At 41.9% G+C, this 288,358-nt stretch overlaps 1 protein-coding gene across 2 annotated transcripts; it reads left to right on the forward strand.

Moving 5' to 3' along the window:
- The first annotated feature begins 15,777 nt into the window (after nt 1-15,777).
- wdr11 (WD repeat domain 11) lies at nt 15,778-242,717 on the forward strand. 2 transcript variants are annotated; one of them, XM_014154429.2, is made up of 29 exons: nt 15,778-16,001; nt 33,989-34,100; nt 38,497-38,650; nt 41,231-41,404; nt 63,676-63,877; nt 95,386-95,554; nt 108,432-108,531; nt 108,897-109,107; nt 110,763-110,863; nt 125,871-126,047; nt 151,220-151,304; nt 163,167-163,273; nt 166,135-166,210; nt 168,578-168,686; nt 170,420-170,544; nt 172,188-172,338; nt 182,561-182,667; nt 182,750-182,864; nt 183,873-184,044; nt 184,454-184,562; nt 194,171-194,233; nt 194,700-194,765; nt 209,206-209,395; nt 216,235-216,330; nt 238,765-238,930; nt 239,536-239,633; nt 239,875-240,020; nt 240,452-240,531; nt 241,241-242,717. In XM_014154429.2, the coding sequence occupies exons 1-29, from the start codon at nt 15,916-15,918 to the stop codon at nt 241,420-241,422; spliced, it is 3,729 nt and encodes a 1,242-aa protein (XP_014009904.1). In that variant the 5' UTR covers nt 15,778-15,915; the 3' UTR covers nt 241,423-242,717. The 2 variants fall into 2 exon arrangements, with proteins under 2 accessions (XP_014009904.1, XP_014009905.1); XM_014154430.2 differs by having other exon boundaries at nt 108,900-109,107.
- The last annotated feature ends 45,641 nt before the right edge of the window (nt 242,718-288,358 follow it).

The following is a 288,358-nucleotide window of genomic DNA, read 5'->3' on the forward strand; positions in this document are numbered from 1 at the left end:
ATATGTTTAACCCTTCATTTTCAAATGACCGCCTCCTTCAAACGCTGAGGGAAGTTAACATATCACATATTCTCAAAAAGGGAAAATGAACAGTCTTATTCCTCATACATACCTGTTGCTCTTCTGAACGTGGATAGAAAATAACTTTCTAAAATCCTAGCCACACGAATAGAGGACTTATTGCCACTAATTGTGAAAGGGAACCAAACTGGCTTCGTTATGTGCCGTAACTCATGTAATAATGTCAGGCGGCTTCTTAATATCATTCAAGCCTACCAACGTAGTGCAGTGGATGGTCTTGCGCTCTCCCTAGATGCTGAAAAACATTTGACCGTGTGAAGTGGTCCTACCTATTCTTTGCTCAAACTACATTTGGTCTAGGTGACAACTTTATAAAATGGGTTAAGGTTTTATATGATGATCCTCAGGCTGCTGTCCTTACTAATGGGCTGAAGTCAAATAGCTTCTCCACACACAGAGGTACCAGACAGGGCTGTCCTTTGTCCCCTCTCCTATTTGCGCTCGCTGTGGAACCACTGGCCGATGCCATCAGAATAACGCCTGCCATACAGGGTCTGTTCATTGATGACATTCATCATAAAATAAGCTTGTATGCTGATGATGTTTTGATATGCATCTCTACCCCAAGACTTCAATAACATCTCTTGTTAAAAGTATTGAATTATTCTGTGAATTCTCAGGCTACAAGATGAATTTAACTAAATCAGAGGCTATGCCACTTGGTAGTCTTCACTCTGTACCTACTACCTCTTCCCCCTTTCCTTTTAAATGGTCTCCCTCAGGTTTTACATGTCAGGGTATATTCGTAACTCCTAAATTCCAGCAAATGTACAAAACTAAATTTGTTCCCTTATTTGATACATTAAGACAGGATCTGGAGTGCGGGAACTCTCTTCCGATTTTCTGGTTGAGTAGAATATCCCTCTTAAAAATGAACATTTTACCTAGACTACTTTACTCAATCCAAATGATCCCAGTCTTACTTTCCAATAAGGTAATAACATATTTAAATGGCTGGTTAAGTTCCTTCATATGGAGTAAACGCAAGCCGAGACTTTAGATGGCAATATTGCAGCTGCCAGGTTCTATGGAGGGCTTGGATCTGCCCAATATCAGGTTTTATCAGTGGTGTGCTCACTTATGTTATATTTTTGACTGGATCACAAATGAAGACTCCTCTATTTTGTTAGACATCAAGACTTCTTTTTTAAAATACCCCTTGCAGGATCTTTTATTTTTCAGAAGCTTTAAGTCTGTAAAGATCACTGCAATAATCCCATTAGACTTAACACACTTAAAGCATGTTTTTTGAGAAAGTCCAAACTAACCTCTGCTCTTTCCCCGATTCTTAACAACACAGATGTTGTACCAGGATTGCTGAATGCTGGCTTTAGCATTTGGCTTAATAAGGGCATAGACAGACTAAATGATTTGCTCGCTGACCAAGATTTAACTGTCATTTGAGTAGATGGTTGAGAAATATTGACTCCCAAAGCAGGACTTTTTCCACTTTCTACAAGTAAGACATTATGTTTTGAAGAGCACCACCTTGATTGGCAACCCTGATGTGTCTGTCATTGAAATGATGCTTTTTTTCTCACAAAGGAAAATGTCTGTACGTTTATCTTATGATTCTTTGAGGTCCTTTTCTACTGTTGACACACAGAGGGTCAAGTGAGTGTGGGAGAAAGAATTGTCTGTTACTGTTGACAAGGAGATGTGGGAGGACATTTGGAGATATGCGAAAACAACATATCTATCTGTAATCGTACTAGAGCAATCCAATGAAGAAAAATACACAGTGTGACCCGTTTCAGGAAACTAGGCGTATGTCGCGTTTTTTTGTCAGAAATGCCTTCTTCAACATGTGAACTTACACGTTTGTTATTAAGGCACGTGTATGACATCTAAATACAAATACTTTTGTTAAATTACGAACCTAGTTGGTGAAGCCACAGAAAGAGACAGCAAGCCATGTTTTGAGGTAATGAGTGGGCTGGACATGTCGAGAGATGAGTTTGGGATTGGTCTGCCATATACAGTGAGGGAAAAAGGTATTTGGTCCCCTGCTGATTTTGTACGTTTGCCCACTGACAAAGAAATTATCAGTCTATAATTTTAATGGTAGGTTTATTTGAACAGTGAGAGACAGAATAACAACAAAAAATCCAGAAAAACGCATGTCAAAAATGTTATAAATTGATTTGCATTTTAATGAGGGAAATAAGTATTTGACCCCTCTGCAAAACATGACTTACTACTTGGTGGCAAAACCCTTGTTGGCAATCCCAGAGGTCAGACACAAATCTAAAATAAAGGAATGGAATTAAGAATATATAATATTTGGGCGAGCAGTGTTAGAATAGGACTAGGAAACAGTAGAATAGGATAGAATACAGTATATAGAGTTGAAGTCGGAAGTTTACATACACTTAGATTGGAGTCATTAAAACTATTTTTCCAACCACTCCACAAATCTATTGTTAACAAACTATAGTTTTGGCAAGTCGGTTAGGATTTATACAAGTAATTTTTACAACAATTGTTTACAGACAGATTATTTCACTTATAATTCACTGTATCACAATTACAGTGGGTCAGAAGTTTCCATACACTAAGTTGACTGTGCCTTTAAACAGCTTGGAAAATTCCAGAAAATGATGTCATGGGCTTAGAAGCTTCTGAAAGGCTAATTGACATCATTTGAGTCAATTGGAGGTGTACCTGTGGATGTATTTCACGGCCTACATTCAAACTCAGTGCCTCTTTGCTTGACATCATGGGAAAATCAAAAGAAAACAACTAAGACCTCAGAAAAAATATTGTAGACCTCCACAAGTCTGGTTCATCCTTGGGAGCAATTTCCAAATGTCTGAAGTTACCATGTTAATCTGTACAAACAATAGTACGCAAGTATAAACACCATGGGACCACACAGCCGTCATACCGCTCAGGAAGGAGACGCGTTCTGTCTCCTAGAGATGAACGTGCTTTGGTGCGAAAAGTGCATATCAATCCCAGAACAACAGCAAAGGACCTTGTGAAGATGCTGGAGGAAACAGGTACAAAAGTATCGATATCCACAGTAAAATGAGTCTTCTATCGACATAACCATTCAAAGGCCGCTCAGCAAGGAAGAATCCACTGCTCCAAAACCGCCAATAAAAATCCAGACTTCGGTTTGCAACTGCACATGGGGACAAAGATCATACTTTTTGGAGAAATGTCCTCTGGTCTGATGAAACAAAAATTGAACTGTTTGGCCATAATGACCATCATTATGTTTGGAGGAAAAAGGGGGAGGCTTGCAAGCCGAAGAACACCATCACAACCGTGAAGCACGGGGGTGGCAGCAACATGTTGTGGGGGTGATTTGCTGCAGGAGGGACTGGTGCACTTCACAAAATAGATGGCATCATGAGGAATGAAAATTATGTGGATATATTGAAGCAACATCTCAAGACGTCAGTCAGGAAGTTAAAGCTTGGTCGCAAATGGGTCTTCCAAATGGACAATAAACCCAAGCATACTTCCACAGTTGTGGCAAAATAGCTTAAGGACACAAAGTCAAGGTTTTGGAGTGGCCATCAAAAAGCCCTGACCTCAATCCTATAGAACATTTGTGGGCAGAACTGAAAAAGCGTGTGCGAGCAAGGATGCCTACAAACCTGACTCAGTTACACCAGCTCTGTCAGGAAGAATGGGCCAACATTCACCCAACTTATTGTGGGAAGCTTTTGGAAAGATCCCAGAAATGTTTGACCCAAGTAAAAAATGTAAGGCATTGCTACCAAATACGAATTGAGTGTTTGTAAACTTCTGACCCACTGGGAATGTGATGAAAGAAATAAAAGCTGAAATAAATAATTCTCTCTTCTATTATTCTGACATTTCACAATCTTAAAATAAAGTTGTGATCCTAACTGACCTAAAACAGGGAATTTTTACTGGGATTAAATGTCAGGGATTGTGAAAAACTGAGTTTAAATGTGTTTGGCCAAGGTGTCTGTAAACTTCCGACTTCAACTGTACATATATGAGATGAGTAATGCAAAATATGTAAACATTATTAAAATGACTAAAGTTCCATTTTTAAAGTGGCCAGTGATTTCAAGTCTATGTATATAGGCATCAGACTCTAATGTGCTAGTGATGACTTTTTAACAGTCTGATGGCCTTGAGATAGAAGTTGTTTTTCAGTCTCTCAATCCCAGCTTTGATGCACCTGTACAGACCTTGCCTACTGGATTTTAGCGGGGTGAACCGGCAGTGGCTTGGGTGGTTGCTGTCCTTGATGATATTTTTGGCCTTCCTGTGACATCGGGTGCTGTAGCTGTCCTGGAGGGCAGGTAGTTTGCCCCCGGTGATGCGTTGGGCAGACTGCACCACCTTCTGGCGATCCCTGCGGTTGCGGCTGGTGCTGTTCCAGTACCAGGCAGTGATATAGCCCGACAGGAAGGTCTCAATTGTGCATCTGTAAAAGATTATGAGGTTTTTAGGTGCCAAGCCAAATTTCATCAGCTTCCTGATGATGAAGAGGTAATGTTGCACCTACTTCACCATACACACCACACTTCACCACACACCACGTCTGTGTGAGTGGACCATTTCAGTTTGTCAGTGAAGTGTATGCCAAGGAACAGGAAGCTTTCCACCTTCTCCTCTGCGGTCCCGTCGATGTGGACAGGGGGTCCCTCTGCTGTTTCCTGAAGTCCACGATCAGCTCCTTTGTTTTGTTGACGTTGGGTGAAAGGTTATTTTCCTGGCACCACACTCCCAGGGCCCCCACCTCCTCCCTGTAGGCTCTCTCATCATTGTTGGTAATCAAGCCTACTATTGTTGTGTCGTATGCAACCTGATGATTGATGGCATGCGTGGCCACGCAGTCATCGGTGAACAGGGAGTACAGGAGGGGGCTGAGCACGCATCCTTGTGGGGCCCCAGTGTTGACGATCAGTGAAGTGGAGGTGTTGTTTCCTACCTTCACCACCCGAGGGAGGCCCGTCAGGAAGTCCAGGACCCAGTTGCACAGGGCGGGGTTCAACCCCAGGGCCTCAAGCTTAATGATGAGCTTGGAGGGTACTATGGTGTTGAATGTTGAGCTATGGTCAATGAACAGCATTCTTTCATAGGTATTCCTCTTGTCCAGATGGAATAGGGCAGTGTCAGGTAAGGTAGAAGTGATATGATCCTTGACTAGTCTCTCAAAGCACTTCATGATGACAGAAGTGAGTGCTACGGGTAATAGTCATTTAGTTCAGTTACCTTTGCTTTCCTGGGTAAAGGAACAATGGTGGACATCTTGAAGCATATGGGGACAGCAGACTGGGACAGGGAGAAATTGAATATGTCTGTAAACACTCCAGCCAGCTGGTGTGCGCATGCTCTGAGGAAGCAGCTGTGGATGCCATCTGGACTGGCAGCCTTGTGAAGGTTAACACGTTTAAATGTCTTTCTCATGTCGGCCACGTAGAAGGAGAGCCTACAGTCCTTGTTAGCGGGCCATGTCGGTGGCACTGTGTTATCGATAAAGCAGGCAAAGAAGGTGTTTAGCTTGTCTGGAAGCAAGGTGTCGGTGTCTGCAATGTGGCTGGTTTTCCCTTTGTTGTCCGTGAATGTCTGTAGACCCTGCCACATACGCCTCGTGTCTGAGTTGTTGAATTGTGACTCCACTTTGTCTCTATACTGTCGTTTTGCCTGTTTTATCGCCCTATGAAGGGAATAACTACACTGTTTGTATTCTGCCATAATTCCCAGTCATCTTGCCATGGTTAAATACGATGGTTTGTGCTTTCAGTTATGTGCGAATGCTGTCATCTACAGTATCCGCGGTTTCTGGTTTGGGTAGGTTTTAATAGTCAAAGTGGGTACAACATCTCCAATACACTTCCTGATAAACTCAGTCACCGTATCAGTGTATTTGTCTATATTATTCTTGGAGGATACTCAGAACATGTCCCAGTCCGCGTGATCAAAACAATCTTCAAGCGTGGATTCCGATTGGTCAGACCAGCATTGAATTGTCCTTAGCATGGGTATTTCCTGTTTGAGTTTCTGCCTATAGGAAGGGAGGAGCAAAATTAAGTCCTGATCAGATTTGCAAAAGGGCGAGGGAGGGCCTTGTAGGTTTCCCGGAAGTTGGAGTAGCAGTGGTCAAGTGTTTTAGCAGCGTGAGTACTACCGTTCCATTTTAGTCATTTAGCAGATGCTCTTATCCAGAGCAACTTACAGTAGTGATTGCATACATTTCATTTCATGCATTTTTTTTTGCACTGGCCCCCCGTGGGAATTGAACCCACAACCCTGGCATTGCACACACCATGCTGGCGTTGCAAACATCAATGCTCTACCAACTGAGCCACAGGGAAGCAGTTGATAGAAGCTCTGGAGCGTTTTTCTCAAATCTGCTTGGTTAAAATCCCCAGCTACAATAAATGCAGCCTCAGGATATTTGGTTTCCAGTTTGCATAAAGTCCAGAGATGTTCTTTGAGGGCCATCGTGGTATTGGCTTGAGGGGGAATATACATGGCTGTGACTATAACCGAATAGAATTCTCTTGGGAGGTAATACATTGGATTGTGAGGCATTCTAGGTCGGGTGAACAAAAGTTATCACAATCATACCATGAGTAGTTAATCATAAAACGTACACCCCTGCCCTTCTTCTCATAGCTAAATGTATTCCTGTCTGTGCAATGAACTGAGAACCCAACTGGCTGTATGGACTCAGACAGTATATCCCCAGAGAGCCATGTTTCTGTGAAACAGAGTATGTTACAATCCCTGATGTCTCTCTGGAAGGAAATCCTCGCCCTGAGCTTGTCAACTGTATTATACAGAGTCTGAACATTAGCAAGTAATATACTCGGAAGCGGTGGGTGGTGTGCACTTCTCCTGAGTCGGACTAGATGTCCACTCCGAGTACCTCTCCTCCGCCGACAATGTTTTGGGTCAGCCTCTGGAATCAATTCAATTGCCCTGGGGCGTACAAACAAAGGATCTGATTAGGGAAAGTCGTATTCCTGGTTGTAATGCTGGTAATGCTGGTGAGTTACCGCTGCTCTGATGTCACGTCCTGACCAGTATAGGGGTTATTTGTTATTGTAGTTTGGTCAGGACGTGGCAGGGGGTATTTGTTTTATATGGTTCGGGTTGTATGTGTATGTAGAGGGGTGTTTGGGTTATGTATTCCGGGGTTTTTTGTATTGTTCTATGTTAGTATATTTCTACATTCTGTCTAGTCTATTGTAGTTCTATGTTTAGTTTATTGGGGTTTGACCTTCAATTGGAAGCAGCTGGTTATCGTTGCTTCTGATTGAAGGTCCTAAAATTAGGAGTTTGTTTTCATGGGGTTTTGTGGGAGGTTGTTCTTGTATTGCTGTATGTTGCCTTCAAGACTGTTTTTCGTCGTTCTTTGTTTTCTTGTTTATAAGTGTTCACATTAAAAGTCTAATTATGAGCACTCAACCCGCTGCGCCTTGGTCCCTTCCTCACAACGAACGTTACAGAACCTCCCACCAAACCCGGACCAAGCAGCGGGCCCAGGAGGAGGAAGGATCCTGGACCAGGGAGAAAAGTGAGTGGAGGACATCGTGGACATGGGAGGAGATAATGGCAGGGGACAAGACCCTGCCATGGAAACAGGTTGAGAAGGCAAGAGGAACGGAGGAAGTGGAATAAAGACCAGGACATTTACTTGGGTACACGGTTGGCATTTAAGCCGGAGAGGCAGCCCCAATAAAAAAAAATTGGGGGGGGGCACATGGGTAGTTTGGCGGGGCCTGGATTGAGCTGCAAGCCAACTCCCCGTGCTTATTGGGGCCAGACTATTACTGGTCAGGTCCCGTGCGTTGGAGTGATGCACACGGCGTCGAGGCCAAGCATTTATAGGCCGGTGTGCGCAGTGCCAGCGCCCCGCATTTGTCAGGGGGAAGTGGTCATCCAGCCAGTAAGGGTGGAGCCAGTACTGCGCTTGAGACCACCAGTGCACCTTCACGGTCCAGTATGTCCTGTTCCCACTCCTCGCACTAGACTTGAAGTGCGTGTCTCCAGTCTGATACCTCCAGTACCAGCCCCACGCACTAGGTTTCCAGTGCATCGGCCCAGTCCAACTCGTCCTGTTCCTGCTCCCCGCACTAGTCCTGAGGTGCGTGTCTCCAGTCTGGTACCTCCACTACCAGCACCACGCACCAGGCTTCCAGTGCATCAGCCCAGTCCAACTCGTCCTGTTCCTGCTCCTCGCACTAGCCTTGGGGTGCGTGTCTCCAGTCTGATACCTCCAGTACCAGCACCACACACCAGGCTCCAGTGTGTCAGCCCAGTCCAGCTCGTCATGTCCCTACTCCTCGTACTAGCCCTGTGGTGCGTATCATTAGTCTGGCGCGTCCTAAGCCAGCCCCACGCACCAGGCCTTCCGGCAACAGTGCCTCGTCCAGAATTTCCAGCAACACTGCCTCGTCCAGAGTGTCCGACGACAGTGCTCCGTCAAGAGTATCCGGCAACAGTACCCCGTCCAGAGTATCCGGCAACAGCCTACAGTCCGGAAGCGAGTGAGATGGCCTACAGTCCAGAACCGAGTGAGACGGCCTACAGTCTGGAACTGAGTGAGACGGCCCACAGTCCGGAACCGAGTGAGTCTGCCTACAGTCCGGAACCGAGTGAGTTGCCCTACAGTCCAGAGCTCCTAGAGTTGCCCTTCAGTCCAGAGCTCCTAGAGTCGCTCTACAGTCCGGGGTCGACAGAGAGGGACATCGCTGTAGAGACATTGTGTGAGTGGAGTGAGCCAGGGGTGGAGCAGGGTCTGCGTCCAGCTCCTGAGCCACCTCCTGAGGGGGGAGTATTGGGGAAAGGGGGGGTGTTGTAGGAGCACCGTCGGTGACGGTGGCCACCCTCCTTTCCCTCCCATGTATTTTGGGATTTATTTTGTGTTGGGGGGTTATTTGGGGTTTTTGTGTGAGGTGCATCCGAGGTCTGCACCTTTTGGGGGGGGTACTGTCACGTCCTGACCAGTATAGGAGTTATTTGTTATTGTAGTTTGGTCAGGACGTGGCAGGGGGTATTTGTTTTATATGGTTCGGGTTATAGAGGGGTGTTTGGTTTAGAGGGGTGTTTGGTTTATGTATTCCGGGGTTTTTGTATTGTTTTATGTTAGTATATTTCTATGTTCTGTCTAGTTTATTGCAGTTCTATGTTTAGTTTATTGGGGTTGGACCTTCAATTGGAAGCAGCTGGTTATCGTTGCTTCTGATTGAAGGTCCTATAATTAGGAGTTTGTTTTCATGGGGTTTTGTGGGAGGTTGTTCTTGTATTGCTGTATGTTGCCTTCAAGACTGTTTTTCGTCATTCTTCGTTTTGTTGTTTTGTTGTTTATAAGTGTTCACATTAAAAGTCTAATTATGAGCACTCAACCCGCTGCGCCTTGGTCCCTTCCTCACGACGAATGTTACATCTGATATCCAAAAGTTTTTCCGAGCTGTATGTAATTAACACCAAAACATGTCTGGGCTTATCATGTAAGAAATAACATATTAAAAAAAATACTGCAAAGTTTCCTATCCTAAGAGCTCGAAGCACGGCAGCCCTATCTGTCGGCGCCATTTTCAATGTGTGGTAACTGTACGTTCCATGTGTTGGACCTAATTCCTTTATCTAAACTGAGCTTTTGGGTATAATTTCTGTCAGTTTTTTTTTGTTTATTTGTTATTCTTATTTTATCTTTGTTACTAAATCTCTTAATATGGGTGAAAATTGTGAAATTACAATAAAAATACTTTTACATTGTGTTCTTGGGGACCTCCAATGCTGCAGAAATGTTTTGGTACCCTTCCCCAGATCTGTGCCTCGACACAATCCTGTCTCGGAGCTGTAAGGACAACTCCTTCTACCTCATGGCTTGGTTTTTGCTCTGACATGCACTGTCAACTGTGGGACATTATATAGACAGGTGTGTGTCTTTCCAAATCATGTCCAATCAATTGAATTTGCCACAGGTAGAAACATCTCAAGGATGATCAGTGGAAACAGGATGCACCTGAGCTCAATTTCGAAGTCACATAGCAAATGGTCTGAATACTTACGTAAATACGTATATATATATACATTTGCAAAAATGTCTAAAAACCTGTTTTTGCTTCATCATTTTGGGGTATTGTGCATAGATTAATGAGGAAAATGTTTTATTTAATCAATTTTAGAATAAGGCTGTATCGTAACAACATGTGGTAAAAGGGAAAGGGTCTGCATATGCACTGTATATCTCGCCTCTGCACATGTTGAGGGCCTTGAGGAGCATGCCGTGTCGGGAAAACTGCTATCTCAAGGCCCTCCTCATCTACTTTGGCAGATTACTTTCCTGACGTCTCTTTGGCCGCTGCCCACTCTGACGTGCCACACACTCCTTTGCCTGGCGTCTACAACATGAAAATCATAGTGAAGTACGGAGATTAATTTAAAAGAAACAAGTTCTAAACTGGGTGACATTAAAGCTATATTATAGAAACTTTGAGAATAATTACATGATTGGTCTTTGTATGGACATGTTTGACAAAGGATGACACACCATCATCTTTCACAAGGAAGACACCGTCGTAGAATCCCTTCTCAACACTAAATAGAGATTCAGACTGCAAGATTACATCACAAAATGATAGATCAAACCAAACCACTAAGAGTGGCAAGTAGCCTAGAGGTTAGAAAGGTCTGTTGCTGGTTCAAATCCCAGACATCTGACTGTGTTGCTCCAACTTTTCTGTGTAGGTGTGTCTGTGTCTGTGTGTGTCTCGGAGGGTTTTGGATAAAGCAAAAAGTCAAATCAATGTTCCACAATTTTTCTTCATGGAAAACAACCTTTTCAGGTTGACAATTAATATTCTTCTAAAAAGAATACCAACTGCAATATAACATCTCCAAAATATACTTCATAACAAAAAGATCAGCATGCACTTTAAGAAGGTATAAATATAGCCTGAATAAAACATCAACACATAAGAAGGTAGTACAAACCCTGAGGCTTTATGAAAGCGGCATTGCTTGCGATTCCCATCCACTGATATAGCATGCATCTCCTGTGAGCAGGCAGGAGAATGGAGGAGATCGCTTCCACAAAGCTTGTCTATTTCAAACCGCCCATACGTCCACTCGAGGAATGGCTTCTGGAATGTGTTGCCACATCTTTCCACTCTAATAAAATGCTAAACATACAGAGGTATAATTAAGGGTCAATTTTTATATTAGGGACAAATATTAACCACTAATTCATAAAAATTATCATTTGATGAGTATATACACACTTAACCTTCCAAAGTGTTTTTTTCTTCCGTCAAGCATTCTCACAAAGGCTTGACGGGAGCATCCTGGGGCCAACACCTTCATGTCTTCAAAGGACTTGAAGAGGTCCACTGTGAAGATGGTGTGGTGCGTCATGGTGGCTGGCCTGTAGCCACTCTTTTGAAGTTCAACCAGTCCCACTGTACAATGTCTCAGACACCCGGAGAAGTTCAGAGCAGGAAGGGACAGGTTGTAGCGCCCTGAGTCAATAGTAATTATTAGGAAGTAATTAATGACATTCTTTAAAAACATGTAAATATAAGTAAAGTCCTTAAAAACCACATACTTACCATTTATTCCAATCAGGATGACCTGCCTGCCACTAGTCAATGTTAGGGCACTGAGGGGGGCAACCACACAGCTGTGGTACAGCCATGGGGAAAAGACAAACTAGAATCCAAAATGTGACACCAAAAAATCCCAGATAAATTGTTTTATATATTTGGACTGTAAATACTGATGCATTGAAAATTGTGCAGCATGTCTAAAAAGTTGGTATTGCAGGAGGTGCTATCAGATTTAATTTGAAACACCTAAACAATAAACACACATGTAATACAGGAATCTTCTCTGCCGCATGTGACATAGCCACCCATAGCACCAAGGTTTTACACAACAGGTAGTCTCTGTTTGAAGGGTTTTATCGCTCCTTGTCTCCAACCACCGTAATTCATCAGGATGATGAGGGGTCCCTTACCTTCCAGGAGCAACCTCTGTCTTGCAGGCATGATCTTTTAGGTTGCATGTATTGCAAATAGATACCATTTTTTATATTACTCCCAAAATAAGAGGAATCACAGCTAATGTACATTAAAACCACATAGTTAGGCACATGTCATTTAATGGCATATTTAAAAATGACATACACTAATATCATAATTTTATGACATAATGTGTCATAGTGGATTCTCATCTCTTCACCCAAAAACATATAATGCCTTTAATTTGTGTTGATGAAGAAATATAACACAATTTGTATTTAACAGTTTCCAGTACCAGTACCCATGCTCCTGCATCTATCCTCACAAGATACAGGTACAGTATGCTAGAATGCCAAACAAATGCCATGCAGACCTTAAAAAAATTATGTTTTTGTATTTTTTTTATCTCCACAAGTCTCCCTGATGCAGGAGCCGATGGGGAGTTTCACGCGGCCAGATTGTCATGTAACCCTAAGGTGACTTGGGCAGGCCTTGTGTGCACAAAAGTGGGGGGAAAAGAGAGAGTCAATGGTGGAGAGCATGCTCTCTACTGAAGATACTGTGTTGGGCCAGTGTCAGTATTGCAACAGTGAGGATATCTGAGGCTTAGGTTACAGTCAATCAGTTTGAGGAGTTAAATGTTTTATAACACTACTTTGTATTTAATCCTACATTGAAATGAACGCCAGTGACACAGCTACACTTGATCAGTATATTGCAACTGCATTTATTACTAGTTAGACATTTCCTAACAAGGTAGTCATGCTGCCTGACAAGTTGAAAGACACTAGCCTTGATGAGGCCCTTACTCTCTTGAGGTTGTTGTCTGTAGCGGGATTTCCTTATGGTCAAGCGACCTGACTTCAAGCCTACCTCAGGTCACTACCCCTCCTACCATTTGCTACTCTGATGAGCAGAAGCAGGATAGTGTATGAGTCTCAAAAGCATGTCGTGTTAAGGCGTGAGGCATTTGTGATAGAGAAGCACAGGTTGTGTTTTCTGAACCGAGGGAGTAGTGTAACGATCTTAGCTTTGATAAATCTGTTAAGAAATCCCCCAAGGGGGATCTCGCTCTTGGCATCTCCCTTGGGGTTCCTTTAGGAAAAGGTTTCCCAAACCTCTCCTAGGCCCCCTCCAGACGTTTCACATTTTTGTTTTAACCCTTAACTGACACACATGGTTCAATTAGTCAACTAAGCATCAAGCCTTTGACTAATTCAATCAGGTGTGGCAGTATAGGGTTAAAACAAAAATGTGAAACTTCTGTGGGGGAATCCCTGTTTTAGGGGCAAGGCTAGTGTCAGGAGCAGGTTACTGTCGCTTTGCAGTTCGCTCCTTCTGATCCTAAAGTATTTATTAAAATCAAACATACAATGGGAATCTGTCTGTGATTAAAATTACAACATAACAAACATTGTGGTATGTACCCACAATTCAACTGCCCTAAAAAATATACTGGGGAAATGGGAAGAAATATCACTTCCATCTACATTTTGAAATTATAATGTAGATGGAAGTGCCTCCTCAAATGCCACCAGTGCCACATCCCGCTGTTTGCTCAAGCTCATTTCTCTATTTGGTAGAACATAAACATTATTGTATGTTAATAACATAGAAAAACAAGTACCAAAATGTATGATCATATACTGTGAGACACAATCAAATAATATATAGTAGTTTCACACATAAATTGGTAAACATTGTGGATGGTTAATTTTCATTATCGTGGGTTATTGTGGAAAATCAAAAGACAAAGCCTCCACAGTTAACACTCAAATGTTTTTGTTATTTACCTGCTTGAATTCATTAACATTTCAGGTGCAAACAACGCTGGTATTATTATTTCTGAACTAGATTGGTATATTCACATTTACACAATTGGTATACAGACAGCAAAATTAGAATGACAGTTTACAGTTTAAAATGTGCAGACACCAGCACAGCTATGGAATCATATTTATATGGGACACATACAGGCCATAAATAAACTAGCTATGCCATCAAAGATCTTATTAAAAGGCAAAATAGTTTAATCTGTTTATTATATGTTATGTATTATATGCAGAGTAGTTGCTTATTTTAAGTTGAGTGCGGTATTCAACACAACCACAGGTATAATAAGAACGAACACAACGGTCAGTTCCAGTACAAATGATAAAATGCCAGTTCTGGTACTACGGAATCATGGGAGATTGAGTTTCACAGTCCGTCACTCACAGCCAGACATTTAAGTCATGAAATAAATAGATCAATACTTCCCTAAAAGGTATTTCCATGTGCTTACATAATTGATATTATTGATTGTTTTTACATAATTAATAACAGCGAGCAGCTAGCTAAAAAGGCCCAATATTCACTGGGCTTGCAACCAGCTCGAACCAAAAAGCTAACGTTAGCATACAAGATACTGTTGGCCAGAGCGAATAAATATCACTTCCTGTCTACAAGATGTAACTGATTGAAATAAAATAAGAGTTTAGAATTATGCAGGACGAAATAAAAGGGAGCACTTCTAGTCTCTATATCTACAGAATTTACATCCAGAGAAACGTCGCTGATCATTTGGCGGCCCTTATAAAATGGCCCTTCAACTTAAATCCAGTAGTTCTTTTTCATATCGGACATACATATTGCACCTTACAAAATTATCTGTACATTGTGTCACATCTAAAGGGGGATCCATTCAAATCAGGAGCACTTCTAGTTTCCAAATCCACAGAGTTTACAACCAGAGGAGTGTCACTGCTCAATTGGTGGTCCTTGAGTTATATAGCAAATGTGCCCACTCTGGTCTTGGCATGTGCACTCTAGCCAAATAAAATAAAATAAAATGTTATTGGTTGCATATAAATATTTAGCAGATGCTACTGCGGGTGTAGCAAAACAGCTTGCAGATACAGTGTGGGTAGGCTACCTCCAAGTCAAGCATATTTGTATATATCTTATGTAAACTGCACTGCAATTCAGTTTTATTGTAATCTGCCAAAGTGTTCCACTGTGGCACATGTATTTGTGTTAATTAAATTAACTATCTAACATGCAAATAGCTGGATGTAAGCTGATTTCCACTCTTAAAGGGCCACAATAACAGCAATGACGACCTTGGGGGTCGCGGATTTGGAAACTACAGCTGCTCCTGTGTTAAAGGGACCCCCCCCCCCCCTTTTCCTGCAACACAATGACCAGAAAATGTTGTATGGTGTAATATGTATGTCCGATATGAAATATGGTTGTAAAATTAGAAGCAACACTGATGTGGATTTGGAAACTGTGGATTTGGAAAGTTAAAATGCTCCTGAGTAGAATGGACTGTTCTTTCACAGCGACACAACGTACAGATCATTTTGTACGATGCAATATGTATGTCCAGTATGAAAAAACTATTGGGTTTAAGTTGATGGGCCACTCTATAAGGGCTGGCAAATGAGCAGCAACACTGAAGGGGGTGTAAACTGACCCCCTTTTACTGCACAACGTACAGATAGTATTGTATGGTGCAATAAGTGATAGGTGTACACACAAAAAACATTGTTGACCATTTAGGCTTGAAAGAAAAGAAGATAAAGACAAAATCTTATAGAAATACTTTAAATTATGTTTTTATTCATAACTAGTATAAAATCTATTGATACTTGTGCACATTTCTATTATTTTCGTTCTAATTTTTTATTTACAAAGTACACAGAACAGGACTTTTAACCGGAAGTACTTCGTTATTATTGCCGACTTCATGGTTATATTATAACGCATCCTGGAATTGACACTTCCTGATTATTTTTTGCCCCTGTCAACAAACCAAAATACATGTTCTCTGCGAGATTTTGTCCATTTATTTGGATGTAGCTAGTTAATACAATTCATAGTAACAATGATTCCTTACTCTGTCAATATTAAACTCGCGGCGCGGACATTGACTGGCACGCTCAATTTGCAGAACAAAACTGCTGTTGACTGGTGAGTTCTGGAGCCCTGCGCATTGGCCTAGCTAGCTAAAATGTATGTTAGATATTTACGTTAACTCACTCAGTTGAGATGGTTTATTCTACAGAAAATGAAGATGAGCAGATATGTATTAGATTACAATATTATATTGTTTAGTCTTTGGATAAAATCAAGAATTTGAATGCTTCGCTTCACAGTTGACAAGTGGTGTTCTGCTACAAGTTTCAGCAAGCTAGCTTAGCTAACGTAAAATAGCTTCGTCCCGCAATTTGCTTAGCCATTTATGTTAGTTAGGAGTAACCATGTTGACTTTACCTTGCCATCTGTAGACATTAAAAGTAAAGTTTTTAAATTGTTAATATAAATGTTAGCTAACATAAATGGCCAGTTGTGGGACGAAGCTAACGTTAGCTTGCTCGCTAATTAGCAAATTGTCTAACGTAACGTTAACGTTAGCTAGTTAGTGATTTGACATTGCTGTTGTGTTTTTGTGTTAAAGCTGACAACCAATAACGATACCACTGTTTAGTGTCATTGGTTGAGGATAAATGTATGTGACTGATGGATGACAAATTGCTAGTAGTTAGCTATAGTTTAACAAAGCAAATAAAGTGTGCTTGTAAGATTAGATAATGGGCTAGACCCCCACATTTGGGCCATAGTGATTTTCTTGATGGTCTATGTCCCTAGAGTTGGAAAATGTGTGATAGTGCAGCAATAGCAGCATTCTCTGTGTTATCAGTCTCTTTCATCCCTCAATCCCATATGAAATTGTATTTCTCACATGTTTCGTAAACAACAGGTGTAAAGTAGTCTAAGAGTGAAACGCTTACTTATGGTTCCTTCCCAACAATGCAGAGAGGAAATAATAGAAAAATAATAACACAAGGATAAATATACAATGAGAATTATGTTGGCTACATACACAAGGTACCACTACCGAGTTCATGTTTAGCGTTACGAGGTAATTTAAGAAGATGTATACAGGTAGGGATAAAATGACTAGGCAACAGGATAGATGAACTGTAGCGACGGCGTATGTGATGAGTAAAAATTGTAAATGCAGATAGTCTGGGTAGCTAATGGTTAATTATTCTTATGGCTTGGGGGAGAAGCTGGTCAGGGCCATTTATTTATTTTCATGCTTGGTACATCAGTACTGCTTGCCATGCGATTTCAGAGTCTATGACTTGGGTGGTTGGAGTCTTTGGCAGTTTTTAGGGCCTTCCTCTGACGCTGCCTGTTATAGAGGTCCTGGATTGGCCCCAGTGATGTACTGGGCCATACTCACTACTAGAGGTTGACCGATTAATCGGAATGGCCGATTTCAAGTTTTCATAACAATCGGTAATCAGCATTTTTGGACACCGATTATGGCCGATTACATTGCACTCCACGAGGAGACTGCGTGGCATGCTGACTAACTGTTATGTGAGTGCAGCAAGGAGCCACGGTAAGGTGCTAGCTAGCATTAAACAATCTTAACATAATCACTAGTTAACTACACATGGTTGATGATTTTACTAGTCTATCTAGCTTGTCCTGTGTTGCATATAATCGATGTGGTGCCTGTTAATTTATCATTGAATCACAGCCTACTAAGCCAAACGGGTGATTTAACAAGCGCATTTGTGAAAAAAGCACTGTCGTTGCACGAATGTACCTAACCATAAACATCAACGCCTTTCTTAAAATCTATACACAATTATATATTTTTAAACCTGCATATTTAGTTAATATTGCCTGCTAACATGAATTTCTTTTAACTAGGGAAAAATTGTGTCACTTCTCTTGCGTTTTGTGCAACGGAGTCAGGGTAAATGCAGCAGTTTCGGCTGCCTGGCTCGTTGCGAACTGTGTGAAGACCATTTCTTCCTAACAAAGACAGCCAACTAAGCCAAACGGGGGATTATTTAACAAAAGCGCATTTGCGAAAAAAGCACAATCGTTGCACGAATGTACCTAACCATAAACATCAATGCCTTTCTTAAAATCAATACACAGAAGTATATATATTTTTTAAACCTGCATATTTAGTTAACTTCTCTAGGGCCAGTGGGACGTAACAGCCAGTGGAATCCCGTGGCGCGTTATTCAAATACCTTAGAAATGCTATTACTTCAATTTCTCAAACATATGACTATTTTACACCATTTTAAAGACAAGACTCTCGTTAATCTAACCACACTGTCCGATTTCAAAAAGGCTTTACAACGAAAGCAAAACATTAGATTATGTCAGCAGAGTACCCAGCCAGAAATAATCAGACACCCATTTTTCAAGCTAGCATATAATGTCACATAAACCCAGAAGACAGCTAAATGCAGCACTAACCTTTGATGATCTTCATCAGATGACAATCCTAGGACATTATGTTACACAATACATGCATGTTTTGTTCAATCAAGTTCATATTTATATCAAAAACCAGCTTTTTACATTAGCATGTGACGTTCAGAACTAGCATACCCCCCCGCAAACTTCCGGTGAATTTACTAAATTACTCACGATAAACGTTCACAAAACACAACAATTATTTTAAGAATTATAGATACAGAACTCCTCTATGCACTCGCTATGTCCGATTTTAAAATAGCTTTTCGGTGAAAGCACATTTTGCAATATTCTAAGTAGATAGCCCGGCATCACAGGGCTAGCTATTTAGACACCCACCAAGTTTAGCACTCACCAAAGTCAGATTTACTATAAGAAAAATGTTATTACCTTTGCTGTTCGTCAGAATGCACTCCCAGGACTTCTACTGCAATAACAAATGTTGGTTTGGTTCAAAATAATCCATAGTTATGTTCAAATATCCTCTGTTTTGTTCGTGTGTTCAAGACACTATCCGAATGGTAAATAAGGGTGACGCGCACGACGCATTTCGTGTCAAAAATGTCTAAATATTCCATTACCGTACTTCGAAGCATGTCAACCGCGGTTTAAAATCAATTTTTATGCCATTTTTCTCGTAAAAAAGCGATAATATTCTGACCGGGAAAGCGTGTTTAGGTTCAAAGAGAGAGAAAATAAAAACATGGGGTCGACTCGTGCACGCGCCTACGTCCCATTGTCCTCTGATAGAGCACTTACCAAAAGCGTTAATGTTTTTCAGCCAGTGGCTGGAATTACATCATTCAGCTTTTTCCCGCCTTCTGAGAGCCTATGGGAGCCGTAGGAAGTGTCACGTTACAGCAAAGATCCTCAGTTTTCATTAAAGAGAGCCAAGAAGAACAAGAACTTGTCAGACAGGTCACTTCCTGTAAGGAATCTTCTCAGGTTTTTGCCTGCCATATGAGTTCTGTTATACTCGCAGAAACCATTCAAACTGTTTTAGAAACTTTAGGGTGTTTTCTATCCAAAGCCCATAATTATATGCATATTCTAGTTTCTGGGCAGTAGTAATAACCAGATTAAATCGGGTACGTTTTTTTATCCGGCCGTGTAAATACTGCCCCCTAGCCCTAACAGGTTAAAATAAATTCATGTTTGCAGGCAATGTTAACTAGGCAAATTGTGTTACTTCTCTTGCGTTCATTGCACGCAGAGTCAGGGTATATGCAACAGTTTGGCCCGCTTGGCTCGTTGCGAACTAATTTGCCAGAATTGTACATAGTTATGACATAACATTGAAGGTTGTGCAATGTAACAGGAATATTTAGACTGATGGATGCCACCCGTTAGATAAAATATGGAACGGTTCCGTATTTCACTGAAAGAATAAACGTGTTGTTTTCGAAATGATAGCTTCCGGATTTGACCATATTAATGACCTAAGGCTCGTATTTCTGTGTGTTATTATAATTAAGTCTATGATTTGATAGCGCAGTCTGACTGAGCGGTGGTAGGCAGCAAGCAGGCTAGTGGTGCAACCAGTGCAGCTGTAGAACTTTTTGAGGATCTAAGGGCCCATACCAAAACTTTTCAGCCTCCTGAGGGGGAAGAGACAATGTCGTGCCTTCTTCACGACTGTGTTGGTGTGTGTGGACTAGAGGTCGACCGATTAATGGGAATGGCCGATTAATTAGGGCCGATTTGAAGTTTTCGTCACAATCGGTAATCGGTATTTTTGGGCACCGATTTGGCGATTTAATTTTTTAAATTTTTTAAAAACTATATTTAACTAGGCAAGTCAGTTAAAACCTCTTGGAACGCTCGTCCCGTATGCGGGATCAACATCCAGCGTAAAATCATTTTGCCATATTCATAACCGAACAATAGAAACATTTCATTTTTTTTTTTTTCAAATATAGAACTATTGTATATCGTTTTATAGATACACCTCTCCTGAATCGAACCACGTTGTCCGATTTCAAAAAGGCTTTACAGCAAAAGCAAAACATTAGATTATGTTATAGGAGTATATCGTGAAAGTATTCACGTAGCCATTTTCCGACCAACCACATGCATCACAAATAACCAAAAAACAGCTAAATGCAGCACTAACCTTTGACAATCTTCATCAGATGACACTCCTAGGACATCATGTTACACAATAAATGCATTCTTTTGTTCGATAAAGTTCATATTTATATATAAAAACAGCATTTTACATCGGTGCGTGACGTTGAGAAACTATTTTCCCTCAAATGCATCCGGTGAATCAGCGCTACAATTGACTAAATTACTATTCGAAAACATTTTTAAAATGTAATATTGTCATTCAAAGAGTTATAGATGAACATCTCGTGAAAGCACCTGCATTGCCAGATTTAAAAATAACTTTACTGGGAAATCACACTTTGCAATAAAAGGGGATGCTATACTCAGAAAAATAGGCTAGCAATACAGGTCAGCGCCATCTTGGAACAATCGAATATCAAATCTACTCTTGTATACTATTGTAAATATTCCCTTACCTTTGATTATCTTCATCAGAAGGCACTTCCAGGAGTTCCCAGGTCCCCAACAAATGTAGTTTTGTTCGAAAAAGTTCATAATTTATGTCCCATTAGCTTCTTCTTGTCAGCGCGTTCCGAAGGCACCTCAAAATGTTCCGTCGTGCGCGGGACTTCTCCTCACGAAAGCCCCCCCCAAAAAATATTTAAGTTCGTTCAAACATGTCAAACATTGTATAACATAAATTCATTCATCCACCTCTGGCCTGCTGGCCCCCCTACCTCTGAGGAAGCACAGTTCCCGCTCAGCCCAGTCAAAACTGTTCGCTGCTCTGGCACCCCAATGGTGGAACAAGCTCCCTCACGACGCCAAGACAGCGGAGTCAATCACCACCTTCCGGAGACACCTGAAACCCCACCTCTTTATTAAGGAATACCTAGGATAGGATAAAGTAATCCTTCTAACCCCCCCCCCCCCCCTTAAAATATTTAGATGCACTATTGTAAAGTGGTTGTTCCACTGGATATCATAAGGTGAATGCACCATTTTGTACGTCGCTCTGGATAAGAGCGTCTGCTAAATGACTTAAATGTAAATGTAAATAAATCTTTAGGGCCTTTTTCAACCAGAGCTTCAATAATATTCCATGGGGACGGTTGCATTGTCTTTCAAAACGTTTCGAAAGGGGAGGGTAGCCAGGGGGGCCCGCGTCATAATGCTGATGGGCCTCCCCATGTGACCAAGATCAACAGCCTCTCATTCGGTCAGTTTTCACAGTAGAAGACTCAAACCACTTTGTAAAGACTGGGGACATCTAGTGGAAGCCATAGGAAGTGCTCAATGAATCCTAACTCACGGTGTGATTTATAGGCAAAGTGCTGAAGTTGAGTCCGCAAATCAGATTTCCACATCCTGTTAGAAACTGTCTCGGGGTTTTGACTGCCATATGAGTTCTGTTATACTCACAGACACCATTCAAACAGTTTTAGAAACTTTAGGGTGTTTTCTATCCACATCTATTAATTCTATGCATATCCTAGCTTCTGAGTTTGAGTAGGAGGCATTTTAAAATGGATACGTATTTTTTTCAAAAATCGCTGTAGCGCCCCCTATCCTGGGCGTGCGTCAAGAGGTTAAAGAACACATTCTTATTTTCAATGACGGCCTAGGAACGGTGGGTTAACTGCCTTGTTCAGGGGCAGAACGACAGATTTTTACGTTGTCAGCTTAGGGATGCAACCTTACGTTAACTAGCCCAACGCTCTAACCACCTGCTTTACGTTGCCACGGTAAGTCAGCTTGGGGATCCGTTTTTGCAACCTTCCGGTTACTAGTTCAACGCTCTAACCACTTGCCTTATATTGCACTCCACGAGGAGCCTGTGTGGCAGGCTGACTACCTGTTACGCGAGGGCAGCAAGAAGCCAAGGTAAGTTGCTAGCTAGCATTAAACTTATCTTATAAAAAAACAATCACTCTTAACAATCACTAGTTCACTACACATGGTTGATGATATTGCTAGTTTATCTAGCGTGTCCTGTGTTGCATATATTCGATGCAGCACCTGTTAATTTCTCATTGAATCACAGCCTACTTCGACAAACGGGTGACGATTTAACAAGCGCATTTGCGAATAAAGCACTGTCGTTGCACCAATGTGTACCTAAACATCAACACCTTTCTTAAAATCAATACACAAGTATATATTTTTAAACCTGCATATTTAGTTAATATTGCCAGCTAACATGAATTTCTTATTTCTAGGGAAATTGTGTCACTTTTCTTGCGTTCCGTTCAAGCAGTCAGGGCATATGCAGCAGTTTGGGCCACCTGGCTCATTGCGAACTGTGTGAAGTCCATTTATTCCGAACAAAGGCCGTAATTAATTTGCCAGAATTGTACATAATTATGACAACATTGAAGGTTGTACTATGTAACAGCAATATTTAGACTTAGAGATGCCATCCTTTAGATAAAATACGGAACGGTTCCGTATTTCACTGAAAGAATAAACGTTTTGTTTTCGAAATGATAGTTTCCGGATTCGACCATTTTAATGACCAAAGGCTCGTATTTCTGTGTTATGTTATAATTAAGTCTATGATTTGATAGAGCAGTCTGACTGAGCGGTGGTAGGCAGCAGCAGGCTCGTAAGCATTCATTCAAACAGCACTTTCGTGCGTTTGCCAGCAGCTCTTCGCAATGCTTCAAGCACTGTGTTGTTTATGACTTCAAGCCTATCAACTCCCAATGTGAAATGGCTAGCTAGTTAGCGGGGTGGGCGCTAATAGCGTTTCAAACGTCACTCGCTCTGAGACTTGGAGTAGTTGTTCCCCTTGCTCTGCATGGGTATCACTGCTTCGAGGGTGGCTGTTGTCGTTGTGTTCCTGGTTTGAGCCCAGGTAGGAGCGAGGAGAGGGACGGAAGCTATACTGTTACACTGGCAATACTAAAGTGCCTATAAGAACATCCAATAGTCAAAGGTATATGAAATACAAATCGTATAGAGGGAAATAGTCCTATAATAACTACAACCTAAAACTTCTTACCTGGGAATATTGAAGACTCATGTTAAAAGGAACCACCAGCTTTCATATGTTCTCATGTTCTGATCAAGGAACTTAAATGTTCGTTTTTTTTTTACATGGCACGTATTGCACTTTTACTTTCTTCTCCAACACTTTGTTTTTGCATTATTTAAACCAAATTGAACATGTTTCATTATTTATGAGGCTAAATAGATTTTATTGATGTATTATATTAAGTTAAAATAAGTGTTCATTCAGTATTGTGGTAATTGTCATTATTAAAAAGAAATTTAAAAAATCAGCTGATTAATCGACAGCGGCGTGGGTTTTTTGGGGCCCTCCAATAATCGGTATCGGCGTTGAAAAAAAAAATCATAATCGGTTGACCTCTAGTCAGGAGGATATAATTATGGTCAGATTAGCCAAATGGAGGGAGAGCTTTGTATGCTTCTCTGTGTTAAGTAAAAGTGGTCCAGATTTGTATTTTTTCCTCTCTGGTTGCATATTTAACATGCTGATAGCAATTTGGTAAAGCAGATTTAAGTTTCCCTGCATGAAAGTCCCCGGCTACTAGAAGCTCCACCTCTGGGTGAGCATTTTCTTGTTTGCTTATTTGGTGGAATACAGCTCATTCAATGATGTCTTAGTGCCAGCCTCTCATAGTCCGCCACCCTTTGTATTACCAGACGCCGCTGTTCTATCCTGCCAGTACAGCGTATAACCAGCCAGCTGTATGTTGATAGTGTTGTCGTTCAGCCACGACTCCATGAAGCATAAGATTTTACAGTTTTGAATGTCCCGTTGGTACTTTAATCTTCCGCGTAGGTCATCGATTTTATTCCCCAAAGATTGCACGTTTGCAATCTAGCGTCAACATTATGTTAAAATAAGTCACAAACAACGCAAATGAACAAACACAAGCCTAATGCTTTGCAATGCCAAGTGTCGCTTGGAGTGGTGTAAAGTTTGCTACCATTGGACTCTGGAGCAATGGAAAAGCGTTCTCTGGAGTGATGAATCATGCTTCACCATCTGTTGGTCCCATGGACAAATCTGGGTTTGGCAGATGCCAGGAGAATGCTACCTTCCCCAATGCATAGTGCCAACTGTAAAGTTTGGTGGTGAAGTAATAATGGTCTGGGGCTGTTTTTCATTTTTCGGGCTAGGCCCCTTAGCTCCAGTCAATGCTTCAGTAAACAATGACATTCCAGATGATTCTGTGCTTCCAACTTTGTGGCAACAGTTTGGGGTAGGCCCTTTCCTGTTTCAGCATGACAATGCTTGAAGCGAGGTCCATACAGAAATGGTTTGTTGAGATCGGTGTGGAAGAACTTGACTGGCCTGCACAGAGCCCTGACCTCAACCCCATCATACGCCTTTGGGATGAATTAGAAAGCCGACTGCGAGCCAGGCCTAATCGCCTAACATCAGTGCCCAACCTGACTAAAGCTCTTGTGGCTGAATGCAAGCAAGTCTCCGCAGAAATGTTCCAACATCTAGTGGAAAGCCTTCCTAGAATAGTGGAGGCTGTTATAGTAGGAAAGGGGGACTAATTCCATATTAATGCCCATGATTTTGGAATGAGCTGTTCGATGAGCAGGTGTCCACATACTGTTGGTCATGTAGTGTATGTAAAATCCATTCTGAGTAGGCATCATCGAATGTCCCCTATTCTCATTTATCAGCTGTTGTCAAACACGTGGGTGTAAAGAGACGGTTCTCTTGCTCAATATTATGCAGCGAATTCTACTACGTGAAAATCCGAAATGAGTATGATATCCGGGCATTTTAAGTATACTCGAAATTACACACTGTATAAAAAAATTCCATACTCAACTTCTTACTATAGGACGCTTGGAGATAACTATGGTTTATTGTCAGAGGCATGTTTGTTCTACATAACAATGGCATATTTCTATCTGTCCTGCTGAACACGCTAGGCTTGGGTGGTATACCGTATATACCGGGGTATTTGGAAATGGCAACAGGATGAATTTTTCAATTCCGTGCCAACTATTTCTTAACTTTTTCAATACATTTTAGTATTTGTAGTTACTTAAGTAAATATCTGCAGTCAACTTCTGCTGTACTTTAGGAGATAAAACTGATTTGTGTTCTTCATTTCACCTGTCACATTTAAATTCTAAAGCTTACAAAAGTTCCCTAGAACAGTTTAGCCAGTCAGTTGTGTCTGTAAATCGCACAACAGGAGAAAGCGGTTTGCAGGTGAGTCCAGCTGTGTATTGACAGGGATCGTGTTTTGTAATGAAAGTTTTTTTTTTTTGTATTTTTTTTTTGTACATTTTTTTTTGCTTCAATATAGTGATCAGGGACGTGCAACTATAGTTTTCCTTCACAGAAAATACATTAGTACAACACATTCAGCAGAAAATACCTTCATTTTCATCAATGACAAAGTGCAATGCTATTTTACTGGCAGCCGCACAAGTAAATGAGCTTACAATGAAAAAGCATGGTCTTTATTGCAAAAACGATGCATGGCCATCATATTTCTAATGCTTATCATAGAAAGAATGTAGCCAGACTACATTTCCTGTTGGAGAAAAGTTGGCTGGTTACACCGGAGAAAAGTAGCTGCACATCAGTCAGAGCTCTGTCTGCTGATAGAATGTATTTTTTTTAATTCTCATCTGAGTGGAGAAGTGCGCAACTGAAGCACAAAATGAGTCTAATGCTGAGTAGAAATTTCAATAAGAAGCGTTTTACATCTGCATTTACAAAACATAGAAAGATACTGTATTTCTAATGCGTTTTTATATTTTTTTCCTGTGTGAAAAAGACAGCATTTTGCGTTAACCCCTAAATTGAACATGCTAGTTAATCTAACTAAGTGGCTGAATTAATAGGACTGGTCTGCCGACGTAACAGCACAAGGGGGCTACAACAGACTTCTTCCATCGCGCACGTCCCTCTAAGGCCCTTCTGCTAGCTTGCTAGCCCCGGCCCACTAGCCGTCTGAATCGCCGTGTCTCCAGCCCACCGAGCTACTCACTGGACCCCTATGATAACTCGGCTACGCATGCCTCTCCACAATGTCAATATGCCTTGTCCATTGCTGTTTTGGTTAGTGATTATATCCTTATTTCACTGTAGAGCCTCTAGCCCTGCTCAATACGCCTTAGCTAACCCTTCAGTTCTACCTCCCACACATACGGTGACCTCACCTGATTTAAATTATGTTTCTAGAGACAATATCTCTCATCGTCACTCAATGCATAGATTTACCTCCACTGTATTCACATCCTACCATACCTTTGCCTGTACATTATGCCTTGAATCTATTCTACCGTGCCCAGAAACCTGCTCCTTTTACTCTCAGTTCCCTACGTACTAGACAACCAGTTCTTATAGCCTTTAGCCGTACCCTTAACCTACTCCTCCTCTGTCCCTCTGGTGATGTAGAGGTTAATCTAGGAACTGTAGTGCCTAGCTCCACTTCCATTCCCCAGGCGCTCTCATTTGTTGACTTCTGTAACCGTAAAAGCCTTGGTTTCATGCATGTTAACATTAGAAGCCTCCTCCCTAAGTTTGTTTTATTCGCTGCTTTAGCACACTCTGCCAACCCGGATGTCCTAGCCGTGTCTGAATCCTGGTTTAGGAAGACCACCAAAAACCCTGAAATTTCCATCCCTAACTATAACATTTTCCGACAAGATAGAACTGCCAAAGGTGGCGGTGTTAGCCTGCAGAGTTCTGTCATACTATCCAGGTCTGTGCCCAAACCATATGTGAATTGATTGCCCCCCATCTATCGTCAGAGCTCGTGCTGTTAGGTGACCTAAACTGGGACATGCTTAATACCCCGGCCATCCGACAATCTAAGCTTGATGCCCTCAATCTCACACAAATTATCAATGAACCTACCAGATACAACCCCAAATCCGTAAACACGGGCACCCTCATAGATATCATCCTAACCAACCTGCCCTCCAAATGCACCTCTGCTGTCTTCAACCAGGATCTCAGCAATTACTGCCTCATTGCCTGCGTCCGTAATGGGCCTGCAGTCAAACAACCATCCCTCATCACTGTCAAACGCTCCCTAAAACACTAAAACGAGCAGGCCTTTGTAATCAACCTGGCCCGGGTTTCTTGGAAGGATACTGACCTCATCCCGTCAGTAGAGGATGCCTGGTTATTCTTTAAAAGTGCCTTCCTCACCATCTTAAATAAGCATGCCCCATAATTTTTTAACCAGGAACAGATATAGCCCTTGTTCTCTCCAGACTTGACTGCCCTTGAAAGCACAAAAACATCCTGTGGCGTACTGCATTAGCATAGAATAGCCCCACGATATGCTACTTTTCAGGGAAGTTAGGAACCAATATACACAGGCAGTTAGGAAAGCAAAGGCTAGCTTTTTCAAACAGAAATTTGCATCCTGTAGCACAAACTCTAAAAAGTTCTGGGACACTGTAAAGTCCATGGAGAATAAGAGCACTTCCTCCCAGCTGCCCCTGCACTGAGGCTAGGAAATACTGTCACCACTGATAAATCCACGATAATTGAGAATTTTAAGAAGCATTTTTCTACGGCTGGCCATGCTTTCCACCTGGCTACCCCTACCCCGGTTAACAGCCCTGAACCCCCCCACAGCAACTTGCCCAAGCCTCCCCCATTTCTCCTTCACCCAAATCCAGATAGCCGATGTTCTGAAAGAGCTGCAAAATCTGGACCCCTACAAATTAGCCGGGCTAGACAATCTGGACCCTCTTTCTAAAATTATCAGCCGGAATTGTTGGAACCCCTATTTACTAGCCTGTTCAATCTCTCTTTCGTGTTGTCTGAGATCCCCAAAGATTAGAAAGCTGCCGCGGTCATCCCCCTCTTCAAAGGGGGAGACACTCTAGACCCACACTGCTACAGACCTATATCTATCCTTCCCTGCCTTTCTAAGGTCTTCGGAAGCCAAGTTGACCTCTATGGGCTAGGTGGGACGCTTGCGTCCCACCTAATAAACAGCCAGTTGAATCCCGTGGCGCATTATTCAAATCCTTGATATGCTATTACTTCAATTTTTCAAACATATGACTATTTTACACCATTTTAAAGATAAGACTCTCGTTAATCTAACCACACTGTCCGATTTCAAAAAGGCTTTACAACGAAAGCAAAACATTAGATTATGTCAGCAGAGTACCGAGCCAGAAATAATCAGACACCCATTTTTCAAGCTAGCATATAATGTCACACAAACCCAAACCACAGCTAAATGTAGCACTAACCTTTGATCTTCATCAGATGACAACCCTAGGACATTATGTTATACAATACATGCATGTTTTGTTCAATCAAGTTCATATTTATATCAAAAACCAGCTTTTTACATTAGCATGTGACTAGCATGTGACTAGCATTCCCACCGAACGCTGCCGGTGAATTTACTAAATTACTCACGATAAACGTTCACAAAAAGCATAACAATTGTTTTAAGAATTATAGATACAGAACTCCTCTATGCACTCGATATGTCCGATTTTAAAATAGCTTTTCGGTGAAAGCACATTTTGCAATATTCTCAGTAGATAGCCCGGCATCACAGGGCTAGCTATTTAGACACCCAGCAGGTTTAGCACTCATCAAAGTCAGATTTACTATAAGAAAAATTTTCTTACCTTTGTTGTCTTCGTCAGAATGCACTCCCAGGACTTCTACTTCAATAACAAATGTTGGTTTGGTCCAAAATAATCCATCGTTATATCCAAACAGCTGCGTTTTGTTCGTGCGTTCTAGACACTATCCTAAAGGCTAAATAAGGGTGACGAGCATGGCGCAATTCGTGACAAAAGAATTCTAAATATTCCATTACCGTACTTCGAAGCATGTCAACCGCTGTTTAAAATCATTTTTTATGCCATTTTTCTCATAAAAAAGAGATAATATTCCGACCGGGAATCTGCGTTTAGATAAACAGACAAAGGAAAAGAAAGCATTCGGTCGAAGCGGGCACGCGCCTAAGCCCATAGTACTCTGAGTGGCCACTTGCCAAAAGCGATAAAGTGTTTCAGCCAGAGCCTGCCTCGATATCGTTCAACGTTTTCCCGGGCTCTGAGACCCTATGGAAGACGTAGGAAGTGTCACGTTATTGCACAGATCCTGAGTCTTCAATAAAAAGAGCCAAGATGAAACACTACTTCTCAGACAGGCCACTTCCTGCTTGAAATCTTCTCAGGTTTTGGCCTGCCATAGGAGTTCTGTTATACTCACAGACACCATTCAAACAGTTTTAGAAACTTTAGGGTGTTTTCTATCCAAAGCCAATAATTATATGCATATTCTAGTTACTGGGCAGGAGTAGTAACCAGATTAAATTGGGTACGTTTTTTATCCAGCCGTGCAAATACTGCCCCCTATCCCCAACAGGTTAACAGAACACCAACCATTTCAAATCCCACCTTACCTTCTCCGCTATGCAATCTGGTTTCCGAGCTGGTCTTGGGTGCACCTCAGCCACGCTCAGGGTCCTAAACGATATCATAACCGCCATCTATTAAAAAAAACAGTACTGTGCAGCTGTATTCATTGACCTAGCCAAGGCTTTCAACTCTGTCAATCACCACATTTCTTATCGGTAGACTCAACAGCCTTGGTTTCTCAGATGACTGCCTCGCCTGGTTCACCAACTACTTCTCCAACTACACTTCAGTGTGTCAAATTGGAGGGCCTGTTGTGCGGACCTCTGGCAGTCTCTATGGGGGTGCCACAGGGTTCAATTCGTGGGCCGACTCTACTCTGTATACATCAATGATGTCGCTCTTGCTGCTGGAGATTCTCTGATCCACCTCTATGCAGACGATACCATTCTGTATACTTCTGGCACTTCTTTGGACACTGTGTTAACTAACCTCCACACGAGCTTCAGTGCCATACAACTCTCCTTCCGTGGCCTCCAACTGCTCTTAAATACAAGTAAAACGAAGTGCATGCTCTTCAACCGATCGCTGCCCGCACCTGTCTGCCTGTCCAGCATCACTATTCTGGACGGTTCTGACTTAGAATACGTGGACAACTACAAATACCTAGGTGGCTGGTTAGACTGTAAACTCTCCTTCCAGACTCACATTAAGCATCTACAATCCAAAATTAAATCTATAATCGGCTTCCTATTTCAAAACAAAGCATCCTTCACTCATGCTGCCAAACATACCCTCGTAAAACCGACCATCCTACCGATCCTCGACTTCGGCGACGTCATCTACAAAATAGCCTCCAACACTCTACTCAGAAAATTGGATGCAGTCTATCACAGTGCATCCGTTTTCTCACCAAAGCCCCATATACTACCCACCTCTGCTACCTGTATGCTTTCCTTGGCTGGCCCTCGCTTCATATTTGTCGCCAAACCCACTGGCTCCAGGTCATCTATAAGTCTTTGCTAGGTAAAGCCCCTTCTTATCTCAGCTCACTGGTCACCATAGCAGCACCCTCGCGTAGCACGCGCTCCAGCAGGTATATTTCACTGGTCATCCCCAAAGCCAATTCCCCCTTTGGCCGCCTTTCCTTCTAGTTCTCTGCTGCCAATGACTGGGACAAACTGCAAAACTTACTGAAGCTGGAGGCTCATATCTCCCTCACTAACTTTAAGCACCAGCTGTCAGAGCAGCTCACAGATCACTGCACCTGTTCATAGCCCATCTGTAAATAGACCATCCAGCTACCTCATCCCCATACTGTTATTTTATTTTGCTCCTTTGCACCCCAGTATCTCTACTTGCACACTAATCTTCTGCACATCTATCACTCCACTGTTTAATTGCTATATTGTAATTATTTCGCCACTATAGCCTATTTATTGCCTTACCTCCCTTATCCTACCTCATCTGCACACACTGTATGTAGACTCTCTTTTCTATTGTATTATTGACTTCACGTTTGTTTATTTATTCCATGTGTAACTCTGTCGTACTGCTTTGCTTTATCTTGGGCAGGTCGCAGTTGTAAATGACAACTTGTTCTAAACTACCCTACCTACTTAAATAAAGGTGATAGTGGCAGCTATTTTTTATTTTATCTATCTTGATGTCCTTGTTTTTTTTCTCCCCTCCGTTCTCACCTGTTTTCTCCTCCTGACTCTTCTCTGAGCAGGCAGGCCCATTGCCATAGCAATCTTCACAACGACATAGCGTGTAGCCTACACATGCTGCTCCATATAAACGTCCCTTTTTCAGCACCCTGTCTTTCAAAGATAATTTGTATAATCCAAATAACTTCACAGATCTTCATTGTAAAGGGTTTAAACACTGTTTCCCATGCTTGTTCAATGAACCATAAACAATTAATGAATTTGCACCTGTGGAACTGTCGTTAAGACACTAACAGCTTACAGACGGTATGCAATTCAAACTTAAGACACTAAAGAGGCCTTTCTACTGACTCTGGAAAAAGACCAAACAAAAGATGCCCAGGGTCCCTGCTCATCTCATTGCTGCAAGGAGGCATGAGGACTGCAGATGTGGCCAGTGCAATAAATTGCAATGTCCGTAGTGTGAGACGCTTAAGACTAGAGGTCGACCGACTATGATTTTTCCATACCGATGCCAATTATTGGAGGACCAAAAAAAGTATTGAGATTAATCGTCCGGTTATTTATATATATTTATAATTACAACAATACTGAATGAACAATGAACACTTATTTTAACTTAATATAATACATCAATAAAATCAGTTTACCCTCAAATAAATAATGAAAAATGTTCAATTTTGTTTAAATAATGCAAAAACAAAGTGTTGGAGAAGAAAGTAAAAGTGCAATACGTGCCATGTAAAAAAAAAAACTAACATTTAAGTTCCTTGATCAGAACATGAGAACATATAAAAGCTGGTGGTTCCTTTTAACATGAGTCTTCAATATTCCCAGGTAAGAAGTTTTAGGTTGTAGTTATTATAGGACTATTTCCCTCTATACGATTTGTATTTCATATACCTTTGACTATTGGATGTTCTTATAGGCACTTTAGTATTGCCAGTGTAACAGTATAGCTTCCGTCCCTCTCCTCGCCCCTACCTGGGCTCGAACCAGGGACACATCAACAACAGCCACCTTCGAAGCATCGTTACCCATCGCTCCACAAAAGCCGCAGCCTTTGCAGAGCAAGGGGAACAACTACTTCAAGGTCTCAGAGCGAGTGACGTCACCGATTGAAACGCAATTAGCGCGCACCCCGTTAACTAGCTAGCCATTTCACATCGGTTACACCAGCGTAATCTCGGGAGCTGATAGGCTTGAAGTCATAAACAGCTCAATGCTTGAAGCACAGCGACGAGCTGCTGGCAAATGCAGGAAAGTGCTGTTTGAATGAATGCTTATGAGCCTGCTGCTGCCGCCTATCACCGCTCAGTCAGACTGCTACATAATTTCGAAAACAAAAGGTTTGTTCTTTCGGTGAGATACGGAAAATTAATTACGGTCTTTGTTAGGAAGAGAAATGGTCTTCACACAGTTCGCAACGAGCCAGGCGGCCCAAACTGCTGCATATACCTTGATTCTGCTTGTACGGAACGCAAGAGAAGTGACACAATTTCCCTAGTTAAAAGAAATTCATGTTAGCAGTCAATATTAACTAAATTTGCAGGTTTAAAAATATAAATGTGTGTTGATTTTAAAGAAAGGCATTGATGTTTATGGTTAGGTACACATTGGTGGAACGACTGCTTTTTTTGCGAATGCGCTTGTTAAATCATCACCCGTTTGGCAAAGTAGGCTGTGATTCGATGAGAAATTAATAGGCACCGCATCGATTATATGCAACGCAGGACAAGCTAGATAAACTAGTAATATCATCAACCATGTGTAGCTAATTAGTGATTATGTTAAGATTGATTGTTTTTTATAAGATACGTTTAATGCTAGCTAGCAACTTACCTTGGCTCCTTGCTGCACTTGCATAACAGGTAGTCAGCATGCCACGCAGTCTCCTCGTGGAGTGCAATGTAATCGGTTACAATCGGTGTCCAAAAATGCTGATTACCGATTGTTATGAAAACTTGAAATCGGCCATTCCGATTAATCGGTCAACCTCTAGTAGTGAGTACGGCCCCCCCCCCCCCTTGATCATGGACACATTTTTCCATTTCTGTTAGTCACATGTCTGTGGAACTTGTTCAGTTTTTCTCAATTGTTGAATCTTATGTTCATACAAATATTTACACATGTTAAGTTTGCTGAAAATAAACGCAGCTGACAGTGAGAGGGTGTTTCTTTTTTTGCTGAGTTTATGTATGTTCATGAGCTGGATTGCCTGCCTTTGCAAAAAAAAGAAAAAAATAATTGGTTTGCGCTTGTTAAGTTTAGCTAGCGGACTCACTGCACATTTTCTTAGCATTCTTTTAATAGACGCCCAATGGGTTTTTTTTTTTTGCATTTCATTGGCGCCACCTTGTGTACTAAGCCGGTAATACATTTATCCTGGTATATGACGATATGAAAATCTGGATACCGTCTCACCCTAGAACATGCCGCTGCTGTAATGACCCCACTTTTCAAGCAGCTGTGTGCTGCCCTGTTGATAGGTTAAAATATACATTTTATCTTTGATGGATACGGTATACCCTGCTGCTGTGCGAGATAGGTTAGTTATATCTCCTATATTTTAAATCTCTTCTCTTCTAGGGGTTGGCAGGGGCTGATAGCCCAGGGATGTCACTCCAGCATCCTCATCATCGACCCAAAGACTTCCCAGACCATCCAGGTTCTGGAGAGACACAAAGCCAATGTGGTCAAGGTAAGTTCCAGTCAGGGTTTTTCAATATCATAATGGGAAAATCCCAGGAAGTAGCCTCTGCCTTTTTTTGAATATGTTGTTTGAGTGAATTCATAGCATGTAGCCTAGATTACATTTGCAAAAGTGAATGTAACCTATCGCAGGAGTAAACTATATTCATGTCTGGTTCTAAGTAAAAAGTCGGTTTTCAAGCGAAGTGGTATTTATCATCCAAAGTAAGAAAGTGGGTTCTCTCTGACCTTGGTGAGAGTAAGCTTTTTCTCTTTGTCAGCAAGATTCGGCCACGTTTCACTGTGTTTGGGCCAAAAAGCCACTGATAAAGTTTGCTTCAGCTCCCGAGTGGCGCAGCGGTCTCAGTGCAAGTCTTCACTACAGTCCCCGGTTCGAATCCAGGCTGTGTTACATCCGGCTGTGATTTGGAGTCCCGTAGGGCGGTGCACAATTGACCCAGCGTCGTCCGGGTTTGGCCGGGGTAGGCTGTCATTGTAAATAAGAATTTGTTCTTAACTGACTTGTCTAGTTAAATAAAGGTTATTTTTATTTCGATACTGTATTTAGAAGTTTTAATAGGGCCTACATTTTATTTTAGGTGGTATGGTCTTGATTTATGGACAACATTATTTTTATACATTTGATTTATCAACGTATAATTTAGTTGTAATGAGTCTTTTTGTTGAACATTTTTACTCCTTTTTAGCAACCATAGCAGATTTAAACTTGACTAAATCAAATAATGGTTCCGCTGATAACTTCTGACTCCTCTGTGAATTGCATGCGTACAAGTAACGGCTGTTTTCATTAAGAGCTTCATTAAAATGAAGCAGCCAAATGTAAAACCTTTCATTTCCCAAATGTAAAAATATCTTATTGTACAATGTATGCTACATTGTACAACATATTCTTGCAAATTAACAACAAAACAGTAACAAAAAACGCTATTTTGCTTTTCCATTTCATTTTCAAAACATTAACATTTTCTTTCAGTTAACAGTAGGCCCATTGTGGACTATTGTCAGCAAATTGTAGCGTCTCGCTAAAGTGGCGATCCTTGGGAATCTTGCACTGTTGACTTTCCACCAGTGACGTGGATTCACATTGAGTGATGGGGGGGAATGTCTCTCAAGTAGTTGTCCACCTTGTTTTCTGCCTCTCTCTCTCAAGTGCGGGGTTGTAGTCACACCAAGGAGTAACAGCATGGCGTTGTTGGCGCTCCCAAATAGGCTCTGAAGACCCAAGGCTTCCTGGCTCGATCAGTCACCCTCTGTCAGCAGCAGCGGGGCACACTCTCTCGGCTGCTGCGGCCTCTCCATTTGACCCAGTCGCATCTGTGTCAGTGGATGCCAAGTCCGCCAACTTGAGCAGCTTTGTTTTTGCGGTCACTCTCAGCTGGCAAAAGAAATCGCAGATGCTTGTGGCGATGGTCCAACATCAATGTGACGAGAGGTGCCATTTAAGGTCAGATGTTTTGCATCCACCTGTGAAGAATAAAATAAGTATTATATGATTTTGCATATCCTATCCTTCAAAAATATATTTTTTCATAAATGTGCAATTTATGGTTTTGCTTCTCCTAATACTTTCAATAAGACAATGACAATAACAATTGGCTGCTAATAGCCTATATACAATATAGCCTAATTTTATAGATTCATTCCTGCATGCGTTTTTCAGAGGGACTTCTGAACTCTAACACTCTCCTGCTTTTATCCACTCCACGGAAAAGATGTTTGCAGTAGGCTGAATGTGATGAGGTATATGTTGGTGATGGACATCTTTTGTATGACATGATGGTGGTTGCACATGTCAGGGTTGGCAAGACGGGCTTGATCTCCATCATTATTTGCCAGTGATCATCTGGGAGCTCGAGAGTTCTGCCTCTTGCAGCTTGGTGACGGTCCGGTTGAACAGCACGGCTGTCTCTGCTCCACCAACCTCTCAAACATGCCACACGCTGGAACTCGGTCTGTCTTTACAAGACTGGATCAGGTGGTGCTGCGGCAGCTGCATTTGGACTTGCTTGGCTCCTAGTGCCTTGGTGGCTGAGTTGGCTATGGTTAAAGTGCCTAACCAGTCTCTCAGCAGCAACAATAATACGACACATACATATTGAAGTCATCGTTGATGCGGAGTTGAAGTCTGCGTGCATAGCATGGCACCGAGTCCCAGGGGACGCAAGCAGGGGAATTGGCAGCCACAATGTTGCGTGCGTTGTCGTGGATGCATGCCAACACAGTCATTATGTCCCACGTCTCAACATCACTGGTCAGCTTCTCCCCGAGGTTGTCAGCTGTGTGTCTGACAGATAGACTCTGTGTCAGGAGGACCGTTGATTCCATTACCCAGTCAACGTCGCTGAAGTGGCAAGTCGTGGTAATTTAGATCTCGGTGGTCAGCACAGTACAACAGTCAGTTGTGAGAGCGAACTTGACGGCTGTGGCTAGCTTCACTTTCAGCACTTATATTTTTTCTCCTGGTAGTGCTTTTTGATTTCTATTTGTTATTGTACCTCGTGATGGCATGCAGTACTCTGGCTCAAGGTAACGAATTAACTCCCCTAAAGCCCTCGACCACACTGATTGGCATCATCACACTCAATCATTCTACACAACTGTGTGATCACCTCAGACGGCACGCATCAGTCTCCCCGCTAGCATCAATGTGATGGCACCCGGGTGTTTGTTCTTGATGTGATACATCATCGTGCTGGTACTGCTGCTGAATTTTATATATATATATATATAGCTCAAAAAAATAAAGGGAACACTAAAATAACACATCCTAGATCTGAATGAAATAATCTTATTAAATACTTTTTTCTTTACATAGTTGAATGTGCTGACAACAAAATCACACAAAAATAATCAATGGAAATCCAATTTATCAACCCATAGAGGTCTGGATTTGGAGTCGCACTCAAAATGAAAGTGGAAAACCACACTACAGGCTGATCCGACTTTGATGTAATGTCCTTAAAACAAGTCAAAATGAGGCTCAATAGTGTGTGTGGCCTCCACGTGCCTGTATGACCTCCCTACAACGCCTGGGCATGCTCCTGATGAGGTGGCGGATGGTCTCCTGAGGGATCTCCTCCCAGACCTGGACTAAAGCATCCGCCAACTCCTGGACAGTCTGTGGTGCAACGTGGCGTTGGTGGATGGAGCGAGACATGATGTCCCAGATGTGATCAATTGGATTCAGGTCTGGGGAACGGGCGGGCCAGTCCATAGCATCAATGCCTTCCTCTTGCAGGAACTGCTGACACACTCCAGCCACATGAGGTCTAGCATTGTCTTGCATTAGGAGGAACCCAGGGCCAACCGCACCAGCATATGGTCTCACAAGGGGTCTGAGGATCTCATCTCGGTACCTAATGGCAGTCAGGCTACCTCTGGCGAGCACATGGAGGGCTGTGCGGCCCTCCATGCTGGAGGATGTTGCAGGCAGCAGAACATGTTTCATTATTTATTTGAGGCTAAATATATTTTATTGATGTATTATATTAAGTTAAAATAAGTGTTCATTCAGTATTGTTAAAAAATCTGCCGATTTTTAATTGGTATCGGCTTTTTTTGGGTCCTCCAATAATCGGTATCGGCGTTGAAAAAAATCATAATCGGTCGACCTCTAGTATATACATATGAGATGAGTACTGCAAGATATGTAAACGTTATTAAAGTGACGAGTTCCATTTATTAAACTGGCCAGTGTTTAAGACTTTGTATATGGGCAGCAAACCCCCACCCCTGTGCCAAATTCTCTTTTATTGTTTAATTTTAATAATGTGTGTTTGAGTAAATTGATTTTATGATGTCGCCTACTTTGCCCCCAAAACCTCTTATTTTTTTTGGACAGGTTTACAGTATAATCTATCATGCCATATGGAATCAAAAGCATTCTTTATAATCAACAAAACATGCAAGTACTTTTCCTCTGCGTTTCTGATGAACATGCAGGTGTGTGTGGTCTGTTCTGCGTTTGGGTAGAAGGCCTTTTATGCTGACTGAGGAAGGTCTGTATTCAGCTATTGAGAATACAGCAGAACAGTTTCCCCATGTTACGGGTGATGCATATAGTTATTAGGCTCTAATTTGTCACTTTTTTAAACTTTTTTATATATGGGGGTTATATAGGATATCAGGGATGCAGCCACTCTCCAAAACCAGGTTTTAATAAGGCACCCTGCAGCACAGGAGTACTGTGTTTTAGCATTTAATTCCTCTAGCTGTCAGGGCCATATGCCTTTCCATGTAAAATTTTATTTGAAAGTTCAGCATGTGTAATTTGGTAGTCAATTGGGTTCTGGTTGTTTTTAATTGTGTGTTCTAGAGAGCTATGTTCAAATAGGCTAAACCATCTCACCTGCTCCCACTCTCTCCTTTTCTCTCTCTGCCTGCAGGTGAAATGGTCCAGGGAGAACTACCACCACAGCCTGAGCTCGCCCTACTCTCTGAGGCTGGCCTCTGCCGATTCAGCAGGGAAGATTATCGTGTGGGATGTGGTGAGTGGCACGGCCCACTGTGAGATCCAGGAGCACTCCAAACCTATCCAGGGTGAGAGCCAAACCTTGGAAAAGGACCACTGCTGCATTTATTACATCAACTTTGAGAAAGCGAGAGACCAAGAAATTACAACCTGTATCAATGATTTCCTTTCAAGTACATTAAGCCAAACCTCCCTGACATACATTTTGAATAATGAATAAATTAAAATTAGATATATCATAAACCCTGGGATAGTTTTTTTTCTTTTTCAGCAAGGTTATTATCCTCTTGAGCTGACAAATATCCTAGTCCCTGAAACCAAGCCATGAGGTAGAAGAAATTGTCCGTAGAGTTCCGAGACAGGATCGTGTTGAGGCACAGCTCTGGGTAAGAGTATCAAAAAATGTCTACAGCATTAAAGGTTCCCAAGAACAGTGGTGTCCATCATTCTTAAATGGAAGCCGTTTTGAACCACTAACACTTCCTAGAACTCTCACCAAGACAGTCGTGAAGAGGGCATGACAAAACCTTTTCCCCCTTAGGAGACTGAAAAGATTTGGCATGGGTCCCCAGATCCTCAAAAGGTTCTACAGCTGCACCATCGAGAGCATCCTGACCGGTTGCATCACCGCCTGGTGTGGCAACTGCTCGGCATATGACCGTAAGGCGCTGCAGAGGGTAGTGCTTACGGCCCAGTACATCACTGGGGCCAAGCTTCCTGCAATCCAGGACCAATATAATAGGTGGTGTCAGACGAAAGCCCATAAAACTGTCAGACTCCACTCACCCAAGTCATAGACTGTTTTTTTTCAGCTACGGCACGGCAGGCGATACCGGAGCGCCAAGTCTAGGACCAAAAGGCTCCTTAACAGCTTTTACCAAAGCGTAAGACTGCTGAAAAATTAATCGAATGGCCACAAATTATCTCTAACCTGTACCCCCGCACACTGACTCAATACCGGTACCCCCTAATATAGCCTCGTTATTATGTTACTTTTTATAATTTTTTACTTCAGTTTATTTGGTAAATATTTTCTTAACTCTTCTTGAACTGCACTGTTGGTTAAGGGCTTGTAAGTATTTCATGGTAAGGTCTACACTTGTATTCGGCTCGTGACAAATAGTTTGATTTGAACTGGCTGCCCGACCAGCTTGATATATCGTGGGGAGAAGTGCATTGGTCATGGAGGTGACAAAGAACCTGATTTTCACTTTGACAGAGCTCCAGAGTTTCTCAGTGGAGATGAGAGAACCTTCCAAAAGGACAACCATCTCTGTAGCACTCCACCAATCAGGCCAGACAGAAGCCACTCCTCAGTAAAAGGCACATGACAGCCTGCTTGGAGTTTGCCAAAAGGCACCTAAAGACTCTGACCATGAGAAACAAGATTCTCTGGTCTGATGAAACAAAGATTGAACTCTTTGGCCTGAATGCCAAGTGTCACATCTGGAGGAAACCTGGCACCACCCCTACAGTGAAGCATGGAGGTGGCAGCATCATGCTGTGGGGATGTTTGGCAGTGGCAGGGACTAGGAGCAAGTCAGGATTGAGGGAAAGATAAATGTAGCAAAGTACAAAGAGATACTGCTCCAGAGCACTCCGCACCAGTCTGAGGTCTAAGGGTCACCTTCCAACAGGACAACGACCCTAAGCAGACAGCCAAGACAACGCAGGAGTGGCTGCAGGACAAGTCTCTGAATGTCTTTTAGTGGTCCAGCCAGAGCCCGGACTTGAATACAATCGAACATCTCTGGAGAGACCTGAAAATAGCTGTGCAGCGACACTCCCCATCCAACCTGATAGAGCTTGAGAGGATCTGCAGAGAAGAATGAGAGAAACTCCCCAAATACTGCTGTGTGTGGTGTATACATTAGCAGTCAAAAGTTTGGACCCATACTCATTTGAAGGGTTTTTCTTTATTTTTACAATGTTCTACGTCGCCGGAGATGTTTGATCGGATTCAAGTCCGGGCTCTGGCTGGGCCACTCAAGGACAATTAATACATTTGCAAACATTTCTGAACATGTTTGCGTATTGTCATCATGGGCTGTTGTGTGTAGATTGAGAAATGTTTTGCTTAATCCATTTTAGAATAAGGCTGTGTGTAACGTAACAAAGTGGGGAAAAGTCAAGGAGTCTGATTACTTTCTGAATGCGCTGTATATATAAAACACAGGAAAATCACATTTTTGACTATCTGGCAGAAGTAAATTCATCCACAAACATTATTTCAAATATATCTTATATGCTCTTTTTCCTCTCGCTCTCTTTTTTTTCTCTCTCTGTCTCTCTCTGTCTCTCTCTGTCTCTCTCTGTCTCTCTCTGTCTCTCTCTGTCTCTCTCTGTCTCTCTCTGTCTCTCTCTGTCTCTCTCTGTCTCTCTCTGTCTCTCTCTGTCTCTCTCTGTCTCTCTCTGTCTCTCTCTGTCTCTCTCTGTCTCTCTCTCTGTCTCTCTCTGTCTCTGTCTCTGTCTCTCTCTCTGTCTCTGTCTCTCTCTGTCTCTGTCTCTGTCTCTCTCTCTGTCTCTCTCTCTGTCTCTCTCTCTGTCTCGCGCGCTCGCAATCTTTTTTTCCCTCTGTCTCTCTCTCTCTCTCTCTCTCTCGCAATCTTTTTTTCCCTCTCTCTCGCTCTTTTCCCTCTTGCTCTCAGATATGGACTGGTTGTGGACTCAGGACGCTTCACGTGATCTTCTCCTGGCCATCCATCCACCTAACTACATAGTCCTGTGGAACGGCGACACAGGGACCAAGCTGTGGAAGAAGAGCTATGCAGAGAACATCCTCTCCTTCTCTTTTGACCCCTTCGATCCATCCAACCTAGCATGTAAGCAGCAATCACCCACCTACTGTGCCGTGTTCTATAGATCTCTTTATCTAGTCTTGCTTTCTCTCACTCTTTCATACTATGTCAATCTCTGTTTTTTCAATCACTCCAACTCCTTAATCTCACAGGTTAAATGTTATTTGTAGCAGATTCCCTGCCTGCTTGTAGAAAGCTTCTCTTTCAGTTGGAAGTTAATCTTTGTTAATCATGTGGTAGATATTTACAGTCCATTTAATAATGTAAAAAAACAGGCATAAGGGCACAGTGGCATGTGCCGTCTCAGATTTGTATGTTTGCATGTATTTTTCTCTAATACTATGCATGTATGTATTGTGCAAGTTCTCCCACTTAAAAAGATGAGAGGCCTGTAATTTTCATCATAGGTACATGTCAACTATGACAGACAAAATGAGAAAACAAAATCCAGAAAATCACATTTTAGGATTTTTAATGAATTTATTTGCAAATTATGGTGGAAAATAAGTATTTGGTCACCTACAAGCAAGATTTCTGGCTCTCACAGACCTGTAACTTCTTCTTTAAGAGGCTCCTCTGTCCTCCACTCGTTACCTGTATTAATGGCACCTGTTTGAACTTGTTATCAGTATAAAAGACACCTGTCCACAACCTCAAACAGTCACACTCCAAACTCCACTATGGCCAAGACCAAAGAGCTGTCAAAGGACACCAGAAACAAAATTGTAGACCTGCACCAGGCTGGGAAGACTGAATCTGCAATAGGTAAGCAGCTTGGTTTGAAGAAATCAACTGTGGGAGCAATTATTAGGAAATGGAAGACATACAAGACCACTGATAATCTCCCTCGATCTGGGGCTCCACGCAAGATCTCACCCCGTGGGGTCAAAATGATCACAAGAACATTACATTACATTACATTTAAGTCATTTAGCAGACGCTCTTATCCAGAGCGACTCACAAATTGGTGCATTCACCTTATGATATCCAGTGGAACAACCACTTTACAATAGTGCATCTAAATCTTTTAAGGGGAGGGGGGGTTAGAAGGATTACTTTATCCTATCCTAGGTATTCCTTAAAGAGGTGGGGTTTCAGGTGTCTCCGGAAGGTGGTGATTGACTCCGCTGTCCTGGCGTCGTGAGGGAGCTTGTTCCACCATTGGGGTGCCAGGGCAGCGAACAGTTTTGACTGGGCTGAGCGGGAACTGTGCTTCCTCAGAGGTAGGGGGGCCAGCAGGCCAGTGGTGGATGAACGCAGTGCCCTTGTTTGGGTGTAGGGCCTGATCAGAGCCTGAAGGTATGGAGGTGCCGTTCCCTTCACAGCTCCGTAGGCAATCACCATGGTCTTGTAGCGGATGCGAGCTTCAACTGGAAGCCAGTGGAGAGAGCGGAGGAGCGGGGTGACGTGAGAGAACTTGGGAAGGTTGAACACCAGACGGGCTGCGGCGTTCTGGATGAGTTGTAGGGGTTTAATGGCACAGGCAGGGAGCCCAGCCAACAGCGAGTTGCAGTAATCCAGACGGGGAGATGACAAGTGCCTGGATTAGGACCTGCGCCGCTTCCTGTGTGAGGCAGGGTCGTACTCTGCGAATGTTGTAGAGCATGAACCTACAGGATCGGGTCACCGCCTTGATGTTAGTGGAGAACGACAGGGTGTTGTCCAGGATCACGCCAAGGTTCTTAGCACTCTGGGAGGAGGACACAAGGGAGTTGTCAACCGTGATGGCAAGATCATGGAACGGGCAGTCCTTCCCCGGGAGGAAGAGCAGCTCCGTCTTGCCGAGGTTCAGCTTGAGCTGGTGATCCGTCATCCACACTGATATGTCTGACAGACATGCAGAGATGCGATTCGCCGCCTGGTTATCAGAAGGGGGAAAGGAGAAGATTAATTGTGTGTCGTCTGCATAGCAATGATAGGAGAGACCATGTGAGGATATGACAGAGCCAAGTGACTTGGTGTATAGCGAGAATAGGAGAGGGCCTAGAACAGAGCCCTGGGGGACACCAGTGGTGAGAGCGCATGGTGCGGAGACAGATTCTCGCCACGCCACCTGGTAGAGCGACCTGTCAGGTAGGACGCAATCCAAGCGTGGGCCGCGCCGGAGATGCCAACTCGGAGAGGGTGGAGAGGAGGATCTGATGGTTCACAGTATCAAAGGCAGCAGATAGGTCTAGAAGGATGAGAGCAGAGGAGAGAGAGTTAGCTTTAGCAGTGCGGAGAGCCTCCGTGACACAGAGAAGAGCAGTCTCAGTTGAATGCCCAGTCTTGAAACCTGACTGATTAGGATCAAGAAGGTCATTCTGAGAGAGATAGCAGGAGAGCTGGCCAAGGACGGCACGTTCAAGAGTTTTGGAGAGAAAAGAAAGAAGGGATACTGGTCTGTAGTTGTTGACATCGGAGGGATCGAGTGTAGGTTTTTTCAGAAGGGGTGCAACTCTCGCTCTCTTGAAGACGGAAGGGACGTAGCCAGCGGTCAAGGATGAGTTGATGAGCGAGGTGAGGAAGGGGAGAAGGTCTCCGGAAATGGTCTGGAGAAGAGAGGAGGGGATAGGGTCAAGTGGGCAGGTTGTTGGGCGGCCGGCAGTCACAAGACGCGAGATTTCATCTGGAGAGAGAGGGGAGAAAGAGGTCAAAGCACAGGGTAGGGCAGTGTGAGCAGGACCAGCTGTGTCGTTTGACTTAGCAAACGAGGATCGGATATCGTCAACCTTCTTTTCAAAATGGTTGACGATGTCATCCGCAGAGAGGGAGGAGGGGGGAGGGGGAGGAGGATTCAGGAGGGAGGAGAAGGTAGCAAAGAGCTTCCTAGGGTTAGAGGCAGATGCTTGGAATTTAGAGTGGTAGAAAGTGGCTTTAGCAGCAGAGACAGAAGAGGAGAATGTAGAGAGGAGTGAGTGAAAGGATGCCAGGTCCGCAGGGAGGGGAGTTTTCCTCCATTTCCGCTCGGCTGCCCGGAGCCTTGTTCTGTGAGCTCGTAGTGAGTCGTCGAGCCACGGAGCAGGAGGGGAGGACCGAGCCGGCCTGGAGGATAGGGGACAGAGAAAATCAAAGGATGCAGAAAGGGAGGAGAGGAGGGTTGAGGAGGCAGAATCAGGAGATAGGTTGGAGAAGGTTTGAGCAGAGGGAAGAGATGATAGGATGGAAGAGGAGAGAGTAGCGGGAGAGAGAGAGCGAAGGTTGGGACGGCGCAATACCATCCGAGTAGGGGCAGAGTGAGAAGTGTTGGATGAGAGCAAGCGGGAAAAGGATACAAGGTAGTGGTCGGAGATTTGGAGGGGAGTTGCAATGAGATTAGTGGAAGAACAGCATCTAGTAAAGATGAGGTCAAGCGTATTGCCTGCCTTGTGAGTAGGGGGGGAAGGTGAGAGGGTGAGGTCAAAAGAGGAGAGGAGTGGAAAGAAGGAGGCAGAGAGGAATGAGTCAAAGGTAGACGTGGGGAGGTTAAAGTCACCCAGAACTGTGAGAGGTGAGCCATCCTCAGGAAAGGAACTTATCAAGGCGTCAAGCTCATTGATGAACTCTCCAAGGGAACCTGGAGGGCGATAAATGATAAGGATGTTAAGCTTGAAAGGGCTGGTAACTGTGACAGCATGGAATTCAAATGAGGAGATAGACAGATGGGTCAGGGGAGAAAGAGAGAATGTCCACTTGGGAGAGATGAGGATTCCAGTGCCACCACCCCGCTGGCTCGATGCTCTAGGGGTATGCGAGAACACGTGGGCAGACGAAGAGAGAGCAGTAGGAGTAGCAGTGTTATCTGTGGTAATCCATGTTTCGGAACGGTGAGCAAAAATCCCAGAACCACACGGGGGCACCTAGTGAATGAATGACCTGCAGAGAGCTGGGACCAAAGCAACAAAGCCTACCATCAGTAACACACTACGCCGCCAGGGACTCAAATCCTGCAGTACCAGACGTGTCCCCCTGCTTAAGCCAGTACATGTCCAGGCCCGTCTGAAGTTTGCAAGAGAGCATTTGGATGATCCAGAAGAGGATTGGGAGAATGTCATATGGTCAGATGAAACCAAAATAGAACTTTTTGGTAAAAACTCAACTCGTCGTGTTTGGAGGACAAAGAATGCTGAGTTGCATCTAAAGAACACCATACCTACTGTGAAGCATGGGGGTGGAAACATCATGCTTTGTGGCTGTTTTTCTGCAAAGGGACCAGGACGACTGATCCGTGTAAAGGAAAGAATGAATGGGGCCATGTATCGTGAGATTTTGAGTGAAAACCTCCTCCCATCAGCAAGGGCATTGAGGATGAAACTTGGCTGGGTCTTTCAGCATGACAATGATCCCAAACACACTGCCCGGGCAATGAAGGAGTGGCTTCGTAAGAAGCATTTCAAGGTCCTGGAGTGGCCTAGCCAATCTCCAGATCTCAACCCCATAGAAAATCTTTGGAGGGAGTTGAAAGTCCGTGTTGCCCAGCGACAGCCCCAAAACATCACTGCTCTAGAGGAGATCTGCATGGGGGAATGGGCCAAAATACCAGCAACAGTGTGTGAAAACCTTGTGAAGACTTACAGAAAACGTTTGACCTTTGTCATTGCCAACAAAGGGTATATAACAAAGTATTGAGAAACTTTTGTTATTGACCAAATACTTATTTTCCACCATAATTTGCAAATAAATTCATAAAAAATCCTACAATGTGATTTTCTGGATTTTTTTTCTTCTCATTTTGTCTGTCATAATTGAAGTGTACCTATGATGAAAATTACAGGCCTCTCTCATCTTTTTAAGTGGGAGAACTTGCACAATTGGTGGCTGACTAAATACTTTTTTGCCCCACTGTATGTATGTATGTATGTAATGTAATGTATGTATGTATGTATGTATGTATGTATGTATGTATGTATGTATGTATGTATGTATGTATGTATGTATTTTTGTCTAATACTACCAGGCACATAGATATTTTATGACGTTGGCTTTAGCTAGCCCAGATAGGTTCCCAATGTCATAATTAGCTACCAAGAAGCAACTTCAGGCTATCAATCAAGTAAGAGTAGCTAGCTTGGCTAACTGTCTTAGCTGGCATGCCTGCTGGCAAGGTTGGTAGACTTTTGAAAAGCAAGCAATAACTTAATGTACTGAATAAGACTCACATTCCTTTCAATCTTTTACCCAGATTTTAGCAGAGAAGCATATTTTGTGTCTTTCAAAAAATAACCACCAGTCAGGAGGATAAACAGAAGATGCTTAGATATGCAGAAAAATATACATTTTTACGTTATAGAGGCGGCGATATGTCTGTATTGGATTTTGATTGGCCAACACGTGTTAAAGTGATTTTTTTTTTTTTTTTTTTTTCCCCCTCTTCTGTTCTCCGTCAATAATCTGTATTCCTGAACGAAATTTGCCACCTCAGTTGAGAACTCCATTACCTAAATGGTCACTAGGTGACACTGCGATCGATTCACTAGTTGTCTTCCTAAAACAATTTTTTGGTTATTAGCATTATCACAAAGGCGCTTTTTGAAGTGACCGCTAAGAAATTCCACAAAGTTGTGAAGTGACAGTCGAGCCACAGAGAAAGATTAATTATGACCACTTTAGAATATTCAATAAAGGTGATTTAATCAAAACAAATATTTTCTTAGCTTTCCATCATTGTTTGCTATAAAAGATAGCAAACTAATTACATGGTAGCTAAGAGGCTAATATTTCATTTTTGTTGAAGGAGAAACAGAAGAAGATGGACAGAATTACGATTACAGATCCAACAGTCTCATTAAAAGTTAGAAATGCAGCATGTCCTCATTGAGTACCGAGCTGTGACACAACTTAAACCTAGCCACTCTCGTGTCTTAGCAACAGTTTTTACCTAGCTAGCTAACGTTACATTCCGACAACATTGACGCTCCAATATATTTGGGTTCTCAGCCACTTCTAAGCCAAATTCAAAATTTAATTCAAGCCAGATAGCCTTTATTGGAATTGTATCCGTTTCGTTAGTTGACTTTGTACCGTTACACAGAACCCAAACCGGCTTGCGCACGTGCGCTATCGTGCATACATTTATTTTGTCACCCTACACCAAACGCAATCACGACACGCAAGTTAAAATATCAAAACAAACTCTGAACCAATGACATACATTTTGGGACAGGTCGAAAAGCATTGAACATGTATGGCAATTTAGCTAGTTAGATTGCACTTGCTAGCTAATTTGTCCTATTTAGCTAGCTTGCTGTTGCAAGCTAATTTGTCCTGGGATATAAACATTGAGTTGTTATTTTACCTGAAATGCACAAGGTCCTCTAATCCGACAATTAATCCACACATAAAACGGCCAACCGAATCGTTTCTAGTCATCTCTCCTCTTTCCAGGCTTTTTCATCTTTGAACTTATATGGTGATTGGCATCTACACTTTCATAGTATTACCACGACAACCGGCAAAACATTTCGTCTTTCAATCACCCATGTGGGTATAACCAATCTGGAGATGGCACATGGGTTCCTGCTTCTATAAACCAATGAGATGGGAGAGGCAGGACTTGCAGCTCGATCTGTGTCAGAAATAGGAATGACTTCTATTTTAGGCCTTGGCAATGCAGACACTCGTTGGTGTGCGTGAGCAGTGTGGGTGCAATAATTGAATAACATGGTTTCCTAAATTTGTTGTGATGCTTGTGCACGTGACGTGTCTGGTCAGCATGTTAGTTGCTACCTCACGGGTTTGCAGCATCGCATTAGTGGAAACCAAGACTGTTCTCCGGGCAGGCCTGGTTGTAGCTAGATATGTTCGAGTCGCGTTGGAGACAATTGTAGCATTTTAGCTACCACTTTTCCTAACCTGCTGCTTAAGTTCTCCTAACCCAGGCCTGGGCAAAGGCCGGCCCAGGTGCCATATGCGGCCCGCAACCTGATTCAATACTGCCTGCGGAATCATGCTCAGATCACAAATCATTTTTGAGAAGTTTTGAAAAATGTATTTGTTATTCAAATGAAGAGCCCAATGAATACTCGCCTTTGTGTAATGATTTAACTCCCACCGCTTGTGGGACATTTATTTTGAAGGCACGTATAAATAACAACTGCACGAGGACTGACAGGCCGACGACACACGTCACTGTTAGAGATAGTAGCTAGCTAGAAATTGCGCAAAAATGTGTTTTTCTAAGAAAAGGTAGATAATGAATGTAGAGTGTTCCAGCAAGAGTGGACATCGAAAAATGTCTTTACTGAGGTGGCATGGAAAGCTGTGTGCTTAGTCTGCGAAGAGGACTTCGCTGTCTTGAAAGACTACAACTTGTCCCGACACAGAAATATAGGAATATGTCTTCTGAGCAGTAGGCAAGTGCATCGAAAGAGTTGCTTTCTCAGTTGCAAAAGCAGCAAGGTCTTTTCACAAAACTGATTTCAGCAAACGACAGAATTGCGAGAGCTAGCCACAAAATTGCTAAACATAGCAAGCCATTCGCTGAGGGCGATTTCATTAAAGAAAGTTTAATTGACTCTGCAGCAATACTTTGCCCCGACAAGAAAGATCTGTTTGAAATGTTTCCCTGTCAAGATGAACAGTGACACGGCGTGTTGAGGACATCACTGAGAATATGAAACAACAGTTGAAAGACAAGGTGAAGGATTTCTCCTTGGTCCTGGATGAGAGCAGTGATGCACGTGACACTGCGCTGTTGTTCTTACGAGGCAAAACCCCAGACTTTGAAATTACAGAGGAGCGTGCTTCAGTGCAGTCAATGAAGAGCACAACCACAGGGAAATATTTATTGGTGGAGGTTAATAAGTGTGTGGCAAAGCTGTGACTGAGTTTTGAAAAGGTATCCAGTGTGACCAGTGATGGGTGCCCAAACTTGACAGGAAAAAAGGATACAAGATCAAGTAGCTGAGTTGAACCCAAATCGGATATTACTTTTCTCAATTCCATTATTCATCAGGAGGTGCTCTGTAAATGTGTTCTGAAAATGAGCCATGTTGTGTAAACAGTCACTAAAGTGGTTAACTTCATAGGAGCAAAATCTTTAAACCACAGGCAGTTTGTCTCACTGTTGGAAGAGACAGAGTCGGGTCGTGCAGATCTCCCCTATCACACAAACGTGAGATGGCTGATTTTGGGGAAGGTGCTTAAAAGGTTATGGGACCTGAAGTCGGAGATTGCGGAGTTTTTGCAAATGAAAGGAAAATATGTGGATTTCCCTCAACTGCAAGATAAAGAATGGTTGGCTGATTTTTGCCTTCACCGTGAACATTATGTCCCTCATAAAGAACTGAATTCCGAACTACATGTGCCTTTTTGCACGTCAGTTGTACAGCCTTGTCAAAGCCTTCAAGGGAAAATGACTCCTCCTGAACCGCCAAGTAGAAGCCATTAATCTCACCCACCTTCCGACACTACTAGTCTGTTCCCTATCAGATGACCAGTGGGAGAAGTATACATCGCTTCTGCGTGCTTTGAACAGTGAGTTTTCTCGTCGTTTTGAGGATTTCAAAGTGTTGGAAAATGACATGCTATTGGTTTCCTCTCCTTTCAACTTCAATGTGGATAACGCTCCCACTGACCTGCAACTTGACGCCAGAAACTATACCTGACTTCACTACTGTATTCAATGCCCGTCAGACTTCACTCCTCACACTGATTGAGTAGTTTAAATGTAATGTTGAGCTCTCTCTCTCTCTTTCTTGTGTTTTTGTGCATACCCGTTAACAAGAGTTCTGTCCGTGGTGCTGAATGCACAGTGTACTTTCCCTCCATGTAGTTCAATGCATGTTTAATAATAAAAATACCTACCGAAAGGAGAACATGGATGTGGTTTATTTCTATGCATGTTAAAGTAAAATAAGTAGCATATCTGGACGTGATTTACAATAGATATATCTGTGAACAGTCATACACATGATGTATAATCCTGTAATACGATTCTGGCCCCCGATGGCAAAAATATATTCTAATGTGGCCCTCCATGGAAAATAATTGCCCAGGCCTGTGTGACGAAAAGTAACTTCAGCTAGTCAAAACTTGCAAACCTGCCCTGAGAACAGTCTTGGTTTCCACTAATGTGTTACAGTTCACGTCTCGTCGGAGCAGGCCAGCTATAGCACTAGCTGGCTAGCTATCTCGTTGTACCTTGACAACATTGACACTCAACTGAAGAAAAGAAGAATGTTATCTGAGCCATATTCAGAATTAAATTCAAGGAAGATTAACTATCTAATAGCCATACGCTCAGATCAGCTACAAACGTTTTAATTTTGTTGCATCAAATCAACCTCTTCACCGTAGCTAGCTAGTTAGCTACGTTCGCTAATCAAACCAATGCTCAAATTACATACAATAGCGTAATGCCATGACAGTTTCATCAAACCGAAGTAGAATGTTATAGTTATGTCTATTCTTACCTTGATCGTCGGTATTTGCTATTCTTTGCCCATATCAGCAATATTATTTTGATTCTCACCCCAAATAATACATACTGTATTTGTCCAGGTAATGTTGTCTTGCACTAAGATGGCTGTTGACTGATTTTGCAACCACTTTGCCTGATTTTTATCCTGACTTTGACAATTGTGTAATTCATTGAAACTTTGGCTATTGAAATGCAAGCAGCATGTGATGAGACCAGTTACAGAAATATTGCAATATAAACACATCATTTCACTTATGTCAACCTTACCAACATGATTGTAGTAATCAGTACTTAAAAAAAAAATGTAATGGTGAATGATTCACACATTGTTAATGTGGTAGCTGCAAGCGGTCTTTGTTTACATCCCTCTCAGTCCAAAAGACTGCTATTGTAGAGAGGTTATAAAAGAATAGGGTAGGGGGACACGATGGAGGTTCAGGTCTCCTGGAGATTTCCCTCCTGTAGCTTATCAACCACCTAGTTATTAGAATCATGTGCACTAGATTAGGGGGTTGGAGAACACTTACAAGACTGAAACTCTCTAGGAGAGCCCTGTATCAGATCATGCTGGATCTTGCATCAAGTCTGTTGATTCCATCTTGATCTGGTCATCCTCATCGTAGTACTCCAGCCCTCGGGGACCTGAATTTGTCACACTTTTTCCCCAGCCCCAGCTAACTTAACTGATTTTATACTAATTGCATTCCGGAGAGTTGCCCATCTCTATGATGACTGTCACCATGATCACCTGAAAAACACAGTGTCACAATTACTTTGTTTGCAAACTTCTTTAAAACGAAGCAATGCTCTCATATCTAACCTACATGCTTGTGGTCGGTAAAGAAAGAAAACAGGTACACGTAACAAACATTTGTGTGTATGTGTATATATATATATTTATTTATTTATTTATTTATTTGAGGTCGACTGATTTAATCGCAATGGCCGATTTTTAATTAGGGCCGATTTCAAGTTTTTGTAACAATCGTCATTTTTTGACGCCGATTACATTGCACTCCATTGCACTTAACATAATCACTAGTTAACTACACATGGTTGATGATATTACTAGTTTATCTAGCTTCTCCTGCGTTGCATATAATCGATGCGGTGCCTGTTAATTTAGCATTGAATCATAGCCTATTTCGCCAAACGGGTGATTTAACAAGCGCATTCGCGAATAAAGCACTGTCGTTTCACCAATGTGCACCTAAACATCAACGCCTTTCTTAAAATCAATACACAAGTATATATTTTTAAACCTGCATATTTAGTTAATATTGCCTGCTAACATGAATTTCTTTTAACTAGGGAAATTGTGTCACTTCTCTTGCGTTCTGTGCAACAGAGTCAAGGTATATGCAGCAGTTTGGGCCGCCTGGCTCGTTGCGAACTGTATTAAGACTATTTCTTTCTAACAAAGACAGCCAACTTCGCCAAACGGGTGATGATTTAACAAAAGCGCATTTGTGAAAAAAGCACAATCGTTGCACGAATGTACCTAACCATAAACATCAATGCCTTTCTTAAAATCAATACACAGAAGTATATATTTTTAAACCTGCATATTTAGCTAAAAGAAATCCAGGTTAGCAGGCAAGATAAAATATGGAACGGTTCCGTATTTCACTGAAAGAATAAACGTTTTGTTTTCGAAATGATAGTTTCCGGATTTGACCATATTTATGACCTAAGGCTCATATTTCTTTGTGTTATTATATTATAAGTAAGTCTATGATTTGATAGAGCAGTCTGACTGAGCGGTGGTAGGCAGCAGCAGGCTCGTAAGCATTCATTCAAACAGCACTTTCCTGCGTTTGCCATCAGCTCTTTGCAATGCTTCAAGCATTGCGCTGTTTATGACTTCAAGCCTATCAACTCCCGAGATTAGGCTGGCAATCCTAAAGTTACTATTAGAACATCCAATAGTCACTTGTATATGAAATACAAATGGTATAGAGAGAAATAGTCCTATAATAACTACAACCTAAAACTTCTTACCTGGGAATATTAAAGACTCATGTTAAAAGGAGCCACCAGCTTTCAGATTTGTCATATTCTGAGCAAGGAACTTAAACGCTGTGGGACAAAATCCCGAGTGGGACAAAATCCCTCCTGAGATGTGTGCAAACCTGGTGGCCAACTACAACAAACGTCTCTGGTTGCCAACAAGGGTTTTGCCACCAAGTACTAAGTCATGTTTTGCAGAGGGGGTCAAAAACGTATTTCCCTCATTAAAATGCAAATCAATTTATATTTTTTTTTGCGTTTTTCTGGATTTTGTTGTTATTCTGTCTCTCACTGTTCAAATAAACCTGCCATTAAAATTATAGACTGATCATTTCTTTGTCAGTGGGCAAATGTACAAAATCAGCAGGGGATCAAATCCTTTTTTCCCTCACTGTATTTAAGTTTTATTAAAACCCGGAAAATCTGGAGTCTCCCCTGCTGATTTATAGACCCATAAGTTAAATACATTGTGACAAATAAGAACGCTTATAAGCAATAGAATGGTAAGTCTTACCAGACCTGATACATGTCAGTCAAATAAGGTTTATTAAATATAGACACTTTCAAATCAATACATTTTTCAGCTTAATACAATACCCAAAAAAACAAGGAGTTATCAACAATGACGGTTGATGCCGAACAGGCTTTCGATCCTCTTGAGTGGCCTTTATTATGCAAAACTTTGGAAGCTTATGTCTTTTCAGCTACAATAATAAATGTAATAAAATATACACTGGCAAGTTTAACCATTTGCAGAAAGAATGAGACTGAACTCAAACGTAGCAGTATTGGTAAAAATGTATATAAACTAAACTTAGTTGAAGTCGGAAGTTTACATACACTTAGGTTGGAGTCATTTAAAACTCATTTTTCAACCACTCCACACATTTCTTGTTAACAAACTATAGTTTTGGCAAGTCGGTTAGGACATCTACTTTGTGCATGACACAAGTCATTTTTCCAACAATTGTTTACAGACAGATTATTTCACTTATATTTCACTGTATCACAATTCCAGTGGGTCAGAAGTTTACATACACTAAGTTGACTGTGCCTTTAAACAGCTTGGAAAATTCCAGAAAATGATGGCATGGCGTTAGGGTCAATTGGAGGTGTACCTGTGGATGTATTTTAAGGCCTACCTTCAAACTCAGTGCCTCTTTGCTTGACATCATGGGGAAATCAGAAGACCTCAGAAAACAATTTGAGTCCTCCACAAGTCTGGTTCCTCCTTGGGAGAAATTTCCAAATGCCTGAAGGTACCCCGTTCATCTGTACAAACAATAGTACGCAAGTATAAACACCATGGGACCACGCAGCCGTCCTACCGCTCAGGAAGCAGACGCGTTCTGTCTCCTAGAGATGAACCTTCTTAGGTGCGAGAAGTACAAATCAATCCCAGAACAACAGCAAAGGACCTTGTGAAGATGCTGGAGGAAACGGGTACAAAAGTATCTATATCCACAGTAAAACGTGTCCTATGTCGACATAACCTGAAAGGCCGCTCAGCAAGGAAAAAGCCACTGCTCCAAAACCGCATTAAAAATGCCAGACTACGCTTTGCAATTGCACATGGGGACAAAGATCGTACTTTTTGGAGTAATGTCCTCTGGTCTGATGAAACAGAAATAGAACTGTTTGGCCATAATGACCATCGTCTTGTTTGGAGGAAAAAGGGGGAGGCTTGCAAGCCGAAGAACACCATCCCAACCTTGAAGCACGGGGGTGGCAGCATCATGTTGTGGGGGTACATTGCTACAGGAGGGACTGGTGCACTTCACAAAATAGATGGCATCATGAGGAAGGAACTTTACGTGGATATATTGAAGCAACATCTCAAGACATCAGTCAGGAAGTTAAAGCTAGATCGCAAATGGGTCTTCCAAATGAACAATGACCCCAAGCATACTTCCAAAGTTGTGGCAAAATGTCTTAAGGGCAACAAAGTCAAGGTATTGGAGTGGCCATCGCAAAGCCCTGACCTCAATCCTATAGAAAATGTGTGGGCAGAACTGAAAAAGCGTGTGCGAGCTAGGAGGCCTACACACCTGACTCAGTTACACCAGCTCTGTCAGGAGGAATGGGCCAAAATTCACCCAACTTATTGTGGGAAGCTTGTGGAAGGCTACCCAAACCGTTTGACCCAAGTTAAACAATTTAAAGGCAATGCTACCAGATACTAATTGAGTGTATGTGAACTTCTGACCCACTGGGAATGTGATGAAAGAATTAAAAGTTGAAATAGAATGATTTATCTACTATTATTCTGACATTTCACATTCTTAAAATAAAGTGGTGATCCTAACTGACCTAAGACAGGGAATTTTTTTCTAGGATTAAATGTCAGGAATTGTATTAAAAATAACTAATTTCCCCTTTTGCAAAAACCTAAACAAATCTGAATATTCAAATCTCAAGTTATAAAATTAACGTGGAAGGAACCTTAATGGCAATACTAAAAAGTTTAGAATAACTTATGATATACAGCAGTCCTTTAAGTGTACCACCAAATAATATTAAATACTTAGGATGCTTAACTGACATAACAAATATATAAAGAACTTTATTACTCAGCAATTGGAAATCGGATCTAATTAAATTGAATTATCTTCCCATAAATCTTACAGGTAGAATAAATCTCTTTTAGAATGGCATGGCTGCTAAAGTTTTTATATTTATTTTCAGTAATACCAATTACCCTGCAGAATACTTTCTTTAAAATACTTTATATGGGCAAATAAAATTCATAGAATAAAAATGTTATTTTAATTTTGTTTTTGTTTTTTTGTTTTACATCTTCCTAAGTCTGTGGGTGATCTTTACCTTCTGGACTTGGAATTGTATCCACTTTCTACTCAAGGCTTCTATTTAAAGAGGAACAATGGCTACATATTGAAGATGCACATGCTCATCCCCAGAATTTTTCTACGTTTCTGTTTTCAAAGGATAAAGCTAAGAATATTAACAAATTCATAGTTAAGAACACTATAACAATATGGAAGATAATGAAACTTATTTAGCAAGAACCAATATCACTCCCTATAAACACAACCTTATGGAACAATCCTTTGATATCTTTTCAGAATTCATAGATTAATTGGCCCACATGTAAAACTAAAGGCATAGAAAACCGTAATTGACATGGTAATAAGAAATACATTTATTTCCATGTCCGCTTTAATTTTTGAGGCTAGTGGAACGCTAGATAAACATCTCCTTAATCCAACCAAGTTGTCCGATTTCAAAAAGGCTTTACGGCGAAAGCATAAAGTTAGATTATGTTAGGACAGTACATAGACAAAACATTACACACAGCCATTTTCAATGCAAGGACAAGCGTCACCAAAAGCAGAAAACCAGCTAAAATTATGCACTAACCTTTGACATTCTTCATCAGATGACACTCCTAGGACATTGTTAGACAATACATGCATTTTTTGTTCTATCAAGTTCATATTTATATCCAAAAATCCCATTTTACATTGGCGCATGACGTTCAGAAAATGTATTTCCCCCAAAACTACCGGTGAATCAGCACAACAATCTACAAAAATACTCGTCATAAACGTTGATAAAATATTAAACTGTTATTCAGAGAATTATAGATTAACATCTCCTGAATGCAGCCGCGTTGACAGATTTCAAAATAACTTTACTGCGAAAGCACACTTTGCAATAATCTGAGTGCTGCGCTCAGAAAAATGCGTCAGGCAATTACAGATACCCGCCGTTTTGGAGTCATCTAAATGCATAAATAGCATTATAAATATTCACTACCTTTAATAATCTTAATCAGAAGGCACTTCCAGGTATCCCAGGTCCACAATAAATGTTGTTTTGTTCGATAAAGTTCATAATTTATGTCCAAATAACTCCATGTTGTTTGCGCGTTCAGTAAGCTACTCAAAATGTAGGACTCGAGGAAAATGTAATGACGAAAAGTCAACAAAAAGTTATATTTACGTTCGTTCAAACATGTCAAACGTTGTATAGCATCAATCTTTAGGGCCTTTTTCAATCAGAACTTCAATAATATTCCAACCGCACGATTCCAGTGTCTTGAAAAAGGTTTTGGAACACAGCTAACTCTCGCGTGAATGCGCGCCAATGAACTGATGCCCTTCCCTGGGTCACCAACTTCCTTTGTTGGCTCTCTGTTCACCATTGAAGCCTCAAACAACTTGCCATATGCCAGAAATTGATAAGGGCGCTGGAGATGTGGGTTTTGGCAGGTGTTATGTAGTTCGTATGTTTTCTATTGTTTATAAAAGATAAAATACTATCTTATTAAAAAAAAAAAGAACCCTGGGGGTGTCGCATTGGCGAGAGATGTACACATTATTACACACACCCACGCACATAGATAAAGGAAGGTTTCCACTAGAACATCATGTTATTACAATATTGAGGAAAGTGGAAAAAATATATATATTCAGTACTTTGATTGGGGTTGTACTGTATTTTCAAATGTGTAGGCAGATTACAGGTCAATATCCTTGATCTCTATCTCTGATAGAGATACTTTTTTTTATTATTCTGCCACTTCAGGTATGGTATGACTGCCAGAAACAAATAAAACTTTGTAAATGATAGATATTTAATCATAGGACAGGATGGTTTTAAATACTAACATTAAAAAACTTCTACTCATCAAGGCCTTTTAAAATAGGAATTCAACTTAGCTGTTTACAGCGTTAGACAACTAGCTAGGAATCGTAGCTAGGTAAGACCTGAATGTCTCTGGTTGATAAATCAAACTTTATTTGTCACATGCGCCGAATACAAATGTAGACCTTACCGTGAAATGCTTACTTACAAGCCCTTAACCAACAGATAATGTTAACTAGCTAGGTCAAAGTGCATTCGGGAAGTATTCAGACCCCTTGACTTTTTCCACATTTTGTTACGTTACAGCCTTATTCAAAAATGGATTAAATTGATGAGGGGGAAAATTTTTTATCTACACACAATACCCCATAATGACAAGTCCAAAACTGGTTTTAAGACATTTTTGTGAATTTTTCATTTTTTTTACTGAAGAAATTTACATTTTACATTCAGACCATTTACTTAGTACTTTGTTGAAGCACCTTTGGCAGCGATTACAGCCTTGAGTATTCTTGGGTATGTCTCTACAAGCTTGACACGTATTTGGGGAGTGTCTCCCATTCTTCTCTGCATATCAGGTTGAATGGGGAGCGTTGCTGCACAGCTATTTTCAGGTCTCTCCAGAGATGTTCGATCGTTCTGGCTGGGCCACTCAAGGACATTCAGAGACTTGTCCTGAACCCAGTCCTTCGTTGTCTTGGCTGTGTGCTTAGGGTCTTTGTCCTGTTGGAAGGTGACCCTTTGCCCCAGTCTGAGGTCCTGAGCGCTCTGGAGCAGGTTTTCATCAAGGATCTCTCTGTACTTTACTCTAGTCAGCATCGAAGGAAAGATTAACCATCTCTCTGCCACTGACAATTATCCCCACAGCATGACTCTGCCACCACCATGCTTCACCGTAGGGATTGTTCCAGGTTTCCTCCAGATGTGAAACTTGGCATTCAGGCCAAAGCATTCAATCCTGGTTTCATCAGACCAGAGAATCTTTTTGTCAGTCTAAGGTGCTTTTTGGCAAACTCCAAGCGGGCTGTCGTGTGCCTTTTTACTGAGGAGTGGCTTCTGTCTGGCCACTCTTCTATAAAGGCCTGAATGGTGGAGTGCTGCAGAGATGGTTGTCCTTCTGGAAGGTTCTCCCATCTCCACAGAGGAACTCTGGAGCTCTGTCAGTGACCAATCTCAATAACCCTACACATTAATCTTTCCTTCTCTTCCAAATACCGGTACTTAACAACATGCTTCATTGTTTCATCAACCATACACTCCGCACACAAACCATTCACATGCTTGCTAACCAGATGTAGTGATGAGTTCAATGTATTATTTCCTAGGCGCAACTGAGCAAACACCACCTCTTCGTTCTTTTTTAATTTTATTTAATATTTATTTAACTAGGCAAGCCAGTTAAGAACAAATTATTATATACAATGACGGCCTACCAGGGAACAGTGGGTTAACTGCCTTGTTCAGGGGCAGAGCGACATTTTTACCTTTGTCAGCTCGGGGATTCGATCCAGCAACCTTTTGGTTACTGGCCCAACGCTCTAACCACTAGGCTTCCTGCCGTTCCTAATCTGACCTTTTTGAGTTCCTTCAGAAAGTATCCACACCACTCGACTTTTTCCACATTTTGTTATTTTACAGCCTAAATTTTAAATGGAGTAAATTGAGATTTTGTCTCTACACACGCTACCCCATAATGTCAAAGTGGAATTATGTTTTTAGAATGAATGTTTTACAAATTAATAAAAAATTAAAAGCTGAAATGTTAAGTGTTCAACCTCTTTGTTATGGCAAGCCTAAATACGTTTGGGAGTGAACATTTACTTAAGTCATGGACTCACTCTATATACCATAATAACATTTAACATGGTTTTTGAATGACTACCTCATCTCTGTAGTCCACACATACAATTATCTGTAAGGTCCTTTAGTCGAACAGTGAATTTCAAACACATTCATTGGAATACCAGGGAGGTATTCCATTGCATTACAAAGAAGGGCACTTATTGGTAGATGGGTAAAAATACAACATACGCTGAATATCCCTTTGAGCATGGTGAAGTTATTAATTACATTTTGGCTGGTGTATCAATACACCCAGTTCCTACAAAGATACAGGCGACATTCCTAACTCAGTTGCCAGGGAGAGGATGGAAATCGCCAATGGTGACTTTAACACGGTACACCGTTTAATGCTTGTGATAGGAGAACTGAGGATGGATCAACAACATTGTAGTTACTCCACAATACTAACCTAATTGACAGAGTGAAAAGGAAGCCTGTACAGAATACAAATATTCCAAAACATGCATCTTGTTTGCAACAAGGCACTTAATACCGCAAAAAATGTGGCAAAGAAATGAACTTTTTGTCCTGAATACAAAGTGTTATGGTCGTAGCTAATCCAACACATCACTGAGTACCACTCTTCATATTTTCAATGCATGGTGGTGGCTGCATCATGTTATGGGTATGCTTGTCATCGGCAAGAACTAGGGAATTTTTTGTTGTTGTGTAAAACGGAACGGAATAGGTCCTGCTGAGTGGCGCAGTGGTTTAAGGCACATCACAGTGTTGCGGCGTCACTACACAACTGGCCGTGACCGGGAGTCCCATAAGGCCGTGCACAATTTGCCCAGCGTCGTCCAGGTTAGGGTAGGGTTTGGCCGGGGAGTCTTTACTTGGCTCATCGTGCTCTAGCAACTCCTTGTGCCGTGGCTGGCACCTGCAGGCTGACTTTGGTCGTCAGTTGAACGGTGTTTCCTCCGACACATTGGTGCAGCTGGCTTCTGGGTTAAACGAGCACGTGTTAAGAAGTGTGGCTTGGCGGGTCATGTTTCGGAGGACATGACTCGACCTTCGCCTCTCCAGAGCCCGTTGTGGAGTTTCAGCGACTAAACAAGATCATAATCACGAGATTGCGGAGAGAAAAAAAATAAGGAAAAATTAGACAACACGAATATGGAATAAATCACAGGCAAAAACCTAGAGGAAATCTCGTACAGTTTGCTTTCCAACAGACACTGGGACATGAATTCAGCTTTCAGCAGGACAAAAACCTACAACACAAGGCCAAATCTACACTGGAGGTGCTTACCAAGACGGCGTTGAATGTTCCTGTGTGGCCTAGTTACAGTTTGACTTAAATTGGCTTGAAAATCTATGGCAAGACGAGCAATGATCAGCAAACAACTTGACAGAGTTTGAAGAATTTGGAAAAGTGTAATGGGCAAATATTGTATAATCCAGGTATGCAAAGATCTTATACTTTCCCAAATGACTCACAGCTGTAATCGCCGCCAAAGGTTCTTCTACAAAATATTGACTCGGCTGTGAATACTTCTGTATATTTCTGTATTTCATGTTCAATACATTTTCTAAATGTCTAAAACATGTTTTTAGGGGTATTGTGTGTAGATGGGGGAGACAAATCTATTTAATAAATTTAGAATTCAGGCTGTAACACATGTCAAATATGGAAAGGGGTATGAATGCTTTCTGAAGGCACTGTAGCTAACCAACAACCTAACAATATTTTTATGTTTTCAATAAACATTTGGAGACTAAATATAGTTTGTTATCAACAGTCTAAGCCAAACCCGTCTGTTTTGCCCCATAAGTTGCGCACACCGGTTTTTGTTGCTAAAAAAAACTGTCCGTCTAGCAACATGACCAAAAGTACTAACAACCATATTTTTGTCTGGACTGGTGGAAGAATTAACTTGTAGGAATTTGCTTATAAAATTAAACGTACTTATCAAAATAATGTTTTGTTGAAAATGTTGGTTACCGTTTTATAAAAGCAAGGCAGACATATTTAACGGTGACTGTATTCAGAACATCCATCGTGGTGGCAGTTGGGTACTGTGGTAAATGTGTTCCTCTTATGCAAATGTATGCACATTTTAAATCATTATATAAATTAGTTAAGTAATTAAGATATTTTTACAGTTGGTGTTTTAAGTTAAGTATTAGCTTTTGTCTGATGTTGAAAAAGACAGGAAATTCAAAAGCTAATTTGACCTATGCACTAACAGGACTTTTCAGCATAAGCAGCTTGACTGCTACTAGAGTACTGTAGCTTTATTGATCTACTTAAACAACATGGGTACATTGGATGGATTGATTAGGGTTTAGACCTATCAAACTGCCTAATACATCCTTTTAGAGAAGGTTTCTCCCATTAATGTAAATATGTTCTTTCATGTAAAAAATCATCCCATTCCGCTAATTCAAACATTATGGGGAGGTTTTCGTGGACTAAAAAGCAAGATCAATGGAAAATCTCCAGCCACAATCCATTGTGAGTACATCTGTTGTTGAAGTACAGTAGATCAATAAACCTACAGTACTCTAGCAGTAATTAAGCTGCTTATTGATGAAAAGCCTTGTTGGTGCATAGTGGCAAGAAAAATATAACATTTGATCTGATTTTCATCTAAGTCACAATAATAGACAAACAGTCAGCATAAACTAATAACACACAACCAATTATACGTTTTCATGTCTTAATTGAACACACCGTGTAAACATTCACAGTGTAGGGTGTAAAAAGTATGTGAACCCTTGGATTTAAAAACTGGTTGACCCTCCTTTGGCAGCAATAAACTCAACCAAACAGTTTTCTGTAGTTGTGGATCAGACATGCACAATGGTCAGGGGGAATTTTGGACCATTCCTCTTTACAAAACTGTTTCTGTTCAGCAATATTCTTAGGATGTCTGGTGTGAACCGCTCTCAAGATCATGCCACAGCATTTTAAATCGGTTTGAGGTCGGGACTCTGACTGGGCCACTCCAGAAGGTGTATTTTCTTCTGTTGTTAATTTTCTTCTGTGTTTTGGGTTGTTGTCCTGTTGCATCTCCCAATTTATGTTGAGCTTCAATTGGTGGACAGATAGCCTTACATTCTCCTGCAAAATGTCTTGATAAACTTGGGAATTCATTTTTCCGTCTAGCAAGCTGTCCTGTCCCTGAAACCATGATGGTTTGAGCTGCTTTATGGTTGATGAGGTTTTGATGTTGGTGTGCTGTGCCCCTTTTTCGCCACACAATGTTGTGTTCCTTCCAAACAACTCAACTGTAGTTTCATCTGTCCACAGAATATTTTGCCAGTAGCGCTGTGGAACATCCAGTTGCACTTCTGCAAACTTCAGATGTGCAGCAATGTTTTTGTTGGACAGCACTGGCTTATTTCGTGGTGTCCTCCCATGAACACCATTCTTGTTTAGTGTTTTACGTATCGTAAACTCGTCAACAGAGATGTTAGCATGTTCCAAAGATTTCTTTAAGTCTTTAGCTGACACTCTTCTTAGCTGATTCTTCTTGAGCATTCTGCACTGTGCCTTTGCACTTGTCTTTGCAGGACGGCCACTCCTAGGGAGAGTAGCAACAGTGCAGAACTTTCTCCGTTTATAGACAATCTGTCTTACTGAGGACTGATGAACATCAAGGCTTTTAGAGATACTTTTGTAACCCTTTCCAGCTTTATGCAAGTCAACAATTCTTAATATTAGGTCTTCTGAGATCTCTTTTGTTCGAGGCATGGTTCACATCAGGCAATGCTTCTTGTGAATAGCGAACTCAGGGCAAGCTGCTATCTAGGTCTAACCAACATCTCCAATCTCGTCTCATTGATTGGACTCCAGATTAGCTGACTCCTGACTCCAATTAGCTTTTGGGAGAAGTCATTAGCCTAGAGGTTCACATCCTTTTTCCAACCTACACTGTGAATGTTTCAATGATGTATTCAATATAGACAAGAACAATACAATTTGTTATTAGTGTAAGCACACTGTTTGTCTATTGTTGTGACTAAGATGAAGATCAGATAAAATTTTATGACTCATTTGTTCTGAAATCCTGATAATTCCAAAGGGATCAGATACTTCTCTTTGCCGCTGTAGGTCAAATTAGCGTTCGAATTTCCTGTCTTCTTCGGCTTCAGAAAAATGCTAATTATTCACTTAACTAAGTTTTGGGGATTAATAGAATTAAGCATAATGATGGCTTTAGATTACAGAAAAAAGTTGTTTCAGGGGTTTAAAAAATGCTAAATTTACGGATGGCATATTTCCCCCTCCGGACCACCCCCCAGCCATCCTCACAAACTTTGTACCCCCTCAGATTCTTGGGATGCGTGATGCCCCTGAACAACATTCCTTTGAACAGATCCCAGACCTGTTGATCCTAGAGCAGTCATTACAGTCCCGTTAATAATAAGAAAAAAACCACTTATACTTTAAATAGATTTCAAACCTGTCATAATCTCTTCCCTTGCTCTCTTCTTCTTTCATGCTCAGTGCTGACCAGTGAAGGCATTGTCTTCATCTCCGACTTCTCTCACTCCAAACCCCCGGGCAGCGGGGGTAAGAAGGTCTATATCGCCAGCCCCCATGCCAGCCCTGCCCACACTAAGCCTGTGCCTGCTGCCCTCCCTGCCCCCACCGGTGCCAAGAAGGCCCTGAACAAGGTCAAAGTGCTCATCACCAACGAGAAGCCAACGTAAGAAAACCCCATAGCTAAACACCGCATGATCCATATTAGATGCATGGTTCTTATTACACGTTCCATATTAGAAAGCTTGTATTGTTTAAAACAATATATCTAAAAATGTACTTTATCAAAATGGGTACTTTTGAGATATGTAAGTATATATTTGTATTATTCATAAATTAATGACAAAACATTACTCATATTTCAGAGCCCACATTAAGGTTTCAAATGAGAGCATGACTCGCTTTATAGCATCTACAGACTCATTGTTGTAGTGTCTTAAAGAAGGCCTGGGTAAGGCGAAATGCCACCAATTTTCCAATGTGAATTATTTCTCAATTATCGTTTTGGAAATAGACTTCAAAGGTATGCTAAACATCCTTCCCTCAAATGACATTTCTATGGATTTTATTTCAGGAAGATCAAAAACATATTTAGGCCAACCTGTATGGAATTGCCCCTATGCAATATTTGTTTGACTGTTGCAGTGAGGCATAGGCTACCGTTGCTCTAATAACCACCCTCTAAACACAGCTGCCCACCTTCATGTCTGTAGCTAGTTTATTATTTAGTCTTGTAATACGAAAAATGTATCCTGGTTGAGTTCAAGAAATCACTCAACGGTACATACAGGAAAAGTTGTAAGCGAATGATTACCTTTTATTAGGCCTAATTACCATCGTCCTACATTCTATGTGCGGATCATAACACAAGGCCTGTATGTGATTCTGTCACATCACATAGCATATTAGTTTGATTTTGAACAGTAACTAGCTAGACAGAGGACAGTTGAGAGAGCGAGAAAGGTCGTCATTGTCATTTGTTTACATCCCTGTTAGTGAGCATTTATCCTTTCCCAAGATATTCCATCCTCCTGACAGGTGTGGCATATCAAGAAGCTGATTAAACAGCATGATCATTACACAGGTGCACCTTGTGCTAGGGACAATAAAAGGCCACTCCATCTGGCTTCTTCACCTGTGTGATCGTCTGAGACCAGCCACCCGGACAGATGATGAAACTGAGTAGTACAGTGCATTCGGAAAGTATTGACACCCCTTGACCTTTTCCACATGTTACATTACAGCCTTATTTTAAAGTGGATTAAATTAAAATGTTCCTCATTAGTCTCCACACAATACCCCATAATAACAAAGCGAAAACAGGTTTTTGAAATATTTGCGACTTTATAAAAGATAAAAAACAGTAATACCTTATTTACATACACTACCGTTCAAAAGTTTGGGGTCACTTAGAAATGTCCTTGTTTTTGGAAGAAAAAAAAAGCACATTTTTTGTCCATTAAAATAACATTTACATTTAAGTCATTTAGCAGACGCTCTTATCCAGAGCGACTTACAAATTGGTGCATTCACCTTATGATATCCAGTGGAACAACCACTTTACAATAGTGCATCTAAATCTTTTAGGGGGGGTGTGTAGACATTGTTAATGTTGTAAATGACTATTGTAGCTGGAAACGGCTGATTGAAAAAAAAATAAAAAAAAATATTTATTGAATATCTACATAGGCATACGGAGGCCCATTATCAGCAACCATCACTCCTGTGTTCCAATGGCACATTGTGTTAGCTAAACCAAGTTTATCATTTTAAAAGCCTAATTGATCATTAGAAAACCCTTTTGCAATTGTTGGCACAGCTGAAAACCGTTGTCCTGATTTAAAGAAGCAATAAAACTGGCCTTCTTTAGACTAGTTGAGTATCTGGAGCATCAGCATTTGTGGGTTCGATTACAGGCTCAAAATGGCCAGAAACAAATAACTTTCTTCTGAAACTCGTCATTTAAAGAAAAAAAATTATACTTGTGCAAAAATGTCAACCTCTCTTTGCTTTGTCATTATGGGGTATAGTGTCTAGGTAAATGAGTGAATTGTTTTTAACATCAATTTTATAATAAGGCTCTAATGTATCAAAATGTGGAAAAAGTCAAGGGGTCTAAATACTTTTTGAATGCACTGTATTTCGGTCTGTAATAACCCCTTATCTGGGGAAAAAACGTATTCTGATTGGCTGGGCCTGGCTCCCCAGTAGGTGGGCCTATGCCCCCCCCCCAAGGCCCACCCATGACTGCGCCCCTGCCCAGTCATGTGAATTCCTTAGATTAGGGCCTAATGAATTTATTTCCATTAACTTTTTCCTTCTATGAACTGTAACTCAATAAAATTGATGAAATTGTTGTGTTCTGTTTTTGTTCAGTATAAATATCATTTGTATTCACGATGGTGTTTGCTTCACTGGTTGCCCTTGTGGCAACAGGTCACAAATCTTGCTGCTGGGATTGCACACTGTGGTATTTCACCTAATATATATGGGAGTTGGGTCTGTGTAATAAGAGGGAATTGTGTCTTTTTAATATGGTCAGGTCAGTTTCCACCAAATGTGGGCACATTTGTGGGCAGTCGGTCTTCTCAAGAACCAGGTCTGGCTACGGCGGCCTCTCTCAATAGCAAGACTATGCTAACCTTAATTTTGGGCAAATCACAATGGTCAGGTATTCTGCCACTGTGTACTCTCTGTTTAGGGCTAAATAACTTAGTTTTTTTGTTTAGTTCTTTTGTGCCAAGTAATTATTATTTTTGTTTTCACATGATTTGGTTGGGTCGAATTGTGTTGGTTTCGTGGGGCTCAGTGGCATCTCTTTGTGTTTGTGAACAGAGCCCCAGGACCAGCTTGCTGAGGGGACTCTTCTCTCAGTTTATCTCTCTATAGGTGATGTGAGGTTTGGGAATTGCTGTTGAATTTAAATTATTTTTTTCTTGATCTTGATAATTAGAAGATATCATCCTTATTCTGCTTTGCATGCATTATTTCGTGTTTTACATTGTTCAAGGGAGATGTTTTGCAGAATTCTACATGCATATTCTCAATTTAGTGTTTGTCCCATTTGCTGAATTCTTGGTTGGTGAGCGGACCCCAGACCTCACAACCGTAGAGGGCAATGGTTTCTATAACTGATTTAAGTAGACATTTGACTTCAGATTCTAGAAGGGTGAGGCCGGGTGCTGCAGACTGTTGTAGTGCCCTCGCCAATTCATTGATATGCAGTACCAGTCAAAAGTTTGGACGACGCAAAAAGTGTTAAACAAATCAAAGTATATTTTAGGTTCTTTAAAGTAGCCACCCTTTGCCTTGATGACAGCTTTGCACACTCTTGGCATTCTCTCAACCAGCTTCATGAGGTAGTCATTAACAGGTGTGCTGCCTTAAGTTAATTTGTGTAATTCCTTTCCTTCTTAATGTGTTTGAGCCAATCAGTTGTGTTGTGACAAGGCAGGGGTAGTATACAGAAGATGGCCTTATTTGGTAAAAGACCAATCGCTCTGTTTATTATGTATGCAAAGTCACTTCACTACATGTACAAATTACCCGCACACTAGCGTTGTTATTGTTACTTTTTATAATTTTTTACTTCAGTTTATTTGGTAAATATTTTCTTAACTCTTCTTGAACTGCACTGTTGGTTAAGTAGACATTTCACGGTATGGTCTACACTTGTTGTGTTCGGCGCATGTGACATAGTTTGATTTGAAAAACCATCAAGTGCTATGATGAAACTGACTCATGAGGAAGACCCAGAATTACCTCTGCTGCAGAGGAAATGTTAATAATTTGAAATGTATTTGATCTTTATTTAACTATGCAAGTCAGTTAATTAAGAACAATTCTTATTTACAATGACGGTCTACCCTGGCCAAACCCTTATCCATTAGAGTTACCAGCCTCAGAAATGGCAGCCCAAATAAATGCTTCACAGAGTTCAAGAAACAGACACATATCATTAACTGTTCAGAGACTGTGTGAATCAGGCCTTCATGGTTGAATTGCTTCAAAGAAACCGCTACTAAAGGACACTAATAATAAGATGAGACTTGCTTGGGACAAGAAACATGAACGTTAGATCGGTGGAAATCTGTCCTTTGGTCTGACTGCGTCTCACAAAGACCACCATATCTTTTGTGAGATGCAGAGTAGGCGAACGGATGATCTCCGCATGCGTTTCCCACCATGAAGCATTGAGGAGGATGTGTGATGGTGTGGGGGTGCTTTGCTGGTGACACTGTCTGTGGTTTTATATAGAATTCAAGGTACACTTAATCAGCGTGGCTACCACAGCATTCTGCAGTGATACGCCATGCCATCTGGTTTGTGCTTGGTGGGACTAGATTTCCCAATCATCTCCTCCTCTTCTTCATCTTTAATGTTGACATTTAGCTCCAGTGTTTGACTGCCGTCTTCCAGCTTCATTGATGTCAACTCTGGACAATGACCCAAGACCTCCAGACTATGTAAGGGCTATTTGACCAAGAAGGAGAGTGATGGAGTGCTGCATCAGAAGACCTGGCCTCCACAATCACCTGACCTCAACCCAATTGAGATGGTTTGGGATGAGTTGGATTGCAGAGTGAAGGAAAAGCATCCAACAAGTGCTCAGCATATGTGGGAACTCTTCCAAGACTGTTGGAAAAGCATTCCAGGTGAAGCTGGTTGGTAGAAGCTGTCAAGGCAAAGGGTAGCTACTTTGAAGAATTTCATATCAAATATATTTAGATTTGTTAAAAAAAGTGGTTGCTACGTGATTCCATATGTGTTATTTCATAGTTTTGATGTATTCACTATTATTCTACAATGTAGAAAATTGTCAAAATTAAAACCCTTGAATGAGTAGGTGTGTCCAAACGGTTGACTGGTACTGTATGTGTTGAAGAAGGTGGGGCTCAAGCTACATCCCTGTCTCACCCCACACCCCACAAAGAAACCTGTGAGTTTTTAGCCAATTTTAACCACACACTTGTTTGTGTAGATTTAAAAAAAAAATGTTTTAGTTTTGTCCCATAAATGTATGTTCGTGCAGACCCCCAAATTGAGTCAATAGCTTTTTAGATGCCAACAAAGCATGAGAAGACTTTGCTTTGTTTTTTTTTTGTCAATTAGGGTTTGCAGGGTGGATATGGGGTCTGTCGTACAATAACTTGGTAAAAAGGCAATTTGACATTTGGTCAGGATGTTTTCACTGAGGAAATGTAGTAGTCTGTTAATGATAATGCAGATGGTTTTCCAGAGGTTGCTGTTGACGCAGATCATCGTTATTGGGGTAATCAGTCCTTGGTTCCAAATATTGGGGAAGAAGCCCGAGCTAAGGATGTTAAATAGTGTAGCCAATTGAAATCGTGTAGCCAATTGGAATTTGTTGTCTGCATATTTTATCATTTCATTTAGGATACCATCAACACCACAGGCCTTTTTGGCTTGGAGGGTTTATATTTTGTCCTGTAGTTAATTCAATGTTATTGGCGAAACCAGTGGGTCCTGTTAGTCTTTTAATAGGTGATTCTAAGATCTGTAATTGATCATCATGTGTACAGTGAGGGGAAAAAAGTATTTGATCCCCTGCTGATTTTGTACGTTTGCCCACTGACAAAGAAATGATCAGTCTATAATTTTAATGGTAGGTTTATTTGAACAGTGAGAGACAGAATAACAACAACAAAAATACAGAAAAACGCATGTCAAAAATGTTATAAATTGATTAGCATTTTAATGAGGGAAATAATATTTTTTTCCCTCATTGTATGTTTTTGCTGTTTGTTCTTTGTATTGGAGAAGTCCATACATCTTCATTTTGGATAGATAGCTCTTCGTGTTTGTTTAGTGTGTTCCAGTTTTCCCACAAGTGGTTCAATTCTATGGATACTTCAAATACATTGAGTTGGTTTCTGCTGTTTGTTCTTTTTCCTTACTGTATTTCTGTACTGTTTTAGTGTTTGACCATAGTGAAGGCGTAGGCTCAGGCTTTCTTAGTCTCTGTGTTTTTGGTTGGATAGATTTTTTTTGATTTGATCAGGGAAGTGAAAAGGAAAATATACTGTTTAGGCTTTCTACTGGCAAATTTACGCCTTCACTATTGCAGTGAAATGTTTTGTCCAGGAAGTTGTCTAAAAGGAATTTAATTTGTTGTTGCCCAATAGTTTTTTTTGGTAGGTTTCTACACTACTTTCCTTCCATCTATAGCATTTCTTAATAGTCGGGATGCACGATATATCGTTGAACATATCGGAATCGGCCGATATTATCAAAAAATGCCAACATATGCATACCTATATAACACAGATATATGAGGACGTCTTTGTATATACCGTAGGTACATGTTGTAATGATGCCACGTAAAATTCTGCTCTAAACGTGCAACACAGCATTCCTAACCTAGCCCACAATGTCTGCTGTGTGGTTCAAGCAGTCAACAAGTCGAGCAGTCATTTGAAAGAGTAAGAACATTTCAGCGAGACAACTCAAAGGCAAAATCCATTAACGCCTAGATAATGGAATTCATTGCCCTTGACAATCAACCGTTCTTTGTTGTGGGTGATGTTGGCTTTCGCCGACTGGTCGAGCACCGGTAGAATGTCCCAAAAAATGTTTGGTACTATTTTTCAGATGTTGCCCTGGAGTTGCACAGTAATAGCGTCACTGCTATTAGCTTCACGACCGACATTTGGACCAGCAATATCAGCCTCATGAGCATGCTGACAGCACAGTGGGTTGTTGAGGATTTTGTACTGGGGAAAGTCGTATTGCATGCTCATTTCAATGGCATTTGAGAACATGTTTGAAACTTGGAAATATGAACACGCCAGCTAGCTCCATTTGAACAACTGATTCAAGAAGTAATCACATCAACTGCGCCTGCAGCAGACGTGATGCCCTCTGTCATGGCATTGAAATGACTGCGCAACAGAACTGACAGGGATGTAAACAAATCTGCACAACATTTGAGAAGCTTTATGTGCGTAATGGAACATTTCTGGGATAATTTTTTTCAACTCGTTTAACTTGGGACAAACACTTTACATGTTGCTTTAATTTTTGTTCAGAGTAGTTTTCTAATTCTAACGACACCGATTCTGTCACATAACAGTGGAGTGCGCATGCCCATTCTGACTTTGCCAATGCTAAGCTAACCAGTTAGCCAGCAACGTTAGTGCGGACTAGTTTCTATGGCGTGAAGATGGCCCCTTTTCCCGACGAGGTGGATGTTTTTACTGGCCCACATTGGCGAATGAAACAGTTGCCCTTGACAACATGCTATGATCAAGGACTGGACTTCGATGCAGACAAGAAACAGGGTTTATGTGAAATGTTACATACACAGCTGGACAAGATTTGAAACAGTGGCAGTGCGCACAGAGGAAGAGCGGCCACGGACAGACAGAGCTGAAACTTCACTGCTTGACATGTATGATGCAATCATGGTTGAGAATGAAACGACTGAACAAATGAACAATGAAACAGCACAGCAAGTAAGTGAAATAAATAGGTTTTGATTGTTTTACTGGTAATGGGGACATATGTAAATGCCAACAAATTTACGTTTTGGTCAGTGTGGTGTGTGTGTTCAACCTTTTTACTTAACTAGGCAAGTCCGTTAAGAACAAATTTTATTTACAATGACAGCCTATCCCGGTCAAACCCGGACGACGCTGGGCCAGTTGTGCGCCGCCCTATGGGACTCCCAATCACACCAGGATCCGTTACAGCCTGTCTTCCAAACAAGGACTGTAGTGACACCTCTTGCACTGAGATGCAGTGCCTTAGACCGCTGTGTGTGTGTGTGTGTTAATTGTAATGTTTTTTGGGGGCAAGGAAAATATTGCATATCGGTATCGACCAAAAATATCATATTAGTACATCACTACTTAATACTATGTAGTTTGTTCGGCTTTATCTCATGATTCAGTATTGCTCTGATCAAGGAGACTGTGATTTTGCTTTGATCTAATAGGGGTGTCAGTACCAACTGTATGGGATGTGGAAAGGGAAAGGGGGATACCTAGTCAGTTGTCTACCTGAATGTATTCAATTGAAATGTGTCTTCTGCATTTAGCCAAACCCCTCCTGAATCAGAGAGGTGCAGGGGCTGCCTTAATTCGACATCCACGTCTTCGGCGCCCGGGGAACAGTGGGTTAACTGCCTTGCTTGGGCCGAACAACAGATTTTTAACTTGTCAGCTCGGGGTTTCGATCCAGCAACCTTCCGGTTACTGGCCCAACGCTCTAACCACCAGGCTACCTTCCGCCCCCAAGTGGGCTGAGTGTGTACGCTCTGAGTTTGTGGTCGTGATGAAGTAATCTACAGTAGTACTGCCAAGGGATGAGCTGTAGGTGTACCTACTCTGAGTCCCCTCGAAGCCTAGCATTGATTATTTACAGACCCATCATGCGACAGAGCTGTCAGAGTTGTGACCCAGTATAGTAGTGGGGGCTATAAAGGGTGTGGCGAGGGTTTGTTTGGGGGGGGTTGACTGGTTGGGGTAGTGCTGTTGTCTGGGTGCAGGTCCACTGGGTGCAGGTCTGGTAAGGAGTCTTTTAGATCTGGGCAGGGTGTTCGCTGCTCTGGCACCCCAATGGTGGAACAAGCTCCCTCACGACGCCAGCGGAGTCAATCACCACTTTCCGTAGACACCTGAAACCCCACCTCTTTAAGGAATACCTGGGATAGGATAAAGTAATCCTTCTAACCCCCCCTCCCCTTAAAAGATTTAGATGCACTATTGTAAAGTGGTTGTTCCACTGGATATCTTAAGGTGAATGCACCAATTTGTAAGTCGCTCTGGATAAGAGCGTCTGCTAAATGACGTAAATGTAAATGTGCTGAGGCTGCGTTTAAATGTGATGTCTTTCAGAGTCCTGGCAAAGGTTGGGATTGTCGTCTTGTTGAGCTGTATCTGGTCGTATAGGCTGTCCAAATTCGGGGTTCGGTGATGGGCCAGGTAGGGGTTTGGGTTTTGAGGCACAGTCACGGGAAATGCTTGCATTGGCCCGCTGTATGGTGGCAGGGTGAAAGTCTTCATGGAAGAAGGGTAGCGATGACCAGCCTTCAATTGGGGAATGTGGAAGAGACTTTTTCAATCACTCCCTTGAGTGCTGTGGCCACCCTTTCCAGCTGGGCCCTCAATGGGCCCTCAGTGGGTGTGTGGGGGATGTCAGGAAGGCTTCAGGGGTGCTAGGAGTAGGGGTCTGATGGGTTGGTGGGTCCTGCCTGTGGTCGGGGTCTGAAATGGGCTGTTCTGTTGGCTTCTCTTGGATAATGGCCAGCTCTCATGAGTTATTTATTTAAAGGGGACAATGCACATTAATCAACATCAATAATGCAACATCCATGTAAATGTGCCGGGGTTAGCCAAAAGATAATTTGCACCTGTCGTCCCAGGGCAGCTAAGGACCATTACACAACCACAATACATATACTCACTAAAACAATAAAAATTGCAAATACATTACATCCAATAATATAGTATTCTAACGACAACTGCAACACTATCATCAACTAACTCGTGTACAGGTTTGGATAGATTTTAGCCATGCTTTCAATTCAAATGTAAAAGTACAATAATCAGTGCAGCTTCTCAAGTCCATGGGCATTGCGATACAGTATATTGTAGCTTTAACAGATTTGGCTGATTGTACTGTGTCGAAATGGGACAACGCAATCCACTTTAGTTACTGCCCTTGTTATCTTGGAGGTGCTTTCCTTGAGCATATGCCGGCATAGGGGTGGAGGGGCAAGACCATGCAGGATCTTAAAGCTATCCAGACTAATTAAATTGTCTGTAAATGAAATGACAATGGTGGAAACTGTTTGGTTTGTTATCAAAAATGTTAAGTGTTTGTAGAGTACAGTTGTGGCCAAAAGTTTTGAGAATGACACAAATATTATTTTACACAGTTTGCTGCTTCAGATATTTGGATACTTTAGATATTTTTGTCAGGTGTTACTATGGAATACTGAAGTATAATTACAAGCATTTCATAAGTGTCAAAGGCTTTTATTGACAATTACATGAAGTTGATGTAAAGAGTCAATAATTGCAGTGTTGACCCTTCTTTTTCAAGACCTCTGCAATCCACCCTGGCATGCTGTCAATTAACTTCTGGGCCACATCCTGACTGATGGCAGCTGCACTCTTGCATAATCAATGCTTGGAGTTTGTCAGAATTTGTGGGTTTTTGTTTGTCCACCCGCCTCTTGAGGATTGACCACAAGTTCTCAATGGGATTAAGGTCTGGGGAGTTTCTTCGCCATGGACCCACAATATTGATGTTTTGTTCCCCGAGCCACTTAGTTATCACTTGTCTTATGGCAAGGTGCTCCATCATGCTGGAAAAGGCATTGTTGGTCACCAAACTGTTCCTGGATGGTTGGGAGAAGTTGCTCTCGGAGTATGTGTTGGTACCATTCTTTATTCATGGCTGTGTTCTTAGGCAAAATTGTGAGTGAGCCAACTCCCTTGGCTGAGAAGCAACCCCACACATGAATGGTATCAGGATGCTTTACTGTTGGCATATGACACAGGACTGATGGTAGTGCTCACCTTGTCTTTTCCGGACAAACTTTTTTCCGGATGCCCCAAACAATCGGAAAGGGGATTCATCAGAGAAAATGACTTTACCCCAGTCCTCAGCAGTCCAATCTCTGTACCTTTTGCAGAATATCAGTCTGTCCCTAATGTTTTTCCTGGAGAGAAGTGGCTTCTTTGCTGCCATTCTTGACACCAAGCAATCTTCCAAAAGTCTTTGCCTCATTGTGCGTGCAGATGCACTCACACCTGCCTGTTGCCATTCCTGAACTAGTGCCCTGATCCCGCAGCTGAATCAACTTTAGGAGACGGTCCTGGCGCTTGCTGGGCTTTCTTGGGCTCCCTGAAGCCGTCTTCACAACAATTGAACCGCTGTCCTTGAAGTTCTTGATGATCTGATAAATGGTTGATTTAGGTGCAATCTTACTGGCAGCAATATCCTTGCCTGTGAAGCCCATTTTGTGCAAAGCAATGATGACGGCACGTGTTTCCTTGCAGGTAACCATGGTTGACAGAGGTAGAACAATGATTCCAAGCACCACCCTCCTTTTGAAGCTTCCAGTCTGTTATTCAAACTCAATCAGCATGACAGAGTGATCTCCAGCCTTGTCCTCGTCAACACTCACACATGTGTTAACAAGAGAATCACTGACATTATGTCAGCTGGTCCTTTTGTGGCAGGGCTGAAATGTAGTGGAAATGTTTTTGGGGGGATTCAGTTCATTTGCATGGCAAAGAGGGACTTTGATCACTCTTCATAACATTCTGGAGTATATGCAAATTGCCATCATACAAACTGAGGCAGCAGACTTTGTGAAAATGTATATTTGTGTCATTCTCAACTTTTGGCCACAACTGTAATTCAATTGGTTTCAGAGTAGTAGCTCCTGCTTGTGACCAGCATGTGAGGCAATATCTCAAAATGTGAGAAGATCATAGCATGCATATATAGTTTGGCGGCCTCCAGACGAAGGAAAGGTCTTATAAACCTAAAGTTGGATAATCCAAACTTAACCGTGTTAAACACCACCTTCACATGTTTCTTAAATGCCAAGTTGGAGTCGAAAATGACACCAAGATACCTGAAGTTAGACACAACTTTCAGATTCTCACCATTAACAAGAACAGCTCGTTGGGAAGAATCAATGGATTTCTTACAGAAGTACATACGAACAAACAGTCTTGTTGATATTTAATTGGAGGCAAGAGTTAGTCATTCATTTCGAAACATGTACCATAGCTTCAGTTAACTTCACAACCAATTGTCTATTTTTTTGAGTGTACGTCCAGAGCTGTGATTATTATTATTTGACCCTGCTGGTCATCTATGAACATTTGAACATCTTGGCCATGTTCTGTTATAATCTCCACCCGGCACAGCCAGAAGAGGACTGGCCACCCCTCATTGCCTGGTTCCTCTCTAGGTTTCATCCTAAATTCTGGCCTTTCTAGGGAGTTATTCCTAGCCACCGTGCTTCTACACCTGCATTGCTTTCTGTTTGGGGTTTTAGGCTGGGTTTCTGTACAGCACTTTGAGATATCAGCTGATGTAAGAAGGGCTTTATAAATGAAGTTGATTTGAATTGTATCATCTGCGTGTTAACTTGTGGGCAAGCTAGTGGGAGATCATTTATATAGATGGTAAACAGAAGGGGGCCTTACATTGAATCACTGCAGCAAACTTCCAAGCATTGGGGAAGAACCCGTATTTGCTAATAATACTGTCCACTGCTGAACCTGAGATTTCAGGAAATTGTGGGACCCCAATGTTATAGTAAAGAGAGTCCGACCGAGTGTTCCCCAAACGAACCCTTTCACTTCTGTTTGTCAGATAGGAAGGAATACATCCAACTAATGACGTCAGAGGACACATTAAGGGAGGATAGTTTGGATAGGAGGACCTCATGATTCACAGTATCAAGGCCTTTTTAAGATCCAAAATGACTGTGCTGACTTCACCACCTATGTTCAGTTTAGATTTAATGCACTCCAGAAAATAGTAATTGGCTGTTTCGGTAGAATGGTTCGTTCTGAATCCAAATTGCATTTGATGTATGGAGTTGCCCTGAATGAGGTGATCAGTCAGATGATCAACCACCCATCTTTCAGCTACTTTTGATAGCACTGGAAGAATGCTTATAGGTCTGTAATTTTCCATCAGTGTTGGGTCACCAGATTTGAAAACAGGTATCACTGCAGCAGACTTCCAAGCGTTGGGGAAGAACCCATATTTGCTAATAATACTGTCCACTGCTGACGCTGAGATTTCAGGAATTCTGAATATTGGTTTATTATTGTCTATGGGAATGAGAACTGAAAATCTTTGAGCCAGTTACCTGACAGTCAACAAAAACGTTGTTAAAGGTGGTGGATATGAAATTGGAGTCTTGAATTAGAATCCCATTAACCTTTAATTCAAGATGTTTTTTGGACCTTTCAGCTCCTCTCCCTATAGTTTGAGATATTCCCAAATAACTTTGCCATTTCCTTTGCTTCATTGATCACTCTGCTTTTGCATTTTTATATTCCTAACCACCTTATTTTTCAGTGATGCAAATATTTGTCTGTCATCATTCTTACCAGACTAGTAATTTTTTCATGGAAAAATCCAATTTTCTCATCTGCCTCCAGAGGTCCGCATTGAGCCATGGTAGAGCGGCTTTTCGTCTTGGCTTACGTTGACATTTCCTAGTAAAAAAGGTATCAACTTTGTCAATAGCTGACAAATGCTCTGTATCCACACATTGCTTAACAGATCAGACCAGTCAATTTGACTTATAGCTGCATCGCAGTTACTCTGCTCACCTTTCAGGATTATCGTACATTAATATGGTGCTTAAATATCTTTTTAGTGAGCTTTCTAACCACCAATGTGGTCAGATATGCCAGTTCGTAAATTACTGGACTTAATTATTCGATCAGGTCTGTTAGTAAACACCAGATCAATTTGAGTCTTGGATGACTTAGTTACTCTGATTGGACCTTGTATTATTTGAGTCAGGTTGAAATAATCAAATCACATTTTATTGTTCATATTGTAACGGTTTTGACTTGAGATTATTCTTTATAGGGGTGCCAGGTTGGTTGTGCCTACAGAGAAAATATTGGTTTTTCCTTTTGGTTTGGGAGGGAATGAGTCCCATCTGGTCCGTCAAGTCTACACCAATACAAAGGACGCATGTATAAGTCAGGATGGGCATACACTTTTCATAAACCCTTAAAACATTGGAAATAACTTCAAAACAACTGTATTCTTTTGCATGGGTTGTATTACCAACATAAATGATTACACACACACATAATAATATAACACATAATGAGCTCTGGTTCCTCCAGAAAAGTCCTGTACCTCGGGCCAAAAAGAGTCTTGCTCGGTAAAGTAGTTCAGGGAACTCAAGTGACCTTAGTCACGCAATGTTTGTCCGTTCATACAAGTGTAGCGTAAACCCAGTATCAATCAAAATAACAATTATTTTACCACAACCATAAAGCGTATCAAATCTTAAGTCCTCAACTACAACTACATAAATCATCACGGTATACATCACACCAAAACAAATGAAATACCGTATACAAAAAGGTTGTAGTCGGTCAGTCAGACAATCCAATCCGCCAACAGATCTCCAGCTGAGAAAGGCCACGAAGAACAACGGAGATGTGTAGTCCAACGGATGCAAAGAGTGGATCCGATCCTGGGCAAACTTGCTATTAGGCTACAAAAGCACACGTTTAAATGCAACAAAACAAACGGAAGAGAGAAGCTTCAGAACTGAGGGTTGAACACATCCTTATTCGCGTCTCCATCACAACACCACTTTTGCGCAGCTGATGCTGGCTATTTAATTGGGTATTAAGGGGGAAGCGCCCTAATGGAAGGAGAAGCACTGAGCCCTCACCCTCCGATCCATCAGGTCCCAGATGTGCTCAATGGGATTGAGATATGGGCTCTTCGCTGGCCATGACATAACACTGACATTCCTGCCTTGCAGGAAATCACGAGCAGTATGGCTGGTGGCATTGTCATGCTGGAAGGTCATGTCTGGATGAGCCTGCAGGAAGGCAGAAACAGGTTTCCCCTCAATAATTTCTCTGTATTTAGCGCCATCTATCATTCCTTCAATTCTGACCAGTTTCCCAGTCCTTACCGATTTAAAAACATCCCCACAGCATGATGCTGCCACCACCATACTTCACTGTGGGTATGGTGTCTCGGGGTGATGAGAGGTGTTGACTTTGTGCCAGAAATAGTGTTTTCCTTGATGGCCAAAAAGCAAAATTTTAGTCTCATCTGACCAGAGTACCTTCTTCCATATGTTTGGGGAGTCTCACACATGACTTTTGGCTAACACCAAAAGTTTGCTTATTTTTTTCTTTAAGCAATGACATTTTTCTGGCCACTCTTCCGTAAATCCTAGCTCTGTGGAGTGTATGGCTTAAAGTGGTCCTATGGACAGATACTCCAATCTCTGCTGTGGAGCTTTGCAGCTCCTTCAGGGTTATCTTTGTCTCTTTGTTGTGCCTCTGATTAATGCCCTTCTTCCCTGGTCTGTGAGTTTTGGTGGTCTGCCATCTCTTGGCAGGTTTGTTGTCGTGCCATATTCATGAAAATGTTTAATGGATTTAATGGTGCTCCGTGGGAAGTTTCGGATATTTTTTTATAAACCAACCCTGATCTGTACTTTTCCACAACTTTGTCCCTGGCCTGTTTGGAGAGCTCCTTGGTCTTCATGGTGTTGCCCCTTGCTTAGTTGTGTTGCAGACTCTGAGGCCTTTCAGAACTTATGTATATATACTGAGATCATGTGACAGATCATGTGACACTTAGATTGTACACAGGTGGACTTTATTTAACTCATTCTGTGACTTCTGAAGGTAATTGGTTGCACCAGATTGTATTTAGGAGCTTCATAGCAAAGGGGGTGAAAACAAATGCGCCCACCACTTTAGCGTTTTGTTTGTAAACAAGTTGTTTTTTCCATTTCACTTCACCAATTTTAAACTATTTTGTGTATGTCCATTACATTAAATCCAAATAAAAATCCACTCAAATTACAGGTTGTAATGTAACAAAATAGGGAACACGCCAAGGGGTATGAATACTTTTGCAAGGCACTGTACAACATGCCTACAAGCCCTCAGTCCAGCCTCTCAGCCTATTGCGGACAGTCTGAGCACTGATGGAGGGATTGTGCATTCCTGGTGTAACTCTGGCAGTTATTGTTGCCATCCTGTACCTGTCCCACAGGTGTGATTGTTCGGTTCATTGAACAAGCATGAGAAAGTGTTTAAACCCTTTACAATGAAGATCTGTGAAGTTATTTGGGTTTTACGAATTATCTTTGAAAGACAGGGTCCTGAAAAAGGGGCGTTTCTTTTTTGCTGAGTTTATATAGGCTGCAGCCACTGTGCTGGTGATGTTCTTGAGATAGAAGCCATTTTTCAGTCTCTAGGTTCCAGCTTTGATGCACCTGTACTGACCTCGCCTTCTGGGTGATAGCGGGGTGAACAGGCAGTGGCTCGGGTGGTCGTTGTCCTTGATGATCTTTTTGGCCTTCCTGTGACATCGGCTGCTGTAAGTGTAAGTGTCCTGTAGGTCAGGTAGTTTGCCCCTGGTGATGCGTTGGGCAGACTACACAACCCTCTGGAGATCCCTGCAGGTGGGGTAGTTGCCATACCAGGCGGTGATACAGCCCGACAGGATGCTCTCAATTGTGCATTTGTAAAAGCTTGTGAGGGTTTTATGTGGCCCGTCAGGAAGTACAGGACCCAGTTGCCCAGGGCGGGGTTCATGCCCAGGGCGGGGTTCATGCCCAGGGCTTTGAGCTTAATGATGAGCTTGGAGGGTACTATGGTGTTGAATCCCTCTTGTCCAGAATGGATAGGGCAGTGCGATGGCGATTGCATCGTCTGTGTATTTATTTGGGCGGTAAGCAAATTGAAGTGGTCTAGGGTAACAAGTAAAGTAGAGGTGACATGATCCTTGACTAGTCTCTCAAATCACTTCATGATGACAGAAATGAGTGCTACGGAGAGATGGTCATTTAGTTTTAGGTACCTTTGCTTTCTTGGGTACAGAAACAATGCTGGCCATCTTGAAGCATGTGGGGACAGCAGACTTGTACTAGTGAGAGATTGAATTTGTCCTTAAAACCTCTTAGATCTAGGCGTTCCACTAGCGGAACCCCGTTCCGCCACCGGAACCCCTAGCCAACAGCCAATGGGATCGCATGGCGCAAAATACAAAAACAACTAAAATACCACAATTCAATTTTCTCAAACATACGACTATTTTACACCATTTGAAAGATAAACCTCTCCTGAATCCAACCACGTTGTCCGATTTTCAAAAAGGCTTTACAGCGAAAGCAAAACATTAGATTATGATAGGAGAGTACATAGACCAAAATAACCACACAGCCATTTTCCAAGCAAGCATGTATGTCAATAAAACCCAAAACACAGCTAAATGAAGCACTAACCTTTGATGATCTTCATCAGATGACACTCCTAGGACATTATGTTATACGATGCATGCATGTTTTGTTCAATCAAGTTCATATTTATATCCAAAAACAGCTTTTTACATTGGCGCGTGATGTTCAGAAAATGTATTCCCACCAAAAACTTCTGGTGAATTTACAAAACTCCTTTATGCAATCGCTGTGTCAGATTTTAAAATAGCTTTTCGGCGAAAGCACATTTTTCAATATTCTTAGTACATAGCTCGCCATCACGGCGAGCTATTCAGACACCCGCCAAGTTCGGGGCAACATAAACTCAAATATTGTATTACCTTTGCTGATCTTCGTCAGAATGCACTCCCAGGACTGCTACTTCTGCAAGAAATGTTGTTTTTGTTTGAAATAATCCATAGTTATGTCCAAATACATCCGTTTTGTTCGTGCGTTCAGGTCACTATCCAAAGGGTAACGCGCGAGCGCATTTCGAGACACAAAAAGTCAATATGCCATTACCATACTTAGAAGCATGTCAAACGCTGTTTAAAATACATTTTTATGGTATTTTTAACGTTAAATTGCTATAATGAATAGTGTATTCATTCAAGGAGGAAAAGAAAAAACAGCGTGCTTGCGGGAACACGCATATCCAATCTCTTTGTCCTCAGGCAGACCACTCAGTAACTGAGCTCCTATACACTGCCCAGAGACAGGAGAAGGCTCAATCCACTTTCTGAAGGCTTTAGACAGCCAATGGAAGCCTTAGAAAGTGCAACGTAACAGCACAGATACTGTAGTTTCGAATGGACTAGAAAGAACTACATTTCTCAGATCCTATACTTCCTGGTTGACTTTTTCTCAGGTTTTTGCCTGCCATATGAGTTCTGTTATACTCCGACACCATTCAAACAATTTTAGAAACTTCAGAGTGTTTTCTATCCAAATCCACTAATAATATGCATATTCTTGTTTCTGGGCAAGAGAAGTATTTCATCCGGCCGTGAAAATACTGCCCCCTATCCATATCAGGTTAAACACCCGCCAGCTGGTCTGCGCATGCTCCGAAGATGCGGCTAGGGATGCCATCTGGACCTGCAGCCTTGTGAGGGTTAACACACTTAAATGTCTTACTCACGTCATCCACGGAGGAGAGCCCACAGTCCTTGGTAGCGGGCCTCATGCGTCTCGTGTCTGAGCCGTTGAATTTTCACTACACTTTCTCTCTATACTGACGTTTTGCCTGTTAGATTGTCTTGCAGAGGGAATAACTTCACTGTTTGTTTTCTGCAATATTCCCAGTTACCTTGCCGCGGTTAAATGCGATGGTTTGCGCTTTCAATTTTGCTTTAATGCTGCCATCTATCCACGGTTTCTAGTTAGGATAGGTTTCAATAGTCAGTGGGTACAACATCTCCTATACACTTCCTGATTAACTCTCTCACCGTATCAGTATATTCGTCAATGTTATTATCAGAGACTTCTCAGAACATATCCCAGTCCACGTGATCATTGGAAAGGTTTTTTGTCAACTAAATTGATGTGAGGTCAATATTACCATTACATGTAAGTCAGTTTTAACTATCCACATCCCCATCCCCATGTTGTATCTGAAAGTGGTGACATGCCAAATGGTGCTAACCAGAAAAAAGGTAATTGCTATTTCTTTGTTTGGATTATACCTATTAGGAAAATAAGTCTGAGTCTACTGTTGTTCTGAAATCTCAAAGTAATCTGACTTGTATTGTATGATCTTAAATGCAGAAAAGGTTTGACATTTTTACATCTTAATATTTGTAGTTTATTACCAAAAATATATCATGTCAAGATCTGGGCCTCAGGCAGACGCTGATATTTTTTATTGTATCTGAGACCTGGTTAACTGATCACCCTGGACTCTGCGGTTTCAATGCATGGTTACAATGTGTTTAGGGCTGATAGGAAATGCCAAGGTGGTGGTGGTGTTATTTACATAAAGAATATTCTTTCTGTGTCTCTGTTAAAGGCTACCTCAAGTCCTAAACAATATACACATACATATAGACACATACACCCAAATATATATGTTTATATATACACTACCGTTCAACATTTTTGGGTCACTTAGAAACGTCCTTGTTTTTGAAAGAAAAGCAATTGTTTTTGTCCATTTAAAATAACATCAAATTTGTCAGAAATACAATGTAGACATTTTTAATGTTGTAAACGACTTTTGTAGCTGGAAACGGTTGTTTTAAAAAAAATGTTTTTATTGGAATATCTACATAGGCGTACAGTGGCCCATTATCAGCAACCATCACTCCTGTGTTCCAATGGCACGTTGTTAGCTAATCCAAGTTTATCATTTTAAAAGGCTAATTGATCATTAGAAAACCCTTTTGAAATTGTTAGAGCAGCTGGAAACTTTTGTGCTGATTTAAAGAATCAATAAAACTATCTTTCTTTAGACTAGTTGAGTATCTGGAGAATCAGCATTTGTGGATTCGATTACAGAAACAAATACATTTATTCTGAAACTCGTCAGTCTATTCATGTTCTCAGAAATGAAGGCTATTCAATGCGCGAAATTGCCAAGAAACTGAAGATCTCGTACAACACTGTGTACTTCTCGCTTCACAGAACAGCGCAAATTGGCTCTAACCAGAATAGACCGAGGAATGGGAGGCCCCGGAGCACAACTGAGCAAGAGGACAAGTACATTAGTGTCTAGTTTGAGAAACAGACGCCTCACAAGTCCTCAACTGGCAGCTTCATTAAGTAGTACCCACAAAACACCAGTCTCAATTTCAACAGTGAAGAGGCTGACTCCAGGATGCTGGCCTTCTCTGCAGAGTTGCAAAGAAAAAGCCATATCTCTGACTGGCCAATAAAAAGAAAAGATTAGGATGGGCAAAAGAACAGACACTGGACAGAGGAAGATTGGAAAAAAGTGTTATGGCCAGACGAATCTAAGATTGAGGTGTTCGGATCACAAAGAAGAACATTCGTCAGACGCAGAAAAAATGAAAATATGCTGGAGGATTGCTTGATGCCATCTGTCAAGCATGGTGGAGGCAATATGATGGTCTGGGGGTGCTTTGGTGGTGGTAAAGTGGGAGATTTGTACAGGGTAAAAGGGATCTTGAGGAAGGAAGGCTATCACTCCCATTTTGCTACGCCATGCCATACCCTGTGGACGGCCCTTAATTGGAGCCAATTTCCTCCTACAACAGGACAATGACCCAAAACACAGCTCAAAACTATGCAATAACTATTTAGGGAAGAAGCAGTCAGCTGGTATTCTGTCTATAATGGAGTGGCCAGCACAGTCACCGGATCTCAACCCTTTTGATCTGTTGTGGGAGCAGCTTGACTGTATGGTACATAAGAAGTGCCCATCAAGCCAATCCAACTTGTGGGAGGTGCTTCAGGAAGCATGTAGTGACATATCTTCAAATTCCCTCAACAAATTGACACTAGAATGCCAAAAATCTTGAAGTCTGCAAATTGAGGATTCTTTGACGAAAGCAAAGTTTGAAGAACACAATTATTATTTCAATTAAAATTCATTATTTATAACCTCATCAACATCTTGACCATATTTCCTATTCATTTTGCAACTCATTCCATGTATGTTTTCATTGAAAACAAGAACATTTCTAAGTGACCCCAAACTTTTGAACGGTGGTATATGTACACACACACACCACACACACAATATAGCAATAGTTGAGTAGGATGGCATTGACTAGAATACATTATATACATTAAAATGAGTGAAACAGTATGTAAACATTATTTAAGTGACCAGTGATTTCAATTCTTTGTACATAGGGCAGCACTCTCTAAGTTGCAGGGTGGTAACCAGATGGTACAGTGGTTCGTATTTTAAAAGTTGCAGCATACTGCAGCACTGCTTGCATGGTGCAGCAGAATTCTATGGCATGTTATTTAAGTGCCAACCACTGGTATCATTAATGCTAGTTAGTGCTAGTTTGACCACCAGAGATCATCTTTGAGAAGCATTTGATCATTAGCCTTCAATAGTGGCTGTACGAGAAATATGAATACCCTTTTTTGTAACAACATAGTATATGGGACTGATTTTAAGAAGATTTGCTTAGTATTTTGGTGTTTCTATTCCAAGAAAAATGAAAAACCCTCTGGGTTTCCGTTAGGTTGGAATGGAAAATATGGTGCAGTACAACGTGATGGTCGGGTGTAGGCTACAGTACTGGGCTATTTTTGCTAAAGTATCCCTGTGTCGTGCGGGCATGCGTGAGACCGGGGTTCAATTCCCCGATGTGGAGGAAGGAGTAGGCTATCCTAGTAAATAAGAATTTGTTCTTAACTGACTTGCTTAGTTAAATAAAGGTTACACAAAGAGCATAACGTTTCTACACCCTAATTGTAGTCTCACCAATACCCAAATGGAGATTCAGTGAAAATTAAAAATGTCATTGATTTATCAAGACCAGTCCCCAAGCTTGTCTCAGAGCAGCATGAAACGGTGCTAAAATAGTTGTAGGCTGTTGCTTCATCCTATTGCTTCTTACTTCAATATTCTCTTTAAGTAAATAAGACCTACGCCACTTTATATAGCACATTACTCAACACTAGTGATGCTCATGTCACCTACAGTATATCAAAAAATTTGACGTGACTCTCCGCCAATAATTACATAGAGGATTCTAAATTAAAACCAAAAGCCGCCTCATGGGTGTCCCGGTGGCGGCCGGCACGGGTATCGAACCTGCATCTGTAGCAATGCATTTTGCACTGCGGGAGCCCCCATCCACAAAGTATCAAAATACAGAGGTGTTGGTAAAGGTATATTGTCCTGCTAATAGCCCATAATGGGATATTATAATACTGTACACAGTGTCCAGGTCAGGATAACCAAAACATTTCTTTATTAAAGACTGTCAGAAAGAATGTTGGTACTTATTTATTTTCATCCAAAGCCATGAATGAGTGAGTCACTCATCTTTATGTAGGTGCCGGGCTTTATGACCGTGCCATCAACTTGATAATATATAACGATGTTTTGGAGGGTTTTTTTTATACGGAAGAGCGATTTGTAATCTGAATAAAGGCCCAAATAATATTTGTATAGGCCAAAACATTCTATTTCTGTTTTTAGAGAGAGACGCTGGGCCAATTGTGCGCCGCCATATGGGACTCCCAATCACTGTCAGCTGTTATACATAAATAATAATACTTTTTCTTGTATTATTTGTTTTGTCTTTTCTGGTGGATTAAACTGAAATTGCAACCAATCACGGCCGGTTGTGATACAGCCAACCTAAATAAGAAATACATTTGATGATAGAAATCTCCCCCTGCTAATAGCCATAATGGCGCTGTACAATGTGACCGTGTGTTAGAGTATTTTCCAGTAAGCAACAATTTGTTTACCTTCATTAGACAACTTGTTACAATATTTCTGTAATTCAGTGATATTTATTCCCATAGTAATTCGTTATGGATCCATAACTAAATTAACATCTGCATTTTGAAAGACGATTTTTATCATTATTTTATTAACTAAAGCATAAAGATGCCATTATTATTTACATTGTTTTAGTTTGAACGTGCATACTGGCACTAAGAACAGCGGGAACGTTTCCCTAGTCAGTGCCATTATTAGCGCAATGCCCCTTTAAAGTGTTGCTCTGTGCTTCCCAGTGTGGCTGGCTGGGGGTCCACCCTTCCTCCTCCTCCCTTCCCTATGGGCTAGCTCCATCTTCTGTGCGCGGCTATGCGGCCCATCCCTTGCCCCCTGCCCTCGTGCCTTGAACCTTGCGCACTTTCAGTGGATACAGCTGGAGAACTCAGGAGCCATGACCAATATAGATTGTCCTGCTAATAACAGGGTTAATAATATCCAGTGGTCTTTTATATTAATCTTCTAAATTAATAATAATAATAATAATAATAATTGATTTGTTTAAAAAATAGCTATATTTTGGAGATGAAAAAGGCCATTCTTGGACATGGGGTGAGACATTGTTACTAATTTGTAAATAAAGCCAGTTTGTTATTTAGAATTATTTATTTCTGTTTTTAGAGGGAGAGAAACCAAAAACCTATAGTCATCTCATGGGTCTCCCAGTCAAGGCCGACGAGCATCTGTAGCAGCACAGCTTGGACTGCAATGCAGTCTCTTAGACCGTTGCGCCACTTAGGCGCTGAACAATGTGACTGGTCGGGAGTTGGCTACAGTACTACAGTAAGAGCAAAATAATCCTAACAAAATAAAGAATAAAAACCTTAGTGTAACAACCATTTTAGTAAGTAATACTGAAGTCGTGCACAATTATCAGTTTCTATTTAGGTTTATGTCGCCCATTCATTGTCAGTTAGAGCCACAGTAGGAACCAAAAGCATAATCAGTGCTCTGACTACCTCTTGCGCTGGTCTGGAGCAATAAAGTGGTGACGCAGGGTACCGTACTAAACCACAAATTACCTCTAAGTCCCGTAGCATAATCGCAAATCTTGTAGTGGAGCAACTATTGTAGCTGGCTAGTGATAGTGACTAAGTTCAGGGCAAGGTACTGGGTGGAGGCTATTTAACAGTCTGACAGCCCTGAGATAGAAGCATTCTCTGTCCCAGTTTTGATGCACCTGTACTGACCTTGCCTTCTGGATGATAATTCACCAGCATTACGACCATAAATACGACTTTCCCTAATTGGATCCTTTGTTCTTATCCCCCAGGGCAATTGAACTTATTCCAGAGGCTGCTCCATAACATTCCCGGCGAAGAAGAGGTATTCAGAGTGGACTTTTAGTCTGACTCAGGAGGCGTGTACAGCATCCACTGCCTCCGAGCATATAGTAATATGCTCGGAGGCAAGTATGCTAATGTTCAGTCTCTGATTTAATAACCTGTTGGGGCTAGGGGGCAGTATTGAGAATTTTGAAAAAAATATGTGCCCATTTTTAACTGCCTCCTACAGCAACTCAGAAGCTAGAATATGCATATTATTGTTCAGGTTTGGATAGAAAACACTCTGAATTTTCTAAAACTGTTTGAATGGTGTCTGTAAGTATAACAGAACTCATATGGCAGTCAAAACCCTGAGACAAATTCTGACAGGAAGTGGATACCTGATGTGTTGAATTACCTTTAAGCCTATGCCATTGAAACACACAGGGGCTTATTAATTGTTGAGCACTTCCTATGGCTTCCACTAGATGTCACCAGTCTTTAGAAAGTGTTTTGAGTCTTATACTGTGAGAACTGAACGAACAAGAGCCTTGGAACGGTGGTGGCCGATTAGACTCTGGCGCGCGAGTTCATGTTTGGGTACTCTCGTTCCAAAAGGTTTTAAAAGAGAATGCAAACATCCGCCTTGAATATTATTCTTGTTCTGGTTAAAAAAGGCACTAATAATTTATGCTATACAACGTTTGACATGTTTGAACGAACGTAAATATTTTTTTACCCCTCGTTCATGAAGAGAAGTCCGGCGGGCATAGATCATGTGCTAACAACACGGAGCTTTTTGGACATAAATTATGAGCTTTTTCGAACAAAACTACATTTGTTATGGACCTGGGATTCCTGGAAGTGACATCTGATGAAGAGAATCAAAGGTAATGAATTATTTACATAGTATTTTCGATTTTAGATCTCTCCAACATGGCGGTTAGTCTGTATCGCAAAGCATATTATTCTTGCAAAGTGTGATTTCCCAGTAAGGTTATTTTAAATCTGGCAATCCGGTTGCGTTCAAGAGATGTAAATCTATAATTCTTTGAATGACAATATAATATTTTACCAATGTTTTCGAATAGTAATTATTTAATTTGTTGTGCTGATTGACTGGCGGTTATTGGAGGGAAACGATTTCCTCAACATCAACGCCATAGTAAAACGCTGTTTTTGGATATAAATATGAACTTGATAGAACAAAAAATGCATGTATTGTCTAACATGTCCTAGGAGTGTCATCTGATGGAGATTGTCAAAGGTTAGTGCATAATTTTTGCTGGTTTTCTGCTTTTGGTGACGCCTGTCTTTGAATTGACAAAACATTACACACAGCTATTGTCAATGTACTCTCCTAACATAATCTAACTTTATGCTTTCGCCGTAAAGCCTTTTTGAAATCGGACAACGTGGTTAGATTAAGGAGATGTTTATCTTTCAAAGGGTGTAAGATAGTTGTATGTTTGAGAAATTTGAATTATGACATTTAATTGTTTTCAAATTTGGCGCTCTTGATATTTCACCTGTTGTTGATAGGGTGTACCAGGGGTACCACATAGCCCATAGAGGTTAATAAAGTAGACAAGCTCTGGGCGAGAATCTCCTTCGAGAGACATCAGGGATTGTAACATACTCTGTTTCACGGAAACATGGCTCTCTCGGGATATACTGTCCCCGTCCATACAGCCTCTGAGTTCTCAGTACATCGCACAGACAGGAATAAAGAACTCTACTGGAAGAAGAAAGGCAGGGGTGTATGTTTCATTATTAACCTCTTGGGGCTAGGTGGGACGCTAGCGTGCCACCCGTGGTGCACTCCATCAACAGCAGGTGCATTTCAAGAGCGGCAAATTTGAATCCAAATAAATGTCAAAATTCAAATTTTTCAAAAATACAACTATTTTACACCATTTGAAAGATAAACATCTCCTTAATCTAACCACGTTTTACGATTTCAAAAAGGTTTTACGGCGAAAGCATAAATTTAGAGTATGTTAGGACAGTACATTTACAAGAGTTGTGTGTAATGTTTTGTCAAGTCAAAGACAGGGTCACCAAAACCATAAAACCAGCTAAAATGATGCACTAACCTTTTACAATCTCCATCAGATGACACTCCTAGGACATTATGTTAGACAATGCATGCATTTTTAGTTCTATCAAGTTCATATTTATATCCAAAAACAGCGTTTTACTATGGCATTGATGTTGAGGAAATCGTTTCCCTCCAATAACCGGCAGTCAAGTCAGCGTAACAAATTAAATAATTAAAATTAGAAAACATTGGTAAAATATTATATTGTCATTTAAAGAATTATAGATTTACATCTCTTGAACGCAATCAACTTGCCAGATTTAAAAATAACCTTACCGGGAAATCACACTTTGCAATAATCTGAGCACTGCGCCCAGAAAAATACGCGTTGCGATACAGACTAGACGTCATGTTGGGGAGATCTAAAATCGAAAATACTATGTAAATAATCCATTACCTTTGATTCTCTTCATCAGATGTCACTTCCAGGTATCACAGGTCCATAACGAATGTAGTTTTGTTCAAAAAAGCTCATCATTTATGTCCAAAAATCTCCGTCTCGTTAGCACATGATGTAAGCCAGCCGGACTTCTCGTCATGAACGAGGGGAAAAAAATATTTCCGTTCGTTCAAACATGTCAAACGTTGTATAGCATAAATCATTAGGGCCTTTTTTAACCAGAACATGAATAATATTCAAGGTGGACGAATGCATACTCTTTTATAACGTATTGGAACGAGGGTACCCAACATGAACTAGCGCCAGGTGTCTAATGGGACATCATCGTTCCATGGCTCTTGTTCGGTCAGATCTCCCTCCAGAAGACTCAAAACACTTTGTAAAGGCTGGTGACATCTAGTGGAAGCAATAGGAAGTGCCAAAATATTCCTAAACCCCTGTGTTTTTCAATGGGATAGGTTTAAAGTCAATACAACACATCAGGTATCCACTTCCTGTCAGAAAATGTCTCAGGGTTTTGCCTGCCAAATGAGTTCTGTTATACTCACAGACACCATTCAAACAGTTTTGGAAACTTTAGAGTGTTTTCTATCCATATATAATAAGTATATGCATATTCTAGTTACTGGGTAGGATTAGTAACCAGATTAAATCGGGTACATTTTTTTTATCCAGACGTGCAAATGCTGCCCCCTAGACCCAACAGGTTAACTACTCATGGTGTGATTGTGGTAACATACACAAACTCAAGTCCTTTTTGTTCACCCGACCTAGAATACCTCACAATTCTCCCAAGAGAATTCTCTTCATTTATAGTCACATTCCCCCTCAAGCCAATACCACAACGGCCCTCAAAGAACTGCACTTTATGCAAACTGGAAACCAAATATCCCAAGGCCACATTTATTGTAGCTGGGGATTTGTACAAAGCAAATTAGAGGAAAACACTGCTGAAGTTCTACCAACACATTGACTGTAGTACTCACGCTGGGAAAACATTGGACCACTGCTACTCAACTTTGCGAAATGCCTACAAGGCCCTCCCCCGCCCTCCTTTTGGGAACTCTGATCATGACTCCATTTTGCTCCTCCCTTCCTGTAGGCAGAAACTCAAACAGGAATTACCTTTCCCCCAAACAGGATGGACAGGCCGTGGCTCAGGTGGCTGATGTTCTTGATGATCTTTTTGGCCTTCCTGTGACATCGGGTACTGTAGATGTTCTGGAATGCAGGTAATGTGCCCCCATTGATGCTCTGGGCAGACCGCACCACCCTCCTTAGAGTCCTGCGGGTTGTGGGCGGTGCAGTCACCGTACTAGGCGGTGGTACGGCCCGACAGGATGCTCTCAATGATGAATCTGTAAACGTTTGTGAGGGTCTTAGTGGCCAAGCCAAAATTCTTCAGCCGACTGAAGTTGAAGAGGTGCTGTTGCGACGCCTTCACCACACTGTCTGTGTGGGTGGACCATTTCAGTTTGTCAGTGATGTGTACGCCGATGAACTTCAAGCTTTTTACCATCTCAACTGTGGCCTCGTCGATGTGGATGGGGGCGTGTTCCCACTGTTGTCCTGAAGTCCACGATCAGCTCCTTCATTTTGTTGTGGGAGAGGTTATTTACCTGGCACCACTCCGCAGGGGCATCACCTCCTCCCTGTAGTTTGTCTTGTCATTTGGTAAACAGGCCTATTACTGTTGTGTCGTCTGCAAACTTGATGATTGATTTGGAGGCATGCATGGTCACGCAGTCATGGGGTGAACAGGGAGTACATAAGGGGCTGAGCACATACACTTGTGGGGCTCCTGTGTTGAGGATCAGCATAGTGAGGGTGTTGTTTACTACCTTCACCACCTGGGGGTGGCCGTCAGCAAGTCCAGGACCCAGTTGCACAATGTGGGGTTCAGACCCAGGGCCCCGAGCTTAATGATGAGCTTGGAGGGTACTATGGTGATGAAGGCTGAGCTATAGTCAATGAACAGCATTCTTACAATGGTTTTCCTCTTTTCCAGATGGGATAGGGCAGTGTGCAGTGGGGCGGTATGGAAGTGGGTCTAGGGTGGCAGGTAAGGCGGAGGTGATATGATCCTTAACTAGCCTCTCAAAGCACTTCATGATGACAGAGGTGAGTGCTACGGGGCGATAGTAATTTAGTTCAGTTACCTTTGCTTTCTTGTGTACATAAACAATAGTGGATGTCTTGAAGCAAATGGGGACAGCAGACTGGGCTATTGATAGATTGAATTTATCCGTAAACTTTCCAGCCTACTGGTCTGCGCATGCTCTGAGGACGCAGCTAGGGATGCCGTCTGGGCCGGCAGCCTTGCTAGGATTAACACGCTTAAATGTTTTACTCACGTCGGCCATGGAGAACGACAGTCCTCGGGAGAGGCGGTGGCAATGTGTTAACATTAAAGCGTGCAAATTAGGTGTTTAGCTTGTCCTGGAGCAAGACATCGGTGTCTGCGACGTTGCTGGATGTCCCTTTGTAATCTGTGTTTGTCTGGATTACCTGCCACATACGTCTAGTGTCTGAGTCGTTGAATTGCTACTCCACTTTATCTGTACTGACATTTTGCCTGTTTGATTGCAAGATGGAGAGCCCTGGGTTAAATGCGGTGGTTTGAGCTTTCATTTTTGCACAAATACTGCCATCTATACATGATTTTTGGTTTGGATAGGTTTTAATAGTCACAGTGGGAACAACATCCCCTATACACTTCCTGATGAACTCAGTCACCGTGTCAATGTTAATCTCAAGTGTAACCCGGAACATATCCCAGTCTTGAAGCATGGATTCCGATTGGATAGACTAGTGTTGAATTGACCTTAGCACGGGTACTTCCAGTTTGAGTTTCTACCTATTCGTAAAGGAGGAGCAGAATGGAGTCATGATCTAATTTTCCTAAAGGAGTGTGGGATAGGGCCTTGTAGCCAAGGGAGGGTAACAATGGTCAAGAGATTTTGAAGCGCATGTACTGCAGGCAATGTGTTAGCATTTCAGTAGCTTTTCCTCATATTTACTTTGTTATAGTCCCCAGCTACATTAACTGCGACCTCAAGATATGTGGTTCCCAGTTTGCTCAAAGTCCAGTGTAGTTCCTTCAGGACCATCGTGGTATCGGCTTGAGGGGGAATATACACAGCTGTGACGACAACCAAAGATAAGATAATTATTTTTGGTGGTAATACGATTAGCATTTGATATTTCAATATTCTGGGTCGGGTGAACAGAAGGACTTGAGTTCTTGTACGTTACCAAAATCACACCATGAGTAGTTAATCATGAAACGTACACCTCCACCTTTCTTCTTCCTGGAGAGTTCTTTATTTCTTTCTGCACATTGTACTGAGAACCCAGCTGGCTGTATGGACTGGGACAGTATGTCCTGAGAGAACCATGATTCCGTGAAAGACTGGTACAGTCCCTGATGTCTCTTTGGAGGGAGATGCTTGCCCTGATTTAATCTACTTTATTGTCCAAGGACTGAACATTAGCGAGTAATATACAGTGATAGCGGTGGGTGGTGTACGCGCCTCCTGAGTCGGGACTAGAAGTCCACTCTGAATACCTCTTCTCCGCCGGCGGCATCTTGGAGCAGCTTCTGGGATAAGTTTAATTGCCTTGGGAGGTACGAACAAAGGATGCTGGTGTGTTACCCCGTTTTGATATCCAAAAGTTATTTCCGGCTGTATGTAATAATACAAAAATAATGTAAGAAATAACACATAAACAAAAATGTTTTCCTTAGGAGCTAGAAACAGAGCTGCCATGTCTATCGGGCCATCTTGTAAGATCTTTCATATCTTTGGGTTAATTAATCAAGTTATAAAAAAATCTATATTAGTCTTGTTGCTCTGTCTGAGAAAAGAGAAAGTTTGTTTACCTGAGCAGGTATTTCATTACCTTGCGCGTATAATTGACCTGATAGAGAATGTAAGGGCCCTTATACGTTTCCAATCAGCTCATGATATAGGCCTGCTGAACATTTCAAGAACTTTGAACGTTTCTTCAAGTGCAGTCCAAAAAAACATCAGGCGCTATGAAACTGGCTCTCATAAGGACCGCCACAAGAAAGGAAGACCCAGAGTTACCTCTGCTGCAGAGGATAAGTTCATTAAAGTTACCAGCCTCAGAAATTGCAGCCCAAATAAATGCGTCACAGAGTTAAAGTAACAGACACATCTCAACATCAACTGTTCAGAGGAGACTGTGTGAATCAGGCCTTTATGGTTGAATTGCTGCAAAGAAACCGCTACTAAAGGACACCAATAAGAAAAAGAGACTTGCTTGGGCCAAGAAACACGAACAATGGACATTAGACCGTTGGAAGTCTGTCCTTTGGTTTGGTCTGGTCTGATGAGTCCAAATTTGTGATTTTCGGTTCCAACCGCCGTGTCTTTGTGAAACTCAGTAGGTGAACGGATGATCTCCGCATGTGTGGTTTCAACCATGAAGCATGGAGAAGGAGGTTTGGGGGACACTGTCTGTGATTTATTTAGAATTCAAGGCTCACTTAACCAGCATGGCTACCACAGCATTCTGCAGCAATACGCCATCCCATCTGGTTTGCGCTTGGTGGGACTATCATTTTGAAGGAAAAGCAGCCAAGAAGTGCTTAGCATATGTGGGAAGTCAAGACTGCTGGAAAAGGATTCCAGGTGAAGGTGGTTGAGAGATTGCCAAGAGTGTTCAAAGCTGTCATCAAGGCAAAGGGTGGCAACTTTGAATCTCAAATATATTTTGATTCGTTTTTTTGGTTACAACGTGTTGCAATGTGATTTCAGAGTTTTGATGTCTTCACTATTATTCTACAATGTAGAAAATAGTAAAAATAAAGAAAAACCCTTGTAGGTGTGTCAACTTTTGACTAGTATTGTATGTACAACGACAGTGTGGCAATTTTTCAGTGGATGAATAAAATTAGCAGGTCAATTCAGCGTGTCATTATGAGATGAAGCTAAGACGCTATAACTGAAGGATTACATGTCCATAACAATTCTGGCAATGCATTATACTACACCAGTGAGTAAGTAACTTTTTCTGAGCCAGAACGGGCCATGGGGCAAGCACACCCCCTGGACATTGAACAGGACACTCATCTATTGCAGGGCCTTACCCCCAATTCATCTCCTTAATGATGAGTGCCAAGCAGAGGGGGTCTGATTTTATCTTCAAATCTTTTTTTTACGTCTTATGTCTCGACCAAGGATCAAACCACCGACCTTCCTATCCTAGCACAGGGCAGACACTCTAACCACAATGCCACTGAGTTGGTCAAGAACTGCATCAGTAGACAGCGTAATACCTGCTGGTTTAAAGTTAGTCAAAGTTAACGACTGTGATGATGTGTTTCATGAAAACAGAATTGATGGAAGGGCCATTCCTATTCAAGTCACTGTTCCATGATGAGCGGATAGGCAGCAAAATTGAATGTACCCATTCCAGGAATTAAAATCAGGAAGTTAATTATATTTCTATGGATGTGTTCGTCAGAGCGGAGGCTGTGACCCTGAATGCAGACTGCCTGCAGCTGTCCTACCTGCCCTCCAAGAGGAACCACATGCTGCTGCTCTACCCCAGAGAGATCCTCATCCTGGACCTTGAGCTCAGCCAGACCGTGGGTGTGGTGGCCATTGAACGCTCCGGGGTGCCCTTCATTCAGGTGGGACGCAAACACACACACACACACACACACACACACACACACACACACACACACACACACACACACACACACACACACACACTTCAGTCTCACCTCAACCTACCCTCACCTCAATTAAACCCCTGTGCAATCAGTGTTTTATAGTTTTGTATGGTACTTTACAAATATACAGTTGAAGTTTACATACACCTTAGCCAAATACATTTAAACTCAGTTTTTCACAATTCCTGACATTTAATCCTTGTAACAATTCCCTGTCTTAGGTCAGTTAGGATCACCACTTTATTTTAAGAATGTGAAATGTCAGAATAATAGTAGAGAGAATGATTTATTTCAAGTTTTATTTCTTTCATCACATTCCCAGTGGGTCAGAAGTTTACATACACATAATTATTATTTGGTAGCATTGCCTTTAAATTGTTTAACTTGGGTCAAACGATTTGGGTAGCCTTCCACAAGCTTCCCACAATAAGTTGGGTGAATTTTGGCCCATTCCTCCTGACAGAGCTGGTGTAACTGAGTCAGGTGTGTAGGCCTCCTAGCTCGCACACGCTTTTTCAGTTCTGCCCACACATTTTCTATAGGATTGAGGTCAGGGCTTTTTGATGGCCACTCAAATACATTGACTTTGTTGTCCTTAAGCCATTTTGCCACAACTTTGGAAGTATGATTGGGGTCATTGTCCATCCAACTTCCTGACTGATGTCTTGAGATGTTGCTTCAATATATCCACATACTTTTCCATCCTCATTATGCCATCTATTTTGAAGTGTACCAGTCCCTCCTGCAGCAAAGCACCCACACAACATGATGCTGCCACCCCTTGCTTCACGGTTGGGATGGTGTTCTTCGGCTTGCAATACTCCCCCTTTTTCCCTCAATCATAACAATGGTCATTATGGCCAAACAGTTCTATTTTTGTTTCATCAGACCAGAGGACATTTCTCCAAAAAGTACGATCTTTGTCCCCATGTGCAGTTGCAAACCGTTGTCTGGCTTTTTTATGGCAGTTTTGGAGGTGGCTTCTTCCTTGCTCAGCGGCCTTTCAGGTTATGTCGATATAGGACTCGTTTTACTGTGGATATAGATACTTTTGAACCAGACTTGTGGTCTACAACTTTTTTCCTGAGGTCTTGGCTAATTTCTTTTAATTTCCCCATGATGTCAAGCAAAGAGGCACTAAGTTTGAAGGTAGGCTTTGAAATACATCCACAGGTACATGTTCAATTGACTCAAATTATGTAAATTTGTCTATCAGAAGCTTCTAAAGCCATGCAATTATTTTCTGGAATTTTCCAAGCTGTTTAAAGGCACAGTCAATTTAGTGTATGTAAAGTTCTTACCCACTGGAATTGTGATACAGTGAATTATAAGTGAAATCATCTGTCTGTCAACCATTGCTGGAAAAATGACTTGTCAAGCACAAAGTAGATGTCCTAACCGACTTGACAAAACTATAGTTTGTTTACAATAAATTTGTGGAGTGGTTGAAAAACGTGTTTTAATGACTCCAACCTAAGTGTATTTAAACTTCCGACTTCAACTGTATATATATTTTAGGTTCATTGTTGAAATATTGACAATTCTGCTGCAAAAACAATTTTCCTCTGGGCATGATCAAGTTTTTTACTTTAAAAAACAGATACTGTGCCTTCAGAAAGTATTCATGCCCTTTGACTTATTCCACATTTTGTTGTTAAGTCTGAATTCAAAAGATTTACCAATTTTTCACACAATACCCCATGATGACAAAGTGAAACATGTGTTTTGCAAATGTATTAAAAATTAAATACAGAAATATCAATTTACATACCCCTTTGCTATTACACTCCAAATTGAGCTCAGGTGCATCTAATTTCCTTTGATCATCCTAGATGTCACTACAATTTGATTGGAGTCCACCTGTGGTCAGATTGGACATGATTTAGAAATAACACACCTGTCTATATAAGGTCCCACAGTTGACAGTGTATCTCAGAGCAGAAACTTTACCATATAGTGCAAAGAACTGTCCGTATATCTCCAATATATAATCGTGATATACGGCATATCTCTGGGGATGGGAATAAAACAATTTCTAGTGTTGACAGTTTCCAAGAGCACAGTAGTCTCCATAATTGGGAAATTGAAAAAATATGTAACTGCCTAGAGCTGGTAGTAATTGAGCAACCGGGCAAGAAGGGCCTTGATCAGGGAGGTGACCAAGAACCCAATGACCGCTCTGACAGAACTACGAAGTTCCTTGGCTGAGATGGGAGAACCTGATAGGACAACAGTCTCTACAGCACTTCACCAATCTGGGCTTTATGGGAGAGTGGTAAAACGGAAGCCATTCCTGAGAAAGGCACATGACTGCACACCTGGAGTTTGCAAAAAGGTATGTGAAAGACTCTGATGACCCAAGGCAGAATATTTTGTGGCCTGATGAGACAAATTGAACTATTTGGACTAAATGCAAAACGCTATGTCTGGAGAACCATGCATAGCTCATCACCTGTCTAACACCATCCCTACAGTGAAGCATGGTGGTGGCAGCATCATGCTATGGGGATACTATTCAGCGGCCGGGCTTGTGAGACTGGTTAGGATCGAGGGAACAATGAATGAGCCAAATACATGCAAATCCTTAAATAAGAACCTGCTTCAGAGTCTAATGACCCTAAACTGAGGCAGATATTTATGTTCCAGCAGGACAATGACCCCAAGCATACAGCCAAAGCAACGCTGGAATGACTTCAGAACAAAAATTTGAAAGTCCCTGAGAGGCCCAGCCAAAGCCCGTACTTGAATCCCGTTGAAAAACTGTGGAATGACTTAAAGATTTCTGTTCACCGCCACTCCCCATCTAACTTAACAGAGCTTGAGAAAATCAGCAAGGAAGAATGGGAGAAAATCCTCAAATCCAGATGTGCAAAACTGATACAGACATACTCAAGACTACTCAATTTAGGCTTTAACGCAACACAATCTAGAATAAGTCAAGGAGTATGAATACTTTCTATAGGCACTGTACTCATGCATGCACACACAACACACAGAGTTGGACCTGCAACAAAATGGATCTGTGGCATTCCCACCTGACCTGATATGTGTAAATCAACCCCCCCAAAAAATGGAGACCCGTTCCGAATGGACCTGAGGACAGTCACACCATTCCAGAAAGGCCCGTTGAAAAACAGACCCAAACAGACCTGTGCCGATTCGGAACTGAGAGACCCGTTCAGATCCGAGAGTAGAAAGAACGAGTGAAAGAGACTTCCAACTGGGCGCTGCCAGCACCATCAATAAATGAGTGATGTTGGCCAAATGATCCACAGTTGTGTCCTGTAAACCTTCCTATAACCTATTACAAAAAACGATTGGTTGTTTCGATGTGGTGCATATTAAAAACGTTGTAGTCTATTGTTTTTTATTTTATTTTGCTAAAATAATTATCGGTGCTGATTTAAGCGCAAATGTATCAGGGTATTGCATGCATGTAGGATTAGGCGTCCACTGTATGATATATTCATGAAGAGAAGCTTAGGCCTAGCCCGAGAGACATCGAAAGAAAGATGTAGATATGCCGGTTGAATGTTCCCGACACGACATACATTTCTTTATCCTTGTCAGATAGGCTACTACTGTGATACAGATATAGGCATACTTAAGGAGGCTAATATGTCTATTTTTGATTATAGTATTGTCGTGACGTTGTATTAGTTAATGTGACGACTGTTGCTCATCGAATGATTAACGGTTTATAATTGCGTGATTAAATGAATTAAGCAATGAATCAAGCAATTATTAACTCATCGACCTGGGGCACCATGGGAACAGTATTTTGATTGAGTTTCTATTTCCCAAATTAACTCAAAGGATATCAGAATATCGATTTTACAACAGTCGCTAAATTAATCAACCTCTTGTCTCATGTCTGAACGTCGCATAATCCGGCAATCTGCACGGACCCGGGTCCCACCAATGAGTTTACCACACCAATCTTAGTTGATTATTTATTTACTAGCAAGCTAAAATGATGATAAAAATACACATACACAAAACACAGTATAGCTATTGATTAGGACTTAGTATAACGGGCCAACACACTATGGCACGTGTTACCCAAGTTGGGGATTTAGAAGAGAGAAACCAAGAAAGTACACGAGAGAAATATACATTTGGGTTCATTTGTCAGCCATGCTTATTTAAACCTAGCCTTGCCCCGAACTGCCGCTCTTATGGGTCAGAATATAATGATGTAATTACGTGTTGCAGGTCTCAGGTGGGAAGCTCCGCGTGGGTCGTTTAGGCTTCTCAATGACGCACTTCTCCGGCGCAACTCTCTGGTTGTCCTCACGATGTCAGTGTCCTTCTTGGCTTAGTGGTCTGATCCCTCGCGGTCTTCTGAGGACAGACAGCTCTGTAGCTCAGAGCTCACAGCTTCGGACTCGAACGGTGTAGATACCACGATTCAATGGAGAGTGGAGGCTGGGTGGTTCGGCTTGAATTCACCCGCTTAGACACAGCTACTCGTCCGTAGCTCGTGTAGAAAAAGATTTATTTGTCTTCAACCTTGTTTCGTTTTGGGGTTCGTTGACTTCGTTAGACCTTCGCTGCAGCTTGGGGTCAATTAGTCTGATATGTTAATTCTTCACTCTCCTGTCTTATACCCTCGGGTCAGAAGTGGGCGTAACCGCCTTTAGGGCAATTCTCTGGGCGGACCAAGTTAAGGGGCAAGGCCTAGATTTGACTAAAATCCTATTTTAGACACTACCTTCACATCTCATCTTTACCAAAACATTCTCTTTGATTTGGATATTTTCCACACAACGTACAATGTATAAACATCAGGCATATACTGGGAAAACTCTTAAAGGTACAATGTTTTCATAATAACGTCATCTCTTAACCTTTAATAACAATTCAAAAGTTACATACATTTTCATATTCCACCTCTCGTCATGACCACCATTGTGGCTGACGGAAACCATTGTTCCAAAGTCCCTTTATTGCATGTTTAATGTTCTGAGGCCAGTTCTCCATAGTGAGAGGACAAAGGAATTTCTCAGTGGCCTAAGGTTTATTATGGGCGTGAGGTGTCATAAACCCCCCCACATCTTCAGACCCCTAGATCTCTCCTCCTCTGTTGGGGGTTTGGGAGATAATCTGTAGGGTGGTGGTCTCCTGTACCCTGACCTGATCAGGACAGTCATGACAGTATATATTTTTTTATAAGGATAAGGCTTAAAACATCCTTCCTCATCAAGTTCAACTGTCGGAGTCAGTTAGTGCACCAATGTGCACTGCCTTCATAGGCCTGCAGTAGCTAAGCCTGATAATAGTCATACCACATCAAACGTTCACACAAGTTTTTAACTTTATTACAGTAATATCTAGTGATTCACCGATATTACATTTTGGCCGATATCCGATATTTTCCTTGCCAAAAAACCCGATACCGATAACCGATATTTAAAATATTAGCGGCCTTTTAAGCATTCTAGTACAGTGAAATAGTTAACACACATCCATGGACACAGCGGTCTAAGGCACTGTATCTCAGTGCAAGAGGCGTCACTATACTCCCTGGTTCGAATGCAGGCTTTTTGGCAATTGGCCCAGCGCCGTCCGGGATTGGCTGGGGTAGACCGTCATTGTAAATAAGAATCTGTTCTTAACTGAGTTGCCTAGTTAAATAAAGGTGAAATAAAAGTAAAGGGCAATGAATTCCGTTATCTTGGCGTTAATGGATTTCACCTTTCAGTTGTCTTGCTGAAATTGTCTTAATCTTTCAAATGACTGCTCGTCTTGTTGACTGCTCGATCCACACAGCAGACATTGTGGCTAGGTTAGGAATACTGTGTTGCACGTGTAGCGCCAAATTTTACGTGGCATCATTACATCATGTACCTACGTTATATAGGTATGCACATCATCTTTGACATCGATTTTTCACATCAGCGTTAAACTAGACATCGGGCTGATGCCGATGTTGGCATTTTTAGCTAATATCGGCCGATTCCGATATGTTAATATCAAAAGTCAAGTCATACAAACAGGTTATTATATTGCGGCATTAAATTACGTTTTACATGTCATCCTATTTGTTTTTTCTTTTTCATGGTTCGAGTGTGAGTAGGCCTACCGGTAGTTCTATTATATTGCGCCCAACACAACATTAGTTGGAACTTTGACGGCATCCGGTTGGTGTGTTACCGGTATTTCGATTTGTTGTTTGTTTTAACCTAATATATGGCACTTTATTTAATCTTTTCCTCATTTTTAATACAGAGTTTTTATTCACACTGTTTTAGTTCCAGCTCATAGCCAACTCCACACCGGGCTCTACCTGCTCCTGGCCACAACTCGTATAGACTACCTGTCTCTGGAGGATAACTAACAAGCTCGCACTGTGGTTAGCCCTGCAACTTTAAAGGTCCTCAACAATGTCACCATTGCCCTTGATTCTATGCAATGCTGTGCTGCTATTTTTGACTTGGCCAAAGCTTTTTATACGGTAGACCATTCCATTCTTGTGGGCCAGCTAAGGAGTATTGGTGTCTCGGAGGGGTCTTTGGCCTGGTTTGCTAACTACCCCAAAGAGTGCAGTGTATAAAGTCAGAACATGTGCTGTGTCAGCCACTGCCTGACAGCAAGGGAGTACCCCAAGGCTCGATCCTACGTCCCACACTCTTCTCAATTTACATCAACAACATAGCTCAAGCAGTAGGAATCTCTCTCATCCATTTATATGCAGTCTTATACTCAGCTGGCCCCTCTGATTTTTTATTAAACTCTCTACAACAAAGCTTTCTTAGTGTCCAACAAGCTTTCTTTGCCCTTAACCTTGTTCTGAACACATCCAACAAAGGTTGAGGTTTGGTAAGAGTGCCCCTCTCCCCACCGGTGTGATTACTACCTCTGAGGATGTGGAGCTTGAGGTAGTCACCTCATACAAGTACTTGGGAGTATGGGTAGATGATACAGTGTCCTTCTCTCAGCACATATCAACGATGCAGGCTAAGGTTAAATCTAGACTTGGTTTCCTCTATTGTAATCGCTCCTATTTCATCCCAACTGCCAAACTAACCCTGATTCAGGTAACCATCCTACCCATGATAGATTACGGAGACATAACTTATAGATCAGCAGGTAAGGGTGCTCTCGAGCGGCTAGATGTTCTTTAGCATTCGGCCATCAGATTTTCCACCAATGCTCCTTATAAGACACATCACTGCAATCTATACTACTCTGTAAGCTGGTAATCTCTCTTTATACCCGTCGCAAGACCCACTGGTTGATGCATATTTATTAAACCCTCTTAGGTCTCACTCCCTCCTATCTGAGATATCTACTGCAGCCTTCTTTGGAGTGATTTAATCACGCTTCACCATCTGGCAGTTCGATGGACGAATCTGGATTTGGCGGATGCGGGGAGAACGCGACCTGCCTGATTTGCATAGTGCCAACTGTAACGTTTGGTGGAGGTGGAATATCGGTCTGGGGTTGTTTTTCATGGTTTCGGCTAGGCCCCTCAGTTCCAGTGAAGTGAATCTTAGCGCTACAGCATACAATGACATTCTTGTGCTTCCAACTTTGTGGCACCAGTTTGGGGAAGGCCCTTTGCTGTTTCAGCATGACAATGCCCCCGTGTACAAATCGAGGTCCATACAGAAATGGTTTGTCGAGATTTGTGTGGAAGAACTTGACTGGCCTGCACAGAGCCCTGACCTGAACTCCATCGATCACCTTTGGGATGAATTGGAACGCCAACTGCGAGCCAGGTCTAATTGCCCATATTCAGTGCTCATCCTCTTGTGGCTGAGCAGCAACATTCCAACATCTGGTGCTGGCTTTTATAGCAGCAAAGGGGGACCAACTCCATATTAATGCCCATGATTTTGGAGTGAGATTTTTGATGAGAAGGTTCCAAATACATTTGGTCATGTAGTGTACTTATTGAATCGACATTTCAGCTTTTTATTAATTTGTAAACAGCTCTAAAAACATCATTTCACTTTGACTTTATGGGGTTTTGTGTGTTGATCAGTGACACATCTCAATTTAATCCATTTTAAATTCAGGCTGTTGCACAACAAAATGTGGAAGAAGTCAAGAGGTGTGAATACTTTCTGAAGGCACTGTAGGCTAGAAATAATGTTGATACTCACAGAAGGCTGAGACTCTCTTCTACAGTGGGGGAAAAGAGTATTTAGTCAGCCACCAATTGTGCAAGTTCTCCCACTTAAAAAGATGAGAGAGGCCTGTAATTTTCATCATAGGTACACTTCAACGATGACAGACAAAATGAGAGAAAAAAATCCAGAAAATCACATTGTAGGATTTTTTATGAATTTATTTGCAAATTATGGTGGAAAATAAGTATTTGGTCAATAACAAAAGTTTATCTCAATACTTTGTTATATACCCTTTGTTGGCAATGACACAGGTCAAACGTTTTCTGTAAGTCTTCACAAGGTTTTCACACACTGTTGCTGGTATTTTGGCCCATTCCGCCATGCAGATCTCCTCTAGAGCAGTGATGTTTTGGGGCTGTCGCTGGGCAACACGGACTTTCAACTCCCTCCAAAGATTTTCTATGGGGTTGAGATCTGGAGACTGGCTAGGCCACTCCAGGACCTTGAAATGCTTCTTACGAAGCCACTCCTTCATTGCCCGGGCGGTGTGTTTGGGATCATTGTCATGCTGAAAGACCCAGCCACGTTTCATCTTCAATGCCCTTGCTGATGGAAGGAGGTTTTCACTCAAAATCTCACGATACATGGCCCCATTCATTCTTTCCTTTACACGGATCAGTCGTCCTGGTCCCTTTGCAGAAAAACAGCCACAAAGCATGATGTTTCCACCCCCATGTTTCACAGTAGGTATGGTGTTCTTTGGATGCAACTCAGCATTCATTGTCCTCCAAACACGACGAGTTGAGTTTTTACCAAAAAGTTATATTTTGGTTTCATCTGACCATATGACATTCTCCCAATCCTCTTCTGGATCATCCAAATGCTCTCTAGCAAACTTCAGACGGGCCTGGACATGTACTGGCTTAAGCAGGGGGACACGTCTGGTACTGCAGGATTTGAGTCCCTGGCGGCGTAGTGTGTTACTGACGGTAGGCTTTGTTGCTTTGGTCCCAGCTCTCTGCAGGTCATTCATTCACTAGGTGCCCCTGTGTGGTTCTGGGATTTTTGCTCACCGTTCTTGTGATAATTTTGACCCCACGGGGTGAGCTCTTGCGTGGAGCCCCAGATCGAGGGAGATTATCAGTGGTCTTGTATGTCTTCCATTTCCTAATAATTGCTCCCACAGTTGATTTCTTCAAACCAAGCTGCTTACCTATTGCAGATTCAGTCTTCCCAGCCTGGTGCAGGTCTACAATTTTGTTTCTGGTGTCCTTTGACAGCTCTTTGGTCTTGGCCATAGTGGAGTTTGGAGTGTGACTGTTTGAGGTTGTGGACAGGTGTCTTTTATACTGATAACAAGTTCAAACAGGTACCATTAATACAGGTAACGAGTGGAGGACCGAGGAGCCTCTTAAAGAAGAAGTTACAGGTCTGTGAGAGCCAGAAATCTTGCTTGTTTGTAGGTGACCAAATACTTATTTTCCACCATAATTTGCAAATAAATTCATAAAAAATCCTAAAATGTGATTTTCTGGATTTTTTTTCCTCATTTTGTCTGTCATAGCTGACGTGTACCTATGATGAAAATTACAGGCCTCTCATCTTTTTAAGTGGGAGAATTTGCACAATTGGTGGCTGACTAAATACTTTTTTCCCCCACTGTATTTAACGTTAACAGTTGTTGTTTTAATAACTGTTTTCCCCCGCAATTACATTTTGAAATGCGCATATCAGAATGCCTTTCTCCCTTTCACGCAGCGAAACAGGGACAGGGCAGATACTTAAATTCCAGGAACTAGGTTTATGCATTACTGTTGACCAAATAATGGTTTTAGAACCAAAAAATGTACAGGTGCGTGCGTATGCGGGCACGTGCATCTGCAAGTGGCGTGGGCATGTACAGTTCCCGTCAAATGTTTTGGACACACGTACTTATTCAAGGGTTTGTATTTTTTTAAACTATTTTCTACATTCTAGAATAATAGTGAAGACATCAAAACTATGAAATAACACACATGGAATCATGTACTAACCAAAAAAGTGTTAAACAAATCAAAATATATTTGAGATTCTTCAAAGTAACTACCCTTTGCCTTGATGACAGCTTTGCACACTTTTGGCATTCGCTAAACCAGCTTCGTGAGGTAGTCACCTGGATATGCATATGGTACCATTTGAAAGGAAACACTATGACGTTTGTGGAAATGTAAAAGGAATGTAGGAGAATATAGCACATTAGATCTGGTAAAATAACTTTTTTTTTGTATTAACTTTTTTGTATTCTTTTTACCATCTTTGACATGCAAGAGAATGGCCATAATGTACTATTGAAGCCCCATTGCAATTTAGATTTTGGCCACTAGATGGCAGCAGTGTATATGCAAAGTTTTAATCTGATCCAATGAACCACAGCATTTCTGTTCAAAATGTTGTATCAATACTGCCCAAATGTGCTTAATTTGTTTATTCATAACTTTTCATGTAAAAAAACTGCACTCTCCTCCAACAATAGCATGGTATTATTTCACTCTAATAGCTACTGTAAATTGGACAGTGCAGTTAGATTAACATGGATTTAAGCTTTCTGCCAATATCAGATATGTCTATGTCCTGGGAAATGTTCTTGTTAGTTACAATCTCATGCTAATCGCATTAGCCTACGTTAGGTCAACCGTCTCGCAGGGGACCCACCTATCCTGAAGAAGTTTTAATGCATTTGAGCCAATCAGTTGTGTTGTGGCAAGATAGGGTTGGTATACAGAAGATATCCCTATTTGTTAAAATACAAAGTCCATATTATGATAAGAATAGCTCAAATAAGCAAAGAGAAATGACAGTCCATTACTTTAAGACATGAAGGTCAGTCAATCCGGAAAATTTGGAGAACTTTTTAAGTTTCTTCAAGTACAGTCGCAAAAACCATCAAACGCTATGATGAAACTGGCTCTCATGAGGACAGCCACAGGAAAGGAAGACCCAGAGTTACCTCTGCTGCAGAGGACAAGTTCATTAGAGTTACCAGCCTCAGAAATGGCATCCCAAATAATTGCTTCACAGAGTTCAAGTAACAGACACATCTCAACATCAGCTTTTCAGAGGAGACTGCGTGAATCAGGCCTTCATTAATACAAATAAACTACTACTAAAGGACACAAATAAGACTTGCTTGGGCCAAGAAACACGAGCAATGTACATTAGACCAGTTGAAATCTGTCCTTTGGTCTGATGAGTCCAATTTTAAAATTTTGGTTCCAATCGCTGTGTCTTTGTGAGACGCAGAGTACGGATGATCTTTACTTGTGTGGTTCCCTGGGTCTTCCTTTCCTGTGAAGCATGGAGGAAGAGGTGTGGGGTGCTTTGCTGATGTCACTTTCTGTGATTTATTTATAGTTCAAGGCACACTTAACCAGCTTGGCTACCATAGCATTCTGCAGTGATACGCCATCCCATCTGGTTTGGGCTTAGTGGGACTATCATTTGTTTTTCAACAGGACAATGACCCAACACACCACCAGGCTGTGTAAGGGCTATTTGACCAAGAAGGGGAGTGATTGAGTGCTGCATCAGATGACCTGGCTTCCACAATCACCCAACCTCAACCCATTTGAAATGGTTTGGGATGAGTTGGACTGCACAATGAAGGAAAGCAGCCGACATGTGCTCAGCATATGATGGAACTCCTTCAAAACTGTTGGAAAAGCATTCTTGGTTAAGCTGGTTGAGAGAATGCCAAGAGTATGCAAAGCTGTCAAGGCAAAGGGTGGCTACTTTGAAGAAATTAAAATGTAAAATATCTTTTGAAAACTTTTTTTGGGTTACTACATGATTCCATATGTGTTATTTCATTGTTTAGTTTTCTCCACTATTTGTCTAGAATGTAGAAAATAGTAAAAAATAAAGGTGTGTCCAAACTTCTGACTGGTACTGTATGTCCGTCTATTTGGGTTCACAAGTGTGTAGCCTACACTGTACACATTTCAGTACAGCAGCCCAGCCCAAGTCACAGGGCAGTAGTAGAGGACCAGCATTACTCAGCCTTTGAGGCTCTGTCCATCAGTTGCAGGGTTCTCGCTAAGTGTTGTAAAGCACTTGTCACAGCCAATTTGCACGAGTGATGATACAGCTGCAGTGAAGAAGGCTCTGAGTCCAGCCTGGACTGTGGTAGAGGATAGGGAGCCAGGGATACACACTGACACACACACAGATGCACAACCACACTGTCATTAGAGATAGTTACACATTCACACTTACCCAGTCACACTCCAATAAAGACATAGAAAGACACAATATGCTGAATCCCCAACCAATCCCTTTCTCTTCCACTTCCCCTCGGCCCTCCGTTTGTGCATTTGACACGCGCCTCTTCCATATGTAGTGATGTCCCAAAGCTAAGGGGGTGAAATCATCTAGTTCGTAGGGGATATTGAGACCCTCTGATAGCCACTTCGACCAAGCTTATTGATCCCTCTGTGGCTAAGTTGGTAGAGCATGTCACTTGCAACGTCATGAGTGTGGGTTCGATTACCGCTGGGAGCACCCATATAAAAACAATCAGCACACATGACTAAGTCGCTTTGGTTAAAAGTATCTGCTTGATGGCATATTATATTATCCCTTCACCGCTCTTGTAGTCACCCTCTGATAGTGATAACAGAGGGACTTCCAAGCGAGTTGCTTGAGGCTATGGGCTAGTTTGGGATTGGGGGATATTTTCACCCAATCACATCATTCTCTGTTCTACTTCCTTTATCCAGGTGATCCCCTGTGCACAAAGAGACGCCCTCTTCTGTCTCCACGAGAATGGCTGCATCACTCTGAGGGTGTGTCGCTCCACCACTGCACCCAACGAATCAGGCAAGCACCCCTCTACTGTCACTCAGTCAGTCAATCTTCTCTCAAAAACAAGAACTCCTCTACTCTACCTCTGTCACTCATTCGTTCCATTCATTCATCCTCTCTCAAAAATAACTAATCTACTCTCACACTCTGTCCATCTGTCAATCACTCCTCCATTCATCCATCTAGCAGCCTAGACTGCAGTAAATAACCCATAAACCTTGCATGTCAATGGACTGTATATTTTCCCATTCTCATTATTCTCTGTTAGTGAGAAGTGCTGATGACCCTGAAAGCGGGGAGTCATTTGCGTTATCTTTCTCCCCCCAATTTCTTTCTTTCTCTCTCCTACACTCTCCATCTCATAATCTGTATGTGTGTAGTAGCAGCGTCAGACCCAGAGCAGAGTGTCCAGGAGCTGGTGTATGACCTGCGTTCCCAGTGTGATGCCATCAGGGTCACCAAGACCGTGCGACCTTACCGCATGGTCATCTGTCCGGTCAATGAGAACAACGCCGCCCTGACGGTCAGCGACGGCCGTGTCATGCTGTGGGAGCTCAAAGCCCACGTGTCCAAGCCCACGGTCAACCCCAGGTGTGTATACATGCATGCATACATACATACAGTGGGGGGAAAAAAGTATTTGATCCCCTGCTGATTTTGTACGTTTGCCCACTTACAAAGAAATGATCAGTCTATAATTTTAATGGTAGGTTTATATGAACAGTGAGAGACAGAATAACAACAAAAAATCCAGAAAAACGCATGTCAAAAATGTTATAAAATGATTTGTATTTTAATGAGGGAAATAAATATTTGACCCCTCTGCAAAACATGACTTAGTACTTGGTGGCAAAACCCTTGTTGGCAATCACAGAGGTCAGACGTTTCTTGTAGTTGGCCACAAGTTTTGCACACATCTCAGGAGGGATTTTGTCCCACTCCTCTTTGCAGATCTTCCCCAAGTCATTAAGGTTTCGAGGCAGACGTTTGGCAACTCGAACCTTCAGCTCCCTCCACAGATTTTCTATGGGATTAAGGTCTGGAGACTGGCTAGGCCACTCCAGGACCTTAATGTGCTTATTCTTGAGCCACTCCTTTGTTGCCTTGGCCGTGTGTTTTGGGTCATTGTCATGCTGGAATACCCATCCACGACCAATTTTCAATGCCCTGGCTGAGGGAAGGAGGTTCTCACCCAAGATTTGACAGTACATGGCCCCGTCAAATGATGAGGTGAAGTTGTCCTGTCCCCTTAGCAGAAAAACACCCCCAAAGCATAATGTTTCCACCTCCATGTTTGACGGTGGGGATGGTGTTCTTGGGGTCATAGGCAGCATTCCATCTCCTCCAAACACGGCGAGTTGAGTTGATGCCAAAGAGCTCCATTTTGGTCTCATCTGACCACAACACTTTCACCAGTTGTCCTCTGAATAATTCAGATGTTCATTGGCAAACTTCAGACGGGCATGTATATGTATTCTTGAGCAGGGGGACCTTGCGGGCGCTGCAGGATTTCAGTCCTTCATGGCGTAGTGTGTTACCAATTGTTTTCTTGGTGACTATGGTCCCAGCTGCCTTGAGATCATTGTCAAGATCCTCCCGTGTAGTTCTGCGCTGATTCCTCACCGTTCTCATAATCATTGCAACTCCACGAGGTGAGATCTTGCATGGAGCTCCATGCCGAGGGATATTGACAGTTCTTTTGTGTTTCTTCCATTTGCGAATAATCGCACCAAATGTTTGCACCTTCTCACCAAGCTGCTTGGCGATGGTCTTGTAGCCTATTCCAGCCTTGTGTAGGTCTACAATCTTGTCCCTGACATCCTTGGAGAGCTCTTTGGTCTTGGCCATGGGGGAGAGTTTGGAATCTGATTGATTGATTGCTTCTGTGGACAGGTGTCTTTTATACAGGTAACAAGCTGCGGTTAGGAGCACTCCCTTTAAGAGCGTGCTCCTAATCTCAGCTCGTTACCTGTATAAAAGACACCTGGGAGCCAGAAATCCTTCTGATTGACATGGGGTCAAATACTTATTTCCCTCATTAAAATGCAAATCAATTTATAAAATTTTTGTTGTTATTCTGTCTCTCACTGTTCAAATAAACCTACCATTAAAATTATAGACTGATCATTTCTTTGTCAGTGGGCAAACATACAAAATCAGCAGGGGATCAAATACTTTTTCCCCCACTGTACGTACACACTTTGAACTGGTTTTGTTTAGTTATAATAATTCCCTTCCTCCCTCAGCTCGGGTTTGTCCCCCCTCTACGCTCCTGTGGCATTCTGTGGTTCACCACTGGGTCAGAACCAGAAGAAGATTCAGGACCTGTCTCTTAACACCATGATCGGTACGCATATCTCATCTCAACTAGACACACCTGGGGCATGTTCATTAGGACAAACCATAGAAAAACGTTTTGCAATTGAAAATGAGCATTTCTTATTGGACATGTTCAGATAGAATCTCCCTGTTTTGGACCATTTCCTTTCTTTTTGTGCCTAATGAGCACAACACATGACTGGGCTCTTTTTGTATTCACTCAACACAGAAATCAAATCAATACATTCAGGTCATGCTTCTAATCTATGACTTACAAATCATCTTATCGCGTACACAGTACAGTAGTGTTTTCAAGGCAGCAATCACCGTCCTCAATTCTCTTGAAAAACGAATCATTCGAGATGAGGCAGGTCTTAGAATCTTTTCAACAGACCGACAATAAAGAATCCAAACACCGGCTGTGTGCCAGGGCCCTTTAGACATCCTTTATAGCAGTTTGCCTGAGCCGTGTGCACTCTTAGCCCCGAGGCGACCATTAGCTCTCCCCCTTCTGTCATTTCTTGTTTCTCATCAACCCTGACTCGCTGACTGCTCCTCGCACTGAAAACCCCAGCAAAAGAGATATTGTGGGTGGATGTTACTTTTATCTCTCCTTTCTCTCTTTCTATCCATCTGTCTTTTTTACTATATTTCTTGCTTTATCTCTATCTGTTGCTCTCTCCATCTCTCTCTCCTCTCTCTTACTCCCCTCCCTCTCTCGCTTTCTTCCTCCCTCTGTCTAGCTATGCCTGTAGACATCTAAATGCTGACATTGTGTTGTGCTCTTTAGATTTGAGACAGAATGAAGCAGCTAATAAAGAATACTATTGTGTACATGTGGATGGGCGGTGGGAGATTCAATGTGCATCAGTTCGTGTTGAGTATGAGAGCCTTTGGTTTTGTTTTGTGGTCTGGAGTATACACTGTTTATATTGATGTTGGTAGAACAGAGGAATGGCCCACTTTCACCCCTTCTAGCCTAGTGAATAGAGTAGCCCAGCTGCAGATGGAAGCTGACTGTTGGTGTCATGACTTTAATTTCATTAATCTGATGACTGTTATTTATCCAATCAGCTAACTATGCTAACTAACTTTTTTGACCTGATTTTAAATTAATCATTTAACAATTAACTCATTAGGAATTTGGGGCACCACAAGAGCAGTTGTTTTGAGTTACCATCTCCCGAATTAAACTCAGTCTTTACTTATCACATCTATAAAACAGTCAACATATTAATCATACCTCCTTATCATATCATCATTCTGAACAGTCATAACCTCCTTGGTTCTGCAAAAACCCCAGCCTTAGGATTCAGTACTACACAAAGTGGTTTAATTATTTATTTACTAGCTAACCTAATAATAACACAGGATAACATACACACTTAATACATTAGGAAAGGTCCCTAGCGAACTGACACAACATATAGCGGCTTGTTACACAACGACTTGGAGACGGAGGGCGAAAAAAGAGACACTTATCGTTGATAGATTTTAGAAACTATTCTCACAGTAATCATATACTTTGCACACGAACCGCCGCCCATTTGGAGTAAGAAATCATGTATGTATTTACGTGTGAATGCCTTCGTTCGCCGTTTATCTCTGTCGGAACCAGCCCTCCTTAGGAAGGGTGATGGATTGGCCCATTAAGCAGCATGCTTGTAAGGCTCTGATTGTCCGAAAGGGGTAGCCCCTTTCCCGTCTTGTACTGTTGTTCACTCTGGAAGATGCTCCTTGGAAGATTTTGAAGAGTAGTAGGATTGTCCCACTTAAATTCACTTTTCTAGATATTTGACTTAGGACAGCTAATCAGCTGTACCAGTGATTGTCCGAGAGGGGTGTTTTTTTTCTCTCTCCACCTCATGTTGATAGTCAGTTTGAATCACTTTACACGCGACGCTGCAGCCTGGCGATGTTCTCGTCCCTGAGGTGAGTATTTTCTTCACCTCGTGAAGAAACACTTCTCATGTTAATTTCTTTACCAGACCTTTAATGCACTCTGAGAGAGAGGGCGGTTTTGTCAGGTTGACACTCTCTGACCTCACTCGGGGTGTGGCTGTTCCCTATATAGTGCACTACTTTTGACCAGGGCTCATATTGCTCTGGTCAAATGACAGAGACTAAAGCACTCCATATGAAGGACATGACAACATGGGCTAAGCCTAATAGTACAGTCAGACAAAGGGGAAGCTATGTAAGGACTAAACCCCTGCAATGACTCATCCCCTGCACTGTCGCTCCAGGTTATATTCAACTGGCCTTGTAATTACCAGGGAGAATCCAGAAACAACACATAGCTCCTATCCGCTAGATCAGTGGTTCCCAAACGTTTTATAGTCCTGTACCCCTTCAAACATTCAACCTCCAGCTTTGTTTTTTTTGCCATCATTGTAAGACTGCCACACACACACTATATAATACATTTATTAAACATAAGAATGAGTGTGAGTTTTTGTCACAACCCGGCTCGTGGGAAGTGACAAAGAGCTCTTATAGGACCAGGGCACAATAATATTATATTAAAAATAATCAATAATTTTGCTCTTTGTTTAGCCTTCTTACATATAAAACCTTACTTGTTCATCATAAATTGTGAATAACTCAACACAGGTTAATGAAGGGTGTGCTTGAAAGATTGCACATAACTCAGCAATGTTGGGTTGTATTGGAGAGAGTATCAGTCTTAAATCATTTTTCACACACAGTCTGCCTGTATTTAGTTTTCATGCTAGCGAGGGCCAAAAATCCACTCTCATATAGGTTTATTTTATTTCACCTTTATTTAACCAGGTAGGCTAGTTGAGAACAAGTTCTCATTTGCAACTGCGACCTGGCCAAGATCAAGCAAAGCAGTTCGACACAACAACAGAGTTACACATGGAATAAACAAACATACAATCAATAACAGTAGAAAAAATCTATATACAGCATGTGCAAATAAGGTACGATAAGAGAGGTCAGGCAATAAATAGGCCATGGTGGCAATGTAATTACAATATAGCAGTTTAACACTGGAATGGTAGAATGTGCAGAAGATGAATGTGCAAGTCGACATACTGGGGTGCAAAGATAAATAAATACAGTATTGTTTTTAATTTGACCTTTATTTTAACTAGGCAAGTCAGTTAATAACAAATTCTTATTTTCAATGACGGCCTAGGAACAGTGGGTTAACTGCCTTGTTCAGGGGCATAACGACAGATTTGTACCTTGTCAGCTCAGGGATTCGATCTTGCAACCTTTCGGTTACTAGTCCAACGCTCTAACCACTAGGCTACGCTGCTGCCCCAGTATGGGGATGAGGTAGTTGGATGGGCTATTTATAGTTGAGCTATGTACAGGTGCAGTGATCAGTGAGCTGCTCTGACAGCTGGTGCTTAAAGCTAGTGAGGGAGTTAAGAGTCTCCAGCTTTAGTGATTTTTGCTGTTCGTTCCAGTCATTGGCAGCAGAGAACGGGAAGGAGAGGCGCCAAAGGAAGAATTGGCTTTGGGGGTGACCAGTGAGATATACCTGCTGGAGCGCGTGCTACGGGTGGTGACCAGTGAGCTGAGATAAGGCGGAGCTTAAACCTAGCAGAGACTTGTCGATGACCTGGAGCCAGTGGGTTTGGCGACGAGTATGAAGCAAGGGCCAGCCAACGAGAACTTACAGGTTGCAGTGGTGGGTAGTATATGGGGCTTTGGTGACACAACAAATGACACTGTGACAGACTGCATCCAATTTGTTGAGTAGAGGGTTGGAGGCTATTTTGTAAATGACATCGCCAAGTCGAGGATCGGTAGGATGGTCAGTTTTACGAGGGTATGTTTGGCAGCATGAGTGAAGGATGCTTTGTTGCGAAATAGGAAGCAGATTCTAGATTTAATTTTGGATTGGAGATGTTTAATGTGAGTCTGGAAGGAGAGTTTACAGTCTAACCAGACACCCAGGTATTTGTAGTTGTCCATGTATTCTAAGTCAGAACCGTCCAGAATAGTGATGCTGGACGGGTGGGCAGGTGCGGGCAGCGATCGGTTGAAGAGCATGCATTTAGTTTTACTTGCATTTAAGAGCAGTTGGAGGCCACGGAAGGAGAGTTGTATGGCATCGATGCTTATCTGGAGGTTAGTTAACATAGTGTCCAAAGAAGGGCCAGAGGTATACCGAATGGTGTCGTCTGCGTAGAGGTGGATCAAAGAATCACCAGCAGCAAGAGCAACATCATTGATGTATACAGAGAAGAGAGTCGGCCCGAGAATTGAACCCTGTGGCAACTCAATAGAGACTGCCAGAGGTCCGGACAACAGGCCCACCGATTTGACACACTGAACTCAATCAGAGAAGTAGTTGGTAAACCAGGCGAGGCAATCATTTGAGAAACCAAGGCTGTTTTGTCTGCCAATAAGAATGTTGTGATTGACAGAGTCGAAAGCCTTAGCCAGGTCAATGAATACAGCTGCACAGTAATGCCTCTTATCGATGGCGGTTATGATATCGTTTAGGACCTTGAGCGTGGCTTAGGTGCACCCATGACCAGCTCTGAAACCAGATTGCATAGCGGAGAAGGTACGGTGGGATTCGAAATGGTCGGTAATCTGTTTGTTAACTTGGCTTTCGAAGACCTTAGAAAGGCAGGGTAGAATAGATATAGGTCTGTAGCAGTTTGGATCTAGTGTCCCCCCCTTTGGAAAGCTGCCGCAGTCATCCCGCCCTTCAATTTATGGGAATCTCAGACGATAGGAAAGAGGTTGAACAGGCTAATATTTGGGGTTGCAACAATTTCGGCAGATAATTTTAGAAAGAGAGGGTCCAGATTTTCTAGCCCAGCTGATTTGTAGGGGTCCAGATTTTGCAGCTCTTTCAGAACATCAGCTATCTGGATTTGGGTGAAGGAGAAGTGGGGGAGGTTTGGGCGAGTTGCTGTGGGGAGCGCAGGGCTATTGACCGGGGTAGCGGTAGCCAGGTGGAAAGCATGGCCAGCCGTAGAAAAATGCTTATTGAAATGATCAATTATAGTGGATTTATCGGTGGTGACAGTGTTTCCTAGCCTCAGTGCAGTGGGCAGCTGGGAGGAGGTGTTTTTATTCTCCATGGACTTTAGTGTCCCAGAACTTTTTGGGAGTTTATGCTACAGGATGCACATTTCTGCTTGAAAAAGCTAGCCTTAGCTTTCCTAACTGCCTGTGTATATTTATTCCTAACTTCCCTGAAAAGTTGCATATCACAGGGGCTGTTCGATGCTAATGCAGTACGCCACAGGATGTTTTTGTGCTGGTCAAGGGCAGTCGGGTCTGGAGAGAACCAAGGGTTATATCTGTTCCTGGTTAAAAAAAAAATTGAATGGGGCATGCTTATTTAAGATGGTGAGGAAGGCACTTTTAAAGAATAACCAGGCATCCTCCACTGACGGGATGAGGTCAATGTCCTTCCAGGATACCCTGGCCAGGTCGATTAGAAAGGCCTGCTCACTGAAGTGTTTTAGGGTGCGTTTGACAGTGATGAGGGGTGGTCGTTTGACCGCAGACCAATTACGGATGCCGGCAATGAGGCAGTGATCGCTGAGATCTTTGTTGAAAACAGCAGAGGTGTATTTGGAGGGCAAGTTGGTTAGGATGATATCTGTGATGGTGCCCGTGTTTACGGATTTGGGGTTGTACCTGGTGGGTTCATTGATCATTTGTGTGAGATTGAGGGCGTCAAGCTTAGATTGTAGGATGGCCGGGGTGTTAAGCATGTCACCGTTTAGGTCACCTAGCAGCACGAGCTCTGAAGATAGATGGGGGGGGCAATCAATTCACATATGGTGTCCAGGGCACAGCTGGGGGCACAGGGTTTTCTATCGCAACTGGCAACAGTAAGAGACTTGTTTCTGGAAAGATGGATTTTTAAAAGTAGAAGTTTGAATTGTTTGGGTACAGAACTCTGCAGGCTATCTCTGCAGTAGATTGCAACACCACCCCCTTTGGCAGGTTTTTCTTGTCGGAAAATGTAATAGTTAGAGATGGACATTTCAGGTACGTGGTTGCAAAGGGCATCTGTGTCTTAACCTGTTATGGCTAGGGGGCAGTATTTTCACGGCTGGATAAAAAACATACCCGATTTAATCTGGTTACTACTCCTGCCCAGTAACTAGAATATGCATATAATTATTGGCTTTGGATAGAAAACACTCCAAAGTTTCTAAAACTGTTTGAATGGTGTCTGTGAGTATAACAGAACTCAAATGGCAGGTCAAAACCTGAGAGATTCCTTTACAGGAAGTGGCCTGTCTGACCATTTCTTGAACTTCTTTGCCATCTCTATCTTTTACAAAGGATCTCTGCTCTAACGTGACACTTCCTACGTCTTCCATGGGCGCTCAGAGCCCGGGAAAAACCTGAATGTCGTCATCCCAACCCCAGGCTGAAACACATTATCGCCTTTCTCAAGTGGCCGATCAAGGGACTGTGGGCTTAGGCGCGTGACCTGGCCGCCCCCGTCTTTGTGATTTTTCCTCTGTTTGCCGAAAAGGAGATTCCCGGTCGGAATATTATCGCTTTTACGAGATAAATTGCATAAAAATTGATTTTAAACAGCGGTTGACATGCTTCGAAGTACGGTAATGGAATATTTAGATTTTTTTTGTCACGAATTGCGCCATGCGCACGACCCTGATTTACCATTTCGGATAGTGTCTGGGATGCACGAACAAAACGCCGCTATTCGGATATAACGATGGATTATTTTGGACCAAACCAACATTTGTTATTGAAGTAGCAGTCCTGGGAGTGCATTCTGACGAAGACAACAAAAGGTAATCAATCTTTTATAATAGTAAATCTGATTTTGGTGAAGGCTAAACTTGCCGGGTGTTTAAATAGCTAGCCCGTGATGGCTGGGCTATGTACTTAGAATATTGCAAAATGTGCTTTCACCAAAAAGCTATTTTAAAATCGGACATATCGAGTGCATAGAGGAGTTCTGTATCTATAATTCTTAAAATAATTGTTATGCTTTTTGTGAACGTTTATCGTGAGTAATTTAGTAAATTGTTAGCAAATTCCCCGGAAGTTTGCGGGGGTATGCTAGTTCTGAACGTCACATGCTAATGTAAAAAGCTGTTTTTTGATATAAATATGAACTTGATTGAACAAAACATGCATGTATTGTATAACATAATGTCCTAGGTGTGTCATCTGATGAAGATCATCAAAGGTTAGTGCTGCATTTAGCTGTCTTCTGGGTTTTTGTGACATTATATGCTAGCTTGAAAAATGGGTGTCTTATTATTTCTGGCTTGGTACTCTGCTGACATAATCTAATGTTTTGCTTTCGTTGTAAAGCCTTTTTGAAATCGGACAGTGTGGTTAGATAAAGGAGAGTCTTGTCTTTAAAATGGTGTAAAATAGTCATATGTTTGAAAAATTGAAGTTTTTGTATTTTTGAGGAATTTGTAATTCGCGCCACGCCTATCATTGGATATTGGAGCAGGTGTTCCGCTAGCGGAACGTCTAGATGTAAGAGGTTAACAGCGCGATTTGCAAAGGCAGAATACTCTGAGCGCATCCTAGTCCAGATATCTGGCAGTGGCTTCTGATTCAATTCAATTTTTACAGAACCACTTGTTGCAATTTCATTGAGGCTCTTTTGTTCAGATATCGATAAGTGAACTGGAGGCAGGGCATGAAAGGGATAACGAATCCAGTTGTTTGAGTCGTCCATTTCTGGAAAGTACCTGCGAAATTGCTCACCCAGCTCTCAGGTGCTTCGCTATATCACATTTGACATTGTCCGTAAGCTTGAGTTAATTTGCACACAAAAAATCATACAATGATGGAAAGACCTAAGAGCAACAACTTCTTAATCATAGCCTCAATTTTGTCCCGCACATTGAATATAGTTGCGGAGAGTCCCTGTAATCCTAGATTCGAATAATTCAGACGAGAAAAAACATCACCCAGATCGGCCAGTTGTGTGAGGAACTCATCATGCAAGCGATGAGACACGTGAAAAATGTGTCACTAAAGTAAACTTTAAGCTCGTCTCTCAATTAAAAAAAAAAAACATGTCAATACTTTGCCCCTTGATAACAGCGCACTTCTGTATGTTGTAAAAGTGTTACATGGTCGCTGCCCATATCATTGCATAGTGCAGAAAACACACGAGAGTTTAGGGGCCTTGTTTTAACAAAGTTAACCATTTTCACTGTAGTATCCTAAACTGCCTTTCAAGCTGTCAAGCAAAAAAGTGTCATGAAATTGTTGCCAGCAGAGCTGGTTATGCTGTTTTCATGTTCACCAGAGGTAAACAAATAATTGGCCAGAGCGTCACGTGTGCGCTCCGAGAGCGAAACGAGATGGGTGGGGCTAAAGCTTAAGAGGGTATGAACGATGCTGAGTGGGTGTTGACAAAGAAGCACTCTTCACTAGATACCAAAATATTCAAAGGCGATTTTCTCAAAAGTGAGTTTACAAGTTGATCAATTTTCAAAGCAGAATAACTTTCCCATTGTTCCTCAAATGCAGTGTATGATATACCATTTTGTAGTTCTGAGTCTCTACTTTTATCCAATGTAAAAAACACAATTTCAAATTTTGCTGCATAAGACCGAATCCAGGTGGTGAGTCAAAAATATTGAACAACCATATATCTTTTGCATGCCGTAGCCTAATAATGCCAATAGTTCCAAATTATTGTGCAAATAAAGGGCGTTCTTGTCACCATAAAAGGTCAATGGAGGCGTTTTATGCTCTTTCATGAGCCACGGTTTTGTGACAGGTCTGATTTTATAACGGGAAACATGCGTATGTATGGCTTTATAAACAGATGCTATTCAAATATATTTTGGGGAAAATATGACTATACATGGTAAATAAATGTACCAAAATGTGGATCTGAATCATAACTGATAAATCGCAATATTTATTTTTAAATGGTGCCAAGAACAATTGTGTGAATTTTACACAGCGGTTATAAATGCGGCCCCTGATGTGCTTATTAACCAAGCTGAGCATCTGGACAAAGTTGCTGCCACCTGGGGGATGGAGTGTGGAATTGTATCATAGTGTATTTGTTTATGTCCTAACACTAACCTTGCTCCCCCCCTATCACAACATCTCCCCAAAATAAAAAAAACTGTCACCACTACCTAACTTTTATACTTTTTTCTATTTATTTTACATAAAACTTCCTTAGCTGAAGAAAAACAATGTGCAGTATAAGCACTGGAGCCCCAGTTACCCAACCTGACTACAGAAACCCTAATCTCTGAGATAAAGCCATTCTCAAAACCGGAAACCAGTCAAAAACCAAAACCGTCAAATTCCCTGCTCTTTCTCAGGTAATTATTTTCCTTACAAAAGTATCTGACTTTAACAAACCACGGGACAACCTGTAACCCTACTGTTTCTAAACTGAGAGACCAACTCCATTCACTCGCACCATGGTCACAAGCAACAAACTCCATCTAATATGTAGCCAGCGATAAGAGACTTGGAGCACCCTCCATCAGGGACAAGTGAACATTGACCACAACTTCCCGCTTCACAGACAGGTTGACAAAGATGCTAAGCTGCTAGCCATCAAGCTAACAAAGTTGGTACCAAATTAGTTGTCCAATGGAGCCCTCTTTTTCTGCAGAAGTAAATGAACGGTTCCAGCGCTGTAGGAGCTGTTTCTACTACTTTGTTTAGGGACAAACAGGATCACTCTAATTTTCAATGCGGCAATTGTTTACTTGCCGAGGATTATAGGCTTGAGATGGCTTCCTTGATTGCACAGGTCGCCAGCCTACGTATGAAACTGGGGAAAACGCAGAGTGGAATGTTTACATTTTCGACGCCGGTGGTTGTACGGCGTTCTCGCTTGTTGGATGCATCTACGCCTTGTCGTCATCCGACTGGCCGGTGTTGCCCAGGCCTCCCCCATCTGCTAGCTGAGTCGAAGGAGCACAGCAAGAGGAGCAAGGCAATCAACGATGGTCACATGTCACGAGCCGTGGAAGCCGAAGACAGCGGCCTCCCCCAAAGCAGTCTACACTCCCGACAAGAGGCCCGGAGAGGATACAAACAACAAATATGTTCGCCGTCCTGGAGCCTGATCTTCCTTCACCTTTGTCGCTGGCAGTGCCTGTGTCTGCGGCCGCAGTGCCTACTACTACGATTTAAAAGTCGACGACGGCAACCTTCCGTCCCTGCTCTGGATCGAGTGGGGCTTCGACATCTGTTAGAGGCCTGCGCTGGGAGCCACGTGCTCAAGTTATCCTGCCTCTCGCCCATCCATAAATGGTTCTCAGAATCCTGTGAAGCGTGGGAGTGGGTGGATTTCCTCGTCCTTCTCGCCAGCTGTGATTTTGGGCAGCTCCATGGGAAGACGTGACCGTTCCTTATGCAAAAACAATATCCTACCCCGGAGCTCGAGTAAATGACATTACTAAAGCTACTCCCGAATGTACTACATCAGGACATGGAATTCAATTCTATTGTAGTCCATGTGGGTTTTAATTACATTATGAAGGGCAACTCTGAACAGTTGAAACTGGATTTTAAAGAGCTCAATGACTGTCTGCTAGACTCTAACAAAATACACATATCTGGCCCTGGGCCCTTTCTGAATCGTGGCATTAACGCTTTAGCAGGATTCTTTCTTTTCACTACTAGCTATGTAATTATTGCAGCTCAATGGGTGTTACTTTTGTTGACAATTTCGATACCTTTTGGAAACAAAACACATTTTATCAGGAGGATGGGATCCTTCCAAGTCATTTGGGTTCATGGATCCTTTCACAGCATTATAAGGCTGTGTTGAGACAATGACTTATCAATGACCCAAGCCCAGCTCAGTTAATACCTACCAAATTGACGCAGAATTGTCATAATTCTTCAGCAAATGTACATTACACCAGGGGAGTTTGGTAGACAATGTAATTACCCTAATGTATGTCCCCGTAATCATGTGCTTATGAACCAGATTTATACTATTAGCATTGAGCTGGTGTGCCCTAGGAGGAAGTCCACTGTGTGCAGCTCACCCTATACTAACATACCTACTACTGCTAAGCTTTCCAGTAAAGCAATATAAGTATTCATCGCAGAAGAAAAGTGCTCAAAATAGCCCATGTTAACATATGTAGCTTTATAAAAAAGATTAATGAAATCATTAATTTGCTAGTAACAGATTATATTCATATTCTATCTCTGAAAGTCACTTAGATAATACCTTTGATACAGTGGTAGCAATACAATAGCTATAACATTTACAGAAAAAATAGAAATGCCAATGGTGGTGTTGCTGTTTATATTCAGAACCACATTCCTGTAAAGAATAGAGAGGATCTCATGTTAAAAACTGTTGAAGTAATATGGCTGCAGGTTCATCTGCCTCACCTAAAGCCCATTCTGGTGGGAAGCTGCTATAGACCAAGTGCTAACAGTCAGTATCTGGATAACATGTGAAATGCTTGATCAAATATGTGATATCAACAGAGGCATATTTTCTGGGTGATTTTAAATATTGAATGTAGTGAAGTAAAGGTAGCCCAAAATATATATATATATATTTTGGGCTACCTTTACTTCACTACATTCCGAAAGAAAATAATGTACTTTTTACTCCATACATTCTCCCTGACACCCAAAAGTACTCGTTATAATATATATATATATTATATATATTATATATTTATATATATATTATAAAATATATATTTATATATATATATATAAAATATATATATATATATATAAAATATATATATATATATATATATATATAAAATATATATATATATATATATATAAAATATATATATATATATATAAAATATATATATATATTATAAAATATATATTTATATATATATATATATATTATAAAATATATATTTAGATATATATATATATATATATATATATATTATAAAATATATATTTAGATATATATATATATATATATATATATATTTCATAAGTGTCAAAGGCTTTTATTGACAATTACATGAAGTTGATGCAAAGAGTCAATATTTGCAGTGTTGACCCTTCTTTTTCAAGACCTTTGCAATACGCCCTGGCATGCTGTCAATAAACTTCTGGGCCACATCCTGACTGATGGCAGCCCATTCTTACATAATCAATGCTTGGAGTTTGTCAGAATTTGTGGGTTTTTGTTTGTCAACCTGCCTCTTGAGGATTGACCACAAGTTCTCAATGGGATTAAGGTCTAGGGAGTTTCCTGGCCATGGACCCACAATATCGATGTTTTGTTCCCCGAGCCACTTAGTTATCACTTCTGCCTTAAGGCAAAGTGCTCCATCATGCTGGAGAAGGCATTGTTCGTCACCAAACTGTTCCTGGATGGTTGGGAGAAGTTGCTTTCGGAGGATGTGTTGGTACCATTCTTTATTCATGGCTGTGTTCTTAGGCAAAATTGTGCGTGAGCCCACTCCCTTGGCTGAGAAGCAACCCCAAACATGAATGGTTTCAGGATGCTTTACTGTTGGCATGACACAGGACTGATGGTAGTGCTCACCTTGTCTTCTCCGGACAAGCTTTTTTCCGGATGCCCCAAACAATCGGAAAGGGGATTCATCAGAGAAAATTACTTTACCGCAGTCCTCAGCAGTCCAATCCCTGTATCTTTTGCAGAATATCAGCATGTCCCTGATGTTTTTCCTGGAGAGAAGTGGCTTCTTTGCTGCCCTTCTTGACACCAGGCCATCCTCCAAAAGTCTTCGCCTCACTGTGCGTGCAGATGCACTCACACCTGCCTGCTGCCATTCCTGAGCAAGCTCTGTACGGGTGGTGCCCCGATCCTGCAGCTGAATCAACTTTAGGAGACGGTCCTGGCGCTTGCTGGACGTTCTTCACAACATTTGAACCGCTCTCCTTGAAATTCTTGATGATCCGATAAATGGTTGATTTAGGTGCAATCTTACTGGCAGCAATATCCTTGCCTGTGAAGCCCTTTTTGTGCAAAGCAATGATGACGGCACGTGTTTCCTTGCAGGTAACCATGGTTGACAGAGGAAGAACCATAATTCCAAGCACCACCCTCCTTTTGAAGCTTCCAGTCTGTTATTCAAACTCAATCAGCATGACAGAGTGATCTCCAGCCTTGTCCTCGTCAACACTCACACCTGTGTTAACGAGAGAATCACTGACATGTCAGCTGGTCCTTTTGTGGCAGGGCTGAAATGCAGTGGAAATGTATTTTGGGGATTCAGTTCATTTGCATGGCAAAGAAGGACTTTCCAATTAATTGCAATTCATCTGATCACTCTTCATGACATTCTGGAGTATATGCAAATTGCCATCATACAAACTGAGGCAGCAGACTTTGTGAAACTTAATATTTGTGTCATTCTCAACTTTTGGCCACGACTGTACATGTCAGCTACCACAGCAACTGCAACACTTTCAGAGTGGGTGTAATGGAATGTTAGTCCTAAATATTTCTAAAACTACAAGCATTGTCTTTGGGACAAATCATTCACTAAATCCTATACTATATCTTGTAATAAATAATGTGGAAATTCAGAAAGTTGAGGTCACTAAACTGCTTGGAGTAACCCTGGATTGTAAACTGTCATGGTCAAAACATATTGATAGTAGCTAAGAAGGGGAGAAGTATCTCCGTAGTAAAGCATTGCTCTACCTTAACAGCACTATCAACAAGGCAGGTCCTACAGGCCCTAGTTTTGTCGCACCTGGACTACCGTTCAGTTAACAGCACTATCAACAAGGCAGGTCTTACAGGCCCTAGTTTTGTCGCACCTGGACTACCGTTCAGTTGTGTGGTCAGGTGCCACAAAGAGGGATTTAGGAAAATTGCAATTGGCTCAGAACAGGGCAGCACGGCTTGCCTTTGGATGTACACAGACAGCTTATATTAATAATGCATGTTAATCTCTCCTGGCTCAAAGTGGAGGAGAGCTTGACCTCAACCTGCAGAGAGCACACTACATCACATGCAGTGCCTTTAGAAAGTATTCACACCCCTTGACTTTGTCCACATTTTGTTGTGTTACAGCCTAAATTTAAAATTGATTAAATTGATTTTTGTGACTGGCCTTCACACAATACCCCATAATGTCCAAGTGGAAATGTTTTTCGATTTTTTTTTTTCTTCTACAAATGAATAAAAAATGACAATCTTTAATGTCTTGAGTTAAAAAGTCTTCAACCCCTTTGTTATGGCTAGTGTAAATGAGTTCAGAAGTTAAAATGTGCTTAACAAGTCACATAATAAGGACACACTCTGTGTGACTACCACATCTCTGTACCCCACGCAAACAATTATCTGTAAGGTCCCTCAGACGAGCAGTGCATTTCAAACACAGATTCAACCACAAAGACCAGGGAGGTTTTTCAATGCTTACCAATGGGTTAAAAAAATTCAAAAAAGCAGACATTGAATATCCCTTTGAGCATGGTGAAGTTATTAATTACACTTTGGATGGTGTATCAATCCACCCAGTTAATACAAATATACTGGCGTCCTTCCTAACTCACTTGGCAGAGAGGAAGGAAACTGCTCAGGGATTTCACCATGATGCCAATGGTGACTTTAAAACATGTACAGAGTTTAATGGCTGTGATGGGAGAAAAGAGAGTATGGATCAACAACATTATAGGTACTCCACAATACTAACTTAATTGACACAGTGAAAAGAAGGAAGCCTGTACAGAGTACAACTATTCCAAAACGTACATCCTTTTTACAACAAGGCACAATATGTTAATTTACATTTCAGCAGGACAATAACCTAAAGCGCAATACCAAATCTACACTGGAGTTGCTTACCAAGAAGACAGTGAATGTTCTCGAGTGTCCGAGTTAGTTTTAACTTAAATCTATTTGAAAATATATGGCAAGACCTGAAAATGGTTGTCTACTAATGATCAACAACCATTGAACACAACCCCTAGCAATGGTGGTTGTAAACTGTGGCTTGGGAAATATAACTTAATTATTTATTCTTTCTGTAATGACCTCCAAGAGAGATTGAGTCCTGCTCCTTCTAAGACGGTGAGATCTCTGTTAACCCTTTCCATCCTGTGTGTTGGTGTGTATCCAGGTCAGAGTTTGGTTTCAGGAACAGACCCACCACCCACCTCACTGCAGCAGGAGGTACAGCTGAAGTTCCTATTGACGGGGCTACTGTCAGGGCTTCCCCTGCCCCCCTTCGCCCTGAGGATGTGCCCCCCACTGACCACCAAGAACATCAACCACTACCAGCCCCTACTAGCTGTGGGTGAGTACTGCAGATGAGTGTGACCCTGTACTTGGGATGGATTTAAATACACACACGACTGGATAGATGCTTGCTCATACCTCAAATCTCCCTTTAACGCTTGAATGGACCCCTTTTCAAGCTAATGAACATCCATTCTTACTATGAAACAGAAAGCCTATGTGTTGGAACACGGTAACAGCTTCTTTTTATAACGTCAAAATAAAAAAAAATGAAACATCAGTAGCCTAAACATTATAAGCATCAAGTGGCCTTGATAAAGTGTTAAACTCGGCACAAAAGCAATAATGGCAATATAATGAATATAAGTTGATATGACAGCAGTCAAAAATAGTCCTATTGTCAGCTCGTGCTTATTGTGTGCATCTTCACGCAATGGCATCAGTTGGATTTCATTTAGCTGTTGACACAATTTTTGTAACTCACTTGCTTGACACACTTTGAGATACCTTTGTTTGGTTGTAGTGTGTAATAGTCTCCAGTTTTCTCTTCATTGTCTTCCCATTGTCTTGTTATTCTTCAGCACTGTTGTGGAGTACAACGGCTGTGCAGGTGCCTTATTTTGCGCAGAGGGAGGAAGCTCCTGTCTCTCTTTGTTCATGGTGCCAGCCAAACTTGTTTTCTTTGCAAGCAAATTGTTTGTCAATGACAGTGAAGTGAAGAAATTGTCCATGGTGACATTTCTCCCCTTGCCAAGGTAAGATTCTACAAACTCTATCTCCACATTCTCCAACACTTGCTCACTTGCTGCCCGATGTGGATATTTTCCCAGACATTGAAAGCCGGTCAGCATGTACAATTACACACGCTCTCACTGTGTAGCTTACTTCAAGTAGGCCAGAGTAGACTGATGAGACCACTTTGATTTCAAGTAGGCCAGAGTAGACTGATGAGACCACTTTGATTTGGTAGACTAATATAGGATACATACCATTTTAAGATTAGAATTATAATGGATCAATAAAATAGAATGGGCCACCCTGTTCTTTTTTCACAATTGGTGATTACATAATTATGCATTGTTCACTTCCACTCGCTCATCAACTCACCACTTCTCCCCCTTTCTCCCCATCATACTTAACTTAAATGTATTTCATCTGTTATGTGTGAAATTTGTTTCGGTATAGTTTAGGTTCAGTTTCGTGGCATTTGTCGGAGTGATTATTAGCTGGGTACTGCACTTTCAACTTTTGGAAGAAGGAGCGGAGCAGGCCCTACTGTTGATAGATGGGGGGAAATGGGGGCCTTCTTTTATACTAGTATTCTTTATTAGCCCAGCGCCTATGTTTTTAATGATGTGCGTATGACCACAAACTTTTCTATAGACGGTACGTCCTTTTCATACGGCACTCCAAACTGCAAGACTCCATTACGCACCGTCATTTGGTGGTGCGTAATGGAGGTGGACCTGAGATGGAAAATAAAATCTAAGAAGATTTCAACCTCAATAAGACATTTGAATTCACAACAGAAGATTATGCCCGTATTATGATGAGACTATTTGTTTGACAATCATGTTGATCCAGTTGAAACAACGGAGTCACTACAAAAGAGACTGAAACACCTATATGACAGAGACACGTATGAATCTTCACGCCGTCACTTTGAGCGACATTTTGCGGAAGAAATTGATTCCACGAGGCCTTAGAATCCAGAGGGCACCCACAATCGGCAGAGACGATGAGAATTTCTGTGACCAGTGGTGCCAAATTACGAACAAATGCTCATTTGATCTCATGGCTTTCATTATCCAGGAAATAACTGAGCGACTGGGTGGAATACATGAGAAGATACAAGCGGGAGATCACAACTGCACGCAGCAATAACTGACTCGGAGAAACTCACAAATATAGAGCACACTATTGAAATTCAAGACTGACCTGGAGCAGGACGTCAGAGCGAGGAAAATTATAAGTTTGAGCGGCACTCCAATGACTATGAACAGAATAAGGTGTATCTGGAGAGGGAATCCCCGGCGAGGCCGTAGACCGATGTGCATTGACGTCAGACTACCCAAAACAGGTTACCCTACCTCCACACTCGAGTGTGTCTTCTCTTGATGCATATTCGGATTAAATCAATGATTTTTTTAGGACGCAAGCGAGGGGGAAGAGGATACCCTGAATGGCCCAACACGGGTCAGCAGCACCGCAAAAAGTTGTCACAGATTTTGAGTAAGAAACGGGAAGAGTAATGATCTCCCTAAAGAACAGAGACGAGCATTGGATGTTTAAAAAATATATATATATATTCCACTTAGTGCATAATAGTTAAGAATTCTGACTCAGAGACTTGTCTAGTTAAATAAAAATTAAAAGGGCGGAGCTGTGGTGGTGGTAAACCATGATGAGTATGTGAATGAGATGCTACCAGCAGGAACATGGAGCACTCCATCTCAGTAAGTCATATTATTATTTTTTCTTTACGTTGCATGATACCGTTACAAAAACTAATACTCCACTCATACAGTGTAAGGAGTGGAGAAGCCCTATGCATAATACACCGGTCTACTCCTGGAGTAACTCCCTGTCTGAGAGATTGTGACCAAATACCTGTGATCTCCAGAGCACAGAGAGATAAGCTCCACTCATAATAGTATTCCTGATACACGTTGTAAACCTTCTTCACTGTGGCAGTCTGCTTGTGTGATGACATGGAATATTATCCAGGGCCAATGGTTGGATTGGATTACTCTACTCACTCAAACTCATGCTCTCTCCCTGTAAATGTTGTCCAGACTTTAATAAAACCTAACATGTCCATCCCCAGTTGAGTGAGCTGGGCTGTGGAGCTCTAGAGCAGTACATAAAAAAAAAAAAAATGCCACCCTGTTTTCAGCTATCCACAGACTATTCCCTGAGGAAGGACTCAATTTGTTCAATGGCCTCATTTTGGCATGACAAAATGATTACAAACTAACTTTTTCATAGCATGTTTCACTTTGGTCTTCACATTTTTACTGACTTCTGTGGTAAGTTAAACATATAGACAAATACTGAGAGCTTTTGATTCAAAAGGTCTAAAATAAATGCAAGTCATTTTCAGAGTGATTACATTTTTATTAATGTATATCAGACAAATCACACAGGTGTCAACTAAAATATATATATCCCTTTTCCAGACAATATTTAAGAATGGGACAAGTAGACAGTGAATATAAGTCAGTGCTTGCGTCTGTAGCAGTTTAAATGAATTTGAGTGGTTATACATACAATACATGTTGACAGAATGGCTGCGAGCCAGAGAGAGAGACTGTTGCTGTGCTCCCAGGTAAGGCCCTTGCTTCCGGTACTACTGAAGGACCCAGTATTCATTCAGGAAGCTTGAAGATCTGTGTCACCATCCGGGGCCATGTCACAGTATGCATTACATTATGTACCATTTATCACCAAAACCATGTTAGCATGCACTGCACATGTTGCTGAACAATTCAACTATTGTTAGTGTCATTGATTTATGTAAATTCATAAGCATTGACTGTAATACCTCTTGGGTCCTGGGGTGAAACGACTGCTGAGATGCTTTGTAAATACAGGCCCTGGTCTGTCTGCGTGCTGCTTTTTAGTGATCTAACTCCATCTGAAATATAGCTAGCTAAGATGGTGAACTCAGACTGATGGTGGAAGTTTGGTAACATTAGCTAACTTCCCCCCAGCAGTTTCAATCTAAATGCATTTTTATCACAGACACAATTACAAAATGACTACTTGAGGCATGTTATGATGTAAAACTGTACAATGTCAGCATGTCTGAGTGCAAAAATTATTTTTATAAGTTGGGTGGTTCGAGCCCTGAATGCTGATATCAGACCGTATACCACAGGAATGACAAACATTTAATTTTACTGGTCTAATTACGTTGGTAACCAGTTTATAATAGCAATAAGGCACCTCTGGGGTTTGTGGTATATAGCCAATATAACCCTAACCCTAAGGGCTGTGTCGTGCATAAAGAATATCCGTTAGCAAGGTATATTGGCTATATACCAAAACCCCTCGGGCATTATTGATTCAGTAAGGATTGTGTAACATAAAGCAGGATTATGATGTAGGCCTACTGTAAGGAGATGACAGCTCATCTCATTTGGCTCTGTGATCTCTCCAAATGACGCAAAAGATGGATCTCTTCATCTGAAAGTTCATTTTCTTCTATTATTAACACCCCTGAGATGACTGCCACACAGCCTGGCGAATAGATTGCGTTAATAAAGATAAAGCAGGAGACGAGAGGGAGGGTGGGAGGGAGAGAGAGAGAGATGAGGTAGTCTGGTTGTTTGTAGAATAACACTGGACATATGAGAAGAGAGCATTGCCCCTACGTTGTCAAAAGTCATGATTATGTATTACATACAGCATCAAAGTCAGAAGCTAGCTAGTTGAAGCTAGACATAATTAGGAAGGATTCGGTAAAGGCCTATATGTGTTTGTGCATGCAGCAGGTAACCTGGCGGTTAAGAGCTTTGTGGTCCAGTAAACGAAAGGTCGAATCCCAGAGACGACTAGGTGAAACATCTGTCTGTGCCCTTGAGGAAGATACTTATCCCTAATTGCTCCTGTAAGTCGCTCTGGATAAGATTGTCTGCTAAATGACTGAAATGTATGCAGGTTTGCATACATCACAGTTTGGAAAAGTTGCATATTCTTGAGTGTTATCTGGTGTGCACACCTGCTGTTACGGTGCTATTTCGGTTCAGTTCTCTTTTTCTGCCACAACAGTGCTTTATGTTTAGTTTAGTTAGGAGCAGCAAGTAGCATCTAGCATTTTTTCCCCCCAGAGGGTTGCCAGTTCAAATCCCGGGTCTGACGGGGAAAATCTGCCAGAAAGTGAGCTGGCATGCCAGGGTTGCTGGTATCGAAATCCTAAATGCCGTTGCCCGCCGTTGTGCCCTTGAGCAAGGCACTTAACCTCCCCCTACAACTGCTCCACAGTTCGGAATTTCGGTGTTCAATTGACAGCGTTTCATTTATTTATTTTATTTTTATTTTTTTCACATGCATCACAAAACCGGCAACTATACAAAACATCCTCTGGTCCCTTGTGGCTCAGTTGGTAGAGCATGGTGTTTGCAACGCCAGGGTTGTGGGTTTGATTTCCACGGGGGGCCAGTACGGAAAAGAAATTTATGAAATGTATGCATTCACTACTGTAAGTCGCTCTGGATAAGAGCGTTTGCAAAATGACTAAAATGAAAATGTAAGATGGTCAGCATACTGTTTCCAAATTCTGTGGAATGTGTTTGGTTTTGTAATGTACAGAGTCTAATTGGATGTAGCTACACAGTTCAGTCCTCCAGTTTGTTATTGAGAGTGGATTTAAGGCTTTCCAACTGATGGCTATACATTTTTAGCTATACAGCAATTTGACCTAGATTACAAACATGTCTCTATTGATCACCAATATTTACAATTCCCAAAAACATAAACTTGGAGACAGATGTATATCAATTCCTAGACACAATGGACTTGCTTCCATTCAGCCACAAGAGCATTAGTGATGTTGGGCAATTAGGCCTGGCTTGCAGTCGGCGTTCCAATTCATCCTAAAGGTGTGTGATGGGGTTGAGGTCAGGGCTCTGTGCAGGCCAGTCAAGTTCTTCCACAACGATCTTGACAAACAATGTCTGTATGGACCTTGCTTTGTGCACAGGGGCATTGTAATTCTGAAATAAGAAAGGGGCTTCCCCAAACTGTTACCACAAAGTTAGAAGCACAGACCTAGAATGTAATTGAAAACTGTAGCATTAAGAGTTTCCTTCACTGGAGCTAAGGGGCCTAGCCCGACCCATGAAAAACAGCCCCAGGCCATTATTCCTCCTCCACCAAACTTTACAGTTGGCACTATGTACAGTGAGGGGGAAAAAGTATTTGATCCCCTGCTGATTTTGTACGTTTGCCCGCTGACAAAGAAATGATCAGTCTATAATTTTAATGGTAGATTTATTTGAACAGTGAGAGACAGAATAACAACAAAAAAATCCAGAAAAACGCATGTCAAAAATGTTATTAATTGATTTGCATTTTAATGAGGGAAATAAGTATTTGACCCCCTCTCAATCAGAAAGATTTCTGGCTCCCAGGTGTCTTTGTATACAGGTAACGAGCTGAGATTAGGAGCACACAAGGGAGTGCTCCTAATCTCAGCTTGTTACCTGTATAAAAGACACCTGTCCACAGAAGCAATCAATCAATCAGATTCCAAATTCTCCACCATGGCCAAGACCAAAGAGCTCTCCAAGGATGTCAGGGACAAGATTGTAGACCTACACAAGGCTGGAATGGGCTACAAGACCATCACCAAGCAGCTTGGTGCGATTACTCGCAAATGGAAGAAACGCAAAAGAACTGTCTCTCTCGGCCTGGGGCTCCATGCAAGATCTCACCTCGTGGAGTTGCAAGGATCATGAGAACGGTGAGGAATCAGCCCAGAACTACACGGGAGGATCTTGTCAATGATCTCAAGGCAGCTGGGACCATAGTCACCAAGAAAACAATTGGTAACACACTACGCCGTGAAGGACTGAAATCCTGCAGCGCCCGCAAGGTCCCCCTGCTCAAGAAAGCACATATACATGCTCGTCTGAAGTTTGCCAGTGAACATCTGAATGATTCAGAGGTCAACTGGTGACAGTGTTGTGGTCTGATGAGACCAAAATGGAGCTCTTTGGCATCAACTCAACTCGCCGTGTTTGGAGGAGGAGGAATGCTGCCTATGACCCCAAGAATACCATCCCCACCGTCAAACATGGAGGTGGAAACATTATGCTTTGGGGGTGTTTTTCTACTAAGGGGACAGGACAACTTCACTTTGTTTTATTTTTGACCCTTGACTCTCTGCAAGTCCCACTTCTCCCAACTCATTGGTTTTTAGGAGAATATACTCATGTGGGCTATTGAAAGATGGACTGAGGTCCACACTCCAGTCCAGTGGGTAGTTGTAATGGACCTTAAAGTTGGTTGCCAACCATCATTTAAAGTCCACAGTGGAAGAAGATTGAAGGAGGAGAGATTACTAGAAACTAACTAGGTTTCTCCTTTTTATCTGTGTAACTGTTGGAGTAGAGAACACACCATTTTGTGTAACTCAAAATGGGTCAAAATTCTACAAACATCCAGAAAAAAAGGACGTTGTGCATTTCAGGTAAAATAACAACCTAATGTTAATGTCCCAGGACACATTACCTAGCAACAGCAAGTTAGCTAGCTAAATGTCATGAATGTTTCATGTGTTCCGACCTGTCCCAAATTAATATAGTTGGTTCAGAGTTTGTTTTGATATTTCAACCTGCGTGTCCTGATCGCGTCTGGTGTGGATGTACAATATCAACATGCGCACTATGGTGCATGCGGACATACGCGCGTGCCCCGGTCTAGTCAGCATATTAGGTTGTAGTAGCAGGTATGAACATTTTCACATCTGTGACCAATGGTTCTCCTCTATTTTCTCATTTACATCTGTTTGCCATTTTTTTCCTTAGGTTCTAAACCATCAGGTAGAGTTTTAATAAACTATTCCTTTGAAGTTCCTATTCAACTATCCCTTTGAAGTTTAGTAACACATTTTAATATTTATAACTACTTTAAAGTAAATACCTGCAGTCAACTTGTGCAATACCTTGGGAGATGAAGCAGATCCTGTTTTTATTTCATCTGTCTCATTACATTATGAAGCTTACTATATTTCCCCAGAACAGTTGAGCCAGTGACCTGTTTGTTTGTAAATAGCACAGCTGGAGAAGCGGGAGCAGGTGAGTCCAGTTGTGTATTGACGGGTTGTGTTTTATATTGAAAGTCGTGTTTTTTTTGCTTCAATAGAGTGATCAGGGATATGCAACTATAGTTTTCCTTCCCAGAAAATTCATTAGTGTAACACAGGCAGAAAATAGTTAAATTTTCATCAGTTGACAACAGAAGTGCAACGCTATTTGGCTGGCAGCCATGCAAGTAAATGGGCTTGCAATGAAAAAGCAAAAACGATGCATGGCCATAATATTTCTGTTTTTCTTAAAGTAAATCTTGCATTTTATAAGAGATAAGTAGGCTAGCTAAACTGAGAAAAGTACCTGAGAGAAGTAGCTACACATCAGTCAGTGTGCTGTCTGCTGTATAGAATGCCCATTTGTTTATTCTCATCAGTGAAGAAGTGCAACTGAAGCACAAAATGAGTTTGATGCTGAGCAGAAATTACAATAAGAAGCAGTTTACATCTGTGTTTACAAAACGCATGAAGATATTTCTTTCTCTTTTTTTCCTGTGTGAAAAATGCAGAATTCTACATTAATGCAGCCCCTACGTTTAACTGAATGGGGTTTGCAGAATTAGTGGCTGAATGGACAAGGTGATGAGGCGTCATATTGTGTTAGCTTTCTGCTGTGTTTGAGAAGTCAAAGTTATTTGTACAGCTGCCGCTATCTTGATTTCCTTGCGTATTTTCTCTTCTCCGTTATGGTCTGTCTTATTCCCCCCCTCTTCTGAGCAGAGCAGGTAGGCCCATTGCCCCCATACTCCACACCGACACAGTGTGTAGCCTACACATGCTGCTCCAGAGCCAGTAGGCTGCTGTTCTTCCTTCAGACAAGCATGCATCAAAACCTTGTTCATTTGTACAATGTCTCATTCACATTCCCTTGTAAATGTCCAAACTCACCAAAAATGATGTTCGGTAGCTCCTGCTGATATCAACTCAGCAAAAACATTATGTCCTCTCACTGTCAACTGCGTTTATTTTCAGCAAACTTAACATGTGTTTGAACATAAGATTCAACAACTGAGACATAAACTGAACAACTTCCACAGAAATGTGACTAACAGAAATGGAATAATGTGTCCCTGAACAAAGGGGTGGTCATCATCAAAAGTAACAGTCAGTATCTGGTGTGGCCACCAGCTGCATTAAGTACTGCAGTGCATCTCCTCCACATGGACTGCACCAGATTTGCCAGTTCTTGCTGTGCGGTGTTACCCCACTCTTCCATCAAGGCACCTGCAAGTTCCCAGACATTTCTGGGTGGAATGGCCCGAGCCCTCCCCTCCGATCCAACAGGTCCCCGACGTGCTCAATGGGATTGAGATCCGGGCTCTTCGCTGGCCATGGCAGAACACTGACATTCCTGTCTTACAGGAAATCGCGCACAGAACGAGCAGTATGGCTGGTGGCATTGTCATGCTGAAGGGTCATGTCAGGATGAGCCTGCAGGAAGGGTACCACATAAGGGAGGAGGATGTCTTCCCTGTAACGCACAGCGTTGAGATTGCTTGCGATGACAACAAGCTCAGTCTGATGATGCTGTGACACACCGCCTCAGACTTTTTGCCGGTCCTGTCTGGTCCAGCGACGGTGGGTTTGTGCCCATAGGCGACGTTGTTGCAGTCCTCATGCCACCTTGCAGCAGATGAACAGGGGCCCTGGGCATCTTTCTTTTGGTGTTTTTCAGAGTCGGTAGAAAGGCCTCTTTAATGTCCTAAGTTTTCATAACTGTAACCTTAATTGCCTACTGTCTGTAAGCTGGTAGTGTCTTAAAGACCGTTTCACAGTTTATGGTTCATTGAACAAGCATGGGAAACGGTGTTTAACTTATGGCTTGAGGGCGCTATTTTCACGTCCGGATGAAAAGTGTGCCCAAAGTATACTGCCTGCTACTCAGATGCTAGGATATGCATATAATTGGTAGATTTGGATAGAAAATACTCTAAGGTTTCTAAAACTGTTTGAATGATGTCTGTGAGTATAACAGAACTTATTTGGCAGGCGAAACCCCGAGGACAAACCATCCAGGATTTTCTTTTTTTTTAGGTCTCTTTTCAATGGGATTTCATTGAGAATCCATAATTCTAAGGCAGTTGCTATCGCTTCCACTGGATGTCAACAGTCTTTAGAAATTGGTTGATGTTTTTCCTTTGTGTAATGAAGAAGTAGCCCTGTTCAGAATGAGGCTCGAGGGAAGTGTACTGTTTGATAGAGGTGCGTGACCTGAAAAACACTCTCCACTTTGTTTTCCTCCGGTATTGAACGCAGTTTATCCCGTCTTAAATTTGATCGATTATTTACGTAAAAAAATACCTAAAGTTGTATTAGGAGAGTTGTTTGAAATGTTTGGACAAAGGTTACAGGTAACTTGAGATATTTTGTAGTCATGTTGCGCGAGTTGGAACGGTGTTTTTCTGGATCAAACGTGCCAAATAAATGGACATTTTGGATATATAACGACGAAATTAATCGGAACAAAATGACCATTTGTGATGTTTATGGGACATATTGGAGTGCCAACAGAAGAAGCTCGTCAAAGGCATGAATTATATCGTTATTTCTGAGTTTTGTGTCGCGCCGGGCGGGATGAAATATGATTGTCTGTTGTTTGATGGGGTGCTGTGCTCACATAATAGCATTGTTTGCTTTCGCTGTAAAGCCTTTTTGAAATCTGACAATGTGGCTAGATTAACAAGAAGTTCAGCTTTAATTTGGTGTATTACACATGTGAATGTATAAAAGTTAAATGTTTTTAATACTTTTTTTTAATTTGGCGCTCTGCCATTTCACCGGATGTTGTCAAATCGATCCCGTTAACGGGATTTGAGCCATAAGAAGTTAAACCCTTTACAATGAAGATCTCTGAAGTTATTTGGATTTTTACGAATTATCTTTGAAAGACCGGGTCCTGAAAAAGGGACCTTTCTTTTTTTGCTGAGTTTCGGTATAACTTTATGAGCTGGATTGTCTCTCTTTGCATCTTTATTGTCGTTTGTGCTCTTTTAGCATATTTAGCTAGCAGCGTCCATTTAAATTCGCTATTACTTGTACTAATTTTGTTAGCATTCTGGTAGACACCCAATGTTGTTTTTTGCACCCCCTTGTGTATTAAGTTGTTAATACATTATATCCTGGTATGAGAGAAGGACGATTGGTGACAGTGGGGGATAAAGGTTTTCCCCTGAGTGATCTAATTCAATCATGCTCGGGTTGGCTGCGACAGTTACTGCCGCACCATTCAATCAATCAGTCCAGACTGGCTGTACGGTAGGGCTGTGACTATACCAGTATCACAGTATCGTCCGGGTTTGGCCGTAGTAGGCCGTCATTGTAAATAAGAATTTGTTCTTAAATGACTTGCCTAGTTAAATAAAATAAAACATATTTATTTTAAAAAGTTATATTCAACGCAGGTCTGACCAATCGGAATCCATGCGTCAATATTGTTTTGATCACGCGGACTGTGATATGTTCCGGGTTGCCTCTGAGAATAACATTGACAAATACACGGACACAGTGACTGAGTTCATCAGGAAGTGTATAGGAGATGTTGTACCCACTGTGACTATTTAAACCTAACCAAACCAGAAACCGTGGATAGATGGCAGCATTCACGCAAAACTGAAAGCGCGAACCACCGCATTTAACCATGGCAAGGTGACTGGGAACTGGCCGAATACAAACAGTATAGTTATTCCCTCTGTAAAGCAATCAAACAGGCAAAATGTCAGTACAGAGACAAAGTGGAGTCGCAATTCCACGGCTCAGACACTAGACGTATGTGGCAGGGAATCCAGACAATCACTGATTACAAAGGGACAACCAGCAACGTCGCCGACAATGTCTTGCTCCAGGACAAGCTTAACACCTTATTTGCACGCTTTAAGGATAACACATTGCCACCGCCTCTCCCGAGGACTTCTCCATGGCCGACGTGAGTAAGACATTTAAGCGTGTTAATCCTAGCAAGGCTGCCGGCCCAGATGGCATCCCTAGCTGCGTCCACAGCATGCACAGACCACCTGGCTGGAGTTTTTATGGACACATTCAATCTCACCCTATCCCAGTCTGCTGTCCCCTCTTGCTTCAAGATGTCCACCATTGTTCCTCTACCCAAGAAAGCAAAGGTAACTAAATGAAATGACTATTGCCCAGTAGCACTCACTCCTGTCATCATGAAGTGCTTTGAGAGGCTAATTAAGGATCATATCACCTCTACCTTACCATACAACCTAGACCCCTTCAATTTGCTTACCAACCCAATACATCCACAAACGATGCCATCGCACTGCACTGCCCTATATCGTCTGTACAAGAGGAATACCAACAGTACCAGTGAAAAGTTCGGACACCCCATCGTTGGGGTTTTTCTTTATTTGTACAATTTTCTACATTGTAGAATAATACTGAAGACATCAAGACTAAGAAATAACGCATATGGAATCATGTAGTAACCAAAAAAGTGTTAAAAAAATCTACAAATATTTTACATTTGAGATTCTCCAATGACGCCACCCATTGCCTTGATGACAGCTTTGCACAGTCTTGCCATTCTCTCAACCAGCTTCATGAGACTTGCTTTTCCAACAGTCTTGAAGGAGATCCCACATATGCTGAGCACTTGTTGGCTGCTTTTCCTTACCTCTGCTCTCCAACTCATCCCAAACCATCTCAATTGGGTTGAGGTCGGGTGACACCTACAACACACGATGTCACAGGAAGGCCAAAAAGATAATCTAGGACATCAGCCACCCGAGCCACGGGCTGTTCACCCCACTATCATCTAGAAGGCAAGGTCAGTACAGCTGCATCAAAGCTGGGACTGAGAGACTGGAAAAACAGCTTCATTCTCAAGGCTATCAGACTGTTAAATAGCCACCACAAGCCGGCTTCCACCCGGTTAAGCAACCCTGCTCCTTAGAGGATGCTGCCCTATATAAATACAGTGGGGGAAAAAAGTATTTGATCCCCTGCTGATTTTGTACGTTTGCCCACTTACGAAGAATTGATCAGTCTATAATTTTAATGGTATGTTTATTTGAACAGTGAGAGACAGAATAACAACAAAAAAATACAGAAACACATGTCAAAAATGTTATAAAATGATTTGCATTTTAATGAGGGAAATAAGTATTTGACCCCTCTGCAAAACATGACTTAGTACTTGGTGGCAAAACCCTTGTTGGCAATCACAGAGGTCAGACGTTTCTTGTAGTTGGCCACCTGGTTTGCACACATCTCAGGAGGGATTTTGTCCCACTCCTCTTTGCAGATCTTCTCCAAGTCATTAAGGTTTTGAGGCTGACGTTTGGCAACTCGAACCTTCAGCTCCTTCCACAGATTTTCTATGGGATTAAGGTCCTTTATGTGCTTCTTCTTGAGCGACTCCTTTGTTGCCTTGGCTGTGTGTTTTGGGTCATTGTCATGCTGGAATACCCATTCATGACCCATTTTCAATGCCCTGGCTGAGGGAAGGATGTTCTCACCCAAGATTTGACGGTACATGGCCCCGTCCATCGTCCCTTTGATGCGGTGAAGTTGTCCTGTCCCCTTAGCAGAAAAACACCCCCAAAGCATAATGTTTCCACCTCCATGTTTGACGGTGGAGATGGTGTTCTTGGGTTCATAGGCAGCATTCCTCCTCCTCCAAACACGGCGAGTTGAGTTGATGCCAAAGAGCTCCATTTTGGTCTCATCTGACCACAACACTTTCACCAGTTGTCCTCTGAATCATTCAGATGTTCATTGGCAAACTTCAGACAGGCATGTATATGTATTATTGAGCAGGGGGACCTTGCGGGCGCTGCAGGTTTTCAGTCCTTCACGGCGTAGTGTGTTACCAATTGTAGCTCAGTTGGTAGAGCATGGTGTTTGCAACGCCAGGGTTGTGGGTTCGATTCCCACGGGGGGCCAGCACAGAAAAAAAAAATTATGAAATGTATGCATTCACTACTGTAAGTTGCTCTGGATAAGAGCGTCTACTAAATGACTAAAATGTTTTCTTGGTGACTATGGTCCCAGCTGCCTTGAGATCATTCACAAGATCCTCCCGTGTAGTTCTGGGCTGATTCCTCACCGTTCTCATGATCATTGCAACCCCTCAAGGTGAGATCTTGCATGGAGCCCCAGGCCGAGGGATATTGACAGTTCTTTTGTGTTTCTTCCATTTGCGAATAATCGCACCAAAGTTGTCACCTTCTCACCAAGCTGCTTGGCGATGGTCTTGTAGCCCATTCCAGCCTTGTGTTGGTCTACTATCTTGTCCCTGACATCCTTGGAGAGCTCTTTGGTCTTGGCCATGGTGGAGAGTTTGTAAATCTGATTGATTGCTTCTGTGGACAGGTGTCTTTTTTACAGGTAACAAGCTGAGATTAGGAGCACTCCCTTTAAGAGTGTGCTCCTAATCTCAGCTCGTTACCTGTATAAAAGACACCTGGGAGCCAGAAATCTTTCTGATTGAGAGGGGGTCAAATACTTATTTCCCTCATTAAAATGCTAATCAATTTATAACATTTTTGACATGCGTTTTTCAGGATATTTTTGTTGTTATTCTGTCTCTCACTGTTCAAATGAACCTACCATTAAAATTAAAGACTGATCCTTTCTTTATCAGTGGGCAAACGTACAAAATCAGCAGGGGATCAAATACTTTTTTCCCCCACTGTAGACTTGGAATCATTAGCCACTTTAATAATGGAACACTAGTCACTTTAATAATGCTTACAATACTGCTTTACTCATCTCATATGTATATATTGTTTTCTATTGTACTGTATTTTAGTCAATGCTATTCTGACATGGCTTGATCTAATTAAATATTTCTGAATTACATTCTTTTACTTTTAGATTTGTGTGAATTGTTAGATACTACTGCACTGTTGGAGCTAGGAACACAAGCATTTCGCTACACCCGCAATAAAATCTGCTAAATATGTGTATGTGACCAATAAAATGTGATTTGATTTATAATTCTGAAGACTAAGATACCTAGTTTGGCTCACTGTCACATTTTAAATACACTAGTTGAGGTTTAGAATTAAGTGATAATGCCCCAGAAGCCGGTGTTTGGAGGATATATTGGCATGGGTGTTAAGCCCGAGACAAAGTCAATGGCCGGCAAACCATGCCAATATATTCTCCGAACACCGGCTTCTGGTGCATTATCACTTTTAAACAACCGGTTACCAACATATACAAGTAATGTTTGACATATTTTCATTAACATTATTTTGCTGAATTTAGTCATACTATTTCATCCTTCCACAAGATATAATCCCGACACACATCTAGGGTTGCTACCCGAGCCGGTTGGTCATTCATTCTATCGGTTTGGTTGCCAGAGACGCAACCCAGTCGTTCATTGTAAATGTTCCATTGCCAGTTCTTATATATCCATGAAATTGTTGCTGATTCATGATTTCGACTGGCTGAGAAATGCAGCCTTTCTTTCCATCTCATCTCGGGAGTCCCGACACGTTCATTACTATTGGACAGCTGGAGATCAAATTTGAATATTGAAACAATGTTGCAAATGTCGGAGAGACAGACAGCAAAATGTATACAAATCTCTACTGTGGAAAAATAAATGTTAGTCTAAAAGAAATGTGGGAATTTTTAGATGCTTTTTATAGTGGAGATCAAGTTTATACATTGTTTTGTTGGGCTGATGAGACTAAAATGCTCAAATTGGGAAAAACGTAGAGAACCATTACCTTACCAACATGGAGGCATGCATGGGCTTTAGTGATATGGTCAATTGTTTGCCGATTCATAATGGCTGTCTCCTATTACTTGCAGATTGAGCTAAGCGCTTCACAATACCGAAATACACTTCTCATTACCATGTAATTTTTAGGTCCTTTTCGATAATGAGATCCTTAATTTCGGTAATGATAATAAGCTAATTCTAATGTGTAGTCAATAGGTGTGCTGTGCTGGTAACTCTAATTATTTACAAGGACCACTCCTTACACCTATTGTATAGATTTTTTTGAAAACAAGTTATTTGATTAAGTTCAGGTTGTCAAGAAATATGAGTGTATGAACCCCATTTAATTAACTTAAAGCCACATTCTGGAGTTAGTTAATTTTCCTGCTAATTACGTTTTGGAACATTCACACTGATAGCCTAATACTGTGTGCTCATTGCTGCACTTAAAATATTATTTCTTCACATTATATCAACATTTTAAGCTGACGGTTCTGATCTGTTGCATCTGCCTTGTTGCTTTTAAAAGTGTTTTTTGATGTACAGTGGATGTATGAATTTGGAATCTACCATCCCAAAACTGTCCCAGAGACTGTTAGGAATATTTATTTCTCACATAGAACAACAAGCTGACCAATGCTGACCTACAAAGGCAAAATGCTGTAACTGAGAATTTGGTGAAAAATCTTTGGCCTGTTCTAATGGTCAGGTATATTATCTGATTAATGTGGTATTTAGTTTCCTGACACAAGAACAAGCCAGTTGATCAAAATATATAATGGAGTATCTTAAATGGCTGTCTAGATAAAAAAAAAAATGTTAAAGTCAAATTTTGCAGTAATAATAGTTTGTAGTTACTAGGTTTTGCCTTTGTAGGACAGAATGGAATAGGTACTATGGGGGATAGATTGACATACTGTCAAGGTTGTGTGCTACTGGTACGAAGTCAGGTGCAGGAGAGCAGTGAGTTGTGATCAGGCGCACTTTATTTGGCAGAAGCACAAAAGACAGACGCAACTGCGTCCAAAATCCTCCAGCCACAGGTAAAAGTAATTAAGCGCGAAAACACTCACATATATACGAATGTATGACAAATACATACAACGGGTCAAAATACGATACCCGAGGGAAAAACCAGTCTGGCGCATAACTAAACGCGTAACAAAACAATTTCACACAAAGACATGGGGGGGAACAGAGGAATAAATACATTCAGTGTGATTAGGGAATGTAAACCAGGTGTGCAGGGAACAAGACATAACAAATGGAACAGTGAAAAATGGAGTGGTGATGACTAGAAAGCTGGTGACATCGACCGCCGAACGCCGCCCGAATAAGGAGAGGAGCCGACTTCGGCGGAAGTCGTGACAGTATCCCCGCCCCCCCGACGCGCGGCTCTAGCGGCGCGCTGACACCGGCCTCGGGAACAACCTGGAGGGCGAGGCGCAGGGCAACCCAGCACCTCTCCTTTAGACCGTACCCCTCCCACTCCACGAGGTACTGAAGGCCCCCCCGCCCGACGTCTCGAATCCAGGATGGAACGAACGGAGTACGCCGGGGCCCCCTCGATGTCCAGAGGGGGTGGAGGAACCTCCCGTACCTCAGATTCCTGGAGTGGACCAACCACCACGAGGGCTTAATATGGTAATCGAGGAGAAGCTGTAACCTGTAACACACCTTGTTCACTCTCCTCAGGACTTTGAATGGCCCCACAAACCACGGGCCCAGCTTCCGGCAGGGCAGGCAGAGGGGCAGGTTTCAGGTCGAGAGCCAGACCCGGTCCCCCGATACGAACACCGGGGCCTCACTGCGGTGACGGTCTGCGGCCACTTTCTGGCGCAGCATGGCGCGCTGAAGGTGGACATGGGTGGCATCCCATGTTTCCTCCACGCGCCAAAACCAGTCGTCCAACGCAGGAGCCTCGGTCTGACTCTGATGCCAAGGAGCCAGAACTGGCTGATACCCCAATACACACTGGAAGGGGTTGAGGTTAGTGGAGGAGTGGCGGAGCGAGTTCTGGGCCATCTCTGCCCAGGGCACGAACGCTGCCCACTCCCCCGGCCGGTCCTGGCAATAGGACCTCAGAAACCTACCCACATCCTGGTTTACTCTCTCCACCTGCCCGTTACTCTCGGGGTGAAAACCTGAGGTAAGGCTGACCGAGACCCCCAGACATTCCATGAACGCCTTCCAGACCCTCGACGTGAACTGGGGACCCCGATCAGGCACTATCCTCAGGCACCCCGTAGTGCCGGAAGACGTGTGTAACCAAGGCCTCCGCAGTCTGTAGGGCCGTAGGGAGACCGGGCAATGGGAGGAGACGACAGGACTTAGAAAAACGATCAACAACGACCAGGATCGCGGTGTCACCCTGTGAGGGAGGAAGATCGGTCAGGAAATCTACCAACAGGTGCGACCACGGCTGTTGTGGAATGGGTAAGGGTTGTAACTTACCTCTGGGCAGGTGCCTAGGAGCCTTGCACTGGGCGCACACCGAGCAGGAGGAAACATAAACCCTCACATCCTTAGCCAAGGTGGGCCACCAGTATTTCCCAGTCAGGCAGCGCACCGTCCGACCGATCCATTTTTACATTACATTTTAGTCATTTAGCAGATGCTCTTATCCAGAGCGACTTACAGTAGTGGTCCCCGGATGACCAGAGGAGGGTGACGTGTGGGCCCAATAGATCAACTGGTCACGTTCAGCAGACGGAACGTACAGACGCCCGACGGGACACTGGAGGGGAGTGGGCTCTGTATGCAACGCCTGCTCAATGTCCGCGTCCAGCTCCCACATGACCGGTGCTACCAGGCAGGAGGCCGGGGTATGGGAGTCTGATCCACGGGCGCTCCTCTGTGTCATACAGCCGGGACAGTGCGTCTGCCTTCATATTCTGGGAACCTGGTCTGTAGGACAGGGTAAACACAAAACGGGTAAAGAACATGGCCCACCTTGCCTGACGAGGATTCAGTCTCCTCGCTGCCCGGATGTACTCCAGGTTGCGGTGGTCAGTCCAGATGAGAAAACGGTGTTTAGCCCCCTCAAGCCAATGTCTCCACTTCAAAGCTTTAACCACAGCCAACAGCTCCCGGTACCCCACATCATAGTTCCGCTCCGCTGAGCTTCTTCGAGAAGAAAGCACAGGGGCGGAGCTTCGGTGGTGTGCCCGAGCGCTGAGAGAGCACGGCTCCTATCCCAGCCTCGGACGTGTCCACCTCCACTTTGAACTCCAAAGAGGGATCCAGATGGGCCAGCACGGGAGCCGAGGTAAACAGCTCTTAGGTGCCCAAAAGCCCTGTCCGCCTCAACCGACCACTGCAGACGTACAGGACCCCCCTTCAGCAGTGAGGTAATGGGAGCAGCCACCTGGCCAAAACCCAGATACATTTCCGGTAGTAATTGGTAAACCCTAAAAACCGCTGCACCTCCTTTACCGTGGTGGGAGTCGGCCAATTACGCACGGCTGAAATGCGGTCACTCTCCATCTTCACCCCTGAAGTGGAAATGCGATACCCTAGGAAGGAGATGGCCTGCTGAAAGAACAGGCATTTCTCAGCTTTGACGTACAGGTCATGCTACAACAGTCGTCCAAGTACCTTGCGCACCAAGGACACATACTCGGTGCGTGTAGCGGAGTATATCAGAATGTCATCGATATACACCACTACACCCTGCCCGTGCAAGTCCCTGAAAATCATGTCTACAAAGGATTGAAAGACAGATGGAGCATTCATCAACCCGTACGGCATGACGAGGTACTCATAATGCCCTGAGGTGGTACAAAACGCTGTCTTCTACTCGTCTCCCTCCCGGATACGCACCAGGTTGTACGCGCTCCTGAGATCCAGTTTAGTGAAGAAGCGTGCCCCGTGCATTGACTCAATCGCCGTGGCGATGAGAGGTAGCGGGTAACTGTACCTCACCGTGACTTGATTGAGACCTCGATAGTCAATGCTCGGGCGCAGACCTCCCTCCTTCTTCACAAAAAAGAAACTCGAGGAGGTGGGTGAAGTGGAGGACCGAATGTACCCCTGACGAAGGGATTCAGATACATATGTCTCCATAGCCGCCATCTCCACTTGCGACAGGGGATACACGTGACTCCTAGGAAGTGCAGCGTCTACCAGGAGATTTATCGCACAATCCCCCCCCCCTCCCGTCGATGGGGTGGTAATTGAGTCACCTTCTTTTTACAGAAGGCTAGAGCCAAATCAGCATATTCTGGTGGTAGCACCAACGGAAACCCCTACATACCTCCCCGAGCACTCTCAGGACCACCCCATGAGCGCCCTCTGTTGCCATGAAAGGGTGGGGTCATGATGAGCTAACCAGGGAAGGCCTAGTACCACGGGAAACGCAGGAGAGTCAATGAGGAAGAGACGGATTCTCTCCTCGTGACCCCCCTGCGTCACCATGGCCAGGGAGATGGTGGCTTCCCTGATTAGCCCGGTCCCTAATGGTCAACTATCCAGAGCGTGTCCCAGGCAAGGTCTAACCACAGGAATAATGGTGATCCCTAAACTTAAGGCGAACGCTCTGTCGATACAATTCCCAGCTGCGCCTTAATCGTCGAGCGCCTTATGCGGGGAAAACTCAGGGATACAAACAGGTGGACAACAGAGGACTCTGGATGAGAGTGATGCAGACTCACCTGGGGTTATGCCATTGTGCCCTGCTTGCTGCCTCGACTCCCAGAGGGACCAACCCTGCACCGACCGGCAGTGTGCCCTCTGCGGCCACAGTTGGTGCACGTGAAGGCCCCTCCTCCAGCCTCCCTAAGCGCAGCCCCTCCCAGCTCCATGGGCACCGGAGCGGGGGCGCTGGAAGATGGAACCGACAGAGCCCTCTCTGAACGTCCGCGGGTGACCAGTAGGTTATCCAACCGGATGGACAGATCCACCAGTTGGTCAAAAGTGATGGTGGCATCACTGCAGGCCAACTCCCATCGGACGTCCTCGCGCAGGCTGCGTCGGTAGTGCTCGATAAGAGCCCTGTCGTTCCATCCTGCTCCGGCGGCCAAGGTCCGGAATTCCAGGGCGAACTCCTGGGCGAACTCTTGGGCGCTCCTCGTCCCCTGCCTCAAGTGGAAGAGCCGTTCCCTCGAAGTGTTCCAACGCCACGTCTCCTTCTCCCCACACAGCGTGTGCCCACTCCAGAGCTCTCCCGAGAGGCATGAGACGAGGGCAGACACCCTCTCCCTTCCCGAGGGAGCTGGGTGAACGGTGGCCAGGTATAGGTCTAACTGCGTCCAAAATCCTCCAGCCACAGGTAAAAGTAATTAAGTGCGAAAACACTCACAAATATACAAATGTATGACAAATACATACAACGGGTCAAAATACGGTACTCGAGGGAAAAACCAGTCTGGTGCATAACTAAATACGTAACAAAACAATTTTACACAACGACATGGGGGAACAGAGGAATAAATACATGCAGTGTGATTAGGGAATGTAAACCAGGTGTGCAGGGAACAAGACATATCAAATGGAACAATGAAAAATGGAGTTGCGATGGCTAGAAAGCCAGTGAAGTCGACCGTCGAACGCCGCCCAAACAAGGAGAGGAGCCGACTTAGGCGGAAGTCGTGACACATACAGTGCATTCGGAAAGTTTTCAGCCCCCTTCCCTTCCACATTTTGTTACATTACATACAACTGTGACTACATGAAACTCTATTCCACATCAGGTAACAGATGCAAGCAGTAGAATCAGATTTTTAAAAAACGGATTAAAATGCACCTTATGGAACATGCAGGACTGTGAAGCAACACAAACATGCACACATGCATGGATTTTGTGTTGTAGATACACTACTGTTCAAAAGTTTGGGGTCACTTAAATATCCTTGTTTTTGAAAGCAAAGCAACATTTTTACCCATTTAAAATAACATAGAATTGATCAGAAATACAGTGTAGACATTGTTATTGTTGCAAATGACTATTGTAGCTGGAAACGGCCGATTTTTTTATGGAATATCTACATAGGCGTACAGAGGCCCATTATCAGCAACCATCACTCCTGAGTTCCAATGGCACGTTGTGTTAGCTAATCCAAGTTTTTCATTTTAAAAGACTAATTGATCATTAGAAAACCCTTTTGCATTTGTTAGCACAGCTGAAAACTGATTAAAGAAGCAATAAAACTGGCCTTCTTTAGACTAGTTGAGTATCTGGAGCATCAGCGTTTGTGGGTTCGCTCACAGGCTCAAAATGGCCAGAAACGAAGACCTTTCTTCTGAAACTTGTCAGTCTATTCTTGTTCTGAGAAATGAAGTCTATTCTATGCAAGAAACTGAAGATCTCGTACAATGCTGTGTTACTCGCTTCACAGAACAGCGCAAACTAACTCTAACCAGAATAGAAAGAGGCGTGGGAGGCCCCGGTGCACAACTGAGCAAGAGGACAAGTACATTAGAGTCTAGTTTGAGAAACAGATGCCTCATAAGTCCTCAACTGGCTGCTTCATGAAATAGTACCCGCAAAACACCAGTTTCAATGTCAACAGTGAAGAGGTGACTCCGGGATGCTGGCCTTCTAGGCGGAGTTGCAAAGAAAAATCAGTTTCTCAGGTTCGCCAATAAAAAGAAAAGATTAGGATGGGCAAAAGAACACACACTGGACAGAGGAAGATTGGAAAAAAGTGTTATGGACAGACGAATCTAAGTTTGAGGTGCTCAAATCACAAAGAAGAACATTCGTGAGATGCAGAAAAAAATTAAAGATGCTGGAGGAGTGCTTGACACCATCTGTCAAGCATGGTGGTGGCAATGTGATGGTCTGGTGGTGCTTTGGTGGTGGTAAAGTGGGAGATTTATACAGGGTAAAAGGGATCTTGAAGAAGGAAGGCTATCACTTCATTTTGCAATGCCATACCCTGTGGACGGCGCTTAATTGGAGCCAATTTCCTCCTACAACAGGACAATGGAGCTGTGCTTTGCGTCAAACTATGCAATAACAATTTAGGGAAGAAGCTGGTATTCTGTCTATAATCGATTTGCCAGCACAGTCACTGAATCTCAACCCTATTGAGCTGTTGTGGGGGCAGCTTGACCGTATGGTACGTAAGAAGTGCCCATCATGCCAATCCAACTTGTGGGAGGTGCTTCAGGAAGTGTGGGGTGAAATCTCTTCAGATTCCCTCAATAAATTGGCAACTAGAATGCCAAAGGTCTGCAAGGCTGTAATTGCTGCAAATTGAGGATTCTTTGACGAAAGCAAATTTTGAAGGACACAATTATTATTTCCATTAATAATCATTGTTTATAACCTTGTCAATGTATTGACTGTATTTCCTATTCATTTTGCAACTCATTTCATTTATGTTTTCATGGAAAACAAGCAAAATTCTAAGTGACCCCAAACTTTTGAACGGTAGTGTATGTGGTCGTGGGGTATGGGCCTGAGGGCACATACTTAGTGTGTTGTGAATTCTGTAATGAATGTATTGTAATCTTTAAAAATATATATATAACTGCCTTAACTGCCAAGAGTTGGCAGCAGCTAATGGGGATCCATAATAAATACAAATACAGCAGTGTTCTAAAATGTGTTAAATAAATTATGTATTAAAAATACAAAACAGAAATACCTTATTTACATAAGTATTCAGACCCTTTGCTATGAGACTTGAAATGTTGCTGTTTCCATTGATTGTCTTTGTTTCTTCAACTTGATTGAAGTCCACCTGTGGTAAATGAAATTGATTGGACATGAGTTGGAAAGGCACACACCTGTCTATATAAAGTCCCACAGTTGACAGTGCATGTCAGAGCAAAAACCAAGCCATGAGGTAGAATGAATTGTCCGTAGAGCTCCGAGACAGGATTGTGTCGAGGCACACATCTGGGGAGGGGTACCAAAACATTTCTGCAGTATTGAAGGTCCCCAAGAACACAGTGGCCTCCATTCTTAAATGAATGAAGTTTGGAACCACCAAGACTCTTCCTAGAGCTGACCGCCCAACTGAGCAATCGGGGGAGAAGGGGTGACCAAGTACCCAATGTTCACTCTGACAGAGCTATAGAGTTCCAGAAGGACAACTATCTCTGCAGCACTCCACCAATCAGGCCTTTATGGTAGAGTGGCCAAATGGAAGCCACTCCTCAGTATAAGGTACATGACAGCCCGCTTGGACTTTGCCAAAAGGCACCTAAATGACTCTCAGACCATGAGAAACAAGATTCTCTGGTCTGATGAAACCAAGATTGAACTTTTTGGCCTGAATGAGAGAACTTAACGTCTGGAGGAAACCTGGCACCATCCCTAAGATGTTTGAGTTAATTTTTACAGGGAGAGTGCACATTACTCAACGTTTCAGTAGAGGTGCCATGTTTTAGCCAGCACGCTAATTTTCAACCACAATCCCTGGGCAGGTTATTAAAAACAATTACAATAACAATACAGACAATCAATGAGCAGTGAGCACACGCAGAGCAACATAGGACACGCAAGACGTAACATGCAGACAGAGCAACATAGCACAAAAACTAATAAGACAAAATCCATAAAAGAAACAAAGTGTTTCCACACCTCACAAGCTACAGACTACAAGTGAAGCGTGGTGGCAGCATCATGCTGTGGGGATCAGCGGCAGGGACTGGGTGACTAGTTAGGATCGATGGAAAGATGAACTGAGCAAAGTACAGAGAGATCCTTGATGAAATCCTGTTCTAGAGCGCTCAGGACCTCAGACTGGGGCGGAGATTCACCTTCCAACAGGACAACGACCTTAAGCACACAGCCAAAACAACGCAGCTTTGGCTTTGGGACAAGCCTCTGAATGTTCTTAAGTGGCCGGACTTGAACCCGATCGAACACCTCTGGAGAGACCTTAAAATAGCTGTGCAGCAACGCTCCCCATCCAGCCTGACAGAGCTTGAGAGGATCTGCAGAGAAGAATGGGAGAAACTCCCGAAGTACAGTTGTGCCAAGCTTGTAGCATCATACTCAAGAAGACTCGAGGCTGTAATCACTGCCAAAGGTACTTCAACAAAGTACTGAGTAAAGGTTCTGCATACTTACGTAAATATGATATTTCAGTGTTTTATTTTTAATACATTTGCAACAATTTTCTTAACAGTTTTTGCTTTGTCGTTATGGGGTCTTGTGTGTAGATTGATGAGGAAAAATATACTATTTAACCAATTTTATAAGGCTGTAGCCTAACAATATATGAAGAAAGTCAAGCGGTCTAAATACTTTCCGAACGAACTGAGGGCTAGTGATTTTGCTGTTCGTTTCGTAATATCTTCAATGTGCGCCTCGGAATTCGATAAGGAGGCGCACCGTTACATCCCCGATATGTCTGTCTTCACTTGTACTTTGGAGCTGTGATGCCTGTGAGAAGTACCGATCACATGACGTGCATTGACTAAGTATTGAGATATCTGAGAGAGCAATGTAAATGAAAGGTGCTTCGGAGCACGGCTATTGGCAGCCAGGAGAAGGGAATTCTAACTTTTCTTTAGGGGGCATTACGGCCACACAAGGGGGCCGTCGATACTGCCGGTGAATTCTAGGCCTGCCGCACACTATTGCTTCGATTTATATACAATTAGTAATTGTATTAATAATGTTCATGTGCCTCCATCAGTAACAGTTTTATTGGGGGGCAAATTCAGAAATTGATGGGACAGTTAGACGTAGAAATCTGACTTAAGGGAAGTTAGGATTTGCTCCTATGATTATAACTGTATACGTCTCTTTGTCTGTCCACAGGTACCAGTAATGGGTCAGTTCTGGTCTATAACCTCACCAGTGGTCTTCTGCACAAGGACCTGAGTGTCCACTCCTGTGAAGTCAAGTGAGTAACATCACCCACTTCCCTAGTGTGGTGTCTCAAATCAAGGACTGTCCACTCATCATTGTCCACTCATGGCTCTGCCCAAGACACCCACTGAGCCATTTTATAATCACCTACTTACAACTCACTTTCATCACAAATGCCACCATTCATTTAGCTGTGATTTGCGTCTCCTCCCACCTACTTCGGTGCAGATTTAATAACATGCGGTGTTGGCATTAGACAGGCTATTTAAGTCTGGTGGGCTCAAACTCAATAGGCTCTCCAAACATTCCATTCCGTTGACCTCCACCATCAACATATATAGGACTGATGACTTAGAAATCCCCTCATTCCATTCAGTAATGGCTGAATCCTAACTTCCACTTAAGTCGAATTTTCAGTTTGTCTCCCATTGACATCAATGCATAACTTTGTGAAAATTAAGTGTAAGTTAGAATTAGCTTCTAAGGAAGCTGAAATAGTGTCTTGGACCACTCTTTGGCTCCTCTACCCTCAGTCCCTGTCCATCTATTGTGTAGGTTAACTGTGCTAAAAAGTCACGACACTGCAAAAAGGTCCGTTTAACTGTCAGGGAGTGAATATCAACAAAGAGCAAACTTTGCGTCATCAATTACCATTCTCTAATGAGCTCAAACTAAATACTGTGATTAATTAAGTGCAAGATTGAATATATTATGTCATTCAGAAATTGATTGGGATCAAACAGCCATTCATCCTCAGATGGCCAGACACTTCTTAACACTAGAACCGCTGGGTGTCGATGGACCCCCCACCCCCCTCGTCATTCTGACTACATCATTCTAACAGTGTAATTAATATATTTCATATATGTGACTTACCACATAGATTCGGTCTTATATATCGTACACTGCATTTTTGAGGAACAGTGGGGAAAGTAATTCTACTTTGAAAGTTGATAAACTTGTAAGCTCACTTGTAAGCTCACTTTTGGTACCTACTTGAGAGTTCTCCTTTGTCTACACCATTCAGCATTATTCACACCTTCTTAAGGTTAAGCAAGCCCCATCCATCTCTTTAAGGATTCAAATGTGAAGTCATGTGCTAAACAGTGAGTAGTGTAGTAAAGAATAAGACTAAAAGTGGTAGTAGCCTACAATACAAAAATATTCCAGGCAACCAGAAAGTGTCCAGATGAAAATATTTTATAAATATTAGATAACACTTACCCAGACACACTTGTCTGTATTGATGGGTCATGTGAAAGAAATGCTAAATTGTCACACTTGAGTGTAAAGATACCTTAATAGAAAATGACTGAAGTAAAAGTCACCAAGTAAAATACTACTTGAGCAAAATTCAAAAAGGTTTTGGTTTTTAAAAAGTATCAAAAGTAAATGGAACTGCTAAAATGTACTTAAGTATCAAAAGTAAAAGTATAAATCATTTCAAATTCCTTATATTAAACCAGACGGCCCAATTATTTTTTTATTTTTTTTATTGATGATAGCAAGGGGCACACCAACACTCAGACATAATTTACAAACAAAGCATTTGTGTTTAGTGAGTCTGCCAGATCAAATGCAGTAGGGATGCTCTCTTGAAGTTTGTGAATTGGACAATTTTCCTGTCAAAATGTAATGAGTACTTTTGGGTGTCAGGGAAAATGTATGGAGTTAACAGTACATTATTTTCTTTCGGAATGTGGTGAAGTAAAAGTAGTCAAAAATATAAATAGTAAAGTAATGTACAGATACCCCAAAAAAATACTTAAGTAGTACTTTACACCACTGCCCAAATGCCTTCACACCAGTACATTAGCATATTTTATATACTGTTACACACGCACTTATCACATAGTATTCCATACATAAGTTAAGACCATGCAACCTGAGTGAGGTGCTGTTGGGTTCTGAGAATATGAAAATATACTTATTCATGTCACTGATGGAGTGCTAAGGTTTAGAGTGTCTATACCAGAAGTTAAGGGTTATAGGAGAAAGGTATATAGTGGGTGCAACTACGCTTGGAATGTGTTGAGTGCAGGGAAGCGATTACATGTGGCAGGCATTGATAAGGGGAGACAGGTGGCGATCTTAGAAACTAACAATGTCACTGAGGGAGTGAGGGTAATGTATAACGTTTACATTATGTCAGAATATGTTATTGTTAGACGTCAGGGATACTCTGGGAGGAGAAGAGACAGTCTGGTATCAATAACCATGACAGCCTTGAGTTGGGGAGGATTGATCACTTTGGGGTAGAGGTCAGGTTAGATGAAGTGAGGAAGAACAGATATCACTAAGGTTCTGTCTAGCAACAGAGATGCATTGGCTGTTCAGTTGTAGAGGAGGAGACTCAGCCTAGGAGAAAGGGTTAAATATCAGTGCTTATGTGAAATGTCGGTTGTCTGGATTACAGCTGTATCGACCCTTTGGGAGGAATTAAACTTGGTTAAGTTTCTCTAGTGTCCGAGTTATTTACTCAAAATTAGAACCTAACAGTGCACATGTACAGTACATAAACAGATGCATATGCCGTATATTTATGTGGTGGATACTTGATACGGTCACATGATATTGTTGTGGTATATCACAAAATCATGTTACGACCACACATATCAATATTAATTTTGTATATCAATATTTTGCTAAGTCTTGCTAAGTGGATGGGTCTCTACAGAAGGTGTAAATGGTACAGCCAAATGGTTACTTGCATAGTAGCAATATCAGAAATGGTGTCAATATAAATAAAATAATATACTGTATGTATACAAAAAATATAAATAATGATCGTAATAGACAAGGTAATTATATGCATACAATCAGGTGTAAAGTGGTTGAGCGGCAGGATAAAAAAATAGTAGCAACAACGTATGACGTGTGTGTGTTAGCCGAGTCATTTGAATAGAGGCACTGTAGATAGTGCTGATGACTGGTCCGTCAGAACCACGCATGAACAAGGGAATCTATATCCGGAGAGCATGTTTCTGTCCTGAACTTGACTTTAGTGCAGGGCATGTGATGTCCATAGCCTCTTCTACGCAAAACTGATCTGATCTTCTCAAAAGAGAAGATTGTCTAGCTGTGTCCAGTCCAGGTGGTGCTTGTACAGGCAGACCATCTATGGAAGGAAGGATGTCAGCTTTGCGCAGCAGCTGAAACCTGGTCCCGACTGAGTCCAAACGCTCCTTGGTGACAACAACACCAGGTTCCAGAGCATCGAAGCTGTAAAACAGGAAATAACAAAAAAAATTGAAGACATTACAACCTTGCACATCAATACACCTCCCAAGTTTAGATAAGAATAACCTCATGCAAAGCAATGAACATTATATTCACCTGAAGTGCTGGTACTGCTTGATCTGTGGTAGTGGCCTGAAGTACAGAGTCAGGTGTTGTTGCCAGCCATAGCTTTCCATCAGCACTGTACCATCCTCCAGTCCAACCACCCCTTTCACAGTGCTGTCCTTCACAACACCAGCCGTCTCAGAAAAAGTGTTCACTCTGGTCTTTCTGAAGAGCTGCTTGATGAGGCCAAAGCACCAGTCGGGGGCAAACTTGGTGTGGCCTGTGATCAGGAAGTGATGGTCCAGACTGTGATGGTGCTTGTGCATGGTCCGCCTTGCACAATACCAGAGCACAAACTTGTTCTCTTTTTGGCCACTGCAGTTATCAAAATTCAGGTCCACAGGTGTTTCCCCAACTCTGTAGTTGGTGAAGAAATGGTGCATGTAGTTGATGACTACACTGCTGCCTTTGCTGGATGACATGCCTTCATCAACCAAGTAGTTGACTTGTGGTATTCCTTCAGAGCAGACTCTAAACAAGCCACACTTGCGAGGAGTTAAAAAGTAGATGGGACCTGGCTGCGTAGGTTCAGAAAGATGGATAGTGCACCTGCAAACAACAAAATAACATTAAGATAAATTACAATTAATTCTCACCCCTGTCAATCTGTCTTTACACAGCTCAGTGAAAGGTATTTGCCTGCCTCCCATATATATATTATTTTTTGTGTATATCTATACATCCATCTATGTCCTTAATTGGTATAGCAAATTGTTACTTGTTGAGCAAAATCAAAGCTTGCTGGTTCAGTAGGGCCCCCAGAGACAAATTCAAGTCTTGAGAGGTGGTCTTGCAGTCAGCAACCATCTTCTGGTAGACAGACCGCTCACTCTGAACAAGCAAGATATGCTGCTCTTGCTTCTTCAGCTTGGCTTACTTAACCTCTTACATCTAGACGTTCCGCTAGCGGAACACCTGCTCCAATATCCAATGATGGGCGTGGCGCGAAATACAAACTCCTCTAAAATACAAAAACTTCAATTTTTCAAACATATGACTATTTCACAGCATTTTAAAGATAAGACTCTCCTTTATCTAACCACACTGTCCGATTTCAAAAAGGCTTTACAACGAAAGCAAAACATTAGATTATGTCAGCAGAGTACCAAGCCAGAAATAATCAGACACCCATTTTTCAAGCTAGCATATAATGTCACAAAAACCCAGAAGACAGCTAAATGCAGCACTAACCTTTTATTGTCTTCATCAGATGACAACCCTAGGACATTATGTTATACAATACATGCATGTTTTGTTCAATCAAGTTCATATTTATATCAAAAAACAGCTTTATACATTAGCATGTGACGTTCAGAACTAGCATACCCCCCGCAAACTTCCGGGGAATTCGCTAACATTTAACTAAATTACTCACGATAAATGTTCACAAAAAGCATAACAATTATTTTAAGAATTATAGATACAGACCTCCTCTATGCACTCGATATGTCCGATTTTAAAATAGCTTTTTGGTGAAAGCACATTTTGCAATATTCTAAGTACATAGCCCAGGCATCACGGGCTAGCTATTTAGACACCCGGCAAGTTTAGCACTCACCAATATCAGCTTTACTATTATAAAAGTTTCATTACCTTTTGTTGTCTTCGTCAGAATGCACTCCCAGGACTGCTACTTCAATAACAAATGTTGGTTTGGTCCAAAATAATCCATCGTTATATCCGAATAGCGGCGTTTTGTTCGTGCGTTCCAGACACTATCCGAAATGGTAAAGAAGGGTCGTGCGCATGGCGCAATTCGTGACAAAGAAATTCTAAATATTCCATTACCGTACTTCAAAGCATGTCAACCGCTGTTTAAAATCAATTTTTACGCCATTTTTCTCGTAGAAAAGCGATAATATTCCGACAGGGAATCTCCTTTTCGGCAAACAGAGGAAAAAATCACAAAGGCGGGGGCGGTCGGGTCACGCGCCTAAGCCCAGAGTCCCTTGATCGGCCACTTGAGAAAGGCGATAATGTGTTTCAGCCTGGGGCTGGGATGACGACATTCAGGTTTTTCCCGGGCTCTGAGCGCCTATGGACGACGTAGGAAGTGTCACGTTAGAGCAGAGATCCTTAGTAAAAGATAGAGATGGAAAAGAAGTTCAAGAAATGGTCAGACAGGCCACTTCCTGTAAAGGAATCTCTCAGGTTTTGACCTGCCATTTGAGTTCTGTTATACTCACAGACACCATTCAAACAGTTTTAGAAACTTTAGGGTGTTTTCTATCCATATGTAATAAGTATATGCATATTCTAGTTACTGGGTAGGAGTGGTAACCAGATTAAATCGGGTATGTTTTTTTATCCAGCCGTGAAAATACTGCCCCCTAGCCATAACAGGTTAACCTCTTGACGGTCGCCTAGGATAGGGGGCGCTACAGCGATTTTTGAAAAACAATTGTGCCCATTTTAAACGGCCTCCTACTCAAACTCAGAAGCTAGGATATGCATATAATTAATACTTGTGGATAGAAAACACCCTAAAGTTTCTAAAACTGTTTGAATGGTGTCTGTGAGTATAACAGAACTCATATGGCAGTCAAAACCCCGAGACAGATCGTAACAGGATGTGGAATTCTGAATTGCGGACTCAACTTCATCACTTTGCCTATAAATCACACCGTGAGCTATGGTTCATTGAGAACTTCCTATTGCTTCCACTAGATGTCCCCAGTCTTTACAAAGTGGTTTGAGCCTTCTACTGTGAAAACTGACAGAATGAGAGTCTGTGGAAAGTGGTCACATGGAGACGGCCATCACCATTATGACGCCAGCGCCCCTGGCTACCCTCCCCTTTCGAAACGTTTCGAAAGACATTGCAACCGTCCCCCTTGAATCTTATTGGAGCTCTGGTTGAAAAAGGCCCTAAAGATTTATGTTATACAACGTTTGACATGTTTGAACGAACCTACATTTTTTTTTAAAATGCATTTTGTTGAGAGAGAAGTCCCGTGAACGACGGTACTTTTGGAGCAGCCTTCAGAACGCGCTAACAACAACAAGCAATTGGGACATAAAGGATTAACTTTTTCGAACGAAAATACATTTGTTGTGGACCTGGGATACCTGGAAGTGCCTTCTGATGAAGATAATCAAAGGTAAGGGATTATTGACAATAGTATACAAGAGTGGATTTGAAATGCGATTGTTCCAAGATGGCGCTGACCTGTAACAGTAGCCTATTTTTTCTGAGTATCGCATCCCCTTTTATCGCAAAGTGTGATTACCCAGTAAAGTTATTTTTAAATCTGGCATTGCAGGTGCTTTCAAGAGATGCTAATCTATAAATCTTAGAATGACAATATTACATTTTAAAAATGTTTTCGAATAGTAATTTAGTAAATTGTAGCGCTGTTTCACCGGACGCATTTGAGGGAAAATAGTTAGTCAACGTCACGCGCCGATGTAAAATGCTGTTTTTATATATAAATATGAACTTTATCGAACAAAAGAATGCATGTATTGTGTAACATGATGTCCTAGGTGTGTCATCTGATGAAGATTGTCAAAGGTTAGTGCTGCATTTAGCTGTTTTTTGGTTATTTGTGATGCATGTGGTTGGTCGGAAAATGGCTATGTGGCTACTTTTACGATATACTCCTCTAACATAATCTAATGTTTTGCTTTTGCTGTAAAGCCTTTTTGAAATCGGACAACGTGGTTCGATTCAGGAGAGGTGTATCTATAAAATGATATAAAATAGTCCTATATTTGAAAAAACGGAGCCCGTCCAGAGGTTAACTGCTTCTGGCAGATTGGCAGATCTTGAAGACCTTATAGTTGTTCCTCTGGCACTGCCAGCACAGGTCTTTCCTGGGCTTAGTGCTTGAGAAGTGGGGCAGCAATTTTCTCCACAGATTCCTGAAGGAAGATAGCCCGACTACACGTACCTCTGAAAAATACAGAAATAATGTGAGATCAATAAAAGTAGTGCCAATCATGTTGGAGGTCAATTAAACAATCAAAATGTGTTTATGCTTTACATACCAAGTGTTGTCATCGATTCCTTGTATAGACGCCACACTGCTGCTTTTGTCACATGGGATGGCAGCCTTTTTCCACCAAAGTGTTTGTGTCCTGGGTGGCTTCCTGGTAATACTATTGCATTATTCTCTGCGTAATTGTTGAAGTTCACCACTCGCTGCAAATCCTCATGCTTTAGGTGTAACCTGTGCTTGCTTGGGCCAGCTCTCTTTTTGATGGGAGGCATTAGGCCATTCTCCTTGTATGACTGGTGGAGGAGAGTCAGGTGTGTTCTACTGATGCTGAAAGACACATTCCAGATACACATATTTTAGCATTATTATACAATAAATGTAAAATTGCATTCTGAGAACGTCACTACACACAGTTCATACACGTAAGAGTTCACGTTTGAGAAGGCATTTCTGCCCCCAAAAAATGCATTTTAATAACAAAAATAATTTTTACGTTCAAACGGCTCTCCTGTGAAGTCGTGACTTGCGACATATGCCTAGTTTCCTGAATCAGGTCACTTATGCTATAGCAAAAATAATCATTTGGTTGTGTTTATGAAGGCCTTGGGTAACATTAGAATACGATTTGTATCTTATTTCAAATAACAGGCTATATGTAAAAACAATCCATTTTATTAGAGAAGTGCCTTTGTTACAACTATGAATCAGAAAGCATATGTGATGGAACATGGTAACAGCTTACTTTTATAACGACAAATACAAAATACCCCATCCACCTAGTACGGTCAAAAGACACGCGGTCAAATAATAACAGAGAAGAGGTGACTTCGGAATGCTGGCCTTCTCGGCAGTGTCGCAAAGAAAAAGTCTTATCTCAGACTGGCCAATAAAAATAAAAGATTAAGATGGGCAAAAGAACACACACACTGGACAGAGGAACTCTGCCTAGAAGGCCAGCATCCCGGAGTGGCCTCTTCACTGTTCACGTTGAGACTGGTGTTTTGCAGGTACCATTTAATGAAGCTGCCAGTTGAGGACTTGATGCATCTGTTTCTCAAACTAGCCACCCTAATGTACTTGTTCTCTTGCTCAGTTGTGCACCGGGGCCTCCCACTCCTCTTTCTATTCTGGTTAGACCCAGTTTGCTCTGTTCTGTGAAGGGAGTAGTACACAGCGTGGTACGAGATCATCAATTTCTTGGCAATTTCTCGCATGGAATAGCCTTCATTTCTCAGAACAAGAATAGACTGACGAGTTTCAGAAGAAAGTTCTTTGTTTCTGGCCTTTTTGAGCCTGTAATCGAACCCACAGATGCTGATGCTCCAGATACTCAACTAGTTTAAAGAAGGACAATTTTATTGCTTCTTTAATTGGGAAAACAGTTTTCAGCTGTGCTAACAGAATTAAAAAGGGGTTTTCTAATGATCAATTAGCCTTTAAAAAATTATAAACTTGGATTCGCTAACACAGTGTTCCTTTGGAACACAGGAGTGATGGTTGCTGATAATGGACCTATGTAGATATTCCATTAAAAATCAGCCATTTCCAGCTACAATAATAATTTGCAACATTAACAATGTCTACACTGTGTTTCTGATCAATTTGATGTTACAGAAAATGTGCTTTTCTCTCACAAACAAGGACATTTATAAGTGACCCCAAACTTTTGAACGGTAGTGTAAGTATTCAGACCCTTTACTCAGTACTTTGTTGAAGCACCTTTGGCAGGTTATAGCCTTGAGTCTTCTTTGGTACGACGTTTTGCACACCTGTATTTGGGGAGCTTCTCCCATTCTTCTCTGCAGATCCTCTCAAGCTCTGTCAGGTTGGATGGGGAGCATCGCTGCACAGCTATTTTCGGAGATGTTCGATCGGGTTCAAGTCTGCATTCTGGCTGGGCCACTCAAGGACATTCAGAGACTTGCCCCGAAGCCAGTCCTACGTTGTCTTGGCTGTGTGTTTATGGTCGTTGTCCTGTTGTAAGGTGAACCTTGTAAGGTGAACCTTACCCCAGTCTGAGGTCCTGAGCGCTCTGAAGCAGGTTTTCATCAAGGATCTCTCTGTACTTTGTTCACATCTTTCCCTCGATCCTGATTAGTCTCCCAGAATGGTGCCAGTTTTCCTCCAGATGTGACTCTGGGCATTAATGCCAAAGAGTTCAATCTTGGTTTCATCAGACCAGAGGATCTCGTTTCTCATGTTCTGAGAGTCCTTTAGGTGCATTTTGGCAAACTCCAAGCGAGCTGTCATGTGCCTTTTACTGAGGAGTGGTTTCCGTCTGGCATCTCTACCATAAAGGCTTGGTCTGGTGGAATGCTGCAGAAATTGTTGTCTTTCTGAAAGGTTCTCTCATCTCCACAGAGGAACTCTGTAGCTTTCCTGACCAAGGCCCTTCTCCCCCGATTGCTCAGTTTAGCCAGGTGGCCAGATCTAGGAAGAGTCTTGTTCGTTCCAAACTTTTTCCATTAAAAAATTATGGAGGCCACTGTGTTTTTGAGGACCTTCAATACTGCAGAAATGTTGGCTGTGCGAGTGAAAAAATGTGTTGCTCACATTCATTCACCTCACTCAAAACTTCATGTTTGTTAGGAGGCTAAAACCATGATTTGGTCAAAGAGTATAAAGTACGTCATCCTTATGATTCCTGTAATGAAAGTGTCTGCCTGCCTGCCTCTGTTTCGCTGGGGCCTGCTGCTGTGTCAAGCAAGCCACTCTCTTCTTTCCTGGGGGGAAAAAAAAGCTCCTGGAGAAAAAAGTATTTTGATTGTATAACGTTTTAAAATCCAATTGTGGGGACAACACAGCTATCCTGTTGTATTTCTCAACTCTGAATTTTGAGCTCACTAGCAACTATTTTTCTAACAATATAGTTGATATGGCTTTGAGATATGGAGCCTGCGAAATGCGCATTAGGCATTGCGAGTGCATAGGCTTCATTGGGGCGGTAGGCTACAACTGCAATCTTTTGGACATTAAATACGCTTTTTGATTAATACGTGGCTACTAACAGTGGTATCTTTAGTTACTGTAATTTCCGGACTATTAAGCGCACCTGAATATTTAAAAAAAAAAGTATTATTGTGAACATAAATTAGCCGCACATGTCTATAAGCCGCAGGTGCCTACCGGTACATTGAAACAAATGAACTTTACACTGGCTTTAACAAAACACGGCTTGTAACAAAAATAAATAGGCTTTAACGAAACACGGCTTGTAACAAAAATTAATAGGCTTTAACGAAACATGGCTTGTAACAAAAAATAAAAAATGAGCAGTAAGCTTTACCGGTAGTTGTCTTTTTGCACTGAGTCAATTCCTCACGCTGCTGTTTCCAACGTCTTATCATCGACTCATTAAGACCAAGCTCCCGTGCAGCAGCTCTATTTCCTTTTCCAACAGCCAGATAAATCGCCTTTAACTTGAAAGCTGCATCATATGCATTTCTCCGTGTCTTTGCCATGATGAGGGTGACAAAATGACTACCGTAATCAGAATGATGAAGTTTGAGAGCGCTCGATTTAATCTAAACAGTAAACAAAAAAGTTGTTTGACCTTAACCCGTTCGGCAATTTCATTGGTCTAATGAAAGCTTCATGCCGCCAAAAAACTGAGCACGTCACAGAATGTGTTTTTTTGGAAAAAAAAAATTGAAAGCGGGAAAAATCCATATATTAGCCGCGTCATTGTTTATGCCGTGAGGTTCAAAGCCTGGGAAAAAAGTTGCGGCTTATAGTCCGGAATTTACGGTAGTAATCTAGCTGTGTTTTGAGTTTCCACTTACTGAGGTGGTGAGTTATCCCCAAATAAATTAGCCTATGATATGAGAGCACATAAAGTTACAGGCAGTTTCATTTTTATTGAACAAAATGTTTTATCTAGAGCCCTGTTAAAATATAACAATAGCATAATTGTCTACCCATAATGCAATATTTGAATCACAACATATGTATCACTTCTAATCTCAGTTAGCAATGCTCTCTGCCCCCATGAGTCTTCTCCCTGCTGACAGAGGGCCAGTGGTGAGATGTATAATATGATGAGATATGAGAGGTGTGTGTCGTTAGGGTGGAAATCAGGCCAGTTCAGCCCTGGAACGGCAAGGGAGGGACATCGGGCTATTTTGCTTCTAATTTTAATTTTAGGGAAAAATGTAGAACTTAATCATGTGGTTATTTAGGATCTCATTACAGCATGGTGCTTACTGTAGCTGCTGCCTTGCTGTGCCTGCCAAACCCCTCAAAGGGCTCTCGGCTGGATTGTTGTCTCTTTGATTCCATGGAAAGTTTTATCGGTGTTGCCAACTATACTGTAATCGCTATTCTACATTTGTAGGCGCTAAAAAGCCTTCAAAATGTATTCTTTAAAATGTATTTGTTAGCTTAGGGGAATGTCGGGAAAAGGTCTGTTTTTATTATTTGAAGCGGGCAAGTGCCCTGTATGCAATGGAATGCTCTAACACCTCCTAGCTTTAGTGCTTGCAAATGTAGTTTTTGTTTTATTTACATAAAGGTTTGAGTGAAATGTAGATGGAAAACGAACTCATCAGGCAAAGGCTGATGAGGCGTGTTAATGTATTTTTTTAATGGGGCTTTTAATGTGTGTTCTGCAGAGGCATAGAATGGGTCAGTCTCACCAGCTTCCTCTCCTTTGCCACTTCAACCCCCAACAACGCTGGACTAGTGAGGAATGAGCTTCAGCACGTCGACCTTCCCACTGGTGAGTTGCGCACATGGGCACGTATGTACTCACTTGCACACACATCTAAACTCTCAAGGTCTACATGCACGCATGCCATAATGCACACAAACATGCACACTCCTTTCTGTGTTACTCTAAGGCATTTTTTTAAAACTTTTTTTTTTTATTGAACCTTTATTTAACTAGGCATGTCAGTTAAGAACAGATTCTTATTTATAATGATGGCCTACCCCGGCCAAACCCGGACGACGCTGGGCCAATTGTGCGCCTCCCTATGAGACTCCCAATCACGGCTGGTGAACCAGGGTGCCTGTAGTGAGTGACGCCTCCAGCACTGAGATGCAGTACCTTAGACTGCTGCGCCACTCGAGACTTCTCTCCCCATAGCTCTCTAGGGATACACTTTCAAGTCTAAACACTCTCCATTACACTGTGATAACACAGCTGTGTGTGTCAGGGCTGGCAGTGAAATTGGATTGCACACTGACCCTATGTTTCTCTCCCCTGTTGAAACTTATCTTAATAACTGGGAACCATGCAGGGAAATACTGTACATATCAAGTCAAGCTCAGAGAGATAGTAAGGAGAGAGAGGAATAAGGAGAAGAGGTTGTGAGAGGATACAGGGATGGCCATATAGTATGCAAGAGATGGAGAGCTCAGGAGACAGGGAAAATGACAGAAGACACAATTCATTTGGGGTTGTCAGTTCTTGTTTCAGTACCAGCCAAGCCATTCTGAAGTGTTTCTTTTTCACAGTTCAGTTGAAGGGTGAGCCACTCACTTATGACACCCAGGCTGGATAAATAAAATTGAACTGACCAGAGCATTAGGTTTGGTGTTTGCCCCAGCCACATTAGAATTCAAAGATCTTGCAACAAGGTTTTTTCTGATGACAATACTTGTGGCGCCGGACATCGTGACCAGGAAGATTTTAAATTTACCGGCCATTTGAGAAATTTACCGGACCCATATGCATTGGGTGCATAACCCATTAGAGCGTCCACCCATGGTGCTCAGAATGACAGAAATCACATCTTGATTATTGTAATGCATCTTAACAGAACATGTAACTCGTGATGAAGAAGCCAGTAAAACGTCATTTTCAAACATTTGCCTTCTGAACACTGTTCTAAACAGTGCACCTTGTAGCGGTTCCATATGTGACAGAGATGAAAGTCTCTGTTAGCAACTTAGAATGAGGGGGAGTCTAAAGATGCAAAAACTAGGATGGGCTGCTAATATGACTAGGATTGTGCCTTTGGCTTATGGACAATAACATTTAAATAAAACCCAATCGAACAGGAGAAAAATGCCATAGAGGTGGGTCCAATAGGGAAGTAAATGGAAATAAATTTGCCAAAGTTATATAATTACTCCTGTCTAAACAGAAATAAAATATTTCACCAGAAAGCATGACTTGGCCACAGAGAAATTGAGGATCATTAGCTTATTTAAAAAAAATAGCTGTGGATTGTTTGAAATCACAAGCTCGTAGGCCTATGCCTATTTGGGAACCCCGCAATTTGGGCAGCATGCATGGCAATAGACCTAGCTGATTATTTAGTTGCGGCACTCGGTGAAAAGCATGTAAAATATGTTGGGGAGGGGTGTGTGGTGAAGATATAGTTGAGTTTCTCTCCAGAATGGCTCAGCTGTCACCAGTAGCAAATGTTCAGTCAATCCCCGTCATTTGGTTACATTCATTTATGTTAATGCATGTATTCATTAGTCATTTACCGTTCTCATTCCCGAAGTGGAAACGTTGTTTTGCAGAGTTCACAACCTGCTACACGTGTGAGAAACTAGTTTTTGTTTATTTCATAACCGTCATTTACGAGATTTGTCAATGTTACCATTTTCTTTTGTTTGGAATTCTCCGTGTGAGTAATGAGCATGTGTCTGGTTTCTCTGTCCTGATAATGTCGAGGCATCGCGCACGTCTGAGCACGCATAAAAGTACCTGGCCTGCTGCGTGGAAATGTAGGAACGTTTTTTTTTTAACATCCATTGTGAATGATAATATATTAAGACTAGAATTCCTCACAGTAAGCTATTTGAAAAATCTTCCCAACAGTGTAGAAGAACTTGAGACATGTCGGATACAGACCCAGTTATTACTGCAACTCTGAGTAAGTCTGAGTTGATGATTTGGTGAGAACAGTAATTGAGACAGTGATCAGGAGCTGTGGGTGACACACACACACACACAGGGAGTAAATAGAGGAGGAGATGATTGAGGGTGTCATTAGAATCAGACGCCCATCCCAGACTCGTTACAGCGACTGTACCACACACACACGCACACACAGACCGGATGCCTCACCTGCACTACTCCCCAGTCTCTTCACCTGCAATCTTGCCTTGTGTCACTTTATCTGCGTCCCTTTTGCCCGTGCAACAAACATCTTAGGCAATTGTTGGGAGTTCCCACCTCTCCTACTTGTGCTCAGTTTGGGTTACTGTGCTCTCTCACTCGTGCATTTTACAGGCCACCTCCTGTAATGTCCTCTGCAAAGTACATCAGCATTTTTCTGGTGTAGTAGAATACAACTGGCGTATATTCATGTTTTTGCCTTCTGGCATTTTGAGTAGATAAAGGACACTTGATTCATGAGAATATTGTTTATGTGAGTAAAATGAGATCGCTGCAGCAGATCTAAAGTGGCACATTCTCTTAGCTGGCGTAAATTTGAAGTTATTACCGCCACGTCTTACAACTGTAATGCAGGGGTTCCCCAGGGATCCATCTTAGGCCCTATACTCTTTAGCTAATGTATAAATGACCATCCTTATGTGTTTCATGATGTTGAATGATTTCATGCTCTATTTTTCTCTCGCTCTCTCCTTCCTCTCTCTCTCCTTCCTCTCCTCTTCCAGGCAGGTGCTTTGCATTCCGAGGCGAACAGGGGAATGACGAGCCTGCCATTGAGATGATGAAAGTGTCTCATCTGAAGTGAGTCCCCTACACACAGCCACCTCTTTACACCTGCCACACTCACGCACGCACGCACACACCCTTCACCTCAACTGCCACTGTCGCCTCTTTCTTTCTCGTCTCCCCACCGGGTGTTTTTTTTTATTAAGCCTATGTGCTGTCAGGGGATATCCATTTCTTTTAATTCTCCAGGGCATACTCTCTCATTCTGTTCCTGCTACTGAGCTGTTGTCAGAAGCACATGCTTGGCTAAAGGCCCTCTAAAGAGCTCTCTGCATGCATGCATGAAGGAGGGATGGAGAGAGAGATGAAGGGAGAAGATGAAGGGAGAGGGGGATGGTGAGAGAGCACGAAGATTGAAAGGGAGAGCCGGAGATGGTGAGGGGTAAAGAGAGTGTTAGACAAAAGAGGGAGGGTGAGAGATTTACAGTGAGGGAAAAAAGTATTTGATCCCCTGCTGATTTTGTACGTTTGCCCACTGACAAAGAAATGATCAGTCTATAATTTTAATGGTAGGTTTATTTGAACAGTGAGAGACAGAATAACAACAACAAAAAAACACAAACGCATGTCAAAAATGTTATAAATGGATTTGCATTTTAATGAGGGAAATAAGTATTTGACCCCCTCTCAATCAGAAAGATTTCTGCCTCCCAGGTGTCTTTTATACAGGTAACGAGCTGAGATTAGGAGCACACTCTTAAAGGGAGTGCTTAAAGGGAGTGCTCCTAATCTCAGCTGTCCACAGAAGCAATCAATCAATCAGATTCCAAACTGTCCACCATGGCCAAGACCAAAGAGCTCTCCAAAGATGTCAGGGACAAGGTTGTAGACCTGATTGTAGACCTACACAAGGCTGGAATGGGCTACAAGACCATCACCAAGCAGCTTGGTGAGAAGGTGACAACAGTTGGTGCGATTACTCGCAAATGGAAGAAACACAAAAGAACTGTTAATCTCCCTCGGCCTGGGGCTCCATGCAAGATCTCACCTCGTGGAGTTGCAATGATCATGAGAACGGTGAGGAATCAGCCCAGAACTACACGGGAGGATCTTGTGAATGATCTCAAGGCAGCTGGGACCATAGTCACCAAGAAAACAATTGGTAACACACTGCGCCGTGAAGGACTGAAATCCTGCAGCGCCCGCAAGGTCCCCCTGCTCAAGAAAGCACATATACATGCCCGTCTGAAGTTTGCCAATGAACATCTGAATGATTCAGAGGACAACTGGGTGAAAGTGTTGTGGTCAGATGAGACCAAAATGGAGCTCTTTGGCATCAACTCAACTCGCTGTGTTTGGAGGAGGAGGAATGCTGCCTATGACCCCAAGAATACCATCCCCACCGTCAAACATGGAGGTGGAAACATTATGCTTTGGGGGTGTTTTTCTGCTAAGGGGACAGGACAACTTCACCGCATCAAAGGGATGATGGACGGGGCCATGTACCGTCAAATCTTGGGTGAGAACCTCCTTCCCTCAGCCAGGGCATTTAAAATGGGTCGTGGATGGGTATTCCAGCATGACAATGACCCAAAACACACGGCCAAGGCAACAAATGAGTGGCTCAAGAAGAAGCACATTAAGGTCCTGGAGTGGCCTAGCCAGATTCCAGACATTAATCCCATAGAAAATCTGTGGAGGGAGCTGAAGGTTTGAGTTGCCAAACGTCAGCCTCGAAACCTTAATGACTTGGAGAAGATCTGCAAAGAGGAGTGGGACAAAATCCCTCCTGAGATGTGTGCGAACCTGGTGGCCAACTACAAGAAACGTCTGACCTCTGATTGCCAACAAGGGTTTTGCTACCAAGTACTAAGTCATGTTTTGCCGAGGGGTCAAATACTTATTTCCCTCATTAAAATGCAAATCATTTAATAACATTTTTGACATGCGTTTTTCTGGATTTTTTTATGTTATTCTGTCTCTCACTGTTCAAATAAACCTACCATTAAAATTATAGACTGATCATTTCTTTGTCAGTGGGCAAATGTACAAAATCAGCAGGGGATCAAATACTTTTTTCCCTCACTATACCTTTGCAAGGGCTCAGCTGTCTCATCAGGACAAAGCACCCTTAATGAAACTTCTGACAAAGTACTGTAGCAGTGTAATGCTTCTGCTCTTTGTCTCTGTTCCCTGAGAGCTAATGTATATTCTGATGCTATTTGTTCTCTCCCTAGAACAGCATGAACTCCAGGACAGCACAGGGCGCCCTTCACACAAAGAATGGATGTTTGAAATCTGTTTGTGCTTGCGTGTGCACGCTCGTGTGTGTACGGATGTGTGTGTCATTGAGAGAGAAAGTGGCCCATAGAGCACATGGGGATGATTTTGATGGTACTGACTGTCATGTTCCTGTACTGCGGTGTGTGTTGCACCCTACAGGCAGTACCTTGTGGTGGTGTTCAGAGACAAGCCTCTGGAGCTGTGGGACGTCAGGACCGGCACCCTGCTACGAGAGATGGCCAAGAACTTCCCCACTGTCACTGCACTGGTACTGAACGCACACACACAGAAACACTATAGCATACATGCATATACACCTAGGCATTGTAAACTGAGACAATACTCTCCAAGAGTCTCTTTGTGTTGATTATTCTGTGTCTATACAATGCGTTCGGAAAGTATTCAGACCCATTTACTTTTTACACATTTTGTTACATTACAGCCTTTTTCTTTTTTTAATTATCATCAATCTACATACGATACTACATAATGATGACTAAACGAGAAACAGGTTGGAACCACCAAGACTCTTGCTAGAGCTGGCCGCCTGGACAAACTGAGCAATCGGGGGAGAAGGGAATTGGTCAATCAGGTGACCAAGAACCCGTTGGTCACTCTGAAAGAACTCCAACGTTCTTCTCTGGAGATGGGAGAACCTTCCAGAAGGACAACCATATGTGCAGCACTCTACCAATCATGCCTTTTATGGTAGAGTGGTCAGACGGAAGCCACTCCTCAGTAAAAGGAACATGACAGCCCGCTTGGAGTTTTCCAAAAGGCACCTAAAAGACTGAAACAAAGCTTGAACTCTTAGGCCTGAATGCAAAGCGTCACGTCTGAATGAAACCTGGCACCATCCCTACGGTAAAGCATGGTGGTGGCAGCATCATGCTGTGGGGATGTTTTTCAACGGTTGGGACTGGAACATTAGTCAGGATCAAGGGAAAGATGAACGGAGCAAAGTACTTAGAGATCATTGATGAAAACCTGCTCCAGAGTGCGCAGGACCTCAGAATGTGGCGAAGGTTCACCTTACAACAGGACAATGACCCTAAGCACACAGCCAAAACAACGCAGGAGTGGCTTTGGGACAAGTCTCTGAATGTCCTTGAGTGGCCCAGCCAGAGCCCAGACTTGAACCCGATCGAACACCTCTGGAGAGACCTTAAAATAGCTGTGCAGCAACGCTCCCCATCCAACCTGACAGAGCTTGAGAGGATCTGCAGAGAAGAATGGGGAAAAACTCCACAAATACAGGTGTGCCAAGCTTGTAGCGTCATACCCAAGAAGACTCAAGTCTGTAATCGCTGCCAAAGGTGCTTCAACAAAGTACTGACTAAAGGGTCTGAATATTAATGTAAATGTAATATCTCAGGTTTTTTTTAGTTTTTTTTATACATTTGCAAAAAAAATCTAACAACCAGTTCTTTGTCATTATGGGGTATTGTGTGTAGATTGATGGAAACATTTAATTTCAGAAATTTTCGAATAAGGCTGTAACGTAGCAAAATGTGGAAAAGTCAAGGGGTCTGAATACTTTCTGAATGCACTGTACTCCTGTGTACATATTTATATTTGCAATTTGGAAGATTAGTTGGGAAATTTCTCCTCTCTCAGCAACGAAGTCGCTACATTAGTCCCAAGAAAAACTGATAAATGGAGAGTGATGTGGGCTGGAAAGTCTGAGACACTGTGCAAATAGCAGCCACAGTAATGTTAATAATACATTCTCTCCCCAGCCCCTTACTGCCTGCTCATTTCCACATTGATTGCACCCTCCGGGCAAAATGGGGCAGTTGTTTTGGCTGCAATCCTGAATGATGAAGCAGGGTATGGGAAACAGTGGAGCTATTTTGTGAATTTATGGGTGTGGTTCCAAGGAAAACGTATCAATGTTTGTCCACCAACAATCGTGTTCTTCAAGATGTCAGGCAGCGAAGAAATCTCCATGAACTGTGTGTGTCTGTGTGTGTCATGCACTTTTTGCGATTGTGTGTGCAGGAGTGGTCCCCCTCCCACAACCTGAAGAGTCTGAAGAAGAAACAGTTGTTAGCACGGGAGGCCATGGCCAGATATACCACTCTGTCTGACAACGAGCAGAGCAGCGTGGAGTCCTCCGTTATCAGGTCAGAGAGCAGGGGGCATGAAGGGGGGGGGTCGCACCTCAGCACTAAGGCCTGGAGTTTTGCCACATGGTCATAAAAAACTCCTGGCCCTACTCATCATAAATTCATTGTATATGCTCAATGTGTCTTTCTTAATATTGTGTGTTTGTTTCTCGGGGTGAGACGTGGTGTCAGTATGTACACTACCGTTCAAAGGTTTGGAGTCACTTAGAAATGTCCTTGTTTTTGAAAGAAAAGCAAAACAATTTGTCCATTAAAATAACATCAAATGGATCAGAAATACAGTTTAGACATTGTTAATGTTGTAAATGACTATTGTTGCTGGATTTTTTATGGAATATCTACATAAGTGTATAGAGGCCCATTATCAGCAACCATCACTCCTGTGTTCCAATGCCACGTTGTGTTAACTAATCCAAATGTATCATTTTAAAAGGCAAATTGATCATTAGAAAACCCTTTTGCAATTATGTTAGCACAGCTGAAAACTGTTGTCCTGATTAAAGAAGCAATAAAACTAGTTGAGTATCTGGAGCATCAGCATTTGTGGGCTCGATTGCAGGCTCAAAATGGCCAGAAACAAAGACCTTTCTTCTGAAACTCATCAGTCTGACCTTGATCTGAGAAATGAAGGCTATTCCATGCGAGAAACTGACGATCTCGTACAATGCTGTGTACTCATCCCTTCACAGAACAGTGCAAACTGGCTCTAACCAGAATAGAAAGAGGAGTGTGGAGAAGGAGAGTGTCTAGTTTGAGAAACAGATGCCTCACAAGTCCTCAACTGTCAGTTAAATAGTACCCGCAAAACACCTCTCAAAATCAACAGTAACGAGGCGACTCCGGGACGCTGGCCTTCTAGGCAGAGTTCCTCTGTCCAGTGTATGTGTTCTTTTGCCCATCTTCATCTTTTATTTTTATTGTCCTGTCTGAGATATGGCTTTTTCTTTGCAACTATGCCTAGAAGGCCAGCGTCCCAGAGTCGCCCCTTCGCTGTTGACGTTGAGACTGGGGTTCTTTGATCAATTAGCCTTTTAAAATGATAAACTTGGATTAGCCAGCACAACGTGCCATTGGAACACAGGAGTAATGGTTGCTGATAATGGGCCTCAGTACGCCTATGTAGATATTCCAAAATCTGCCGTTTCCAGTTACAATAGTCATTTACAACATTAACAATGTCTACACTGTGTTTCTGATCAATTTGATGTTATTTTAATGGACAAAAAATGTGCTTTTCTTTCAAAAACAAGGACATTTCTAAGTGACCCCAAACGTTTGAACAGTAGTGTATCTAGTCATGGTCGGGTGTCCGGAATGTATTTATAATATATTGTACACTACAAATTGACCACAACTTAAGCCCAAAAAGAAATAGTATTTGAAGATAACAATAATTTCATACCTTAATTACATTGAGACACAATCACGTTGCTTTTTTTATTTGTGGGAATACTTGGGAACAGATTTCCTAAATTAAATGCATTTTTAGCTGAATTTCTGGTCTTTTTTTGAGAAAAAAAACTAAAATCTAAAAGGGGACAAAAAATTATGCGGTCCGCCTGTTGCTGACCCCTGATCTAGACCTCGCTTTATCAGTGGTCCTCACTTTAATAGTAAAACGTGTTTGTATGTGTCTCTAGTCTTCTGCAGGATGCAGAGAGTAAATCGGAGGGAGGAGGCCAGGCCATCTCAGCGAGGGAACACTTTGTGTTCACAGACACAGACGGACAGGTGTACCACATCACTGTCGAGGGGAATACCGTCAAAGATGGTGCCCGCATCCCCCCAGACGTGAGTCTTAACTCTACCTCCTCTCCTACCTTCTCCTTCATGGATGCTGATCTAATGCAACTGTAATTGTACATCCTCAGTGTACACTCTACATACTCATCTTTACTCTCCAGACATACTGTATACTCTATTTCTCTACCTCCTCTCTTCTCACTTCTGCTTCTCTTCTTCTCTTCTCCCTGCCCTTTTATATAATACCCACTTATCTTTACCTTCCATACATATTCAGTACCTCATTCTTCACCTCTTCTTCACGCCCTTCTCTCTCCTCCCCCACTGATCTCCACTCTCCGTACATACTTTATTTCCCTCACCTCTTCCTTGTCTCTTTTTCAGTCCATTTCATTGATTTCTTTCTCTCAAATTGAATCTCTCTGCTTAGCAAACCTTTCACAGCCCTCTATTTTTTCAGAGAGCAGGCTGTCATCAGAGCTGTGGAAGGTTTTGGTTTGTGCTGTTCTAAATGGTTTATTTTGTTTTCCAATTCAGTGCACTTGAATTTCTTTTGGCGAATGATATAATGCGACCTCTTAGAAAGGCTTTTGCACACTCCCAGAGCGTAAGTGGGGAGACCTCAGCGGTTATGCTAAGATCAAGATAGAACTGCAGCTCTTTTCTAACAAAGTCCACAAATTTTGTTTCATTAAGTAGGGACGCGTTTAGTCTTCACCGTCATGAGATAGACTTCTGTCCTAAATCCCACGTCGCCATCAATGGTGAATGGTCCAACAAAGTTATTGGAGGTGTCTCACAATCCATTATCATATAGGCTTCAGACTTAGTGGTAAAGAAGTAGTCAATGCGTAAATAGAGTAAGTAGCGGTTTGAATAAAATGTGAAGTCTCTCTCGCTTGGATCTCCATACTTCAACCAATCCCACTTCTAGACAGTGGCTAATCAGTGACTCCCTTATCCTAGAGGGTGGAGTTGATGGTAAAGGTGATCAGTCTACAGTCGGAGACATAACACAATTGACATCTCCCCCCCCATTAGGAGTAAGTCAGAGCTATTCTCCAAGATAAAGTTAAATCTTTTTGATAAACCCTTGATCAATCATCCTCGTTGGGATCGTACACTTTTAGCAATGATACATTCACCCCATCTATAGTTCCATTTACTAATATGAACCTAAACTCTGTATCCTTATGAGAGGAGCTGGCATTGAAATTGACTGACCTGTGCACTAGAATTGCTACCCCCCTTTTCCGTTCTGATATATGAGATGAATATAATATTGTATTAGCCCATGTCCTATTCAGTTTCTCATGCTCGTTATCCGATAAATGTGTTTCTTGCAGAAATGCAATCTTACATCCAAGTTTTTTCAACTGATAGAGTACTTTCTTTTTCTTAATCGTGCTATGAATAGCTTATTACCTTAATTGGTCCCTAATGTTTTATAAGCCGATGAGATGACATTTGAAACCATCCAGTAAGAAAGGGAAGTTTGGTGGTAGTTTCATTATGTCTCTGAGTAAGTTTTCAACCCACTGCACACCGTAGAGTCTCAAGCTGCACCTCATAAACTTCTTGAGTGCCTCACACCTGTCCTAGAGCCATCTGTCCTTCTGTAGCAGGTATGAGAGGAGGCGGTCAGTGCGAATGCACCCATCCTCCACTGTTCTAACTTGATTCTCTGCCTCAGTCACCCTTTCACCGAGTCCCTTAACAGATTGTTCCAGCTTAGCTATGGAGCTTGTCATCTTACTTAGGCTTTTGTTCATCTCCTGTTGGAATTTTCTGCATTGTTAGAATTGTGCTCACTTTGCTTGCCTGTGACACATGTGGGCGCGCATTGCCATCATCAGCCTTATGTGGCGAGGGACTGCGGCTCCTCATGTCGTTTTGTTTTCCCTTCGGGACTGACTTCGCCAAATTGCTGGTGTTTCTTTTATGCCTACTCATACTGAATCTATTCCAGGTGTTTAACACAAACTTGGGGTAAAAAAAAAGATGGCTGGAGGTAGATTTAGTTTAGGATGGATGGTGCTGTGCCTAGCAAGCAGCCATTAGATGGATTACAGAAAATGCAGCTCTGTCTCGATCTCTTCCTGGGGGCTGAATGAGCACAGCCTGTTTTTTAAATTATTATAGTTTTGGGGGATATTAATCAAGAGGGATTAGGCCTATTTCTGTTCTGCATGTAGTGTTCTGAGTTTTTGCTGTAACAGAATTCTGCATGCAGAGTTTTAATTGGGTGTTTGTCCCATTTGGCAAATTCTTGTTTTGTAAGCGGACCCTACACTTCGCTGCTATATATAGTGCAATTGGTTCTATTTTTTGAGTATTTTTAGCCAGATCCTAATCGGTGTGTCTAATTTGATAGATATTTTAATGGCATAGAAAGCCCTCCTTGTTTTGTGTTTCAGTTCATTTACGACCAGGTTGAAGTTCCCTGTGGAGCAATTTTTTTGGTCACAAATATGTACAGTGCCTTACGAAAGTATTCATACCCCTTGACTTATTCCACATTTTGTTGATCCAGCCTGAATAAAAATGTATTAAATAGATTTATAGATCCCTTAGTGACAGTGAAAACATCTTTTTAGAAATTATAGCAATTGTTTTGAAAATGGAATACAGAAATGTCTGATTTACATTAGTATTCATACCACTGAGTCAATACATGTTAGAATCACCTTTGGCAGCATTTTACAGCTGTGAGTCTTTCTGGGTAAGTCTATAAGAGATGTGCACACCTGGATTGTACAATATTTCTTCAAGCTCTGTCAAGTGTTTTTGTTGATCATTCCTAGACTAGTCTTGCCATAGATTTTCAAGCTGATTTAAGTCACAACTGTAACTAGGTCACTCAGGAACATTTAATGTCATCTTGGTAAGCAACTCCAGTGTATATTTGGCCTTGTGTTTTAGGCTATTGCCCTGCTGAAAGGTGCATTTGTCTCCCAGTGTCTGTTGGAAAGCAGAATGAACCAGGTTTTCCTCTAGGATTTTGCCTGTGCTTAGCTCTATTCCGTTTCTTTTTATGCAAAAAAAACTCCCTAGTCCTTGCCCATGACAAGCATACCGTAACATGATGCAGCCACCATCATGCTTGAAATATGAAGAGTGGTACTCAGTGATGTGTTGGATTAGCACCAAACATAACGCTGTATTCAGGACATAAAGAATTTTTGTTGTTGCAGTTTTACTTTAGTGCCTTATTGCAAACAGGATGCATGTTATGGAATATTTTTATTATTTTCACTCTGTCATTTAGGTTAGTCTTGTAGAATAACTACAATGTTGTTGATCTGTCTTCAGTTTTCTCATATTACAGCCATTAAACTCTGTTTTAAAGTCACAATTGGCCTCATGGTGAAATCCCTGGGCGGTTTCCTTCCTCTCCGGCAACTGAGTTAGGAAGGACACCTGAATCTTTGTCGTGACTGGGTGTATTGACACAATATCCAAAGTGTAATTAACCCCCTAGAGTCGATTGATTCACCGGCCTGTCAATCTAAGTAACATAATAAATAAATCCAGATCAAAATCTGTCAATTTAAGCGAGAGATCTGGGTTTTTTTTTGCATTGGATGTGTCTCAGTCCACCGCATCTGCCGATGTCGCAATTCCACATCTGCGGTGAAAGGCGGCAGAGCTGGAGCAGTGTTTGTCGGACCATGAGCCATGCCAAAAATCGTTCTTCTCACAATAACGTCTCTAGCATCCGAAACATTTGGACCACTCTGTGACCACTCAATGTGAAGTGGAGACTCATGAACACAATGCTGTTCTCGGTTTTGCTCACAAGTGTCATGGGACTCATCTGAAGGTAACCAGTACCAGTTAAAAATAATGGAAGTACCCAAAAAATGGGGTTAAATATTTAACCTCTTTTTTTTGGTACTTCCAGTCTGGTTCATCCTTGGGAGCAATTTCCAAATGCCTGAAGGTACCATGTTCATCTGTACAAACAATAGTATGCAAGTATAAACACCATGGGACCACGCAGCCGTCATACCGCTCAGGAAGGCGACGCGTTCTGGCTCCTAGAGATGAACATACTTTGGTGAGAAAAGTGCAAATCAATCCCAGAACAGCAGCAAAGGACCTTGTGAAGATGCTGGAGGAAACAGGTACAAAGGTATCTATATCCACATTAAAACGAGTCCTATATCGACTTAACCTAAAATGCCGCTCAGCAAGGAAGGAACCACTGCTCCAAAACCTCTGTTTAAAAAAGCCAGACTACGGTTTGCAACTGCACATGGGACAAAGATCATAGAGAAGTGTCCTCTGGTCTGATGAAACAAAAATAGAACTGTTTGGCCAGAATGACTGTTGTTATGTTTGGAGGGAAAAGGGGGAGGCTTGCAAGCCGAAGAACACCATCCCAACCTTGAAGCACGGGAATGGCAGCATTATGTTGTGGAGGTGCTTTGCTGCAGGAGGGACTGGTGCACTTCACAAAATAGATGGCATCATGAGGATGGAAAATTATGTGGATATTTTGAAGCAACATCTCAAGACATCAGCCAGGAAGTTAAAGCTTGGTTGCAAGTGGGTCTTCCAAATGGACAATGACCCCAAGCATACTTCCAAAGTTGTTGCAAAATGGCTTAAGGACAACAAAGTCAAGGTATTGGAGTGGCCATCACAAAGCCCTGACCTCAATCCTAAAGAAAATTTGTGGGCAGAACTGGAAAAAAATGTGTGCTAGCAAGGAGGCCTACAAACCTGACTCAGTTACACCAGCCCTGTCAGGAGGAATGGGCCAAAATTCACCCAACTTATTGTGGGAAGCTTGTGGAAGGCTACCCGAAACGTTTGACCCAAGTTAAACAATTTAAAGGCAATGCTACCAAATACTAATTGAGTGTATGTAAACTTCTGACCCACTGGGAATGTGATGAAAGAAATAAAAGCTAAAATAAATAATTCTCTCTACTATTATTCTGACATTTCACATTCTTAAAATAAGGTGGTGATCCTAACTGACCTTAGACAGGGAATATTTACTAGGATAAAATGTCAGGAATTGTGAAAAGCTGAGTTTAAATGTATTTAGCTAAGGTGTATGTAAACTTCCGACTTCAACTGTGTATGTATATATATGTTGGTTTTTCTTTATTTTGAAAATTTTCTACATTGTAGAATAATAGTGAAGACATCAAAACTATGAAATAACACATATGGAATAATGTAGTAAGCAAAAAAAGTGGTAAACAAATCAAAATGTTATATTTGAGATTCTTCAAATAGCCACCCTTTGCCTTGATGACAGCTTTGCACACTCTTGGCATTCTCAACCAGCTTCATGAGGTAGTCACCTGGAATGCATTTCAATTAACAGGTGTGCTGCCTTAAGTTCATTTGTGTAATTTATTTCCTTCCTAATACGTTAGAGCCAATCAGTTGTGTTGTGAAAAGGTGGGGTTGGCATACAGAAGATAGCCCTATTTGGTAAAAGACCAAGTCCATATTATGGCAAGAAAAACTCAAATAAGCAAAGAGAAACGACAGTCCATTACTGTAAGACATGGTCAGTCAATACGGGACATTTCAAGAACTTTTAAAGTTCCTCCAAGTACAAAGAAACCACTACTAAAGGACACTAAAAAGAAGAGGAGACTTGCTTGGGCCAAGAAACACGAGCAATGGACATTAGACTGGTGGAAATGTGTCATTTGGTCTGGTGTCCAAATTGAAGACTTTTGGTTCCAGCCGCCGTATCTTTGTGATTTTCTATCCAACACACCTCCAGGCTGTGTAAGGGCTATTTTATTAACCTGTTGAGGACAGACGTTCCGCTAGCGGAACCCCGTTCCGCCTGCGGAACCCCTAGCCAACAGCCAATGGCATCGCACTGCGCGAAATACAAAACCAACTAAAATACCACAATTCAATTTTCTCAAACAATCAACTATTTTACACCATTTTAAAGATAAGACTCGTTAATCTAACCACATTGTCCGATGTCAAAAAGGCTTTACAGCGAAAGCAAAACATTAGATTATGTTAGGAGAGTACATAGACACAAATAATCACACAGCCATTTTCCAAGCAAGCATATATGTCACATAAACCAAAACCACAGCTAAATGCAGCACCAACCTTTGATCTTCATCAGATGACACTCCTAGGACATTGTTATACAATACATGCATGTTTTGTTCAATCAAGTTCATATTTATATCAAAAAACAGCTTTTTACATAAGCATGTGATGTTCAGAACTAGCATACCCACCAAAAACTTCCGGTGAATTTACTAAATTACTCATGATAAATGTTGACAAAATAGATAACAATTATTTTAAGAATTATAGATACAGAACTCCTTTATGCAATTGCGGTGTCAGATTTTAAAATAGCTTTTCGGCGAAAGCACATTTTGCAATATTCTGAGTAGATAGCCCGGCCATCACGGCTAGCTATTTTGACAACCACCATGTTAGGCCCTCAAAAAACTCAGAATTACTATTAGAAAAATTTGATTACCTTTGCTGTTCTTCGTCAGAATGCACTCCCAGGATTTCTACTTCAACAGCAAATGTTGTTTTGGTTCCAAATAATCCATAGTTATATCCAAATACCTCCGTTTTGTTCGTGCGTTGAGGTCACTATCCGAAGGGTAACGCGCGAGCGCATTTCGTGACAAAAAAATTCAAAATATTCCATTACCATACTTAGAAGCATGTCAAACGCTGTTTAAAATCAATTTTTATGCTATTTTTCTTGTAAAATAGCGATAATATTAGAACCGGGCAACGTTGTATTCATTCAAAGAGAGAAAGAAAAACATGGCGAGTTCTCGTGAATGCGCATCTCCAGTCTCACTGTCCCCAGGCTGACCACTTACAAACTCTGCTCCTATACTTTGCCCAGAGACAGCAGACACCCCATTCCACTTTCTGGCGGCTTTAGAGCGCCAATGGAAGCCTTAGAAAGTGTCACATTACAGCACAGATGCTGTAATTTCAATAGAGATGCAACAGAAGGACAACAAATTGTCAGACAAGGCACTTCCTGCATGGAATCTTCTCAGGTTTTTGCCTGCCATATGAGTTCTGTTATACGCACAGACACCATTCAAACAGTTTTAGAAACTTTAGAGTGTTTTCTATCCAAATCTACTAATTATATGCATATTCTCGTTTCTGGGCAGGAGTAGTAACCAGATTAAATCGGGTACGTTTTTTTATCCGGCCGTGAATAATACTGCCCCCTATCCCAAAGAAGTTAAGAAGGAGAGTGATGGAGTGCTGCATCAGATGACCTGGCCTCCACAATCCCCCAAGCTCAGCCAAATTGAGATGGTTTGGGGTGAGTCGGACCGCAGAGTGAAGGAAAAACAGCCAACAAGTGCTCAGCATATGTGGGAACTCCTTCAAGACTGTTGGAAAAGTATTCCAGGTGAAGCTGGTTGAGAGAATTCCAAGAGTGTGCTAAGCTGTCATCAAGGCAAAGGGTGGCTATTTGAAGAATCTCAAATATAAAATATATTTGGTATGTTAACCTGTTGGGGCTAGGGGGCAGTATTTGCACGGCTGGATAAAAAAATGTACCCGATTTAATCTGGTTACTAATCCTACCCAGTAACTAGAATATGCATATACTTATTATATATGGATAGAAAACACCCTAAAGTTTCTAAAACTGTTTGAATGGTGTCTGTGAGTATAACAGAACTCATTTGGCAGGCAAAACCCTGAGACATTTTCTGACAGGAAGTGGATACCTGATGTGTTGTATTACCTTTAAACCTATGCCATTGAAAAACACTGGGGCTGAGGAATATTTTGGCACTTCCTATTGCTTCCACTAGATGTCACCAGCCTTTACAAAGTGTTTTGAGTCTTCTGGAGGGAGATCTGACCGAACAAGAGCCATGGAACGATGATGGCCCATTAGACACCTGGCGCGCGAGTTCATGTTGGGTACCCTCGTTCCAATACGTTATAAAAGAGAATGCATTTGTCCACCTTGAATATTATTCATGTTCTGGTTAAAAAAAGCCCTAATGATTTATGCTATACAACGTTTGACATGTTTGAACGAACGTAAATATATTTTTTCCCCTCGTTCATGAAGTGAAGTCCGGCGGGCTTAGATCATGTGCTAACAAGACGGAGATTTTTGGACATAAATGATGAGCTTTTTTGAACAAAACTACATTCGTTATGGACCTGTGATACCTGGAAGTGACATCTGATGAAGAGAATCAAAGGTAATGGATTATTTACATAGTATTTTCGATATTAGATCTCCCCAACATGGCGGCTAGTCTGTATCGCAACGCGTATTTTTCTGGGCGCAGTGCTCAGATTATTGCAAAGTGTGATTTCCCAGTAAGGTTATTTTTAAATCTGGCAAGTTGATTGCGTTCAAGAGATGTAAATCTATAATTCTTTAAATGACAATATAATATTTTACCAATGTTTTCTAATTTTAATTATTTAATTTGTGGTGCTGACTTGACTGCCGGTTATTGAAGGGAAACGATTTCCTGAACATCAACGCCACAGTAAAACGCTGTTTTTGGATATAAATATGAACTTGATAGAACTAAAAATGCATGCATTGTCTAACACAATGTCCTAGGAGTGTCATCTGTTGGAGATTGTAAAAGGTTAGTGCATCATTTTAGCTGATTTATGGTTTTGGTGACGCCTGTCTTTGAATTGGCACAACATTACACACAACTCTTGTAAATGTACTGTCCTAACATACTCTAAATTTATGCTTTCGCCGTAAGACCTTTTTGAAATCGTAAAACGTGGTTAGATTAAGGAGATGTTTATCTTTCAAATGGTGTAAAATAGTTGTATTTTACGAGCCCCTTTTCAATGGGATAGGTTTAAAGTCAATACAACACATCAGGTATCCACTTCCTGTCAGAAAATGTCTCAGGGTTTTGCCTGCCAAATGAGTTCTGTTATACTCACAGACACCATTCAAACAGTTTTAGAAACTTTAGAGTGTTTTCTAGTAACCAGATTAAATCGGGTACATTTTTTTTATCCAGACGTGCAAATGCTGCCCCCTAGACCCAACAGGCATGCTAACAGAAATTTGGTAAAACAGATTTAAGTTTCCCTGTATTAAAGTCTCCGGCTACTAGGAGTGCCGTCTCTGGGTGAGCGTTTTCTTGTTTGCTTATGGCGGTATACAGCTCATTCAATGCTGTCTTTGTGATGAGATACTCTACCTCAGGTGAGCAATAGTTCGAGACTTCCTTAGAAATCGTGCACCAGCTGTTATTTACAAAAATACATAGTCCGCCGCCCCTTGTCTTACCAGACGCCGCTGTTCTATCTTGCCAATACAGCGTATAACCAGCCAGCTGTATGTTGATAGTGTCGTCGTTCAGCCACGACTCCGTGAAGCATAAGATATTACAGTTTTGAAATTCCCGTTGGTAGTTGAATCTTCTGCGTAGGTCATCGATTTTATTCTCCAAAGATTGCACGTTTGCTAGTAGAATAGTAGGAAGTGAGGGTTTGTTCGATTGCCTACGAATTCTCAGAAGGCAGGCCGCCCTCTGGACCCTTTTTCTCCGCCTCCCCTTCACGGGGATTTGGGCCTGTTCACGAGAAAGCAGTATATCATTCGCGTCGGTCACGTCAGACTCGTTAAAGGAAAAAAAGGATTCTGCCAGTCCTTGGTGAGTAATCGCAGTCCTGATGTCCAGAAGTTATTTTCGGTCATAAGAGATGGTAGAGACAACATTATGTACAAAATCAGTTTAAAAATAAGTTACAAACAACGCAAATAAACGAACAAAAAACACAATCGGTTGGGCACACACAAAACGTCAGCCTTCTTCTTCTGCGCCATTGTCACTGATGTAAGACAGACGTATTTATTACGTTTTATTTATCGCAGTTTCTATCTATTAATTGTCCAAATGCATGGCCACTTTCCCATGCTATATTGGTATAGAAATGTCCCAAATGCCTTACTATACTTCATTCCCAAACATTCTATGAATTTATGAAAACTTGAAAATGACCATATCTAAGATGTCTCTCTTCACAAAATTAATACAAATGTGTCATATTCTTCCTGGAGGTGAATATGAAAATATTTTAATACGATTTAATGTTGCTAAAACGCTGTCAGATCCTCTAAGTTGATTACCAGAGGATTATTATGGAGTGATTATAAGGATTTCTGAGCGAGAGTGATTTGGTTAAAGTTGCTTGGGTTGTTTGCGCTGTCTGCTCTGCTCTCCTCACCTCATAGCACCATCACCCTCTCTTCCTATGTATGTTGCAGGGCAGTATGGGTAGCATTGCGTGCATCGCCTGGAAGGGAGACACTCTGGTTCTCGGTGATGTGGACGGGAACCTCAACTTCTGGGACCTCAAGGCCCGTCTCTCCAGGTAACAAGTCACGTGTGTGTGCATGAGTGTTCATTCATCCGTGCATGCGTGAGTGTGTGTAGTACCTCAATGTTTGTTCCAGGGGGATCCCTACTCACCGTGGTTGGGTGAAGAAGATCCGTTTCGCACCTGGGAAAGGGAACCAGAAGCTGCTGGTCATGTACACAGATGGGGCAGAAGTCTGGGACACCAAAGAGGTGAGTTATTTTTCTCTATTTGTCCTTCCTCTAGTAATAGCGACAAGATACACTCCGTGTAAATTTTATCAAGGTCCAAAACTTCAAGAATAACCTATGGGCCAAATTCACACATTGTCCCACTAGCTAAAAGTTAGACTTTGTGTGCATTCAAAATAGGGTGCCACACACTGATAGACTGAAGATCTGCACTTTGATTGACCCTCCTTCATCAAAGGTCCTCCCCAGAATGATTTGCCTTAGGCATCGTTTGCATTTCTGTAAGTTACTGTAGCAGGCGCTCTTAGTGCATTTCACTAAGGTGAGAAACCACACTTTCCTCAATAAAGCAGCTATCAGCTAAATCAGTGCTAGCAAAAAAGAAAAGTGTTAGTACAAGAAAGCCATGTACGGTGTTAGTATTCTTTATATACACTACCGTTCAGAAATGTGGGGTCACTTAGAAATGTCCTTGTTTTGGAAAGAAAAGCAAATGTTTTTGTCCATTAAAATAACATCAAATTGATCAGAAATGCGGTGTCGGCATTTTAAGATGGGCAAAAGAACACAGACACTGGACAGAGGAACTCTGTTTACCTGAATTGTGAGACCCCAGTGCTGCACGTAAGGAGAGATGGATCTCCTATGGGGGATTGCATGTGCACCAACAGAGAGAAGCTGGAGAAGCTTTCGCGCCCAGCGGCAGTGGCAGGCAACAGATGGCATAAGCGGGAGCGAGAGAAAGGATGAAGAAGAGGGAAAAATATAGGAGAGATCTCAAACGCACCAGTGCTCTCTTGACTGCTGTCTCAGACTCCTATTCGCACGCACGCTCATACACTCAAACACAGACTTCTGTCTGGACAATTTTAAGTTTCATTTTGACAGTTTGACAGGTTGGTTTGAGGACTATGTAAACTTTTTATTTCCTATCACCTGTCAATCTAATCCTAAATATTATTCAATTGACATCCAAACTCAAATCAATTGTGTATCCATGCTCCTCCCCCTGACCTCTGATCCCTGTAGGTGAGCATGGTAAGCAGCCTGCGGATTGGTCGGAACGTGAACTACCGTATCCTGGACATCGACTGGTGCACCTCTGACAAGGTGGTGTTAGCCTCTGAGGACGGCTGCATCCGTGTGCTGGAGATGGCCATGAAGTCTGCCAGCTACAGGATGGATGAACAAGACCTGACCGGTGAGAGATGGGAGAGAGGGGGAAGTGAAGAGAAAGGGCATATAGGCTTAGTGGAAGTAGAGCTGCGCCCGGATTCTCCACTCTTCTCCCAAAGTCCAGTCATGAATTTCTGATCATTGGATTGGTGAAATAATCGGCTAAAGAGACTTTTCAGCATTGTTAAATCCATAGTGTGCAGATCCATAGTAGAATCAGGATGCAGCCTGCCAGTCTCCGAGTACAGTGGAGTAAGAAATTAATTCCCATATTTCATTGTTTATTGTGAAATTGAAGTTCAAACTACTGATATAAATAGTTGAGTGATGAACACTGAACATTTACAGTATTATGGGTTGGTATCTGACACTAGCAATTGCCCCACTTCCTAATGCTCTTTTGACCTGTAACCTTGGACCTCTAACCCCCTCAGATCCAGTGTGGTGTCCATACCTGCTGCTCCCCCGTGCTGCCCTCACCCTGAAGGCCTTCCTCCTGCTACAGCCCTGGTCTGGCACATTCACCATGGACATCACACAAGTGTACGTACCAGCTCTAAATGGGTCCCACATTAACCCTCTTGAGTCTATTTAGCTTAATAACAAAATCCCCATATAAATCTGTCTGTTTGAGCATCCTCCGATAATGGCCTTCCACATCTTGCGGTACAAGGTGGCAGAGCTACAGCGGTGTTTGTCAGACCCTGACACAACCTGAAAGTCGGTCTTCTCACAGAAACGTTTGTAGCGTCCGAAACGGTCTGGCCTACGGACTATTATGACCCCTCTATGGGGAGGTCTCTCATGAACACGTACACTACCTTTCAAAAGTTTGGGGTCACTTAGAATAGCAAATTTTTTTGTCCATTAAAATAACATCAAATTGATCAGAAATACAGTGTAGACATTGTTAATGTTGTAAATGATTTTTGTAGCTGGAAACGGCAGATTCTTTTTATTGAATATCTACATAGGCGTACGGAGGCCCATTATCAGCAACCATCACTCCTGTGTTCCAATGGCAACTTGTGTTAACTAATCCAAGTTTATCATTTTAAATGGCTAATTGAATGGCTAATTGATCATTAGAAACCCAATTATTTTAGCACAGCTGAAAATTGTTGTCCTGATTTAAAGAGGCAATAAAACTAGCCGCCTTTAGACTAGTTGAGTATTTGGAGCATCAGCGTTTGTGGGTTCGATTACAGGCTCAAAATGGCCAGAAACAAAGAACTTTATTCTGAAACTCGTCAGTCTATTCATGTTCTGAGAAATGAAGGTTATTCCATGCGAGAAATTGCCAAGAAACTGAAGATCTCATACAACGCTGTGTACTACTCCCTTCACAGAACAGCGCAAACTGGCTCTAACCAGAATAGAAAGACGAGTGGGAGGCCCCGGTGCACAACTGAGCAAGAGTACAAGTACATTAGTGTTTAGTTTGAGAAACAGATGCCTCAAGTCCTCAACTGTTCAACCTCTCTTTCGTATCATCTGAGATTCCCAAAGATTGGAAAGCTGCCGCGGTCATCCCCGTCTTCAAAGGGGGTGACACTCTAGACCCAAACTGCTACAGACCTATATCTATCCTACCCTGTCATTCTAAGGTCTTCGAAAGCCAAGTTAACAGATTACCGACCATTTTGAATCCCACCGTACCTTCTCCGCTATGCAATCTGGTTTCAGAGCTGGTCATGGGTGCACCTCAGCCACGCTCAAGGTCCTAAACGACATCATAACCGCCATCGATAAGAGACATTACTGTGCAGCCGTATTCCTTGACCTGGCCAAGGCTTTCGACTCTGTCAATCACCACATTCTTATTGGCAGACTCGACAGCCTTGGTTTCTCAAATGATTGCCTCGCCTGGTTTACCAACTACTTCTCTGATAGAGTTCAGTGTGTCAAATCGGAGGGCCTGTTGTCCGGACCTCTGGCAGTCTCTATGGGTGTGCCACAGGGTTCAATTCTCGTGCCGACTCTCTTCTCTGTATACATCAATGATGTTGCTCTTGCTGCTGGTGATTCTCTGATCCACCTCTACGCAGACGTCACCATTCTGTATACTTCTGGCCCCTCTTTGGACACTGTGTTAACTAACCTCCAGACGAGCTTCAATGCCATACAACTCTCCTTCCGTGGCCTCCAACTGCTCTTAAACGCAAGTAAAACTAAATGCATGCTATTCAATCGATCACTGCCCGCACCTGCTCGCCCGTCCGGCATCACTACTCTGGACGGTTCTGACTTAGAATACGTGGACGACTACAAATACCTGGGTGTCTGGTTAGACTCTAAACTCTCCTTCCAGACTCACATTAAGCATCTCCGATCCAAAATTAATCTAGAATCGGCTTCCTATATCGCAACAAAGCATCCTTCACTCATGCTGCCAAACATACCCTCGTAAAACTGACCATACTACCGATCCTCGACTTCGGTGATGTCATCTATAAAATAGCCTCCAACACTCTACTCAACAAACTGGATGCAGTCTATCACAGTGCCATCCGTTTTGTCACCAAAGCCCCATACACTACCCACCATTGCGACCTGTACGCTCTCGTTGGTTGGCCCTCGCTTCATACTCGTCGCCAAACCCACTGGCTACAGGTTATCTACAAGTCTCTGCTAGGTAAAGCCCCACCTTATCTCAGCTCACTGGTCACCATAGCAGCACCCACTCGTAGCACGCGCTCCAGCAGGTATATCTCACTGGTCACCCCCAAAGCCAATTCCTCCTTTGGTCGTCTTTCCTTCCAATTCTCTGCTGCCAATGACTGGAACGAACTGCAAAAATCTCTGAAGCTGGAGACTCATATCTCCCTCACTAGCTTTAAGCACCTGCTGTCAGAACAGCTCACGGATCACTGCACCTGTACATAGCCCATCTGTAAACAGCCCATCTATCTACCTACCTCATCCCCATACTGTATTTATTTATTTATTTATTTATTTATTTATTTATCTTGCTCCTTTGCACCGCAGTATCTCTACTTGCACATTCATCTTCTGCACATCTACCATTCCGGTGTTTAATTGCTATATTGTAATTACTTCGCTACCATGGCCTATTTATTGCCTTAACTTACCTCATTTGCACTCACTGTATATAGACTTTTTGTTTTCTTTTGTTCTACTGTATTATTGACTATGTTTTGTTTATTCCATGTGTAACTCTGTTATTGTATGTGTTGAATTGCTATGCTTTATCTTGGCCAGGTCACAGCTGCAAATGAGAACTTGTTCTCAACTAGCCTACCTGGTTAAATAAAGGTGAAATAAATCAAATTAAAAAAACTGGCAGCTTCATTAAATAGTACCTGCAAAACACGACTCTCAACCTCAACAGTGAAGAGGCAACTCCAGGATGCTGGCCTTTCAGGCAGAGTTGCAAAGATAAAGCCATTTCTCAGAATGGCCAAGAAAAAGAAAAGATTGAGATGGGAAAAAGAACACACACACTGGACATAGGAACTCTGCCTAGAAGGCCAGCATCCCGGAGTCGCCTCTTCACTGTTGACGTTGAGACTGGTGTTTTGTGGGTACTATGTAATGAAGCTGCCAGTTGAGGACATGCGAGGCAAGCCAGCGGGCTGCAAGATATCTTCCTTCAATCACCACTCCCCTTACCTCTCTCTGCCATCTGCCGCCACCCCCCCCCCCCCAGCTCCGACCGGGAGGGAAGGGTGGTCCAGCATCCTGATCTGTGGAACCAGCGGGTGACCGGGCGTTACTGTCCTTATTCCGTGACATCCAAACCAGTGCTGCATGGTCCGTTACGAGGGTGAAGTGTCGTCCCAACAAGTCATATTTCAGCGTCTCCTGCCCCCACTTGATCACGAGACGTTCTTTCTCCACAGTGTAATTTGTTCCCTCGTCAACAGCTTCCCGCTAATGTACACAACTTGGTTTTTCTTTAAAATGGGCTTGATTTGTCAGAATTACTCCTCAGTTTCATCAGCTGTCCGGGTGGCTGGTCTCAGACGATCCCGCAGGTGAAGAAGACAGATGTGGTGGTCCTGGGCTGGTGTGGTTACATGTGGTCTGCGGTTGTGAGGCCAGTTGGACATGCTGCCAAGTTCTCTAAAACGACATTGGAATCAGCTTATGGAAGAGAATTTAATTGTTCATTTATCTGGCAACAGCTCTTGTAGACATTGCTGCAATCATATATGCCAATTGCACACTCCCTCAAAACTTGAGACATCTGTGGCATTGTGTTGTGTGTCAAAACTGCACATTTTAGAGTGGCCTTTTATTGTCTCCAGCACAAGATGCACCTGTGGAATGATCATGCTGTTTAATCAGCTTCTTGATATGCCACACCTGTCAGGTGGATGGATTATCTTGGCAAAGGAGAAATGCTCACTAACAGGGATGTAAACACATTTGTGCGAAACATTTGAGAGAAATAACCCTTATGTGGATATGGAACATTTCTGGGATATTTTATTTCAGCTCATGAAACATGGGACCAACACTTTACATGTTGCGTTTATTTTCTGATCAGTATAGATTGAACAACAATAACTAGCAACAATTTCTGATTCATACACAATGTTTGGAGAAGGGGAGACTTTTGCCCTGAGATGAGTGGGAGGGAGGGAGAGAAAGAGATAAAGAAATGCCCATCCGTGTGTGTCTGTTTGTGTTGGGAAGCAGTTTGTTCTAATCCAATTGGTACAGCAAGCTCAACCAATATACACACCCGTTTCTTTACAGACAAAATAACTAACCAATAGTTGTTTAGAGCACACGGCGCTTCACACTGTTTGAGTGAAAGAGAGATGTGAGCTGGCAGCTGAAAATATTTTTTTTACGATCACTGATAATGACAAAAAATACTTGTCATAAAATATATCTCTAAAATATAGGACAGACACTTCAAAATAAACTTCCTTTAGATAGTCCAAAATATTATCTGTTTTACCATCAATGAATCTGTTATTCAATGTATGGGCTAATAGCAGTAAGGCCAATTTCAATGTTTCATCCCCCCAAAAAAAGTGATATGCCTGAAGGGGTCCTAAAATGCTAATCAATTATCTAAATTATCCTTGTATGACCATCTTAAAACAATTCCATTTGTTAGCTTAGTAGACTCTAGAGTATAAACAAATACACATCCCCGGGATGTCACCTCCAAATCAGTCCCACAGTTAACTATTACATATCCTCCAGGGTGTCACCTCAAAATAGGTCTCTTAGTCAACTGTTAAACAAATTCACACATCCCCCAAGATGTCACCACTAAATTGGTCTCCCCAGTAAATTGTTACACATCCCCAGGGTGTCAACTCCAAATGGGTCCTCTATTAAACTGTTTCAAATTCTCCCATGGTGTCAGCTCTGTCCTGTATTTACACCTTCTCTTAGGATTGTATTGCTAAATCAATTGTGTGTTCAAGAACACGAGTGTTATACCATTTAAATACCTACGTTTTTTTTCCTTATTTAAGTTTAGACTTTTTAGCTGTGTGAACAATGCAATGGCATGTACAGTTGGAGTCATTAAAACTCGTTTTTCAACCACTCCACTAATTTCTTGTTAACAAACTATAGTTTTGGCAAGTCGGTTAGGACATCTACTTTGTGCATGACACAAGTCATTTTTCCAACAATTATTTACAGACAGATTATTTAACTTATAATTCACTGTATCACAATTCCAGTGGGTCAGAAGTTTACGTGCACTAAGTTGACTGTGCCTTTAAACGGCTTGGAAAATTCCAGGAAATTATGTCATGGCTTTAGAAGCTTCTGATAGGCTAATTGACATCATTTGAGTCAATTGGAGCTGTACCTGTGGATGTATTTCAAGGCCTACCGTCAAACTCAGTCCCTATTTGCTTAACATCATGGGAAAATCAAAAGAAATCAGCCAAGACCCCAGAAAAATAATTGTAAACCTCCGCAAGTCTGGTTCATCCTTGGGAGCAATTTTCAAACGCCTGAAGGTATCATGTTCATCTGTACAAACAATAGTACTCAAGTATAAACACCATGGGACCACGCAGCCGTCATACCGCTGAAGGAGGAGATGTGTTCTGTCTCCTAGAGATGAATGTAGAGATACTCTCAATGATCGGCTATGAAAAGCCAACTGACATTTACTCCTGAGGTGCTGACCTGTTGCACCCTCGACAACTACCGTGATTATTATTATTTGACCATGCTGGTCATTTATGAACATTTGAACATCTTGGCCATGTTCTGTTATAATCTTCACCCAGCACAGCCAGAAGAGGACTGGCCACCCCTCATAGCCTGGTTCCTTTCTAGGTTTCTTCCTAGATTTTGACCTTTCTTGGGAGTTTTCCTAGCCACCGTGCTTCTACACCTGCATTGCTTGCTGTTTGGGGTTTTAGGCTGGGTTTCTGTACAGCACTTTGAGATATCAGCTGATGTAAGAAGGGCTATATAAATAAATTTGATTTGAATGTACTTTGGTGTGAAAAGTGCAAATCAATCCCAGAACAACAGCAAAGGACCCTGTGAAGATGCTGGAGGAAACGGGTACAAAAGTATCTATATCCACAGTAAAACGAGTCCTGTATCGACATAGCCTGAAAGGCCGCTCAGCAAGGAAGAAGTCACTGCTCCAAAACTGCCATAAAAAAAGACAGACTACGGTTTGCAACTGCACAATTTTTACTTGGATTAAATGTAAGGAATTGTAAAAAACTGAGTTTAAATGTATTTGGCTAAGGTGTATGTAAACTTCTGACTTCAACTATACATGGGTCACCATGGAGGTTCAGACATACACATTGGCGTGTATGACGGCTAAATGCTCACCTCACCAATGTTCTTTTGAGTTGTCAGGGTTCTGATTATGTATCTTGCTGAGCCAACATGACCCCTTTGGCTTTCTCACCTATGCCAAGATGTTTTTTTAAATTATATTCATATATTTAAAAATATCATAATATTCATTTAATACAGCCAGTCTAGGAAATGATAACAGTTGGGCTATTAGCAGCTCCGTTTGTATGAGGCTAATTGACATCCCAAAATCGCCATATCCATATTTGATTGACCGGCTCAAATCGGTCTTACGTAGCAACATTTGAAATTGAGTTTTTTACATTGTTAAAAAGTAGAGACTCAGCGCTACAAAATGGTATATCATACACTGCATTTTTGAGGAACAATGGTAAAGGAATTCTGCTTTAAAAGTTGATAAACTTTGTCTACACCCATTCAGCATTGTTCACACCCTCTTAAGCAAGCCCCACCCATCTCTTTAAGGATTCACATGTGAGGTCATGTGCTAAACAGTGAGTAGTGTAGTAAAGATTAAGACTAAAAGTGGTAGTAGCCTACAATAAGGAACAATTCCAGGTTAACGAAGTGTCCAGATAAAAATATTTTATAAATATTAGATGACGCTTACCTAGACTCACGTAAAAGTAATTCACCCAGTAAAATACTACTTGAGTAAAAGTCTAAAAGTATTTGTTTTTAAAAGTACATAAGTAGCAAAAGTAAATGGAATTGCTAAAATGTACTTAAGTATCAAAAGTAAAAGTATAAATATTTTCAAATTCCTTATTAAACCAGACGGCCCAATTTTTTTTTTTTTTTTTTTTTACTGATGGATAGCCAGGGGGCACACCAACACTCACACATAATTTGCAAACTAAGTATTTGTGTTTAGTGAGTCTGCCAGATCAAGTGCAGTAGGTCTCTTGATAAGTCTGTGAATTGGACAATTATCCTGGCATTGTAACGAGTACTTTTGGGTGTCAGGGAGAATGTTTGGAGTAAAAAGTACATTATTTTCTTTCGGAATGTAGTGAAGTAAAGGTAGCCCAAAATATAAATAGTAAAGTAATGTACAGTCGTGGCCAAAAGTTTTGAGAATGACACAAATGTTAATTTTCACAAAGTTTGCTGCTTCAGTGTCTTTAGATATTTTTGTCAGATGTTACTATGGAATACTGAAGTATAATTACAAGCGTTTCATAAGTGTCAAAGGCTTTTATTGACAATTACATGAAGTTGATGCAAAGAGTCAGTATTTGCAGTGTTGACCCTTCTTTTTCAAGACCTCTGCAATACGCCCTGGCATGCTGTCAGTTAACTTCTGGGCCACATCCTGACTGATGGCAGCCCATTCTTGCATAATCAATGCTTGGAGTTTGTCAGAATTTGTGGGTTTTTGTTTGTCCACCTGCCTCTTGGGATTGACCACAAGTTCTCAATGGGATTAAGGTCTAGGGCGTTTCCTGGCCATGGACCCACAATATCGATGTTTTGTTCCCCGAGCCACTTAGTTATCACTTCTGCCTTATGGCAAGGTGCTCCATCATGCTGGAAAAGGCATTGTTCGTCACCAAACTGTTCCTGGATGGTTGGGAGAAGTTGCTTTCAGAGGATGTATTGGTACCATTCTTTATTCATGGCTGTGTTCTTAGGCAAAATTTTGAGTGAGCCCACTCCCTTGGCTGAGATGCAACCCCACACATGAATGGTCTCAGGATGCTTTACTGTTGGCATGACACAGGACTGATGGTAGCGCTCACCTTGTCTTCTCCAGACAAGGTTTTTTTCCAGATGCCCCAAACAATCGGAAAGGGGATTCATCAGAGAAAATGACTTTACCCCAGTCCTCAGCAGTCCAATCCCTGTACCTTTTGTAGAATATCAGTCTGTCCCTGATGTTTTTCCTGGAGAGAAGTGGCTTCTTTGCTGCCCTTCTTGACACCAGGCCATCCTCCAAAAGTCTTCGCCTCACTGTGCATGCAGATGCACTCTCACCTGCCTGCTGCCATTCCTGAGCAAGCTCTGTACTGGTGGTGCCCCGATCCCGCAGCTGAATCAACTTTAGGAGACGGTCCTGGCGCTTGCCGGATTTTCTTGGGCGCCCTGAAGCCTTCTTCACAACAATTGAACCGCTCTCCTTGAAGTTCTTGATGATCCGATAAATGGTTGATTTAGGTGCAATCTTACTGGCAGCAATATCTTTGCCTGTGAAGCCCTTTTTGCGCAAAGCAATGATGGCACGTGTTTCCTTGCAGGTAACCATGGTTGAAGGAGGAAGAACAATGATTCCAATGCACCACCCTCCTTTTGAAGCTTCCAGTCTGTTATTCAAACTCAATCAGCATGACAGAGTGATCTCCAGCCTTGTCCTCGTCAACACTCACACCTGTGTTAACGAGAGAATCACTGACGTGATGTCAGCTGGTCCTTTTGTGGCAGGGCTGAAATGCAGTGGAAATATTTATTGGGGATTCAGTTCATTTGCATGGCAAAGAGGGACTTTGCAATTAATTGCAATTCATCTGATCACTCTTCATAACATTCTGGAGTATATGCAAATTACCATCATACAAACTGAGGCAGCAGACTTTGTGAAAATTCATATTTGTGTCATTCTCAAAACTTTTGGCCACGACTGAACAGATACCGCCAAAAAATACTTAAGTAATACTTTAAAGTATTTTTACTGAAGTACTTTACACCACTCCCCAAATGCCTTCACACCAGAACGTTAGCAAACTTTATATACTGTTACACACGCACTTATCACATAGTATTCCATACATAAGTTAAGGCCATGCAACCTGAGTTGATACCTGAGTGTGGTGCGCATGTACAGTACATAAACAGATGTATGCGCCATATATTTATGTGGTGGATACTTGATACGGTCACAGGATATTGTTGTGGTATATCACAAAATCATGTTACGACCACACATATCAATATTAATTTTATATATCAATATTTTGCTAAGTGGATGGGTCTCTACTGAAGGTGTAAACAGTACAGCCAAATGGTTACTTGCATAGTAGCAATGATTATTTCACTTCACATTCACTCTGGGTGTACAGGTTTGAGTTGCTATATCAATCTGACCCCAGGACAGTTTTAATATGATACTCATTATTTGAACTGTACATTTTATAGAGATCCTATTAAATTACTTATTCTAATATTCTGTTATTCTAATTCCTAATTCAATGGTACAGCCATCCTAATTGTGTCTGGTCTGGGACCGTATTCACAAAACGTCTCAGAATATGAGTGCTGATCTAAGTATTGCCTTTTAGATCATAAGATGTGGACCGGATCCTTGATCAGCACTTTTATTCTGAGACATGTTGTAAATATGGGCCTTGTTGTCTCTTTCTCTGTAGGGATTACACTGAAAAACATGAGATTAAGGGCCTGATCCAGGAACAGCTCAACTCCATGTCCAAGTGAGTGATCGCTCTTCAACAAACTGACACATGCGCTAGCTCACACACACACACACACACACACACACACACACACACACACACACACACACACACACACGTCAATGCTACTATTTAAAGCATTTGTCTTAAATATGAAGTGACAGCAACATTTGATGTAGGGGGTCTATTTATCGGCATGTCTGTCACACACGCATGCACTCACATTGTCTGTGTGAGAAGCAAATGTAGATATCCAGATTGCGCAGCAATGGAAGCCAGGTTTCCTGGTATTCTTTTTGTCTAGATGTCTTGCAGAGTTGTGTGTGATTGTATCTTGGAGTGTGTGTGTGCATGCGCACGTGTGTGTGTCAGTGCCAGACTGTGCCTGCTGTTAGTTAAGAGCCTGAGAAGCCTAATCTGTGTCTGTTTGTCTGCGTGTTTCTGTGTTGTGTTGTAATTCCGTGATCCTTGATTTGCTCCCCAGTGACATGAAGAGCGTCTTGCTGGATCCCGAGCTCAACCTGCTGCAACGCTGCCTCCTGGTGTCTCGGTGAGTGAAACTTGTGCTGTTTTCAAATCCTCCTGTCCCTGTCTACATATCCACACTCTCATACCACTTAGTATGAAGCAATTTATTGGGCACACAGCTTGTATTCTAAGTGGTGGGTTAGTATGGACATTGTAAGTAGCCTTGCTGTCCCCTCAAAACACACCCCACACCCCTCCTTGTGCTCTGGGGTGAAGTTTTGTCTAGGTACAGATCTAGGAACAGCATGCCTTCCCCTAATCTGAACCTTAACCATTAGTTGGGGAAATTCAAACTTAACACTTTTCACAACACATTAAGTGTGTTCCCTCAGGCCACTACTCTGCTATCACATATCTACAATACAAAATTCATGTGTGTGAAGAGTGCATATCATATCATGAGTATGTGTGTCTGTGCCTGTGTGTGTGTCTTCAGTCTCCGCCATTCCATAAGTTGTATTTTTGTTTTTTTAAATCTGATTCTACTGCTTGCATCAGTTACTGATATGGAATAGAGTTCCATGTAGCCATGGCTCTATGTGGTACTGTGCACCTCCCATAGTCTGTTCTTGGCTTGGATTGTTTGTTAAAGGACCTTCAATGTCTTGTGGGGTATGCATGGGCGTCTGAGCTGTGTCCTAGTAGTTTAATCAGATATCTCTGTGCATTCAGCATGTCAACACTTCTTACAAAAACAAGTAGTGATGAAGTCATGGATGTGGAAGCACAGCCTGTTCTTTCATACTGTTCTAAGAACATGCTGATGCTTCCAGAATGGAGCAGTTCCTCGTGTCTGATGCTTCCAGAATGGAACAGTTCCTCGTGTCTGATGCTTCCAGAATGGAACAGTTTCTCGTGTCTGATGCTTCCAGAATGGAACAGTTCCTCGTGTCTGATGCTTCCAGAATGGAACAGTTCCTCGTGTCTGATGCTTCCAGAATGGAACAGTTCCTTGTGTCTGATGCTTCCAAAATGGAACAGTTTCTCGTATCTGATAACAAAGGAGAAGGTCATCCCTGTGGCTCAGTTGGTAGAGCATGGTGTTTGCAACGCCAGCATGGTGTGTGCAACGCCAGGGTTGTGGGTTCGATTCCCACGGGGGGCCAGTAGAAAAAAAACAAAAAATAATACATGAAATGAAATGTATGCATTCACTACTGTAAGTCACTCTGGATAAGAGCGTCTGCTAAATGACTAAAATGTAAATGTAAGTCAATTTCTCCTCCACTTTGAGCCATGAAAGAGATACAGTGCATTCAAAAAGTATTCAGACCCCTTGACTAAAATTGATTAAATACATCAATCTACACACAACACCCCATAATAACAAGGCAAAAACAGGTTTTTAGACATTTTAGCAAGAAAAATAAACAAATACCCTATTTACATGAATATTCAGACCCTTTGCTATGAGACTCGAAATTGAGCTCAGGTGCATCCTATCGATCATCCTTGAGATGTTTATACAACTTGATTGGAGTCCACCTGTGGTAAATTCAATTGATTGGACATGATTTGGAAAGGCGCACACACTGGTTCTGTTGTTGGATTTGACATTTTGAACATTGAGACATTAAATAAATGATAGAAGAAGCATAGAATATAAGGAGTGAAAGAGACGGGGTTTTATGTCAGAAGTTAATGGTTCTCTTTAGAACGACAGATGGCTTTGGAATGTGTTGGGTGGACTGGAGGAGACCAACGTGTTGATATAGGGGAGACAGATGGACATCTGTGGATTAGGTGAAGGGGTTGAGGTCAGGAGGTGAGATCAGATCCCCTGAAGGGAGTAATAAGGGTTTACTATCCTGTTACTCTTTCCCTGTAGAACCATAAGATGTAAGGATTGGAGAGGAGGAGTGTCTTAAGTGGGATATATATACAGTTGAAGTCGGAAGTTTACATACACTTAGGTTGGAGTCATTAAAACTCGTTTTTCAACCACCCCACACATTTCTTGTTAACCTCTATGGGCTAGGTGGGACGCTTGCGTGTCTGTGACCCAGAGGCCGCAGTATGTCCAAAGCATCATTAAATCACTACTAGTCAGGCTTTATTTCAGGCCTCAATTTGCATGGTCGCTGCGTTCAGACAGAGCGAGCTACGGTCAAGTGGGGCATCTCCTCTAGGCACGGCCTAGAGACTACGGTGATGCCATTTGCCAACACTTTCAGTGTTGATTTCAGCATGTCCATTTGGTGGTGTTTCATCACTGTTTAAACTTATTGGTAATGGACAATAAGTCAGCCATCAAGTAACCATCCATCAGTCAATAAGATATCATACTGACACCAAACTGATACATACTGACACCAAACCCCAATTTGTCCAACTCGTTTAGAAGCCAACTATCACATATTTCAGAGGCGGTTCTTTGATAGTTCGAACGCAGGTAACTATTGCAGGCTCTGTGTGTCTTTAAGCCCCACACTGTGTCACTCCATATTGACTGTGTGTGTGAGTACAGAAATCACGTAGAGCTCTGAAACCCGCCTTAACCTCTATGGGCTAGGTGGGACGCTAGCGTGCCACCCGTGGTGCACTCCATCAACAGCAGGTGCATTTCAAGAGCGGCAAATTTGAATCCAAATAAATGTCAAAATTCAAATTTTTCAAACATACAACTATTTTACACCCTTTGAAAGATAAACATCTCCTTAATCTAACCACGTTTTACGATTTCAAAAAGGTTTTACGGCGAAAGCATAAATTTAGAGTATGTTAGGACAGTACATTTACAAGAGTTGTGTGTAATGTTTTGTCAATTCAAAGACAGGGTCACCAAAACCATAAAACCAGCTAAAATGATGCACTAACCTTTTACAATCTCCATCAGATGACACTCCTAGGACATTATGTTAGACAATGCATGCATTTTTAGTTCTATCAAGTTCATATTTATATCCAAAAACAGCGTTTTACTATGGCATTGATGTTGAGGAAATCGTTTCCCTCCAATAACCGGCAGTCAAGTCAACACCACAAATTAAATAATTAAAATTAGAAAACATTGGTAAAATATTATATTGTCATTTAAAGAATTATAGATTTACATCTCTTGAACGCAATCAACTTGCCAGATTTAAAAATAACCTTACTGGGAAATCACACTTTGCAATAATCTGAGCACTGCGCCCAGAAAAATACGCGTTGCGATACAGACTAGACGTCATGTTGGGGAGATCTAAAATCGAAAATACTATGTAAATAATCCATTACCTTTGATTCTCTTCATCAGATGTCACTTCCAGGTATCACAGGTCCATAACGAATGTAGTTTTGTTCAAAAAAGCTCATCATTTATGTCCAAAAATCTCCGTCTTGTTAGCACATGATCTAAGCCAGCCGGACTTCTCGTCATGAACGAGGGGAAAAAATATATTTACGTTCGTTCAAACATGTCAAACGTTGTATAGCATAAATCATTAGGGCCTTTTTTAACCAGAACATGAATAATATTCAAGGTGGACGAATGCATACTCTTTTATAACGTATTGGAACGAGGGTACCCAACATGAACTCGCGCGCCAGGTGTCTAATGGGCCATCATCGTTCCATGGCTCTTGTTCGGTCAGATCTCCCTCCAGAAGACTCAAAACACTTTGTAAAGGCTGGTGACATCTAGTGGAAGCAATAGGAAGTGCCAAAATATTCCTCAGCCCCTGTGTTTTTCAATGGGATAGGTTTAAAGGTAATACAACACATCAGGTATCCACTTCCTGTCAGAAAATGTCTCAGGGTTTTGCCTGCCAAATGAGTTCTGTTATACTCACAGACACCATTCAAACAGTTTTAGAAAATTTAGGGTGTTTTCTATCCATATGTAATAAGTATATGCATATTCTAGTTACTGGGTAGGAGTGGTAACCAGATTAAATCGGGTATGTTTTTTTATCCAGCCGTGTCAATACTGCCCCCTAGCCCTAACAGGTTAACGGATTCGCCTTAACATACCTCAACTGGTTCTATAACTTTTTGGGGGAAAAAAATACTTTTTTTAACCATCACAAAAGTATGATAGATAAATGTCTGGTTCTATTTTTCCTTACACCGTAGGTTTATGTACTTTGACGGGAAGCAGTCAAATTAGCGCTGTATTACTGTTTTCGACCATTAATGCACATTTTGTGGGATTAACTTAAAGAGCGTTGTGGCCTCGAGGCCATCTTGTTTCTGGGCTGAAAGTACATTTGGCTACCCTTGTGCTCACCGAGTTTCGTCTTCGAAGTATGTTCCGTTTCCGAAGAAACGGCCATGTCCATTTGGTGACGAAATGTCCATTTGCCGTATAAATGTCCAGTCGCCATCTGGTGGTATTTTCCGGAACAGCAGGAACAAGTCAAAAAATAATTGCGGAAACGATGTGTCCTGGAAACTTTATTTGATGACTTCCCGGAAGACCGGGCTCTCGGGGACGACCTGAGGCCGTCAGCCTATTTTATTAACACCCACGGAAGTCTAGTAAGGGACCGTCCATTTGCCATATGGAGATGCTCCTCACCCGTAAGGGAAATGTCACAAGCATCCCTTATGTAGGTAACTCTTTATACACAATATAGCAGGGGGTGTAAAGCCATAATACATATATTTTTCTATCAGCAGATAGCCGCATTGAAGTCTAACAAAGCAGCCCCCACAATCTTTTTATCAATTTCTCTCAGCCAATCATCAGTCATTTGTGTAAGTGCTGTGCTTGTTGAATGTTCTTTCATATAAGCATGCTGAAAGTCTGTTGTCAATTTGTTTACAGTGAAATAGTATTGTATCTGGTCAAACACAATTCTTTCCTAAAGTTTACTAAGGGTTTGTAACATGCTGATTGGTCGGCTTTTTGAGCCAGTAAAGGGGGCTTTACTATTCTTGGGTAGGGGAATTACTTTTGCTTCCCTCCAGGCCTGAGGGTACACACTTTCTAGTAGGCAAATATGAGTGTCAATATCGTCCTCTATTATATTCAGTAATTTTCCATCCAAGTTGTCAGAACCTGGTGGCTTGTCATAGTTGACAACAACAACAATTCACGTCTTCCACACTCTTTTACGATATTCAAAATTACAAGGCTTGTCTTTCATAATTTGATCCCTTATACTTGGATGTGTATGTGTTTTGTTGCTGGCATGTCATGCCTAAGTTTGCTAATCTTGCCAATGAAAAAATCATTAAATAAATTGGCAATATCAGTGGGTTTTGTGATGAACGAGTCATTTGATTCAGTGAATGATGGAGCTGAGTTGGACTCTTTGCCCAAAATGTCATTTACCGTAATTTCCCGGACTATTAAGCGCACCTGAATATAAGCCGCACCCACTGAATTTAAAAATATATATTATTTTGAACATAAATAAGCCGCACATGTCTATAAGCCGCAGGTGCCTACCGGTACATTGAAACAAATGAACGTTACACAGGCTTTAACGAAACACTGCTTGTAACAAAAATAAATAGGCTTTAACAAAACACGGCTTGTAACAAAAAAAAAAAAAATTAGCAGTAAGCTTTAGTTGTCTTTTTGCACTGAGTCAATTCCTCACGCTGCTGTTTCCAACGTCTTATCATCGACTCATTAAGACCAAGCTCCCGTGCAGCAACTCTATTTCCTTTTCCCGACAGCCAGATCAATCGCCTTCAACTTGAAAGCTGCATCATATGCATTTGTCCGTGTCTTTGCCATGATGAGGGTGACAAAATGACTACCGTAATCAGAATGATGGGAAGTTTGAGAGCGCTCGATTTAATCTAAACAGTAAACAAAAAAGTTGTTTGACCTTAACCCGTTTGGCAATTTCATTGGTCTAATGAAAGCTTCATGCCGCCAAAAAACTGAGCACGTCACAGAATGTTTTTTTGGAAGAAAAAAAATTGAAAGCGGGAAAAATCCATATATTACCCGCGTCATTGTTTAAGCCGCGAGGTTCAAAGCCTGGGAAAAAAGTTGCAGCTTATAGTCCGGAATTTACGGTAAGGTTATCCAAAGCTTTTTAATATCATTATTTATATATAATTTATCTTTGTTTCATAGTATAGTTTATTATTTCTATTCAGTTTAGTCACATGAGTTCTCAATTTGCAGTACGTTTTCAAATCGGTTGTGCAGTCAGACGTTTTTGCCATTCCTTTTGCCTCATCCCTCTCAACCATACAATTTTTCAATTCATCATCAATCCACAGGGATTTAACCGTTTTTACAGTCATTTTCTTAATGGATGCATGCTTATTAGTCACTGGAATAAGCAATTTCATAAATGTGTCAAGTGCAGTGTCTGGTTGCTCCTCATTACACACTTCAGACCAATATGTTAACATCAACAATATAGGAATTATTACAAAACTTATTGTATGACCTCTTATACACTATATTAGGCCCAGTCCTTGGAACTTTGGTTTTCCTAGATATAACTACTATGATTGTGATGACTAGATCCGATGGATTTGGATAATGCTTTAAAGCTAATTTCTGTAGCATTAGTAAAGATGTGATCAATACATATTGATGATTTCATTCCTGTGCTGTTTGTAACTACCCTGGTAAGTTGACTGATAACCTGAACCAGGTTGCAGGCACTAGTTACAGTTTGAAGCTTTCTCTTGAGTGGGCAGCCGGATGAAAGCCAGTCAATGTAGACATGCTCATGTTATTTATGTTAATGCAGGGTGAGCTGCACACAGTGGACCTCCTAGGGCACACTGCCTCAGTGCTAACAGTATAACTCTGGTTCATAGGCATATGATCACTGCATACAATAGCTGTGTGATCAGCAGAGGCATTCAGGGCAGTGAGAGGGGCATAAATTAGGTTACTTACATGGTCTTCCAACACCCCTGGGATAATGTACATTTGCTGAACAATTATGATTAATCATTGTCTCAACATAGCCTTATAATGCTGTGAAAGGATCCAGGAACCCAAATTATTTGGGTGGATCCCATCCTCCTTATAAAATGAGCTTTGTTTTTAGAAGGTATCAAAATTGTCAATAAATGTTTCACCCACAGACCTTTAATAGTCACGTAGCCAGTTATGGAGGGCTAAAAGTTTGCTGAAACGTTCAATGCCATGATTTAGGGAAGGCAGAGGGTAGATATTATGGGGTGCTTGTTGGTGTCAGAGACCCAATCAGTTATTCAGAATCCATCTTCAGCTGTTCTGAGCTGCCCTTCATAATGAACTATAATAGACTACATTTCCTGATACAGGTTTAAAATGTTTGGGAGCAACTTATTGATGTCCTGTACTCATGCTCCTGGATAGCGTTTAGTTTTTGCTCCAGAGACTGAGACATTTCTCACCATTGAACTGCCCAATGCAACGGCCAGAGAAGGGGATGGAGAGATCCTAACCCCTCACACAATTCGCGGAACCTTTCACGACCCCACGAGAAGCAGGGTAGTAGGTAGATCAGGCACCAGGGCGGTGAAGCTATTCCTCATGTCAATCTGCTCCGGACCTCTCGCAGACACTCCAGTCAGTCCTCTTATTAACATGCCACTGCCTTCGGTTTCCACGACTTGTGACATAGGACCAGTGCTGATTGGAACAATCCTCTTGCTGTTCTCTGTCTACTCCACTACAGGGTTGAGGAGGAAAAGCTGATGGAGGTGACTTCTTTGGCAGGCAAGCTCAAAATAGCACATGCCTTTCGGATAGGGACAGGTGACAAGGTGGGGATACATCCATCAAGACCAAGTGGCGTCCAGCCACAGGATTTGAGAACGAGAAAATTCCAATTTGTGTTTTCCCAATAAGTTTGCGCAGAATTGAAATTAGCCATCTCATTCCTGTAATCCTCCGCAAGCAAACAATTGCCACAATTGGAACTCCATATTGTCAATATTGTCAAGGACAATAGCGTAATAAACACAGCTTTTACAGCTCTGGAAACGTTTGTTAGCTATTCCAGGCAAAGCGGGCTCCATTGCAACCTAGCTAGCTAGTTGGTAGCAGGTTTTGACACCATCACTTATGAACAAAATAAAATAAATGAAAAAACTTCGGCAACAACATAATTATATGGCACGTTATTTAAGTGTCAGCCATTGTAAATAAGATGGAGCTGGAGGGGATGGCTGCCGTTATATAGGCTCAACCATGCTATCTTTTGCGTTGTTCGTAACTTGTTTTTGTTGCTGCTGTTTATGTTGCTGCTACCGTCTCTTATGTTGTAAGCATTTCACTGTAAGGTCTACACCTGTTGTATACACTCAAGCATGTGACAAATACGATTTGATTTGTTGCTAGAATGACGCAATTTACCACAATCTGCCACCATCTACCACAAACGATTGCGGCTTAAACTCAAAACTTTTAAAGAAAGGACCACTGTAGCTAGCTATCTACAGTAGCATTGCTGGTCTAATTATCACTTAAGTCCAATTATCACTTTATGGACGCTGTAGTCTCGTTCAGAGGATGTGAGCGGAACTGGAGTGGTGTGCCGACCTTTTCTCTCGCTCCAGTGCCGCTCAGTCACGAGCTCTGGGTATGCTCTGCACAGCATTTTTCATTGACTTCATCACTGTTATTTTAATTAGGCATATTCTGTTGTATTTATTTAGCCGACTCTATGCACACACGCTGGACACTACTCACACACTTGCTTAAACTGACACCCCAACACATACGCACACATGCTACGTATGCCCACACACAGATAACATGCACACTGACGCCACATGCACACTCAAACACACACACACACTTTCACACTCACCACATATGCTGCTACTACTGTCTTATATAAACTGCAAAAAATGTGGCACAGAAATTACCTTCATGTCCTGAATATAAAGCATTATGTTTGGGGCAAATCCAACACAACACTGAGTACCACTCTTCATATTTTCAAGCATGGTGGTGGCTGCATTATGTTATGGGTATGCTTGTCATCGGCAAGGACTAGAGTTTTTTTAGGATAAAAATAAACGGAATAGAGCTAAGCACAGGCAAAATCCTAGAGGAAAACCTGGTTAAGCCTGCTTTCCAGTAAACACTGGGTGACAAATGCACCTTTCAGCAGAATAACCTAAAACAGAAGAACAAATATACACTGCAGTCGCTTACCAAGACGACATTGAATGTTCCAGAGTGGCCTAGTTAGTTTTGATTTAAATTGGCTTGAAAATCTAAGACAAGACTAGAAAATGGCTGTCTAGCACTGATCAACAACCAACTCGAAATAAGAATAATGTGCAAATATTGGACAATCCAGGTGTGCAAAGCTCTTTTAGACTTAACCAGGTAGACTCACAGCTGTAATCACTACCAAAGGTGATTCTAACATATATTGACTCAGGGGTGTGAATACTTATGTAAATGTAATATTTATGTATTTAAATTTCAATAAATTAGCAAACATTTCTAAAAACATGTTTTACTTTGTCATTATAGAATATTGTGTGTAGATGGGTGAGAGAAAATGCATTTAATCAATTTTGAATTCAGGCTGTAATGCAACAAAATGTGAAATAAGTCAGGGGGTATGAATACTTTCTGAAGGCACTGTATATGTACATTGCAGAGCTACCTCAATTACCTCGTACCCATGCACATCGACTCGGTACTGGTGATCCCTGTATATAGCCATTTTATTTTCTACTCCATATATATATATATATATATATATCAATGTTATTTTTAATCATTATTTTATTCATTATTCACTGTGTATTTATTCCTCATGTCACTATTTTTTATTTGATTTTGCATCTCATCTTTAACTCTGCATTGTTGAAAAAGTAGTCTACGCCTGTTGGCTACGAAGCATGTGACAAATACAATTTGATTCTCACCTCTTGAAAGTAGTTTTTTTTAACACAGCAGCTGCTTATCATCCATAGAAAACTCCTGATGTGTCCTGTCTGGAACGTGAAGTCATGAGCTCTGCTGGTCAGTTACGGCATAGCAACCTAGCGGTGACAAAAGCAGCGGACTGCCCTAAAAAGCCCATGTAAATTATGATCGCCCATTTTGGCCTCTAAAATTCGTTTTTTATTCATTCAGGGAAAAACCGATTGAGACAAGGGTTTCATTCCCTAGGGTGCCCTGATCACAGTAATACAACAACCAAATGCAATGTAAAACAAAACAGCAATCAATACAAAACACACAATTTAATAAATACAGTTACGTTCCTCAGCTACTAGGTCCTCAAACAACACCCTAAACTGCCCAAGCGGCACCAGAACGTCCAATTGCAATGAGTTATGCAAATTGTTCCAGCATTGAGGCACATTAAAACGACCCGAGCAACCTCGAGTTAACCAACCCTTCAACAACAAAGTTAGGTAAGTCAGAAGCTTGTGTAGTAGAGCTTTGTAAACCAAAAGGGTATAGTGAATCAATCTACGGGACGTTAATGAGGACTAGCCAACCTTTTGATGCAGTGAGGAGTCATAAAACTGTCACCTGTAATAAAGTGAAAGGCAGTATAGTAGACGGCATCCAACATTTTAACAGTAGAGGTAAATTGTGTCACCATAGTCAAGAACTGGCAGGAAAATTGACTGTACAATCTGCTTCCTGCTTTTTAGGGAGAGGCAATATCTCTTTCTAAAAATGAAGCCAAGAAATCTTGGCTTTTAAACTAGCACATCAGTATGTTTTTTTTTTTTAACCCCCTAAGGTCGATGTCTGTGCCCCTGCGGAAATCTACACTGAACAAAAATATAAACGCAACATGGAACAATTTCAAAGATTTTACTGGGTTACAGTTCATATAAGGGAATCAGTCAATTTAAATGAATTCATTAGGCCCTAATGTATGGATTTAACATCACTGGGAATACAGATATGCATCTGTTGGTCACATGGATCAGATAACCAGTCAGTATCTTGTGTGACCACCATTTGATCAGGCTGTTGATTTAGGCCTGTGGAATGTTGTCCCACTCCTCTTCAATTGCAGTGCGATGTTGCTGGATATTGGCGGGAACTGGGACATGCTGTTGTACACGTTGATTTGAGCAACCCAAACATGCTCAATGGGTGGCATTTCTGGTGAGTATGCAGGCCATGGAAGAACTGGGGCATTTTCAGCTTCCAGGAATTGTGTACAGATCCTTGCGACATGGGGCTGTGCATTATCATGCTGAAACATTAGGAGATAGTGGCGGATGAATGGCACAACATTGGGCCTCAGGATCTCTTCACCGTATCTCTGTGTATTGAAATTGCCATCGATAAAATGCAATTATGTTCGTTGTCCTTAGCCTATGCCTGCCCATACCATAACCCCACTGCCACCATGCGGCACTCTATTCACAACGTTGACATCAACAAACCGCTCGCCCACACAACACCATACACGCTGTCTGCCATCTGCCCGATACAACCTGGATTCATCCGTGAAGAGCATACTTCTCCAGCGTTCCAGTGGCCATCGAAGTTGTCAGCGTTCCAGTGGCCATTTGCCCACTGAAGTCGGTTATGACGCCGAACTGCAGTCAGGTTAAGACCCTGGTGAGGATGATGATCACGCAGATGAGCTTCCCTAAGATGGTTTCTGACAGTTTGTCAGGACATTTTTCGGTTGTGCAAACCCACAGATTCGTCAACTGGCCTAGTGGCTAGTCTCAGACTATCCCGCAGGTGAAGAAACTGTATGTGGAGGTCCTGGGCTGTCGTGGTTACATGTGGTCTGCGGTTGGACGTGCTGCCAAATTCTCTAAAATGACGTTGGAGGCCGCTTATGGTAGAGAAATGAACAATTCTCTGGCAACAGCTCTGGTGGACATTCCTGCAGTCAGCATGCCAATTGCCCGCTCCCCTCAAATCTTGACTTCTCTGGCATTGTGTTGTGTGACAAAACTGCACAACTTAGTGGCCTTTTATTGTCCCCAGCCCAGGGTGCCACTGTAATGATCATGCTCTTTAATCAGCTTCTTCATCCATCCAACTGACAGGTGTGGCATATTATCTTGGAAAACGAGAAATGCTCACTAACAGTGATTGAAATTGGTGTGTATGGAACATTTCTGGGATCTTTTATTTCAGCTCATGAAACATGGGACCAACACTTTACAAGTTGCGTTTATATTTTGTTCAGTATATGTGAATTTGGTCAGGTCGGCCAGAAAATTACATATTGCAGCTGTCGTGTCTTTGGACTATCATTAATGTGATAACAATTGTTTTATAAAATTTATTAACTATGTTTGATTATTACGATAAAATTACTTATGTAACAATTAACTCATCAGCAATTTTAGGGCACCACGGAAAAAGTTTATTTAACGAGTTACCGTTTTCCGAATTTACTCTTTCATATATCTCTTAAATTTCAGTCATCAATCAGTCATTAATTAATTGTTTACCTTCTATCAGTCTCATTGTGAATGTCGCAAACTCTTGGATATCTGCACGAACCCTAGCATAAATGATGAATCAGCGATATACCAATTGGCTTATTTATGTATTTACTAACTAAATAATCACACAGAAGTACATGAACACACCCTGGATAGGTTATACATTGGTTACTAATATGATACAATGAAAAGTCCCTAGTGGACTAAACCAATATGACGGCTTGTTTCACCAAATGAAAAGGGAGGAGCAGGTGAGAAAGAGCAGGAGAACAGACAAAGGACTCCACTATTGTACACACAGCTGATAACTAGGCTCATGGAAATGCTAATACTTTGCACATGAACAGCCGCTCATTCGAAAATAAATTTCAAATTACATATTTACGAGTGTAGGCCTTTGTTGTCTCTCTGTGATCACCGGTCCGTCTGCTGGAGAGTCAGTCAACAGAAAGTCTCTAGTTTGTCCACCAGAGATCAGTCTTTCTTAGTTGTAGCTTGTTATAATGGATACGTCCGGCATGCCAATGGTCGTTCGATAGGGAAATGTTCTCCAGAATGGATCTTTCAGAGTACTACCTGGTGGTTCTCGGTCGAGTTTACAGACTGAATGTTCCTGTGTAGTCTTCAGTTTTGTAGATTTCCTTCTTCTCTGTTGAAAATAGAATTCTAGCCATTACGTCACTCTCAGCTCACGCTGTCAGTCTCGTTGGCCTCTAGAGTAGTAGCCATTTCAACGTGGGGACCCCGTCCCTGCGTTTGCTTGACTAATGTAAATTCTGTCAGAAGTGGGATTTATACACTTCTGGGAAAAGGGGGGCGTTCCATGACGCCGATGCAATGTCTGTACTCATGGGGGCGTGGCCACTGACTTGGTTAATACTTCATATGAAAAACAATTCTCTCATTTAGAAGGCTAACACCACATTATATATTCTCACAAATAGTTTCATATTTAATCATATACGTTCCCCCACATTTGAATGTGGACCAGATCACTGACAATTATACCCATCCAGAAATAGTTATGTTGTCCTACCGTCTTTAGTTACATAACAAATTATTAACAAATTCGACAGGATTGTTCTTTAAATACACACAGATCATTCCAAATGTTTGGAATACAGAAATACTGTTTAATTATTCAACCTTTTGATGTTACCTTACTGCAACGTCTCTCTCTGTGGTAACAAAGGGATTAACTTCCATTTCTGAGAGTGGGGGGGAAGAGTTTTCCTGCAGATATTTATGACCATCATAAAACTGGAGAGAGGGGGCGCCTATGATCCTCCCCCCCAAGGGCATGTCGTGACACAGCTTTAATGTATATGGCCTGATATCGTCAGATATATCCTTGTTTAAATTAATAGCCTACGACATTGGTGTCATATTGGCTTAAATATGATGGCAGGGAGATTTCAATTTAACATTGAGCTACAACCATTAGTGCCAAGTCAGGAGATCTAGCTTTGTCTAAACTTAACTTTACACCCTCAAGCTTACATAAACCTGCAGAAACAATCTGCTCTGAACTATGATTAATGTTTTTGTAACCCATTTTGACTGTTCTAAACCCACCAAGCCCGAGAATCCCCAAGGACTCTCCTTTTCAGAAGAAGAATGCACATTAAGGTGTCTTTTCTTCCATGTTCAGAAGATTCTTACACTCACATTAAACTTTACAATAGTGGTTTGATGTTCTTGTACCCCTTTGTTAGTGAAGGGGGGTAGCCTAGCAACGGTTCGATATTACACTGTGAAAATGTTTTAAAAGCATATAGCAGAAAGATGGAGTAAAACGACGAATTGATGTGGGGATGGTTTCATGCAGAACTGGTCATGTGGTGCGGTCATTAGTGGTTGATCCATTATTGCTATCACAGCGAACGTTTCAAAACCAAGTGCAATCAGGGTGTTTATTTGGACACACTGTACCAGAACGTTTTGCAAATAAAAATGAGCGTTTCTTATCGGATCCCCAGGTAGTGCATCCCTGTTTTGGCCTATTTTCGTCAGCACACCCTAGCAAAAAAATTATGTTGCCATGTAAAACAAATCAAGGGGTTCCTTAATGGACACACACAGGTAATCCTTTCCTGTTTCAGTCCGTTTTATTTAGTTTGGTGCCAAATGAACACTGGCCTGGTTGTGTCCCAATGCAGGCTGTTTGGGGACGAGTCGGACCTGCAGTTCTGGACGGTGGCGGCCCACTACCTCCAGTCGTTCGCCCAGGCTCGCCACCTCAGTGTGCCCGTCCCCGAGGGCCAGACCCCAGCCGAGGGGACCCAGGCCACCCCACAGGGCCACCTGGACATCTACCACGACACCCTGTGTGAGAGCTTCTATTTCCAGGTGAGCGAAAGAATGGACAAATGGACGTTTAGGATGTTTTTTTATTAGGCAGTGTGCCTTGTCTAACACACTGGAAGCTGGTTGAGGGAGAAATTGGAGAACAGGCTCATTCCAGCCATTGCAATCAGCCCGTCCTCCAATTTAAAGTGACACCAGCATCCACTGGTCTAACAAATCAATGTGTTGTCTCTACAAGGGATTTATTCTAGTTAACGTCCAAGGAGGTGGGCGTCAGTGTTTGAGAGTTAATGGGTATATACCATTACATTTGTCAAACTGTCAACACCACAGGTTGTATTGGCCCCAGACCACATAGTAATTCCTCTAGCAGACAGTCCCCTGTGACCTCAGCCATTCTGCCGTGTCAGCAGTTTTGACCGGTCAACACAGTCACACAAACCGCCAACTGCCCTCCCTCTTTGGGCCGTTGTTTGTGGTGTGCTCTGTCATTGGCAGTATCCCTTTGCCTTTGCAGAGGAGATGGGGGAGGAGTGAAAAAATAGGAGTGTAGGGCGGAGGAGAAAAGAAACTGAGTAGTTGGACGGAGAAGAGAAGAGTGCCCTGAGAAACAATCCAGCAAGGCTGGTGGATTTTTTTCAACCTTAATAATTGATTGGATCCTCTCGGTGTATCCCAAATTGCACCCTATTCCCTTCATAATGTACTACTTTTTTACCAGAGCTGTATGGGCCCTAGTCAAAATTAGTGTACTTGCACTATATAGGGAATAAGCTGCCATTTTGGACACAGGAGGGTTAGGATTCAGGAGGTGTGCTAAATCGGTGTATATTGATTGGCCTGTCTCTGTTATGTCTATCGCATGACTGGTTGACATGGCAACCACGTGACAACCGGACTCAGCTGTGATCCATCCGCTTGTCAGTTGCCAAGTTGATGGAGAATACTTTTTAATCAGAGATGGTGCATTTGGGCCTTCATGAGCGTCACATTCTTCTGTCGGTCTGTCTAATGGAGATTTCGAGCAACATACTTTTTTTTAGGGCCTAGGAAATATCAATCTTGGATTGTACACTTAACAAAAATATAAAAGCAACATGTAAAGTGTAGGCCCCATGTTTCATGAGACCAAATAAAAGATCCCAGAAATGTTCCATTTGCACACAATTTTTTTTTCTTTTTTCTCTCAAATGTTGTGCACACATTTGTTTACATCCCTGTAAGTGAGCATTTCTCCTTTGCCAAGATAATCCATCCACCTGACAGGTGTGGCATATGAAGAAGCTGATTGAATAGCATGATCATTACACTGATGCACCTTGTGCTGGGGACAATAAAAGGCAGCTCTAAAATGTGCAGTTTTGTGTCACAACACGATGCCATAGATGTCTCAAGATTTGAGGGAGTGTGTAATTGGCATGCTGACTGCAGGAATGTCCACCAGAGCTGTTGCCAGAGAATTTAATGTTCATTTCTCTACCATAAGCCGCCTCAAACGTCATTTTGGATAATTTGGCAATAAGTCAAACTGGCCTCACAACCGCAGACCACATGTATGGCGTTGTGTGGGCGAGCCGTTTGCTAATGTTAACGTTATGAACAGTGTGCTCCATGGTGGCGGGGAAGTTATGGTATGGGCAGGCTTAAGCTATGGACAATGAACACAATTGCATTTTATTGATGGCAATTTGAATGGACAGAAATACCCCGACAAGATCCTAAGGCCCATTGGAAAGCCTATTTTTTTTTATGTATCTCTGACCAACAGATGCATATCAGTCATGTGAAATCCATAGATTAGGGCCTAATGCATTTCAATTGACTGATTTCCTCATATGATTTGTAACTCAGTAAAATCTTTTGTTGTTGCATATTGCGTTTATGTTTTTGTTCCGTATATTTCCATGTTCAAAGTGTAATTTAACAATACTTATTATCATAAGAAATGGCATTGACACATAAACCAATTCAGAAAGCTTTTTCTGTTGACTGGTAGTTGTTCTACTCAATACATCAAATACCAGAACAGTTTCACTAGAATAATCACGTCAATGCTCGAAAGCATAACAATAGTCCTGTTTTTATTTGTCTCGACAACATCTGTGAGAGCCAGACCAGTTTCTCCCCTCCCCTTTAATTGTTGAAATAAGTCTTATTCCTCTATGATCTCATGCCCATGAGATGAAAGTAGACAATGATGAAAGACTCAGAGCACAAGTGCTGCTGGTACACTGTCCGTTGTTCACTAGTGTCAAGTAATATCATATTCCATGGGCTGTATGGATCAAGCGTCTCAGAGTAGGAGTGCTGATCTAGGATCAGGACCCCCACAATGTTATTCCTTGTTATCTAAAAGGCAAAACTGATCCTAGATACTCTGAGACACTTCAGCTACATGCCCATTGCCCACCAATATCAACATGAAGAAAAATGATCTGCAATATTAGATAAGATGTGATAAGCTTTCAGTCAAAAATACATTTGTCAGAGTATTCCAAAATCACCATAACATGAGCCTAATGAGAGTACACTGACAGTCTATGTCTATGGAAGGCTTTTGAACCTACTGAACAATAAGCAAATATTGTTCTTTGTATGTGGTTTTATGTCCAAAGCAGGTGGTTGACACAGAATTAATCACTGAATTGAATAAAAGCTCTAGTTACATTTGACGTTTTAGTCATTTAGCAGATGCTCTTATCCAGGGTATCACAATCGTATCAAGTACATTTTCCCTCAAAAAGTAAAGACAGACATGCGTAACTAGCTCCCCTGCATTTAAGTAAAACTGCCAAAGAATACTCACAAGCAGTGGAGGCCGGTGATTGGAGCCGTAAGAAGACGGGCCCACCGCATTGGCCGGAACAAACAGAACGGTACCAAACATGGAAACCACCTTTGACAGTTCACTCCACTCCAACCACCACAATGAGCCCGCTCTCCCACAGGTCCGCCCCACCAGCCTCCACCGCCCACAACATCCAAAAGAGGAAGAATGAATATCTATCATCCTACTTCTCCCTTTTATAATGAAATTGGGCCGCCTCCTATGGAAACACCCTTCAGTGCTATCCACACTCCACCATCTCCACTTTTTTCGAAGTGATTGAGTGTGAATATAACACTTAACACACTCCATTGTCTCCACTAAATTGAAAGTAATAGTGTAGATATAACACTAAACAAACCTCCATCGACTTCACTCATTATAAAACAGTCACGTTACGACAGTCCATTATCATTAATGTGATGACTGCTATTCATCGAATAATTACCTACTATGTTTATTACTCTATTAAATTAATCATGTAACAATTAACTCATTAGGAATTTGGGGCACCATGGGAAAAGTTTAATGAGTTACCATTTCACAAATTAACTCAAGAATATATAGATATCATACCAGTCATCAATTAATAGTTTCCTCATATCAGTCTCATTCTGAACATCGTAGACTCCATCAATCTGCACAAACCCGGGTCTCACTGATCATTCCATACCACACAAATTGATTTGGTTATTTATTCACTAATAAGCTAAGTGATAACATAAGATACACATATACCAACGGTATAGGTTATTGAATAGAAACGTAATACGATGACAACAAGTCCCTGGCAGACTAATATGACACTGGTTACCCAAGATGGAAATATAGAGCGAGAGAGAAACAACACTTGGATACATTTGTAAACTACGCTTAGTTTAGTCCGAATACCGTGCCCCAAACTGCCGCTCTTATGGGTAAGAAGTAATGTATGTAAAAAAAGAAACGTCCTCACTGTCAACTGCGTTTTATTATCAGCAAACTTAACATTTGTAAATATTTGTATGACCATAAGATTCAATAACTGAGACATACACTGAACAGACATGTGCCTAACAGAAATTGAATAATGTGTCCCTGATAATGTGTAACGCTCATTCCATCGACGATAAAAGTGAATCCGACCATCACCCCTGGTGAGACAAAACAGCAACTCGTCAGTGAAGAGCACTTTTTGCCAGTCCTGTCTGGTCCAGCAACGGTGGGTTTGTGCCCATAGGTGACGTTGTTTCCGGTGATGTCTGATGAGGACCTGCCTTACAACAGGCCCTCAGTCCAGCCTCTCTCAGCCTATTGCGGACAGTCTGAGCACTGATGGAAGGATTGTACATTCCTGGTGTAACTCAGGCAGTTGTTGCCATCCTGTACCTGTCCCGCAGGTGTGATGTTCGGATGTACCGATCCTGTGCAGGTGTTGTTACACGTGGTCTGCCACTGCGAGGACGATCAGCTGTCTGTCCCATCTCCCTGTAGCGCTGTCTTAGGCGTCTCACAGTACGGACATTGCAAATTATTTCCCTGGCCACATCTACAGTCTTCATGCCTCCTTGCAGCATGCCTAAGGCACGTTGACACAGATGAGCAGGGACCCTGGGCATCTTTCTTCTTTTTTTTTCAGAGTCAGTAGAAAGGACTCTTTAGTGTCCTAAGTTTTCATAACTGTGACCTTAATTGCCTACCCTCTGTAAACTGTTAGTGTCTTAACAACCGTTCCACAGGTGCATGTTCATTAATTGTTTATGGTTAATTGAACAAGCATGGGAAACAGTGTTTAAAACCTTTATAATGAAGATCTGTGAAGTCATTTGGATTTGACGAATTATCTTTGATAGATGGGGTCCTGAAAAAGGGATGTTTTTTATTTAAAAAATTGCACGTTGAAGGTCTTTGTTGGTGTATCTCTGTTGGGCCCAGACCTTCGTGGGCCAGGTTCAGTGATAAGGGTTTGACAGAGGCCTTGTTCTTTGAATGTCCTTCTCCTTCGTTCTCAGGTGTAAGTCTCTGATTGTCCACAAGATGTCATATTGTCCTTCTTAGTTGTCTGTTTACTTGCACTCGTTCTGGAAGAATAGTCTCCTGAGGACAGCTAATCAGCCATGTCAATGATTCCAGAGTGGTGATAAAAGCAGTGTAGACGAACAATGATTTGAAGAGAAGAACCATATGGTCCTGCTGAAATTCACATTCTTAGATACAGGTCTCAGTACTCAACTGTATCATTGATTGTTATAAGGTTCCTTTGTCTTCTTCAAACTCGTGTTGCATTTCGGGGTCGTGACTAATTGTAGGCCTCAGCTGCAGCTTGTGTCCCTTCTAGTCTGATATGTTAATTCTTAACTAAAACGCTTTATACCCTCGGGTAGAAAGGGGGTGTTTACGTCTTGCTGACACACTCTCTGGGTTCCCTGGGGTGTAGCTAGTTAAGAGGCAAGGTATCACAATTTACAATGATCTCGTTAGAGAAATAAAATCACAATCTTATCGTCACAAAACATTCACTTAATCCTGGATATTTTCCACACAACGCAAAGCATGTAAACATGACATACACTGTATGAAAATTCTTCAAGTTACAATGTTTTCGTTATAACGTCTTCATGCAACTTTTAATGACATCCCAAAATAGACGTTAATTTTCCATATTCCATCTCTCATCAGTCCCAATATTCGGATTTTGAAATAAATTGTCCCAGTGTCCATGGTTTGATGTTGAAGTTCTTGGGCGCTAAACTCTTCTGTAACACAGAGACATTCCATTTGCCCAAATTAGGCCTCAGAAGGAATCGTCTGCTGCCCATGGTTTACGATCGAGGTGTCATAAACCCCCCCCCCCACATCCATCCCTCTCCCCCTCTGCGAGAGAGAGAGCTCTGTAGAGCTGATCCACTGTAACCTGATCCTTTGGATCATCACAGGAGATTCATGGCAGGACTGTGGTCAGAGCATGTTAAAACAGAACCCCCCTGAACTTAGACAATAAGCAAAGGTCAACTTCAAGTAACAAGACACTTTTCAATCTCTGTCAAATTTCAGTCTCTTTGTTCATCAGGCTCAGCTCGCCTCCACACTTTTGCTCTCTTCTTTAGCTTTAGCAGGTTAACTAAGATGGTGTAGCAGATGGGGAAGATGATGATGGCACCAAAACAGCCACCACTCTCTCCTCTATCCATCTTCAACTGTTGCAGCAACATGTTCTGAACACTACATTTACCTGCAGTGAACATATGTGTTTAGCACTCTCCCCTTAGTTGTCATAGAGAACTTTGGTATTTTATTTATTTTTATTTAACCTTTATTTAACTAGGTAATGGGTGGTACACAGCACTTCTTCTGCCCAGCATCTTCTCGTCAGTCCTCTTATAATACTCTGATTAGCTCTTGTGTTTTGGAAAATCCATCGAGTCTATCCACTAGACAATGTAATTCTAGATTTTATTACTTTTCTTCTTTGCTCTGAAAACACTTTCATGCATTTGTCTGAGTTCCATCAATTATCCTGCAGTGAACATTAAATGCAATCATTGTGATGGGGTGGTGCGGAATATAAATGTCTGGTGAAGCGTGGCAGTGCAATAGAATAATGATTCTTGAATATTTAAACAAAATGTAATGACATGGTCTGCTCTTTACCTAGTCTCTATCCCTTTACCTTCTTACTCTCCATCTCCTGTCTCTCATACTTTCTCTTCTTCTACTCATGTAATGATCTCTTAAACAATCTCACCAGGCCAAAAATGTATTTTTATATTTCGGGAATTTAAGAGGTTGGTCGATTAAATAACTAGATGACAATTGTGATTGCCACTCGTACCACGTGACTTGAGGATTGCTTTTGCTATGTTTTGTTTATAACTTAATTGAATGTACCTTTACTATATGTGTGTAACTTTAGTAACTGTTGATGGCTGCCATCTTGAAACAGGTCTCTCTTGTAAAATAGATTTTTATTTCAATGATACGAATCTGGATAAGTACATGTTAAATAATAATCTCTCCATCTCTTCACCTCTTTCTCTCTCCATCTCTCAATCTCGCTCTCTGTATGTTGTAACAGAGGTTCCAGTTGGAGCGAGTCCATCTACAGGAGGTGAAGAGGTCCAGTTATGAACACACCAAGAAGTGTGCTGACCAGCTCCTCCTGCTGGGACAGGTCAGTACTACTGTCTTTACACTACTGTATGGGCTTCTGTAGAAGTTGTCATATGCACACACAAATACAATATACTGTATTCTTTCTATCAGACTAAATCTCTATTTTGTACACAAACACTTGTACACACACACTCGCCTGAGCACACCTGCAGAAGAACATATACTGCAGTCGGTCTTTCATACGAATATCACTCTTTCACACACAAAATATTTACAACGCACACACTGTTCTTTTCTGCTTGCTCCCTCGCTCCCTCTTTCTCTCACCCCCTCTCGCCCAGCCTCCACTCTGGGTGGAGCCTGATGGACAGGGATGAGTGTTGTTGCTCTCTTTCCCTCCAACACCCCTGTCAGTGGAGGATGAAGACGCGCCAATAGGGTTGTTAAGGTGACCGTATTACAGCCACACCGGCAGTCACCAGTTATGACCACAGTCAAATTCTACGTGACCGCTGAGTTACAGTAACAAGGCTACTCCAAAACTGCGCTCTGTATGAATGCCGCCACTCGTACCACTGATGGTCATTAGTAGCCTACCAAACTTGCTAATGGCCTCGTACTTGGCGCTCTATTGTCCCTCTAATCACTCTGACATCAATGCAAATATAATCAAAAATCAAATCAAACACTTCATGCCATTGGAACACATTTTGGAATGTGAGGCTGATAATTAGCTAGTTGATAAGCTGAAATAGGTTAGTAACATCTGAGGTTGGAGCGAAAACCTTCAGGAGGGTTAGCTCTCAAGGAACAGAGTTGGAGAAATTCAGCTCCTAAAATAGCTTGTTGATGCGTGAAATGAAATGTGTTCTTATTGCGCAACATTTCTATACACTATATCAAATAATATCAAATAAAATGTGATTTGATTTGTAATTTATACAGTAATGTTGGGTATTATCAACAGTAAAATACTATGTTTTACTGCAGCATACTGTAAATTATGGTACATTTTGTGGCTGGGGATAGAATTATTGAATTTCTAATGGTTACCGTATCTTTGGAGTGCCAGAACCCTTTTCACCACTAGTGGGCGCATGGTATTGTTGTTTCTGATGTATTAACATATTTTGACGCATGTAAGAGGCTATATTTGTTGCACCTGTGAGAGAGATTTTTTTTTTACATGTATTTTTTATTTAACTAGGCAAGTCAGTTAAGAACAAATTCTTATTTACAATGACTAGGAACAGTGGGTTAACTAGGACAGAAGAATTTATAACTGACTTTTTCAGATATAACATAGGTACAGCAGATCCCCTTATTGTATGGGACACTTAAGTGTGCCTTTAGAGACAATGCAATTCAGTACTCATCTATAAAACAAAAGCAATTTAGATCAAAAGAGTCCATATTAAACAAAGGAAATTGAAGGACTAACAGTACAGTTAGATAGCAATAAAAAACGGTACCATAGAGGCACAGAATAAGTTAGAGGAAAAACAAAAACAAATGGAGGAACTTATTCAAGAAAGATCCAGTGTAATATATTATAAAAATTAAGCGAACTGGATGGAATATGGGGAAAAATGCACCAAATTCTTTTTCAATCTTCAATATATTAATGCTACCAACATTTTTTTATTAAAACTTGTTACAAATGATGGAGTCACGCATGATTCACCAAATTATATTTTGAAAGAGGAAGAAAAGTATTTTAAGAATATGTTTTCGTTTCAGGTTCCTCTAGCTCCACTAACTGAAACTAATTGTATGTTTTTTTCCCCTAATAATAATGTAAAATTAACATCTGTACAGAAAGACTCATGTGAAGGCCAAATTACAGAGGAGGAACTTCTTGATGTAATTAGGGCCTTTAAGGATGGGAAAACTCCAGGGCTGGATGGCATACCAGTGGAAGTATACAACACTTTTTTTCATATACTCAAAGTACCATTATTAGCATGTTTTAACCACTCCTATATAAATGGTAGATTATCAGACACACAACAAGGTCTGATATCATTATTACTGAAACGGGACCCAAATGGTATATATAAAGATACAGTCCATTTAAAAAATTGGAGACCTCTTACACTTCAGTGTTGTGATGCAAAAATCCTAGCAAATGCTTGGCGCATAGAATTAAGAAAGTATTGTCAGATATTATTCATCCTAATCAGACAGGTTTTTTACATGGACGATACATTGGAGATAATATAAGACAAGTACTGGAAACAATAGAATACTATGACATTTCGGGGACACCAGGCCTGGTTTTCATAGCTGATTTTGAAAAGGCTTTTGATAAAGTACGACTGGAGTTTATATATAAATGCCTAGAATATTTCAATTTTGGGGAATCTCTTATAAAATGGGTTAAAGTTATGTATAGTAACCCTAGGTGTAAAACAGTAAATAATGGCTACATCTCAGAAAGTTTTAAACTATCTAGAGGAGTAAAACAAGGTTGTCCACTATCGGCATATTTATTTATTATTGCCATTGAAATGTTAGCTGTTAAGATTAGCTCAAACAATAATATTAAGGGATTAGAAATCCGTGGCTTACAAACCAAGGTGTCATTGTACGCCGATGATTCATGTTTTCTTATAAAACCACAATTAGTCTCTCCACGGCCTCATAGAGGATCTAGATACTTTTGCTATCCTCTCTGGATTAAAACCAAATAATGATAATTATTATATTACGTATTGGATCACAAAAAAATGCACATTTTACATTACCATGTAGTTTACCAATTAAATGGTCTGATGGAGATGTGGACATACTCGGTATACAAATCCCAAAAGAAAGAAATGATCACACTTCAATACATTTTTATAGAAAGTTGGCAAAAAAAGGTAAGATCTTGGTACCATGGAAAGGAAAATACCTGTCTATTTGTGGAAAAATCACCCTGATTAACTCTTTAATAGCATCACAGTTTACCTATTTGCTTATGGTTTTGCCTACACCTAGTGACCTGCTTTTTAAATTATATGAACAAAAAATATTCCATTTTATTTGGAACGGCAAGCCAGATAAAATTAAAAGGGTCTATTTATATAACGAATATGAATTCGGAGGGCAGAAATTATTACATATTAAAGCATTAGACCTCTCACTAAAGGCATCAGTCATACCAAAGTTATATTTAAATCCAAACTGGTTTTCTAGTAAATTGGTACAAATGTCTCATCCTATGTTCAAGAAGGGCCTTTTTCCCTTTATTCAGATTACACCTGCCCACTTTCGGTTGTTTGAAAAGGAAATAATCTCCAAAATATCCTTATTTTTTAACCTCTTACATCTAGACGTTCCGCTAGCGGAACACCTGCTCCAATATCCAATGATAGGCGTGGCGCGAATTACAAATTCCTCAAAAATACAAAAACTTCAATTTTTCAAACATATGACTATTTTACAGCATTTTAAAGACAAGACTCTCCTTTATCTAACCACACTGTCCGATTTCAAAAAGGCTTTACAGCGAAAGCAAAACATTAGATTATGTCAGCAGAGTACCCAGCCAGAAATAATCAGACACCCATTTTTCAAGCTAGCATATAATGTCACAAAAAAACAAAACCACAGCTAAATGCAGCACTAACCTTTGATGATCTTCATCAGATGACACGCCTAGGACATTATGTTATACAATACATGCATGTTTTGTTCAATCAAGTTCATATTTATATCAAAAAACAGCTTTTTACATTAGCATGTGATGTTCAGAACTAGCATTCCCACCGAACACTTGCGGTGAATTTACTAAATTACTCACGATAAACGTTCACAAAAAACATAACAATTATTTTAAGAATTATAGATACAGAACTCCTTTGTGCAATCGAGGTGTCCAATTTTAAAATAGCTTTTCGGTGAAAGCACATTTTGCAATATTCTGAGTAGATAGCCCGGCCATCACGGCTAGCTATTTTGACACCCACCAAGTTTAGCCCTGACCAAACTCCGATTTACTATTAGAAAAGTTTGATTACCTTTGGTGTTCTTCGTCAGAATGCACTCCCAGGACTTCTACTTCAATAACAAATGTTGGTTTGGTTCAAAATAATCCATAGTTATATCCAAATAGCGGCGTTTTGTTCGTGCGTTCAAGACACTATCCAAGGGTGACGAAGGGTCACGCGCACGACGCATTTCGTGACAAAAAAAATCGAAATATTCCATTACCGTACTTCGAAGCATGTCAAACGCTGTTTAAAATCAATTTTTATGCAATTTTTCTCGTAAAAAAGCGATAATATTCCGCCCGGGAGTGGTGGTTTTCGTTCACAGATGAAAGAATAAAAACATGGAGTCGACTCGTGCACGAGCCTGAGTCTCATAGTACTGTGACCGGCCACTATCCAAACGCGCTACTGTTTTTCAGCCATAGCCTGCAAAGCCACGATTCAGCTTTTTGCCGCCTTCTGAGAGCCCATGGGAGCCGTAGGAAGTGTCACATAACAGCAGAGATCCCCTGTATTGGATAGAGATAATCAAGAAGGCCAAGAAATGGTCAGACAGGGTACTTCCTGTACAGAATCTTCTCAGGTTTTGGCCTGCCAAATGAGTTCTGTTATACTCACAGACACCATTCAAACAGTTTTAGAAACTTTGGAGTGTTTTCTATCCAAAGCTAATAATTATATGCATATTCTAGTTTCTGGGCAGGAGTAATAATCAGATTAAATCGGGTACGTTTTTTATCCGGCCGTGAAAATACTGCCCCCTAGCCATAACAGGTTAAACGAGCCTTAGAAAGTTGGTTGCAATTTCAGTTTAATCCACCTGAAAAGACAGAACAATTAATACAACAAATATTGTGGTTAAATTCAAATATAGTACCGTATTTTCCGGACTATTAAGCGCACCTGAATATAAGCATCACCCACTGAATTTAAAAAAATAATATTATTTTGAACATAAATAAGCCTCACATGTCTATAAGCCGCAGGTGCCTACCGGTACATTGAAACAAATTAACTTTACACAGGCTTTAACGAAACACGGCTTGTAACAAAACATTTAAAATTAGCAGTAAGCTTTAGTTGTCTTTTTGCACTGAGTCAATTCCTCAAGCTGCTGTTTCCAACGTCTTATCATCGACTCATTAAGACCAAGCTCCCGTGCAGCAGCTCTATTTCTTTTTCCAACAGCCAGATCAATCGCCTTCATCTTGAAAGCTGCATCATATGCATTTCTCCATGTCTTTGCCATGATGAGGGTGACAAAATGACTACCGTAATCAGAATGATGGGAAGGTTGAGAGCGCTCGATTTAATCTAAACAGTAAACAAAAAAGTTGTTTAACCTTAACCCGTTTGGCAATTTCATTGGTCTAATGAAAGCTTCATGCCGCCAAAAAACTGAGCACGTCACAGAATGTTTTTTTGTAAGAAAAAAAATTGAAAGTGGGAAAAATCCATATATTGTTTAAGCCGCGATGTTCAAAGCGTGGGAAAAAAGTTGTGGCTTATAGTCCGGAATTTACGGTAATTGATTTAAAAAAAACAAAAAAACGATTTTTCGAAGAAATGTTTAAAAAAGGTATAATTTTAGTGAATGATATTATAAATACGACTGGTGGAGTGATGTCACACATGCAGCTAACACAGACATATGGAAATGTCTGCTCTACCCAAAATTACAACCAATTAATTGCAGCATTACCACAAAAATGGAAGAGGCAAGTAGAAGGGGAAGAAAGTAAGGAACTTGTATGTCGGCCCTGTATCAATGAACATAAATGGTTAAAGAAAAGTGTGATAAATAAAAACATATACCAATTTCATTTAAGGACCAAAAAGTGATAGCTATGCCATATAAATTGCAAAATAGTTGGGGAGAGATTTTCGATGTGCCCATTCATTTACATTTTACATTTACGTCATTTAGCAGACGCTCTTATCCAGAGCAACTTACAAATTGGTGCATTCACCTTATGGTATCCAGTGGAACAACCACTTTACAATAGTACATCTATATCTTTTTTTGGGGGGAGGGGGGGTAGAAGGATTACTTAATCCTACCCCAGGTATTCCTTAAAGAGGTGGGGTTTCAGGAAGGTGGTGATTGACTCCGCTGTCCTGGCGTCGTGAGGGAGCTTGTTCCACCATTGGGGTGCCAGAGTAGCGAACAGTTTTGACTGGGCTGAGCGGGAACTATGCTTCCGCAGAGGTAGGGAGGCGAGCAGGCCAGAGGTGGATGAACGCAGTGCCCTTCTTTGGGTGTAGGGACTGATCAGAGCCTGAAGGTACGGAGGTGCCGTTCCCCTCACGGCTCCGTAGGCAAGCACCATGGTCTTGTAGCAGATGCGAGCTTCAACTGGAAGCCAGTGGAGTGTGCGGAGGAGCGGGGTGACGTGAGAGAACTTGGGAAGGTTGAACACCAGACGGGCTGCGGCGTTCTGGATGAGTTGTAGGGGTTTAATGGCACAGGCAGGGAACCCCGCCAGCAGCAAGTTGCAGTAATCCAGACGGGAGATGACAAGTGCCTGGATTAGGACCTGCTCCGTTTCCTGTGTGAGGCAGGGTCATATTCGGCGAACGTAGTAGAGCATGAACCTACAGGATCGGGTCACCGCCTTGATGTTAGTGGAGAACGACAGGGTGTTGTCCAGGGTCACGCCAAGGTTCTTAGCACTCTGGGAGGAGGACACAATGGAGTTGTCAACCGTGATGGCGAGATCATGGAACGGGCAGTCCTTCCCCGGGAGGAAAAGCAGCTCCGCCGAGGCGAGGTTCAGCTTGAGGTGGTGATCCGTCATCCACACTGATATGTCTGCCAGACATGCAGAGATGCGATTCGCCACCTGGTTATCAGAAGGGGGAAAGGAGAAGATTAATTGTGTGTCGTCTGCATAGCAATGATAGGAGAGACCATGTGAGGATATGACAGAGCCAAGTGACTTGGTGTATAGCGAGAATAGGAGAGGGCCTAGAACTGAGCCGTGGGGGACACCAGTGGTGAGAGCACGTGGTGCGGAGACAGATTCTCGCCACGCCACCTGGTAGGAGCGACCTGTCAGGTAGGACGCAATCCAAGCGTGGGCCGCGCCGGAGAGGAGAGAGCAGTAGGAGTAGCAGTGTTTTCTGTGGTCATCCATGTTTCCGTCACTGCGCCAAGAAGTGGAGGGACTGGAGGGTAGCATAGGCTGAGATGAACTCTGCCTTGTTGGCCGCAGACCGGCAGTTCCAGAGGGTGCCGGAGACCTGGAACTCCACGTTAGAGTGGCAGCGGCCACGCGGTGTGAGGCGTTTGTGTGGCCTGTGCAGAGAGGAGAGAACAGGGATAGACAGACACATAGTTGGCAGTTGCCATTCCATGGCACATGGTTTATGAATTGATACGCAAAATAACGCCGAATTCAAAACTTAAATTACTATACACAATTCTTCCAACTAATAGAATGTTATATATACAGTGAGGGAAAAAAGTATTTGATCCCCTGCTGATTTTGTACGTTCAGTCTATAATTTATTTTGTATGATCAGTCTATAATTTTAATGGTAGGTTTATTTGAACAGTGAGAGACAGAATAACAACAAACAAATCCAGAAAAACGCATGTCAAAAATGTTGTAAAATGATTAACATTTTAATGAGGGAAATAAGTATTTGATCCCTCTGCAAAACATGACTTAGTACTTGGTGGCAAAACCCTTGTTGGCAATCAGAGGTCAGACGTTTCTTGTAGTTGGCCACCAGGTTTGTACACATCTCATGAGGGATTTTGTCCCACTCCTCTTTGCAGATCTTCTCCAAGTCATTAAGGTTTCGAGGCTGACGTTTGGCAACTCGAACCTTCAGCTCCCTCCACAGATTTTCTATGGGATTAAGGTCTGGAGACTGGCTAGGCCACTCCAGGACCTTAATGTGCTTCTTCTTGAGCCACTCCTTTGTTGCCTTGGCCGTGTGTTTTGGGTCATTGTCATGCTGGAATACCCATCCACGACCCATTTTCAATGCCCTGGCTGAGGGAAGGAGGTTCTCACCCAAGATTTGACGGTACATGGCCCCGTCCATTGTCCCTTTGATGTGGTGAAGTTGTCCTGTCCCCTTAGCAGAAAAACTCCCCCAAAGCATAATGTTTCCACCTCCATGTTTGACGGTGGAGATGGTGTTCTTGCGGTCATATGCAGCATTCCTCCTCCTCCAAACATGGCGAGTTGAGTTGATACCAAAGACCTCCATTTTGGTCTCATCTGACCACAACACTTTCACCCAGTTGTCCTCTGAGTCATTCAGATGTTCATTGGCAAACTTCAGACGGGCATGTATATGTATTCTTGAGCAGGGGGGACCTTGCGGGCGCTGCAGGATTTCAGTCCTTCACGGCGTAGTGTGTTACCAATTGTTTTCTTGGTGACTATGGTCCCAGCTGCCTTGAGATCATTGACAAGATCCTCCCGTGTAGTTCTGGGCTGATTCCTCACCGTTCTCATGATCATTGCAACTCCACGAGGTGAGATCTTGCATGGAGCCCCAGGCCGAGGGATATTGACAGTTCTTTTGTGTTTCTTCCATTTGCGAATAATCGCACCAAATGTTGTCACCTCACCAAGCTGCTTGGCGATGGTCTTGTAGCCCATTCCAGCCTTGTGTAGGTCTACAATCTTGTCCCTGACATCCTTGGAGAGCTCTTTGGTCTTGGCCATGGTGGAGAGTTTGGAATCTGATTGATTTCTTCTGTGGACAGGTGTCTTTTTTACAGGTAAGATGCTGCGGTTAGGAGCACTCCCTTTAAGAGTGTGCTCCTAAATCTCAGCTCGTTACCTGTAATAAAGACATCTGGGAGCCAGAAATATTTTTAATTGAGAGGGGGTCAAATACTTATTTCCCTCATTAAAATGCAAATCATTTTATAACATTTTTGACATGCGTTTTTCTGGATATTTTTGTTGTTATTCTGTCTCTCACTGTTCAAATAAACCTACCATTAAAATTATAGACTGATCCTTTCTTTGTCAGTGGGCAAATGTTTAAAATCAGCAGGGGATCAAATACTTTTTTCCCCCCACTGTATAGGGGATACAATCTTCCCAGCTCTGCAGATTCTGCTGTGAGGAGGCAGTCATTAGATCATTTATTTTGGTATTGTCCATATGTAGCTCGTTTTTGGTCACAGGTCCAGGAATGGCTGAAGAATTGCTACATTTGCCTAGAACTAACGCTGCAGATAGCATTACTGGGTGATTTGAAAAGCCATAGTCAATCAATCAATAATATAATAATTATTTTAGCAAAAATGTTTATTTTAATTTACAGTCTGTAGAAGCTATGAGAATAGAAAGGTTCAATTGTTTTGTGAAGCGTCACAGCACAGTTGAAAAATATATGGCAAATAGAAATCCGAAATGGATGATGTTGATGGATAGATGGGAGGGGTTGAATGGAGCTGAAGGGTGGGACTAATAACAAGATTAACAATGTAAAACATACGGGGTCTGTAAAATGTATATAGGTTCAGAACTTTTGTGATATAGCACAGTTACAAATAGAAATCAAACTGGATGGACGTCAGAAATAGAGGAAGGACTAGAAACAAACAAAAAATAACTATTGTAAAATAGACTGTCTGTAAAATGTGTATAAGATGAATAAATTGAAGGTAAAAGCCAAAGTGTTAATTAGTTTGCTCCAATTGGGCGATCGGTGTTAGGGTTTGCTGGGAATAATAAAAAAGGTATATTCTTTAAAAAAGTATGTATGTCTATATAGGTATGTGTATGTGATATATATATTTACCAAAAAATAAATGGGGGATTGGAAATGATGCAGACAATTACATTGATGGAAGCAATATTCTTTCCGCAATATTAAAGAATTATAGATTTACATCTCTTGAACGCAATCAACTTGCCAGATTTAAAAATAACCTTACTGGGAAATCACACTTTGCAATAATCTGAGCACTGCGCCCAGAAAAATACGCGTTGCGATACAGACTAGACGTCATGTTGGGGAGATCTAAAATCGAAAATACTATGTAAATAATCCATTACCTTTGATTCTCTTCATCAGATGTCACTTCCAGGTATCACAGGTCCATAACGAATGTAGTTTTGTTCAAAAAAGCTCATCATTTATGTCCAAAAATCTCCGTCTCGTTAGCACATGATGTAAGCCAGCCGGACTTCTCGTCATGAACGAGGGGAAAAAATATATTTCCGTTCGTTCAAACATGTCAAACGTTGTATAGCATAAATCATTAGGGCCTTTTTTAACCAGAACATGAATAATATTCAAGGTGGACGAATGCATACTCTTTTATAACGTATTGGAACGAGGGTACCCAACATGAACTTCGCGCCAGGTGTCTAATGGGACATCATCGTTCCATGGCTCTTGTTCGGTCAGATCTCCCTCCAGAAGACTCAAAACACTTTGTAAAGGCTGGTGACATCTAGTGGAAGCAATAGGAAGTGCCAAAATATTCCTAAACCCCTGTGTTTTTCAATGGGATAGGTTTAAAGTCAATACAACACATCAGGTATCCACTTCCTGTCAGAAAATGTCTCAGGGTTTTGCCTGCCAAATGAGTTCTGTTATACTCACAGACACCATTCAAACAGTTTTGGAAACTTTAGAGTGTTTTCTATCCATATATAATAAGTATATGCATATTCTAGTTACTGGGTAGGATTAGTAACCAGATTAAATCGGGTACATTTTTTTTATACAGACGTGCAAATGCTGCCCCCTAGACCCAACAGGTTAAGACTTTTGAGTAGTAAGACATGTATAAAAGCAACAGATACCATTAGTAAGAAGGGGCTAGAAGCGTCTTATATGGTGAGCTACCGAGTGGTTAGGACAGGCAAACCCCATACTGTTGTGGAGGATCAGATCAAATGATTGACATAAAGAGCCGTTGTGTTGAACACTGTGCGATGTTTAACAGTGAGAATTGCAGAATGGTGAACTTAAGGAATTAAGGAAGACATCCTCTTCTGCATACCACTGGAAACCAGGACAACAGGAGAGGATATTTTTAAAGTACTGGACAGCTTTGTGACATCAAATGGACTTTGGTGGTCAAGATGTGTTGGTATCTTTACTCATGGCGCAAAAGCCATGACAGGGAGACATAGTGGAGTGGTAACGCGTATGCAAGCAGTTCCTCCCGATGCCACTTGGGTATACTGTAGCATCCACCAAGAGGCTTGCTGCCCAGGCAATGCCTGACAGCTTGAAAGACGTTTTGGACGCTACAGTGAAAATGGTCAACTTTGTTAACCTCTATGGGCTAGGTGGGACGCTAGCGTCCCCCCCGTGGTGCACTCCATCAACAGCAGGTGCATTTCAAGAGCGGCAAATTTGAATCCAAATAAATGTCAAAATTCAAATTTTTCAAACATACAACTATTTTACACCCTTTGAAAGATAAACATCTCCTTAATCTAACCACGTTTTACGATTTCAAAAAGGTTTTACGGCGAAAGCATAAATTGAGTATGTTAGGACAGTACATTTACAAGAGTTGTGTGTAATGTTTTGTCAATTCAAAGACAGGGTCACCAAAACCATAAAACCAGCTAAAATGATGCACTAACCTTTTACAATCTCCATCAGATGACACTCCTAGGACATTATGTTAGACAATGCATGCATTTTTAGTTCTATCAAGTTCATATTTATATCCAAAAACAGCGTTTTACTATGGCATTGATGTTGAGGAAATCGTTTCCCTCCAATAACCGGCAGTCAAGTCAACACCACAAATTAAATAATTAAAATTAGAAAACATTGGTAAAATATTATATTGTCATTTAAAGAATTATAGATTTACATCTCTTGAACGCAATCAACTTGCCAGATTTAAAAATAACCTTACTGGGAAATCACACTTTGCAATAATCTGAGCACTGCGCCCAGAAAAATACGCGTTGCGATACAGACTAGACGTCATGTTGGGGAGATCTAAAATCGAAAATACTATGTAAATAATCCATTACCTTTGATTCTCTTCATCAGATGTCACTTCCAGGTATCACAGGTCCATAACGAATGTAGTTTTGTTCAAAAAAGCTCATCATTTATGTCCAAAAATCTCCGTCTTGTTAGCACATGATCTAAGCCAGCCGGACTTCTCGTCATGAACGAGGGGAAAAAATATATTTATGTTCGTTCAAACATGTCAAACGTTGTATAGCATAAATCATTAGGGCCTTTTTTAACCAGAACATGAATAATATTCAAGGTGGACGAATGCAAACTCTTTTATAACGTATTGGAACGACGGTACCCAACATGAACTCGCACGCCAGGTGTCTAATGGGCCATCATCGTTCCATGGCTCTTGTTCGGTCAGATCTCCCTCCAGAAGACTCAAAACACTTTGTAAAGGCTGGTGACATCTAGTGGAAGCAATAGGAAGTGCCAAAATATTCCTCAGCCCCTGTGTTTTTCAATGGGATAGGTTTAAAGGTAATACAACACATCAGGTATCCACTTCCTGTCAGAAAATGTCTCAGGGTTTTGCCTGCCAAATGAGTTCTGTTATACTCACAGACACCATTCAAACAGTTTTAGGAACTTTAGAGTGTTTTCTATCCATATATAATAAGTATATGCATATTCTAGTTACTGGGTAGGATTAGTAACCAGATTAAATCGGGTACATTTTTTTTATCCAGACGTGCAAATGCTGCCCCCTAGCCCTAACAGGTTAAGGAAGAGTGTTAACCTTTCTGGTTATAACCTTCTGACTGGCTCTCGTTCAGGCAAATGAGAAATAAGTGCACTCAGGCTATCCGGAAGGCCAAAGTTAGTTCGTTTAAGGAGCAGTTCTCTCTGTGGGTCTAACCCCAAGAAGTTCTGGAAAAAGGTTAACTTGTTATGGATAGGAGGCAGTATTTTCACGGCCGGATAAAAAACATACCAGATTTAATCTGGTTATTACTCCTGCCCAGAAACTAGAATATGCATATAATTAGTAGCTTTGGATAGAAAACACTCCAACGTTTCTAAAACTGTTTGAATGGTGTCTGTGAGTATAACAGAACTCAAATGGCAGGCCAAAACCTGAGAATATTCTGTACAGGAAGTACCCTGTCTGACCATTTCTTGGCCTCCTTTGTCATCTCTATCCAAAACAGAGGATCTCTGCTGTAACGTGACACTTTCTAAGGCTCCCATAGGCTCTCAGAAGGCGCCAGAACGTTGAATGATGACTTTGCAGTCCATGGCTGAAAAACAGTAGCGCATTTGGATAGTGGTCGATCTGAGAACAATGAGACAGGTGCGCGCGTGCACGTGAAGAGTCCATTTTACATTTTCAGTCTTTGAACGGAAACGATTCCCGGTCGGAATATTATCGCTATTTTACGAGAAAAATCGCATAAAAATTGATTTTAAACAGCGTTTGACATGCTTCGAAGTACGGTAATGGAATATTTAGAATTTTTTTGTCACGAAACGCGCCGGCGCGTCATCCTTCGTTACCCTTCGGATAGTGTCTTGAACGCACGAACAAAACGCCGCTATTTGGATATAACTATGGATTATTTGGAACCAAACCAACATTTGTTGTTGAAGTAGAAGTCCTGGGAGTGCATTCTGACGAAGAACAGCAAAGGTAATCCAATTTTTCTTATAGTAAATCTGAGTTTGGTGAGTACTAAACTTGGTGGGTGTCTAAATAGCTAGCCTGTGATGGCTGGGCTATCTACTCAGAATATTGCAAAATGTGCTTTCACCGAAAAGCTATTTTAAAATCGGACACCGCGATTGCATAAAGGAGTTCCGTATCTATAATTCTTAAAATAATTTGTTTTTTGTGAACGTTTATCGTGAGTAATTTAGTAAATTCACCGGAAGTGTTCGGTGGGAATGCTAGTTCTGAACGTCACATGCTAATGTAAAAAGCTGGTTTTTGATATAAATATGAACTTGATTGAACAAAACATGCATGTATTGTATAACATAATGTCCTAGGGTTGTCATCTGATGAAGATCATCAAAGGTCAGTGCTGCATTTAGCTGTGGTTTTGGTTTTTGTGACATTATATGCTAGCTTGAAAAATGGGTGTCTGATTATTTCTGGCTGGGTACTCTCCTGACATAATCTAATGTTTTGCTTTCGTTGTAAAGCCTTTTTGAAATCGGACAGTGTGGTTAGATAAAGGAGAGTCTTGTCTTTAAAATGGTGTTTAATAGTCATATGTTTGAAAAATGGAAGTTTTCGGATTTTCGAGGAGTTTGTATTTCGAGCCACGCCCTATCATTGGATATTGGAGCGGTGTTCCGCTAGCAGAACGTCTAGATGTAAGAGGTTAAAGACCTCTTGAATTAACCCTCCTCCTCACAGCTGTCCATGTCCCTTAATATTGATGATGTGGTTGTTACTGACAAGAAGCACATGGCTGAGCTCTTTAATCACCACTTCATTAAGTCAGGATTTCTATTTGACTCAGCCATGCCTCCTTGCCCGTCCAACATTTCCTCATCTCTCACCCCTTCTAATGCGACTAGCCCTGATGCTCCTCCCTCTTTTTCCCTGCCCGCTACAAAGTTTCTCCAGGCGATCACTGAATCCCAGGTGCTAAAGAGGCTCCTTAAATTTGACCACACAGAAATATCTGGGTCAGATGGTTTAGACCCTTTATTCTTTAAGGTTGCTGCCCCTATCATCGCCAAGCCTATCTCTGACCTTTCCTGTCATCTCTGGGGAGGTTCCCATTACTTGGAAGGCAGCCACGGTTCGTCCTTTATTTGAAGGGAGAGATCAAGCTGATCCTGTTATAGGCCTATTTCTATTTTGCCCTGTTTATCAAAAGTGTTGGAAAAACTTGTCAATAATCAACTGACTGGCTTTCTTGACGTCTATAGTATCTTTCTGGTATGCAATCTGGTTATGGATGTGTCACTCAATGATGTCACCATTCCCTTGATTCTAAGCAATGTTGTGCTGCTAGTTTTATTGACTTGGTCAAAGCTTTGATACGATAGACCGTTCCATTCTTGTGGGCCAGCTAAGGAGTATTGGTGTCTCTGAGGGGTTTTTGGCCTGGTTTGCTAACTACCTCAGAGTGCACTGTATAAAGTTAGAACATCTGCTGTCTCAGCCACTGCCTGTCACCAAGGGAGTACCCCAAGGCTCAATCCTAGGCCCCACGCTCTTCTCAATTTACATGAACACAGCTCAGGCAGTAGGAAGCTCTCTCTCATCCATTTATATGCAGATGATAGTCTTATACTCAGCTGGGCCCTCCTTGGATTTTGTGTTAAACACTCTACAACAAAGCTTTCTTAATGTCCAACAAGCTTTCTCTGCCCTTAACCTTGTTCTGAACACCTCCAAAACAAAGGTCATGTGGTTTGGTAAGAAGAATGCCCCTCTCCCCACAGGTGTGATTACTACCTCTGAGGGTTTAGAGCTTGAGGTAGTCACCTCATACAAGTACTTGGGAGTATGGCTAGACAGTACACTGTCCTTCTCTCAGCACATATCAAAGCTGCAGGCTAAAGTTAAATCTAGACTTGGTTTCCTCTATCTTAATCGCTCCTCTTTCACCCCAGCTGCCAAACTAACCCTGATTCAGATGACCATCCTACCCATGCTAGATTACGCAGTCGTAGTTTATAGATCGTCAGTTGAGGGTGCTCTCGAGCGGCTAGATTTCCTTTACCATTCGGCCAACAGATTTGCCACCAATGCTCTTTATAGGACACCTCATTGCACTCTGTACTCCTCAGTAAACAGGTCATCTCTGTATACCAGTCGCAAGACCCACTGGTTGATGCATATTTATTAAACCCTCTTAGGCCTCACTCCCCCCATCTGAGATATTTACTGCAGCCTTCATCCTCCACATACAACACCCGTTCTGCCAGTCACATTCTGTTAAAGGTCCCCAAAGCGCACGCATTCCTGGGTCACTCGTCTTTTCAATTCGCTGCAGCTAGGTATTGGAACGAGCCGCAACAAACACTCAAACTGGACAGTTTTATTTCAATCTCTTCATTCAAAGACTCAATCATGGACACTCTTACTGACAGTTGTGGCTGCTTTGGGTGATGTATTGTTGTCTCTACCTTCTTGCCCTTTGTGTTGTTGTCTGTGCCCAATATCTTTTGTACCATGTTTTGTGCTGCTACCATGTTGTGCTGCTGCCATGTTGTGTTTCTATCATGTTGTTGTCATGTTATGTTGCTACCATGCTGTGTTGTCACGTGTTGCTGCCTTGCTATGTTGTTGTCTTCGGTCTCTCTTATGTAGTGTTGTTGTCTCTTGTTGTGTGTTTTTGTACTATATCTTTTTTTGCATCCCAGCCCCATCCCCGCCGGAGGCCTTTTGCCTTTTGGTAGGCTGCCATTGTAAATAGGAATGTGTTCTAAACTAACCTGCCTAGTTAAATTAAGGTTAATAAAAAAAAATGTATCAGCCTATGTGACATCAAATAGGGCCAACCAACTTTCTGGTAGAGAATGCAGTGATGATTACAAAAATTGTTGCCTGAAATAAAGCACAGTGCACTATGATAAACTGCATTTAACGGCTTCCATAAAGTGGCAGTTACGTTCATATAGAGGATGTTGCAATAGTCGACAACCGATAGGAACGTCAACTGAATAATCTGCTTTCTACTCTTTAGTGAGTTGCAGGACCTATTTCTATACAAGAAGCCCATTTTATTCTCAGCTTCTTAACTAACTGATCATTATGTTTTTTAAAAGACAGCGTTTCATCTATCCAGATGCCCAGATATTTGTGGGCACAGACATGATCAATATGGACTCTATCCAAAGTACATAGGCTTAAATCATCAGAATTGTTTATGTGCTGGAGAATAACATATACTTTGTTTTTTTTACCTGCATTCAGTAATACAATGAAGGCAGACTATAGTTCAGATAGAGCCTGGTCAACCGTGGGGACAATAGCATACACAACAGTATCATCGGCATACAAGTGCACGTTATCATTTTTTACAGACAAGTTGATATTGTGAACAGTGAAAATTACAGGACCCAGAATCAACCCCCGCGGGACACCTTTTGTAATATCCAGTAAACCTGTTTTAACATCCGTACATAAACAGTGCATTCGGAAGGTATTCAGACCCCTTGACTTTTTCCACATTACAGCCTAATTCTAAAATGGTTCCACACACAGCCTACAAGCCACTGATGCAGACCTTTGGAACATCTACATTTTGCTTCATAGTCTAATAAATTAATGTAATATAGCCTACACCTTCACAATAAAACCATTATTTATTTTAGACAGGTCTAAAGAAACATGATATGAAGGAAATGTAGTCTATTTCAGAAGAACAGAATAGCATACTCTGAGTTGTCCTTATGTTAGGTCCTGATCTGGCTATGCCATATCATTTAGCAGACTAGATTTTCTTAGAATTCCGTGGCATTATTTTATAGTATGAAGAATACAAATGAACAAAGCTGAATAAAATAGAAAGGCTATTTTTCTCCAAACGATTTGATGGAGTGCGCACATGCGGCTATTCTGTGTTGAGCGGTTAACAAAGAAATAGGTACTCTTTTATGCTTAATTTAGAGTTATTAATGAAACGTTAGTTGTTCTACAAACACTGGGCTATATGTTTTTATTTTTAATACATTGTAAGGCTGCATGATGTGACTAATGATGATTTGAAAAAAGTTGCTTGAAAGGCATGAACTCTGCTTTGTTTTTTGCGCAGGCTGTACACACTTCGTCAGTCTCTCATTTACACTTGATAATGCTTCCAATTTCCCAGCGGCATCCCGTTTGTCTGGCCATAATGCACCCTAAAAAAAAAAACATGCCTTTTGCAGCCCTTCTCCCTGTGTGCTGCCTGCTCCGAAGCACCACTCACCTCACTCACACAGCTCTCCATCACGTCAGCTGGTCTTTCACACAGGCTATAAGTGAAGACAGACACATCGGGGACGCAACTGTCCGTGTCCTTATCCAATTCCGAGGTGCATATTGAAGATATTGTAAGAACTGTCCACATTTACTTTTTGTCAGCCACAAGATGAGTAGGCCTGAAGAGCAGCAAAAGCACTAGCCTATGTCAATCTACTATCCCCCATAGTACAAAAGTTGAGCTATTCTATGCGAGAAATACATATTCCAAACAAAATCTGGGACAGTTGTGGGATGCGATAGATCCCAAATTAACACAACCACTATAATAAAAAAAAAATGAAAAAGGTTTTTGCCGAATGAGGCTGACGCAACACATCAGAATGTTTAGCTGAAGATGTTGATCAACTATTACACTTTCTTCACATTATAAGCGCAGCGTTGCACACACGGCAGTAGGTTATAAGCGCGAATGTTCCATTAACGGGAAAACATTATCAAAATTGACCACAAATGTGATTATGCATGTTATGCTTTTATTATAAAGGTGCATTTTTATGGTGAAAATGATCTTCCCAAAACTTGAAACTCGTGCTGCATACAGTATTATAAAGTGGATTAATGTGCTTATTTTTAAGAAGTTATTTGGCCACTTTAGTTATGATACAAACCTTATCAAAACATGAGGTGTGCGACTAGGATTCGACAAAGTAAAACAAATTAAGTATTGTTTCTTGCATTAACCTGTTCATCAATCACAAGTGATAACATATAATTTGTAAGTGATAGGCTAATATTGTCACCCATCAGACTATTCTTGATTTAATCTTGGCTTTACATATACTAAATAATATATGTGTGAAGTTCATTTTGATTTAGAATGGACCATTAACATGCACCTGACTTGAAACGGGCAGGGGAAAAAAATACATTTCATCTCTGCACATAAATAGCGAATGGAGGACACTTTTCCTGTGGTTCTTTTTCATACTTTCATACTCCTGTTGTAAAGATAAGCAAGGTGTTTTATATTTGCTTAATATTAGGAAAGTTGAGAAATAAATATAGTAGGCTTAGCCTATAGAAAGCTGATGGGATTCTTCTCTTTTTAAGAGAGGCCATCAATCTGTTTTCTCGCACAATTGCATAGCCTATAGAAATGTTGTGCAACATGACCTCATGGACTCTCATGAAGTGTTTGATTAGATTTTCGATGGCATTTGCATTGATGTCATAGTGATTAGAGGGACAATAGTGCTGAGTACCAGGCAGTTAGCAAATTTGGTTGGCTACTAATGACCATTAGCAGCATTAGAGCTTGGAGAAGCCTAATTACCGTGACTAAATGGTCATGTGGAATTTGACTGACTCGTGACCACTGGTTTGGCAGTAATACGGTCACCACAACAGCCCTAATCTACACACAATACCCCATAATGACAAAGCCAAAACTGTTAATTTAGACATTTTTCAAAATGTAATTCACCCTTTGCTATGAGATTCGAAATTGAGCTCAGGTGCTTCCTCAGGTGACACCCCTGTCGTTCTCCACTAACATCAAGGCGGTGACCCGATCCTGTAGGTTCATGCTCTACAACATTCGCAGAGTACGACCCTGCCTCACACAGGAAGCGGCGCAGGTCCTAATCCAGGCACTTGTCATCTCCCGTCTGGATTACTGCAACTCGCTGTTGGCTGGGCTCCCTGCCTGTGCCATTAAACCCCTACAACTCATCCAGAACGCCGCAGCCCGTCTGGTGTTCAACCTTCCCAAGTTCTCTCACGTCACCCCGCTCCTCCGCTCTCTCCACTGGCTTCCAGTTGAAGCTCGCATCTGCTACAAGACCATGGTGATTGCCTACGGAGCTGTGAAGGGAACGGCACCTCCATACCTTCAGGCTCTGATCAGGCCCTACACCCAAACAAGGGCACTGCGTTCATCCACCTCTGGCCTGCTGGCCCCCCTACCTCTGAGGAAGCACAGTTCCCGCTCAGCCCAGTCAAAACTGTTCGCTGCTCTGGCACCCCAATGGTGGAACATGCTCCCTCACGACGCCAGGACAGCGGAGTCAATCACCACCTTCCGGAGACACCTGAAACCCCACCTCTTTAAGGAATACCTAGGATAGGATAAAGTAATCCTTCTAACCCCCCCCTTAAAAGATTTAGATGCACTATTGTAAAGTGGTTGTTCCACTGGATATCATAAGGTGAATGCACCAATTTGTAAGTCGCTCTGGTTAAGAGCGTCTGCTAAATGACTTAAATGTAAATGTAGATTGCTGAGGATGTTTTATTTAATACATTTTAGAATAAGGCTGTACCGTTACAAAATGTGGAAAAAATTCAGTGGGTTTGAATACTTTCCAAATGCACTGTACATTGTGTTCTATCTGTCAAATAATTTTTAAACAAGCTACGTTCAGGCTGCTCTAGGCCAATTGAGGAAAGCGTCTGAATTAGCAGTGAGTGATCAAAAGTATCGAAAGCCTTCGACAGGTCAATGAAGAGGGCAGCACAACATTTCCTTTTATCCACAGCGTTAACCACATGATTTATAACTAGGGATGCAGCTGAGATGATGCAATGACCTGGTCTAAAACCCGACTGATGTACATTTAGAATACATTTCAAAGTTCTTAGCTAAGAGATAATCAAGGATTCTAATATTTTTGCTAGGCAAGAAAGTTTAGAAATAGGCCAATAATTATTTAAGTCTGGGGTCACCACCCTTGTGAAGGGGTTGTATATTGGCCGCCTTCCATATCTTGGGGATAGTACCAGAAATAGTCATCAGGTTAAACATATGATTTAATGATTTAGAAATCGGGAGCAGAGAGCTGCAGCAAAAATGGATCCAACATATCAGCCCCAGTGGATTTTCCAACAGTCTTAAGCAAGGCATCTAGCACATCACATATAGTAAATTGTTGACATGAAAACAAAGATTCACTCGAAGTTGATGGGTTTAACAGTCGAGTCAGCTAGGTGCTGGAAGAGCTGTCGATTGATTGACAAGGGTCAATTAAAGCACCGTTTCTCTCAAATACAAATGCTGCCGAAATAAAATGATGATTGAAGCGTCACTTATTCCATTCTTCTCAGTTATGATGCCGGAGTCAGAACTTGCTTAGGCAGGGAAGAAAAGGAATTTGTATTCTTCAGTGCTTTTACTGTTTTCCAACAGCATTGAGATTGCCTGCAATGACAACAAGCTCAGTCTGATGATGCTGCTGTGACACACCGCCCCAGACAATGATGGATCCTCCACCTCCAAATCGATCCCGCTCCAGAGTACAGGCCTCGGTGTAATGCTCATTCCTTCGACGATAAACGTGAATCTGACCATCACCCCTGGTGAGACAAAACCGTGACTCGTCAGTGAAGAGCACTTTTTGTCAGTCCTGTCAGGTCCAGCGACGGTGGGTTTGTGCCCATAGGCGACGTGTTGCCGGTGTACCTGTCCCGCAGGTGTGATGTTCGGATGTCCTGATCCTGTGCAGGTGTTGTTCCACGTGGTCTGCCTCTGCGGGGACGATCAGCTGTCCGTCCTGTCTCCCTGTAGCGCTGTCTTAGGCGTCTCACAGTACGGACATTGCAATTTATTGCCCTGGCCACATCTACAGTCATCATGCCTCCTTGCAGCATGCCTAAGGCACGTTGACAGATGAGCAGGGACCCTGGGCAGGGACCCTGGGCATCTTTCTTTTGAGTCAGTAGAAAGGACTCTTTAGTGTCCTACGTTTTCATAACCATGACCTTAATTGCCTACCGTCTGTAAGCTGTTAGTGTCTTAACGACCGTTCCACAGGTGCATGTTCATTAATTGTTTATGGTTAATTGAACAAGCATGGGAAACAGTGTTTAAACCCTTTACAATGAAGATCTGTGAAGTTAATTGGATTTTTACGAATTATCTTCGAAAGACAGGGTCCTGAAAAGGTACATTTCTTTTTTTGCTGAGGTTATATACATTTGCTACAATTTCTAAAAACCTATTTTTGCTTTGTCATTATGGGCTATTGTCTGGAGATTTACGAGACAAAACAAACAATTGAATCCATTTTTGAATAAGGCTGTAACTTAACAAAATGTGGAAAAAGTCGAAGGGTCCAAATATTTTCCAAATGCACTTTATGCTTGAAAATCTGGAGATCCTAAACATGTTTATGTTAACTACTGGTCAATTACTCACTGGTCCATAGTGTATGGCCACCATTCTTTACCTGATTAAAGGTATAAATAATGACTGTGTTTTTCCCTCCTCTCCTCTCATTCACTCTCTGCACCTCTTTTCTTTGTTCTTTATTTGGATCCCCATTAGCTGACGCCTTGGCCCTAGCGACCGCTAGTCTCCCTGGAGTCCACAAAAGAAAGACATTACAAGCATAACAGAGATGCCCCTAAAACATATGAAAAACACTGTCAATTTTGCAGTTGTCACAATGGACAACGGTAGACATCACAGACATTGAATAAGGAACAGTGAGACGAGAGAACTCAAAGAAACAAAATACTTCTGACACAAACCCTCTTAACTTCCCTGACTCTCTCTCACGGTCTTTATCCCCAATAAAGAAATGAAAACAGTTGCAAGCTGTGGGACTGCCTCCTTTAAAATAACAAATAATCTTAAAACATTTTTCTTCTGCCTTCTCTCCCTCAGACGGACCGAGCGGTGCAGTTGCTGTTGGAGACTAGTGCTGACAACCCCAGTTACTACTGTGACTCGCTGAAGGCGTGTCTGGTGACCACCATCACCTCCTCAGGGCCCTCCCAGAGCACCATCAAACTAGTGGCCACCAACATGATCGCCAACGGCAAGCTGGCAGGTAACTGGAAGCCATATAATTAAATATAACTCTAGTTTATGGAAGGTTTATGACATCTGCCACTCTAGTATTTTATTTCTAAGCTGCCCTCCCAGAGCACCATCAAACTGGTGGCCACAATCATGATCGCCAAAGGCAAGCTGGCATGTACTGGTGGCCATAAAGCTAAATAGAACACTAGTTCCATTAAGTTTTATGATGTCAGTCACTCTAGTATTACACTGTATATCTACGCAGGTGGCAACAAAGAGACTATTGTTTCAACTGTGGTACCATTGTGGTGTATGCCATGGGATCTTCCTACCTTGGCTCTAATACCCAGACCAGCCTAGGCAGAGCCTCTGCCATTGCACAACCCCCACCTCTAGTTCTATGGAGTAGGTTGTGTGTTGAGTGTATTATTATGCAGTGTATTATTACCACGGTCCCCTTCTGCAGCACAACAGCTCACATAACAGGTAGTTTAACTCCACAGCCCATAAAAAAAGGCCTTGTAGCGCAGTTATAGTTTCCCTTAGTAATCAACCCTCAACCACCCTCATCTCACACACTCCATCACTCTCTCTGTCTCGCTCTCTCTCACTCTCTTTTTCTCCGTCTGTCAGAGGGAGTGCAACTGCTGTGTTTGATTGACAAGGCTGCGGACGCATGCCGATACCTGCAGACCTATGGGGAGTGGAACCGCGCTGCCTGGCTGGCAAAGGTAACTTATCTTTCACTCATCTGTCCATCATCAGTATCCCATTTAAAGTATTAGGGCCAGAGAAACTCTCAAATCATATTGCTGGGCTGGCATCAAGGAGATGGTTCGTTGCAAATCAAGAGTGTACTGTAATATAAAATGTTGTAGTATTTAAGATAAAGCCTATAAAACATAATTTAAATTATAACTTGATCGCTTATGTGTGCCTCTGTATGCGCATTTGCCTGCACATGTGTGTCAGGTGCGTCTGAACCCGGCAGAGAGCTCAGACGTGCTAAAGCGTTGGGCAGAGCACCTCTGCTCCCCCCAGGTCAACCAGAAGTCTAAGGCCATCCTAGTGCTGCTGTCCTTGGGCTGCTTCCATAAAGTAGGAGAGATGCTCCAAAGGTAACAGTAACAGCCTCTCTCTCTCTCATGTTCCCTATTATCAGCTCCTCTGGGACTTTATTCTGCTTTTTGCTCAGCTCTGTGTTAACCATGACTCTGTCTCCATATTGGTCCTCATTGTCTAACTTAGAGCATTTACAAAGGTGTGGTGGTGCTCTCCTACCTTGCTTGTCTCATCACATTCAATATTGATCTGCTCTGTGTAAGTAGACCTGCTGTCTCAGTGGCAGCCTGCATTTTAATGTGCCTCTCCCCATGACACATCTCAAATGAAATTAGAAAGGCGTGTGGCTGGCAGGTTGACGTGAAACTTCAAGAAAGTTGTGATGAAAGTCTATGATGTCTCTTCCACCCCTCCTCTATTTCTCTCTCTCCTGTCTCTACCTCTTTCTCCCATCCATCCATTCATCCATCAATCTCAACTGTGACAGCATGAGGTACTTTGACCGTGCAGCGCTCTTCATTGAAGCCTGCCTGAAGTACGGTGTGATGGAGGCCAACGATTCCACCAATATCCTTTCAAAGTCAAGACATCATACAGTCTGGCTGTGCAAATCAGGTTATTCTCAATCTTTCTCACAAAGTTTGTCTAGTCTAATACTACAGCAGTCTGGAACAGAATGGACTTACTGTACCTTTATAGTACAGTTCACATGCTTTATTTTCTTTACCTGAAGAGTGGACACCACACTACCTTTTGTACTTTGATGTTTTATTCAGACAGAAGAGAGGGAGATTGATGTATAGGTGAAACAGTATGAAGGGTTGAGGCGGGGATTGAACCCCAGTCTCCGGGGTTGTGGTACACAGTATGTGCAGAGCCAGAAGTGTTAACACTCAACTACAGGCTGAACACTTCACATCCTTTATCCAACCAGATCTTACTGTGCATTGGGGTTTGTCTGTTTCTTGTTTTTAGCACACTTTATTTAGCAACTTAAATTCACTGCCCCTCTTTAAATAGCTAGGTTAGGCTACTTTCTGTCTAAGATATCAGAGAACTCGAACACAGAGAACAAAAACTCTGATTGTTATCCTGGAGGGGCATACTCTGCTAGGTTAGCCCATGAGAGTAGTCTGCTGTGTGTCTGTTCCATGAGTAATCTTGATTGAGAGGAATCGAAAGTGTTGTTGTGCAGAATGTCCTGGGTTCGGGCCCATTGAGTGTTTTTATTTGATACCATTTCCCAGTGTTTTCTCCTTGACCTATGTGTTGCCACATAAGCTGATCGGGGCTGCGTTCGTGGACTACGCCCGACTGCTGCGCACCCTGGGCCTGAGGGAGAGCGCCGCGTTCTGGGCATCGCGGGCAGGGGGCGCCGGAGAGCAGCTGCTGGAAGAACTCTTCCAGGGAGAGGGGGCAGTGCCCGAGGAAACGGAGGGCATGGAGAACACCGAGTGATCCCTGAGTGTGGAGGAGAGGGGAGGAGTTTCCCATAAGCAAAGATTTATGATCAGCTAACGCTCACCCCTCCTAATCGTAACTATTACAGGTGAAAATGCAAAACTGATCTTGGATCAGTGTTCTAGGGGCAATTTAGGGGGAGAGGAGAGGAAGTGTTTGTCACTGGAGATTGCCATGTCTGTTAATATGTTTATGTGTGTTCTGATTCATCACATGATCAGTGTATGTGTATGCATGTCGATTTCTCCCCCAGTGGCAGGCCAAATGGAACCATACACTCACTCACACAGCAAATGCATACATTCATCTAATGCATCAATTTATGGTTATTAAGAACAGATTAAGAGATTATAATCAGTTTTTGTTGATTGATTTGAGGTTTTGAATGGTCTGTTAGCTTTATTTTGAGTGTTTTGTAATAATCTGACTCTTCTGTGGAAGATTCAAAGTTTGCTGACTGTCGATGTACTGCAATTACTGTTTAAAGCAGTTAAAAGTGGCACAACCTTTTATCCTTCAACATTCTGTATTATGCACTCCCTTTTATTTAATCCTGGTGTCAGTGTAAATTAAATTAATGTTTAAATGTTTGAATGAATGACATTAGGTCAAGTGAGTGTCCATTCCCTGTAGCTCAGACATGAAACATGTCCCACACAGTGTACCTGACCTGGGTTCAAATACTATTTGAAATCTTTCAAATACTTTGAGTGTTTGCTTTAGCCTGCTTGGAGTGTCAGATGGGTGTGGTTTGCACGGTTGAGACGTATCTATTGGTTATATTGCAACAGGCAAGCTCAGTCAAGCACAGCTAAGTATTTGTGGTAGTATTTGAGCCCCGGTCTGCTGTGTAGTAACTGAGAGTAGGTGGTATAGAGTAGCTCTATTAAGACTGACCAAAGCCAGGCATAGTTAGCACAGGGGACTGCATTCATCAACTTGTCCCTCCATTACAGATGGGACACTGATGAGGCTCTTCCTCTAGTCTAGTTAGCCAGGATTGTTTGCGCTAACAGACACAGTATATTATACCCCTACACAGAAGAGAGGATTTGACCACTGTTAGCTATAAGGGCTTCTTGGTTAATATATAAAATGTGGGCATGAAGTATTCAACAGTTGGATTGCAGATTGATCTCCAGCTTTTTCCTATAAGGACATAAGATGTCAGTTTTATTGTGTGTTTTCTGATGTGTGAAGTATGAAGATGTCTCATTAAAATATAATGTTTAGCAAATCATTCTAATGGACCAGAAAAGACAGAATCAGCATGAAGTTGACTGCTGTTCTGTCAAGATCACTAAAAGTCCTCCCTCATCAGGAGCATGGCATTGGCTGGTACCAGGCTCAGGACTAAAATGAACCAATCAGCAAGTACTTCCTGTTGCATACTGTAGGGTTGCAATTCTAAAGGATCCACAAACTGCATTACACAATCTGTATCTAAGTACAGTTGAAGTCAGAAGTTTACATACACCTTAGCCAAATACATTTAAACTCAGTTTTTCACAATTCCTGACAATTCATCCTAGTAAAAGGTCAGTTAGGATCACCACTTTATTTTAAGAATGTGAAATGTCAGAATAATAACAGAGAGAATTATTTATTTCAGCTTTTTTTTCTTTCATCACATTCCCAGTGCGTCAGAAGTTTACAAACACTCAATTAGTATTTGGTAGCATTGCCTTTAAATTGTTTAACCTGGGTCAAACGTTTCGGGTAGCCTTTCACAAGCTTCTCACAATAAGTTGGTTGAATTTTGGCCCATTCCCCCTGACAGAGCTGGCGTAACTGAGTCAGGTGTGTAGGCCTCCTTGCTCGCATACGGTTTTTCAGTTCTGCCCACAAATATTCTATGGGATTGAGGTCAGGGCTTTGTGATGGCCACTCCAATACCTTGACTTTGTTGTCCTGAAGCCATTTTGCCACAACTTTGGAAGTATGCTTGGGGTCATTGTCCATTTGGAAGACCCATTTGCGACCAAGCTTTAACTTCCTAACTGATGTCTTGAGATGTTGCTTCAATATATCCACATAATTTTCCATCCTCATGATGCCATCTATTTTGTGAAGTGCACCAGTCCCTCCTGCAGCAAAGCACCCCCACAACATGATGCTGCCACCCCTGTGCGTCATGGTTGGGATGGTGTTCTTCGGCTTGCAAGTCTCCCCCTTTTTCCTCCAAACATAATGATGGTCATTATTAACGGATCTATTTTTGTTTCATCAGACCGGACCAGAGGATATTTCTCCAAAAAGTACAATCTTTATCCCCATGTGCAGTTGCAAACCGTAGACTGGCTTTTTTATGGCGGTTTTGGAGCAGTGGCTTCTTCCTTGCTGAGCGGCCTTTGAATGGTTATGTCGATATAGGACTCGTTACTTTTGTACCTGTTTCCTCCAGCATCTTCACCATGTCCTTTGCTGTTGTTCTTACTCGTTTTACTATGGATATAGAAACTTTTGAACCTGTTTCCTCCAGCATCTTCACCATGTCCTTTGCTGTTGTTCCATGTCCTTTGCTGTTGTTCACTTTTCACACCGAAGTACGTTCATCTCTAGGAGACAGAACGCGTCTCCTTCCTGAACGGTATGATGGCTGTGTGGTCCCATGGTGTTTATACTTGCATACTATTGTTTGTACTTGCATACTATTGTTTGTACAGATGAACGTGGTACCTTCAGGCGTTTGGAAATTGCTCCCAAGGATGAACCAGACTTGTGGAGGTCTACCATTTTTTTCTGGGGTCTTGGCTGATTTCTTTAGATTTTCCCATGATGTCAAGCAAAGAGGCACTGAGTTTGAAGGTAGGCCTTGAAGTACTTCCACAGGTACACCTCCAATTGACTCAAATTATATCAATTACCATATCAGAGGCTTCTAAAGCCATGACATAATTTTCTGGAATTTTCCAAACTGTTTAAAGGCACAGTCAACTTAGTGTATGTAAACTTCTGACCCACTGGAATTGTGATACAGTGAATTATAAGTGAAATAATCTGTCTGTAAACAATTGTTGGAAAAATGACATGTGTCATGCACAAAGTAGATGTCCTAACCGACTTGCCAAAACTATAGTTTGTTAACAAGACATTTGTGGAGTGGTTTAAAAACGAGTTTTAATGACTCCAACCTAAGTGTATGTAAACTTCCGACTTCAACTGTATCACTAGGCTAAACCAGTCTAACTGTTGACTCACACCCACATACCAAAAACTGTATAGCTCTTAAACCACTCACCAAAAACGACCAATCCCATGTCAACTCTTCCGTATAGGGTGTTAGGAGAGCGGGTAAAATATAGTTTTTTTCCCCTGCCTCGTCTGTCTTGTTAAAAGTCAAAACTATTAAAGAAATTAATTATTAAAAAATATATATACAAAAAAATATGTGAATGATGTACATGAAAAGTAATTCTGTGTTTAGTAGCACTTGTATTATGTTTTCTTGTTCTGAAGTGATATTGTAACTAAATCCGTGTGTCGTTCTGTTGCCGAAACACGTGAGTGCTGTTCTAGTTTGGGATCTTGTTGACCACCCTAGGCAATGTCACAATGGTAACCCACGCTTATTTTGGGGATTACACAGGGCTTAGTTCCCACATATCCATGTCATGTAGTTTGTGTGTTTGGAGTTTTAGTTTCCATTATGCCTGAAATGGACTAGAGTCCAGACCATAGAAATATAATCTATGGTTTACTATTTCTGTGGTCTAAAAGATCCAATTAGTTGATATGATACTGTTTATTTTGATCTAATCATGTCCTACAGTATTGTCAAAGTAATATTGGCCCCCACTGTACCCCTAGCCTGGTCCCAAATCTATTTATGCTGTCTTGCCAATGCTGCCCATAGGAGTTGGCAAGACAGCACAAACAGACCTGGAATCAGGCTACTGTACCCCTTCCTTCTGGTGTCTTTTAAAGTAGATTTGTATTAACAACTGCTGCTTTGTTTCATTTTGTTGTTAAACTTTACAGAACAACTGTCTGCCTTTTAAGGGGTTATTGTATGTGACTTAGACGTTAACTACATATAGAAAAAAAATCTGCCTTTTTATTTTGTTTTGATTGAAGACAATTTAGAATTTTGACGGTGTCAAAAATGGAAAAGCTTTGCCTTTTTTTCTTGTCGTCTCATAATGTTTACACTGAGTGACCCTCACATCCGCTTTGAGCTTTATAAATCTTGTTCTAGAAAAAAATTTAAAATGGATAGCAATAAAAGCATTTAAAGTATCTACCTATATTGTGTCTCTCTCTATCTGACCACATGTGGGCACTGTTGCACTATGAGAGAGACAAAGTGAGTAAAAAAGTGTATCAAACAGCCATGGACAGACTGGAATTCCTTTGGGAAATCCCTTTTGCACATTAAATCAAATGTTAAGTAATTTAAAACGTCTAAGCCGTGGGGAGGGTCTAAGCTGACATGGAATTGTTTTCAGGAGGTCATACCATGGATTGTTTAGGTATTTGATTTTGGATTTTAGCACCCCTTTATGTATAAAAACATATATTCAAATTATTGGATAAAATGTTTTATTTGGCCTTTACTAGCTCATAGAAATGCATTGAATAACACATTCATAAATGGCAAAAAAGGAATAAGGTTTTGTGTGTATGTCCTATATCTTTTGCCTTTTGGTAGGACATCATTGTAAATAAGAATTTGTTCTTAACGGACTTGCCTAGTTAAATAAAGGTTAATTAACTAAAAATATTAAAAAAAATACCTAGGCAATCAGGAAATATATATATTTTTTAAACACATTTAACCCCTTATTTTTGTTGGCACGAAACTAACATTCATTTGTATGGGTTACATTTAGCTGAGTCCCATGACAGTTGTGGGGGTTGTAGAGCACAGTCTCCCTTTTCTAGAGTGGTCATAGTAGTTTGTAGGCCAAACCGTTTGGATGCTGCAGACGTTTTCATGGGAAGACCAATTTTTGGGATGTCTCCTGGTTTGACAGACAGCACTGTAGCTCTGCTACTTTCCACTGCAGATGGCGGAGGGTGACATAAGCGGATGAGGTGGATTGAGACGCAGCCCATGCTAAAAAAACATATCTCTAGAATAAACTCATATTTTGATGGGGATTTTTTTTTTAATGTTACTTAGATTGACGCACTGACTAATTCCTTGATCACACCTACAACGTCATTGCGCAAAATGTACGAAGCATCATCTGGATATGTGTACAACAAAAATTTTATTCAAAAATGTAATTCATCCAATGTATGCACCACACAGAACGCACTGCCTCTGCATCGCAATGCTGCAAGGCAAACGCAACATTCCATTGGAAATTAATGTGCACCTGGTGTACCAAAATGCAATGACGCTGTCGGTGTGATCGAGGTGTAAGGGGGTTTAACTGGCCCTGCTGTGGTTGATTGACCCCCACCCCCCACGTTTAGAATACATTTTTGTTCCTCTTTCCTGGCAAGTGCTGAGCTGTTGCATCCAAACCAATGTCACGTTTGTGCTGTTGCCTTCTCTCTAGCGCTCTCTCACCTCAATTTATTCAGTCATGTGCATTCTGTTACTTCTCTTCACTGTGAAATGGAACAAAGAGAGAGGAAAAACAGTCTGAAACAAAAGGTCTTTGGGCCACACAAACAGCCTGATTGTGTGCTGCTGTTTAGTGCTTTAAAGAAAGTGGCTGGGTATGGGTCCCATCCGTTAGACCTGGGCTTTTAGTCCCAAATGACAACCTATTCCCTATAGTGCACTACTTTTGACCAGGGCCCATAGAGCTGTGGTCAAAAGTAGTGCACTATGTAGGGAATATGGTATCATTTTGGACGCACCCCTGGAACATCAGTATGCTGTAGGGCCTAACAGGGCTTGGCCTGAGCCACAGCTAACCTATTCTCCCCACTGTTCCTCTGCACCTCAAGCCAGCCAGATTGGTCCTGTATTCACCCTGACATCCCCGGTACACCCTCCCATCCGCCTTTTCTCAGAACTGCTCAGATCCCTCTACCACCCTGGATGTGGCCCTTCTTTCTCTTTCTTTGTCGCTTTATCTCACTCTATCGCTTGCTTTCTCTCCCCTTCTCTCGCTCTCCCTCAGCTCTAAAGCATAGAGCCAACACTCGCTTCTGCACCACACAACACATTGAATTGGTTTTGTGTTTTTCTTAGTTGGTTTCCTGGAATACTTGTTTAGTTCCAGAGATTGAAAGAAAGTACATCACTCTCTTCCTTCTCTCCTCTTTCACCTCTTCATGCCTCTGCCTTTCCTCAAAGGCTAGCAAATCCAACAGTTCAAGTCTAATTTGCTTAGCTGTAAACAGTCATTGTTCCAGACACTGTTGCATCGTGTATTTATAGTATTTATTCAATACTTGCTCAATCATGACCATGGTCTTCCATGACCATTGTCATGACTGTCCTGTGAGGATAACATGGCTCAGATCAGCTTGGCAATGGTTGACAATAACCAGACCCTCTCCCACCCGCAAAAGGGGGGGTGGGGGGGAGGGAACTTCCGGGTTGACAGCTCACACTCCGTTGTAAATTAAGCAGGAGAGAACTCTCTCTTTACCCTCCAGTATTAGCTAAAGGAATGCTCTTTGTCTCCCGCCCTCTAACGTCCAACAAGTGACTACCGGAACAATATTTCTAACATAATGTGGGGAATAGTCAGTGGGGAACTCATTTTGTGATGCCATTAAAAACTGTATGGACGAAATACTGTAATTTGGAAAGTATATCCCCTTTATCTGTCAAGTTTCCATCCAATACGTTGTGCATATAATATGAAACAAATATGAAAGTATTTTGTCTTAAGATAGGAATGTGATTGTAGGAGGTATAAGAGAATCTATCTCCTATGAACTCTGCATAAGTAAGTAGCCACGCCCCGAGTAAAGTCGGAGAGCATGTCAAATGGACGGAGCCATCCCCTTTGGCCAGAGTGCATAAAAAGCCTTGGTAACGAAATTAACATTAGACCAGAAAAGCGTGGAGCGGTCACTACATGTCTGAAATGGTTGGAACTTTGAACCTCAACACGAGGTGAAGAAAATGAACTCGCCTACCAGACCAGGACAAAATAGCTATAAAGTATGTCGCCATACCAGTGATTGTCTCCCCTCTCAGACAATCACTGGTACGGCTAAGAAGTTCTGAGGAAACACCCCAAAGCCTTACACGTGAGGAGACCCAACCAAACCCCTTTCCAAGAAGGTTTGGTTTTGACAGCGATAGACGACGAACGAAGGCATTCACACGTAAATGCATTCATGATTTCTTACTCCAAACAGGCGGTGGTTCATGTGCAAAGTAAATGATTACTGTGGAAGTAGTTTCCAAATGTATCAACGATACGTCTCTTTCTCGCTCTTTCTCTCCCACTTTTGGTAAACAAGCAGTCATGTTGTTAGTCCGCTAGGGACTTTTCCTCATGTATTAGGTGTATGTTTATTCTGTGTTATTATTTAGTTAACTTCTATGGGCTAGCGTCCACCTGCGGGACACAGCCAGTGAAATATCAGGGTGGCAAATTCAAAAACAAAAAAATGTCAGAATTCAACTTTCTCAAACATACAACTATTTTACACCATTTTAAAGATACACTTCTCCTTGATGTAACCACATTGTCCGATTTTCAAAAAGGCTTTCCAGCGAAAGCAAAACATTAGATTATGTTAGGAGAGTACATAGACAAAAATAATCACACAGCCATTTTCCAAGCAAGGACATGTGTCAATAAAACCCAAAACACAGCTAAATGAAGCACTAACCTTTGACGATCTTCATCAGATGACACTCCTAGGACATTGTTACACAATACATGTATGTTTTGTTCGATAAACAGCATTTTACATTGGCGCGTTATGTTCAGAAAATGTATTCCCACCAAAACATCCGGTGAATGTGCACATCAATTTACAAAAATACTCATCATAAACGTTGACAAAATATATAACAATTATTTAAAGAATTATAGATGGACTACTCCTGGATGCAACCGCTGTGTCAGATTTTAAAATAGCTTTACGGAGAAAGCACATCTTTCAATATTCTGAGTACATAGCTCAGCCATCACGGTGAGCTATTCAGACACCCACCAAGTTCGGGGCAACCTAAACTCAGAATTAGTATTAGAAATATTCTCTTACTTTTGCTGATCTTTGTCAGAATGCACTCCCAGGATTGCTACTTCCACAAGAAATGTTTTTGTTCCAAATAATCCATATTTATGTACAAATACCTCTGTTTTGTTCGTGCGTACAGATCACTTATCCAAAGGCATAACGCGTGAGCGTGGAACGAGAGACAAAGTCTAAATGTTCCATTACCGTACTTAGAAGCATGTCAAACGCTGTTTAAAATCAATCTTTATGGTATTTTTTATGTAAAACTGCAATAATATTCCAACTGGACAATAGCATATTCATTCAAGAAGAAAAATAAGGAACGGCATGCTCGCGCATATCCAATCCCTTTGTTGCCAGGCAGACCACTCAGTGAATGAGCTCCTATACTCTGCCCAGTGACAGGAGAAGGCTCAAACCACTTTCTGAAGGCTTTAGACAGCCAATGGAAGCCTTAGGAAGTGCAACGTCACCCCACAGACACTGTAGCTTCGATAGAGAATCAAAAGAAAAACTACAATTCTCAGACTTTCCACTTCCAGCTTGAGTTTTTCTCAGGTTTTTGCCTGCCATATGAGTTCTGTTATACTCAGACACCATTCAAGCAATTTTAGAAACTTCAGTGTTTTCTATCCAAATCTACTAATAATATGCATATTCTAGTTTCTGGGCCGGAGTAGTAACCTGTTTAAATTGGGTACGTTTTTTATCCGGCTGTGAAAATACTGCCCCCTAGCCCAGACAGGTTAACTAATAAATAAATAATTAAACCATTTTGTGTAGTACTGAATCATGAGTAAGGCTGGATTTTTTGCAGATCCAAGAAGGTTATGACTGTTTAGAATGATGATATGATAAGAGGTTATGATTAATATTTGGACTGTTTTATGGATGTTATAGGTAAAGACCTTATAGAGTTTATTTCGGGAGATAGTAACTCTTTATAACAACTTCTTCCGTGGTGCCCCAAATCCTAAGGAGTTCATTGTTACATGATTCATTTAATCGGGTAACAATTAAACATAGTTAGGGGATTAAATAAATACCAGTCATCAGATTAATGAAAGTAAAGTCATGACACCATGGTGAATACATTGTTACAAAGATAATTTACCCAATGAGTCCCACTGCGACGCCGGCATGATTTGGACTTTAACTACTTCTTTCATGGTTGTACTATTGGATTTGTCTATTTATCCTGCATCTGTTGGTACCAACCATTAGTCTGTGTGATTAACGGGGGCTGAGCAAGAGCTGTGTTTGTGAGACAAGGGTGGATCCCGAAGGGGCCCGAGGCCGGGTCTTTTTACAAAAACATCTGTAGAGTCCGAATGGTTTGAGCTACAAACTATTAAAAGCTGAGACTCAGACACACACACATGTAACATGCTTTGCTCTATGATGCTCACAAGCTACGCAACTTGTTAGAAGGTAAGGGGTTTGTCTACGTAGAAGATTATAGGAAATCCAAGGACATATTGTCTATAATACTGTAAAAAGCTCACATAGTTGCTGTCACAAATTCCACACGGTTGTCAGACTAGTTGCATATTAATTTCTCACTGAGCAGACAATCTCTGTACTTACAGCATTCATATACATTTATTTGTATGATGTTGCTTTGAAACAGTTGATTTGAAACAATTGCTTTGTAAGACCTCATTTGTCAATAAAACGCATGAATGCAACTGTTTGTGAAATTGTTTTGTGGTCTACTTGTAGCCCTTGATGTCCTGAAAAGAAAATTGTAAAAACACTTATTTGTGAGGCTAAATATAAGTGTGTATATATATGTGTGTGTGTGTGTGTGTGTGTGTGTGTGTATATATATATATATATATATATATATATATATATATATATATATATATATATATATATATATATATATAGCTCCAAAAAATAAAGGGAACACTTAAACAACACAACTCCAAGTCAATCACACTTCTGTGAAATCAAACTGTCCACTTAGGAAGCAAGTGGCTCAGGTAGTGCAGCTCATCCAGGATGGCACATCAATGCGAGCTGTGGCAAGAAGGTTTGCTGTGTCTGTCAGTGTAGTGTCCAGCAGCAGGACCGCTACCTCCGTCTTTGTACAAGGAGGAGCACTGCCAGAGCCCTGCAAAATGACCTCCAGCAGGCCACAAATGTGCATGTGTCAGCTCAAACGGTCAGAAACAGACTCCATGAGGGTGGTATGAGGGCCCGACGTCCACAGGTGGGGGTTGTGCTTACAGCCCAACACCGTGCAGGACGTTTGGCATTTGCCAGAGAACACCAAGATTGGCAAATTCGCCACTGGCGCCCTATGCTCTTCACAGATGAAAGCAGGTTCACACTGAGCACATGTGACAGACGTGACAGTCTGGAGACGCCGTGGAGAACATTCTGCTGCCTGCAACATCCTCCAGCATGGCCGGTTTGGCGGTGGGTCAGTCATGGTGTGGGGCGGCATTTCTTTGGGGGGCCGCACAGCCCTCCATGTGCCCGCCAGAGGTAGCCTGACTGCCATTAGGTACCGAGATGAGATCCTCAGACCCCTTGTGAGACCATATGCTGGTGCGGTTGGCCCTGGGTTCCTCCTAATGCAAGACAATGCTAGACCTCATGTGGCTGGAGTGTGTCAGCAGTTCCTGCAAGAGGAAGGCATTGATGCTATGGACTGGCCCGCCCATTCCCCAGACCTGAATCCAATTGAGCACATCTGGGACATCATGTCTCGCTCCATCCACCAACGCCACATTGCACCACAGACTGTCCAGGAGTTGGAGGTTGCTTTAGTCCAGGTCTGGGAGGAGATCCCTCAGGAGACCATCCGCCACCTCATCAGGAGCATGCCCAGGCGTTGTAGGGAGGTCATACAGGCACGTGGAGGCCACACACACTACTGAGCCTCATTTTGACTTGTTTTAAGGACATTACATCAAAGTTGGATCAGCCTGTAGTGTGGTTTTCCACTTTAATTTTGAGTGTGACTCCAAATCCCGACCTCCATGGGTTGATCAATTGGATTTCCATTGATTATTTTGTGTGATTTTGTTGTCAGCACATTCAACTATGTAAAGAAAAAAGTATTTAATAAGATTATTTCATTCATTAAGATCTAGGATGTGTTATTTTAGTGTTCCCTTAATTTTTTTGAGCAGTGTATATAAATAAATGAAAAACAGATTTTTGCTGGGGTCTCGCGACTGATATGGTTCATCAACAACCATTTATGATGGCCTAGGGTTAAAGCATGTTCAATCCTCCATACAAGTGGTGATCGATCCAATAGGCCCCCTTAGGCGGTGGTTTGCGAAAGCATATAGCACTGTGCAACTGAGGTGTACTCTGCAGTACTCTGGGCTGCAGTAAAATATAGTTGGACCCTCTCGTAGGAGGATATTCTCTCACTACTGGTGTTGACAGATAGCTTTATCTAGGTAAGGCAGATCTAAGCCTGCTCCTCCTACAGAAAATGAATCATTACTATTTCTTGCTTTTTTCGTCATCTTTCCTTCCACAGCACAGGGTGTAATTTTTCTATCGTCACCACTGCTATTTAACATTTTTACAACCCTTTCTCGTCCCCTTGTTTTTCGATCATCCACCTCCATACATACATCATAAATCAAGATGATTATTCTCCTGTGCTTAGTTTTGTCAATTAACAACATTTCCTTACTTTCCTCCTAGGCCACTACAGGGAACCTGATACATGTGGCAAGGTCATATCTGTTTCTCACACTCCTCCCTCATCCACATCTGGGGGTATCTTCTGGCATGGCAGGGAACCAGCTCTGATCTGATACACCTGCACTGCTTGCCACTTCTGATTGGTCAAAATGGAGATGCCCCTGACTTTTCTCCTCCTCTTATTGGCTGACCCACAGCTGCCCCCTCTATACTGGCCGGGCCAGTGGTTGGCAAGGCTGGGGGCTGCAGGTGATGTTTATGTTGGAGCTATTCATGCCTCAATCTTATCTGATGCCATTTAGATTCAGAATGTCACAGTGCTCGGTGAACCATAGCCTCACCTTACCACAGCAATACACTACCCTCCTTCAAGACTTGCTTGGGAAAAGGGGGGGATCGAGGAAAAAAGAATGGCAAAGCAACAGGATTTCTGGAACATTACCATGTGATGACATACTGTTATCAACTCCCTGTAATGACTTGTGGACAGAATAATCTTTAAATTGCTTGCGCCATCTTTAAAACGGCTCTTTTGTGGCTGCCACGCCTGCATACTGTGGTGGAGACCGTTATTTACAAAAGCACCGTGAATCAATGGGGACATTATAGTGGAAGTGTGGTACTGCCTCCGTCAATTACTGTAGCATATAGTCTCTGGCTCCAGTATAGGACTCTTACCTGTTTCTACAGGGAGGGGATATGTGTGTTGCAGTAGTCTGTTTCAGTCTGGACATTTAAGGCTGTGCGTCCCCACTTGCACAGTATTCCCTACAATATTTACTACTTTTGACCAAAGCCATATGGGCCCTGGTCAAAAGTAATGCATTGTGTAGGGAATAGGGTGCCATTTTGGATGCAGACTAGGTAACAGAGATGCCTCAGATTGTCCTGGTAGAGAGGAAAACCCCCAGAGCTAATTTTCACGGTCCTTGGGGAGATTAGAGGAGGGGAGGACATGGTTGATTATGAAGGAAATGGCCTCTCATGGACTCTGTAGTAACCTGAGCTGGGCATACAGCCGGATAAATAAGGGTATTAGGGATGCATGATATATCGGTGAACATATCAGAATCGGACGATATTAGCTAAAAATGCCAACATTGGTATCAGCCTGATGTCTAGTTTAACGCCGATGTGCAAAACCGATGTCAAAGCTGATGTGCGTACCTATATAACGTAGGTACATGACGTAATGACGCCACGTAAAATGTTGCGCTACACATGCAACACAGCATTCCATACCTAGCCACAATGTCTGTTGTGTGGATCGAACAGTCAACAAGTCGAGCAGTCATTTGAAAGAGTAAGAACATTTCAGCAAGACAACTCAAAGGCGAAACCCATTAACACCAAGATAATGGAATTCATTGCCCTTGACAATCAACCATTCTCTGTTGTAGGTGATGTTGGCTTTCGCTGACTGGTCGAGCACCGGTACACACTACCAAGTACACTTTTTCAGATGTTGCTCTACCGGAGATACACAGTAATAGCATCACTGCTATTAGCTTAACGACATACTATGGAACGCCGTTTGGGTCTTTGTCTGTCATAACACTATTTGACGCATTAAATAAGCTTTTCATTTGACATGTCAAATAACACAATTCTATTATAGAATGTTGTATTCTGAATTTGCACGTGCAAGCCAAGCGCCACCACTACCGCCAGTAGCACTGTTAAAGCTGTACAAAAAAGTCTGCAAACAAGCGAACACCAGCCATGAACGATGTGTTTACAAGCATTATTTGTTCGAGCACAAGTTCTGGGGTAGCTAGCTTTAGATTGGTACCTAGCTAGCACCAATACAACCAGCCTGAAAACAGTGACCAGTAGAAACTGAAGTCATTTTCATTATTCTTAAGGTTATTTAGATGATGACACCTAGCTATATAGTTAGCTAGCTAGCTAACTATAGCTACTGAAACATATTGTTGTTTTCCTATGTTTGACTAGGCAAGTCAAATAGTGTTATTTGACGTGAATGTTTTTTGACACTCATAGACCCAAATGGCGTTCCATAGTATGAGAAATCCTGGTTGAGAATGAAACGACTGAACAAATGAACAACGAAACAGCACAGCAAGTAATTGAAAGAAATAGGTTTTGATTATGTTTTACTGGTAATGTAAATGCCAACAAAACTACTTTTTGGTCAGTGTGAGGTGTGTGTGTGTGTGTATTTGTGTGTGTAATCTTTATTTAACTAGGCAAGTCAGTTAAGAACAAATTCTTATTTACAATGACGGCCAAACCCGGACGATGCTGGGCAAATTGTGTGCCGTCTTATGGGACTCCCACTAACGGCTGGATGTGAAACAGCCTGGATTCGAACCAGGGACTGTAGTGACTCCTCTTGCACTGAGATGCAGTGCCTTAGACCGCTGCGTCCGTGTGTGTGTTCACTATTTTACTGTACTAGAATGCTTAAAAGGCGCAAAAATGTTAAATACCGGTATCGTTTTTTTTTGGCAAGGATAATATCGGATATTGGTTTCGGCCAAAAATGTCATTTTCGGTGCATCACTATTGGGTATTCCTTTTCAGGGTAGGATGGAGGGGAAAGGGGGGGAGTATATCGTGGAGAAATGACAAGATTATGTTGATAATACTGTTATTGCATCAAATGGTTGTTTTATGCAACAAAATAGGGTTATTAGAACTCTATTGTGTCTGTGTGAAGTGAGAGGAGTTTCTGAGATTTAACTCTAGCAAGTGATTTATGATGGTCTTGTCCTCTCTCGGAGCCCACATTCCATAGAATGAGTTGGTGTTTGTGTGCCGGGAGGTACCAGGAGGTACTGGGGTGGAGATGGCTCCGGTATGGATAACGATGAGAGTAACTTTGTTTTGGGGGCCAGACCCTGGTTCCTACACAATGAGAACAATCTTTACAGCAGTATCTTTCATACAAATCCTAAATCCTAATCATGTGACGCATTCCATACATCTGTTGTTTGTCATGAACATTTGTCATGAACATTTATAGCACTTTGCTATGAAATGCTGTGGCTCAAATCCCCTCGTTGGGCTCTCAACGAATCACCTACAGGTGGGTCGTCGACCAGCTTCATTATTGCAATAATTTATTGTTTTGAATAAATTAATATCCTGATTGGTGATTGACCTTGTCTCTCCTTATTATTGGTTAGAATTTCCACGATGGGGTGTGTATGTGCAAGCAAACGTATGTATCTGAACCCTACTCTCACTACATTGGCTTCTTTTCGGTGTTGGTGCCCAGTAGTTCTGCAGTTAGGGGGGACTCTAGAGGAGTAATGTGTTTATGTTTCTAGTCAAGCGGAGTACGTTTCCTCTTTGTGCAGCAAGCCGGACACATCAGCGCTGTGTGGAGAGGGGATGTGAGGGACGGTGGAGGCACAGGAGGGTTGGGCTGGTCTGTTCCGCTGTCTGTGTACATGCACAAACACACACACACACACAGAGTCTGTCGCCCAGGGCAGGCTCACACTCCTGTAGGTTAGCGCGTGTTACTCTGCCAAACGCAACCAGACCCTGGTTGCCATTCTCTGGTGGCCTTCATAGGAAAGCATCTTAACTGCTAAAAAGTTATGATGGTAATCAATCAGACCCAAGTCAAACTGTAACTGTTTGTCCTTTAAGGTTTTGGTTGGAAAAGTTATGGCTATGGAATCTTGTGTTGTCCTTTCTGAAATTAAAATTGTTATTATGTCGAATAGGGGGCAGCATAGGTCTGGCTATGTGGCAATGTAAGTGTTGTGAGGGAGAATTCAGTCTGAGTATGAGGTAATCTTCTAAGGTTCATTCACTGTTCATTCTCAGTCCAGTAATTCTCTCTAATTTAAATTCTCAATACGTAAGCTAGTTCAACCGTATCTTTATTGTAAACAAAAAATTATAATTTGAATGACACATATTCCTCACAGTGGATTCCACTCTTATTACTAAGAACAGCTACATCACATACACATGAGATTATAAAAAATAAAAATAAAAATTTGCCCAACCCCTCCATTCCCACCTTCTTCTGTGATGGCACTGCAGTGGATAGCAGCCGTCTTATGGGCTCCTGACCAATTCTGATAATATTTCACACTGATCTTTACTTTTTTTTGTACATAATGTCTCCGCCATCATTTCCTATGACTGGAAACAGCTTCTGGACATCAGAACAGGGATCGCTAACCTCGAATTAGACAACTTGTTTTACTTCTCTTACTGCTCCGGACATTCTGCATTCTCCCTACCAGACCATAATCCCCAGGACTCGAAAGAGGAAATGGCGGCAAAAGACAGGCAAGCGAGCCGGCACCCTGACGAGACTACGTTGCCCTCTGTTATATTGGTGAACGTGCAGTCACTGGAGAACAAACTAGATGAGCTCTGTTCTAGGGTATCCTGTCAACGGGACCTGAAAAACTGTAATATCCTATGTTTTTCAGAGTCGTGGCTGAATGAGGACATGGATATATATCACGCTGGTTTTTCTACACATCGTCAAGACTGGACAGCAGACTCGGTAGTAGTAAGTCGAAGGAGGAGGGGTATGTGTCCCTTTTGTTAACAACAGCTAGTGTGCAATCTCTAATGTTAAGGAAGTCTCAAGTTTTTGCTCACCTGCGCTAGAATACCTCATGATAAGCTGCAGACCATACTATTTACCAATAGTTTAGCTATATTTTTCATAGCTGTCTATTTACCACCACAGCCTGATGCTGGCACTATTTTTGTACAGCATGTATTTTGTACAGCTCGTGCAGAGAGTAAGATGATGATCTGGTTGGCTGCATTGCATAACATGCTATTCATGCTGTTTCTTATCAGATACATTGTTGAAATTATAATTATATTGTGCATTGTAATTTTCATGTCACTTATTGTATTATTCTTGTAAACTTGTATTATTTTTGGAAACCATTGAATCGGATCAGTCAACATTGCCAAACCAACACGTATGCAGAGAGTAGGATGATGATATGTGGTGTCTATTGCATGATGTGCTGTTTCCTATCAGATAATACATCCATAACTGGTGCTACATGCTGGACTCTTTGTCGATGATTGTTCCCAACGCAAGAAGAGTACTGTTAAAGTGGTGCTGTGACCGTTCTTCTGGATCATCCTTCGCTGGGCTTCCATTCCAGAAGTTTGCCGTGGTTTCCATTGGAGAATCAGATAAGAGTTTGCTAGTGCAGTTTGACCTGTACCTCATTTCGCCCCAGGAGGGCACCAGTGTCTTATTTTTCTCAGTACTGAAGTGTTTTGATGATTTTTGCTATTGAGACACTTTGTACATTCATTGGGACTTTAACTTCACTGATAAGTCATATAATCTTCATTGTATTTGTTTATTTACAATTCTAATGTATATATTATATAACTAGGGTGGGTTTTATCAGTGGAGCGGAGATTTTTGCCATTTTCAAGTAATTTTTTGGGGTAACACTTTACTTAACACCCAGCATCTTAACACATTATGACACAGTGATAACAGCAGTCATAATCTGTCATAATATGGTCAGAACACTGTCATGACTCATTTACACCTGTTGTGACATACAGTACCGGTCAAACGTTTGGACACACCTACTCAAGGGTTTTTCTTCATTTGTACTATTTTCTACATTGTAGAATAATAATAACTATGAAATAACACAAAATCTGGATGGTAAATTGCTGAGGTTGGTAGCGAAATACATTGTGACTCCTGTTTGTCACATCTTCCATTTAAGCCAAGAAGACAGTGTGTGCCCTTAGACATGGAGGGAGGCAAAGGTCATTCCGCTACCAAAGAATAGCAGAGCACTCTTTAATGGTTAAGTTATTTTACAGAAAACAAATTAACAACAGACACACATAGCCCCCGGCCTCAAGAATCCCAAGATAATTTGTTTTATTGTGTGTGCTCAACTAGCCTATAGTCGTTAGGATAATTGCCGTAAGGGGGAAATACTACTGTTAGTAAAGCCACATTGGATAAGGTCGTTATTACTCTATGCTGCTACACAAATGTGATGATAGATGCATGCAATGCTTTATTATGAAGGTAAAAAAAATTGTGCTTTTGTCAGTATTTATATTTATTATCGATCCCCGTTTATTATGGAACCCCGTTAGCTTCCTGGGGTCCAGCAAAATTTAGGCAGTTTATACAATTTTAAAAACATTACAATACATTCACAGATTTCACAACACACTGTATGTCCTCAGGCCCCTACTCCACCACTACCACTTATCAACAGTACTAAATCCATGTGTATGTATAGTGCATATGTTATCGTGTGTGTGCATGTGTCTGTGCCAATGTTTGTTGCTTCACAGTCCTCGCTGTTCCATAAGGTGTTTCGATGTTATATAATGTTTACATTAGTATATAATGTTTAGATTAGTGTATTATATCATCCACACCCAATAGCCAAAGGGATTACTGTGAATTTGACGGTAGTTTACAGGCAGCTCAGTGGAAAGTAAAATTCTGTATTTCATATTACAGTACACCCATTGTAAAATAAATATGGTATCAAAGCAAGTACTATGTAATAACGTGCAGTACCATACCACAACAGTATTATACTGTAAGAACGTACATGGTACCGTAATCCAAATGAACTAATGAATGGATTAATTAAATTCATTGAAGGGATGGGTTTGTATTTTACTGAAATTACAAGGGTTGGTGCAAGCAGGTTGGCTGCTAGGTACATATTAATATTTGCACTTCTAGAGGCCTTAACAAAGGCTTACAAACTGGCAGCGACTACAGGGCAAAACACAACAAAAGGACATGGCAAAATCCTCAACCATTTACGTTTCAAGACTTGCTGCCACTCCAATCTGTCCCCTCTACAAATTAATGAGGCACTATAACCACATAGGAATGAAATTGTCACAGCATTCCACTCAAAGGTGCAACAAATATAGCCTCTTACAAGGCACACCTCAAAATATGTTAATGAGCCAGAAACAACAATACCATGCACGCACTAGTGGTCAAAGGGTTTTTGGCACTCCAAAGATACAGTAAGAACTGTATTCTGAGGGGTGGAATTACAGTACCATTCTAAATACAGGAATTCTTTCCCTGCCCACAAACTTTTCCCACAATGCACCATCATTTATAGTATGCTGCAGTAAAACATTTGAGTATTTTACTGTTAATAATAACAAAATGATTGTATAATTTACAGTTTTCTTTTACAGTGTAGGGAATAGGGTGCCATTTGTGACATAGCCTGTGTCAAGAATCACCCCCTGCTTCCACTTATAGCTTTGTTTCATTATTTCAGATTTATCAGTGGTCCGTTCGCCTGTTTTCTCTTTCATATACCTTTAGTGTAATTCATGGCATACAATCATGCAACTAACTGTGACTTGGTGACACTGAGTTATTCCATTTTGGAGTTGTTCCCAGACCTTGAAGCTATGGTGCAGTTGGGTAGTGACATGGGGCACCAGCCAACAGGAGACGGGTGGTCAGTCCCAGGAGAGGAGACGGCAGGGTTTGACCAAAGCACAGTCACCCAGGGTTGCAGTGTTCAGCTGCCCAATGCTGGCTGGCACTCATTCAGACTTAGACTGGTACCTCCGCAAACCCCTCAGACTGCCACAGCACAAGACTTACCAACCAGTGGGAAACAAAGGGAAGATTTTCATTTCTGCAATGCCAGGCCTGCAAATGGAGTAGAGGAAACAATGGTCAAAGTGATCACATGGATAAATTGTTTTTATAATTGTGATGTGCTGACCTGTACAAAATCAATTTCCATGTAAGTGGACAATAAAGGTAATATAATTTGATCCAATGTAATCGTTCATATTTGTCATCCCTTATCTTTCCCTACAAAAAAACATTTGTTTTTGTCCTGAATAGAAAGTATTATGTTTGGGAAATCCAACACATCACTGAGTACTACTCTTCATATTTTCAAGCATCATGTTATGGGTATGCTTGTCATCAGCAAGGGAGTTTGTCATGATAAAAATAAATGGAATAGAGCTAAGCACAGGCAAAATCCTAAAGGAAAACCTGGTTCAGTCTGCTTTCCAACAGACATTGGAAGACAAATCCACCTTTCAGCAGGACATAACCTAAAACACAAGGCCAAATCTACACTTTAGTTGCTTACCACAATGACATTGAATGTTCCTGAGTGGCCTAGTTACAGTTTTGACTTAAATCATCTTGAAAATCTATGGTAGACGTGAAAATGGCTACCTAGCAATGATCAACAACCAACTTGACAGGGCTTGAAGTTAAAAAATAATAATGTGCAAATGTTGTATGTGCAAATATTGTACAATCCAGGTGAGCAAAGCTCTTAGAGACTTACCCAGAAAGACTCACTGCTGTAATAGCTACTAAAGTTGATTCTAACACGATTCGGTCTTATGTAGCAACATTTGAAATTGTGTTTTTTATATTGGATAAAAGTAAACTTGTAACCTGCTCTTTTGAGAAAATGGCCATTGAATGTTTTGGTACACCTACTGGAGAGAGAATTTTTTGTCTACACTCATTCAGCATCGTTCACACCCTCTTAAACTTTAGCCCCACCCAGCTCTTTAAGGATTCACATGAGGCCATGTACTAAACAACCAAAGATTTCAGGACTAAAGGCTGGTTTATACTACGGGTGTGTTCGGAAATTCAATCTGGAGTGCCATAATGTGCTCAGAGCGCGCTCAGGCCGCTCGTAATCTCGTTGTCGGATTGTCCGTTCGTAAATTCAGAGCGATTTGCTCTCGGAGCGTTAAGAGCGCACACTGGACGCTCTGGCCGAGGAGTAGGGTTGATCCGAGCGTTCTGACCTAACAGTCATGCACCCAAGCTAACTGGCTAACGTTGGCTAGCTTGCTAGCTACTTCCAGACACAAATGAGGGAACAGCTCACTCTGACCATTTTACTTGCCCTTGAGGTGCTGGTTAGGCTGTTTTTATGTTATCCAGAGCATTGATGACTGCAACTGTGCTGCTGGCAACAATTTAATTACACTATTTTGCCAACTTTTACTGACACCAGCCATATTCAACGGGTGTTGAGCGTTCGTAAATTTGTCAGTTATTCCGCGCTCTGGTACACTCAGACTAGAGTGCTCTGAAATTGGAGTAGATAGCCAGAGCAAATTTACCAGCTACGTCTATCGACAGTTTTCGCAGTGACATCATGAACATTATTGAATGGTTACTTGCATAGTGGAGTCTTTTGTTTAGACATGTAGTTAGCTATCTAAACAATAAACCATAATCCCAACTCAATAATCCCAATTCCAATTTAACGTTACTAACCTACCAGGTTCAATGTTAGCTAGCTAACATTAGGCTATAACTAGCAATGCAAAAAGCTCTGAGATACAAATAATATTACTACACAGATCATACATGGAACCTTAGCTAGCGAGCCAGTCAGATAATGTTAGCTAGCTAGCTAACAGTATGCTTTAACTTGCAATGAAAATGACTTTCTGACAAAATTAGAAATGTGTAATATCGGAAAATGTAGCTTGCTAGACTATCTTACCCGTATACATGGATGTACGCTTCTCCCTTTGTCATGGTTGCCTTGCACCATGCCCAAACCAGACGCGCGCCCAAATTGATTTTGTACCCCCACACCAAACGCGATCACGACACACAGATTGAAATATCAAAACAAACTCTGAACCAATTACATTAATTTGTCCTGGGATATAAACGTTGAGTTGTTATTTTACCTGAAATGCACAAGGTCCTCTACTCCAACAATTAATCCACATATAAAACGGTCAGCCAAATCGTTTCTAGTCATCTCTCCTCCTTCCAGGCTTTTTCTTCTTTGGACTTTATATGGCTATTGGCATCTAACTTTCATAATAAGGTGTATTACCACAACTGACCAACCGACCGACCTCAGTTCATCTTTCAATCACCCACATGGGTATAATAACCAATGAGGAGATGGCACGTGAGTATATGCTTCTGTAAACCAATGAGGATATGGGAGAGGCAGGACTTGCACCGTGTTCAGCGTTAAACATCTATTTGTACGTTATTTTGCAACGCTCATGCACGCGATGCGAGCGGTGTGGTCAGTATAGAAATTTGAATATGTAATCCTGAGATGGGTGTTTTATACAACAGCCTTCTGCGTGTTTTCTTTTCAACTCTGTCTGCATATTTGCAATCAAATGCCAAATCTCCTTAGCTGTCATACTCTAATTCCACTGTGCATTCCACTAATTTCAAAACTCGGTCTTCCAGAAAGTGAAGAGCAACATTTTTGCAGTTTTACTACGTGATCTCTTTAAAAAAAGTTAAATATGATTACCTACACATACTGACCAGCTCATGTTATAGACAGAAGCGTGCTAGATGGCAGAGCAATCCGAAGTCATCTCTCGGCATGTCCAGCCCACCCATTATCTCAGCCAATCATGGGTAGTAGGAAGGTTCCTGGCTTTTTCTGTGGCTAAACCAACTAGGCTTGTAATTTAACAATTTTATTCGTACAGATGGCATAGACGTTTGTTATTAAGGTACATGAAAGTTTACATATTCCAGAGTGCACTTCAGCCAAAAAACGCATTTAGATTTTTTTTTTTTAAGTTTACGTTCAAATGTCTCTCCTGTGATGTAGTGACACTCGACATACGCCTAGTTTTCTGAAATGAAACAGATAATTTTGTGTATTTTGTTGACAAAAAATAACAGTTCATTGTAATCCAACTTTGTAACACATTTTGGGGGAAAAGTAAAGTCACTAAATATAATTGTATTATTATAATAAAATAAATCATTGTGTGTGTGTGAGGGGACCTGACTAAACTGATCAATTGCCCTGGGTAGGTGAACTGAAAAAGGTTCCTGATGTAAACACACCCAGAGTTGAGCTAGAGGTCTTTGCTCTATTGATATTCACCCAGAAGCCCCTAGGGGCCACAGCCCACTGCCGTGTTGTGACATCACCTGCCGGAAGCACTGAGCAACAGGAATAACTGGAGACTTTATCTGGGAAGAAGTAGCAAGAAGGGAAAGAAGCTTGGATTCATCCTCGATTACCATAATAGAATTAGCCTTGGACGAACAAAGCAGGCATTAGTGCACCCACGGTGGCATTTGGAGAAGATCCCTCCGTCTTTCCTCTCTTTGCAGGCCCTTGCAGCTAAAGCAAAGGAAAAACTTCCCTTTGTTCCCCTTTCATGAATCATGCAGGATCTCGACAAGGGGCTCAAATCCACAAATGTATGGACACTTACACACACGCTCGCGTACACACACGTACATACATACTCGCGTAAACCCTCATACACACCCACAAACGTATACATACACACACGCTCTTACTGGTCCGTTCTGTGCCTATTAGATGTAAAGCTGCAAAGTCTTCCCTCTCTCAAACACACAACATATAGACAGACAGGAAGCATGTACTGCCTATCAGTGAAGATTACATCTACATAACTCCAACAGCAACTCGGATTTGATTTGAACAAGCCACTGTCCAACACTATGGTTGTTTTCTCTGTCTCCCCGTCACTTTCTCCCTTTCTTCTCCGTCTCATCTTGTCACCCTGTACTCCCCCCATTTCTACTGTCTATTTTGTTATTTTGAGAATGCCATGCTGATGTAATGCTGGAACCCCGGGACGATCCACCCCATTTAGACAGGACCCTCAGTAGCACCCCAGTCCCCCAAATGAGCCGAGACATGGCAAAATTGTGTTCAGGGCATTATCATGCAGTAAGCTAAGTTTCATGTCTTCTGGACAGTATCATGCAGAGCAGTGTGTGTGTATATGACTATATTGAGCACTTCTCTAAACTCTCTAAATCTGATGTGAAATTCAGAATCAAATCAAATGTATTGGTCACATACTTCGTAAACAACAGGTGTAAGCTAACAGTGAAATGCTTACATACGGGTCATTTTCCAACAATGTAGAGTTAAAGATAAAAAAAGATCAAATAAAAATATTAATAGTGACATGAGGGATAAATACACAGTGAATAACAATAAAAAGTAAAAATAGCATGGCTATATGCAGGGAGTGCCAGTACCGAGTTGATGTGCAGGGGTATGGGGTAATTGAGGTAGCTATGTACATAATGGGGTAAAGTGACTAGGCAACAGGATAGATAATAGACTGAGCAGTAGCTCACACTCTGTGTGTAGACCATGTTAATTCCTTAGTGATGTGGACAACGAGGAACTTGAAGCTCTCGACCCGCTCCACTACAGCCCCATCGATGTGGATGGGGGCGTGCTCATCTCTGTTTCCTGTAGACCACAATCAGATCCTGACATTGATGGAGAGGTTATTGTCCTGGCACCACACTGCCAGGTCTCTGACCTCCTCACTATAGGCTGCCTCATCATCATCTGTGATCATTGTGTCGTGAGAAAACTTGATGATGGTGTTGGAGTTGTGCGTGGTCACACGGTCATGGGTGAACAGAGAGTACAAGAAAGGACTAAGCACACATCCGAGGGGCCCCCGTGTTTGTCAGCATAGCCAATGTGTTGTTGCCTATACTCACCGCCTGGGGGTGGCCCGTCAGGAAGTCCAGGATCCAGTTGGAGAGGGAGTTGGTCAGTTCCAGTGTCCTGAGCTTGGGTATGAGTTTGAAGGGGACTATGGTGTTGAATGCTGAGCTATAGTCAATGAACAGCATTCTTACATAGGTATTCCTTTTGTCCAGGTGGGTGAGGCCAGTGTGAAATGCTATAGATATTGCATCATCTATGCATCTGTTGGGGCGGTATGCGAATTGGAGTGGGTACAGGGTGTCTGTGATGATGGTGTTGATGTGAGCCATGACCAGCCTTTCATGGTTATAGATATGAGTGCTTTGGGACGATAGTCAACTAGGAAGGTTATCTTGGCGTTCTTGGGCATGGGACTATAGTGGTCTGCTTGAAACAAGTTGGTATTGCAGACCGGGTCAGGGAAAGGTTGAAAATATCAGTGAAGACACTTGCCAGCTGGTCAGTGCATGCTCTGAGTACACGTCTTGGTATTCCATCTGGCCCCGTGGCCTTGCAAATGTTAACCTGTTGCATGGTTTAGTGTTGCTTGCTCAAAGCGAAGGCATTTACTGTAGCTCTTCTGGTATGCGGCTGGGTTTCCCCTTTAATCGATGATAGTTTACAAGCCTTGCCACAGCCGTCGAGCATCAGAGCCGGCGTAGTAGGATTCGGTCTTAGTCCTGTATTGACGCTTTGCCTGTTTAATGGCTTGTCAGAGGTCATAGTGAGATTTTTTTATAAGCATCTGGATTAGTGTTCCGCTCCTTGAAATCAGCAGCTCTAGCATTTAGCTCAATGTAGATGTTGCCTGTAATCTGTGGCTTCTGGTTGGGGTATGTACGTACGGTCACTGTTGAGTCGTTGTCGTCAATGCACTTATTAATGAAGCCGGTGACTGACGTGGTAAACGCCTTAATGTTGTCGGATGAATCCTGGAACATATTCCAATCTGTGCTAGCGAAACAATCCTATAGCTTAGCATCTGCTTCATCAGACCACTTCTGTATTGAGCGAGTCACTAGTACTTCCTGTTTGAGTTTTTTCTTGTAAGAAGGAAGCAGGAGGATAGAGTTATGGTCTGATTTTCCAAAGGCTTGGCCTTGTATGCGTTTCTGTGTAGTGAATAAAGGAGATCTAGATTTTTGTCACCTCCAGTTGCACAGGTAAAACTTTGGTAAAACAGATTTGTTTCCCCTGCATTAAAATCACCGGCCACGAGGAACTATGCCTCTGAATGTGCATTTTTTGTTTTTCAGCCAGCATTAGCTGAAATTATATTCAACAAAATGCACCACAAATATCCACAAAGGAAACATGTGCAATATTTACAACATAATTGATGTAAATTGTATATTCCGAGCTGCACATAGGAGTATAAAAATCACTTTTGATGTACGGTGCTTTGCAACCGTTAACTTAACGCTTGTTTGTCGCTTGTTGACTGGGACGATTGTAACTACTGACCACTACAACCACTGACCAAATGTACTGACCACAACTACTGACCACAACCACACAACTACTTACCACAGTTACTAACCACAAACACCCACACAACTGATGACCATAATGAATGACTTCAAGTACATCCGTCCGACCACAACTACAGACCACAACCACTGACCAAAAGCACTAACCACATTCACTGACCACAACTACTGACCACACAACTACTGAACTTCACAACGACTGACCACAACCACACAACTACTGACAAAACGACTGACCACAAGCACCCACATGACTACTGACCATAATTACTGACCACAACTACTGCAAACAAATCCTGATCACAATTACTGACCACAACTACTGGCTACAACCACACAACTAATGTCCACAACTATTGACCACAACCACATGACTACCGACCACAATTACTGACCACAACTACACCACTGCTGTCCACAACCATACAACTACTGACCACAACTCCTGACCAAAACTACTGCCTACAAGTACTGAACACAACTCCTGACCAAAACTACTTACCACAAAAATATAACTCCTGACCATAACTCTTGACCACAACTACTGACATTGTGTACAGCCCAAAGACCCTGTGTACAGCCCATAGTGTACAGCCCAAAGACCCTGCTACACAACTACTGACCACAACCACACAAATATTAAAATAAACAACTACTGACCACAACTACTACTGATCCCACAACCACACTACTTACCCCTCACCACCTGACCAAAACTACTGACCACAACCTCACAAATACTAAACACACAACTACTGACCACAGCTACTGACCAAAACAATATAACTACAGACCGCAACTACTGACCACAAACACACAACTACTTACTCCACACCTCCTGACCAAAACGACTGACCACAATTAGTGACCACAACCACACAAATACTAAACACACAACTACTGACCAAAACAATACAACTACATACCACAACTACTGACCACGGTTACTGACCACAATCACCCACCCAACTACTGACAATAATTACTGACCACAACTACTGACCACAATCAATGTCCACAACTACTGACCATAAGTAATGACCATGACCATACTGTACCGTCCAAAGTCCCTGCAACACAACTACTGACCACAACCACACAACTACTACCGACAACTACCGAACCCACCACCACTTACACCACACCTACTGAACACAACTATTGACCATAACTCCTGACCACAACTACTGACCAAGATTACTGACCACAGACAACTTCTGACCCCAATTACTGACCACAATCACCCACCCAACTACTGACAATAATTACTGACCACAACTACTGACCACAATCAATGACCACAACTACTGACCACAAGTAATGACCACAACCATACTGTACCGTCCAAAGTCCCTGCAACACAACTACACAACTACTGACCACAACTACCACCACCACTTACACCACACCTACTGAACACAACTATTGACCATAACTCCTGACCACAACTACTGACCAAAATTACTGACCACAAACAGAGAACTTCTGACCCCAATTACTGACGAAAACAATACAACTACAGACCATAACTCCTGAACACATCTACTGACCACAACTACTGTACACAACCACTAAACTACTGACCACAACTAACTACCAAAATTACTCTCCACAATCACAGACCATAACCACGGACCGCACTACTGACCACAACCACACAACTATTGACAACAATTTAATGGCTCAGACACGAAACGAATGTGGCAGGGTCTACAGACAATCATGGACTACAAAGGGAAAACCAGCCACGTCACAGACACCGACCTCTTCCTTCTGGACAAGCTAAACACCTTTTTCGCCCGCTCTGAAGTTAACACAGTGCCACCAACGCGGCCCGCTACCAAGGACTGTGGGCTCTTCTTCTCGGTGGCCTACGTGAGTAAGACATTTAAGCGTGTTAACCCTCACAAGGCTGCCAGCCCAGACGACATCCCTAGCCGCGTCCTCAGAGCATGCGTAGACCAGCTGGCTGGAGCGTTTACGAAGAGATTCAATCTTTCCCTATCCCAGTCTGCTGTCCCCACTTGCTTCAATTGTCCACCATTGTTCCTCTACCCAAGAAAGAAAAGGTAACTGAACTAAATGACTATCACCCTGTAGCACTCCTGTCATCATGAAGTGCTTTGAGAGGCTAGTTATGATCATATCACCTCTACCTTACCTGACACCCGAGACCCACTTCAATTTGTGTCCCGCCCCAATAAATCCACAGACGATGCATTCACCATCGCACTGCACACCTGCACATCCCTTCTGGACACGCGGAATACCAATATAAGAATTCTGTTCATTGACTATAGCTCAGCATTTAACAGCATAGTACCCTCCAAGCTCATAATTAATCTCGGGGCCCTGGGTCTGAACCCCGCCCTGTGCAACTTGGTCCTGGACTTCCTGACAGGCTGCCCCCCAGGTGGTGAAGGTAGGAAACAACACCTCCACTTCGCTGATCCTCAACACAGGGGCCCCACAATGGTGCATGCTCAGTCGTCCATGCGTGCCTCCAACTCAATCATCAAGTTTGCAGACGACACAACAGTAGAAGACCTGATTACCAACAATGATGAGACAGCCTACAGGGAGGAGGTGAGGGCCCCGGGAGAGTGGTTTCAGGAAAATAACCTCTCACTCAACGTCAACAAAACAAAGGAGCTGATCGTGGACTTCAGGAAACAGCAGAGGGAGCACGCCCCTATCCACATCAATGGAATCACAGTGGAGAAAGTGGAAAGCTTCAAGTTCCTCGGCGTACACATCGCTGATGATCTGAAATGGTCCACACACACACAGACAGTTTGGTGAAGAAAGCGCAACAGTGCCTCTTCAACCTCAGGAAGCTGAAGAAATTTGGCTTGGCCCCTAAAACCCTCACAAACTTTTACAGAGCACAAATGAGAGCATCCTGTTGGGCTGTATCACTGCCTGGTATGGCAACTGAACCGCCCGCAACCGCAAGGCTCTCCAGAAGGTGGAGCGGTCTGCCCAACGCATCACCGGGGATAAACTACCTGCCTTCCAGGACACCTACATCACCCGATGTCACAGGAAGGCCAAAAAGATCATCAAGGACATCAACCACCCGAGCCAAGGCCTGTTAAACCCGTTATCAACCAGAAGGCAAGGTCAGTACAGGTGCATCAAAGTTGGGACCGAGAGACTGAAAAACAGCTTCTATCTCAAGGCCATCAGACTGTTAAATAGCCATCACTAGCCAGCTTCTACCCGGTTCTACTAGGCACAACTACTGACACAACTACTGACACAACTGCTGACTACAACCACTGACCACAACCACACAACTAGTGATGGAGCTAGCCAACAGAAATTACGGAGTGTTGCGACTGATTGGCTCAGTTTTCTGTCATGATTGTGAAAACAAAACGGCCCACCTTGCCTGGCGAGGCTTCAGTCTCCTCACCGCTCGGATGTACTCCAGATTGGTGTGGTCAGTTCAGATGAGGAAAGGGTGTTTAGCCCCCTCAAGCCAATGTCTCCACACTTTCAGAGCCTTGACAACAGCCAAAAGCTCCCGGTCACCCACATCATATTTTCGCTCCGCAGGGCTGAGCTTCAAAAAGAAAGCACAGGGGCGGAGCTTTGGTTGCGTGCCCGAGCGCTAAGAGAGCATGGCTCCTATCCCAGCCTCGGTCCACCTCCACTATGAACGCCAAAGAGGGATCCGGATGAGCCAGCGTGGGAGCCGAGGTAAACAAAGCCTTCAGGTGACCAAAAGCCCTGTCCGCCTCAGCCGACCACTACAGTCGCACCAGTCCCCCCTTCAGCAGTGAGGTAATGGGAGCCGCTACCTGACCAAAACCCCGGATAAACCTTCGGTAGTAGTTGGCAAACCCTAGAAACCGCTGCACTTCCTTTACCGTGGTGGGAGTCGGCCAATTACGCACGGCTGAAATGCAGTCACTCTCCATCTCCACCCCATCGTAGTCGCACCGATGGAAACTCCTACACACATCCCCGAGCACTCTCATGACGACCCCTTGAGAGCCCTCTGTTGCCACGAAATAGTGGGGTCATGACAGACCAACCAGGGTAGGCCCAGCACCACGGGAATCGCAGGAGAATCAATAAGGAAGAGACTGATTCTCTCCTTTTGACCCTCCTGCGTAACCATGTCTAGTGGAGCGGTGGCCTCCCTAATCAGCCCTGAACCTAATGGTCGACTATCTAGGGCATGCACAGGGAAGGGCATATCCACAGGAACAAGGGGGATCCCTAAACTATGGGCAAATGAACGGTCAATAAAATTCCCAGCTGCGCCTGAATCTACGAGCTCCTTATCCTGGGAATGCGGGGAAAACTCAGGAAATGTAATAAACACATACATGTGAGCCTGGTGCCGACTCACCTGGGGTGACACAATAGTGCCCTGCCTGCTGCCCCAACTCCCTGAGGAACCCCCCCAGCACCGACCAGCAGTGTGCCCTCTGCGGCCACAGATGGTGCAGGGAATGGCCCCTCCTCCGGTCGCCCTAAGCGCAGCACCTCCCAGCTCCATGGTCGTCGGAGCGGAGGTGCTGGGGGATGGAACTGACAGGCCCCGATCCGGATGTCTGCGGGTAGCCAGCAGGTTGTCCAGCCGGATGGACAGGTCAACCAGCTGGTCCAACGTGAGGGTGGTGTCTCAGTAGGCCAACCCGACGGATGTCCTCGCGCAGACTGCACCGGTAGTGATCGATCAGGGCCCTGTCGTTTCATCCCGCGCTGACGGCCAGGGTCCGGAAGTCCAAAGCGAAATCCGGCGTGCTCCTCGTCCCCTGCCTCAGGTTCAGAAGTCGTGACAAGCACAGTCACCGGATCTCAACCCTATTGAGACAACTAGAATGCCGAATGTCTGCAAGGCTGTAATTGCTCCAAATAGAGGATTCTTTGACGAAAGCAAAGTTTGAAGGACACAATTATTTCAATTAAAAATCATTATTTATAACCTTGTCAACATCTTGACTATATTTTCTATTCATTTCATTCATTTAACTGTAGTTTAGACATTTTTTGTGAAGAGCATCCCAGAGTCGCCGCTTCACTGTTGACGTCTAAGGTGCGTTCTTAATCAGTCGGGAGCAGGTTTCAGCTGCTGCGCAATGCTGACATCCTTCCTCCCATATATGCTGTCCCTGTACAAGCACCTCCTGGACTGGACACAGCTAGACAAACTGATCTTTGAGAAGATCAGGGATTTTTGCTTCAAAGAGGCTATGGACATTACATGCCCTGCACCAAAGTCAAGGGCAGGACAGAAACAGACTCTGAGTATAGATTACCTTGTTCATGCCTGGTTCGGACAGACCAGTTCATCACTGGGGGTGAGTTCCCAGTCATCGGCACTATCTGTAGTGCCTCTGTTCACATGACTCTCTCCTAACACACGCCATATGTTGCTGCTACTATTTATTTTTTTATCCTGCTGCTCAGGCACTTCACACCTGATTGTATGCATATAATTACCTCATGTCACTGATATCGTTATTGATATTGTTCTTGTACATTCTGTATATTATGTTGTTCTTCCTCAACTGGCATTAACACTATCTATTTTTGATATTGCTACTATGCAAGTAACCATTTCGCTGTACTGTTAACACATTCTGTAGAGACCCATCCACTTAGCAAGATGTGGCTGGGGTTTATAGCATTTCTTTCACATGACCCAACAATTTAGACAAGTGTGTCATCTAATATTTATAAAATATTTGTGTCTGGACACTGTTTATTGTAGGCTATTACTTTTACCACTTAGTCTTAATCTTTACTACATTACTCATTGTTTAGCACATGACATCACATGTGAATCCTTAAAGAGATGGGTGGGACTGGCTTAAGAGGGTGTGAACGATGCTGAATGGGTGTAGACAAAGATGAGCTCTCCAGTAGGTGTACGAAAACATTAAAGGGCCATTTTCTCAAAAGTGGGGTTACAAGTTGATCAACTTTCAAAGCAGAATTACCTTCCCATTGTTCCTCAAATGTAGTGTATGATAAACCATTTTGAAGTGTCTCTGCTTTTATCCAATGTAAAAAACACAATTTCAAATTTTGTTACATAAGACCGAATCAAAGCGGTGGGTCACAAATGTCAAAAGCCACACACCCTCGTTTTCCGGTTGAGCACACACAGCGTTGTTACCTCATTAATAATGGATCTACTCACATGTCCAGGGTTTCTGGTTCTCTTTTATATTCCAGTATTGAGTGACTGTTAAAATCCCATGTTATATTAATCACCTTTGTTGGTGGCGTGTGTAATTAGTACAACAAGCGTTGTTATGCAAAATGTGTGCTCAATGTGTCTGCTTCAGTACCATCATTAAGTTTAGCCAAAATTACTTCTCCCCCCAATCTCTTATCATGATAATGTTTGCACAAAATAAAATCAACATTGATTATATCCTATATTATAGAATAGAATAACTGAAAAGGATTATGATCATATGTTTGCACAACATAAAATGTCAGTATTAATAATTATCATCCATGACAGAATAGAATCATTAGGATGCATGTCCTTGATTATTTGCTCTATTTATTTCAATTGTGTGAGGGCCACATTCCAACAAAGATTCCTGATCTGCCCCCTTCAACTGAAGTCAGTGTCAACACTATTTGAAGAAAAATAACCAGTGGGTGGTCTCTGACTCCTTAGACATCTGTTACGAATCCCTTTGGACCTGCAGTCTAGGGGGGATGGAAACGAGACCCGTAACATAACTCATGCAAATTATAATAGTGAAAAGGAACAGTGAGAACAAAAACCACAGACAACTTAAATCTACCATCAAACTCTCAGGGTTTATTTCTAAAAACATGGTAAAGGGGGGCGGGAAAAGGGGCTGAGCTGGACCCAAGGAAAGAAATAATAAGTACTCAAAAACACCCCTAAGCTAGTCTACCTGCTTCAACAACAGCCAGCTAACGAACCAAAAATACAGTGGGTGGTCCACCCAGTTCTAACTAGTGTACTTAGACAAAGTATTCATACGGGTGTTGTATGTCCATGGGCGACTTGTCTTGGTACCCCCTTTTCCCACCATCAAACAAACAGTCAATACTTTAACAAAACAATACTCACAGGTACCGGACAAATGTGACATGTAGGTGCAAAACAAAAGAGAGATCTAGCTTACAAAGAGAGTGGGGGATTGAGTAACAGAGAGATCGAGCTCCAGAGAAAACAACTGACTGGGTTTTTAAACCAAGGGAACGGGATGTGATAGGGTAATAGAAAAGGAGCAGGTGTTTTCTGATTACTGACTGATTGGGGAATGATGATTGTCACCTGTGAGGGGAGAAGGAGAGAAAAGAAATACACACACAGGATACACACTCAGGATACCTGTATCCGTAACATCAGTCTACTCGATGAGAAATCAATTGCCAATGATGCCGATGATGCGGATTATCATCCACCTTCAGAGTTGAATGTTCCAGCACAAGTGGTAACTGAGCCCCTGAACACAATTCCAGACGTACTTTCAAACAAGAAATCAAAGATTCCACCAATGGGTAAGGCATGTGGTCCCAAATGCAATGTACTCAGAATATTTCAGAGGGTAGGCAATAGGAAATATGGGAACAGTATTGGGAGATGAAGTATAAGGAGAAGAGGGCATGGCTCTTACACATGGTGGCACAGCAATCTAAGACAAATATAACTGCTGGCGCTGACTGTCGACACAGCAGTTAATTTGTGTACCATCTTCCAGACCAGAGTGATACTTCACAACAGGTGTGCAAAGTGTTTTTTCTGACAACATTGGGTGACCACCCCAAAAATGATAAGCTGATTGTCACAATGATGGGGAAGTCAATCACCACCAAGCTGAATCCACCAAAGGATCAGAGGGGAAAGAAAGCTTCAGCGAGCAAATTGAACATTAACCCAATCCTGCAACACATTGAGTCCTTCCATCCTCAAATCAGCCACTACAGACGAGAGCATGCCCCACATTGCCTCTACCTTCCGAGTGACGTAAATATTCGGTTCATGCATAGTGACTACAAGGTAAATAAAAAAGATTCTAGCTGTGGTTATGAAATCCGCAAGGCAGTAAAGGGAAGGAACATCAGCTTTGTGAAGCTTGGAGAGGAGGAGTGCGAGCTCCGCTTGGTGCAGGGTCATCATCTGAAGATGGAGCACTGGGAGAATGAGGCCATGGAAACCCAAGCCTGCCAAGGCAACATCCATGCAGCACCTGAATTCACCATGTTCAACCCTGACTGCATGCAATATAGGAAATATGAGAAACATAAGAAGTCTGCAGGGCAGAGCAGAAGCCATTACCAGGCTGATGCACAGAAAGATTGGCCAGAGGACTGGTCTGTGAGGAGCGTTTACATGCAGAAAGTCATCATGCACCCTCGTATGCCAGGTGTGAAAACAGCAGTGTTCACAAGAAGAATCGTTGCCTTTTATGAGACATTCGCCACCATTGGAAAGAAGTTTCAAAAGAAGAAGAATACAGTGGAATGGCATGATGGAACAGCTGGTCAGAAGGCAGAGGAGATTTCTTCATTTTACGTAACAGCACTGGAGAGGGAAAGGTATGTCAAGCATGCAGTGTATTGGGTTGAGTGTTGTCAATGCCAACTCAACTTTTTTTTATTTTATGAGTGCAGACAATTTCCATCATGGCATGGAACAGGAAATGAAAGCTCGACCTGGAGGTGTGGTGTATGACTTCGGGGACTTCCTCCATGTGGTCACCACTTCCAATGCAGGCAAGGAGGAGGTGGTCGAAATGAAAAAGGAAAATATCCTGGCATGGAAAGCTTGCCATTCCATCCTCAAGCTGAAGAAAGCAGCAGAATCAAAGCTGGCACAGATGGCTGAGATCAAGGTGAGGTGTGGATCCAGGAGCCTCTTCTACAGTCTCCCTTGAACAAAAGTACTTTCCAGAGCTTGACTTTATCATGAAGGAAGTCACTCGAGTCAACTTTGGCACTACATACACAGGATAGAGGGTGTCATGGAAATTGCAAGATTATGTTATACAAATCTTAACCTTGTGACCATTCTATGTATCTGTTGTTCATCATGTAGGTTGAGAGGGGTGTATCTTGCCTATAAAAGATCTTTGTACTTTTGTTTTATCACTCTCAACGGTTCATTAGAAATGGTGAATCATTGAAAGTCATTTGCATAGCTCTTATTATTAAAGATTTACTTTAAGTATAACTCTGACTTGTGTGAAATGTTTATCTCTCCTCGTTTGATAATACAGAAATTAACCGCCACATTTGGCGACAAGGATGGGATTGATTGTTTTGATTTTTGATATGAACTAAAGATGTTGACACTATTATAAACATGCCATGGTGAATGGAGAGGGTGAACTCTGATCTGGAGAGTGAAAATGATCCTAATCTATTTGATCTATAGGCATTGCCTTATAAATAGTGGAATCATGATGCTTGTCTTGGGATGTTCATTAGGCACTAAGGGAATACATTTTATTTTAACCTGTTAGGGCTAGGGGGCAGTATTGACACGGCTGGATAAAAAAACATACCCGAATTAATCTGGTTACCACTCCTACCCAGTAACTAGAATATGCATATACTTATTACATATGGATAGAAAACACCCTACATTTTCTAAAACTGTTTGAATGGTGTCTGTGAGTATAACAGAACTCATTTGGCAGGCAAAACCCTGAGACATTTTCTGACAGGAAGTGGATACCTGATGTGTTGTATTACCTTTAACCTGTTGGGTCTAGGGGGCAGCATTTGCACGTCTGGATAAAAAAAATGTACCCGATTTAATCTGGTTACTAATCCTACCCAGTTCCTAGAATATGCATATACTTATTATATATGGATAGAAAACACTCTAAAGTTTCCAAAACTGTTTGAATGGTGTCTGTGAGTATAACAGAACTCATTTGGCAGGCAAAACCCTGAGACATTTTCTGACAGGAAGTGGATACCTGATGTGTTGTATTACCTTTAACCTGTTGGGTCTAGGGGGCAGCATTTGCACGTCTGGATAAAAAAAATGTACCCGATTTAATCTGGTTACTAATCCTACCCAGTAACTAGAATATGCATATACTTATTATATATGGATAGAAAACACTCTAAAGTTTCCAAAACTGTTTGAATGGTGTCTGTGAGTATAACAGAACTCATTTGGCAGGCAAAACCCTGAGACATTTTCTGACAGGAAGTGGATACCTGATGTGTTGTATTGACTTTAAACCTATCCCATTGAAAAACACAGGGGTTTAGGAATATTTTGGCACTTCCTATTGCTTCCACTAGATGTCACCAGCCTTTACAAAGTGTTTTGAGTCTTCTGGAGGGAGATCTGACCGAACAAGAGCCATGGAACGATGATGTCCCATTAGACACCTGGTGCGCTAGTTCATGTTGGGTACCCTCGTTCCAATACGTTATAAAAGAGTATGCATTCGTCCACCTTGAATATTATTCATGTTCTGGTTAAAAAAGGCCCTAATGATTTATGCTATACAACGTTTGACATGTTTGAACGAACGGAAATATATTTTTTCCCCTCGTTCATGACGAGAAGTCCGGCTGGCTTACATCATGTGCTAACGAGACGGAGATTTTTGGACATAAATGATGAGCTTTTTTGAACAAAACTACATTCGTTATGGACCTGTGATACCTGGAAGTGACATCTGATGAAGAGAATCAAAGGTAATGGATTATTTACATAGTATTTTCGATTTTAGATCTCCCCAACATGACGTCTAGTCTGTATCGCAACGCGTATTTTTCTGGGCGCAGTGCTCAGATTATTGCAAAGTGTGATTTCCCAGTAAGGTTATTTTTAAATCTGGCAAGTTGATTGCGTTCAAGAGATGTAAATCTATAATTCTTTAAATGACAATATAATATTTTACCAATGTTTTCTAATTTTAATTATTTAATTTGTTACGCTGACTTGACTGCCGGTTATTGGAGGGAAACGATTTCCTCAACATCAATGCCATAGTAAAACGCTGTTTTTGGATATAAATATGAACTTGATAGAACTAAAAATGCATGCATTGTCTAACATAATGTCCTAGGAGTGTCATCTGATGGAGATTGTAAAAGGTTAGTGCATCATTTTAGCTGGTTTTATGGTTTTGGTGACCCTGTCTTTGACTTGACAAAACATTACACACAACTCTTGTAAATGTACTGTCCTAACATACTCTAAATTTATGCTTTCGCCGTAAAACCTTTTTGAAATCGTAAAACGTGGTTAGATTAAGGAGATGTTTATCTTTCAAATGGTGTAAAATAGTTGTATTTTTGAAAAATTTGAATTTTGACATTTATTTGGATTCAAATTTGCCGCTCTTGAAATGCACCTGCTGTTGATGGAGTGCACCACGGGTGGCACGCTAGCGTCCCACCTAGCCCCAAGAGGTTAAACCTATCCCATTGAAAAACACAGGGGCTGAGGAATATTTTGGCACTTCCTATTGCTTCCACTAGATGTCACCAGCCTTTACAAAGTGTTTTGAGTCTTCTGGAGGGAGATCTGACCGAACAAGAGCCATGGAACGATGATGGCCGATTAGACTCTGGCGCGCGAGGTCATGTTGGGTCCCCTCGTTCCAAAACGTTTTAAAAGAGAATGCATTCGTCCACCTTGAATATTATTCATGTTCTGGTTAAAAAAGGCCCTAATGATTTATGCTATACAACGTTTGACATGTTTGAACGAACGAAAATATATTTTTTCCCCTCGTTCATGACGAAAAGTCCGGCTGGCTTAGATCATGTGCTAACAACACAGATTTTTTGGATATAAATGATGAGCTTTTTTGAACAAAACTACATTCGTTATGGACCTGTGATACCTGGAAGTGACATCTGATGAAGAGAATCAAAGGTAATGGATTATTTACATAGTATTTTCGATTTTAGATCTCCCCAACATGACGTCTAGTCTGTATCGCAACGCGTATTTTTCTGGGCGCAGTGCTCAGATTATTGCAAAGTGTGATTTCCCAGTAAGGTTATTTTTAAATCTGGCAAGTTGATTGCGTTCAAGAGATGTAAATCTATAGTTCTTTAAATGACAATATAATATTTTACCAATGTTTTCTAATTTTAATTATTTAATTTGTGGTGCTGACTTGACTGCCGGTTATTGGAGGGAAACGATTTCCTCAACATCAATGCCATAGTAAAACGCTGTTTTTGGATATAAATATGAACTTGATAGAACTAAAAATGCATGCATTGTCTAACATAATGTCCTAGGAGTGTCATCTGATGGAGATTGTCAAAGGTTAGTGCATCATTTTAGCTGGTTTTATGGTTTTGGTGACCCTGTCTTTGAATTGACAAAACATTACACACAGCTATTGTCAATGTACTCTCCTAACATAATCTAACTTTATGCTTTCGCCGTAAAACCTTTTTGAAATCGGACAACGTGGTTAGATTAAGGAGATGTTTATCTTTCAAAGGGTGTAAGATAGTTGTATGTTTGAAAACTTTGAATTTTGACATTTATTTGGTTTCAAATTTGCCGCTCTTGAAATGCATCTGCTGTTGATGGAGTGCACCACGGGGGGGACGCTAGCGTCCCACCTAGCCCATAGAGGTTAAACAATTTAAAGGCAATGCTACCTAATACTCATTGAGTGTATGTAAACTTATGACCTACTGGGAATGTGATGAATTAAATGAAAGCTGAAATACATAATTCTCTCTACTATTATTCTGATATTTCACATTCTTAAAATTAAGTGATGATCCTAACTGACCTAAGACAGGGAATTTTTACTAGGATTAAATGTCAGGAATTGTGAAAAACTGAGTTTAAATATATTTGGCTAAGGTGTATGTGAACTTCCGACTTCAACTGTATGTAAATATCATATTCCAGTTGTTAATAGGGTATTGTGTGTATATTGATGAGTGAAAAAATGATTTAATACGTTTTTGAATACGGCTGGAACCTAACAGAATGGGGAAAAACGTCAAGGGGTCTGAATACTTTCCAAAGGCACTGTATAATCACTCTTTTTTTAGGGGGTAGATCAGCTTTATTATTGCAGATAGATTGTAGCTTCCATCAATGTAATTGTCTGCATCACTTCCAATCCTCCATATATTTTTTTGCAAATATATATATATATACACACATACATAACATATATATACACACATACATAACATATAAATACATATATACAGTGGGGGGAAAAAGTATTTGATCCCCTGCTGATTTTGTACGTTTGCCCACTGACAAATAAAGGATCAGTCTATAATTTTAATGGTAGGTTTATTTGAACAGTGAGAGACAGAATAACAACAAAAATTTCCAGAAAAACGCATGTCAGAAATGTTATAAATTGATTTGCATTTTAATGAGGGAAATAAGTATTTGACCCCCTCTCAATCAGAAAGATTTCTGGCTCCCAGGTGTCTTTTATACAGGTAACGAGCTGAGATTAGGAGCACACTCTTAAAGGGAGTGCTCCTAACCGCAGCTTGTTACCTGTAAAAAAGACACCTGTCCACAGAAGCAATCAATCAATCGGATTCCAAACTCTCCACCATGGCCAAGACCAAAGAGCGCTCCATGGATGTCAGGGACAAGATTGTAGACCTACACAAGGCTGGAATAGGCTACAAGACCATCACCAAGCAGCTTGGTGAGAAGGTGACAACATTTGGTGCGATTATTTGCAAATGGAAGAAACACAAAAGAACTGTCAATATCCCTCGGCCTGGGGCTCCATGCAAGATCTCACCTCGTGGAGTTGCAATGATCATGAGAACGGTGAGGAATCAGCCCAGAACTACACGGGAGGATCTTGACAATGATCTCAAGGCAGCTGGGACCATAGTCACCAAGAAAACAATTGGTAACACACTATGCCGTGAAGGACTGAAATATTGCAGCACCCGCAAGGTCCCCCTGCTCAAGAATACATATACATGCCCGTCTGAAGTTTGCCAATGAACATCTGAATGATTCAGAGGACAACCGTGAGACCAAAATGGAGCTCTTTGACATCAACTCAACTCGCCGTGTTTGGAGGAGGAGGAATGCTGCCTATGACCCCGAGAACACCATCTCCACCGTCAAACATGGAGGTGGACACATTACACTTTGGGGGTGTTTTTCTGCTAAGGGGGCATGACAACTTCACCACATCAAAGGGACGATGGACGAGGCCATGTACCGTCAAATCTTGGGTGAGAACCTCCTTCCCTCAGCCAGGGAATTGAAAATGGGTCGCGGATGGGTATTCCAGCATGACAATGACCCAAAACACACGGCCAAAGCAACAAAGTAGTGGCTCAAGAAGAATCACATTAAGGTCCTGGAGTGGCATAGCCAGTCTCCAGACCTTAATCCCATAGAAAATCTGTGGAGGGAGCTGAAGGTTCGAGTTGCCAAACGTCAGCCTCGAAACCTTAATGACTTGGAGAAGATCTGCAAAGAGGAGTGGGACAAAATTTTCCTGAGATGTGTGCAAACCTGGTGGCCAACTACAAGAAACGTCTGAACTCTGTGATTGCCAACAAGGGCTTTGCCACCAAGTACTAAGTCATGTTTTGCAGAGGGGTCAAATACTTATTTCCCTCATTAAAATCATTTTATAACATTTGTGATGTGTTTTTCTGGATGTTTTTGTTGTTATTCTGTCTCTCACTGTTCAAATAAACCTACTATTAAAATTAGAGACTGATCATTTCTTTGTAAGTGGCCAAACGTAGAAAATCAGCAGGGGATCAAATACTTTTTTCCCCCACTGTATACACATCTCTATTTCCTTTATTACCCTCCAACCCTACCACCCCTCCCCCAATTTGAGTGAACAACACTTAAGGCTGTATTTCCTCCTTACACATACTGTATACTTTTTATGGACACATTGTATTTTACAAAAGTTTTATTTTGTTTGTTATTAACTCTTGTCCTTCCTCAACCTGTCCCATATTTATGATGTCCATCCGGTTTGATTTCTATTTGCCATATCTTTCAAACTGTGTTTTTCAAAAAAGTTCTTAACCTGTTTACGCTTTACGGGCACAGTATGTTTTACATTAGTTATCTTGTTGTTACTAGTTGTTAGTAATCCCAACCTTCAGCTCCATTTAACCCCTCCCATCTATCTCTTAATTAATACCATCCATATTGGATTTCTATTTGCCATATATTTTTCAACTGTGCTGTGATGATTCACAAAAGTTCTGAACCTTTCTATTTTCATGGTTTCTACAGATTGTAATTTGAAAATAAAATGTTTTGCTTAAAGTATTATATTATTGATCATTTGACAATGACTTTTCAGATCGCCCAGTACTTCTATCTGCTGGGTTAGCTCCAGGTAAATATTGCAATTCTTCAGCCATTCCTTGACCTGTGACCAAAAACAAGCTACATACAGTGGGGAGAACAAGTATTTGATACACTGCCGATTTTGCAGGTTTTCCTACTTACAAAGCATGTAGACACCTGTCCACACACTCAATCAAACAGAATCCAACCTCTCCACAATGGCCAAGACCAGAGAGCTGTGTAAGGACATCAGGGATACAATTGTAGACCTGCACAAAACTCCACTCGCCATGTTTGGAGGAAGAAGAAGGATGAGTACAACCCCAAGAACACCATCCCAACCGTGAAGCATGGAGGTGGAAACATAATTCTTTGGGGATGCTTTTCTGCAAAGGGGACAGGACGATTGCACCGTATTGAGGGGAGGATGGATGGGGCCATGTATCGTGAGATCTTGGCCAACAACCTCCTTCCCTCAGTAAGAGCATTGAAGATGGGTCGTGGCTGGGTCTTCCAGCATGACAACGACCCGAAACACACAGCCAGGGCAACTAAGGGGTGGCTCCGTAAGAAGCATCTCAAGGTCCTGGAGTGGCCTAGCCAGTCTCCAGACCTGAACCCAATAGAAAATCTTTGGAGGGAGCTGAAAGTCCGTATTGCCCAGCGACAGCCCCGAAACCTGAAGGATCTGGAGACGGTCTGTATGGAGGAGTGGGCCAAAATCCCTGCTGCAGTGTGTGCAAACCTGGTCAAGAACTACAGGAAACGTATGATCTCTGTAATTGCAAACAAAGGTTTCTGTACTAAATATTAAGTTCTGCTTTTCTGATGTATCAAATACTTATGTCATGCAATAAAATGCAAATGAATTACTTAAAAATCATACAATGTGATTTTCTGGATTTTTGTTTTAGATTCCGTCTTTCACAGTTGAAGTGTACCTATGATAAAAATTACAGACCTCTACATGCTTTGTAAGTAGGAAACCTGCAAAATCGGCAGTGTATCAAATACTTGTTCTCCCCACTGTATGGACAGTACCAAAACAAATTATCTAATGTGTCTGTCTCTTCACAGAAAAATCTGCAGAGCTGGGAAGGTTGTATCCCCCATATATATAACATTCTGTTGGTTGCAAGAATTCTGTATAATAAATATAAAACATTTGCAGTTTTGAATCGGTACGTCAAAAATCTCTTCCAAAGTATTTTGCAGTCTATATGGCACGGCTGTCAATTTTTTGGTTGTGAAATGAAACTGGTATACTTTTTTATTCATCAACAATTTTCTTTAACCAATTATGGTCTTTTTTGCAGGGCCGACAGACAAGTTCTTTACTTTTTCCCCCTTCACTTGATAAAGGTTCCAATTGATCAATTAATATATTTGAGTTTAACCACAATATTTGTTGTATTATTTTTATATTGTCTTTGCTGGTGGATTAAACTGAAATTGCAACCAACTTTCTATGGCTTGTTTAAAAAAGAATATCTTCACATCAGCAAAGAAGGACTCCGTGTTTCAGAAACTCGCTTTATATAGAGGGGCTATCACTCTTTCACACTGTGGTAAATAAAGACAGTTTGTTGTTTAGAATTATTTATGTCTGTTTTTAGATGGAGAGAAACCAAAAGCCCACCATGCCTATTTTTTCCAAAATCGTCTGTCCACATGTCAAGGGTAATTCCCCCATTGTATTTACCCAAGTTCTCTCTTAACTCCAGAACCACCAACATTTTTGTTGTTGTTGTTGCCTGATGCAGGACTCTAGTGCCAGAGAAGAGAGACTCTCAGACTGAAAACACCTCCATTAATTTATGAAAAGATAGTCAATTTGTGCCACAGTTTAGACTACCGATAGATCAGCCTTCTAACTCCCTCTTGTGGTAGATGGTGGCATTTTAATGGTTGCTGCATTAGCTCATAAACTTTTAAAGGAAGATAATATGCCAATTATCTGATGGTCCGACCGCATTCTATCCCCACACTTTTTTCACTTTAGGTGCCAACGTGAATGACATAAGAAAGCTGTCAAGACGACTAGCTTGATTGAGTCTCTGCCGTGTATATCTCACTAGGTCAGGATATTTAAACCTCCATATATCCACTAGTTCCAATATATCCATGACATTCATGATTTCCTTAAGAGCATGAGGGTGATAGTTTGTAGTGAGATTTCCTTTACTGTCCATTGAGGTATTTAAAACAGTATTATAATCTCCCTTCGCAATAATAGAGTATTGCTTGCAGGATTGATAACTTATTATATTTTCAAAGAAGCGTGGATCATCATTATTTGGTTCGTAAAGGTTTATGTGTCATTGTCGTGTGTGTAGTTGGCAAGGAAGTCAGGCGCAGGAGAAACCAACTTGCTATAACTGGAGTTGTTTAATAAACAAACACAAACTCCAAAACCAACGTACATAAAAATAACATGGGTAAAAATACCCGTAGCTCACCAATACAAAAATACACGAAATCAATAACAAACAAAACAACAAACCGTGACGCAGAGGTGAAACCTACACTACTCAAAAACAATCTCCCACAAACCCAGGTGGAAAAAACTCTACCTAAGTATGATCTCCAATTAGAGACAACGAGGATCAGCTGCCTCTAATTGGAGATCATCCCAAACAAAACCCCAACATAGAAATACAAAACTAGAACCTGACAACATAGAAATAGAAAACATAGGGAAAAAAACCCTGTCACGCCCTGACCTACTCTACCATAGAAAATAACATCTTTCTATGGGCAGGACGTGACATTATGGTCCAATAACATTTAAAATCATCCATCAACCTTGCGGATCTGTTTGGACAATTTGCATATTCGGATCAAAATTACTGTTAATTAATATCATCACCCCTTTTGAGTTTTTTTGCCCATGGGAGAAGTATATTTCATGCCCTCAGTACATTTTCCACACAACTTCATCTAAAATTGTTGAATGAGTTTCCTGTAAACAATAGATATTATATTATTTCTCTTTGAGCCAGGTAAATATTGTTCTTCTTTTCTTATTATCTGCTAAGCCATTACAATTACAATTATAGCTGTAACATGATATTTGCATTGCTACTAAGTAATCCTCCAATTGTTCTCCTCAACTCAACCCGCCAAAGCCCCTCCAAAGTTGGGTTGTCATCCCAGTGACTGGCAGACCACCCACGTCCCCCCGGATCCCTAGACCCATCCTTCGAAAAGAGCACAGATTGCCACCCACAGAACAGAAGCAGATCAACCGCTGAAAGTATTTCCAATGCTCTAACCTCAATTTGCTTTATATATAGCTATTAAAAGTATATACTGCTCAAAAAAATAAAGGGAACACTTAAACAACACATCCTAGATCTGAATGAAAGAAGTCATCTTATTAAATACTTTTGTCTTTACATAGTTGAATGTGCTGACAACAAAATCACACAAAAATAATCAATGGAAATTCAATTTATCAACCCATGGAGGTCTGGATTTGGAGTCAACCTCAAAATTAAAGTGGAAAACCACACTACAGGCTGATCCAACTTTGATGTAATGTCCTTAAAACAAGTCAAAATGAGGCTCAGTAGTGTGTGTGGCCTCCACGTGCCTGTATGACCTCCCTACAACGCCTGGGCATGCTCCTGATGAGGTGGCCAACTCCTGGACAGTCTGTGGTGCCACGTGGCATTTGTGGATGGAGCTAGACATGATGTCCCAGATGTGCTCAATTGGATTCGGGTCTGGGGAACGGGCGGGCCAGTCCATAGCATCAATGCCTTCCTCTTGCAGGATCTGCTGACACACTCCAGCCACATGAGGTCCAGCATTGTCTTGCATTAGGAGGAACCCAGGGCCAACCGCACCAGCATATGGTCTCACAAGGGGTCTGAGGATCTCATCTCGGTACCTAATGGCAGTCAGGCTACCTCTGGCGAGCACATGGAGGGCTGTGCGGCCCCCCAAAGAAATGCCACCCCACACCATGACTGACCCACCGCCAAACCGGTCATGCTGGAGGATGTTGCAGGCAGCAGAACGTTCTCCACGGCGTCTCCAGACTCTGTCACGTCTGTCACATGTGCTCAGTGTGAACCTGCTTTCATCTGTGAAGAGCACAGGGCGCCAGTGGCGAATTTGCCAATCGTGGTGTTCTCTGGCAAATGCCAAACGTCCTGCACGGTGTTGGGCTGTAAGCACAACCCCCACCTGTGGACGTCGGGCCCTCATACCACCCTCATTGAGTCTGTTTCTGACCGTTTGAGCAGACACATGCACATTTGTGGCCTGCTGGAGGTCATTTTCCAGGGCTCTGGCAGTGCTCCTCCTGCTCCTCCTTGCACAAAGGCGGAGGTAGCGGTCCTGCTGCTGGGTTGTTACCCTCCTATGGCCTCCTCCACGTCTCCTGATGTACTGGCCTGTCTCCTGGTAGCACCTCCATGCTCTGGACACTACGCTGACAGACACAGCAAACCTTCTTGCCACAGCTCGCATTGATGTGCCATCCTGTATGAGCTGCACTACCTGAGCCACTTGTGTGGGTTGTAGACTCCGTCTCATGCTACCACTAGAGTGAAAGCACTGCCAGCATTCAAAAGTGACCAAAACATCAGCCAGGAAGCATAGGAACTGAGAAGTGGTCTGTGGTCCCCACCTGCAGAACCACTCCTTTATTGGGGGTGTCTTGCTAATTGCCTATAATTTCCACCTGTTGTCTATTCCATTTGCACAACAGCATGTGACATTTATTGTCAATCAGTGTTGCTTCCTAAGTGGACAGTTTGATTTCACAGAAGTGTGATTGACTTGGAGTTACATTGTGTTGTTTAAGTGTTCCCTTTATTTTTTTGAGCAGTGTATATTCAAATATCTTGCTTATCTTTATTTCCTTTATTAACAATTAATATGCGTAATCATGTCGGAAGTTTGTGCAAAGGATTGTTAACTATGACCAGAATTGCCATTGCATTACATTACATTTTTGTCAAGCAATTATTATTTTAGCAAACAATTGTGATTCCTTCTATATTATCCCTAACATCCTTACCCCCTTGCAACAGATGTGGGATACATACATACACACACACACACACACACACACACACACACACACACACACACACACACACACACACACACACACACACACACACACTCAACCCCTTTCCTCCACAATCAACTATAAGGGCCACAATAGTATGCCCCCTCTCTGATTGTCCAAGTGTGACCCCATCCCCATGGGTTACTGCAGCCAGTGTTGCCAGCACTGCCACTACCTGGGTGGGGATACCCCACAGGAATCCCCACCGGCTATGTACAAGGTTGTCAAGGTTCTCATTAGCAGCTTTGAGAATTTCCTTGTATATTATGCTCTCCCATCAGGGGGCTCTGGCTCTGTTGGACCAACCCTGCCAGGCGGGCTCAGCATTTTGAGGGGGCGGTGCTGCTCTAGTAGGTCTCTGACCGCATTTATCTTTCTGTTTTGGCGGCATATAGGCAGCTTATAGCAGGCCCATAAAACAGATAGGGACTTCTCTTTAGTGTATGGGTTGTTCAGGTGGGTGTCTAGGCTATAGGGCTGTAGACTGTTCCATCATGATAGGACCATAAATAAATAAATTAGGTATATAATTTATTTTAAAATGTAGTTCCATCATGATAGGACAATAAATAAATAAATTAGATGTATCATTTATTTTAAATGTATATCCCTCATCTGCACAAAATTGAAAGCTCTCTCTCACAACCCCTGCTCACAGACACACATTGGTTCTGGGATATGCAACCATTTCCTTTCTCACTCACTTAATGCCACAATTTTCCAACACCAAAAACTCACCACACCTTCCATCAAAATACATCCACACATACCACATACTGTGCCTTCTATGTCTTCTGTTTGC

Source organism: Salmo salar, chromosome ssa18 (assembly GCF_905237065.1).
Source record: "Salmo salar chromosome ssa18, Ssal_v3.1, whole genome shotgun sequence".
Taxonomy (NCBI): Eukaryota; Metazoa; Chordata; class Actinopteri; order Salmoniformes; family Salmonidae; genus Salmo; species Salmo salar.

Excerpts from the sequence above, each read along its gene's own strand:
- wdr11 (XM_014154429.2), top strand. The coding sequence starts at position 15,916 with ATGATTCCTTACTCTGTCAATATTAAACTCGCGGCGCGGACATTGACT. Across the intron at positions 38,651-41,230 it reads GCACTCCAAACCTATCCAGG|ATATGGACTGGTTGTGGACT; the intron begins GTGAGAGCCAAA and ends TCTTGCTCTCAG. Across the intron at positions 170,545-172,187 it reads GTGGAGTCCTCCGTTATCAG|TCTTCTGCAGGATGCAGAGA; the intron begins GTCAGAGAGCAG and ends ATGTGTCTCTAG.